This window comes from Leptonotus elevatus, chromosome 2 (genome assembly GCF_054856555.1).
Source record: "Leptonotus elevatus isolate MCC_2025b chromosome 2, RoL_Lele_1.0, whole genome shotgun sequence".
NCBI classification, from domain to species: domain Eukaryota; kingdom Metazoa; phylum Chordata; class Actinopteri; order Syngnathiformes; family Syngnathidae; genus Leptonotus; species Leptonotus elevatus.
Genome location: NC_141240.1, coordinates 12776899 through 13034690, shown reverse-complemented (window position 1 = coordinate 13034690; position 257792 = coordinate 12776899). Strand labels below are relative to the sequence as shown.

The following is a 257792-nucleotide window of genomic DNA, read 5'->3' as shown; positions in this document are numbered from 1 at the left end:
AAGGGGTAAAAGTCGCCTTTCTTGCATCAGTTAGAGCGTGACTAATTAAGGTCTGAGTGGTGGGAACCAAAAAATATATTTCCAAAAGTTTCACTTCAACTCGTCACCATGGCCACAATCTTTGCTCACTAGACATCAAATTCGCACATTTTGTAGCCACAAGCCTCTGCTTTCTGAAGAACTAAGTTTTATTTGGCTACGGTGTCATTTAGTACCTTTATTTTCACTTTAAGCGAGGAGAAGTCGCACATTTTTGATCTCTTTTCAATGTAATTTTCGCCGTTTTTGCCTCTTCATTTTCGATCAATCATAAGTTTTCAACCTGCTCTCATTTGGTCATTTTTCATCCGATTAAAAAACTGAGAACATGCTCGCGTTCCCCAAACCCTTGCCGTTCTAACGAGCCATTTCTGGAATCTGCATCTTCAACCGTTAAGTCGCGAGAGGCTTTTGTTTGAGGTGAGCGTAATCCTATACAAATCAATGGAGTGTTGGTGCGTGACGTCTCCTCACAACTTAAAATCAAATGTGTGTGCGTGAATGTGCATGTTTTGTAAAGGGGCAGTGAGATACTGTTAATTATGGTAGATTCCACATTTCTTGACCGATTTCAATGGTTTCAATTTTAAACTGTTCAGCTCATTGAAATGTTACTTAAAATCAAATGTGTGTGCGTGAATGTGCATGTTTCTTAAAGGGGCAGTAACATAGTGTTGATTATGGTTAACTTCCACATTTCTTGACCCATTTGAATGCTTGAAAGTTTAAACTGTTCAGCTCATTGAAATGTTACTTAAAATCAAATGTGTGTGCGTGAATGTGCATGTTTCTTAAAGGGGCAGTAACATACTGTTGATTATGGTAGATTCCACATTTCTTGACCGATTTCAATGGTTTAAATTTTAAACTGTTCAGCTCATTGAAATGTTACTTAAAATCAAATGTGTGTGCGTGAATGTGCATGTTTCTTAAAGGGGCAGTAACATACTGTTGATTTTGGTTAACTTGCACATTTCTTGACCGATTTCAATGGTTTAAATTTTAAACTGTTCAGCTCATTGAAAAGAGTTAGCAGGCCCATTCAAAATTTCCGCGGGAATTTTTCTAGTTATGGGCCTGCTAAGCGGAGCAAGCAGCAGCGAAGCTGCTGCTTGCGGAGCAAGCAGGCACATATTACTATCCTAGAAAAAAGGGTTTATTATGGGCCTGCTAAGCGGAGCAAGCAGCAGCGAAGCTGCTGCTTGCGGAGCAAGCAGGCACATATTACTATCCACCCTAGAAAAGTGTTTAATATTATTATGGGCCTGCTAAGCGGAGCAAGCAGCAGCGAAGCTGCTGCTTGCGGAGCAAGCAGGCACATATTACTATCCACCCTAGAAAAGGGTTTATTATTTTTCTTTTTCTTTTTTATTCTTCCACCGACTTTTCCGCAAAAATGCGGCCCGAACCGTAGATCGCACCGGGACAAATGAGGTATCAAACGATGCGGCTCGCTCTGACTCGCTGCGCTATTATTTTTATAAGAATTCCCAGTTACCATGGCGACGCTATTCCCAAAAAACCACCCAAAATTCAAGGAAGGAAAAACCCATAGGAATGAATGGGATATCAACTCCAAACGAGCACCTTTTTCCAAGACACGCTGCGCGCGCATACGTTCACCGATTGATATGAATTTTAGCTCATTTTGTTGGAATTTTTCCCATCTTTAGCTCAGTGTCAAAAAAAATATTAAGGAATGAAAGCTCTTCCCCCTGTGCGGGTTCAAAGACAGTGAGTGTAATCGCCACTCTGATATGCAATTAAGGCTTCAGTGACGGGAACCAAAAAATCTATTTCCAAAAGTTTCACTTCAACTCGTCACCATGGCCACAATCTTTGCTCACTAGACATCAAATTCACACATTTTGTAGCCACAAGCCTCTGCTTTCTGAAAAACTAAGTTTTATTTGGCTAAGGTGTCATTTAGTACCTTTATTTTCACTTTAAGCGAGGAGAAGTCGGACTTTCTCGCCTATCTCCTCCATGTTAATTTCGCCGTTTTTTCCCTCTTCATTTTCGATCAATCATAAGTTTTCAACCTGCTCTCATTTGGTCATTTTTCATCCGATTAAAAATCTGAGAACATGCTCGCGTTCCCCAAACCCTTGCCGTTCTAACAAGCCATTTCTGGAATCTGCATCTTCAACCGTTAAGTCGCGAGAGGCTTTTGTTTGAGGTGAGCGTAATCCTATACAAATCAATGGAGTGTTGGTGCGTGACGTCTCCTCACAACTTAAAATCAAATGTGTGTGCGTGAATGTGCATGTTTTATAAAGGGGCAGTGAGATACTGTTAATTATGGTAGATTCCACATTTCTTGACCGATTTCAATGGTTTGAATTTTAAACTGTTCAGCTCATTGAAATGTTACTTAAAATCAAATGTGTGTGCGTGAATGTGCATGTTTTATAAAGGGGCAGTGAGATACTGTTAATTATGGTAGATTCCACATTTCTTGACCGATTTCAATGGTTTGAATTTTAAACTGTTCAGCTCATTGAAATGTTACTTAAAATCAAATGTGTGTGCGTGAATGTGCATGTTTCTTAAAGGGGCAGTAACATACTGTTGATTTTGGTTAACTTGCACATTTCTTGACCGATTTCAATGGTTGAAAGTTTAAACTGTTCAGCTCATTGAAAAGAGTTAGCAGGCCCATTCAAAATTTCCGCGGGAATTTTTCTAGTTTTTATATTATCTTCCAGCGACTTTTCCGCAAAAATAGGGCCCGAACCGTAGATCGCACCGGGACAAAAGAGGTATCAAACGATGCGGCTCGATCTGACTCGCTGCGCTATTATTTTTATAAGAATTCCCAGTTACCATGGCGACGCTATTCCCAAAAAACTCCCAAATAAAGTCCCATAGGAATGAATGGGAATCCGAAAGAGATCAACTCCAATCAAGCACCTTTTTCAAAGACACGCTGCGCGCGCATACATTAACCGACCGATATGAAAATTAGCTCATTTTGTTGGAATTTTTGTCATCTTTAGCTCAGTGTCAAAAAAAAAATTAAGGAATGAAAGCTCTCCCCCCTGTGCGGGTTCAAAGACAGTGAGCAAAGGGTGAAAGTCGCCTATTTAGAGTGTGACTAATTAAGGTCTGAGTGGTGGGAACCAAAAAATATATTTCCAAAAGTTTCACTTCAACTCGTCACCATGGCCACAATCTTTGCTCACTAGACGTCAAATTCGCACATTTTGTAGCCACAAGCCTCTGCTTTCTGAAGAACTAAGTTTTATTTGGCTACGGTGTCATTTAGTACCTTTATTTTCACTTTAAGCGAGGAGAAGTCGCACATTTTTGATCTCTTTTCAATGTAATTTTCGCCGTTTTTGCCTCTTCATTTTCGATCAATCATAAGTTTTGAACCTGCTCTCATTTGGTCATTTTTCATCCGATTAAAAAACTGAGAACATGCTCGCGTTCCCCAAACCCTTGCCGTTCTAACGAGCCATTTCTGGAATCTGCATCTTCAACCGTTAAGTCGCGAGAGGCTTTTGTTTGAGGTGAGCGTAATCCTATACAAATCAATGGAGTGTTGGTGCGTGACGTCTCCTCACAACTTAAAATCAAATGTGTGTGCGTGAATGTGCATGTTTTGTAAAGGGGCAGTGAGATACTGTTAATTATGGTAGATTCCACATTTCTTGACCGATTTCAATGGTTTGAATTTTAAACTGTTCAGCTCATTGAAATGTTACTTAAAATCAAATGTGTGTGCGTGAATGTGCATGTTTCTTAAAGGGGCAGTAACATACTGTACATTATGGTTAACTTGCACATTTCTTGAGCGATTTCAATGGTTGAAAGTTTAAACTGTTTAGCTCATTGAAATGTTACTTAAAATCAAATGTGTGTGCGTGAATGTGCATGTTTCTTAAAGGGGCAGTAACACTTTTAGTAGATTATGGTTAACTTGCACATTTCTTGACCGATTTCAATGGTTGAAAGTTTAAACTGTTCAGCTCATTGAAAAGAGTTAGCAGGCCCATTCAAAATTTCCGCGGGAATTTTTCTAGTTGTTGTTATGGGCCTGCTAAGCGGAGCAAGCAGCAGCGAAGCTGCTGCTTGCGGAGCAAGCAGGCACATATTACTATCCTAGAAAAAAGGGTTTATTGGTGTTATTATGGGCCTGCTAAGCGGAGCAAGCAGCAGCGAAGCTGCTGCTTGCGGAGCAAGCAGGCACATATTACTATCCACCCTAGAAAAGGGTTTATTATTTTTTTTCTTTTTTATTCTTCCACCGACTTTTCCGCAAAAATGCGGCCCGAACCGTAGATCGCACCGGGACAAAAGAGGTATCAAACGATGCGGCTCGATCTGACTCGCTGCGCTATTATTTTTATAAGAATTCCCAGTTACCATGGCGACGCTATTCCCAAAAAACTCCCAAAAAAAGTCCCATAGGAATGAATGGGAATCCGAAAGAGATCAACTCCAATCAAGCACCTTTTTCAAAGACACGCTGCGCGCGCATACGTTAACCGACCGATATGAAAATTAGCTCATTTTGTTGGAATTTTTGTCATCTTTAGCTCAGTGTCAAAAAAAATATTAAGGAATGAAAGCTCTTCCCCCTGTGCGGGTTCAAAGACAGTGAGTGTAATCGCCACTCTGATATGCAATTAAGGCTTCAGTGACGGGAACCAAAAAAATCTATTTCCAAAAGTTTCACTTCAACTCGTCACCATGGCCACAATCTTTGCTCACTAGACATCAAATTCACACATTTTGTAGCCACAAGCCTCTGCTTTCTGAAAAACTAAGTTTTATTTGGCTAAGGTGTCAATTAGTACCTTTATTTTCACTTTAAGCGAGGAGAAGTCGGACTTTGGCGCCTATCTCCTCCATGTTAATTTCGCTGTTTTTTCCCTCTTCATTTTCGATCAATCATAAGTTTTCAACCTGCTCTCATTTGGTCATTTTTCATCCGATTAAAAAACTGAGAACATGCTCGCGTTCCCCAAACCCTTGCCGTTCTAACGAGCCATTTCTGGAATCTGCATCTTCAACCGTTAAGTCGCGAGAGGCTTTTGTTTGAGGTGAGCGTAATCCTATACAAATCAATGGAGTGTTGGTGCGTGACGTCTCCTCACAACTTAAAATCCAATGTGTGTGCGTGAATGTGCATGTTTTGTAAAGGGGCAGTGAGATACTGTTAATTATGGTAGATTCCACATTTCTTGACCGATTTCAATGGTTTGAATTTTAAACTGTTCAGCTCATTGAAATGTTACTTAAAATCAAATGTGTGTGCGTGAATGTGCATGTTTCTTAAAGGGGCAGTAACATACTGTACATTATGGTTAACTTGCACATTTCTTGAGCGATTTCAATGGTTGAAAGTTTAAACTGTTCAGCTCATTGAAATGTTGGTTAAAATCAAATGTGTGTGCGTGAATGTGCATATTTCTTAAAGGGACAGTAAGATACTTTATTTGATCTTGATTATGGTTAACTTCCACATTTCTTGAGCGATTTCAATGGTTGAAAGTTTAAACTGTTCAGCTCATTGAAAAGAGTTAGCAGGCCCATTCAAAATTTCCGCGGGAATTTTTCTAGTTATTATATCATCCTTCCACGAATTTTCTGCTAAAATGCGGCCCGTACCGTAGATCGCACCGGCACGAATGAGGTATCAAACGATGCGGCTCGATCTGACTCGGTGCGGCATTATTTTTCTAAGAATTCCCAGTTACCATGGCGACGCTATTCCCAAAAAACTCCCAAATAAAGTCCCATAGGAATGAATGGGAATCCGAAAGAGATCAACTCCAATCAAGCACCTTTTTCAAAGACACGCTGCGCGCGCATACGTTAACCGACCGATATGAATTTTAGCTCATTTTGTTGGAATTTTTGTCATCTTTAGCTCAGTGTCAAAAAAAAAATTAAGGAATGAAAGCTCTCCCCCCTGTGAGGGTTCAAAGACAGTGAGTGAAATATCCTTTATCCCATGTGTGTGTATTGCATGAGCTAGAGCGGACCAATTAAGAAACAGAGTGAAGACAGAGAAAAAAATTGATTTCAAGTTTCACTTCAACTCGTCACCATGGCCACAATCTTTGCTCACTAGACATCAAATTCGCACATTTTGTAGCCACAAGCCTCTGCTTTCTGAAGAACTAAGTTTTATTTGGCTAAGGTGTCATTTAGTACCTTTATTTTCACTTTAAGCGAGGAGAAGTCGCACATTTTTGATCTCTTTTCAATGTAATTTTCGCCGTTTTTGCCTCTTCATTTTCGATCAATCATAAGTTTTCAACCTGCTCTCATTTGGTCATTTTTCATCCGATTAAAAAACTGAGAACATGCTCGCGTTCCCCAAACCCTTGCCGTTCTAACGAGCCATTTCTGGAATCTGCATCTTCAACCGTTAAGTCGCGAGAGGCTTTTGTTTGAGGTGAGCGTAATCCTATACAAATCAATGGAGTGTTGGTGCGTGACGTCTCCTCACAACTTAAAATCTAATGTGTGTGCGTGAATGTGCATGTTTTGTAAAGGGGCAGTGAGATACTGTTAATTATGGTAGATTCCACATTTCTTGACCGATTTCAATGGTTTGAATTTTAAACTGTTCAGCTCATTGAAATGTTACTTAAAATCAAATGTGTGTGCGTGAATGTGCATGTTTCTTAAAGGGGCAGTAACATACTGTACATTATGGTTAACTTGCACATTTCTTGAGCGATTTCAATGGTTGAAAGTTTAAACTGTTCAGCTCATTGAAATGTTGGTTAAAATCAAATGTGTGTGCGTGAATGTGCATATTTCTTAAAGGGACAGTAAGATACTTTATTTGATCTTGATTATGGTTAACTTCCACATTTCTTGACCGATTTCAATGGTTGAATTTTTAAACTGTTCAGCTCATTGAAATGTTAGTTAAAATCAAATGTATGCGCGTGAATGTGCATGTTTCTTAAAGGGGCAGTAATACTTTTAGTAGATTATGGTTAACTTGCACATTTCTTGAGCGATTTCAACGGTTGAAATTTTAAACTGTTCAGCTCATTGAAAAGAGTTGCAAGAGTTAGCAGGCCCATTCAAAATTTCCGCGGGAATTTTTCTAGTTATGGGCCTGCTAAGCGGAGCAAGCAGCAGCGAAGCTGCTGCTTGCGGAGCAAGCAGGCACATATTACTATCCACCCTAGAAAAGGGTTTATTATGGGCCTGCTAAGCGGAGCAAGCAGCAGCGAAGCTGCTGCTTGCGGAGCAAGCAGGCACATATTACTATCCACCCTAGAAAAGGGTTTATTATGGGCCTGCTAAGCGGAGCAAGCAGCAGCGAAGCTGCTGCTTGCGGAGCAAGCAGGCACATATTACTATCCACCCTAGAAAAGGGTTTATTATTTTTCTTTTTCTTTTTTATTCTTCCACCGACTTTTCCGCAAAAATGCGGCCCGAACCGTAGATCGCACCGGGACAAATGAGGTATCAAACGATGCGGCTCGCTCTGACTCGCTGCGCTATTATTTTTATAAGAATTCCCAGTTACCATGGCGACGCTATTCCCAAAAAACCACCCAAAATTCAAGGAAGGAAAAACCCATAGGAATGAATGGGATATCAACTCCAAACGAGCACCTTTTTCCAAGACACGCTGCGCGCGCATACGTTCACCGATTGATATGAATTTTAGCTCATTTTGTTGGAATTTTTCCCATCTTTAGCTCAGTGTCAAAAAAAATATTAAGGAATGAAAGCTCTTCCCCCTGTGCGGGTTCAAAGACAGTGAGTGTAATCGCCACTCTGATATGCAATTAAGGCTTCAGTGACGGGAACCAAAAAATCTATTTCCAAAAGTTTCACTTCAACTCGTCACCATGGCCACAATCTTTGCTCACTAGACATCAAATTCACACATTTTGTAGCCACAAGCCTCTGCTTTCTGAAAAACTAAGTTTTATTTGGCTAAGGTGTCATTTAGTACCTTTATTTTCACTTTAAGCGAGGAGAAGTCGGACTTTCTCGCCTATCTCCTCCATGTTAATTTCGCCGTTTTTTCCCTCTTCATTTTCGATCAATCATAAGTTTTCAACCTGCTCTCATTTGGTCATTTTTCATCCGATTAAAAATCTGAGAACATGCTCGCGTTCCCCAAACCCTTGCCGTTCTAACAAGCCATTTCTGGAATCTGCATCTTCAACCGTTAAGTCGCGAGAGGCTTTTGTTTGAGGTGAGCGTAATCCTATACAAATCAATGGAGTGTTGGTGCGTGACGTCTCCTCACAACTTAAAATCAAATGTGTGTGCGTGAATGTGCATGTTTTGTAAAGGGGCAGTAAGATACTTGATTGTGTTGAACTTCCACATTTCTTGACCGATTTCAATGGTTTAAATTTTAAACTGTTCAGCTCATTGAAATGTTACTTAAAATCAAATGTGTGTGCGTGAATGTGCATGTTTCTTAAAGGGGCAGTAACATACTGTTGATTATTGTTAACTTCCACATTTCTTGAGCGATTTCAATGGTTGAAAGTTTAAACTGTTCAGCTCATTGAAAAGAGTTAGCAGGCCCATTCAAAATTTCCGCGGGAATTTTTCTAGTTATGGGCCTGCTAAGCGGAGCAAGCAGCAGCGAAGCTGCTGCTTGCGGAGCAAGCAGGCACATATTACTATCCACCCAGGAAAAGTGTATATTATTATTTTTTATTATTCCACGACTTTTCCGCTAAAATGCGGCCCGAACCGTAGATCGCACCGGGACAAATGAGGTATCAAACGATGCGGCTCGCTCTGACTCGCTGCGCTATTATTTTTATAAGAATTCCCAGTTACCATGGCGACGCTATTCCCAAAAAACTCCCAAATAAAAGTCCCATAGGAATGAATGGGAAAAGGAAAGACAAAATCACACATCAAGCACCTTTTTCAAAGAGACGCTGCGCGTGCATACGTTAACCGATTGATATGAATTTTAGCTCATTTTGTTGGAATTTTTCCCATCTTTAGCTCAGTGTCAAAAAAAATATTAAGGAATGAAAGCTCTTCCCCCTGTGCGGGTTCAAAGACAGTGAGTGTAATCGCCACTCTGATATGCAATTAAGGCTTCAGTGACGGGAACCAAAAAAATCTATTTCCAAAAGTTTCACTTCAACTCGTCACCATGGCCACAATCTTTGCTCACTAGACATCAAATTCACACATTTTGTAGCCACAAGCCTCTGCTTTCTGAAAAACTAAGTTTTATTTGGCTAAGGTGTCAATTAGTACCTTTATTTTCACTTTAAGCGAGGAGAAGTCGGACTTTGGCGCCTATCTCCTCCATGTTAATTTCGCCGTTTTTTCCCTCTTCATTTTCGATCAATCATAAGTTTTCAACCTGCTCTCATTTGGTCATTTTTCATCCGATTAAAAAACTGAGAACATGCTCGCGTTCCCCAAACCCTTGCCGTTCTAACGAGCCATTTCTGGAATCTGCATCTTCAACCGTTAAGTCGCGAGAGGCTTTTGTTTGAGGTGAGCGTAATCCTATACAAATCAATGGAGTGTTGGTGCGTGACGTCTCCTCACAACTTAAAATCAAATGTGTGTGCGTGAATGTGCATGTTTTGTAAAGGGGCAGTGAGATACTGTTAATTATGGTAGATTCCACATTTCTTGACCGATTTCAATGGTTTGAATTTTAAACTGTTCAGCTCATTGAAATGTTACTTAAAATCAAATGTGTGTGCGTGAATGTGCATGTTTCTTAAAGGGGCAGTAACATAGTGTTGATTATGGTTAACTTCCACATTTCTTGACCCATTTCAATGGTTGAAAGTTTAAACCGTTCAGCTCATTGAAATGTTACTTAAAATCAAATGTGTGTGCGTGAATGTGCATGTTTCTTAAAGGGGCAGTAACATTCTGTTGATTATGGTAGATTCCACATTTCTTGACCGATTTCAATGGTTTAAATTTTAAACTGTTCAGCTCATTGAAATGTTAGTTAAAATCAAATGTGTGTGCGTGAATGTGCATGTTTCTTAAAGGGGCAGTAATACTTTTAGTAGATTATGGTTAACTTGCACATTTCTTGAGCGATTTCAATGGTTGAAAGTTTAAACTGTTCAGCTCATTGAAAAGAGTTAGCAGGCCCATTCAAAATTTCCGCGGGAATTTTTCTAGTTATTTTTTTTCTTTTTTATTCTTCCACCGACTTTTCCGCAAAAATGCGGCCCGAACCGTAGATCGCACCGGGACAAATGAGGTATCAAACGATGCGGCTCGCTCTGACTCGCTGCGCTATTATTTTTCTAAGAATTCCCAGTTACCATGGCGACGCTATTCCCAAAAAACTCCCAAATAAAGTCCCATAGGAATGAATGGGAATCCGAAAGAGATCAACTCCAATCAAGCACCTTTTTCAAAGACACGCTGCGCGCGCATACGTTGACCGACCGATATGAATTTTAGCTCATTTTGTTGGAATTTTTGTCATCTTTAGCTCAGTGTCAAAAAAAAAATTAAGGAATGAAAGCTCTCCCCCCTGTGAGGGTTCAAAGACAGTGAGCAAAGGGGAAAAGTCGCCTATTTAGAGTGTGACTAATTAAGGCTTCAGTGACGGGAACCAAAAAATCTATTTCCAAAAGTTTCACTTCAACTCGTCACCATGGCCACAATCTTTGCTCACTAGACATCAAATTCGCACATTTTGTAGCCACAAGCCTCTGCTTTCTGAAAAACTAAGTTTTATTTGGCTAAGGTGTCATTTAGTACCTTTATTTTCACTTTAAGCGAGGAGAAGTCGGACTTTGGCGCCTATCTCCTCCATGTTAATTTCGCCGTTTTTTCCCTCTTCATTTTCGATCAATCATAAGTTTTCAACCTGCTCTCATTTGGTCATTTTTCATCCGATTAAAAATCTGAGAACATGCTCGCGTTCCCCAAACCCTTGCCGTTCTAACGAGCCATTTCTGGAATCTGCATCTTCAACTGTTAAGTCGCGAGAGGCTTTTGTTTGAGGTGAGCGTAATCCTATACAAATCAATGGAGTGTTGGTGCGTGACGTCTCCTCACAACTTAAAATCAAATGTGTGTGCGTGAATGTGCATGTTTTGTAAAGGGGCAGTGAGATACTGTTAATTATGGTAGATTCCACATTTCTTGACCGATTTCAATGGTTTGAATTTTAAACTGTTCAGCTCATTGAAATGTTACTTAAAATCAAATGTGTGTGCGTGAATGTGCATGTTTCTTAAAGGGGCAGTAACATATTGTTGATTATGGTTAACTTTTACATTTCTTGAGCGATTTCAATGGTTTAAATTTTAAACTGTTCAGCTCATTGAAATGTTGGTTAAAATAAAATGTGTGTGCGTGAATGTGCATATTTCTTAAAGGGACAGTAAGATACTTTATTTGATCTTGATTATGGTTAACTTGCACATTTCTTGAGCGATTTCAATGGTTGAATTTTTAAACTGTTCAGCTCATTGAAATGTTAGTTAAAATCAAATGTATGCGCGTGAATGTGCATGTTTCTTAAAGGGGCAGTAATACTTTTAGTAGATTATGGTTAACTTGCACATTTCTTGAGCGATTTCAACGGTTAAAATTTTCAACTGTTCAGCTCATTGAAAAGAGTTGCAAGAGTTAGCAGGCCCATTCAAAATTTCCGCGGGAATTTTTCTAGTTTTTTATTATTCCACGACTTTTCCGCTAAAATGCGGCCCGAACCGTAGATCGCACCGGGACAAATGAGGTATCAAACGATGCGGCTCGCTCTGACTCGCTGCGCTATTATTTTTATAAGAATTCCCAGTTACCATGGCGACGCTATTCCCAAAAAACTCCCAAATAAAAGTCCCATAGGAATGAATGGGAAAAGGAAAGACAAAATCACACATCAAGCACCTTTTTCAAAGAGACGCTGCGCGCGCATACGTTAACCGATTGATATGAAAATTAGCTCATTTTGTTGGAATTTTTGTCATCTTTAACTCAGTGTCAAAAAAAAAATTAAGGAATGAAAGCTCTTCCCCCTGTGCGGGTTCAAAGACAGTGAGTGTAATCGCCACTCTGATACCCAATTAAGGCTTCAGTGACGGGAACCAAAAAATCTATTTCCAAAAGTTTCACTTCAACTCGTCACCATGGCCACAATCTTTGCTCACTAGACATCAAATTGGCACATTTTGTAGCCACAAGCCTCTGCTTTCTGAAGAACTAAGTTTTATTTGGCTAAGGTTTCATTTAGTACCTTTATTTTCACTTTAAGCGAGGAGAAGTCGCACATTTTTGATCTCTTTTCAATGTAATTTTCGCCCTTTTTCCCTCTTCATTTTCGATCAATCATAAGTTTTCAACCTGCTCTCATTTGGTCATTTTTCATCCGATTAAAAAACTGAGAACATGCTCGCGTTCCCCAAACCCTTGCCGTTCTAACGAGCCATTTCTGGAATCTGCATCTTCAACCGTTAAGTCGCGAGAGGCTTTTGTTTGAGGTGAGCGTAATCCTATACAAATCAATGGAGTGTTGGTGCGTGACGTCTCCTCACAACTTAAAATCAAATGTGTGTGCGTGAATGTGCATGTTTTGTAAAGGGGCAGTGAGATACTGTTAATTATGGTAGATTCCACATTTCTTGACCGATTTCAATGGTTTGAATTTTAAACTGTTCAGCTCATTGAAATGTTACTTAAAATCAAATGTGTGTGCGTGAATGTGCATATTTCTTAAAGGGACAGTAAGATACTTTATTTGATCTTGATTATGGTTAACTTGCACATTTCTTGAGCGATTTCAATGGTTGAAAGTTTAAACTGTTCAGCTCATTGAAAAGAGTTAGCAGGCCCATTCAAAATTTCCGCGGGAATTTTTCTAGTTATTTTTCTTTTTCTTTTTTATTCTTCCACCGACTTTTCCGCAAAAATGCGGCCCGAACCGTAGATCGCACCGGGACAAATGAGGTATCAAACGATGCGGCTCGCTCTGACTCGCTGCGCTATTATTTTTATAAGAATTCCCAGTTACCATGGCGACGCTATTCCCAAAAAACCACCCAAAATTCAAGGAAGGAAAAACCCATAGGAATGAATGGGATATCAACTCCAAACGAGCACCTTTTTCCAAGACACGCTGCGCGCGCATACGTTCACCGATTGATATGAATTTTAGCTCATTTTGTTGGAATTTTTCCCATCTTTAGCTCAGTGTCAAAAAAAATATTAAGGAATGAAAGCTCTTCCCCCTGTGCGGGTTCAAAGACAGTGAGTGTAATCGCCACTCTGATATGCAATTAAGGCTTCAGTGACGGGAACCAAAAAATCTATTTCCAAAAGTTTCACTTCAACTCGTCACCATGGCCACAATCTTTGCTCACTAGACATCAAATTCACACATTTTGTAGCCACAAGCCTCTGCTTTCTGAAAAACTAAGTTTTATTTGGCTAAGGTGTCATTTAGTACCTTTATTTTCACTTTAAGCGAGGAGAAGTCGGACTTTCTCGCCTATCTCCTCCATGTTAATTTCGCCGTTTTTTCCCTCTTCATTTTCGATCAATCATAAGTTTTCAACCTGCTCTCATTTGGTCATTTTTCATCCGATTAAAAATCTGAGAACATGCTCGCGTTCCCCAAACCCTTGCCGTTCTAACAAGCCATTTCTGGAATCTGCATCTTCAACCGTTAAGTCGCGAGAGGCTTTTGTTTGAGGTGAGCGTAATCCTATACAAATCAATGGAGTGTTGGTGCGTGACGTCTCCTCACAACTTAAAATCAAATGTGTGTGCGTGAATGTGCATGTTTTATAAAGGGGCAGTGAGATACTGTTAATTATGGTAGATTCCACATTTCTTGACCGATTTCAATGGTTTGAATTTTAAACTGTTCAGCTCATTGAAATGTTACTTAAAATCAAATGTGTGTGCGTGAATGTGCATGTTTTATAAAGGGGCAGTGAGATACTGTTAATTATGGTAGATTCCACATTTCTTGACCGATTTCAATGGTTTGAATTTTAAACTGTTCAGCTCATTGAAATGTTACTTAAAATCAAATGTGTGTGCGTGAATGTGCATGTTTCTTAAAGGGGCAGTAACATACTGTTGATTTTGGTTAACTTGCACATTTCTTGACCGATTTCAATGGTTGAAAGTTTAAACTGTTCAGCTCATTGAAAAGAGTTAGCAGGCCCATTCAAAATTTCCGCGGGAATTTTTCTAGTTATTATTATTGTTGTTGTTGTTGTCGTTGTTAAAGAAATACAGGCCTAAAATTAAGGTAAGCGGCTCATTCTTCATTCTCCATAGTGAGCGCCTATGGGGAAGGTTATCGTGATATTTTTAGAGGTTGAAGTGAAAAAACTTTCATTTATATTTTGGGACGATTACGTGTATTAGACTGTCCCAATTTTCTCTAGTTCTGTCCATGACGTCACATGAAGACATGGGGGCGTATTGTTTTTAGTGACGTAAAAGGGGTGTTCCAAGGGCAATTCGCTAAAATGTCATGTTTGGGTTCTTTTTTTCCTTGTGTGTCTGCCTTGGTCTTGTTAAGTGTAATCCTGCCCTTCCTCGTGTCAGCCAATCAGTGCCCTCAGCCACTTATGTCTTGCCCCAAGTGTGTCTTGTTGTGTCTTTAGTGTGTATATTTAGTCTCCTGTCTCCCGTCTGTCTGCGTCGATTCATTGTCGTTTTCCTCCCCTCATGCTGCCAGATATATTTTTTTGCCTTGTTGTCCTCCCCACGTTTTGTTTCATTGCCATTTGGAGTTCGCTTTTGTTTTGTATAATTAAATTCCTTTTCTTTTCTTTTTTTACATCATCTCTGCCTCATTGCCCTGCTTCCCTGCTTTTGGGTCCTCCACCAAACTTTACCTCCCTGACATAAAACAGATTGATATTTTTGAAAATGGCAAAAAAATACGTAATGAGAATTTGTTAGTGAAATTTTGATTGTCTACATGCTATAAGTGTTATGATTTGTGTATATCATGCTTAGTTTATTGTTTTGGCTTTGTGTCCTGTATTGTTTGTTAACTTTTGTTTACACCTGTACTCGTCATCCTGTTCCCTTGTGTCATCCAATGAGCTCCCCCAGCCACTTGTGTCTTGTCCAGGTGTCTCTCGTTGCCTCGTCAGTTGGCTTGTATTTAGTTTCCTGGCTTCGTTCAGTTTTTGGTGGATCATTGTCGCTGTCACCATTCTTGTGTTTTGTTGTTATTTTGATTTTTGGTCTTTCAGAACTTTATTGGTTTTGTTTATTTAGAGTTTTACCCAGTACCCCTGTTAGTGTTTTTGTTAAATAAATTGTGTTCAGTATTACATGCATCCCTGCCGTGGTTCTCCTGCCTCCCTGCATTTGGGTCCTCCACCCCATCGTGACAATAAGCTTCGAAATTGTCAGTTTCTCTAATTTTGCATTATAGGTAAGTTTTTCACTCCATATTCCAAATGCAATTATTGTCATTTTGAACAATTATTTGTATAAAAATAAAAGATGATCCAAACATTGATTGATTAGTTTCAGCCACTCAGTTGTTTTAGGATGCACCAAAAAATAAAGCTAGTGAAAAGGTGTAAAGTGATGTTGGAGCTTATTAAGTCTGTGCCTTTTTTTTTTTTTACAAAACAAAACCTTCCAAAATCAAATCCTTCAAGACACCAACATACATTTATAAAAGTTATAAATACAAACATACATTTATAAATACAAACCAAAACAAGCTTGTAGCTCAATCACAATCATAAAACATAATGATGAATTGATGATAATTGATGAATGTTGCGAACAATACGCCTTCTTAAAATAATCGCCCAAGTCATTTTTTTCAGGTTTTTCAGGAAACACAAAAAAAAATAACCATTTGCATCATGAGGAGATGACTTAGGCAAAAAAAATATTTTTTGCAAAAAGAAAAAGACTTATTACTTATTAATTATTTTTAAGAGGGTGACGATTTGCTAGGTCTTATGTGTGTGTTTATGTGTCTGTGAATGCGTTCTGTATGCACCATGCTTCTTTGTCACACCACAGTTGGAATTTACTGTTAGACTAAACACATAAATAAAATAATTACACACATTTTATTTTTAAATACATATTATACAGGGCGGCACGGTGGCTGACTGGTTAGCACATCCGCCTCCCAGTGCAGAGGACGTGAGATCGAGTCCGGGCTTCGGCCTGTCTGGGTGGAGTTTGCATATTCTCCCCGTGCTTGCGTGGGTTTTCTCCCACATTCCAAAGACCTGCATGGCAGGCTAATTGAACACTCCAAATTGTCCATAGGTGTGGTTGTGAGTGTGGAGGGTTATTTGTCTCTCTGTGCCCTGCGATTGGCTGGCAACCAGTTCAGGGTGTACCCTGCCGACTACTGCCCGAAGCCAGCTGGGATAGGCTCCAGCGCCCCCGCGACCCTTGTGAGGACAAGCGGTTAAGAAAATGGATGGATGGATATTATACAAAAAATAGCTCATTTTAGGTTAATTGCCATCTTAATGCTAGCAATAAAGGGAATACCCGATAGCTGATAGCCCATAAACTCCCGTGTAGTGTTAATTTCATCAACGAAAACTAAACAAAAATAACTTCGTCAATGCACATTTTTCACCGGACTAAAACTAGACTAGACTAGACTAAAACCCTCATTAATAAACAATAACTGGAACTAAATTAGTATGTATTTTTGTCGACTAATGAAGACGAGACGAAAATGTACTTCACTTAATAAAAATAAAAAAATCTATGGAAATTTTAGTTCATAAACAAAAACGAGACGGAAATAATATGATTTTGTAAAATCTTGTGTCTGCTTATCTGTCATGTCTGTGACACTTATGTGACACACAGTGACACACCCCCTTTCAAATCTGCAGCTAGCGAGTGCAACATGCACAAACACATGGGACAGACAGGAGGTGAATTCACAGTGAAAGGTTAAAAAAATAATTAATTCATTAATCCAACGGCTATAATGTTCCTACAATAATGCTAATTCGACCGCTAATTAATGCTGGCTAACTTACTAGCTCATAGCATGGAGCCATAGTTGCCACTTGTTGATATACTGTAATTGTGTGTGAAGTGGTTTTTCATCAAAAAGATGAGAAAAAATTTGCTGTGAAATTGTTTTAGATCTGAAATGTTCAACATAATCTGCTGACACAAAAATATACAGCGGTAAAATGTTTGTCCTGACTAAAACTAGACTAAAACGTTGACAGTTTTTGTTGACTAAAACTAGACAAATAAACTTGGACTAAAATAAAGACTAAAATGCTAGATTTATAGTCGACTACAAATGGACTAAATAAAAACAGGATGAGGTTGACTAACTATGATAAAAACCAACAAGCGTGGTTGAAACTGGACTAAAACCGAGACAAAATAAAAAAACGGCAAATAAAATTAACACTACTCCCGTGCAAGTCGTTGAAGCAATAGGGCGGCCATCCTTCTCCTCTCAGACAACTAAATAAACTACACACTATACGTAAAGATGAGATATATTCAGCTCGTAGGCAGTTAGTATAGGGACGGGGGCGGGGGGGGGGGGGGGGGGGGTCAGTATTTTTAGTAAAGTAAGTAAAAAAATAATAATAATAATAAATTAACAGGTGGACGGTATGTGCTGTTTTTGAAGACCCCCTTTTTCTTTTATCGCTCAGTTCCTTAGACCAATATTAGATTTGGCAGAGGTATCTTTTGGTGAACTACAGGTATAATTCTTTAATTACATGTTTCCTCCTGTAAACATCATTAAGCATATAATTTATACATGTATTTAAGGCAAGTTATAAAATGTCTGAAGTCCTCCAAATTCGATACTTTAAATGTATAGGATTGTATGCCGAGAAACGTTTCTTGGGAGGAGCAATATGGCGGCCTTGCAACTTCAAAGTCTTGGCCTACCAGTTATCCAGTCATATATTCAGATCAGTGGGAATAACCTATTCACCGGCTAGCAAAAATTAGCGTTAGACATCACAAGAGACTTTCAAATAACAAATATTTACACATAAATCCTTGAGAACACATACAGACAAGTAATATACTTAAGGCATATAAACACTTCATAATCACTGAAAAACTAGTTTTATTAATAGTTAGACACTTTCTTCTTCTTCAATTTTTTCAAACGTGCTTTTAAAAAATGCAATTGAACCACACATTTTCAAATATTAAAAAAAAAATCTCCAATGTTTTGTTTTGGTCCCATTGTTTTTTTCCAGGGCTACATACATGCAGCACAGTATGTGTATGTTATATTCTAACGTGTGCTAATGGTTTTAACATCCACACTATACATTTACCCCGTCAAGTCATAGGTTGCGTGATGTGTCTTTGCGGCCTGCAGCCTGTGTGTGCATGTGTTGGAATCTAGGCCATCCCTTGTGGCTTTGTGTCTGAAAGGCGGATCAGTCTATATGAGGGGCAGCCAGGCATATGGGCGGGTTTCTGTAGGGAGCATGCGCACGACGCACACATACGCACGCGCACACGCGACGACAAGCTTCTCATCCTGAGCCTGTGTATATGTGGTTTCCACAGTGTGAATAAACTTCAATATAATAGGAAAAGTAGCACAAATAGCTTCTGTGACACACTCTTCATAACTCTTCTGGCTCTCTTCATCCCACTTCAATGATCCCCCCCCCCTGCTCGCTACCCCACAAACAAACACACACACACAGAAAATATGTTCTCTCCTTGAGTACTGGAAACAGCTGGAAAAGCAAATAGTCAGGCCAAGCGTTGGCCCACTTGCTCTCACACATGACTGGACCATTACTTGGATGAATGCAGCCCTCACACTGATTTCCTCAGCCACAGTCGAAATGCGTGAGCGCTGCAACAGCACACATCTAAAAGAACACCGCGGCCGTTCGAACGGAGTCGAGGCCACACACAGGGATCACACAGTCGTGTCGGACATTGATTCTCCTCACTGAATGTCTCGTCTTTCTCAGCGCCGTCGTCAACAATTTAACACCTCTTAACAAAGCAAACCGATTCAGAATTCACCACACGTTTGTTGTATTGTGTCCAATGAGGCATGAGGGAATAGGATAGCTGTGCAAAATTGGATTAGTAAGTCAGTTATTCGGGTACACAACACAGGGTTAGCCTGTATTAGATAGCCAGTGCTTCCTTATCTTTGAACTAGTAGCCAAAGTGGTAATACTCATGACATATATATACCCGAGGCGTGTCTTTGTCACATGAGGTGCGGAGTTTGGACCCAAAAGCAGATAAGACACTAATGTTGGGAAAGTAATTAAATACAAAAATATAAAGTAACAACAGAGACCAGGGCAGGATTCAGATGGCCTCGAAGAAAACCCAAAACGGAGAAGAAGCCTTGACTGAGAAACCTCGATTTGTTAGCATTGAAGAAAGCTTGGATGGAAAAGAAGAGATAGGAAACATCGACGTCCTGACAAAAGTGTCATTCAGTTAATCTCGCTAGAGTAATGTGCAAATCTATATGACAGAATAAAGGCCTATACACTGTAACAAATGTCTGTAAAATCTACAGTAAAAAAAAAACTGCATTATCTTGTTTTTCAATTTTATAATATTTAACTGTATACCGCAATGCCTTATGGGTAAAACAAAGTGTATTGCAGGTATAAACAAAGTACAGTAATTTGCTGTGTAATTAGCAACATGTTTTGGCATTCCAAGTGATACTTGGAAGATGACAGCAACAATAATCAGGACACTCAATGTATTCCAGCAGAGATGCTTGAGAAGAATTTTAAAAATGGAATGCTCTGAATTGTCCCTAGGTGTGATTGTGAGTGTGGATGGTTGTTCGTCTTTGTGTGCCCTGCGATTGGCTGCCAACCAGTTCAGGGTGTACCCCCACCTGCCGGCTAAAGCTAGCTGGGATAGGCTCCAGCACCCCTTTGAGGAATAAGAGGTTAAGAAAATGGATGGATGGATTTTACAATGACATACTGTATTATTTAGTTACAGGAATTTATTAATAGGTGTCTGTAAACTAGATTACAGTGAACTGCTGTTTTCTTAAAAACAAAAAAACAAAAAGTAAATAGAGGAAGTAACTGTAATTTATATCCTGTAAATACTTAATATACAGACTGCAATAGTTTTTTTTTTTCAGTAATTAAATGAGATTTTACAAGAATTAGCTGTCAACTTTTGTGGAAGTGGGGGTGGGACTACATCTGAGCCCCTTCTTGTTTGCTATGGTAATTGGCAGGATGACAGACGAGGTTAGACAGGAAGAAGAAGCTGGCAACTTTTTTGACAGTTATTTCTTGCAAATTCTACAGTCAATTCGTTACAGTGTATGACAAAATGAGTGTGACTAGACAAACTAAGAGTGACTAATACAGGACCATAGCAACTGCATAGCAACCGACAACATTATCATAAGTTACACAGGAACTGCATAGCAACAACAAAATAAGAGTGACTAGACAAATTAAGAGTGGCTTATACATCATTATCACAAGGGACATTGGAAATGGACCTAAATATTTTTTTTAACGTTAACCCAGCGAGGCGCTAGCATATCTCACAAGACCTTTGGTTGGTCAGCTAGCATCGAATGATCATTTTGGATTTTGACACAAACAGTTGATTCTTGCTAAGCGAAAGCGAAGAATGCACAGCGGAAATGACAAGAAACGCTGATAGACTGTTTTGTTGTTTTTACTTTATATTCTACAGCCATTTAAAAAAACACCAACTTTGTTTGGTTTTTAACTTGCATGACCGTGAAGAATCTGAATTTTAGAAGCGACGTGGATCAGTGGACATATTTGAGCACCCCTTGCTATTATAGTCAGAAAAGGCCTGATTGATTGTCCGACAGCGCTGAAAGATTTTTGCGAGCGATTATCCGTGGAGCGGGTTATGTTAAAAAAGATTTTTCCCTCCACCAGCTTCTCAGAAAAGCTTGGGGCCGGCAATCATAAATGTTAAACCTGAGGGGTGGTTTAAGGATGGTGACAGTTGGACTGAACATTTGGTATTTGAAAAAAAAAAACCACACAAACAAAATCTTTTTGACACAAGACCATAGGATGGATGCTCGATACAGAAAGGGGGAACATTTGTTCAACCTTATCATTTGACACCTCTCAAGCCAAATTGCTTCTTTTTTTTTTAAATGTCATAACGTACTTCTTGTTTTCCATTTTGATAAGCATTTGCATAATGGAAGTACTTCCATAACACTGGTAAACTGATGATTGTTGAGGCTGAGCTCTCTTCTGGCTTTATCCTTTAGTTAAATGTCAGCATCGTTATGCTGACGTCATTGGTGACATCTCTGTCTCCGGATATATTAAAGTGTTTTTTTTATCCGGTGTGTTAAATATCTATGTTAGTGCCTTCTAACCATTATTTCTGAACGTATATATACAGCCTGATTCACTTCATGTTTTTGCGGGCAAAACTCACACAAACAAATGTGGCAACTGATCTGCTAACTGGCTTAAACCAGGATTACATCTGCTAAACAAGAAAAGTATGGAATATATGTGAATACTGTATATTAAGTTAGCGCTTGATTGGTCAACCCTGAGAGGATTTACACTTGCAGGGTTAGGGTTAGAAAAAATCAGGACATAAAATTATATTCATCAATTCTTATGAATGATCTGAGGGCAGACTTGGAGACAGCCACAAGAAGGAGTCATGCCATATCACCTATGACAAAATTCCTCTCAACTCAAAATGTTACGCAGATCGATAGATAGATAGATGCTGTACACATCTGTTTGCCACACACCTTTCTTTCTTTCTTTCTTTCTTTTAAATTCTTCTTTGCTCTCAGCAGCTAGCTTCTTGCTTCTACTATTGCTAGCAGAGCAGTGTGGGAAACAAGGGTCCTTATGTCAAAGAAAAACTATGTATTTTAAATGACATATGCAGCAGGCAAGCACAATTTTGTTTGTATAAAAACAATAAGCTCATTTTTCATAAAATGACATAACAAATTTAAATATCCACTTTGAGAATTGTTAACACTTTTCATTTTCAGCCCTGTATTCTACCAGAAATGTTTTCAATGTGACATACAGCTCCTAATATGGGAAAATGCAATCGTTTTAAAAGTCACCACGACAAGAATATTATCCAGCTTTTAAACATCTGTTATATAAATGTATTGCCAAAAACAATGATTTCATTGAAAACAATCCCATGTAAACAAGCTACAGTCCAAACAAGAAAGACTTTCAAACTAAAAGGTCATGAGTTGATTCCTGCTGCAGATTGATAAAAAAAGAAAAGAAAAAAAGGCACCAAGTTGTAGGAGAGATGACAGCCTTCTTTCTGAATAGTGTTGAAGTGCAGCACTGTTCTCTGTCATCAGCCTTTGATGTGCCTGCATGGGTGTGATTTGGTCCGCTCCGTGGTGTACAACACATAGTAAATTGATTTATTTATTTATTTCAACCCGGCTCAAGAATCTCTTGATAATTGTCTCCATGAAATTAGAAACTACAGATCTTTACAAAATGTACTCATATATAATCAAGACAAGGCAGAGGGGCGAGCAGACACGTGAGACCTTATAGAGTGCCGCGTACTCCTCAGCTGACGATGATCAATGAGGCTGTTGCGCAACACGCCCGTCTTTTTGTTTTCTTCTCCTGCTCAGTTACTTTGGCATTGACATTACGGCGCGTTTCATCCAAAGCATGTCACGTGGCAACCACATTTTCTCGCCGCTCACTGAGTGACAACGCAGCTTCCCTTTCTATCTCTGCTTACTGCTTGTTTACACACTTGGCTAACCACCCACAAACACCCGCCCACCATGTTGCTTTTGACCTTTGCCCCACTGGGCTTTGTCACAAGTTATGCAGAGACAAATGGCAGTTTCCGATGAATCGGCGAGTGTTTGCAAACACTAAAGAGGCCTACCTACTTCCAGCACCACAACAGATGGCGCAAAAACGTCTTATTCTGCTCGTGTCTGTTCACAACACATTTCCAGCAAGCGGATGGATCCTCACATGGCAGCAGCACAGGCACGTTTTTGCATGAGGAGCCAGGAACAGGCGCAACATCCACCACAATAATACAAACTTGTGTAAGATTGTGTCTGGTGAACACCCCCCTTACGAAACGACACACACACACACATTTTTCTCTCTCCCTTTTTTTTGTCATAGGGCTCATGTACTGAATGTGTACAAAGGCTTACTGTCTTGCTGCTTAATGGCTGTGTATTTGTCGCATTTCTTTAGTCTAAAACATGTTAAAATGCAAGAAGAAAATGGTGGGATTTTACAAGGACAAGCTAGACCGCTAAGTAGGGGTGGGAATCTTTGAATGTCTCACGATTCGATTCGATTCCAATTTTTGGGTCTGCGATTCGATTCAGAATCGATTTTCAATTAGGAAGGATTTTTTATTCAAAATTATATGATTGACAATGATTTTTGCTTCAATCTATAGATCTGCAAGGAATTGTAATGACCTACTCCAGTCTGACTCGCTAATGCTAATCAGCGCGCTACTCGCGACACTTTTATCACTGAAAAGAACGGCTCCATGCTGAAAAAAAAAAACTTTTATTGGAATAACTTGATCGTGACTTTTTCCTTCTACTCTCTAATGTGGCTACAACTTAACAGTGTATTAGACCGCGTGGAACCACGCTGCCCCTCAGTGGCCAAACCGGGTACAATATGAACAGCGCTCCAAATAAAGGCACACACAGACAAAGGCAAGACAGTATAAAATAATTGAAATAAAATCGATTTTGGGACATTTAAAATCGATTCTGAATCGTACTAAATGAGAATCGCGATTCTAATGAGAATTGATTTTTTGGCACACTCCTACCGCTAAGCAAGAGACTGATACCTTATAAAAAAATACACATTATAAATGGTTTGGATCCGTCCAAAATTCCTAATAATGAGTGTAACAGCGACCCCATCCATCATGTTATTTTTTCACATCTAAGAAATTCGGGGCGCTGATAGCGACCCGCCAGGCTTTGCGTTCTGTCTCCCTCTGGTGGTAATTGTTATTTATTTTTTATAATTTTTGGACGGATTGTGACTCGCGAGTTATACATGCTTGGCCAATCAAGCTGATTCTTACATTGGTTTACACATTTTGACACTGAGTTTTCCCTTTTGTTCTTTGAAATGTCGCATGGACCGCATTTTAAAGGAAGCCATCCCGAATCGCCGTGCTCCGGTTGGCTTATTTCGCAAAAGACCACACAGAGTGACTCAGCATAAAATGTTTTGTTGATCATCAGAGTCCGAAAGAAGTTTTAATTTGAAAATCAGGTGCCTCTGCCTGTTTCTCTGTACATGCTGAAACTCTCGCCGAGGTCACAAAAGTATAAGAAAAAGAAAGCTGCATTTAAGAGACAAGATCAGCAGTCGTACTTACTTGTTGAAGAGAAACAAGATCAGGATCCTAATCATTAGTATTTATTTGTTTCCATACTGGTCTGCGAAAATAATGCTTGACACGAGCGTGTCTGTCCATGCTATAAAAAAAGGTTGAGAACCGCTGTTCTAACCTATGTTGCTACTTATTTGGCATTCTGCGACTCCACTGATGCCCTCGATGACCTCACTTATTGTTGTCATGCTGGGTATTGTAATGAGCTTCACCCGGGAGATCGACGAGAAACTGCATGGGTCTCCGTTTTTTCTCTCTCCGATAAGCAACAATTTCTTTGTCAAGGCCTGGTTGTCACGTCTAGCTTAGTTATGTAGCCTATAGCATTCAGTCCATTCAAAAGCAGAGCCATGTGATGGGGATCACAACATCCCGCAGCACATGCTAAACATGTGACTCCAGGTTCATGTATGTGAATAATGACAATATGGGTTCTCAGTGAACATTTGCACCGACAAAGCACAGCATTAAGATCACTTGCACAATTTATTGATAAAGAAATATAAGAGCTGGATGGAATATTCTGCTTCTACTGAGGTAAACATGCTTAATTTCGATTGATGTGGCACTATAAATTGTGGTTGCAGGGAGTCTAAAATATTACCAATTGCTCTTATTATGATGCAGTACAGTTTTACACGACTGCAAACTACAACCACAATATACAGGGTGTTCCAAAGAAGATGACATCATGTGCTATATGTATATCGACCCCCGTCTGAGGCAAATAGAATTAAATGGGTTTGAAGTTGAAAAAAAAGAAGATTTTTTTTTTGTCCTATAGGCCTTTATTCTGGCATAAAGGATAGTACATGGACCTAGCTGGAATTAATGAGTGGTACTTTTTTTTAGTTTCTTTGTCAAGGTATCTTTGTGAAGTGTTTTCTTCGAGGCCATCTGAACCCAGGCCTGCTCTCTGTTGTAACTTTGTATTTTTGTACTCTCTGTCTTACAACTTCCATTTCCTGTCTGCTTTTGGGTCCAAATTCTGCACCTCACGTGACATTCGCAGAGCTTCACAAATGTTCAATATCATCTGCTCAATAGCATAATTGCTTAAGCTATTTTAGGAAAAGACACAACAAATTGTATGATTGAGAATCTACACAGACATAAAGAAAAACAGACACAAAATATACAATTTTCAATAAGCACTTGACATTTTTTATTGACATTGTGACAGTAAGTTAAACGTGACTTGGGCAATTATGGAGACAAACAATTATGATACGATATTAGGCTTTGGTATAACACATATTCCTTTGTGCCCTTTTTATTTTATTTATTGTGCCATGCAAAAATTAAATATGAAAAAATATAAAGAGAGTAGATGCATTTGTTACGCCTACTGTGGTTAGCACATATTATTATCCTTGTAAAGGCTGAATATTTAACTCATTCACTGCCATTGACGGTTATAAGCGTCAAAAAATCATTTGAACTATTTCTATTAGTTTAACATTTTTTTCCACTTTTGTTTACAAGAGTATGAAAACCTAAAAAAAATATATTGTACATTTAGAACAAATATAAAATTTGTGATTAATCGTGAGGTAACTAGTGAAGTCATGCGATTAATTAACATTTTTAAAAAATTAATCGCCTCTTGCCTATAATTTTTAATAATTAAAAAAAAAAAAGAATTAATGGCGGTGAATGAGTTAATAATATATGGAAGTGATCCTAATGTTGTGGCCAGATGGTTAGTGTATCTTTTATCATGTTGGTGTTTTGTTTTGTTTTCCCACTTTCTTGACTTATAATTGCTGCTCTTTACCAATAAATGACTTTGTAATTGTTCTGAATTTGTTTCAGCTGTGGTTGTTTTTAAAGCACTCTATAAATAAAAGTGAGTTGAGTTCATTAGAACAAGCATTTGACTCTGTGTAGCTAATGTGTAAAATCCATTTTGATTCGGATATTTCTGCTGCTTTTCTTTGACCTGTCTACTCGAGTGTTTGGATAGAAAAATGGGGGAAACCTCACTGGCTACCCAGACCAGAGTGCTTTGGAGCCAGAGTTAAACATAGAAAATTACACACTGGCCTTCCAACCCCTCCGACTACTCGCTCTCTCTTTCTCTCTCTCTCTATGAAAATATACAAAAATATACAAAGCAACACACTTACGCTCACAAACAGCGCACACATGAATTAGATGCATAAATATGTAGATAGACAAATATATAGTATGCTTACATTTAAAAAAAACACTTATTATATTTTTATAATGTCAATGGAAGCACAAGAAAAATACTTTGAAGTTATATCCCGTTTATATCAACCATGCTATTCAAATGAAAATGTTTTGAAATGTTTGAGGGTTTGTTTTGATGGCAGGGGGCGGCCATTTTGCCACTTGCTGTTGGCTGAAAATGACATCACAGTTGCCAAGGACTCAGGTGACGGCCAATCACGGCTGAGTGCTTAGGCACTGTGATGTCATTTTCAGTCGACAGCAAGTAGCAAAATGGCCACCCTTAAGATGGATAAAAAGGGGTGGATTTTGCTGCGTAATTCATATTCCACAAATACAATATTAACTCATTCACTGCCATTGACGGCTATAGACGTCAAAAATTCATTTGAACTATTTCTATTAGTTTAACATTTTTTTCCCACTTTTGTTAACAAGAGTATGAAAAAAATTATTGTACATTTAGACCAAATGTAAAAATTTTGATTAATCATGAGTTAACTATTGAAGTCATGCGATTAATTACAATAAAAAAAAATGTAATCACCTGACGCCCTTATTTTAATATTCTTTTCTTTTTTTGAAAAAAATATTATTTTAAAAATGAAAAGAAAAGGTGATTAAAAATTTGGTTTTTGAAAAAAGATTATTTAAAAAAGAAAAGATTATTGTAAAAATAATTAATCTAATAAACATTACTTCAATAGTTAACTTACGATTAATCACAATTTTGATATCTGTTCTAAATGTACAATAGTTTTTTACAATAACAACTTTTTTCTAGGTTTTCATACTCTTGTTAAAAGTAGAAAAAATGTTAAACTAACAGAAATAGTTAAAATGATTTTTTGACGTCGAAAGCCGTCAATGGCAGTGAATGACTTAATCAGAATGTCATGTTTAGACTAGTGGAGCCGCATATGACATATTATTGTAAAGAAATTATAAACTGTCTTATCCTCTTTGTTTTAAAACATGGATACCATTTTTATTTCTAATTTTATTTACATAAATATTTTTGCTCAGTATAATATTACAGTATGTTGCTTGCTTACCATAATATTAAAGATACTTTCAAGAAATAAAACCTGCATCATGTTTTTGTGAAAATTTTGACCCCCTACACTACTACATTTTAATATTAGTCATAATGGTAGTACTTGGAGAGCTAAGAAAATGTATAGGTGGTTTGAGAAGCACAGCTTCAATGCATGTAAATGTACTGATCGTACAACCAAAGCTGACTTTGGATGTTAAATTTCAAACAGCTGATTTCCCCCCCCCCCCCCCCTTGTTTGTTTGGCTGTAAGTCATTGTTGTTGGGCCTCCTCAGGTGAAGCAATAAGCTCCCTGACACATCCAGGTTAAATCATTCATGAGAGTGGGGAAAAGGGACGTGTTTGTGTGTGTGCATCGCTGCAATAGATGAGCTGGACCGATCTGTGAATAAATGTTTAAGCGTATCTTTAAAAAGAAGAAGCGATGAACGACTAGAGGAAGTGTGCAATGTGAGAAACTCTAATGCAGAATAATTCAACTAACATGTTCAATATGTGCCGAGACGATTTGGCGCAGGATTCGTCTTCTCCTTAACCCCCCTTTGAAGTAAATGTTTAACTGAAGAGCGTCTGCTTGCACACGATAGTGCGCATCAGAGACAGGGGAGGGAGAAATCCAAAAGGAGGAAGCACGCACAGGAATTAACCCAAAGTGAACTTTGTACACACATGATTATTATTTGATCCATGCATTGCCCAAACCGCACATTCAGTTTTCCTCCAGTGATGTGGTTTCATATACAGAATAGTTCCCTCGTGTGCTTGCTCATCATCACATCATTCAACAATAAAAATGCTCCTCATTTTGCGCCCACTTTGGTTATTAATATCAAATAATGAGCATTTTTAATGTGAATTTTGTCTATTTTCTAATATTATTTGGCAAAGGACATTTGTGGGGATATACTGTATAGTATGGTGTCATTCGTTTGACATCATAATGTCATTAACATTTTTCTATACTAGGTCATGATTTCCAACCCACAGTTAATGATGTCCATCAATTCATTTTCTATAGTGCTTGTGGTTGTGGACAAGATACATCATCATCATTTTATTTTTTTTGTATTTTCCAGGTTACACCCTGGGTTAGTTGCGAGTCAACCACAGGACGCATATAGACATGACGCTCATATTCAGAGCTGTTGACATCATTCTATCATTATTTGTATTATGTACTGTGCTTGTTAATTGTGTGTGTGTGTGTGTGTGTGTGTGTGTGTGTGTGTGTGTGTGTGTGTGTGTGTTTTCATTTCTATTAGTTTTATTATTTAATAAAATATTTTTCTACTAATAATAATATCATTGTTAGTATAATAATTTAAAAAATATGAGAAATCTTTTTTTTAATATTATTTATTTTGGGTTCATTACTTTAGCGCATTACTTTCTCATTGATATTTATTTATTTACTTTTTTGGGAGTGCATTAACACATTAATGGTTTCGTATACTAGATGCTGCTGTTTGCAGCTTTTCCAAAACTAGATAAAGACCAAAATGTTTTCAATTTCAAAACATTACAATGCTATTTGGGGGGGGGGGGGGGTAATTTATTTATCTATTTTCAATTTAAAGAACAAACAACATAAGGTCAAAAGCAGAAAAACAAGCAGACAAAACGACAGCAAAAAAGCAACAGGTGTTTGACATCAAACAATTTAAATACTACTGGTGGCTAGTCAAGAGAAGAAGAAACAATTTCACAACAGCGACATGTTCTCAACAAATCGCCATGCTGTTCTTTTGGCTTTAGTACTAACTATTGTTGAACATGTTCATACTGAGCCAATTAACTATATTTTTAACAGGACACAATTAATGTATGTAAAACCGTCAGGTCCTTTTTCTCGCAATAATGAAAAGGGATTTATAACATTTTGGATACACGCTCTTCATTTTATATCGAATAACAGTTGATCTGGTTCTGTCAAATGAAAACGATCTATTACGGACAGGCCCAGTGATAACTTGGTGAGAATGTTTGGGTTTGGCTGAAGCATTTATTTTGGAGATAAAATGTCTGGTGAACCCACACACTTGCTTCAATTTCTTCTTTATGCATCCTCACACTCCGCAAGGCCGAAAGGCCAAATGGATATCTTTAAAAGCAAAGTACTATAACCTCCTTCAGGGAGTGTGATTGTCTTAGAAGAATTGTGCAATATAATTTTATCGCTGTCACTCTTGTCGAGGTTACATATGTGAAATCACATTTTTTATCTTAAAGAAGGTCAAACACAAGTCAGTCTCTATGTCGGGACCTTCTATTTTTACACCTTCAAAATTATAAGACATCAGTGTGGGGTGGTCACTTTAGACCATAATGAGATATTAGCTTCCTCTCCAGACTAAACCAAGACTGCTGGCTTCCTGAACTTGGTCATCCGGTCTTCCCACATTGTCACAGTTTGGTGGAGTGAATGACCCTTCCCTCCTTCGCGACCTCAGTCAGCGAGGGAGGGCATCATGGCTACACTGCTGTCTTTAAAAGAGATCAATAATGCATTTGCCCCCCCCCCCCCCCCCATAATTTTAAAACAGTTATCATGTGTCTGAAATTCTTTGATTGAAATATACAGACTATAAAATGACATAAACTGTCACACTTTGGCTGAAATTGCTCATTGTGTTCCGTCTGATGCAAATGAGCCACACCCCCCGTCATACAGAGCCAATGGGCTTTTGTTTCCATGATGACCAGGGACAAAGCTGGACATTACGTTTTGTAGCTGCTCTCTGAGTCCGAAGAGAAACGTGAAAACAAACAATTTCACATATGTAATCAGTTACGAGAACTATGCAAGTTTGCGTTTGTTTGTTTTTGTTGCACCAAATTATCGGAATGATCTCATTGTTGTTTTTTTAAATACTTCAGAGTGTGAACTAGGACTGAACCATCCCTCAATTGCAATGTAATATGCATTCATGTTCTTCTTCCCATGTATTTTTAAATGAACCATGAATTCATGTAAAAGTTGATCTACTTCAATTAGGCCTTTTGAATCCGGCTTTTAAAGCTGCTCTATGTAGGATTTTGTCCCAAATATCTTTGCAATAGCCTTTTTATTTGACCGTTTTTGACATCTTGTAATCAGCAGTTTCCCACCATAGCTGTTTACAATGGGCCGGCTACTCATGCAAGCCTCTGGCCAATAGTTTTCAGATGTGACATCATATGTCTCGAGTCGCGCCCATCAGCTGGTATTTTGCTGCAATGGATTCTCCGTTTGCTCAGACGAGATCACCTTCTAGCGCGCCCTACACAACCCACAGTTATTTCGCAGAAGGCTAAGAATAGAAAAACCATGACAAAAAGATTGAAACTTGATAAGCGACCGACGCCAGGCAAAAACTCGAGTAAACATCGGTTCCGCATTTGAGCGGTGGAAAGAGATTAGATCTAATTGGGCTTGAAAAGTGAGGCACGAATGTGCTCCAAAGACGCGATGACGTTGGCGTTTAGAAAGAAATGTGTCATGTTGTTTTCAATTAGCAGTTATCTCAGTACGCCTATCGCCCACTTTTCGTGAAAGTGAAGTAGACGGTGGAATTTTGCATAAAGGAACACCACAAACGGATGACATTAAAAAGTATGAGCGTATGAAGAAAAGACGTTCCATTCCGTGCAATCCATTCAGGCTGAATGTCGCCTTATTTTCCTCGGAGACGATAGCCTATTGTAGTTACAGAATGCTAGCGGAACGCTACTATGCCGAGAGCATTCACGGTCGTGTAAGACTTTTTCTTACTTCTGTAAACATAGCTAATTAGTTATGACGATTCCAGCCTCTGCGCTGAGGCTACAGTCGTAAAGTTGTGCTGGCACGTGAAGAAGGGAGTCTGCAGTTTAATTTTTCCGTCACATGTGGCAGTATAGCGATTCAAGATTTCCCGCATTGAGCAGCTTTAAGTGTTCAAAATGGCAATTTCTCAAAATTCCATAAACAAAATGAAAACGCTAACTCGGGAGATTAATTCCAAAATTAAAAGTAACTCAGTTCAGTCCATTTTATTTACTTCCAGTGGCGGCTTATAAACTCTCGAGCGCAGCCAAAAAAGTCGCTGGCGGAAAGATGGGTAAGCACAGACTGTAGGTAGTTTTACTTTCTGTTTTACTTGCTTAATGCTTGTTGGAGAAAATAATTTGTGCACTTAATTTAAAGTTCCTGTAATGCCAATAAAAAAAATTAACGCGTGATTAATGACCGCCCCTCACTTGGAAAGCCTGTACTGGGGGAATTCCAGTCGCAACACATTTAATTTAATAATAATGCATATATTTGTGGGGTCAAGTTGTATTTTACAATTTTAAAAATGTGCAGAATTTCACAAGTTGCTTTATGTTAAAGATTAGATAGCTCTGAATATGAAAAGAAAAAATGCACTGAGCTGTCACCAACACCTTACAAATGCAATTACGCCATCTAGTGGCAGAAAAATGACCTCAATGCAAATCAATATGACACGTTTTTTACAGTACAGTATATATTTTTTTATTTTAACTCAATTTTATGAATTATTATGAAAAAACTGTATCAGTGACTAAAATATGCAGCCATGTATGTATATTATCAACAAGAGTATGAAATTGTACATTTAGAATAGATATAAAATTTGCAATTAATTGTGAGTTAACTATTGAAGTCATGCAATTAATTACGATAAAAAATCGCCTGACACACTAACATGAGTGAGAGAAAATAAATACATTTTAATTATTGAGGAATAAACATAACTACATGAATTAAAGTGAAAATGTTAATAAATGTTTACGTATGACATTCTGAATATTTGTTCATGTCGAATTAATGGGGTCATTTTTTTCATTTTAAATTATGCAAGTAATTAACTGATTAGAAAAAGAGGTGGATGAGCGCATGCAGTGGATCAAAAAATGTTGGAGACGTCCTCCTAACATTAATTGTCTAAAAAAATAACATATAACAGGTGCTCTTCAATTTTGGCAGAGAAAAAAAATGTTGACTAAAAAGCCTTTCTAAAATGTGAAAAATGCATTTAATTTAATCGTTTGACATTCTCTCTCTCTCTCTCTCTCTCGAATATGTACTCCTACTTCTAGTCATTTGTTTTCTGCTTAAGTAAAGAGTGTGTGTCCTTTTCGCACCTTGTTGGATTTTCACACAAATGCTCCTCATTGCTTCTTTCATGACCAACAATATCGCTTCTCTTTCAATTGAAACGTTTGCCCCAAAAGTGTATGTGAAGACATACTGTATTAAGGAACGAATGCATTCCAGAACGCTCCTGCAGCCAACATTTGGTTTTTGTTGTACGGAAAACAGTATTAATATGGATCAACACGTCCTGTTAGCAAAGCCAGCATCTTGAATGATATGCATGATTTATTTTTGATTCAAGTCTATCCAAGTGGGTTTTATTGCCGTGGGAAACAGTTGTTTTCACGCCGGCCATGCATCCAACCTTATCAAGTGAGGCAAAGTTTTTCTCCACAGTGCCTTGACGGCTCATGAATGTTAAAGCACAAATTCCAAGATCAATGTCTAGTCCTGAAAATAAAACTAGTTGTGTGTCACAGCAAAAAACAAATTGGGCAAAAAAACAACACCGGATCATCCAAAAAGTTTTGCCAGACCGCAAACACAATGCAGCGTCCAGATAAAATCAAGCACGCATTTGTGTTTTGATGGCTTTGTAATAGTAATAGCATTGCATGAGGATGACAAACGAATGTCGATGATAATTCAACGCAGATGCATTTATCACTTCAGCATTCGACCACTTGTGGCTCACGAGGATGCTTTTGTTTTTGCTAACTGCCGATTGAATGATTTCTCGTGTTCTCTTTGGTATCCTGGCAACCACACGATCGTCCTTGTCTGACTTATTCTAACAATGGAAAGAATCAAGCTCAGTTTGAGCAATGAAGCGTTCAAAATGTTGCTGCAAATGTACAAATGAAATATAGAAGAATGTAATGTTTAAAAATTGAACTGTGAATCGGATATGTGCCAATGTGGTTGCAGCGTAAAAATGGAGAGATCGGATATATATATATATATATATAGCCAGTGCATGTCTGATCTAAATGAAAGACGCTGAATGATGCTTTCTTAAATATAAAAATATGAAATTGGAAACTATTTCCCATAAATATCTTGAACAGACTTCAGGGAAGCAACATTTGTATTTTTTCAACTTTGTTTATGCTCTCGAAAAATCAAATGACACTGACATTATTAAAAAGTTTTTCGATCAGTCTGACTCGCTAATGCTAATTAGCGCGCTACCCGCGACACTTTTATCACTCAAAAGAACGGCTCCACGCTGGGAAAAAAAAACTTTTATTGGAATAACTTGATCCTGACTTTTTCCTTCTACTCTCTAATGTAGCTACAACTTAACAGTGTATTAAAACGCTTGGAACCACACTGCCCTTCTGTGGCCAAACCTGGTACAACATGAACAGCGCTCCAAAGAAAGGAACACAGACAAAGGCAAGACAGTATAGAATAATTTAAATAAAATTGATTTTGGTGGTAAGAGATGTTCTGATCCATCTTATCCACTCCATTCATGGTGGCATCGTAGTCCAGAACCAGTGTCTTCTCCGTGATCAGACTGTACCCACTCCTCCTATGAATATGCATTGGACTCGGGGTACTCTTCATCGTCCGATTGAACGTCCGCCTGTACAGAAGTGCTCGGTTGTGCACGTTTTCTAGCCGGTGAGGCTTTACGACGTGATCGAAGCCGCCGCGTCAACGCTTCAACTTCGGCGTCAAATAAAAATAATGCAAAGGGGTCGAGGTCTTTTTTGGTGTATTCACAATTCACCATGATGTATAAAGATAGTATGGAGGTAAATATGGTACAAAAGTAACTTGTACCTGTAAAAAAATAAATATCTAAAATACCTCATAAATTGCTGCTTAGTGCTTAGATGTGAAAAGTACTATAGAGCTACAGAACCCTATTGAATGGTTTACAAGATAACCTAAACCTATAACCAAAAGTGGACAGTACTCAGCTACTTTTATTTGAGTAACTTTTGAAATAATTAAATTATCTTTATTTTTTCTTGTACTTGAGTAACATTATATTCAAGCATCTGAACTCATACTAACATAATAAAATGAAAACAAAACGTTTTTACTGCGGGTGAATCTTTAAGCCGCTACAGGTATTTTAACCTCAACCCTTTATCCTCCGTATTTAATCATTTTATTTTAAATATTACAATTTCTTGATAAATGTCAGTATTTTTGCAAAATATGCTTTGCAAACACAGTAAAAAAAGAAAAGAAAAGGCTCTTACACTCTTAGTTTACTCATCACTCGCAGTACTCAAATATTTGTGCAAGTATTTTTTCTGCACTTTTAATTTCTACTTGAGTTAAACTTTCCAATGTAACATTGCTCTTATTTAAATATTGGCTATTCTGCTTTTGAAATGCTAGTCTATCTGTATCACTAAGACGTGAGCCGTGTCACTGTCACCTAGCCACTTGAACAAAAGTAACTAGGTCAAATGTTAGTTTATTTATTTTTAATTCAATGACAATAATCTCATAAATTTCAAAATCTTGCTCAAAAGGTGGAGACAACTGCTGAGGCGTCAGTGAAAAGGATGACCCACTCCATCAGCAAGCAGCCAAGAGACAGGAGATGACACCTGGGGGTATTCCATCAAACCGGATTAAGGAAAATTATTTTGCAGATCTTCTGTTGATGTGAATGTAGCAGGCGGTGGTCCCCTCCCCCACCTGTGGCAGTGGTCAGTCTTTTTTTCTGGTGGCTACAATGATGGGCAACATATATTTACAGCTCAACACCTATTTAGTCTTATTTTTTAATATATATTGTTATAGGCTCCTTGCCGACTTGTTGCCATGATCGCTTTTGGCTACTGTTGAGATGTAACAGTGAAGAGTGAATATGGAGGTCAATTCGAAGTGCTTTACATTAAATCAATAATTAATAACACTATAAATGTGAAATACACATTTAACATGAAACAATTATACATTTAGTCTGTCGGCTATTTATTTTTGCCAATGATATTTCCCTCGTCTTAGTGATAGCAGCAGTATTGCCTTTTTTGGTGAGTCTTGAATTCCTCATACAGCTCCATCAATAACTTTTGTTCTGTTTGTGAGAAGAATACTGCTCTCGTTTTGCTGTCTTTTGACATAATTGATCGCAATTTTGCCTATCGACTCATCGGGGCTTCTTGTCTACCCCTGGAGCGTGTACAAAGCCAGGCTATGCAAGCCTGGCTTACGTTAGCCTTGATTAGACGCGGCTGGAATGGGTTAGTGGAACGACTTGGCGCTTTATTCGGAGATGGTGTTCACTCCCAGCCTCGCTTTTTTTGCATGAGCCTCGCTTTCTTTAGCTGCGCTGATGGGATAATTGTTTTTAACAGGTACAACTTACTTTTGCACCATATTGCAAGTCGTTTGGTAAAATTTGGTGGTAATCTTAATTTTAAGGTTAAATTCCATCCATAAATGTCAGAGGAGCTTTAAAGGTGGTTTGCAACTCACTAAATACTAAGCATTTACGGGGATACATTATTTTCACGTTTAAACAAAAAGGTTTCCATTTTATTTACAGAAACAAAACAATCAGTTATTAATCTGATGTTTAGTGGTTGACTAAGTATTTTGCTCCTCACTCCAACAACAAAACGAGTTGTCTTCATGTCTAATCAGCAGGATGGACTGATGAGGCGGAGGGGCAGAAACTGTAAAGAAAAACATAAGCGTATGTACAATGTAGGATCGATAAATTTAAATAACCATTAGCTTAATACATTAGTCAACAAAACATTTGTTGCAATTCCACCAATTTATATTATCTAATTATGTGCTGCCTTTTGTGTGTGCAAAGTCTAGATTTTTTTGCAAATTGAGATTTTTTCCCCCCAGAAAAAATCTAACAAAACATGACACGATTTGTCAAATGAAATTCTTGCTTACAGCCGAATAACCAGCCTCTAAACAAATACATTTGGCAAGAATTATTTTTTTTAACAAGAACATTTGATGGTTAAAAACAAAACATGTAAAAAGCAATTTATTTTTTGCAAAATGACATTAAAAAAAGAATGGCAATATACAGCATTAAATTCAAACTATTGATGACAAGATTCAAAACATCCAATTATTCTACAAAAATTCCTCTTATTACTTTTTTAGGACAATCCCGTTTGATGCCTCAACAATGATCTGCCATATGTCGATCCATCGCTCTTCGTAGTATTCATCCACTGTCATGAAATTCTGGTGGAAACGCTCTCCCTGTTTGTCAATGATAGCTCCAAGGTTCGAAGGAGTACAACTTTGCGAACATAGTAATTGGTGGTAGGCTCGCGAAGTGTGGTCTCTCTGAAGCATCATAGTCTTAGCATCTGGTACTTATTCCACTTTTTAATTGTGGATTACTGAAGAAACCTTTGGAATTTACCACCCAGAAAAGTCCACTAGCATTTTTTTACTTGGATACATTAGTACCAAGCTACACAAACTTAATTACATTATATTATGGCAGCGTTGAATCGTTCGAAGGATTTGGTTGTGTTCCTGTAAAACAGCCAAGGAAGCCTCAAATTAGTAAAACCACACTGCCATTTTTCCCCATTATGTCATGTAACATACTTACCAATTACAGAGGATGCTTTTCTTTTTCTGATAAAATAAACTATAGCAAGTACAGCAACACACAAAATCCACACGATGAACACAATAGGCCACTGAGGAAAATGTTTTCCACATTCAGCATCAGTTGTCGCAGTTCCCATTTTTTGGCGATAACTATATTCACATCTAAAATGACAGGTTTTGAAAAACAATTAAAAACAATGAAATCTGTGCTAGAACAAATCAGAAAGTCGATGTGAAGCTTCGCTTACTTTGTGTGTTGCAGACACAATGTCAACGTTCCATTCGAAAAGGTTTCACCAGTGCAGTCTGAACATACTGTGTTATTAAACGGTGTTCCTGTAAATGTAAATGACGCTGTTATAATCAAGAATGTTCTTGGGCCTCTTTCTCCTCTCTTTCCTGGCACAAGGCAAAGGCAGCTCACATCCTGTGTACAAGTGCTATCATAGATAGCTCAACACATTTTGAAATCACCTCTATGAATCTCTAATAAGCAGAATTCAAAAAAAAGAAAAATCATCCTCACTGTCCGGCTGGCATTGACCAAGTAATGAGAGGCTTTTACTTTCTCCCAAACATGATGCCCGTCATTCAGAACAGGGAATTTTTTGGGGCTGGCAGCATGGTGCTGAACCGTTGCATCGCAGCATCACACACACACACACGATGGCAGTTTGTGCCCTCTCAAAGATGATCAATTGAAACAGAGCAGCTCACATTTGAGCTTGCAAACACTGATGTCATTTCTTAGCTTAGATTTTACGCATTCATTCATTGTCATTGTGGAATGTTAGACAAAAAAAAAAAAAACAGTATAAGGACGACTTTGCTGAGAATGACCCGAAAATGATATGGCAATGTATTAACCAAATAAACTACAGTAGAATGAATCAGGCGACTGCCGGGGCTGATGCCATTGCCACGCTGACAGAAGAACTTGAAGACCCGGTGTGTAGTCCTTAGCGTCATCTAGTGGTTAAAGAAAAACATTTGAAGCATGCAGGAACATGCACACTATGGTGGCTCAGAGAGACCACATTCCAATTCTTATTTTGGGTGAACAAACGAGCATCTCAGCGAACCACGGTCGTGAAGTCCGGAGAGCAACGCCGAAAGACCGAGCGAACTGGAATTAGCCAGAGCAGCTAACACGAGCGGCTAGCGGGAGTTAGTCGGAGCCATAGGCTGGAGTGGCTAACACGAGCGGCTAGCGGGAGGAGGTCATAAAAAAAATATTTTAAAAAAGCTAGTAAAAGCTTGCGAAAGCAAAGAAGAAAGTGACAAGCTTCGGGCCCCAATCCCGGAGGTTAGTGACGACCACCTGCAGGCCCCAGCTGTGGAAGGCTAACTACATTCGCAAAATTGTCCTTTGGGCATCCATAGCAAGAAGATGGCGGCGAAACATTGCACTACAGCCATGTAATATAATTAGTGATTACTAGACCTACGATTATATTTAAAAAAATATATATACGTTTATGCGATACAACATGCTTTTTGCATACTATTTAAATAAACAGTCATTTTTGTAAAATGAATGAATTATTACTTCACCACTAGAGCTGAATGTCCCTTTAACCACTTATTTTCCTAGTTTGAAAAAAAAAAAGGATTCTCAGCAGCTACACCACTACCACCATCTAAAATGGGCAGAATGATATTCCAGGAGCATAAATTGAGATACCTGATACAATACTCTATCATTCCATCCATATATACATACTTTGTTTTTGTTTATTTTATTGCATTAACAGCAATATTATGAGTATGGCAAATTTATAGAGTGAGACCTGACGGGAAGTTTTTGAAACAAGAACATGGCAGGCTGTTTCATTTTGTACTACTAACTAACCTTTTTGGCTTATGTATTGTCCTGGTTGACAGTCTGCGTGTTTCCGTGCCTCAAGACAGCCATCCGCTTTGGGGTCCACGCAGAAAAAGCCATCAAGTGGTTTACACACTGCGTCCGAATCCCTAGTACAACGTTTCTTTATCCCGAGACCAGATCCTAGAACCACAGTGAACAACGATACATCAAAAAGGAACACAAAGCATACAACTAACAGACATAAAATGCTAGGATTGGTTATATGAAAAAGGTAGGCTATATAACCCAGGAAAGCGTCAATAGTCTCCCACTGCAGTACTTTCCAGTGCGCTAAATTCCAATTTCCAATTTACTGTATCTTCAAACAGCAATTTTGTAAAATCAAACTAGAGAACGGTCTTTTTTTAATTCATTCTATAACTCAAATACAATGACAACTGACAATTAGAGCAGTATCATACTGTTACGTTGATGTGGTGATTGTGGACCCAAATTTAATTAAACAAAACAAAAGCAAACTCCAAATGGCAAGCGATACAAGACGTGGTGAGGACAACAAGGCAAAAAACTGTCAGCATGACGGGAGAAAAACAACAATGCATCGACAACGACAAAGGGGAGACAAGAGACTAAGGCCCCGTCCACACGAAAGCCAGTTTCAATGTATCCTCACAAGTTTCTTACTGTTTAAGCCGTTCGTCCTTATGACGGTGCGATTTCAATTTCAGATTTCAATACGCGCCCCGTACGCGTCCGTCTGGACACCGTATGCAGGATACTCCTCCAGTGATGACGTAATGGTCGCAGCTAGATGACGACGCATTGTCGTAGATTGATGACGTATGCGCCAATTCTCGCGTGACTGCGCACGAACCGTCAGTCTGTCAACCACAATGGCGGATAGCCATGTCGTAGTCGTTTTGCGCAGCCTCCTTAGCTTGCTTATGCTTTTGCAGCATAATATTTTGCTTCTTTATTCCCACATTCCACAAGCGGTGTTGTACTTGAATCACCCGCCATTGTCACTTCTCCTGTGTTTGTCTTTTTCATGTTGTTTCGATACATGCAAAGCCATGTTTGTTCTGTAGATTGCAATAAAGTTGGGGAAAATATGAAAAGAGAGAGAAAGCTCAGTATTGTTCGTTCGGTGATCTTACCGATTCGACATGTCATCGTCATTGCTCTTTTTTTTCTATTTTTCTTTTTTTTTTGTATGTGCGTGAGTATGTGCGTGTCTGCTCATTAATTCACCTAAAACCTATTAAAAATCCCATACCGTTCACCTAAACCGAATACTTCACAATCCAGCTAGTCGTGAGGTTGTCAGGAGACCTGAGGAAGGATCAAAGAAAAGTGAAATCCAGCACCGACCAGACATCACCTACTACCCACCGGGTTACCAACCAGAATCTTTCACCAACCCCAGAAACATCTAAATTCCAACAAATTAGGGAGATCTCAAGAGACCAAAAGGAGAGACTGAGGAAAGGAAGGAAGGATAGATGAAGCAGAGTGAGATCCACAGACATCAGCTTCCACCGATTCAACGACCAGAGGAAGAAGCAGATTGTGTTTGAATTTAGGTAGGTGCTGGTGTGGTGGATCTGGCATGCATGAAAACCTCTACCAAAGAGGGGAGCTGTCGACCCCGGCCAGGACAGAGCAAGCACTCACACACACACACACGCACTAATTGACATGAGACACACTTGGGCAGGACACAAGTGGTAGAGGGTGCTGATTGGTTGACACGAGGAAGAGCAGGCAAACACAGGTGGACATGACAATGCTTGACAAGACGAGGGAGGCAGACAAGGACAACATAACAAAACACAGATCATGACTGAAACTAAGCTAAAATAAATTCAAACAAAACCCAAAACATAACAGAAATAAATAAAACTAAACAAGACCCAACCAAAACCATGACACTTAAAGTACTGTGAAGAAGCAATGGCCCTATTCTGGAATTCTTTTTTTTTCTTTTTATGGATGTAGCAACATTGTAAATATTGCTGTATTTCGGTTTCAATTTTATTTTAGTCAAATTTATGCAACTTACAACTAAAGCTCTTTTGGTATCACAACAATGCCGAGGGATGTGACGTGTCACTTGCAGCCGTTGTAGTTCATTGTGTGACCCAGCGTGAGAAATGTAACTCTGCCCTCTGCTGTCACATTAGGAGTAATGCAGTCCACTCAACCCTCGCAGTGTGCAGCTTTCTGTCACAAGCTTTCATTTCAGGAGTTTCCCAGCCTCGGTCACTGGTTTTACAGAGATTGAAAATTGGATCGCATTTGCACAATGTGACGATGTAGCCAATTATAACCAATCAAAATGCATGAAAGATTTCACCTTCTTTTCCTTTTGGCTTTTCCCTTCAGGGGTCGCCACAGCAAATCAGTTGCCTCCATCTAACCCTGTCCTCTGCTCTCACACCAACTACCTTCACATCCTCTTTAACTACATCCATAAACCTTTTCTTTGGTCTTCCTCTAGACCTTCTGCCTGCCCATAACTTCATTGTGTGGAACATCAGCTTTATTTTAATTTTTTTTCTTCTTCTTTTTTTTTTATAAAGAGCTCAGTATTGTTCATTCGGTAATGTCATCATCATTGCTCTTTTTTTTAATTTATTTTTTATTTTGTATGTGGGTGAGTATGTTTATGTGCGTGTGTGCGTGCGTGTGAGTGTGTGTGTGTGTATTCGTTAGTTCACCAAAAACCTATTAAAAAAAATCCCATACCGTTCACCTAAACCGAACACCGCCGTCAGGAGACCCGAGGAAGGACCAAAGAAAAGAAGGAAAGTGAAATCCAGCACCAACCAGACACCACCCACCGGGCCGCCCAACCAGAGTTCTTCACCAACCCCAGAAACATCTAAATTCCAACAAATCAGGGAGACCTCAAGAGACCAAAGGAGAGACTGAGGAAAGGAAGGAAGGACAGACGAAGCAGAGTGAGATCCACAGACACCAGCCTCCACCGATTCAATGACCTGAGGAAGAAGCAGATTGTGTCTGAGTTTCGATAGATGCTGGTGTGGTGGATCTGGCATGCATGAAAATCTCCACCAAAGAGGGGAGCCGTGGACCCTCGCCAGGACAGAGCAAGCGCAACACCTCAGGGCCCCCCAGGCCACGGCAGCGCCAACGGACGACCCCCGGGCCCCGCCATGGCCACCAGCTGGAGAGCAAACCCAGGAGCAGGAGCGCCCCCCACCCCAACACGGCCCGCGCCCCCAACCCAACGCAGCAGGACGGGGCACTGCAGGCCCGCCAGGCACCCCACCGGTCCACAGCCCCCGCTCCCCCCACGACCCCCGCCCCCAAGTCCCCAGACATGCCCCCACCCCGACCAACCGGCAGCCCCCCAGTCCCCGGGGACCCCCGCACCCAGGCATCGGCGGCGAAGAGGGGCCGGACAGCGGAGCGGAGAGGGCACCCGCGCCCACCCCACCCCCCGCCGTGTGGAGGGACGGGAACACCGGGGGCAGAAGGGGAGATGGAGGCACCGGAGGGCGGCCGGCACCCCCGAACCCCAGGCCCAGCGGGGAAAGGCCCCAGTCGTCACTCCAGCGTTCTTAGTGAAAGCTAACCCGTTACTGAGTCCGCCAGCTCGCCGACTGGCGAACTCTACCCCTAAACCTTGAATGTGACCCCACCCAGTGTATATACAAGTGTGTGTGTTGCATTAAAATTGGGAGCAGGTGAACCGGAGCAGAGGGAAATGATATCCCCTCTGCTCCGATCCACCCGCCTTCCAGGCATGTCAGTGAGTGTATGTGGTGCATTAAAAAAAAAATAATAGGGAGGGGGGGGGGGGGGGAGCGCCGCGGCGGTGACACGGTGACAGCACTGCTCTATACTGCGGTCTGCCCCAACCGATGGCACCCCGCCCCACACAGTTGTGTGGTGCATTAAAATTGGAGGGGAGTTGTAGGGCGAAGACGGTGTTTCCACCCTACCCCACCCCCCCAAAGTGTGTTAAGCTTTATTTCTCTGTAGTTGCTACAACTGCATGTCTTCCTCACCACCAGAGTCATCCTACACACAACCATTTTATGCTGTCTGGCTACACTCTCACCTACCACTACTTTGCAGTCGCTGATCTCCTTCAGATTACACCGTCTACGCAAGATGTAGTCTACCTACGTACTCTTACCTCCACTCAGTGTAGGTCACCCTATGTTCCTGCCTCTTCTGGAAGAAAGTATTCACGACAGCCATTTCCATTCTTTTTGCAAAGTCAACTACCATCTGTCCTTTTGCGTTCCTCTCCTGGATACCAAACCTGTCCATCACCTCCTCAACCCCTCTGTTTCCTACCCCAACATGTCCATTGAAGTCTGCACCAATGACAACTCTCTCACTTCTAGGGATGCTCTGCATCATTTCATCAAAGTCCAACCAAAAGTTCTCTTTCTCCTCCAGCTCACATCCTACCTTTGGCACATACCCACTAACAACATTGATAATCACACTTTCAATTCCTAGCTTCAGGCTCATCTGACACTCTTTTTACGTCCAGGACATTCTTAACAAACTCCTCCTTCACGATAACTCCTACTCCTTTTCTCTTCCTATCTACACCATGAGAGAATAACTTGAACACTGCTCCTAAACTTCTAGCCTTGCTTCCTTGCTCCACCTGGTCTCCTGAACACACAGTATGTCCACCTTCCTCCTCTGCGTCATGTCAACCAGCTCTCTACCTTTTCCTGTCATAGTTCCAACATTCAAAGTCCCTACTCAGTCCTATACTATTGGTGTTCCTCTTCTCTTTCTTCCTACGAACACACCTTACTCCTCTCCTTCTTCGACCAACAGTAGTCCAGTTTCCCTTTCATAATGGTGAAAAATCAATTTCTAGCTTTTCAGCACACGAGACACAGTCGCTCACAGTATGCTGACAAGCGATAGAAACACAGTATATACAGAACACCTTTTGTGTTTTACACAATACTTAACCAAATGTATAATATCATATGTGGATGAAATAGCAAAGCATGTGGTAAAAATATACATGAGAGGCATACATATCGGACCAGTTGCATTCAAGTAAATAGTAGCGAGCCCCGCCTTTAAATATATCCCAATTTTTTTGTTCTTATTCTCGCCTATGTCTTCTTTCTATAGCAACCAGGAAGTACTTGGCCCTTTAACCCTTAATAACTGGTTGGGTCACCCTCATCAGAACTGAAATCAAACCTTCTCTGTAACTGTCAATCTTGCTCATCTCTGTGGAGATATTTTGGATCCCTCTTCCTTGCATACCTGCTTTAATTCAGTAAAACTAGACGGTTTTGAAGCATGAACCGGCTTTTTTAAGGTCATGCCACAGCATTTAAATTGAATTCAACTCTAGATTTTTACTAGGCAACTCAAAAACCTTCATTTTGTTTTGTTTTATTAAGCCATTCATAAGTTTTACTTGCTGATGTGTTTTGGATCATTGTCCTGCTGCAGAACCAAAGTGCGCTTCAGCCTGAGGTCACAAACTGATAGACAAACATTCTGCCTCAGGATTTGTTTTGTAAAGAGCAGAATTCATGGTTACATCGATCACAGATAGTTCTCCAAGTCCTGTAATAGAAAAGCAGCTCTAGACCACCACACTACCACCACCATGTTTGGCCTTTGGTAAGATGTTGGAAATATATTACATTTCCACTGCATATTTAAAAACCATCTAGAGGAGTTAAAAAAAAAATCTATATACAGTAACATAAAGTGGTTTGTGAAGCTTCATAATCCCATCCAGTAACAAGGCACACGCCTTCCTCACGCCCAATTCACACTGACTGTGGAACGGCCGCGGTGCGTTTTCCGTACGGCCGCTGCACTGACTGCAATTCACACTGCGTGCGTTGCGTGAGCTGTCCGTGTACGGAAATCTGCATCCGCCAGACCACAAGATCACGGGGGTTCACGTTGGAGAGTTGAGTTTACGCGATAACAACAGAGTATAAAGAGTCCTATTTTTAAACAATAGCCACACTTGCCTGTTGTCACATCGATATGCTTTTGGACATTATTTCTGTGACTTCTACCATGGCTCTTCTACCATGGGTAAGTACATTCTGTTTTTAAATATTTTGTCATGTTTAATTTAATCTAAACGTTTTTTGTCCGACTAATGTCATGCTATGTAGTAAGCTAGCTTCCCTTCCCCAAATATGAGTTTCCAACGGTTTTATTTTGAAATATACCGGATCTACCTTGATGCCGACGCTCGACTTCCTGTCCGGCTCATGTAATTTCTTCAGCTTCATGAAAATCCGCATGCGGCGTCCGGAAAAAATAGAACGCTTGCGGAAACCTTTCGCAGCGCTGCATCCGTTCCGCACCGCATACGCAACGCACTGCAGCTGGTGTGAATTGACACGCAGATTCTAATGCTTTCTATTCCTTGCGGCGGCCGTACGGAAAACGCACCGCGTCCGTTCCGCAGGCAGTGTGAATTGGGCGTAAATGTCCAACTTTCGTCTCATCAGTCCATAGAATTTTCTCCCAAAAGTATTGGGAATCACACAGAGTTTTGCAAAACTAAGACGAGCCTTTATGTTTTGTTTAGTTAGCAGTGGTTTTTGCTTAGCAACTCTACCGCTGACTTTAACTTAGGTGGGGGAGACCTGCATTTGTTAAAATGTTGTCCTGGGTTCTTTTGTGACCTCTTAGATGAGTTGTAATTCTAATGTTCGGACACTGTTCTCACTGGAGTTTGCTGAAGTGAAGTTTTAGAACTGTCACCCTTTTCAGACAGAATTACTCTATTCCTCATTTGTTCTTGAATTTCTTTGGATTGTGGCATTTTGTTGCAGCTTTTTGAGATATTTTGGCTGACTTTATTTATGTAATTTCCTGACTGAACAAGTCTGGTGACAACCAGGCTCAGCGTTCTCCCCAAAAAGAAATGGTGATTAGTTAATTAATTTATTAACCAGGGGGCAAGTACTTTTTCCACACGAGGCCAGGTAGTTTTGAATATTAGTTTCCCTTAATAACATCATTTAAAAAAACGCAAATTATGTTATATTTATGTTACTTGGTCTCATGTTTACATTTGTCTGATAATCTTAAACATTCAAGTGGGGAAATATGCACCCAAAAAAGGATTTGAGAAGAGGGCAAAAACGTTTTCACAGCACTGTACATCAACAGAATTGCTTCACACACATCACATTTATATATAAAGTTTTACCCAAAATAAAATATTTTTTCTCAATGATTCCATTCAAACTGGACTCGGCTGTTACAAAATTCTACTGGAATAAAAAAAAAAAAGAAGCAAAGATTAGTCTGTCTACATTTCAGAAAAGCAAATCCAAAGGAGGTCTAGAGGCACCAAATTGTATGCACTACTATTTAGCTAACCAGCTACAATATATTATTCTATGGGCACAACCCAACAGAGATACCAACTGGAACTAGAACAGAAGGATTGTAACAACCTCAGACTTTTCGATTTACTCTTTATTACAACATTGATTAAGCGACACAATTGTTTTAAAAACCCAATGATTTCCGCCACCCTGACTGCCTGGTGGAAGGCACTAGAAATTACAAAAGCCCAAGTGGAGCCCTGCGGGCTTTCTCTCATATGGCATTACCCCGACTTTCAACTTGACAATCAATCGTTTTATTTAGGTGTGAGGGAGCAGAAAGGGATTAGACATATCTACCATCTTTTCTCAGATAATACAATTATATCGTATGCAAACTTGCTTCAAAAATACAAAAATAAAAAACTTAATTTTTTTACATTATCTGCAAGTTTTAAAAAAAAATGGTAAAGAAACAAATTCCAATACTTCAGGGTACGCTTCAACCGCCTGTTTTAGCTAAGGATATTATAAAGCTTTCTCCGACAACAACAAAAAAACTCTCAAAAATATATGTTACTTTCATACACAGAAATGGGAGACAGACCTATTCATAGCTCCGGAATCTGACTTTTGGATTCAAGTTTGTGATAACGTATTTAAAATGACAAAACACATTATTAAATCAGGCTTTAATTTTTTTATAATTTTTTTGCAGGTTGAATGCTTTTAATGCTCATTTAGCCCTGCAGCCTTTCCATTTGTCAGTGTCAAGATTGCTTCCCTGACTCTATGTGATCTGGAGCCTATCACTGTTGCTAGTGTTGTAGGTTTACAAAACACTCGTCGTGCATCTTACTTGCATTTACTTCAGTCAACTCAACATACACTCTTCTTTGGCATGAACATAACACTCTCCATCTCAAGTCTAGTTCACAAGCGCCACCTATTGGACACTTAATGCCACCACACTGAAAATCACCCCCCCCCCCCCTCCCCCCTCCTTTACGATACGATACGATATACTTTTATTTTCCCCGTGGGGAACTTTTTCCTGGACTCCGTCCAGCTGCAGTTACAGTAAGGAAGAAACAACAGAATAGAAAGAGATACAATTAAATTAAATAGTAATAATAAATTAAAGTTAAATAAGAAGTGCAGCAATAAGAAATCTTCACAGAAGTATACATGTGTAGAGAAGTACATACATGAGGACTGCACACACCCATACACACACACACACTCCTAAATATATATATATATATATATATATATGCCGGAAGGCAGTAGCTGGAACTCATGATGCAGAATGTGAGTCGGGTCAGTAACAATTTTCTGTGCCAGTCTGGTGACGGACCGCTCATAAAGCATCTGTAGGGAAGGATGATTCCTGACCCCCATGATCTTCATGGCAGTCCACACCAGACCGGCAATCTGTGACCTTGACTGCACAGTTAGGTTGCCGTACCAGGCCGCAATGCCGTATATGAGAAATAGTCCAGTGGGCTACCGCCGGCCTGCAGCAAGCTGACGATAGCTGTGTCATCAGAGAACTTAATGATAAAGTTCTCTGGGTGTGATGTCACACAATCATTTGTGTACAACTTGAAGAGGACCGGGGAGCTGACGCAGCCCTGTGGGGCGCCTGTGCTTATCAATCTGGGTTCCGAGAGGGAGCTGTTGACCCTGACTTACTGTGTGCGCTGTGTCAGGAAGGAGTGATACCACCTCGAGATGTACGGGTTCACATTCATCTCCTTCAGTTTACCCAAAAGCAGGTGCGGCTGCATTGTGTTGAACGCTGAGCTAAAGTCAACGAACAACACACGTGCATAAGCTTTAGGGCCGTCTAGGTGTTTGCTGACCAGATGTGTGATGCTGTTGATAGCATCGTCAGTGCCGCGACCCTGCTTGTAGGCAAACTGAAGGGAGTCTAAGTGTGCATCCACCTCCCCCCTGAGCAGAGTCACCATCAGCCTCTCGAAACACTTCATGACAATAGAAGTTAGAGCCACAGACCATCTCTTAACTCTTTGACTGCCAGACGTTTTCAGAAAAGGGATGCCGTCAGTGCCAGCCGATTTAAGCATTTTGACTGATCTTTCAAGGTCCACAGAAAATGTTCTGTTTGGACTATGGAAACACACGTACTACCAAATGAAAGATTGGACTTTCATCTTTCATCAGAAAAAAAAAGTTTGTTTCTACCTTATTCCGTTCTTTAGTAATCAACAATAGAAAATAGTTAGTTTGACCCAATTTCGCCTGTTTTGGACCAAAATACGGAGAAATCAAGCTTTTAGTGAAACGATATTATTTCATGCATTCTAGTGAATTTGACACTTCTTTTTGTCCATGAATGATGCCACAAACACCTAAATAGTGCTTTACTTCTATAAAACACTACCACCAAGAATGAAAAAGTGTTTTTTGATAGCAAAATACGTTTATTTACATTCAACAGTGTAACAATTTGACAACAATTTGGCAAACTATTTACAAATGTGTGCAACTGTGGTGCTATTTACAAATATGTGGATGTTTCAACGACAGTTTTTCTTTTTGTAACTCTCCTGCGTGCAAGGAGACGCAACAGCATTTGCACAAGATTGCCTCTTCGCGTGCTCCACTTTCTTGCAGGCCGTTTTTTCCGGGGAATAGCAAGTATACACTGCAGTGTGTGTTGCCATCAAGTCTAATATCAGGATCATGCTACGGTTACGTTACGTCTCGCTTCCTCGTGTCCTTCAGTTGCTATACCGGGTGGTAGGAGATGTTTTGATCCATTTTATCCACTCCATTCATGGTGGCATCGTAGTCCAGAAACAGTGTCTTCTCCGTGATCAGACTGTACCCGCTCCTCCGATGAATATGCATTGGACTCGGGGTACTCTTCATTGTCCGATCGAATGTCCGCTTGTGCAGCTCCGGCGTTAGCAGCGGTAGCCGCGCTTAGCCGGTGAGGCTTACTACGTAATCATAAACAGTCGCGTCAAGGCTTCCAACTTTGGCGTCAAGCTCGGAGTCATCATCATCATCATCATCATCATCAATCTGCATTGGTCGATGCCAACTCTCCATCGCCCGATCGAATGTCCGATTGTGTAGAAGTACCCGGCCGGCTATTGTGCGCGTTTTCCGGCCTTAGCAGCGCTAGCCGCGCTAGCCGCGCTTAGCCGGTGAGGCTTACTACGTAATCATAAACAGTCGCGTCAAGGCTTCCAACTTTGGCGTCAAGCTCGGAGTCATCATCATCGTCGACATCAATGCGCTTTTTAGTATTGATTGATGCTTTCCGTCTTTGAAAAAAATGCTCAAGCGTGAGTTGCTTGCAACCGGTTGCTTGGTCAAGCCACAATGGCTTGAACCAGCCATTGTCTCCTCAACACTCTAGCTCCGCCTCACGTCTTCTACTGACGCCCACGGTGGGCGGCCCATCCAACCTTGTGCAAAGAGAGTCATCGCTGCCCTCTAGGGGCCAAAACGAGTCTTTTACTAATCAGATCTGCCTGATACTTTCAGCACAGCTGCCCAAGGCTTTCCTGCACCCGTTTTTGAAAAAAAACAAAAAAAACATAGGGGACATCTTTTAACGTCCTCGGCGCCCTTCCCTAGGTTTATGCTAAACGTTTTATAACGTTTATGGCAGTCAAAGAGTTAAAATTAAAAGCAGATATTTGCCTCCTACAAGAAACCCACCTACAAAAATCTGAAGAAAAATTACTTATTGATAAAAAATTTAGCCAAGCGTACTCTGCCCCTTATAACAGTAGACAAAGGGGAGTCTGTATACTCATACATAAGAATTTACTCTTTACTCTAAATAATACAATAACAGACCCAGAGGGCCGATACATTATTATTCAGGTGACTATATTTAATAAAATATATACATTCGGTAATTTATATGCCCCTAATAATGATGATCCGGCTTTTTTCCATGAATTTTTCTCTAAGCTGTTTGAATTAGCAGCGAACTCTACTATTATTATTGGAGGAGACTTTAACACAACCTTAAATCCATTAATAGATCGTTCTAATAAAACAACATGTATAAGGCGATCACAATCTACAAAAGTAATAGGGGAATATATGGATGACTTTGGCCTCGTCGACAGCTGGAGACTTAAAAACCCAAATAAGAAGGAATTTACCTTCTTTTCCGCTGTGCACCGGTCCTTTTCAAGAATTGATTTTTTTCTTACAAATAATTCTATTGCTGATAAAACCGTTACAAAAATACATCCTATTATTATTAGCGACCATGCACCAGTCTCCCTTTCCCTACAAGTTGATTATACCTTTAAACCACCACCTACATGGCGTTTTAACATCTCACTACTAAACGACGCAGAATTTGACAAAATTATAAGAAAAGAATGGGCAGACTTTTTGGAAATAAATGACTCTCCAGACCTATCTCCAGCTCTTCTCTGGGAAGCTGGGAAAGCAGTAATTAGAGGTAAAATTATATCATATTCATCTTATAAAAAGAAACAGGATCAAAAATTAGAAAAAGACTTGGAAGATAAAATTAAACAACTGACGGATGAGTACGCAATAAACCCAAATAACCAAATATGGACTGACTTACAAAATACAAAAATACAGTTAGACGATATGTTAACTAAAAAGACAGAATTTATAATACAACAATTGAGATACAACAACTTTGAATATAATAACAAATCAGGTAAATTTCTTGCAAACCAACTTCAACGTAATCGGGAAAAATTGCTCATAACGGCTATTAAAGGTACAACTGGTGAATGTACACAATCACCAGAAGAAATTAATCAAATTTTTTATAATTATTATCACAACCTATACTCAGAAACTAATAAACCTAACCCAGAGCATATTGAGGCATTCCTCAGTAGCTTAAATATACCTCAGGTAACTACTGAATATAAAGATATGTTAGATGCACCACTTACTATAAACGAGTTGTACAGTGCTCTAGATAGTATGCCAAATGGCAAAACACCCGGCCCGGATGGTTATCCGGCTATATTTTTAAAGCACTTCTGGTCAATGCTTGCTCCACTATTCTTAAGAGTAGTAACAGAAATTAAAACTAATGGTCACATACGCCCACACATGAATACAGCAGCAATTAAACTTTTATTAAAGCCAGAAAAAGACCCCACCCTTCCATCAAGTTACCGTCCGATTTCACTAATTAACACTGATATTAAAATTATCACTAAGGCTTTTACATCTAGATTAGAAACAGTAATCCCGACAATCATTCATAGCGACCAAACAGGCTTTATTAAAGAGCGTCACTCTACTAATAATATTAGAAGGCTCTTTAACCTTATTAGTATGTCACAGCGGCATGATAAAAAGGCAGTTATTATATCATTGGATGCAGAAAAAGCTTTTGATAAAGTTAACTGGTCCTTCCTCTTTGCTGTTTTAAATAAATTTGGCTTTGGGAAGTCATTTATTCACTGGGTGTCAGTATTATATGATTCTCCTAAAGCTACTGTTACTACTAATGGGATTATATCTAAGAGTTTTACTCTACAGAGAGGCACAAGACAGGGATGCCCACTGTCCCCTTTATTATTTGCAATATTTATTGAACCGCTTGCATTAGCCATACGCCAGGAAAGAATGATCCAAGGAATTCACTCTGGGGTAACAGAACATAAAATTAATCTATATGCCGATGATATTTTACTTTATTTAGAAAAGCCTGCTATTTCGTTAGGGGAAGTATTTAACTTAATAACTAAATTCTCACAGTTATCAGACTATTCTATTAACTGGACAAAATCAACACTTCTACCTATTACAGAAAATTCATGGAACCCTGCAAGCCAGGACCCATACTACTCATTTCCTATAGGTAATTTAAAATACTTAGGCATAAAAATCTCACCTAAATTAACTGATTTAGTTAATTTAAATTTCACTCCACTTCTGGATAGCATTTATAGTGACTTGGAGCGCTGGAATAATCTTCCTATTTCTCTAATAGGACGAATAGCCACTATTAAAATGAAAGTTTTACCCAAAATAAACTATTTTTTCTCAATGATTCCATTTAAACCTACGGCTAACTGGTTCCAGTTGTTGGACTCAGCCGTTACAAAATTTTACTGGAAAAAAAAAAGAAGCAAAGATTAGTCTATCTACTCTTCAGAAAAATAAATCCAAACGAGGTCTAGAGGCACCAAATTTTATGCACTATTATATAGCCAACCAGCTACAATATATTATTTTATGGGCACAACCCAATAGAGATACTAACTGTTGGCTGGAACTAGAACAGAAGGATTGTAATAACCTCAGACTCCTAGATTTACTCTTTATTACAACATCGATTAAGCGACATAACTGCTTTAAAAATCCAATGATTTCCGCCACCCTGACTGCCTGGTGGAAGGCACTAGAAATGACAAAAGCCCAAGTGGAGCCCAGCGGGCTTTCTCCCCTATGGCATAACCCCGACTTTCAAATTAACAACCAATCGTTTTATTTGAATGTGTGGGAGCAGAAAGGAATTACACATCTCCACCATCTCTTCTCAGATAATATGTTTATATCATATACATCCTTGCTCCAAAAATATAAAATAAAAAACGGAAACTTTTTACATTATTTGCAAGTTAAAAGTATGATAAAGAAACAAATTCCAACACTCCAGGGTACGCTCCAACCGCCTGTTTTAGCTAAAGATATTACCAAGCTTTCTCCGACAACAACAAAAAAACTCTCAAAAATATATAAGTTACTTTCATATACTGATAAAACGTCTTTACCCATCTCAAAATGGGAAACAGACTTGTCTATAGCTCCGGAATCTGTCTTTTGGATTCAAGTTTGTGAAAATGTTTTTAAAATGACAAAACACACAAATTTACAACTTATCCAATATAAAATTATTCACAGAACATACATTACTCAATATATGATGAAGAAAATGGGACTCTCAGACTCCGACATTTGTCTCCAGTGTTTACAAAACACTACAGACACTTATTTTCATGCTTTATGGTTATGTACTCCGGTTATGTGTTTCTGGACTAAAGTCTTAGAAAAACTTTCCGCTGTCTTGGACTGTAGGATATCGTTCTCTCCAAACTTGTGTTTGCTAGGTGACTTAACAACAATTGACTTACCACATAAACAATTTCAATCTATACTTGTAGCCCTTACTATCGCAAAAAAAACAATTCTTGTTAACTGGAAAAATAAACAAACTTTGAATATCGACCAATGGTCTAACCTCCTCATAAATCATATTTTAATGGAAAAAATATCTGCCTCAAATAAAAACCAAATGTCAAAATTTAAAGAAACATGGTCTACGTATATAGAATTTTTTAACCTAAACTTGGATTTTAATTCTGCCTGTTAGCGAGAGCCACAGCAGCGTTATAACTTGCATTGATGTTTCTGTATTAGGCAATTTGTAACTAATGGTTGTGTTTCTATAGTCAGGAACCCGGCTGCTGCCAGCGGGATCGAGCGGATTCACCTCCGATGGGCACCAGGGGTTGATATTCGGATTCACGGCATGCCAGTGGGTTAATTCTGTGGGTGCTGTCCCCCCTGGCTGGGCGTGGGCGGGTCTGCCCCTCTGTTGGCTTCTGGGTGGCGGCTGCGTCTTGGCCGTTCCCTGGGTCTCTTGGGGGGTGCTGCGTTGCGGGGCTTTCCCTGGTGTCGGGGGCGGCGCCGTTCCGGCGCGGTCCGTCGCTCTGGGCCCGGCGACGCGGTTCGGGGCCTGTGGGCCGCCGGGGTGCCCGGTGGTTCCCTCTCCCCTCCCCCTTCCTCCCCCTTGCTGCCTCTCCCTCCTCGCCTCTCCCCGCCCGTCCTCCGCCTCCCTGTCCCCTCTCCCTCGTCACCCTTCCTCCTCCTCTCCCCCTCTCCTTGCGTCCCTGCCGCTGCCCCCTGCCCTTCTTGTCGTCCCCTTCCCCCCTCCCTTCCCCCTCCCCGGTACGCCTTCCTTCCCCTCCCCTGGGCCGGGGGCTCCATCCATGGCCCGGGTCTCGGTGCTACGGGGGCCGGCGGGGGTGGCTGGGGTTTGGTGTCGTGCCCGCCCCGCTCCGGTGGGCGTCCTGGCACCTCGGGCGGGACCCAGTATCCGGGGGGCGAGCCCTATCGCCCCGCCGGACGGGTCCCATATGCCCGCCGGGGTCCTGGTGGGGTGGGTGGGGGCTTGGTGGGCCGGTGCGCCTCCTGCCCCCGCCCGGTTGGGGAGGGCCCCGCTGGTCACTCCTCTTAACTCACTACACTAGGTTTGCACAATACACTTTTATAGACATATAGGGCACATAACACACTTTGGGGGGTGGGGTAGGGTGGAAACACCGTCTTCACCCTACAACTCCCCTCCAATTTTAATACACCACACAACTTGTGGGGGGGGGGGGGCTTGTGGGGGTGCCATCAGTTGGGGGCCGCAGTATAGAGCAGTGCTGCGGTCCCCTGTGCCTCCATCTCCCCCTTCTGCCCCCGGTGTTCCGTCCTTCCACACGGCGGGGGGTGGGGTGGGCGCGGCTGCCCTCTCCGCTCCGCTGTCCGGCCCCTCTTCGGCGCCGGTGCCTGGGTGCGGGTGGTCCCCGGGGGCTGGGGGGCTGCCGGTTGGTCGGGGTGGGGTTGGGGGGGGGGCGGCTTTGTTGGGGGGGCGGTGGTGGGGTGGGGGGGTGGTGGGGTGGGGGGGTGCTGGGGGTGGGGGGTGTCTGGGGGATTGGGGACGTGGGGGCGGCTGGGGCTGGGTTGGGGTAGGGGGCGGGGGGTCGTGGGGGGTGCGGGGTTGGGGGCCGGTGGGGTGCCTGGTGGGCCTGCAGTGCCCCGTCCTGCTGCGTTGGGCCGGGGGCGCGGGCCGTGTTGGGGCGGGGGGCGCTCCTGCTCCTGGGTTTGCTCTCCGGCCGGTGGCCCTGGCGGGGCCCGGGGGTCGTCCTTTGGCGCTGCCGCGGCCTGGGGGGCCCTGAGGTGTTGCGCTTGCTCTGTTCCGGCGGGGGTCGACGGCTCCCCTCTTTGGTGGAGATTTTCATGCATGCCAGATCCACCACACCAGCATCTACCGAGACTCAGACACAATCTGTTTCCTCCTCAGGTTATTGAATCGGTGGAGGCTGGTGTCTGCGGATCTCACGCGGCTTCGTCTGTCCTTCCTTCCTTTTCTCGGTCTCTCCTTTGGTCTCTTGAGGCCTCCCTGATTTTATGTTTTTTGGATTTGTTGGGGTCTGGATGTTTCTTGGGCTGGGGAGGAGTTCTGGTGGGGGGTGTCTGGTCGGTGCTGGATTTCATCTTCCTTGGTTTTCTTTGGTCCCCTCGGGTCTCCTGGTGTTCGGTTTAGGTGAACGGTATGAGATTTTTTCTAATAGGTTTTCTGGTGAGCTAACAAATACACGCACGCACACACGCACGCACGCACGCACGCACGCACGCACATACACATACTCACCCACACACACACACACACACACACAAAAAAAAATTATATATATATATATATATATATATATATATATATATATTAAAAAAAAGAAAAAAAAAGAGCAATGATGATGACATTTCCGAATGAACAATACTGAGCTCTAAAAAAAAAAAAATCAAAAAAAAAAAAAGTTAGAGCCACAGGCCTGAAGTCATTATTGACAACAAGACATTGTTTTTTAGGAACCGGGGTGATTACTGATTTTTTCCAAAGACTGGGAATGGAGTGTGAGTCCACAGATCTCTGGAAGATGGGCTGCCATGCCGCTGTGAGCTCCTCTGCACAGGATTTTAGCAGAAAGGCAGATATCCCATCCGGTCCTGAGGCCTTTTTTGTGCAAACAGACCTAAAAGCAGATTGGACATCATGGGGATGAATCACCAGCCTTGAGTCCTGCTCATTCACTGAAATGGACCTCAGGACCTCCCCACATTCAGAGGAGAAGTCCTGAGTTTCGAATCTTAAATAAAAGTCATTCAGCTCCCTTGCCTTCTGGAGGTCATTTAAGGTGCTGAGACCTTTTTGAGTAGGAGTCAAGTTGGTGATCCTCCTCATGGTGTCCCACATTTCCTTGGAGTTGTTAGCAGCAAAGTGTTGTTCTATAGTCTCTTTGTGCTTCCTTTTTGCTTCTTTAAGCATGTGATTAAGTTCTTTTTGAACCAGTTTGAGCTGGGCTCTGTCCTGGTTCTTAAATGCCCTGTTTTTGCGGTTAATACAGTCTTTAACCTCCTTAGTAATGTACGGTTTGTTGTTGGGGTAAACACGTAAACGCTCATTTGCATGTATTAGCTCTAGAATTGCCACAGTTATCCAAGTAACGGCGGAGCGATCAAAGGAACCATAACTGATTTAATGAGCCATTCGCAGTTTCACTGTACGGGCCGTGTGTACTTAGACTTGCATGGCTTAATCTTTGAGACAAGCATATGCTACTGGCAGGATCAACCAGGTAGCCTCTTTAGCTAACAAACCCTTTCTACACTTCTATCATTTAACTGTACTTTTATAAACATCAATATAAAATAAAAAAAAATCCCCCCTATTTTTTTTCACAAGTTTAACCTATCTGGAGGACGACTTGGTCACTGTTTCACCTATGTATTGATGTCTTCCGCCAGTCACAGTCTCACTGGAGTGAGACAGTCCTGTCTTCGGGAGCACTGTGAGATGAGACCTGTTTCTTCTCAAGCTCCCTTGACTGTTTCCACCTCGTAAGACCTTGGTGTAGAAGCAGGTCCTTGAACTGTGGCTGTGGTCTGTGGCGCTGTTCTAATCCACACCCTCTGTCCAGGTACAAGAACTGGTAGATCCTGTGCTTTGTGTCAGGCATTGAAAGATTGTCACTGTTTCTCTTTAATATCCTCATCTTTCTCTCTGAAGACCTTGATGTTTGGCCAAGCCGGTTTCAATGCGTTTGCAGTGGTTGGAACTGTTGATCTTATCTTCCTCCCCATCAAGAGTTGTGTTGGACTCAGTCCGTGAGCCAGTGACGTAGCTCTGTAAGCCAAGAGAGCTTTCTGAGGATCAGGACTTTTGTCGAGCAGCTGCTTCACAGTGAGAACGGCTCTTTCAGCTTCCCCGTTGCTCTGAGGGTAGCGAGGGCTGCTGGTCTTGTGGCAGAATCCATAGTCTGCAAATTTGGCAAACCCTGATGACGAAAACTGGGGCCTGTTGTCAGTCACCAAGATCTCGGGTACGCCAAACCTTGCAAAGATCACTTTCAATTGCTCCACAGTCATAGATGTTGTCAGAGTTTGGAGGTTTGAAATTTCAATATAACGGGAGTAGTAGCTACCACCACCACCACCACATAATGATGATTCTTCCACTGGAATATATCAGCAGCAACTCTCTGCCACATACGTGCCGGTAAGGGAGTGGTTCTCAAAGGCTCTGTACTTGTTTGTAAAAACTGCCAACATATTTCGCATCTTTCCACCATTTCCTTAATCTGCCTTGTTATCCCTGGCCACCATAAGGATTCTCATGCTCTTGCTACACATTTAGTCACACCTTGATGCCCTTCATGAAGTCTCTCGAGCATTTCTCCCAGCATGCCTCCTGGAATGACAATCCTCCTTGGCCCTCTACCATATGGATGTTGTTCCTCTCTGGCCAGAATGGCAAAAGGTGTTCAGCCACATTTCTCCTGTGAGGAACCATCCTTTTTCCGTCAGAGTCTTCAGCTGCTTGCATATGTAGTCAGTACGCTGAATCTCTTTGATGTGTGCAAGTTTACCTTCAGTGGCAGGTAGATGATGCAAAATTTGGTTAAAATAGGCACTGCATTCCTCCTGCAGGCTACTGTTGGCTGATACATTTTGTGGTCTCAGAGGGGCTCTTGATAGAGCATCAGCAGGGACGAGTTGTTTGCCCGGAACATGTACGATTTTGTAGTTGAACCTCAACATTCTTTGCCTAAACCTAAGAATTATTGGAAATAGATTATCTAATGGCCGAGAACCTAACAGTGAAACCAACGGTTTGTGATCAGTTCCCACTGTAAATTCCAAGCCTAGCAGGTATGTGCTAGGCCGCTCACAGGCCCATGTTGCTGCTAGAGCCTCTTTTTCAATTTGTGCATATTGGACCTCTGTGGGTGTCAGGCTCCGGGAAATATACACAACAGGTCTCCACCTTCCATCTGCTTGCTGCTGTATAAGGACAGCTCCAAGTCCATATAAAGACGCGTCTGCAGATACAACTGTCTCTTTTTTAGGGCAGTATTGTGCTAGGACTGGGGGTGAATTTAGCTCTTTCTTTACATTTTCAAAGGCTGTTCTTTGTTGTGCGTCCCAAGTCCATGTGCTGTCAGTTTTCAATAGATCGTGCAGGGGCTTTATCAGGGCTGGCAGGCTAGGTGAAAACTTACTGATGTAGTTCACCATTCCCACAAAGCGGCGGACTTCTTCCACATTACGAGGCTCAGCCATTTTCAGTATGACACTGATTTTATCCGGATCTGCCTCAATTCCATTTGCACTTATGAGAGGAATTTCACTCTGTCCACAGCAAACTCACATTTTTCACTGAGCGTGAGGCCAGCTTTTTCACACTTCTCTGTACTTCCTGCAGCCTTTTGTCATGCTCTGCCTGATCTTTTCCGAAGACGAGGATGTCATCCGCATGGCACAGAGCACCCTCCCTGCAATGATTTGTGAGATTCTTAGCTGAAAATGTTCAGGCACTGATGAGATCCCAAAAGGAAGCCTCTGAAAACAGTATCTTCCAAACAGGGTGATGAATGTTGTTAAAAGTTGTGAGTCCTCATGCAGAGGAACCTGCCAAAACCCAGATGTTGCATCCAACTTCAAGAAGACTTTCGCTCCCGCCAACTGTGCCAGTGTGTGATCAACTGCTGGTAGTATATGCCTTTCCCTGCAGACATTAAGTCGGGTGAGGTCCACACATTTGTGGGGCTTGTTGTTCTGTTTTGGGACCACCACCATTCCTGCACACCAATCAGTCGGCTCTTCAACTCTTCTGATGACACCTAGTGCCTCCATCGTGTCCAACTCTCCTTTAAATTGGGGCTCTCACTGCTAAAGGGACCCTCCGTGGGGCTGTGAGTGCATAAGCAACTGTTCCCTCCTTCAACTTTATCTTGTAATTGCCTTGTAACTTTCTAAGCCATGAAAACACTTTTGGGAACTTTGTACTGGGGGTCCTTCTCTGGTTGCACCTCTTGAACTGATGCTACCTGCTTTATCAGGTCTAATTTTATTCATAGGATGTTTTATTTGCCGAGTTTGGTTTGCCATTTGATCACCCAAACTTGTGTGGGGGCCCCTTTCTTGAGTTTATGGCACCAATATTAGCACCTTCAATTTCCAATTGTAACCCACGTATCAGCTGTTGTTGTTCTCTCACTTCCTCCTGCTGCCGGACTTGCACCATTGTTTTAGCCAGCGTCAGGTTGGGGTCTAAAACACTCGGGAGGCTTCGTCGTGCATCTTACTTGCGTTTACTTCAGTCAACTCAACACACACTCTTCCTTGGCATGAACATAACACTCTCCATTTCAAGTCTAGTGCACAGGCGCCACCTATTGGACACGTAATGCCATTACACTGAGCATCAGTGCAATCCCAGCTGACAGCTTTGGGAAAAAGGCAGGGTAAACCCAAGACACCTGATCGCCAGTCAATCACAAGGCACACTGTTCTTTTTGCACTTGGGAGGCAGTGAGTTTTGTTTTAGGACTAATTGGTACTATCTCAGGATAATTGTGTTCCTGTGGTGTGTCACTGGAGTCATCAGGTGGGCACCCTCTCTCACTGGTATTTGTTGGAATCAGCCCACAACACCTCATTAGCAACAACTGGCATCCCAGATGTGCCCTCCTTTGCTTTTAACCATAGACTATATTTTCAGCTTGAGTGGTTATCTCCTCTACACCCAGAGCCATCAACTTGCCATTTCTTCGGAATTTGAGATGGCTTAAATAGCTTGATGTTGGACTTGACTATAAATTCCCATCTTCTAGTAGCCTTGTTGTTGACTTCCCCACAAAGCGTCAGGAGCCAACTTCCAACAGACAAACGTTGGCCTTCCAGTTGCCATCTCATCTTATTTAAAGGTCTCATATTATTCAACTTTTCAACATACTAAAATAGTTCTCAAATGTGTAAAAAAAAACATGTCTGTAACATGCATTCGTCAAAATTGACTTTGGATCTAATATTTTTGCTGTCCCTAAATCAGCCAAAAAACACTCTGTTCAAAACAGTTTGTTTTAGGGGTGTGTCACTTTTATGTAAATAGCTGCACCAGGCCACGCCTGGGCCATACCTTTCTCTCTCAAAGGAGCAATGATTTCGGTCATGGTAGCCATGTGCTAATGTTGTGAATGGAAACGACTGGCCATGGGAGCAGAAGAAAAGAAAAATACAGACATGTATTTTACACATTTGAGACCTATTTTAATATGTGGAAAAGTGGCATAACGTTTTACCATAAGAAAAAGTAGCATAACATTCCTACAGAGACTATGTTGTAACGTTAGTTTGTGATTGTTTAGGCAATGGTTATTTTGCCGTAACCGGCCAAGCTCCTGCGAATGTTATTTTGCCATGAATGTCTCAGATTTGCCGTGAATGCTTGTAGACATTTAGAAGCGGTTATGAATAACACAAATGTGCACATTTAGGCCACTACGCGGTCGCAACGTGCAAGCCGTCTCGTCGAGACCACTTAGCGGACGGTTAGCATCACAAAGTCATGTCAACTAGGTAGCGAGTTGCCAGTCACGGCAAATTATCTACCGCGGATTGTATCTTGACAAAACAATACGCAACCGCTTCTTACTATCCAGCCACCGTCTGCTTTGTCATATCTGACCTCTTGTAACCAAACAACCTCCACACGACAAATGTAGCTCCCACTTTAGGCACTAAAAATACACCAGTAATATGGTAGAAAGTGCACATCTCTTATTAGAAAGGATAGGAAGGAAGGCAAAGTCAAAAATGTTAAACTTACATCCTTCCCGTTTGCAGTCGTGTCACACTGTTGGGACCGATCCATTATGTTTAAACGTGTTGCAAATCCAGCTCTAAACAGGCTTTCACTAACAAAACAGTTCTTTGAGAAATGATGTCGGTACACGTCCTTCAAAAATAAAATTAATCCACTGTCTTGTCAAAGACTTGGGACGAAAGAAGCAACAACTTTTTCCTGATCATTGTTCTCAGAGCATTTGCCAGCAGTGGGAGAAAAAAGAAAAGAGCAGCCAGCTTCTCGAATTTGAAGGGGGCTGGGTCGAGTGCACTTGCGTGTCTTTTTGACGTCACTAAGTCACAGAAGTTTTATCTGCCACATTTCAGAAAGGAAGAGAAAGCTAAAGAAGTCGCGGACAGACTTTTTTCATACCTGGTTGGATTGTAGACATTGACAGAAAAACCCACTAAAGTGCATTTTCATACTATGGGACCTTTAAGACTCTGTTGTTTGTTAGCCTCCTAAACTGCATTCTCCCATGGCAGAGTCAGTTCTCCTGGAGTCCACCACCATTTCCTTGGTTTTCATACTGATGCAAAGATTGTTATAGCACCAGTCTATGAGATGTTCTATCTCCTCTCTGTACTCGTTATTTGTGATGTGTCCCGCTACTGCCGTGTCGTACACCCACCTCACTATATTAAAGCTTAAGATTTTTGCAGAGCAGTCATATGTCAGTAGTGTGAAGAGGAGGGGTCTTGGCACACAGCCCTAGAGGAATCTAGTGCTGAGGGTGATGGAGACGGGAGACAGCCTTTTGGATCCTGACAGTCCAGGACCCAGTTCCCCAGTGATGGACTCAGCCAAAGAATCAGTGAGATGATGGCGTTGAAGACAGAGGAAATCCAGGAAAACCAGGTGCACGAAAGAGTTTTTGCTTTCCAGGTGGATGAAGGCTGATGGAAACGGCATCTGTGGGGACTAGTTGTACGTTCCTGTCTTGCCAAATTGAGTGTCACGGTGTCACAAGTTGTCTTTTCTTCCCTTTCTTCATTCTAACTTGCAAACAAGAAAAATATAACTGAATCATTAAATAATTTTTTTCTCGTGATCTATCAATCTCTATTCTTCTTTGCGCTTCTATAAACACAAGGGCATCTTCTTGTCTTGCTCGAATGCACAATTTTGAATGCTACCACCACCAAGCGATAAAACGATTTAATGCACATCCATTTTAACACTAACTAAATCTTCAGAGGCATACAATGTTGAGTATTGCTGTCGTTTCAGCTCCAGTAAAAAATAATTTTTCCAATTAGTCCAGAAGTCCGTCAGAAGGGGCTGGCTATATTTCCATCGCCGTGTCAGCTCCTTCACTGCTGCAATTGTAGGTTGGGTTTTCCGCAAGAAATGCCTTTAGTGTTAGTGAGAAAAGCGTTAATCAGAAAATGAGCCGGGTTTAAAGGCTGAAGTTCTTCTATCTGATCATAGATTAAATTGAGTGATCTTGAATTTATTGCTGCTTTCACTTCTCCCAACAAAGATGTTAGCTCCTCAATAATAGCCTCTCCCAGAATCCACCTCACCAAGCAGCTCTTTCGACAATGCACTTACAGGTTATGACCTTTTTTTTTTTAATGTTCTTGCCTAGTCTAAGTAAATAGTGATACAGAGCCCTCGTCTAGCTATAAATCTTTTGAATGCTAGGAATAGGAGGACATTTTCAGTTTACAGGTTTGATACCAACTCAAAGTGTACGGCATGGGTCACAGTACATGTAAATAACGCTATACTGTATGCCTTTTCCAGTAAAGTCCTCTTCTCTGCAAAAAGAGGACCTGCAAACTCCACTCCAATAGTTTAAAAAGGAGGTGACTCCATGATTCAGTCCCTCAGCAGGCATACTTTGGTTATAAATCTCCTTGCGTATTACAAGAATTTGACGATCTTTTTCACCATTTGTTGAGCTCCTGGCATCCAATATTTGTCTCTTAACTGCACTAGGGTATCTTGCATTTCTGCATTTTAGAGAGTCTTTGGCGTGTCGGTGTGATAGTTACTCACTGAAACGCATGCTTGAATGTTGTAGTCTTCCACCCACACAAATCATGCCATCTTTATCCAAAAATGGTGTTAAGTCTCTATTTTTACAAACTTTGTGATCTTCTTTTCCTGCTCTTATTTCTCTTTGGTATCTATGACCTTTATCCGCTAAAATACAGTATTTTTCTGCATCCGCCAATTCCTCTGTTATCAACTCTCCTTGTTTCCTTTCACTTGAATGACAGTAGTGGATGAATCTTTTGATATCGGCCGTAGCCCGGTTTACTGTAATCTGTGTTTCTCAGCTGCGCTATAACATGACGATTTATCTCTTCATCATTTAGCTTTGGCAGTATCGCTTGATTCAAAAATAGTGGCCCTGACCACCAGGTCCTCTTCCTTGACTTCAGATGCTATTTGGCCTTGCGTGGTTTAATCTGCAGTTTGGGCTTCCCACTTCACTCTGGGCAATTTAAGTGTGTGGTCAATGGCTGAATCTCCATCACTTTAATTGCAACAAACTGTTTCCACTTATTCGCATAGTTACGAATCCACGGAAATACAATCAATTAGTCCGTCCACATGTGAATGTTTGTTTATTTCAATTGCTTCAAGCAGGTTGTTTCCCATTCTTGCAGCAACCAGAGCTCCCATTAGTCACAGACGTAGAAGAGTAAGTTTCTTAATAGGTGCAAACTCTTGGACTTTGACATAATCAGTTTGTTCACATTTTTTTCTTTCAGCTGTGTGTTCTTGAATGTATGCTACTGCACCAACTTCCAAACGGTCATTGTCCTGTCCTGATCTAATTTTCCTTGAATAAGCAAGTGCAAAGTCTTCTGGCATCATCTATAGTAATATGGGACACAACAAACTGCCACGTCTCTGAAACTACATCCACCGACTGAAAGCCTCTAAGTTGGACTTCACACTTGTCATAAAGCCAACCAATGCAACAATGTCAGTAGGTCTTTTGACTGCCGTCAACTTCAGCAATTTTGTCATGTGTGCACTCACAATCATGTCCATCCATCCATCCATCTATTTTCTTAACCGCTTTTCCTCACAAGGGTCGCGGGGGGCGCTGGAGCCTATCCCAGTTGGCTTCAGGCAGTAGGCGGGGTACACCCTGAACTGGTTGCCAGCCAATCGCAGAACACACAGAGACGAACAACGTTCCACACTCACAATCATACCTATGGACAATTTGGATTGTTCAATTAACCTGCCATGCATGTCTTTGGAATGTGGGAGAAAACCGGAGTACCCGGAGGAAACCCACGCAAGCACGGGGAGAACATGCAAACTCCACCCAGGAAGGCCGAAGCCCGGACACGATCTCACGTTCTCGGCTAACCAGTCAGCCACCGTGCCGCCCGCCCACAATCATGTCCTTTCTTTCAAATCATTTCTTAAGCATATCGACAGCTATGTCCTAATTGCCTTCTGCTATTTACAACCCTGCGACGGCTCTTGCTGCAGGCCCAATCGGATACGACTTCAGATAGGTGAGCTATTCTATTTGACTTAGTTCACTATTTTCTCAAACTGGTCGCAAAATTCCTTCCACATAGAAATTTCATCGTCATATTTATTTATGTACAACTTGGGCAACTTCACAGAAGACCAGCTGGGCTGTCTATTTGAATGTGTACTCGCGTCCATTCACTTGCAGTGTCTTCCCTTGTTTCAGTTAGGCTTGTTGCACGGGCTTTTCACGCAGCAACATCGTCTTGATAGTCCGCAGTTTTCATTATGTCTACTTCCAGCTCATCCATTGGTATCTCCTATTCAATATCCTTCTCCAATTTATGCAGGCGTCTTTAAACTCCAACAGGGAAAATTTCAGCTCACATTTCACGGGTCGGCGTGGCTCAGTGATATAGTGGTCGTCTGCCAACCCAAATGTTGCATATAGACTGCCTGGCCTTTGTGACCATGCCAAAGTGTACTTGAGCAAGATACTGAACCCCCAGTTGCTTCTGATACTGTGTCATCAGTAGGTGAATGCGAAGTCAGTGTGAAGCGCTTTCAGTATAGGTGGAGAAACGCTATACAAGTAAAAGACCACTGACCATTCCTCTTTACCTGCTTCTTCTTTGATTGCCCGTAGCATTTTTGTTGCAGAGGCTCTCATTATTCTTCTTCGTTTCATTCTTTGTAAATGATGCGCCATTATGTTCCGTTCAATGGGTTAATTTACAACTATTGAAAAGTTGCTTATGTCTTGCATGCCCTGAAGGTACTGCCTTCAGCAGCGCTTTCACCTCTACATTCAGCCAGGGGTTCTGATTCAGGTGAACAATAATTGTCCTGGTGTAGAGACATCGTCAGTACATTTTAAAATGCTTTAAGATGAAATTCGGGATGGATGAAGTGCAGTGTGTAGCTTTGTCTCTAAACATTTGTCAGTCTTGGAGCACAGAGGCTGCATCGCTGGGCCAGACAATACTGGGAGATGAAAAGACACAATACTTGTTTGTATATTTGCCACCTCATCCAGTCCCGTTTCACCTGAGACAGTGTTTGTGCATCTTGATGCTTACATGTTTGCCAGCGCGCCACCTCGACGAGCAGAGCACTGTGCTGAAAAGGGGCTTCATTTTACCACGGTGGTTTATTCTCTTCAAGGCCAAAGCCTCCTATTCCCTGTCGCACGAGGCCAACAATGTCATGATGTGAAGAATGTTCAAATGTTACATCAAAATTGTCTGCACATTTAATAATGGTTTTATGGTTGCAAATGTTTGCCCCTGGAACAGATAAATTACATTTCCATTATTTTATATGGAAAAATATAAAACACAAATAAACGTCTTAAGCAGGGTACACACGTACATTTTATCCTCTCCTATTTGCTCAAAAAATAGTTGAGGGTGACAATCACAAATGTTAAGCCTTTTCAATTCAGTGAAATGTTAATTTAACTGACTAATAGTTGTAGGAAACATGACATAAGGTTTACCTGCATTGCAGTTCTTGCATGGGAAACAGTTTTTGAGGCCAGTCGGGATATTCATGTGGGTTCCGTCCACGCACGGCTGGCATGATGTGCTGCCGCGTTTGGTGCAGTCTTTCCTAACATGAGTTCCTGTTTTAAGCATAGAATGTGTTATTTCAATAATCACAAAATCAAAGTCACTCAGTATGCTTGTGGCATTTCATGAAGAAGTTACTAAATTGTGGAGACTCAAAGAAGTCTGACTGAGTACCAGTGAGCGTCCCTTCACGGGTTCTTAACTTTCAACTTTTCCTGTAAAAAGTGGCCCATTCATAAATTATGATTTATGTTGATTTATTATTGTTTGTATTTAATAATTAAATTAAATCTATCAATCTTCAGCCGCTTATCCGAGGTCGGGTCGGCAGCAGCTTTAGGAGGGAAGCCCAGACTTCCCTCTTCCCAGCCACTTCAATCAGCTCCATCGGCGGGATTCCAAGGCGCTCCATGGCCAGCCGAGAGACATAGTCTCTCCAGCGTGTCCTGGGTCGTCCCCGGGACCTCCCGCCGGTGGAACATGCCCGGAGCACCTCTCCAGGGAGGCGTCCAGGAGGCATCCGAACCAGATGCCCGAGCCACCTCAACTGGTTCCTCTCAATGCGGAGGAGCAGCGGCTTCGACTCAGAGTCCCTCCCGAAAGACCGACAATGTGGTCATCAATGACATTTATTTATGTGTGAACACTGACACCCAATAAGATGCCCAACAAGCAAAGAATTCCGTTTTTGTGTGCGTTTATGTGGATGTTGTTTTTTGTTTTGTTTTTACAAACAAGTCAGTGTAACTCGATTAACAATTGTGATTCACTCAAGAGAGTTCTTCACATTATCAACCTGGGACTGCTCCACGGTGATTTGCTCAGGAAAGGCAGGACATTCTGTACAATACTTCGAGACGATTATGGACGATGCGGCATCTTGTGCACGTTTGTTTTGACCAATCACAGCAACGGATGAAAATGTCATCTTTGGTCTCAGCTCTCATCGGCACACGGAAGGCGACAAATGACAGCGAAATACGTACCTCGTCGCCTCCCAGGTCTCAACATAACGGAACGCCATAAGCAGCCGCGAAGGTGGAAGCAACAGTATGAAGATCGCGTGCACGTCTACGTGTACGAGCGCGAATTTTCACATGCACGAATGTCGCCCAGGGGGAAGGGGTGCCGGGGGAGGGCGATTTTTGCATGTCAGTCTACTTCCATAGTAAATGAATGGGGTACCGCACGAATTCTATTTTTAGAGCGCAAGGTCACGTGACTTCAGCAGCTTGAACCGGAAGGAGGTCAAAATGAAGCCGGCTCATTGACGAGCAATGCAAGTAGTGCTTGTTTTGTTCTCGTGTATCTGCGGAAAAAAACTATGTCGAGTAAACACAGCTGTTGTGGAACTTGCAGAAACGACTCCAGACACTACGACCGTCCACATATGAAGGATGTATTCTTTATTCGTTTCACGAAGCCAAAAATTCAGAGATAAATGTGAACGGGGATCAATGTGCGGACGTCCAAAAGAGCAGTTTAAGGAAATGGCTCGAGTGTTCGATGGCTGAAAAAGACGGAGAGTCCAGAGGTAAAGTTTTTTTTTCTCCCCCTCAAAAGATCGTCCTACGCAACTGACACTGACATTCTCCAGTTTCAACAAGCGATCCTTCCTTTACCACCATATGCCCTGTCTGTCATATCTCGTTGTCTTACGTCTTTGATAGTTGTTGGGTGGTACATTTTTATTTATTTTTTGTGTGTGTTGCAATCGCAATTCTACTCGGAAATTCTTGGGCACGAACATCTTTACCAGATAAAAATGCACAAAGCACCTCTCGCTGTTGAACATTCAACAAGGAAACAGTGAGTAATTCTGCAAGAAGAGAATTAATAGCAGCGTCCATTCGTCTGTTAGTGTAAGAGGTTTTATTTTCACATTGATATATGTATTATATTTGTGGGGACCTATTTTGTTTCTGATTTGGGGGGACGAACTATTGTAAATGAGCGCGATTGGCGGAAGGATACATGGAAAGGAGGGAACTATTGGGACTCGAAAGTGAGACAACGCAATGAAGTTGTGCTGGAGTTATTGCCCTCTCCAAATGCTGTTTTCTTTCTCACGACCTATGTTTGAAGTGATCCACGTCGATACACTAGAAATATTCTGTTTTAAAAATACCCTGCTACATGTGTATAAAGCTGGATATGAATCTTAAACTGGCAGTCATGTTATGTATATGCCAATGTTATGTCATCTTCCCAAACTCTAAAAACCATGAGTGATTCAATAAATGAAGCGATGAGCAGACTAACCTCGTGTATTATAGACAGAAATATTCTGCACATACTTACCTTTGTAGACGGTTCATGCAGCTACCTTCTGCAACAAAGCATTATAGAAATCGATTGCAACAAAAGCAAGCATGTTCAAATCAATGCTTCTAAACGTCACTATTTTCGGGGGGGCTGATAATGAGGCGGCGGTCTCTGTGTTGGGGTGGTATGATGGCGGGGCGTTTTGGCCTTGCTGGCCGTTATCCTCATTACGCGGTCATGCTGGGGCCTAGCCCGGCTGTCATTGGGTGAGAGGCGGCACCCTGAATTGGTTACCAGTCAATCGCAGGGCACAAATAGGCCAACAACCATTCACACTCACATTCACGCCTACGGACAGTTTAGGAAGTAATATTTGTGCCTATTTTCTGGTATATTAGAGACCAAAATAGAAAGAAACTAAATCCTAATCAATATATGGGAAAAAAAGACATTAGGCAGTTTCATCTGTTATTGTTATTTGCAGCCATAGTACAAATAACTAGTAATAGTAATAGTGCATGTAATTGAACCTGAAGCAACCTCAAAAAAGCATATCAGGCTACCGGTAGTAGCCCTTCATATATTAATCACTACCCAAGAAGAACCCTGTCAGTTCAAAAAATGTTGGAAAGGACAACATTGCTTCCTCTCATGTAATATTGCTTATTTTAGTTAGTTGTGTTTAATAATGACATAAACAGCAATAAAAGACTAATAAATAGTAAATGTTGAAAAAAAGTGTTAATGGAACTTTTTTCTTTAAGATTGATTTATCGAAGGAATAATCGACAGAATCATTGATTCAAAAAATAAATAAATTATAATGACAACCCTAAAACATGTTTAAATGCAATTGGATACTTTTAAACAAGCATTGATATCATCTTTCAGCTTGAGATTTGCAACTTTCTTTTAAAATTTTAAAATTGTTTGCCAGAAAAAAATAAAATAATTAATAATCACAAATTCAAGAACACTATCACACATTTCTTTTGGTTAACTAGAAATGGATATTGTCTTACCAATTGGACACTTGGGACAACATAGCTTCTCGTTGAGCTGATAAGCAGTTGGATGACATTCAAGTGTGTGGCCTCTGAAGACATACATCAGGAATATCTATGGATAGATAACATGGAGAAAGAAAGAACACAATTTTTTGTATTTTGTCACTCACACATCAGACACCACATCTATATGTTGGTATGTTATTTTCCCTTTCATTCTAGTCTTATTGTATACTCTCAGAAATCAATGCTGCTTGAAATGAAATAAATGGAAAGGTAATTATTTAGTGATCTTCAAGTGGACCCCACCCCCCCCCCCCATCCAACACACACACTTTTTTTTTTTATAGTAATATGTTATATGGACCCCCACTAATCTAAACATGGCATTCTGATTAAAATTGCGTTTGTGGGATTTGAATTAGGCAGCAAAATCGGCCTGCTTTTACCCATCTCAAGGGGGCGGCCATTTTGCCACTTGCTGCCCAGTGCCCACTATCAAGCGACTGCATTAGACTGACACACTTTTGATGCCAAAAGCTAAGCAGCGCTGTAGCATTATCACAACATTTGCCAAGGGGAAATATAAATGATGCTTGTACTTAGTTTTTATGGTGGCTGTCTTTTATCATTTAGACTCAGGGGCATTTGAGAAAAAAAGAGCCACTCACCTTGTCTCAAGGCCTTAGCTCTGCCCCTAGTTGCCATGCTAACAAACACAGTAGCCTCATATTACAGGTTGGCAATCAGAGCAGTGAGCATTGGCTACAAACTGCTAGAAGTGGAAGTTACGGCCTTTGTACATTATGAACTACAAATGTATACCCTACCTGTCCTTTATAATAGCTGAGTGTAACTCATTACCTGTCTGACAGTTTCAACAACACCAAGTAGCTAAGCTCCTCTTTTCCAGTCAGCTGTGTAGGTGTCACAGCGGTGGGCCGGGCGCAGTCCAGTCTCTCGCACTTTGTCCAGTCCTTTTGTCCACTCATCTGCCTGGCCTGTTGTTTAGTCATCTTTGCAGTCGCACCCGTTTCCTCTCTGCTTTCTATGCAATAGATGTGCACTCAGCCTCCGCTTTCCAACAATCCATTAACCTGAGATGAAACCATCCATGGATCCCGTATTTCTACTGCCTGCCCAGATTGGCATTGCTTTCAGTTCGTCAATTGGGGGAGAACAAGTGACTCGTGCCTGCCTGGCATTGGGACTTCCGCTGAGCATTCCTTTCACAAAGTCTCCTGAGCCGCAGTAATCTGTCCCATCCACCATGAAGTTGGCCCATTTATCCAAGCATTCCGGCCAGACAGTTCTTTGCTTCCATTACCCGCTTTAGTATGCTTACACTTTACCTATCATTTCAGGACAGTGTTTTTAAAACCGGGTGAACCCACATGCACGGATGCAGCAAGAATATATAATTAAGCAAGAACAACAAGACTAACTAGTATAAAGCAATTGCTAACAATGACAATAATGTCAAGGATAATGGGCCTCATTCACAAACAGCATTTGCATGCTTAAATCATGCGCAGATACACAAATCTGTGATTCATCAATATGTTTTTCTCAAATTTGTTCTTATTGTGTGAAGAAATTAAACATTTCCTCAAACCATGAGTATGCACAAACTACATTACAGGGAGTCCTCGAGTTACGCGCTCGACCTACGACGTTTCGACTTTACAACAGCCGCGCCTCGTGCAGCATTTTGTCCCTCGTCTGCTATTTTGTCCCCAGTGTTTCTGCTTAGCTAGTGCTAGCGCTTGTCTGTCTTTATGCACCGTGAGTATCTTTGGCTTTTTCTTTTACCTCTAAGCAGTAATGGTAAGTACAGCATCTTATTTTTTTTATTTTAATGTATTTTAGTTTTTTTTTATACAAAATATTTTGATGTAAATTTTGACTTTAACAGTGAAATCCGACTTACACGGAAATTTGGGTTGACTAAATGTCCTAAATAACCCTGCAATGGACACTTCTCTGCTGTTCATTTGTACAATTTTGAATCTTCAATTCAACACTTCATAAAACAATTCATCTTCACTCATGCATTACAAGATTTTCAAAAAAGGTACAAGTAAGCGATAGATGAAAGTCATCACTTTGACCTTGACAGGAGATAGCTGAGTAGACAATTGCTCACCCTGTTGGGTGAGATCGGGTGATCCTTGTCCTCCTCCAATTTTTTTTTGGTTCGATATTCTTTTCTTTGTATCCACTTTAATATCAGACTACGTTTTCTGCACCTGAGCCACGGAGTTGACCTCAGGTGACACTGCATTGACAGCTCACGTGATAGGCCTTGGTATCTTTCGGCATTGCTCCAGTGGAAACGCTTCAAAATTATTGTTTTTCGTTACCGATGCAATAACTTCAATTCCCATCATTGTGAACTTTTTGGGGCCACCTCTCACTATCATTTTGATGCATTAAACGGAAGTCCTTCCTTATACTGGGAAATAGGGGTGTGGTTTGCAGATCGTGAGCCCGTCAATTTGAATACATTCAGATTGACTAACATGCATGGTCATGAGAAGAAAACTGACAGGAAGCTATTGTGCCATGAATCTGGCGGTGATTTTGTGTATGCACTGAACTTGTGACTAAGAAAATTTCAACACATTTTTCCGTGAATAAGGCCCAATTATCTGACAAAATTGTTTTGAAAATGAAGATACACACAAAGCACAGTAGTTGCATCCAAGTAAGTGTATGAGGGGTGTCCCAAATGTTTCCAGCCTGAACAATTCAAGAGGCAGATAGAATCCTAATTGTGGACTATTTTTCAACATACCGGTAATCTTCATTCAATGCATTTGTTCCATCGATGCTCCAGTTGCATAAGTCCGTCCCGGAACCAGGTTTGTTCAAACCCCTCAAGGAATGCCTCTACAGCATCTATCACATCTTCAGCAGCATCAAAATGTTAATCATGCAGTCACTGTTTTAGTCTGGTGAAGAAAGACAAGTCTGATCTGGTGAATAGGGAGAGTGAGGAAGGGTCCGCTATCCACAGTCGCCTGCAGTTCTCACTGTAAGCTGCGGGGACTTAATCCGCAACAACTAAACACCACATCCGTGGCGTGTTGATCCCCGGTGAATGAGCAGCACTTTGCTGGTCACACAAAGAATTGAGCTATCCGCTGTATAAAGATATGGTGTACTTTATTTGTTTTCAAGGAGAGACCGGGAACTTTTGGGACACCCCTTGTACAGTGGAACCTCTAAGGTCAAACTGTTATAAGACTTCGAGTATTGTTGTTCTCTTATTGTGTGTTAATGCCGTGTTTGTGTTAAAGTAACAGTTGTTTGATCATTTCAAATTACCACAGTATCACACCAAGTTGTAATGGTAACATATGGCCACACAGTACAGGGTGGCGCTGTGTGTGAGAAGTGGCTCAAAAGTGTGGCTCAAAAGTATGCGACAACTGCCCAAAGGCATTACTGTTCTATTAGTCAGGGGGGCGATGGGCTGTGCAAATGAATTCCCTCTGCTCACTTCAACTGAACAAATACACAACACTTCTGTTTTTGGGCCAATTTTTTATCTGCAAAACTAAAAGACCAAAGAAAGGCCAATTACTTACAAATAATGTTCATGAATCTGTCTGGATCTGTCTTAATGAACACTTATCATTTGCTGAGCTAATCCATTTACCTCACATTTGTGGCATATCAAGATGCTGATTAGACAGCATGAATATTGCACAAGTGTGCCTTATTTGCCACAGATGGACCGAAATTTCAGTATTCTTCAGCCTTGCTGCTTCTTAGGCAGTACGTGGTGATTTCTGCATGTTGAGTGTGTGCACTTGAGCAGAGCAGATCTGAAACCTGTCTTGAATGCTTCAATGTGTGTGCTTTCGACTTTAAAAGTTAATTGAAATTTAAACACATGAAGGTGCAGTTCCTCCGATTGGGAAATACCTGTAAATAACATATACTTGTTTAAGTGGCAGGTGTTAACGCTATGGAATTTTTGTCCTTTTGGATGACTTCAGGGGCAATCAAATATAGAGGTTCCACTGTACTATATGAACAATGCAATTAAATGATATCAAATAAATGACACTGACAGTGCAGACCACCAACAATAGCTTGTGTGTAATCTTTCAAACAATCCAATCAAAACACCAATGTGATCAATTCTTGGTGGAGCGTAGAAAAGCTTGCCTCAATCACAAATATTAATTTGTCTTGTTTGTTTTACCAGCACATGAAGAATCTTCAGTTGTTTGATTCCCAACACCATTCTGCTTCAGACATTTGACACGAGCTGGATGGAAATTTAATTATTATGATGGATGTAAGATGGATCTGGGGAAAAGAGAAAACATTTCAAAAGTCAAAACAAATCTATTCCAGTACAGTACATCCCAGAAATTTATTGTCACTCTGCAGTCTGCCACCAGAGGGCAGGGGAGTCACATAATGTCTGCAGATTTCAAAGGTATTTTATTTTGAATACATAAGTTCTTATTGATGCTTCCTGGATGGCAAACTTGGATAGTTTTTTGACTTGAAGAAGTGGAATGGTTGTCATAGCAGTTTTTTTGTTTTGTTTTATGACAAACACATTTGCAAATTTTGCAATGCAACATCAGATCATTTTAATGTCCATAGCTAGATAATATGGAGGTAAGGCATTTATTATGGAGGTAAATTTGGTGCAAAACTAACTTGTGCAAAAAATGTGTACCTGTAGAAAAAAGTCTAAATTTGTATCTGTAAAAGTCGTGATTTGTATCTGTAAAAAAAATGTGTGCCTGTAAAAAAAAAATTGTGTCTGTAAAATAAATTTGTACCTGTAAAAAGAAAAATGTGTATGTGTAAAACAAATTTGTATCTGTAAAAACAAATTTGTACCTGTAAAAGTCATGATTTGTATCTGTACAAAAAAAAATTTGTACCTGTACAAAAACTATAAATTAGTATCTGTAAAAGTTGTGATTTGTACCTGTAGAAATGACAACTTGTAGTCAAAGAAGTCGCCACTAGGAGTCACAAGTGGGTTTTCTGCTGCTGTCCAGTGACGTGAGTTTTGCCCCATTTATCTCGCTACAAAAGGTGCAAAACTGATTCGTACTTGTAGAGCGCCGTGATTTGTACTTGTAAAGAAGGGGGCGGGCTCTGGTGTAATGAAGGGTTGTTTTGACCAATCAAGTGAGAAGGATTTGAGCGGATTGGAGCGCAACCTCATTGGTTTAGCGAACGACGGTGGCGGGACTCGCGGAAGGATACAAGCAGGACACATCGTCGCCAACCAACATACATATTAAGAATACTTCAGTCGACTGAAGTATTCTTCCTCAACATACATATTAAGAATACTGAAGTATTCTTCCTCAACATATATATTAAGAAGTATTCTTAATATGTATGTTGGTTGGCGACGATGTGTCCTGCTTGTATCCTTCCGCGAGTCCCGCCACCGTCGTTCGCTAAACCAATGAGGTTGCGCTCCAATCCGCTCAAATCCTTCTCACTTGATTGGTCAAAACAACCCTTCATTACACCAGAGCCCGCCCCCTTCTTTACAAGTACAAAACACGGCGCTCTACAAGTACGAATCAGTTTTGCACCTTTTGTAGCGAGATAAATGGGGCAAAACTCACGTCACTGGACAGCAGCAGAAAACCCACTTGTGACTCCTAGTGGCGACTTCTTTGACTACAAGTTGTCATTTCTACAGGTACAAATCACAACTTTTACAGATACAAATTTATAGTTTTTGTACAGGTACAAATTTTTTTTTGTACAGATACAAATCATGACTTTTACAGGTACAAATTTGTTTTTACAGATACAAATTTGTTTTACACATACACATTTTTTTTTTACAGGTACAAATTTCTTTTACAGACACAAATTTTTTTTTTTACAGGTACACATTTATTTTACAGACACAAAAAAAATTTTTACAGGCACACATTTTTTTTACAGATACAAATCACGACTTTTACAGATACAAATTTAGACTTTTTTCTACAGGTACAAATTTTTTGCACAAGTTAGTTTTGCACCAAATTTACCTCCATAATTTATGCCCATACTTATTTTCAAATAAAGGCATCGATGTCCATATATTTACTATAATTTATTTTTAGACTTGTATTTTATAATTCGATAATTTTTCAGGTTTTTCATTGTTTTGTGAAGTTGGCCTTTTTAGTGAACACAATCTCTACGATTAATGTGAGAAAAATCCCACTCAGTTTAAAAATAAGATTATTGTTATTAAAAATAGAAGAGTGCTGCAGTGATTTGACTTTGCGACTTTTTTTCCATTACAACTTCGAACTTGTAGTCCAAGCAACTTGGACTACAACTTCGAATTTGTAATCCAAGCAACTTGGATTTGAGGCGTAAGAAAGAGTCAACGTCTCTCGCCGACTCTCCACGGTCGCCATTAAATGAAAACAACAGCCACAAAGACAACTGTTTCGGTCGGTAACAACGGAGACTTTTGACAGCTCCCTCGTCAACACCGACATTCCAGGCAAGTGAGTAAATGTAAATACGTCAAACTGATCAAATACACTATCACAAAGGCAATAACTTACTTGTTTTTTTTCTTTCTTTGCGCTATTTTGGAAGGAAGTCGTCCAACGCGTCCAACATTTGACTTTCACTTTCATATTGACCTTTTCGCAAAAGCCCCGCCCCCCTCATTGAAAGCTTCAATTGTATTTTTTATATCCGTTTTTATTTTCACTTTTATTCATTTCTTTATTTATTTAGTCGTTTCTTTATTTATTTTTTGCTTATTCCTGCTATTGCTCGCCGCTCGTGAATTGTTCTTGTTTCGGCGTCGGCTACGGCCAACAGTCGCCGTTTGTTTAAGAGAAATAAAAAGGCTGACATTCCCAAACAACGTTTGCTGGCGGCATTCTTGCAAGACTTCACACTAATACTATAGCCTACTACTCTACAGAACTATTAACTGCCACATCTCGGCAACAGGCACGTTGTGATTATTTTTTGTTTCTTCATTTCCCCCTTATTTCTGAACCCTAAGCAGGCAGTGCACGGCTAATTGCTTCTGATCAGGACCTCACCCTGGCCAGTGGCCACAAACTCCACACTGTAAAAAAAAAAAAAAAAAAAAGAGCTGTTGGTTAGAATAAAAACAAAGATGTAGCAATTTCCATCCACAGTATGTTTTAAAGGATCATTGTGGAGTTGGTCACTTTTTTTTTTATACTCGCGACTAAAATGTAACTGCAGCCTCTGTGTTAAACTCGTGCATGGCGCCACTCCACCCAAGAAATTGTGGCGTGTTCGCCTGAACACAACACACTGAAGGGAAGAAACAAGCTGATAGGCACAGTTGAAGTAAAAAAAGTCAGGGATGGCACTTTGTACTCATTTGGGCATTGGTGGAGCATGCAGGATGTAGAAAAAGCATGAATATGACCTTTTTGAACTGCACATGGCACCCTTAAAGTATATTTTAATTAATTAATGTCACAAGAAGCCTTATCTAACTAATAAGAGAAAAGTTACAAACATGACTAAATATTGTTCCTTCTATCTTTCACGTTGAGCAAACAACTCTTTTATTATTTTTTTACAGCATGGTAAGAGTCGTGCAACACCTCGTGAAGGTGTTAGTTTTCGCCTTTCATCGTCATGGAAAAGGCACCATTGTGCTGCAACAAAATGGCGTAAACCACAGAATGCAACTACTGCATTTATAAAGACGGAGGAAGTCACAATTTTCTGACTCCCCTTAACAAATTCATGAAATTTACATGTTTGCAATTTGGCATGACAGCTGGCAATAATATTCATTTATGAAAAAGATTTGAACGCAAACGTCATCCTCTTACGCTTTTCCTTTGCTTCTTTCCTTGTTTGCCGAGTAGATTATAGCTGAAGTGGGTGAATATGTTGGCCGGCAGCAATGCATATATTTTCTTGCAATCCAGCAAAACTACAATAGGCAGTGTTGTTTATTCATTTGTGTTGTTATGGATATTTTGCATACAAACACTAAGCAAACATTGCTTTAAGCATAACAACCACAATCTCTTCCAATATGAAAGATAATGTGTGCATCATGCACATCTTTTGGCTTAGAATTAAATACTGATAGATGCGTGATGAAGTACAGCTTTGAACTAACGCATCAAAACATTTCAAATAAAAAGTTGATTAACATACGGTACATGTGTAACGCTATTATAATAATTCATACATAAGCCATGATTTTACTGTTGTACAACTTGACATATTTTAAGAAATGTTTGATTAATTAATACTGTGTCAATGCTATTTTACTATTATATTTTTCTGGTTGATACAAAAAAAAAGAAGCCAGTGTAACATTAGTATAGTCTGAAAGTTCCCACTCCTGCTTAGTCAATAAGAAGGCACTAGAAAAGTGATAAAATGTTTAAAAAAAGAAGCTTACACTTCCAGCATTGAGGTCATTGCAGGAGATCAAGAGATCTTCTGTGGGGTTGGAAAGTTTGCCTTGTCTATACCTGAAAAATGGTTTTAAAAAAATATGTTAATTTCACGATACTACACCACCTCCGATAGAATTCCATTCAAACTGGTTGATTCATCTGAAGATGAATAGAAGAAGTGAGACAAGCAAGAGGCTCAAGGAGACTTGTGGTGCATTGTTCTTCAGGAGGACCTCAACGGGGTAATGGTCACTGATCTTGAGCGCCTGCGCAGAAAAGAAAAGAAAACATAATCATTCTCCAATTTGACTTAGATTCGAATGACGTTTTATTTCAATATCAATCAAAATGTCACATTAAATGCAGTCATATAAACATGCAGATAGTTACCTCTGTCTCCGAGAGACGATACTCCTTTTGAAAGTTAAATGGCTTGGCTGAAAAGGGTACAACTGCATTGGCGAACGTGTCACCATGCACAACAATCCTGATGAAACACACAAAAATACCATAAATATCATTTTAGGTAAACGTGAATGAATAATAACATAATTAATTATAAAAAAAAAAGAATAATAAATGTCTTACTTTCCCTCAAATGGAAGTGCTCCATATTTCCCCTTTTTCAATTATTTGTATTCAAATTCAATGATTTCACATATACAGTAGTGGATATGTAGTACTTGGTTGTGACTCGTTTACCTGTCATAGGCGCAGGAGGTGGTCTCTCGGACGGTGGTGTCCGTCTTCTCAGGCATCAACCAGAACAGACTCTTGTCTGTAAACAAGGGCAATTTCCCGCGGCCCCTCTTGGAAAGGTAGTTACAGTCAGCATTGAAGTCCCCAAGAAGCATTATCTTCTGTTAAATGTACACACACACACAAAAAAATATGTTCACTGGCTTGACTAGTGAATGTGCTTGTAACTGTGACATACAAACAGAGGAAGCCAGGCCAGGCTTTTCATATTCACACAATATTATTATTCTTTTATTATATCATTAGTTCAATTTTTATGAAATGGCTTTCTATTAGGTTTACTTAAATATTTCAGTATGTAATGTAACTTGTTTGTCATGAACATTAGAAATTTAAAAGAAAAAGGAGGACTTTCCCAGCATGCCGAGCTGCATAGTGAATAGCTATAGCCTGCTAGCGACTTTCGTTATAGCTAATTTCATGTTTTAGCATTAATGTTACTTCTTGTTTGTCTTTCCCTGTTGTGTAGTTGTATGTGTTTTTCTTTCTTCTTGTGCATCATTTTGTGGCACTGTGAGTTAACTCATTCACTGCCATTGACGGCTTTAGACGTCAAACATTCATTTGAACTATTTCTGTTAGTTTAACATTTTTTCCACTTTTAACAAGAGTATGAAAACCTAGAAAAAGGTTGTTATTGTACATTTAGAACATATATAAAATGTGTGCTTAATCGTGAGTTAACTATTGAAGTAATGTGATGAATTACAATAAAAAAATGTAATTGCCTGATGACCTAATTTCTAATAATCTTTTCTTTTCTTTTTTTAAATGATCTTTTTTCCAAAACCACATTTTTAATAATCTTTTCTTTTCATTTTTTAAATTATCTTTTTACCCAAAAAATAAAAGATTGTTAAAATTAGGGTGTCAGGCGATTACATTTTTTAATTGTAATTAATCGCATGACTTCAATAGTTAACTCATGATTAATCACACATTTTATAGCTGGTCTAAATGTACAATATATTGTTTTCTTACTCTTGTTAAACAAAACTGATCGTTCATCTCTCTGTTCACCAAGATGTCAACATGGCCGTTTCGACCACTACCTACCGTAAGTTTAGTTAGCTGAGCTGAGTGTTTCTACTTTTCTACGCTCTATAAAGTGTTAAAATAGTCTCCATGACAACTTCCAATAGGACTAATCTTTGCTGCAGTTTTAGATATATATATAACACAGATCAAATGCAAAAAAATGGATGGATGGATGGATGGATGGATGGATGGATGGATGGATGGATGGATGGATAGATAGATAGATAGATAGATAGATAGATAGATAGATAGATAGATAGATAGATAGATAGATAGATAGATAGATAGATAGATAGATAGAAATGACGTTTTACCTCCGTTTTCCACATCCTCCTTACATGTTGCAAGACATCATAAAGTGCATCAAGCTCCTTCGAGACATTAGCTGGGCTGGTGTGTTGCGGGATAAGGACAAACTCTTTAATTGCTGAAGACGCAAGTAAAAAGCGAGGAATGTAAGAATATGGACGCACCTCTGTCCCACATGTATACTTTTTTTTTTCATGCTGCTGAAGTTTTTGGAAGACGTGTCAGCAGACTGACCTGTTTTAGGAGCTTTGAAGCGGACAACAAACGGCTCTCTGGAGAACGCATCAACATCTCCTGGCCTGTTGTCAGGGTACTGATACTGGCCCGTGACTGTGACTGTGTCAGTCCTGCACACATCGCACTTCTGTCAGATTCGGTATAAAGTACACTGAGCTGACGTGTGTTTATGTGTATTTTGCTTACCTGTAGACAAAGACATACTGCTCCTGGTAGGTTTCAGACCTGCCCAATCTCTCACTCGCCACAGCTTTATACTCATGATAAAGGTCATACCTGAAAATTAATCATACATTAACAGACAGGGACGACAAGGGGTGACGTATTGCTCAAACATCTTTGTGCATGCATGTGTAATCATTTATTACTTACTTGTTAAGACGCTCAAGTAACTGGGGCAAAGCTTTTTCTCTGTTGTCTCTCACTTCCTGAAGCAGAGTCACATCGCACCGGGTGATTATCTGCAAGAGGTCATGAAAGAGAGAAAGCATAACAAATTTGATGAGCCTGATGGGAAGGTGGGTTGTGTGTGCTGGACAAATTAACTACTGGATACAGTAGTTTAGGTAATATTTGGTGTTGTTAGATAATCGAAGCAAACTACCAGTCTCCTTTAATTTGAGCCCAATACGTCTGTACCTTGACATTATATTTCACCTCTTCTTTTTTTTTTATGATACTCCCCCTTTTGAGTGATAACCAAGTTCATCAGCAGTGAGGCGCCTTACCTTAGCGTACGTCTGCATGACATCCTGCTTCTTGGCTTTGGATTCCCCAAAATGTTGAAGGTTGAAGGCACAGATTCTGAAATCTGAAGCCCCCTGTACGCTACACACATCAAGACAGGGAAGCAGGAGGAGGAGGAAGGGCCTCATTGTCGTAGCTGTAAGAATAACATACAAAGATGATTTTGTATGATTACAAATGACAAATACCATGCAGATTACAAGTAAAAGTGACTTGACCTGATCCAAGCATACTCGCACACCTACTATGAAACAAACTTCTTAAAGAGTAACTCAACATTAAATCAACTTTTTTTTTCTTTTTTTTTTGCTGATAAACTGGTGTCTACAAATGCTGTCTACATGTCCTGGTCATTATTTTTGACATTTTAGTGCATATTTGTTGAAAGCTTGAATTTGGGTCAAAACCCGTGTGTTCGGCGCCATCTTAAGGTTGCACACTGGGATAAACACAATTTGCCTGTTATAAACTACGTTACTTGTGGCGCATGACGTAGTCTCCCCCGCCACCCAACGGCTCATTCTCATACACGCCTCCTTAAACGGCTTCTTATCGAGTTGCTGCTGTCAATCACAGCCAGACCACGCCCAACCCTCTCCCCATTCGCAACCCAACGGTCCTCCAGGCTGATTAATATTACATTTGTGGAACATGAGTTGTGCAGCAAATTCCAGCTGTTTTTAATCCATCTCAGGGGGCAGCCATTTTGCCACTTGCTGCCGACGGAAGGTAACATCACAGTTGCTCAGGCTCAGTCAACGACCAATCATAGCTCACCTGCTTTCTAAAGCTGGGCTGTGATTGGCTGTTACCTGAGACCTGAACAACTGTGATGTCATTTTCACAAGGACAGCAAGTGGCAAAATGGCCACCTTCTGATAAGGATAAAAACGGCTGGATTTTGCTGCACAACTCATGTTCCACTAACACAATATTAACCAGAATACCATATTTAAACTACTTGTGGCTGCATAGAACATATTATTGGCAATCATTTTTTATTTTTTTGGGGGGGATGACTTCCACTTTAAAGCATAAACTTCAACCTGAATAAAGCCTTTGTTGTTGTTATTGTTATAATTAGTTATATTTTCCAATAAATATAAAGTGTGGGCAATAAGTTTCCGTACATTATTTTGAACAAACTCTAAAAATTTAAATTGGGCGATTAATCTATTTTATTTGGAAGGTTTTTTTTGTTTTGTTTTTTAGAGGCTTCCACAATTCAAAGTGTATCCCCACTGATGTACAGTGTACACTCCTCGCAATAACAACATAGCTGCAAAGAGAGAGGAACTAAAAGCAGAGTCAGTGTTGCTAACTTTGCAATTTGGTTTGCTATATTTACCTCAGAACTTTCCCAACCCCTTTAGCAATTGTTAAAAAAAAAAGATAATAATAGACTGGCAAATTTAATCCTAAATTAAAAGAAACACACACACAGTCAATCACACAACATTGCATAACATTGCAAAAGCAGAGCTGTATCAACATGTTGGAATCTTTTGCCCGATGGTATGTGCTTCACAACTGCAAATATTTTTGCTTAAGTCGCCCTATCTCAACTCTATAACTCTATATGGGAAAAGAGCATGAGGACTGGGGGAGATTATATTTTACATATTGTATAGTACATACCAGACAGGTGAAAATATGATGGGAGGAGCAAAACAATGCCTTGGGTGTGTGCTACTGTGTAACTTTTCTTGTGTGCAGCTTTAAAGTATTTAACTTGTGTTTTTTCCCCCTTGCACTGTAGCTTCCAATGTAAAGCACAATATTGTATTGTATCGCTGTTAAAATGACAAATAGTAGACAACACTATATATGGCATGCAGTCACAAGGCTGGGTGGAATATTCACAATAGTACTTATCTTTGGGTGCTTGCGGAAGTGCTATTGTTAGTCATCTTAGTCATGGGGATAAAGATATAAAAAATTGTGGGAAAGCCACACAACAGTCACAACATTAGGTTCCCTTGCATAATCCAATAAATGTGCCTATACAAAAATAATAATGCTAGGGAGGTATTCATTTAACGCTGTAAATACTGTGACGGAATAGACTGAAAAATGTCTGATATTTTTCTTCCTCCATCCTTATTATGAGAATCAAGTACCTCACAGTATGATTTAACACAGTTCTACATTATATACAGTATAAAGGGTGGGCAAAGGTTTTTCAGTCCGGTCCGCTATGAATTTACATGATCCTATAATATGCGCTACAATAATATAGCCTTTTATCCCCCTAGGTTCGAGAGTTAAAGCATGTTTTTCAATGTTATTTATTTTTTTGTTTTGTTTTGTTTTACTCTAGTAAAATGTTTTGTTAATGGTCTTTTATTGAAAATGCAATACAAAATATTAGTAAAACAATATTTTGTCCTTTGTATTTAATAAATTGTGGTTTTAGCCATTTTTTTTAATTATATAAGGGTTAATTTATTATCATGTTTACCAATAAATACATTAAGAATTCACTATTTACTTATTTAAGCATTATTATGCACATTAAAAAAAATCCCATCTAGGACATGGTTGTATATAAATTTTCTGAATATGTCAATGAAAGTGGACCTCCGTATAGACAATAAAAAGCGTACCTAATGAAGAGGCCGTTGAGTGCAGTTTTACTCGAAATATTTGAAGTTCATCCCGGCTCAGCCTATACGGTAAATGAGGGTGAATTATTATTATTATTATCATGTGTTGGAAAATTATTTAGACATTCACAGATCTAAATCTGTCAACCTGCATACTACTTACTCATAAGGAGGACCAACAAAAATCTCTACATTAAATATGACGTTTGTTACATACACGTGCTCACACACGCACAATCCCGTCTGATATTTTCCTGACCCATTATGTGTAAGAATCCTGCAATGAGAATGAAAACAAAACACACCATCTTACCAGCTTCGGTTGTGTTTTGCTGACGGCTTCTTCCTTTATGAAACATGAAGCCTGCCCCACAAATGCCTGCCGAACTGACTATTTCCGGTGGGCGGGACTTTCCGATACAGTACTTGGTAAGTCTACAGTGCACATGCTGCAGTACAGCTGTGCTGACTGCCAGTTTCCAATGGGAGGTGACTGTCAGGTTTTACTTCCCTTTGCCCTTTAATCAAATTCAGTGGGAGGATTCTTCACCAAGTGTTCATAAAAAAACAACAGCCCTGTATAAAATGCCTTTATAACGTGTTTATTGTTTGAAAAAGACATGGGATCCTCAGTTGAACTAGTTCACACATTCAAAAACATGACATGCTGTGAGGCTGACATTATTTTCTCACAGTCAGCTGTGCAAATGTAGGATTTATACTTGAAAGGTTCTGAGCCCCCAATTCGATCATTAATCATACAGCAGTTTTGTGAGGATAAAATTGTAATGAATACTGGTTAACTCATTAACTGCTAATTAATCCACTGTCTTGTCAAAGACTTGGGACGAAGGAAGCAACCACTTTTTCCTGATCATTGTTCATGGAGCATTTTTCCAGCAGTTTTGTCGTCACTGGGTTCTTCATGTTCAAGTAAAAGGTCATGTTGACCCGCCTCTTCGTCTTCAATGACCTGATGGATGCACCCAAAAGACAGTCTACTGTCGAATATTCTAAAAAGGAAAGACATAGAAGAGAGTTATGAGTTGCCACATTTAAAGGAGACATTATGCCTTTTGTAACAATTTAGAGCTAAATCATTACTTGTCACATCTTTTGTTTTGCTATATTTAGCAACTTTTTAAGATTCAAGTATAGGCTCTGTTTTCCTGCCCAATGCAAGCGCGAGGCGTGGCCTAAATCTGCGCAGGGGCAGGCTAGACTACATTTGGTATTTTCGCAGACCAGTGCAAGCTGGGGCAGCGCGGTGCATTTTGAAAAAGCGCCGTTGTGGGTGTGGACACAGCCAACTTGTATCGCTGCCAATCAAAGCGGCTCCTCTCACTCTGGACGAGATACACAAAATATGTTAAGAAATTGCAAGCAGATATCCATGAGAAGATGATGTAAAGTTGGCCAGAGAGATCACAGATAGGGAAGTGGGTACTTGGATTCTGCCTTCCTATTATCATACACGTCCGCGAGTGACTTCAGTTCATTTGATGAGCTTGTGTCTTTGAGTTCACGACCAGATAATTTCTTTGGTAAAGGGTCATCTTTGTCTCATCAGTCCATAAAACATTTTCCTAGAAATACTGAGGTGTGTCCTGTGCAAACTTTAGATTGTGATGCTGTCACTCCTCTCTCTGCAGGTTGTAACCGATGTCACTAACAGTTGTTTTAGAGTACTGTATTTCTTTACAGTTATGCGTCACCAACAGCTGCTGCTTTCCTGGAACTACCTGTTTAACGTCTGTTCTTTCGTATAGCAGTGAAATCTTTCTTCTGCAGGACATTCCAAATGGTTGTACAGTTCTGGGTGTGGCCACAGATTGCGCTGCGGCTCTGATTGATCTTCTCTCACCTCCACAAATGCTCGCATTTTCACCCATAGACAGCCCTCTGGTATTCATCTTGGTTACCCCTCTAAGAAGTATAGATATTGTTGTTATTGATTTAAAAAAAAAAATACTAATCTGAAACTCATCATATAGGCAAGCATGTCAAGTCACATGTTCCTATAATTTTGTTCAATTTTGTTTGTACTGCACTGCAATATCATTTCAGGTGTATTATGTGTTTGTTTGTATACATTACGCATGCAGCGTACCTTATGGGTATGATGGCCACAATGGAGATCAAGCCGGATAGTATCAGGACGAAGCCAGGGAACCAACTCAAAGTCTCTTGGTAAATCTTGGCGTACAGCAGGTTAGTTCCCGCACTGGACATTTTCAAAGACAGCTGCAGCGCGATGAGGACTTTACCTGGGAATGAGAGGAACTCAAATGAAAAGATTGCTATTTATAAAGAAACATTACATTATCATTTAACACTTCACTTGCTAAATAAAATTTACTTGGGCAATTTGCAGATATGCAGCAGTAGTAACTATTAGACAGGGGAACTTCAATATATTTTTACCAATAAACATGTTTTACTTGCAGCAAACATCACTTTCTTTTTGTTTACACCATTTCTCTATTTTCCAGGCTGTCAAGGCTGAATTAATTTTGACCTATTGCCATTGACGGCTGTAGACGTCAAAAATTTATTTGAACTATTTCTATTAGTTTAACATTTTTTCCACTTTTATTAACAAGAGTATGAAATCATAGAAAAAAAATATTGTATATTTAGAACAGATATTACATTTTTGATTAATGAGTTAACTATTGAAGTCATGCGATTAATTACAATTAAACATTTTAATCGCATGACTTCACTAGTTAACTCACGATAAAAAAAATTAATCGACTGACACCCCTAATTTTTTGTAATCTTTTTTTTTAAAGCACGTCGGGCGATTAAACATTTTAATTGTAATTAATCGCATGACTCCAATAGTTAACTCACGATTAATCACAAATTTTACATCTGTTATAAATGTACAATAAAAAAAACATTCCTAGGTTCTCATACTCTTGTTAACAAAAGTGGAAAATTTTTAAACTAATTGAAATAGTTAAAATGAATTTTTGACATCTATAGCCGTCAATGGCAGTGAATGAGTTAATTAGAATGAGAGAATGAAAGAAGCAAGCTTTTTCCAAGTGCTTGTGTTATAACAAAGCCAAGGTACTATTGACTAATTAACTGACTGGAAGCCCATTATCATTTAAATTACTATCCTTTTATTAGGATAGGATTGTATTTAATTGGGTCCTTGGTTGCATCTTTGTCAGAACTCTTGATAAATCCGACTTCCACAAACTTCTCCAAAAATAAATTTAAAAAAATTCTTACAAGCAGAAATTGGCCCAAGTACGCACTGACACTTGGCACACATACCACTGATCAACTAATGTTTAATGAAATTTCCACTAAATCAATATTCTTTAGTGCTTATCCTCACGACAGTCAGAATCAGATGGAGCCGATGCCTGCTGACTTTGGGCTCGAGGCGAGGTAAACCATAAAATGGTTGCCAGCCAATCGTGGGTTGGGGTGTATAGACAAACAATCATTCACACTTGCATGCCTTTGAATGTGGCAACAAGCCAGAGTACCTGAAGAAATGCCACACAAGCACAGGGAGAACATGCAAACTCCAGCCAATAAATAATAACTCACTGTATGAAGAACCGTGCACTTGCTGGGACAGTAGAGAATAGATCAACGGAACTGGCATCAGGGAGAAGAGTGCCAGGACACGGGCTACAGAGAGAAGGTCCTGGTGTTAAGATAGAAATTTAAGAAAAATCTTTTTGGTGGTATAATTTAAAAAAAAAAATGTAATCCCAAAATAACTTACCAATGAAGAACATGTATGTAGTGGTGGCAAAGGCCATAGGAAGCATGCTGGCGGCATTGGAGAGCAGGCCGATAGTGATCAGAGAGCAATCACTGAGCCACCTTGATAAAATCACGGAACTCAGGAAGCTTGAGAGCGTAATCAGGAAGCCTGAGGCATTCCCATAGCTAACCTGCAGGAGCGGCATGGGTCAAAGTTACAAACAAGCTTGAGTGGGCTACACGTAGCAATAATAGGCTGAATCGGAACATTCTGCCCGCCATCCACTTCCAATCAAAGTCAGCAAATGAACGATTTTCAAAAGAGCGAGTTTGCCTGCCTGGTCTACACAGAAAACCGTCAGGGCCAACAATCATAAATGCCAAACCTGGATTTTTGCAAATCCTTGTGTGTGGCTAAGCTGTAAAAATAGCAACACATTGATGTATTGATTATGGATGCACAGAAAATGTGTGCTTCACTTTGTTAAAAATCTTTTTTTACAAATTCCCGTCCCTATTGCAGTTGCCAGTTGCATTGTCTGCTATCCTTGGTCGTCAGTCAGAGTGCTTCTTTAAATGGCTGCATTCTGTTTATGTCACAGTCAACGGAGTCAAATGGCTCTAGAGTACATACAAAGATTTGTGGTTGTAAATATTGAACATGTGTAAGATTTTTAGCCCCGATTCCTTTCGTACCCTAACCACGCTTAACACCCCTGGCTCAGACAGAAGGATAATCTTATAGGACAATCTAAGAGTCGTGTCTTTGAATTGATGGAGGAAGCCAGGACACAGAGACCACACGAATGTAGTGTGTATATGAACTCATTCGCTGCCATTGACGGCTATAGACGTCAAAAATTCATTTGAACTATTTCTATTTAACATTTTTTTCCATTTTTGTTAACAAGAGTATGAAAACCTAGAATTTATTTTTGTACATTTAGAACAGATGTAAAATTAATTGTTAATAATCTTTTCTTTCAAAAAAATTGTATAAACTTTTTTTTAAAGAAAAGATTATTAAAAATTAGGGGTGTCAGGCGATTACAATTTTTAATCGTAATTAATCAAATGACTTCACTAGTTAACTCACGATTAATCCCAAATGTTATATCCGTTTTAATATAATTTAAAAAATTCTAGGTTTTCAAACTCTGGTTAACAAAAGTGGGAAAAAAATGTGAAACTAATAAAAATAGTTAAAATGAATTTTTGACGTCTTTAGCCGTCAATGGCAGTGAATGAGTTAATGTCATACAATGTGCTTATGATCAGCATTTACTAAAAAATTTGAAAATATTTCACTTGTAGCACAAACGTCAATGCTGCAACAGCCAGCAGGTATTTTAAAACGGACTCACCTGGGTCACACTCCAGTGAAGAGGCTCCATTAACTGAAATAAGACCAGAACGTTTCTCGTTGAAGAATCTATAGCATTGTAGAGGAGTCCGGACATCCACAGCAGTATTATGTTCGCAACTTTGCGTGGATGGTCACATGTGGTGTCAATGTTGGCTTTATTCAAAGTCCTGTTATCACTCATTGCTCCTGTCTGCATGGAAATACATTACTGTACATACACTTTGACAAATTAATCAAATCATATCACTATATCATCATGAGTACATTCTTTAGGAAGATAGGTTGGCTTTTCGCAGACTACATGTGGATGTATGAGGAAGTTATGTTTTGTGTATTAACTCATTCACTGCCATTGATGCCTATAAACGTCAAAAAATTATTTGAACTATTTCTGTTAGTTTAACATCCCCCCCTTTGTTAACAAGAGTATGAAAACCTAGACATTAAAAAAAATTAAAAATACAATTGAAAAAATAAAATAAAAGATTATTAAAAATTAGGGGCGTCAGGCGATTACATTTTTTTATTGTAATTAATCACATGACTTCAATAGTTAACTCACAATTATTCACAAATCTTATATCTGTTTTAAATGTACAATATTTTTTTTCCTAGGTTTTCATACTCCTGTTAACAAAAGTGGACACAAATGTTAAACTAATAAAAATAATTCAAATGAATTTTTGACGTCTATAGCCGTCAATGGCAGCGAATGAGTTAATAATGCTTACAAAATACAATACAATAAAAAACAAACACTAATGATGTATTTAAAAAAAATGCAACAAACAAACCTTCAGGCTCGACCAGGTTGGTTTGTGAGAAAGAATTCCAGTTTTGTCTCCCACTGTCTTTTGTACAGGTTGTATTCAATTTCGTTGCACCTTGTGGTACAATGACAATAAAGGTATTCTGTTCTATTCTATTCTAGATTAGTCTTGACATGAGTCAATTTCTGAATCATGCAGAATGGATGAAGTAAAAAAAAAACTTTAAAAAATAAAAGTTTTAAGTATTAACAGATAGTCAGGCAGGGCGGATTTGAATTTGAGTTATTTTCTTTATGGCTGGTGTTCTTGGACAAAAGTTAAATACATACAGTAAAAGAATATACACTAGCATAAATTAACGCCATTAACTTCCACTGAAAGTTATTTGTCAGGCGGCATTAAGTCAACAAAGCAATGACCTCCTGCTGTATTTGTGATACTAAAAGTATGAGCCACAGAACACTCGCCTGTAGGAAGAAGATCACGTAGAGCATGCAGGATGCATGAAGCAGAAAACACAGCAGCAAGGTGACAACACCTGGTCTCAGGGTCGTACCGGAGAAATCATACAAGTGTCCGGCCGTGACACATCCCACAACACCAGATAGTCCACTGATAAGATCCGCTCTCATCAACACTTTGGATCTGTCCTGCCCCGTGGAGCTAAGCGACAACAAAGTCAAGATGCCACTCCAGAACACCGTGGAGCCCCCGCACAATCCAGTGATGATCACCTCCACCCACAAGATTTTGAGAGGCCAGTCCAGTATCAACATGAATAGCACCACAAGCCGGGACAGCATTAGGCCAAGCAATGGGACCGTAATCAGGCTTTTCCTCCAGCCCATGTCCCCAAGCCATGCCAGCAAAAGGCCTGGAAGGATGGGAACCAGTTGACTCAGGACTCTGTAAGTCATGAAGAAGTTGGACACAGACACCTGCCAGCTGTCTTCCAAACGGGATCGGTTGCTAACCGATTGGCTTGTCGCATTAACGTATCGTTCCTTTATCACCATCGGCAGAACAGTCAAGAAGAACGCGTTCCCCAACTGGGCACCCATTGCCACGAGCTGAATGCCCCACAAAAAGTGGACTCTGTGCATACCTGTGACGAGATGAGACGTACAGGACAGTACGTCGCGTGAACTGCAGTTTTGTCAACGCCTGTGGAAAGGAATGGCTCTTACGCTGGTGGCGGAGCAAATCGTGAATCTTTTGTCTGCTTAAACAAACATTCATATGACATTACTTAAGCACAAAGCAGCAAAAGGCAAGCACAAATTATATATTTATATATATATATATATATATATATTGTATATATATATATATATATATAGAGAGAGAGAGAGAGAGAGAGAGAGAGAGAGGAGAGCAAATTCTTCCTGGGTATGTAAACTTATGAGCACAACATACTGTAGTTTATTTCTGCTTTACTTGACAATAATAAATGCCAAAAGCTTTTTAATTCTAAGGATTGAATTCAATTTGATTTATATATTGCTTTTAAGAAAATTTGGTACAACTAGGCTACTTATATATATATATATATATATATATATATATGTGTGTGTGTGTGTGTGTGACAGGTCAAATAGTCAGCCACTGCTAGACCTAAACCAGGATAAAAAAAAATAATAAAAAAAGATGGATATGTGGCAAGTGGGTGATTCAAAACGTTAAAAAAGAAAAAAAAAAGAGCAAAAATGGTTAACTGTTACTGAGTCCAATCGGATCTCAGGGAATGTCATTTAGCTAAAAATTCATTTTGTCTGCTTTCGGGAAGGACGAAGAATTTGGGAAGTATAATGCATTTTTTTAATACCGTAGTTCAAAACTTGTCACTTTGTGTGCAAGACACTTATTCCTGATTGCTCCATCATGACCAGGGGTCACCGACGTAGTACCAGATAGCCCCTCTGGACCATGGATACCCTGTCGGCCAGTTCCCAAAATAGCTCAGCAATGATGGGGCATTGTAATTTTTTAAGAATGTATAAGTGATTATTTGAAAATGTAAACAAAAGCATTGCATATTGGAATTCTGGTTTCCTAACTATTGTGAGAAATCATTGACAGTCTTCACATAAATGTCAATTGTTAACTAGGGTTGTCACCAACGAATCTTTTTAGATATTTTCGATTAATCCATTACTTGTGTAAATACACCGCCTTGTTTAAAAGGTAGAAATTTCCATCAGCAAATTTTTCTTATCAACTAAGCAGCTAGCCAATTATTTTCCCCAGCTCTAATAAATACACGACCAAAAGTATTTTTAGTAGATGTATTATTTCTACCAGTGGTAGCTCTTCACAGTAATCCAGGCTTCCCCACTCCTGGTCACTGAGGGCCCGAGTCTTGCAGGTTTTAGATATATCTGTCCAACACACCCGATTCTAAAGATTGGGGTCATTATCAGGCTTCGGCAGAGCTTGCTGATTAAATGAAACATCTAAAACCTGGAGGACTCTGGCCCTTGAGGACCAGGCGTGAGGAAGCCTACACTAATCAGTAGCAAAGAAGTACCGGTGCTCTGAGCTTCAAAAAGGTTGGTGACACCTGACCATGATAATACATCATTTCTAACCCAATAATTGAATACACTCGACACATTGGTAATGAAAGCCACTTTATTGGTTGTAGTCAATGAGAGGCTGCTGATGCTCTAAATGGTGTGGAGGGCCTTCCAGCGGGACAGAGGTCCTTTACTGGGGATGTACTTCACCCCACAGCCATCAGGAATGACACGCTTCTCAGCCATCATCTCATCAAAGTCGCAGGCATTGAACTTGGTGAAGCCATACTTCTTGGAGATATGGATCTGAACAGGGAAGAAAAACATGGCAATGACACAAAAAACTGATTGATAGCAACAAAAGATTGTTAAGCTTTGTCTCAGTGGTCCCTTAAAGAACTCAGCACCTCACAGCTGAGGACATACACAACCAAAGAGTTGCTGTCTGCAGCCTTTGCGCACCAGAAATGCACTGCAGCAAGACCAGTCGGCTTAATAAGCTGCAATATTTGATGATAAATATATACAATTGTTTTGTATGAAGTGACATTTGCATACCTTCTGGCGTCCAGGGAACTTGAACTTGGCTCTGCGCAGGGCTTCAACCACATGCTCCTTGTTCTGGGCCTTGGTACGCACAGACATGATCACCTGACCAATGTGCACACGGGCCACAGTGCCCTGCGGCTTACCAAAAGCACCACGCATTCCTGTCTGGAGCCTACAAGCAGAAAGGGGACAATTCAGTTTGGGGGTCATTTAAGGTCATGAATAACAAGGAGCCACACTCACCTGTCAGCTCCGGCACAGGACAACATTTTGTTGATACGGATGACGTGGAAAGGATGCAGACGCATGCGGATGTGGAAGCCATCTTTACCGCAGGTCTTCACCATGTACTTGTTAGCGCAGATACGTGCAGCCTCCAGAGCTGCACAAATAGCCCAACCATGCAGTATGAAATTTATCATTGTCTCAACGTGAGTCGCAAGCAGTGACTGGAGACAATTGAAAATCCTAATAGGCACAAATCTCTCAATGATGGTGGCACTAACAGTTTATGGATGAGGAGGGTATTCAAAGGGGTAATGTTCACTTTGGGCCAGCTATACATGTAAGAGTTGATGCTAATAAACCAGGGCAGTTCACATTTGTGAGTTAGTAGTTTCGCAGTTTTGACCAGTCAAGTGGTTTTGAAATTGCATTTACACATTAGTCAATATACAGTATACTGCATAAAGGTGAGGGGGGGGGGGGCAGGCCTGACCATTTCTCACCTTCTGAGGACAGCTGCTCGTATTCATCGGAGACCATATGGCCGCACAGAGGGAATTCATCTACCTTGGCCCTCTTCCTGCCCAAGTCAAAGATCCTGATCTTGGGATCTAACAAAAAAAACAACATTTGTGTGAAGCGTTTTGTTTGACAAGATTATCATCTAGCTGCAACTGCAGAAATCTTAATTCTCCAACATTTTCTTTGAACATGTCTCAGTGGTCCCTTAAAGGACTCAGCACCACCCAGCTGAGGACATACACAACCAAAGAATTTCTGTCTGCAGTCTTTGCACACCAGAAATGCACTGCAGCAAGACCAGTCGGCTTAATAAACTGCAGGGTGGGCTGTCAGACCACTATGAAATGATTAACACTGACAATCGTTTAGGGCTCAACAATGAAAAAAATAATAAGATTGCAATTTTATTCCTCAACATTGCGATTGAATATGCAATTACTTTGTCAAAGTACTCTTCCCATTTTTTTTTTTTTGCAAAAGCAATAAAGTAATCTAAACTACAACAAACAATATTTATTATACATAAAGGTTTTGGTTTTACAGGTTACATGTGGGCTACACTTCTTGACACTTAACTTATCCAGACAGCTATGAGTGTATGTTGTAAAGTCTATGAGTGCCCTGCAATTGGCTGGCAACCAGTTTAAGGAGAAACCTGCAAATGAAGTCTACCAACAGACCAAAATGAAGCTGATGTTTTTGTTTGCAAAACTGTAATCTTTACGATTTGAAATTGCATTCTACTACAGTGCAATGTTGATATGATTTAGATGTATAATTCAAACCCCCTCGATGATGCAAAGTGACCCACTCACCAGGCACACCCCTACAGAAGCGGGACTTCGGGTAGGGTTTGTTCTTGCAGTACCTGTAGCTGTGGAGAAGGCATTGGACAAATAGGATGGTCATCGATCGATTGCTACACTCAACAGGAAACTCAGAGAAGAAATAAATATATATATTTTTTTAAATCTGAACAATTCACAGAATATCCAAAACACCAACAACCCTTGTTCCAATACATGTCCACTCTACACATCATGCGATATCTGATCTCCATTTAGCAAGTACACAAGTAAATTGTTTTATTTTATTTTTTTACGAGGCCTAACAAAAGTTATTCTCTGTTCTTAACTAAGCTTATCGTCTCCATTTTAACATTTGAAATTTGAGACTGTTCGGAAACAAAGCTATAGAACGTAAATCAAAGTTAAGTACCACAATGATATCAAATAAATTTGATGCATAATTGCACATCTAAGTAACAACGTTATAATGGCACGCGTATAATAGTCCAATAAACGGTACCGTCTTACACCGGTATGCTAGCGTGACGCTAGCTTTGTGCTAGGTAACGCCAGCTAAAGTTTTCTATAAAGTTAGCGCTACAGAAATGAAAACATGAACTAAAAACAGAAGAGCGACTACAATGAACGAGTGTAATATCAATTGAGAACTTTCAGGAAGACAAGGTGCCAGCAGCCTTTTGCCACCAGGCCCGTGAGCTAGTACAGCCCACATGTCGCGGGGTGGATGCCGCTGCCATTTTACTGTGCTGCCTGGCCGCGGCTCGACACGTCAAAAGAGCCAACTTACCAGCGGGCTGGTCGGCGGCCCATGGTTGCAATCTGAAAAGTAACGAACAAATAAGTGTTACATTTTTAATATTTGTCTCTGCGCTTTGAATAGTACCGACATTTCTTTAATTTACTCTCGAGTCAAAGAAAAAGCGACGCGTCCACGCACTCACCGAATGGAGGAAAGGAAGTTGACTCTACTTCCGCTTCGTCATATGCTCACGAAATTTGCCAATATTTTTTACTTATTTTCACATCTTTATTTTCTGACACAAAAACGCCATTGCATATCTTTATTTGATTTAAACGTTTGATTTAAGCAAGTTTTAAGAAAATAAACTGCAGTAAATATGTTTGAGGACGGTCGTCTTGTTTCAAAGGAACTCTGGGAAATGTAGTTTTGTCTAGACACTACGTCGTCGGTGATAGTCTATTACTCAATAAAGGCGAAAACTTATACTTAGTTGTTATAATATAAATGTTGTAATTTAAAAATGTCGTGACTTTTATTCAATCTGAAAAGCCAATTTGTTTTGACCTCTTGCTATTTTTTTAATGTTGTAGTAGGCTTACTACTAAATATCAGCAAAATCACAACCAACGTCTGACTTTGTGACTTGTCATTAATGATAAACACAACCAATGTTAATCAATTTGTTACATTTGACAGTCGAGATGTTTTGGGTTCAAATTTCGGCAAGTGAGGCTGTTTACAAGATGACCACCAAGGGGCAATATTGTACCGTGGTAAGCTATGTGAGTTTTTTGAGAAAATGAGAAATGTAATCTTTGAACTCTTGTTGTTAATGCAAAACAATAGAGAGAATGTAAGAATTTCCCAAATCTGAAATGTACTATGAAATTACTCTACCGAACAGAATTTGCTATCCCATGGTCCCTGAGGTTGTTTTGATTATGCATATCCAGATGTCATGTTTTGTTTGCTCTTGGACTAATATATGGGGATTTTTGCATACATCTGCTGTTGCATTTACCTGTTAATGCTCTGTACTCGGCTGGTAAACACAACGTCAATTAACATCAGCTTTGGAGGAACATTACTACTGGATCAGTGAGTCAGAACACTTCTTTTAATCTCAATCATGGCAGCCAGTGAGCTCTGACTGGGATCCCTGTGGAGTCTCATGTGAAGGTCATCTATCAGCTTTGGGACACTGCCATGTCTTGTCTAATCCTGTTTTGTCTGAAACACTCCAGACTTTCCTGTATCTGAAGGGCAAGGATGACATTCTAACAGATTCAAGGGAGCAAACACCATAAATGTTTCTTTAGCAAGTGGTTGTTTGTTTCTGGTGACCTGCAGTGATGGGGAAACACAAAGACACATATATCAGGGTGTGGCTGAACACCTCGTGTGAAAACGGAAATGTGTGTAGTTCGTGTGATCTGTTCTAGGGAGTGTGTTATTTGCAGGGAACAATGTGAGTCGAGGGGTTAAGGTTAATTATAGCGATGATGATAACATGTTGATTCGGGCAGGCTGCCAAATAAATAATACTTAAGGGGCCCTAGACTTTTGTAATGTTTTAAAGATGTATTTCTTTATTTTGTTTACATACAGTACATCTTTTACTTTTATGTTTTTACAGGTACAAGCAAGTGGACATGAGTAGGAATGTGCACCTGCATTTTGGTGATGATTGGTTATAGTTTCCAGACATTTAGACTAAAGCTTTTTTTATACTCCCTCGGAAGCCAATGAGGTTGAACTTCAAACAATGCAATTCTCAAACCATATAAACATCTTCATGATAGACTGCAGCATTTGTGTATTGTGGGTTTCGGATATGGTGGGGGTTCAGAATTTGGTGCTACACCCCCATGTGTGTCTAGTCTACTGCCAATGTTTGTGTAAGAACACTAAAATTGGAAAAGCAGCTCCTCTGGAGAATTCCAGAAGGGTCAAAATCCCCATGTCCTTGAAAAATGAATACCAAGTTTAAAATAAAACAAGATCAAGATGACTTCAGGCCTGCAGTCAAAGTGAAATCAGAACAGAACACTAAAAAACAGATTGCATGCTCTTAAGGCACAACGGAGAATATTTCCATTAAGATGTGAGTATGAGGTTCCAAAGCCCTTGTCCTAACCTGACAACCTTCTCAATTACTGTAAGTTGATGTGGAAACAATAATGCTACCCAACGTCTTTGTCACCAAGACTTAAATGCTGTATAGGGTCTTGAGTCCGACTCTTGAGTATAGGCCAGGACCCACCTCATTCATCCTCGAGTGGTCGTCAATATTCACGTATAAATGTTATGCTGAATGCTTTTCACCAGTTGAGATGGCCTCTAGCTTTTCCTGAACAACAGTATAGAAAATTAATGGATATCAGTATCAGTCTGTGAGGAAATGGGCTTTAGAGTCAAGGACAAGGGTTAACGTCCCACAATGGGCAACAATGTAAAAAAAAAGTTGTTGGAGATGCTTGAAGAGATGTTAGTCTGCTTGCTGGCCACTGCCGAGTTACCCATGAGCAAGGCATCATACACCACACCAGCATCTACACTGAAGACAACAACATCTTATTGTGTTTAACAAGTGAACATGCAGCGGTGAAGAAAAGTGGTCACGTCGATTGTGGTGGAACTGGGGCAGCGTCCAGGTGTCGCAAGAAGTCGCCTCGTAGTGCATGGAAGTTGTGAAAAAAGGGACAGGGTGTATACAATCAGAGGCATGGCTGAGTAGCTGGTTAAATACTGAGGAATGGGTTAACACAGTCTTCAATAGAAAACAAAGTTAGCTTCAAATTCAGGTCAAGTGCAGGTTAGAACTGTCAATCTTAGAGCGCTGTGGGGGAGGGTAAAAAATGGAGCATATGGAAGTCATTTGTGTCTTTATTTTTCTGTCACTGATTTGGATGACACTGTGGTTTTCTTCGGAATAGAAGACGTACGAATGAACAAGACCCGATTCAGTAGCAAGATGATTGAAAAAAAAAATGCTGAGTGGACTTTTGTAACACAACTGCGAGTAGGGAAGTGGAGATTGTATTTTTCCATGGAAACCCAAGGTCTACGAAAGCAAACAATTGAGTATGACGTAGGTGATTTTATGTCGCGACATATTGCCACAGAAAATGGCAAAATGTAGAAATAGTAAAAAGACAGACAAATTGCGATTTCCTGGATAGATGCTGTCACGTACAACTCTGAGACAGATAGATAGATAGATAGATAGATAGATAGATAGATAGATAGATAGATAGATAGATAGATAGATAGATAGATAGATAGATAGATAGATAGATAGATAGATAGATATAATGCAGTCATTTCATGATTGCATTATACCCTTTCGAACTGAGCCGTACCACACTATAGAACTGTCTATGAACCGTTTTGCACCCCACAAATCCTATTGAATTGTCTTGTGTTGAGAGATGCACACCCCTAAAATGTACACAACTGTTAAGTCAATGCAACCCTTCAAGTCAGCTCAGCATCACTTAGCACTGTGCTAAATGGTAAAAATAATGAATTATATGTATAGCCAATATGTATGTGTGACATTTATATTGAGATTCATAATATATAGTATACTGTATGTATAATTATTATATTGCATAAATGCCAAAGAATGAAATAAACGGAGAACTATAAGCCTGGCTAATCCTTTATATAAGCACCCGGATGACATGTGCGTATCAGGGATGACATCAAATTTGACAGGATGCCGCTGTGATCTTCTGCCAATGTCGTGACTTCAAGTTTGTTGAGAGTGAGTGATGATAGTTCAAATAAGAATACAAAATGTGTGAAAGTTTAGCTCTCAACAACTTAAAACCAAAACTAAGTATAGTTACAATCAATGCCAGATGTAATTACAAAGCCACTAAATATCCAGCAGGGTACACTAAAAACAATGCCCAGCATGTGTTTTGTCCCACCGTGTGTGTCCATGTCTCCCACTCTGCAGGTCATGTCTCTGCAGGTCTGTGCTGGGCTCAACTGCTTTAGTCATGAGATCATATGATGTCATCCTCTTCCTGCTGAACCCTGGGTGAGTGCACATAGTGAGACAGAGAGAACAACTAAAAAGAGTGATAGCAATATAAGTGATGTGTGAGGAAGAACGATGTTTCTGACAAGAATGTATTTTCTCTTGATGCCTTTTTAATTGTACGGAATGTTTATCTCAACACTAAGGTATTTTCTCTTTAAATGAAATGCTCGAGTTATTTTTCTTTCTCAATAAATGTTATGGGGTTTCCTCCGCCTTTCTCTTTGATTCAGCAATTATTCAGCCAATTGGAATAGATGTATATAAAAATAAAAATAAACGTAAATCCCTACAGTTTGGTCGACTTGTTCATAGTACATAATAGAAAAGGACACAAAACTCAACTAAAATAGTCAATCATAAACAAGTGACCCGTTGAAATGCTTGGTTGATTCTCATCGATTTGTACTTTGTTTGAATGAAGTTTTGTTTGAAAAAATAAAAAATAATTCCAAACATGTTTATAATAGCTGGAACCAGCGCGGTTGATTTTGAACTAATGCACCAGTTCCTTTCAATAACAGGGACAAGCCAGTACACTCCCGTGCTGCCTATCATGCAGAACAGAAGCTGAGGTTGTGCTTGGGCACTGTCACATACAGTACAAGCATATTATTCATGGTTGAGAAGAAACACATAGGAAAGACTGGCTTTTCCACACCAGTATTACACCAAGCATTACAGGCCACTGTTGTTTTTTTTGTCCCCCCCCCCCCCCCCCTGTTTTTTAGGGTCTTGTTTCGTCATATTTTCATTTGTATGTGGTAGCGCATTCCCAAAGCGCATTCCAAACGAGAGAAGTTAGTGGCCTAATAAGTGTGATGAGTAACACAGTGCCAGCCAATCCAGAGTGGTAAAGGTTATGGAGGTGTATTGACCATTTGCACCGAAGTCACGTGATCACGTGACTGCCCTATGACGGACGGCGGAAGGAAATGATTATTGAATGAAAGTGGACGTGACCCGGAGTGACTTAGTGACTTATCCACTGTTATTTTACAAATTAAAAGTTATTATTGCAATCTACTACTTCAACCGAAGTTCGCCTGTCAGTCGAAGTGGCACATTTAGTCGGTACTCATAGAGCGCGATATTTACTTTAGTTGGAGAGCGCTAGTTTGAAAACAGCCCCTTACCTTCTGTTGCTTGCTTTTTTTACCAAGTTAATCAAATCGCCGATTTAGCCGGAATTCACAGCGCACGACCTATATCATTCTGTAGTCAATGCCGTCTCTTCTCCTTACGCCGGGGCTGATTCAAAAGCTTGTCGCTGGATGAGTCTCTGGGACGAGATGCTACGCTCACACCCGGGGGTCAATATACCTTGTAATGCAAAGGTAAAACTTGTTTGTCATGCTAACTGACTTATTTTTACATAGTTCATTCTATATTGAAACGCTGAGATGATGTTATGTTATTATGTTTACTAGCATGGAACAAATGACTATCGTAGTGGCGAGCTATGCGGTAATTTCATGAATATGACTCCGCCTCCAGAGTGAAAAACTCCAAGCACAAAGACGAAATCCCCCATTATTAACCAGTCAAATGCACTTAATAGTTTTGAAGAAGGTGCATTTTAAAACTAAGTTGTGTGTTCGTGCATTTGGAGCGGACGCTAATTATCTGGTTTGTTATTGTGATTTGAAACACACAATTCGACACTTCTGTTACAATCTTTGTTAGAGTGTACGTTTACTAGTAAAATGTATGAACATTTATCTACTAATTACAACAATTATCTATTAACCTCGCAAAAAATGATCGCTGCAAATTCGTGAATACTTTGTGGGCTGCCAGTCCTTTCTGTTGATTGCTGCTATCCATCGAAGTCGTTTGTCTTCATTACTAGGTATGTGATAAAAAGCAACATTTGGTGTCCTCCCATGTCTGTCTGTACAACCGACCGCAAAGCAAGATATGACCATTTTATAAGATAATCGATTAGATAAAGGACTTTACGCTGTATGAGATTCAATGGTTACAATACATGCAAGTGGCTCTTTTGCCGTCCAGTGTCCCCGAGGGGGCGTTCCCATTAGGGCTGTGACGTCATGTGCAAAAGATCAATAACAGAGCTGCCACAAAATAAACTACAAGAATAACAGACGATTTTGGGAACACTTTGGAGAAGGGTAACAATGACTTTACACGTCAAATTAATTTGATATTGCTATGCTGTCAGGGTTGCTTGAACAGAGAGAGAGAGAGAGACGCGCGCGCACACACAGCAGACATCATCACATCCAGACATTTTCACTGCATGCTTCTGTTAATCTTGCATGAGGTCATTACGCTTTCCCCTTCATATGAGCTTCCAGTGGATCCAGATGTAAGACGAGAGATTTGGTGTCACCTTACATTTGATCACACACTCCTATGACCAGACTAACACAAAGGTCGTCTGGAAACACAACCAGACACTACGACACACACAACTCAAATGCAGCGCTTGAGTCACACAGGTGCGGCGTGTTTGTTTGAGGTGCAGGTATCTGCTTGTCATCATGTGTGCCATGATGCACATCAATCACACACAAATGAAAAGTCAGTGATCCAGTGGGGTCATGATGATGTCATTGCGTCTGAAACATCTGATCCATCTTAGTGTACTGTGCACACTATTTCACAACATGCTTTCATTGCATAGATTAACACGACGAAGGAAATGTATTCATTGTGGAGGAATTAGAGCGAGAAAGATTCGCAGGAGGCAAGATGGAGGAAGGGGGGGAACAAATGTGAGAGAGCTCAGTCATTCATAGCTGCTGTCTGCATCCCTCCGCCCCCTTAAAAGGGCAAAACTACTGAAGCTCATCCCTCCACCCGTGTCTTAGTGCGCCCCTTCACCATTAGCTCAAAAGTGAATTTAATGTTGTATGTTCCTCCTAGGATCCAGGCTCATAACAAAACAATACCCTACTGTCACTCTACAGAAACCAGGACTGCAAAAACATTTTCCACATTGCAATCTGCACATCTCTCTGGATCACATTCAAGCTCTTGTTTGTTGGCTTTTTTCCTAGTCCTCAACTGGTCTCTCACAGATCATCTTCTCTCTTTAGTTTAACAAGACCCGACAGGGGCATGCTGGTCAAGAGGGAATTCAATACTGCTTGCTTGGGGAAAGAGCCAAAGACAAGAAAAAATAAGAGCGCGCACACACACACACACACATGGGGAGGCGGGGCAGGCTTGGGGGTGTGGGGGGTAGTAGGGGCTGGAGGGGTGGCCGAAATGAACAGTGTAAAAGTGGAAGAAAGACAGGCAGAGAGAGAGGAAGAGAAAGCTTTCCTTAAAAGGCTGTGTTTGTAGATAGAGAAGGGCGTCTCAGTGTTTAAATGTATGAGTGAGCATTCCCAAGATATTCTCTAATCTATTTGCTAACAGGTGGGTGTGGGGCATCAAGAGTTTCATAAGAAAGACTTGTTTGTAGAGAGACGTTTACTTAAATGTTTGTATGTGTACATTTTGATAGGAAAAGATTTGTTTGTAGTGTTGTCACATCTGTTTTTGGGGAAACACACACACATAGATATATACACATTCTGCACAGGTATGCATATGCTTGAACACACACTCATTGCACTTGACACATGTAGTCCAAACATCAATTAATCTGGGAAAAGGTCCAGATTTCGGTCCCTACCAATTTGTCAATCCTCTTGTCCAATCTGTGTGATTGTCTTAATATGGCCAGGGAGTGGAAAGACACCCATGTAGGAGTCACTCAAGTAAATGTCCCGAAGATACTCGCCTCTTTTTCCAAACAAGAGTCAAGTGTTTATTTAATCTGTGAAAGGAGCCTACATTATGTGGGATTTTGCTAGTTACTAGAAGATGAGGCCGTTTCGAATACTGTTGTTTTTCACTACATTTGATTGATCTGGAACAGTAACAGGTTAAGCTTGCTTGTTTTTGTGTGTGTGTTTTTTTCAGTGCAGGAAAATACATTTTATTTGTAATACAGAATATTATATCCATTGTGTTACTGTGTAGTCATACATTTATCACAATTGTAAAGTGCTGGTGAATCATTTATTTTCCTACAGTATTTGACGTGATTGTTATTGTGCAACTGCCACCTCGCTCTGTCCTTTCCTGTGTGGTGTGGCAGAGCTCTCTGACCCTAGTAACCAAGGGAACCAGTATGAATAGTGTGTTCCATTTTTCAGTGATTCACCTAGGTGACGTTTGTGCAGTCTTTATAATTCTTTCTCAATGCAAGGTCCACAATTGCAGCAACAGTTGATCATCGGTCCATGATGTAATGCATCACTCACTACAAGTCAACTGGAATGGACAATTACACCAAGTTTATGGGCACAAATAGTGTGCCTCAAAATCAACTTTTTTTTTTCCATTAAGAAAAGAGGTCAAATTTCTACAGTAGAGCGTAAATAGATGGTGTTTAACTGTAAATGCCAATAATTGCTCACTCGCATGGACCAGCGAACCAGACTTTACTGTAATGCACACTGACCACAGTCCGCACCGAGGCACAGTACCCAAAGAAGAGGTCGGAAGTCCTGTGATGTTATGACTCAGCCTGTTGAAGACATCATTGGCTTCAATGTGGTGAGTCACTGTGATTACTGCTCTCTCTGTCCTAAATCTTCATCATACATTACAATGTGCTTGTGGTAGTAGTTTTAGGAATGTACAGTAGGTGTGGGGTGTCTACAGTATTTCTTAGTGTTTTTGTTTCATGACAGCAAACTGTTGGTCTCAAGCAGCAGGATTCTGTTGGTTGTATTGCATTTGTTTTGCTTTGTTTGGATTTGTGTTGTGTTTGTATACATCTGGGGGGGACCACTTACCAGTCCAAAAATGTGTGTGGAAAGTCTGCAATTAAACCAAACCTCATAAAAGGTATTCAAATGATGAGCCACATCACATGCGAAAAGGACTGTCATTGTAAAATATAAACATATCGTAACCCTAATTTCTGGCGGACGACAACTTATGATTCAGTATAGCTTCCCAACATACACATTGACAGTATGCATGTTTCTGGAGTAAACCAGCTACCTACAGTGAGTACGAATTTTTGTACCACTTTTGTAGAAGGGCTGTCAATTTCTAGACCCTGATCGTAAAACTGGCACAAGAGGGCACCCGATGCTGAGTGGCTGACTGGTTAGCACGTCCGCCTCCCAGTGCAGAGGACGTGAGATTGAGTCCAGGCTTCGGTCTTCCTGGGTGGAGTTTGCATGTTCTCCCCGTGCTTGCGTGGGTTTTCTCCGGATACTCCGGTTTCCTCCCACATTCCAAAGACATGCATGGCAGGTTAATTGAACACTCTATAGGTGTGATTGTGAGTGTGGATGGTTGTTCGTCTCTGTGTGCCCTGCGATTGGCTGGCAACCAGTTAAGGGTGTACCCCGCCTACTGCCCGAAGCCAGCTGGGATAGGCTCCAGCGACCCTTGTGAGGACAAGCGGTTAAGAAAATGGATGGATGGATAAAATGCATAAGTGTCTTGTTCATCAAGTCTATGTACAGACAATAAGAATATATGACTTTCAATGGCCATGGTAGCAGATATCAAAGGTAAGAAAAGGGGACTTTCTGATGTTAACCAATTAGTGGTGCGACTAATTGAGGTCAAAAGTCAAATCATGTTTTGCCCCCCCCCCCCTCCCAAAAAAAGTCAATCGTGCATTTTAGAATTTTCTTTTTAAAAAAAAAGAAATTATTGGTCTAGTTGAGTTGCCAAAGTTATTCTTCACAACTCATGTATTTCAACTATAATGAAGCCATTGGCTTAATATGATAGGTGAGATGTGATTTCAGTTTTGATTTCACCGAGCATGTGAAATAAGAACACCTTCTCAAGACCTTATTATTATGTGCTGGTAGTAATCAAAGTGCTAAGTCTGCTTTGTCATGGTGGAGACATCATGATGTGATGTGATGGGCTGTGGTTGGTGCAGAAAACAGCTGGTTGAGTTGACACTGTGACGTGAATCTTTAAAGTTGTTTTTCACCAAAAATCGAAAAGAAAAATGTCTTCATTCCGCCATCCACATTGTGATGCTTTTATGGGTAGTAATTAGCCAACTAGTGACTGAACACAAGTAAGATTCAATGTGCTTGATTTTTGTTTCTTCCACTGCTGTTTCTGTGCAATTTACCTGCTTTAAGTGGTCATAAAGCTCCTTTATATATTTCACAAGTCTAAAAATGGGCTTTGCTTTAACGAGTAACATTTTTCCACATCTCCAGTTGGTTATATGGGGTCAAGGTTTATGTGTGTTGAGTGCCTTAGACTTGGAGACAAATATGGGGATTAGTTGAGACAGCAAGAAAAATTTAATTGTTGAATTGCCCCCCAAAAAAGTGACATTTTCCTTTTATATTTGTAAAAAGCGTGCATGCAAAAATTAATATAAGTTAATGTGTGTATAAGCTCAAGGAAGGTTGCCACTTGGCTCACGTACAGCTTCATATAGTTGTGCACAAGACAGTGAACAAGAGGCAGAAAGACAAGAGCCAAAGGCCATTTTAAACAATCACCTTCATCACTTCCAGTCAAACATTGAACCTCTTTAGTTTCCTTAACTGGCTAGCAAAGACGAGTTTTGTTATGAGGCTTTCAGTTGGCGCCGCACTACTCTGATTTTTAACTACTGACTCTAAAACTATTAAAAGCAGACCCTGTCTCTGTTACTGTCGTTATCCGTTACATTGCATCCTTTTACGTCTAATCTCCCCATGCACAGCAGATCTATAAATCCTGAAAATGATCCATTTGAAATGGCATTAACAATGAGTCCAATATGGTTTGGCTTTGTAATCACAGAAAATGTATACATGTTTGCACGACATGCTATAAGGCTTAAGCAATAATATTAGATATATTCTACCTAGGCAGCGCAGTGATGTAGTGGTTAGCATGTCTGCCTAGCAGTCAGGAGATCATGTCCCAAGCTCAAGTTGTTAGCCCAATTGTCCATCCACCTTATTCCTGAGGGCTCTGATGTATAAACAATTATGGGCGTGACTTCCTGTAAGACACCAGTAGTATCGAGCCATTTGTTACAACGGCTTTCGATTCTCAGCGCGGTTTATTTGAACGTTTTTTTGTTTTTCTTTGCTAAATAATCGTAAGCATCTGTAGCATTTATAAATACCTTGCACAACTTCAGAATTTGTTGGCGGTTGGACTAACAACCAGAGTAAATTGAACCTGTGGCGACAAAGAGCAATGTTTTGAACATGCACTTTGGACAAAGAGAGAATGTTATTGTAAGAATCTCTACAGTTTCCAGCACCTATATGAATGAATGAATGAATGAATTAATTAATTAATGGATTAATGAATGAATGAATGAACACAGAAAGATTAGTTTTAAAATCTTGATTTGAAAAGTTTACCTAAAGTTGCACTCATTTCCTTTTGCGGACAAAGAGCCCGTCAAACTTTAGACTTGCATTACGACAACTACAGAAGAAGATTCATTGGTAAAGATTGAGAGCCATGTCACAATATGGGGAAATACTTTAATATCAGTCAGGCAATAATATGGAGTTTTCGTGTGTGTGGACTATTGCTGGTCAGTGCTCAGTATTAACTCATTCACTGCCATTGACGGCTATAGATGTCAAAAATTCATTTGAACTATTTCAATTAGTTTAACATTTGTTTCCACTTTTGTTAACAAGAGTATGAAAACCTGTCCTTATTGTACATTTATAACAGATATAAAATTTGTAATTAATCGTGAGTTAACTATTGAAGTCATGCGATTAATTACAAATAAAACATTTAATCGCCTGACGTTTTTTTTATCGTGATTAATCACATTAATTCACTAGTTAACTCACGATTAATCACACATTTTATATCTGTTATAAATGTACAATAAAAAAAATCTAGGTTTTCATACTCTCGTTAACAAAAGTGGAAAAAAAAATTAACTAATAGAAATAGTTCAAATGAATTTTTGACGTCTATAGCCGTCAATGGCAATTCCAGCACAGACATAAAATATTGTTCACCAATTCAGTATTTTAATCATAATCTGCATATAATGTTGCTGTTATTATGTACCAGGATTTCCGTGATGTGGCTATTATGCAGTGGGAAGTAATGGGTTTTATATAAGATTAAGGGTATGGCTGAGTCCTACAACTTTGCTTTAAAATAAGATAGCGCCAAACTTCTTTTGACAATACGCAACCAACTTTGTTGCTGTGTCGGTAACAAATCTAACGATACACCTCAGAGTTTTTAAGATTGCTCATTGCCTCACCGGCTGGCAGTTGAAGTGACAAGCGTTCAGGAAGTAGCAAAACATGCAACTGTGCGGTACCGTAAGCGGGATTGAAATGTTTTCTCTTATAAACTATGACAACTAATGTTCCCATATTAGTTCATACCGGAGTTCACACGCATCATTCACACAAAGAGTCCTGGGGCGCAGGAATAAGGTGGATAGGTATGAATGTGAGGGGATTATTTGTTATTTGTTATTATTTACTAGCTCAGGTTGAACCCCGCCAGCAGGCCAAAGTAGGTTGAGATCCAGTTACTTGAAGTAGTACATTGGGGCCTATTCCTAAGAGCATTATTGACCCTAGTTAAATTTGGTTAAATTGGAGCATACTGTATTCCTCCATTCAAATTGAAATAAGCAAAAGCATGATATTTGGAAGATTATCCAGATTTTTTAATTAAATCTGATAAAAATCATAAATATTATTATAAATGTTATAACCTGTTCAATATTTGCAATTGCAAATACTCTATGGTTAACAGAGGTCAGCTAAACCAATTATATGAAATAACCAACTATGCAGCAACACAAAGCTTGTTAGCCGAGTGCCATATTTCTTCTTCTACTACTTTTTCCTTTGTATTTTTTCCCCTCCCTGCCTCTCACAGGTTATTCTTGGTACTACTATATGTCAGACATTTTTCAGAAAGATTGCACCCACCCTGCATCAAAAGTCAAAATTGTTCCGTTTATAATGAACCAATATAACAATAAATAAAAGCGAATATTTTTATTTTAAAATCTTGACCATATATTGGCATTTGTACATATGTCATTTACAACAGCGCTTGAACTGTGGGTGTACTATGATATATTATGAAACCATTTAACGCAACCTTAACTGAAATTATATGCTGAAATTATATGCATCTCATGCGTGCGTTAGATGGATGGATAGATTGCTATTTTTATCATTATTATTTCCTGGAAAAAGCCACATCAGGCCAAAAAAATAAATAAATGCGTGAAAGATCTGCTAATGTAACTTCTACGAACTCCACATGGATGATGTCACTGACCGCCTGGCTCACAGGCCCAACAGCAAACATCTGGCTGTAATTAATACAACACGCACACACACACACACACATGCAAAGAGGTTAGAGTTTATAAGTAGAAGTTTTCATGGCGTTTCCAGAGAGTCATCGATTCCCTGTCTTTCTGCCTCTCTCTTTCTCTCTCTCTCTCTCTCTCTCTCCATCCCTCCTCGTGTATTCCCTCTGTTCTGTCTCCACTCCTCCTCTGCTTATGTCCTCCCACCACTGATGAATTGTAAGCAGAACATTCTTGCCTTTTGAGCACTCAGCTGGGGGCTTGGGGGCTCACATTATATACACACACTCGCAAGTAGAATTATCGAGGTGCGTGCGCCGCACGAGGCGATGACATCACACCTTTAATATCCTTTAGGCGCGGTCGTGACGTCACTGCCGAAAGAAGAGGCGAGCCGAGGCAGTCAGTGACACCCCCACAGCACCTCTGATGCTCCCACTCGTCCACCAATTAAAGCACTAGACCTCAGAAGAGAGTCCGGCAGCAAAAAGAGCGCAGGGAGTACTTTTTTTCCTCTTCTGTTTGCACCAGCACGAGCCTCTAAACTTTAAAAGTCCATTCCCTCCTGCTGGAAGCTCGCGTGGGGAGGACCCACGCAGGACAGCGGAGACAGACAGGCTCACACTCCACGAGTTCATGTAAGTTTGTTTTTGAAAAGACCCTTGTCAAATAAAGTGCGAGATTGTTTTGTTCAAATTTGGTGTGTGTCAGTGTAAGTGTGTGACGCAATCCCATGTAAACATTCGGCTACCTTTTTTTTTTTTTTACCCGATTCACGCACGCGTGCAGGTGACCGTGCCGTGGATTTCAGACCTTGCGGTTTGATCGTGCATGAACACGCAAACATGTATCTTGCCTGTCTGATCCTCTGTTAGCCAGGCTTCATATATGGCGTCTCACCAAATAAGGTAATCCAGGGACAGTTTTATCTATTTATTTTTTAAACCAGAGATTGGTTGATTGGTAATTTCACGTTGCATTATGAATTATAATAAATGTACACCTAACACGAGAACGTGTTTAAGTCAACTGATGATTGAAAAGTTTGTGATTTGGGGTGGGAAATTAAATTGGGGAAAAAAATAGGTAGCCATATTCTCTGCCACCTCACTTTTACTTCTTTTTTTTTGCGGGCCATGTCAAATGTCATTTTCACACTCTAAAAACAGATGGGTCAAAAGTAACCCAATTATGGATCAGAAATGGACCAACCCACTTTATGGGTCAATTTGACCCAGCTTTCTGGGTTGTTTTATTCAAAATGACCCAATTTTTGACACAAGAAAAGCATCTGACAAATATTTAATAAGTTGTTTTACTCTGAAAGACCCATTTCTTGACTCAAAGTTAGGGCAAATCAACCCAAATAGAGGATTGAACGATTGGTCAATTTTTTACGCATAGTTGGGTTATTTTTGACCCAACTGTTTTTAGAGTGTAGTATATGCCACGGGGCACTGAATAATGGATTGCGGGCCACAAATGGGCCCCGGGCCATAGTTTGGAGACTTTCTTAATATGTTCAAGTTTCACTCATTCTACACGTTTTATTGGGTATAACCTCAAAACAAATTGTGGTTAACTGTTTGGCACACTGCAGCATGTGTCTTTTTGACTGAACAAAGCACATCTTTGTGTTCCGCTCGCCCACTTTGATGCTGTTTAACTTGTGTCCCTATTAATCTCAGGATTAGTTATTAGGGGATTCCTACGGAGCCCCTAAGGTGACACGGAGGTGGCACAACACTTTGAGTGCCAGATTGCTGTTTAGCAAATGCAGAATTAGTGACTGGTGTCTGGCCTAAAAAGTTGGAAGAGTGTAGTGGGATCTTTTGAAACAGTAGTGAAGGAGAATATTCCTAAAAGTACAACATAGTTGGATGTAATGCTGTTCAATTAAGGTGTTGTTTTTTAAGTGTCTCCTGAAGAGACAATAGACGCCTTCTTAAAATAATCACCTAAGTCATTTTTTCGGATTTTTCCGGAAATACAAAAATTTAACCTTTTGCATCATAAGGAGATGATAAAGGCAAAACAAAAAAAAATGACTCAGGCAATTATTTCAAGAGTGTGACGATATGCAAAAGAAGAATCAAGATTGTATATCAGTTAGGAATTTTGGTCCAATTTGCTTCTTTTTTGCTCTATTGGTCGTTATTTTAGTCTAGTTTGTGTATACAGTACATCCAATTGGAAGTTAATGGTGCATACATATTTTGTTTTTTATGAAACTGAATGAATAAAATTATCTTTTCAGGAAATTACTGTACGCTACAATGTTAGATTTGATTGATTTGTTGATGTTATGCACCATCAGCAAGAGAAGTTGTTGCCAAGTGTGGCTGCTAATGGCCAAATAAACAAGATAATGACACATTACAGGAGCAAATAATATGTAGAGTGTAAAATAAGAAGTGCTATTTCTAACTGTGCCACTGTTATTGTCGTCACATTTAACTCGTGATCCTGTCGCTTCGATCAAATTCCGAGGGGAGCATGTGGATCTGAAATGATGATTGTAACTATTTTACATGCATATTTGACACTTGGTGCAGTGTGCGGCTTGGTTAGAGGCGTTTGTTTCTTCTGCTCGGCTGTGTGGCTGGCTGGGTGTGGTCGGCTGTGACGATAGCTGCTGGCATGGCCAGCTGGCACCCAACTGCATCACAGGGGAGAGGAAGCAAGTTAGGACCGAGGTGAGGCATGTGTTTCACCAATGAGGAGTTTAATCCGTTAATCATCTCTGCACACACATCACCTGACCACTTCTCCTTCAGAAAACTATTTTTGAATCCCTCAAATTCTGCATGTAAAGCCTTGATCTTGTCACATGAGTGACAAAGATCGTCATTTTCAAAGGCTCTTTTATGTAATAATTATCATTATTGCCTTGATATCCAACAACTAGTTCCATTATGAACAAACCTGTTCCAAACAAGCAACTTGAGCAGACTCTAATGACTCATTTACAAACCTTTTACAAGGAAAGGCCACAGAATCAGTTGGTGAGTACCCCATCAGAACAGCTGGTTTATTATGTTGTGATATTATTACATTTTCTTTAGCAGATTGTTGATTCATTATCGACATTATAGTTTACTATTGGGTAGTTTGTCTGACTTGAGTATAGAATATCTAGCTTTAGGATGCATTCATTATACTGAGAGGAGAAATGTCATTGGAAAAGACAATGCCCTTCTATTAAAGGTGTTTCAGACAATTGAAGGTCATAAAAATCAAATCAAAGGCAAATCTAAGATTATGATAGATGTGAGTATCCCTTTATCATTTATTTTCAGGATAAGCTAAAAACAGTTTGACGTGACAGACAGAGTGAGTGCAGTACAACAATTAGTCACTAGAGGGAGACAAAGAATATGTCAAAAGTACCAGCAACATCTGTTCAGCCATCAGGGTCGTGGTCGTGTTTGTGCTGTTGTTTATGTAATACCATTGGAACAGCTAACGACCAAGTAAACATTTCGCATACTCTACTTCCTCCCAAGGAGCCCTGCAGAGATTATTACAGCTCTTACCTAGTTCATTATGACATGTTGATACAGATTTTAGCAGTGGATTATATGTGTAAGCCAATGAAAATGTTGGTAAATTAAAATAAATTCCATACCTCATTGGATCAAAGTCAAAGCACTCAATGGCGAGAGAGTGTAAGAGTGATATTGGGGTTATATTAAGTATGGGGCTCCAGAGCTGGGCTTCTATTGGGTTGTTATAGTGTTTGGGGGGGCATTCCTCAAATTCTCCATTGACCAGACACACACAGCCACACACCCACGCGCACTAAGAGAGACAAAGGCAAAGCATTCGGAAATGGCTGCAGGCCACACCGAGTTTGCTGGCACTGAGCTCCTTATTTAGTCAAAGAAGCTGCAGTCACATCTCTCCCCGTCTTTACAGCCACTACTGCCTTGTTTCTTAGTGAGGAATCTAAATACTTTAAACTAGTGGCGCTTGTGATGTTCATAAAGTTAGGGAGCCTAATCCCTTTGACAGTAAGAGTTACTAAATAAAACATGCAATCAATCACTATCAGAGTTTGGAAGCACACTAATTCAGAGTTTCAAACTTTTACTGACATCACAATACATTCATGTAAATAACTATAATTTGAAATCATAATCGCGAAATAACAATGACTATTTTCAATAGTTTATTTTGTAAAATACTATATTTTAATATGACCAGCCAATAATAACACTGGTTAACAACTCAAGACATTTTGGTGCCAAGAAACGGGTTTAGGGTATTTTGATGTCACTGAATCTGAAAATGACATAGGATTGTTAATGCAATATCATAAAAGACGGCAATCGTCGCAGCGAACCATATGTGCAAATCATGTTTCATGTGAAAATCAAGCAAACATTTAAGAAATTAGGCAATATTAGCAGTAAACAGATCTTTTTAACGCAAAAACAGGTGATGTCAAAGCACAAACACTAATTTTAGTAACGATCAAAGTACATTTCGGAAAGTGTCCAAAAAGTACATTTTCAATTCATTTTCAAAAATATGAATATCTGAAAAACTAGAGACAATTCACAGAAACACATGTCATTTTTAGATTGAACAGCCCAAAATTACACAGAAACAATTAAAGTGTCTTTGGCACACCATGTAAAAAAATTATAGTATTAGAAATACAATTTTTGTAAAAGAGTGTAGTGTCTACATACTGAACAAACATGAAAAAATATTTTGGCAATGACTGATGCTGTTAATTCACGGCAGTTGTAGCATCAACATTACAATGGGTGGTGGCTGTGGAAATTATCTTGTTTCACTTAATTGGTCCTAAAAGGAATTATTTGCAATAAATAAACACATTAATGAACAATCTTTAAATTGTCTGTCTGTCGTCTGTCTGTCTGTGACTATGGTGATGGGAAGAACAATTAAATATACTTCCACTAGATGGCACAAGGAATATCGATTTTTTTTGTGTGTGTGTTTTTGTGAAAACTTATTTTTAATGCAAAATCTGCTAATGGAAACAGTTCGGAAATTGCTAAATAAGTTATTGTTGAGGAAAAAAATGCATATACAGTATTAAACACAAACTTGGATGGAAAAGCCTTTTTCAACAGTATCATAAATATTGTGTGACCCATTTTGGATCTCGACCCAAAGTTCAAATCAAATTAACATTAGGAGCACTCACTCATTTTCTGGGTTTGGCCTCTGCCTCATAGAGAGCTAAATCAGGCATCTTATTAATTGCCAGTACTTTATGTTCACATGGCAAGATGCATGAATAGGATGAATACATTTCTCACTATAACCAGCGTTAACATGTGCAAAAGAGACAGCTGATGTGAAATGTTTGGTGATGCTTTTGTTCTCATCAGTACAGAAAAGCCAAAGTGGGGGTGGCTAAAGTCTGCGTCTACATATTGTTACTCTGTGACATCTTTAAAGATAAGACTGCACACAACAGACAATGATGCCATCGCCAGTGACAGTTACGGCCTTTCACCACTCAAACATAAATGTTCACGACTGGACATGAGTAAAAGCCGAAAATTATGACATAGGCAAAAAATAAAACTGCAACATGCATGATGCCTTTGGGCACCAGTTCACCACCAAGGACCACTGTAGGTCTGTTATGATGGGACAATGGGATTGGTAGAAGTAATCTTTTGAAAATATAAACAGATATTTGTAGAAATAAAGTGTTGCATTTTTATATTTCAGCTTCTTACCTTGTTAACACACTGCTGATAGTAGTTGACAATAATTGTGAGGAAAGATTGCGATGATCCGTCTTCACATAGATGAATAGCATGAATTATTCATAACATAATTAGTAATGGTGGGCGGCACAGCGGACGACTGGTTAGCACATCCGTCTCCTAGTGCAGAGGTCGTAAGATTGAATCCGGTCTCCGTACTTCCTGTGTGGAGTTTGTATGTTCTCCTTGTGCCTGTGTAGGTTTTCTCCCGGTACTCCAGTTTCCTCCCACATTATGAAAAACATGCATGATAGGTTAATTGAATTATCTGAATTGTCCCTATAGGTGTGATTGTGAATGATTGTGTTTGTCTGTGTGTGCCTTGGGATTGGCTGGCAACCAGTTCAGGGTGTACTGCCTACTGCCCAAAGACTTGCTGGGATAGGCTCCAGCATACCCATGGCCCTCATGTTGATAAGTGGTTAAGGTATGATGGATGGATGGATGGATAATTAGTAAAGATAATGTAAGCACTTTCACTTTCCTCAGCCTACACCAGCTGAATTTGGGCAAGAGACAGGGTAGCCTACACCATGGACTGGTTGCTATTCAATCGCAGGACATAAACAAACAACCATTCACGCTCACATTTACACTAAGGGACAATAAAGTGTTCCATCAACCCAACATGCAAGTTTTTGCAATAAAGAAGTAGGCTACATGATGAAAACCCACATACAGAGTAGAGAACGTGCAAAGTCCACAGGGAAGGCCAGAGCCAAGAACCTTAGAACTGTGTGGCCGATGTGCAGACCACTGGTGCACTGCACTGCCTTGGAATGTAGTACTGTCTGAACAGTACTGTATATTCATAAGTGCAAGTGTTGGGCATAAGTGGAAGGATTGGGAATGTCACAAAAAAATTTAATCAAAATCTAATTTGACAAGTTTGACTTCCTCAAATATAATTGTTATACAAATCTAAGATGTATGTATGCTTAGATTGAGTAAAATATAGTTACAGTGCGAGCTTAGTTTTGTAGAGCATTGACAAAGTTTGACAGTTTATACTTTTTTTTTTAAGCTTTAAGATTTTTTTTAGGAGGAGGAGCTAAGCATTCCGGAAGTGTACCGGGATCCAATTGGAATCATACATGGATTAAAACAGTAATAAAGACTTCAAAAGTATATTTCGCAGTCTGCAACACAATAATATCCATAATTTGTTTTGTATTTATTATTTTTACCGTTCGTCCTCATTCCTTATCCTCGCTGACTGTGGGCAAGAGGCGGGGGGAGAAATTCAATGGGTTAAAAAAGAAGTCTGTAATGGTGGCCGGAGGCAACTTGGTTTTCGCCACTGCACTTTCGTCCCCCTAAATTAACACGTACTCGTTTACATCTCGAACAAATTCATTTATTTTTGCGTGCCATTATAAGTCATGTTTCCAACTTTCCCTCTTGATTTGTTTCTGTCAAACAGACAATATCGAGTGACAGAGAGAAGGAAAAGTTGAACAGACTCCACCCAGAAACAAGGCAGCGAACCGAGAGACAGCCGACGCTATAAAAATGAGTGGTTCCCACCCCCGGCTCCACCAGAGCGCCGCGCCCGCTCCCAACGCTCTCTCCCCGGACAAGGACGCAGAAATGCCCGCCACGGAGAAAGACCTGGCCGAGGACGCTCCTTGGAAGAAGATCCAGCAGAACACGTTCACCCGCTGGTGTAACGAACACCTGAAATGTGTGAACAAGCGAATTGGCAACTTGCAGACTGACCTCGGCGATGGGCTGCGGCTCATCGGGCTGCTGGAGGTGCTGTCCCAGAAGAAGATGTTCCGAAAGTACAACCAGAGGCCCACCTTCCGCCAGATGCAGCTGGAGAACGTGTCCGTGGCCCTGGAGTTCTTGGACAAGGAGAGCATCAAGCTGGTGTCCATCGGTGAGTCATGATAAGTGCAACGAGTGAATCGGCAATGATTGAGTTTATGCTGCTTTAACTTCGCTGAGCTAAAATATGCTAATCTAAAGCATAGCTATTGATTCTACCCTGCTGCCCAAAAAGAAAGGCTTTGATTTCCGACATAATGTTCCGTTTGTTCCCATTCACATGCATCACTAATCACTCTGGACCAGGTGCAGTGATTACGTTGTGTCCCAATTACACATGAATTCTCTGTAAAAGACGAGACTGGTTTAGTTCAATGATGAGCAACTGTAGTGGAGCTATACAAACTAAGTACAACTGTCATCAAGGGGGTTATGTAGGGCTGTAACAAAGTGTAACATTTGTCAGTGTTGAGTGAAAAAGCAGGCGGTTCCCTATGCGTGTGTCGACATGGGCCCATTGCTGTGTTCCCTCTTTCTCCACTTCATTTGGTAGGATTGGGAAGAGGGCCCCTGTCTTTCTGCCTGCTTGCCTACTCTGAGTCCAAACTTTGTAGGTCAGGATGTAGTTAGGGGAATCTTTGCTGGTGTCCTGCTGATCTGGGAAGAACACGCTTGGACGCTTGGGGTTCCATGGTGTGAGAACTTTGCTCCTGCTTGGTGACATCAGACTGGGTCAAATGGACTTTACTTGGATGTATTGAATTGATGGTCTAGCGTCGAAAGCGCAGACTTTAAATAGTGGGAGAAGTCATTATGAAGTGGACACTCACACATTGGTGGCACTAGTGAATGAAGCAACAAGAGCACTTAGTAAGGGTTTAGACCTCCAGGAGGGAAATCGATTCCTCCTACGTAGCTTTGCAGCTAAAACAATACTGTGTGAGCTGGCACAAGAAGGTACTGCTATCTCTTAATTTCCTCATTGTTTTATATACAGGCAATGGCTAAGCCAAGCAATTCTTTTGAACACTTAAAAGTCCTGTTGGACTGGCACAAAAATATCGGCCCTGGCATTTTGACTTGGGGCCCAGCCAAGCCTGACTCTTGCCTAACATGTAGTTCTGCCACTGATGTTTATTGATGATATTTTCAGTTTGCTATCCTGGACTGGTCCCTCTAAATTGTGGGCCAGTCTCTTGGGGTAAAATGTAGTGAAATAATAATCTAAAAGCACTGCATTGGCCCCAAAAAAGACCGGCCCACCGGGTGTCAGCCCTGTATGCCAGATGGCCAGTCCAGTCCTGCCTATAAAGAGAAAATAAATGTCTAAGTTTTAACACAACACATAGAACAGTGGCAACAACACAAATTAATTTGAATTATTAAAAAACAAAATTCCAAGTATGTAAAATAAGGCTTCAAAATCATTAAAAAAAAAGCAAAACAAAACTCACAGATGGTGTGGGTGTGTCCCCTGAATGCTATAACTGTGTCCCGCTGGAAAATACATGGTTTGTCTCCAACTTTCTTACACATACACAGCCCTAAAATTTAGTTTAAAAAATGGTCTGGGGCCATGCTGGAATAATACCATTATGGTATTTCAATCATAAACCTCAAATAACAATGAAGAAAAATAGGTAGCTAAAGATTTGGTGGAACGTGTCATTGCTTACAACTTGCCAACCATTTTCTAAATTGCTCAGTCTTTTAGGGTGACTGGTGAGCATTCCAGTTGACTTTGGCAAAAGGCGGGGTGCATCCCGTAAGTCAATTGCTCGGTACATTGTAGACAACCACTCACATTCACACCTCTGGTACAATTTTGAGTCTTTAGTCCACAGCCTAGTGAACATTTCTCTTGATACAGTCCCACTCCGCTTCTGCAGGTGGCAGTAATGCACAATGTAAATGGATTTTCAACTACAAGCAAAAATCTGTTGGCAAAGGGTAATCAGTATATCTTTGGCTCATGCTAACACGTTAATGGTTTCGTCTCTGGCTCATGACGCATCCTTTCTGTGTTTTACAGTATAGTTGTGCTTGCACGTACAAGCGCGGCAAAGTAAAAATGCAACCTGCACCGTGTGTTTGTACTTTAGTAGAGGTCTTAAGGTCAGAGGCAAGGTGAGGTTCTGTAGTTTGTCTTCCATGTCTTTCCCTGAGACAGATGTCCATTTGTCCACGGGAACATCTGTTGCGAGAAGCAAGAAAAAGGTTGGTTGTGCAGACACCAGTGACATCTCTGGGGGAATGTCTTGCACACTTAGTAGTTTCCATGTGCTCGCGAACCCAACAAGCAGCAGGTGAGACTGTACGCTCTGAACTTTGGACAACTTGCCATTACGCCAGCATATTCTCCATTTAAAATTGCGTCCTGCAATATCTTTATTTCTTAATTCCCTCACCTGTTACTTAATTGCACCCACCTCCCCTTGCTTTGACCAAATGAGTCATTGGTAGGTCTGTTGGGGCGTGATGCCAGCTGACTCACCCTTATCCAGCTTCTCCTATTTTGACTGCGCTAATCAGAAGATGAGAGAGCAGCCTGTCCGCTTTGCTTTTTTACTTCCCCCCTCTCATTGCAGAAAATGGACACACCCTTGCACCACAATTTAGCACAAACTGCTATCGGAACACAGCATAATGCTTGAGGTCTTTCTTTCTTCACCACTGTCCTAGTTTCGCTCATGGTGCGTCTTTTATAGCTTTTGCTTGCGGTCTCAAACGTGTTTATCATGTAACACGCTACGGATGAATCTTTTATTCCAAACCACCATGTGAAACCGCTATTTTCAAACTACAGATAGTTGTTGGCGCAGTAGTTTTAGACTTTTTGGTGATGATATTCAATGTACAACTAGTGATTATATATACTTATTTTTTTGTATGATCCTGTCATGTGATATACTTTGTACACATGACATGAGCCTGGCATGGACACAATCAATGGTTAGTTAAAAATTCTGTAAATTGTGTAAAAGTTGTAGTAGTGTCACAACCTTCCTATGGCTTCCATGCAGCATGAATCTAAAATTTTAAACAATGCATTAAAGCAGAACATTAATCAAGTTGCTAGGATCTAATTAACATAAAATAAATAAATGAAATGGCTAAACGAAGGGCATTTTTTCCCCATTCCTAAACATTTTGTGTGTCTCTGCAAATTGCACAGTATCTGACAAAAATCAGTACACTCCTCACATTTCTGTAGTTTTCAATGGAACAACACAGAAGAGCTACATTGACTCAATGAAAAGTAGTCAAGTGTGCAACAGTGTCAATTTATTATTCCTGAGAACCAGTGGCCGAGACTATAAGAAAATTGTCAACACCCTGAAACTGAGCTGCAGCATAGTGGCCAAGATCATCCAACAGTTTAACAAGGACAGGTTACATGGAAGCTAGGCCAGCATCATGCTAGTCTTCCAGCATGATGGCAGCCCCAAACACCCCACCTAGGTGACCACTGCCTTGCAAAAGAGGCTGAAGGTAAAGGTGATGGACTGACCAAGCATGTCTCCGGACCGTAACCCCTTTGTGGAGCGCAAGTTCTCGGATAGCCGCCAGCTCTGTGATGTCATTATGGAGGAGTGACCGCAGATTCCAGTGTGAAGCTCTGGTGAACTCCTTGCCCCAAGAGAGTTAAGGCACTGCTGGAAAGTAACGGTGGTCACTTAAAATACTGACACTTTGGGCATTTTCATTTAGGGGTGTGCTCACTTTTGTTGCCCAAGATTTAGCTATAACTAGCTTTATTTTGAGGGGAACAATAGATTTATGCTGTTGTATAAAATGTGCACCAACTAGTTTTCAGTGCGTCAGTGTCATTTCTTCAGTGCTGTCCCATGAAAACAATAGAATGATCTAAGTGTGAAGGGTGTCCTCACTTTAGTGTGTGTACACAAGAAATACAAACTGTTATATAAAAAAAGATGCATAATTTTAAAAGAAAACAAAGGTTTAACGTCGAACCCTGTTTTAGTGCAACATCAATCAAGACAGAACTATAGCAACTTTTTTCTTTGCAGCTGTGGAAAAATGTTGAATGAAAGGGGCATCTTTAACAGGTCAGTGTGAGCCAGGATGTTTATTTTGCGTGTGTAGAGCAAGGACTTCCTGGGAACAATTTTGCCATTGAGGTATCGGTTTAAAACAAAACAAAAAAGTCAACCTATGAGCGTGAGAGAATCAAATAGCACTCACTATGTAATTTGCATTAACACGTTGGACTTCCTGTTAGTTTGACGTGATACCATTGGCTCATCATCATCTTGGTATATGTGATGTGAATGACTTGAACTGAATTCAGCTGTGAAGTTTGATCAGTTCAAATCAAGCGCTTCACCTTCTGGCATACTGTGTGTTGGCAAGCACTACACTGAAGCTCCAACCCACTCGCTATCACCTGCTTGAGATATCTTGTGTGCATATTCCAATTGCCTCATAACACGCATGTTTGAGTAAACTTAGTCATTCAACCTTGGCATCATCCTGCCTGTGTAGGGTCGTTTATTAATTAAACCGTAATCCCCAATCTGCTGTTTTAGCAGATTCTCTGTATCTTTTAATTGGAATTAGAATCTGCTTTATTTGCATATTCTCAAATGTTTTGTCAGCTGTATATTTTTAATTTATATTAATAATAATAATTTATATTAATGATATTCCTTGTTGCGCTTAACTCTTAACTTAATGTGATTGAGCATGCATGTTGGATGTCGCGTAAACACAACTGTGCTGTAACTTTGTAACTGGTTGTTCTCTTGTATATTGCCCCTGGCTGAGAAGGCAAGTTGAGACACATGCGCATGTGGCAACAGCCCGGCTATTTCGTAATAATGAAATGGAACCAAGGAAACCTACTATTTTGTATATGGACACTAAAAGTCCATGAAATTGGAATTGTCTGGCTTCTGTGGGAGGTGGATGGGTAGGATGTGGAAATTTGTATAATTATTTTACTCTTTAAATACAATTGAACATCTTGCATAGTGTTTAAAGATATTAAATACAAAGTGGAAATTATTTTTGAAAAAATAATCTCAGTTAGGCCTATGTTGGTAACAACCAAATAAATCATATAGAGCATACTTGTCATTAGTCGCGGTTCCTTTTAAGACAAGTTCTTCCAAAGTTAATTTACTTTTTAGTAGGGGTGTGAATTGCCTAGTACCTTGCAATTGGATCTGTATCACAATTCATAAGTCACAATTCGATTTGATACCGATTAATTCAATACGAATCTATAAGTCAATTATTGTGATTTCTTAATTTATTTTTTACTCAAATTTAGAAAATCACTAAACTTGGACATGCGCACTGTAAGATTTGTATGAAAATGTACTTCAGGCTTATAACTGTAAGCCACTGTATTTAACAAACAGGTTGCATTCTGTTTCATGTTTGAACAGCATTGAAATCAAATTTTAAGGCTTAATGTTCCATTAAAATAACATTCTTCCTTGCTTAAAGTTTGAACCCTACCCCTAATTAAGACATTTTGTTGAATATTTCCATCAAACATTGATCTTAAAAAATCGATTCGGCTGCATATTGAATTGATACAAGAATTGTGCGCTCAAATATTGCCAAATTTATTTTTTTATTTTTTTATTTTTTTTACACCCCTACTTTTTAGTGTTTGAGTATTATTGTTGCATAGAAGTAAGATGGGCCGGTGGTTTGCATGTTTGCCTCACCATTCTGAAGTTTGGGTTCTGAATCTTCACTTTGGCCTTCTTGTGTCATATTGAAGAATCGAAATAGTCTATAACCTTTTCCGCCAGACAGCCAAGATCAGACGAGCTCAACCATGGACCTCATGAGAATAAGTGGTATAGAAAGGTGATGGATGGATAGGCCTAAGATCAGAGAGGAATGCATTTGCTAGTTTTGCTATTCTCGTCCAAATGATCACTTCCTGTCAGCTCCTTATCATTGGCATAGCTTCCTGCCACGCCAAGAAAGGGGACTGGTCGAGGGTGTCGTGAGCATAAGTAGAATGTGCATTCTCCTTCCATTCAGCCTATTGCATTACATCAGAGTTGGAAACGTGCCATTACGCCCCATTCCTCTTGAAGCCACGGTTTGGGATTCACAAAGAAATGTCTATTATGTAATGGGATCATATGTATATAATAGATGGAAGCAGGGTGCAATGCTGGAAATGTTCTTTGCTTTTTGAGCTCATCAATGACTTAAAAATGCAAACTTGTGTGCTTGCTCAGTGTTACCAGATGCTTCCATGAAACACCACCTGATTGAAGCCACATGGTATTTATTAAAGCCCCTCGTTCATCATTTTATGTGCTGCTTTCTCATCACCCTTAGCTTGTCTACTCTTGCAGACCCCTTTTGGACAAAATCGCTCCCCTTTTGCTCCTCAACCTACATTTTCACCATACTGTGTAATCACTTAAGCGAAGCATATCTCAACTTGTGCAAGATTGAACAAACAAACAAAAAATCCCACACAGCACTTTCTCTACCTTTTCTTCTTTAGGTCTACCACCCTCCTCCCTGTCTCACTTCCCCCAATCTTCCCAAACCCCTCCTCTGTAACCGGAGCCCTTGGAATGGGAGGGCCGCCAAGATCCAGTTGCTTCTGCCCTTTTAAGGCTAAAAAACCAAGGGGAACTTTTTCCAGTCACAGGGAGTGAAGCGAGGGAGAGCCGAGGCAGGGTGGGTGAGTGAGTGGAAATGGCAGAAAGGAAAATGAGGAAGTGTAGTAGATCCATTGTGGCTTGTTGAAGGGAGGGAGGAGAGTGTCGGAGGAAGGGAACGACCCGAGAGAGCAGGTCAAACTGTGAGGCTGCAAAATGTGTTAGTAAAACAAGTGAGCGTGGGGCGGCATGGCTCAGTGGTAGAGTGGTTGTCTCCCAACCCAATGTGTGTGGGTGCGATCCCTCACCATTGTGGCCATGTCAGTGTCATTGAGCAAGATACTGAACCCCCAGTTGCTCCTGATTCTATCATCAGTAGGTTCAATGAGTAAACGGTGTTAAAGCGCTTTGAGTAACTCATGTAGGAAAGCACTATACAAGTGAAAGCCCATCATCGTTTTTATCGTTGATGATTAAATATAATGCAAAATCCAATATGTAGGTTCAACACAATGTTGAGAAATATGTTTGGCAGATTGCTTCTTTGCTAAGTTTTCCCGTGTGAAATAATCTTATGCGAAATAATTTATTCCATTATTTACCTCTTTTTGGTGATTTCGGGATTTAAGCATTATCAATAAAAATAATACATATTGGCCACTTTACAATTTATTACACAAAGGGCTGAACAATTGATTTGATCGTGATTAGTGATCCCGATTCATTTTAAGTTGATTACTGTGAGTTGTGCGCATATTTGTTCTACGAAACGCGGCAATGAAATGTGTCTGATAACAGACAATCGGAGGACACCTTTTCCTGCTTTACTTTAGTTTGTAAAATAAATCTTAGCTATAGAAAGGTGCAAGTTGAAGTAAAACAATATGAACGTGCAGCTGAGGGTCAGCGAAATAGGCGGCACTCATGACTTGGCGTTATCCTCCGAAGATGAAGCTATATTTGACGAGTAGTTAGTTGCGTTATTCTGTGGCTGTACCTCCAAATCCACATGAAGCAAATTGAAGTCTATATGCAAAATATATCAGTGGTTATTGCCCTAAAAAATAAACACAGCAAACCTGTCTATGTCTTCAGTTTGTGGCATTTATCAACTGTAAACTGCAAATATCAGCCAACTGCAAGACTGGAGTTTAAAACAAAGCTTGTTCTTATTTTGTTCACAGCACAGCAAAACAATTTTACAAGCGTTTTCCACATACCCAGCTGTTTCCGGACTAGCTGCTAAGAAAGGATGGGTGAATTTACAACTATCGAGGGTTATTGTTGGGTTTTGGTGGAGGACTACGCTGTTCTGAGTGGAGTTGTTGTGTTCCATTAGAAAATGTACTTTGCTTGCATGGAAATTGCATCAAAATGTCTGAGTAATGAACATGGATGCTTCTTCCCAAACGCTGCAGTACATTGTGAACTTTTTCAGAACATCAAGATCTGCTGATGCTCTCGCTGTTCTTTCTCCAGTCTGTTCTGCCACTCCCTCTTGATCCTTGCGATGCTGAGAGCGGGGTCGGTAGAGTCAGAGGTTGCGATGATGTCATGACTGTGACGCTCGAATGGGGGGCTGATGGCTGCAAAAATGCACCATATAGTTGAGTCATGGGAGTTTTTTGTAATGGGGGGCAGTCTCTCACTGATACACACATGCACCAAGGGGGTATGACTCAGCAGAGGGGGATTATGTAGCAGTCTGTGTCCGTATATGGGCTCCGTCTGAACTGGTGTGGTCTGACGGGAATGCCGGCGCATTCCTAGCAAGTTTAGTGGAGAGAAAGGCATGTATCAATACAAAGAACAAGGCAGCTTAGCTTACTAAAGTGTGAGCTGCTTTGTGGCCTAAAGCAGGAAAATAATAAATGGTTTCTAGTACTACCTGTTGACTGCTTGTGAAATGAAAATGGGTATCAATTGCTTTCACAGTCATAAAAAACGCAAGTCTATTCAATTAGAATAATCAGATCTGAATTCTATAACTCCAAAAATTAACAATCAGCATTCAAAATGACAAATAACCTTGTTGATAGATTGGATTTGATAGTTAATGCACTGACTGTTTTAGGTTGTTTGTGCTATATACATTTTGTACATTTTTCCCATTTCCTATATTCACGGTTGCTGCTGAAACAATACAAACTTCCCCAATGTTGAAAGTTAAAACTGCAATTTTCTCCAATTTTTGACCAAAAAATGTTTTTTTTTCTTTTTTCCCTTTTTTTAAGTACTGTCTTTATTTATTTTACGATTAACATAATTTTAGACAATCTCATCCCCTCAACCAAACACCCATCCTCCGCTACAGCTAATATAATGGTATATGATGTATATATATATCAGACTTAATTTCTGGTCCTCCTCCATAAGGCTGTGTGTCAAGTCTGTATTTTTCTCCCAAGTTCCTTAAGTTACTGGGTATTCAACAAATGCACTGTATCTCACCAATGCTTGTTTTGGTGTTTTGCGACTGCATTTTGATAGCTTAGCATGGCTTTTTGTCTTTCTGACGGCCTTCCTCTTGTCTTTGTCATGACTCTAGTTACAGAAGTGAAGCTTTTTTTGCTGCCGTGGAGGCGACGAGTGACTTGTGCTATGTATATATCAGATTCAAGTGATCAAGAAAAGATATTGTATGAACAGTTTTGATTTGTGTCAATTCTTTCCTTACATCAAAGGAAGTTGTTTTCATACTTAGGTGTGTTTGTCTGTGTTTAGCCTACAGTCTTCAATACAGGATTTTGTACGTAATCCTGGATACAAGATTGTTGGAGGTTTCCATTGGATTTGGAATAAAAGGGACCAAAATGTTTTTATGAAAGTATATTTAAAAAATAATACCTTAAATAATATTTGTGCAGCGTTTCATGGGACAACACAGAAGAAATTACTCTTAACAATTTAAAGTCGCCGACACGTAAAGTATTAAGGGTGCTATATCACGGTATTTCAAACCCTTCCACAGTTAACTATAGGCATATAATGATTAAATCTTACCTTTGACACCATGGCGATGTAATTTTTTTTACTAAACATTAGGTATTTTGCTGGCTATTTTTGTAACGCCGAACGAAGTAAGACACCCGGTTCAGTAAAACCCGGCCTCTCCCCGTGTGGTGCCGCCCCCCTCTCGTTGTGCATTGCCTACAAAACTCTGGAGCGCTGCGTTCGAGCACTCCTCTGCCACGCAAGATCGGCCAGCCCTTGCAGTACAACAGAGTCTTCTTTAAATGTGGAAATTGGATGGATGTTAAATTCTTCAATAAACATTTGAAACAAAACGCCTCTTTGCCGCAAGAAATCGTAAGAGAGAACGAGAAGGAAAAGGAATAAAAACAAGTCTGAAGCAAACCCGGGAACACTTCACCATTCATTCAGTTAGTTTAATAGTGCAGAAATTTTACTTGTAGTTTACACACGTGTCAGCCACCACGGAACCTTTCTGGGAATTTAATACGGCCAATTGTCCTTGCACTTTGGCATTGCAAATGTGAAAGATAATTGATTGCTTTGAATTGATTTGGACCTACTGTTTACTGATAAAGACTACTTTTATCACTATCCTCCGAGCATGGAGATCTCGGAGAAAGCGGGCGTGTTTTTAGTCCACATAGGCATAGGCGGTGCGGTGGTGGATCCGCACCTGATGACATCATAGAGTGAGCATCCACTCGTTTTGTTAGGTTGGGAGGGGCTGGTGCTTGGCGAGCAGAATACGTTTTTTTTCTCAGAGGGGTGAATCAAGAAAAACACCACTTTGGTGAGGAATTAGCATTTTAACATGGCTAAAAGCTCCAAAAAGTAGATTTTTCACATTACTGTCCCTTTAAATATGTAGCCTCAAAACAAAGGAATCACGGCTATTAATGTCTAAATTGCTGGCAACAAAAGTGAGTACACACCAAAGTGTAAAGGTCCAAAGTATTTCTAAGTTGTCAATATTTTGTGTAGCGACCATTATTTTTTTCTAGCACTTCCTTAACACTCTTAAATAGTTAACCATAACTATGTGGATTGCCACTGGAGTCCTATTCCACTTCTCCATGTTGACATCACGGAGCAGGTGCATGCTGGAGAGTGGAGACATTGTGCTCCGCCACCTTCCACTGATGGAAGCAGCATAGATGCTCAATTAAATTTAGGTCTGGAGACATGCTTGGCTAGTCCATCACATTTGCCATCAAGTTGTTTAGCAAGGCAGTGGTCAACTTGGAAGTGTGTTTTGGGTAGTTTTCAAATTGGAATACTGCGCTGCAGGGGGACCATTCTTTGCTTCAGGAGAGCTGCCAGCTGTTATGGATTGTCTGGAATTTGTTACGGAAATCACTGAACACTGCTGCGTTACTGCTGTAAAATTTAATGTTTTGTCTAGAATTTATTTAACTTCAGTATTTATCATGTATAATTAATACCTTTGAAAACACATTTTGCCACTTGCTGTCGACAGCAAATGACATCTCAGGTGCTTAGAGCTCTGAGCACCTGAGATGTCATTTGCTAACAGGTGAGCAGTGACCAATCACTGCTCACCTGTTTTCTGGGTTTGGTCATGTGACGTTCGCAAACTGAGGATGCCCCCTGAGCACACGTGAAGTTATGCTGCATTCGAGGATGGTCGGAAGTCTGATATATCAGTTTTCCCAATTCCGACGTTAAAGTGTTCAAGGCGAAAGTAAACAACCAAAATGGCGCATAGTGATAATTTGTTTATTTTAGTCCTCAAAACTCATTTTGACCTACAGTAAACTTGCCTTCTTGCAATTTTGCTTCATTTATTGTTTAAAAAAAAAAAGAAAAAACATTTTTTTTTTTCATAAGCTTTCAATACAGTTCAGTAGTTCACCGTATAATTTTATGCAGGGAGCTAGCGGCAAACTGTCGCATCCGTTGTGTTACGTGAAGTTATGTCGAATATTTATGAATGAAGAAAGTTATCTTGTTTTATATTTGAGTAAATTGTGTTTTACCATTCGCCATTGTAGAGTGATGTCACATTTTAGTCCGTCCGTGAAGTCAGGGTACTTTTTTGTTTTTTTTGCGTCTTCGCAAGTGTAATTTCAGAGTTCAAGGGGGCGTTCCCGTACAAACTTCCTGGTTTGAACTCTGAAAAGTCCCACTTCTGACCATCCTCGAATGCAGCCTTATTTTCAGTCGACAGTAAGTGGCAAAATGTGTCTTTTAAAGGTGTTAATTGTACATGAAAAATAATAGTTATCAAATCATAGAAAAAAAATTAACTTCTTACTAACTATCCCTTTGGTCACAGGACAAAGTGGTGTGTTACCAGCAGAATGAGCCAAATACAGCAGTCAGTTGACACCATCTGAAAAAGTTTACAAAAGTGAAGCTTGACACCACCTGAACCAAATAATCTTGAACTCATCAGACCAAAGGTCATGGTTCCAGTAATTCATGTCCTTATAAACCTTTTGTTAATTTATTGATTTAGCAGGTCACAAAAATTAAAGCTGTGGTGCTTCTGATATTTTTCTATTCATCTGGTAAATCGGAGGTGGTAGGTTAAGGTTGGACGCACCCTTCTTTTGGCTCATTGGCATTCTTACTGCTTGTTCTGACGTGTAGTATACTTTAATACACAAGGCATCTCACACGAGTTTTAAGTAAGTTGTATCTGTTAATCACCATTCGTCACCACGATGGATTTTTTTTCTGTTCTAGCACACTTTTTGCTTCTTGGCTTTTCTGTGTCATCACCTTTCTTTCTTTGTACTACTGCAGAGTGAGTTGACTCCGGGTTGCTATAGTGATCCACCGATTCAGAGTTCCCGTGGGTAGGGGTTACTAAAGCAGGCCCTTTTTGTCTGACCTGCTCCAAATCATTGTGAGGTTTGTTTTTCCACTGGTGCACATGACATCTTGTGACCCAGCATCACACCTCACGTATGGGGTGCCATTTTAATAAAAACTGAAAATATTTGATCACTTGGACTCGGCATGTGTACAGTATCTTAACATAAGTTCCACAGTGTTTATCAAAACTTAAATGCTTATATATGTGTGATTGCCATCAGTTAGGATGTGTGTGTATTTGAGCACGCACACATGCATAGCCTCACCTTCTCCTCGAGGCTTGTCCTCAAGTTTGATATCACCCTTCCGATCAAGCCCATTTTGTGCAACGTGTACATGCATGCTTCTGACTTTGTTACAAGCTGTTTGTGTGTACTTATGACGTATCAGCTTTTGCCTAGGCAAGCGCCTCATTTTCTCCTCCTTTTGACTTGTTTGAACACATAGAAGTGTGTCAAATGTTTAGAGCGACAGTGTGCTGAATGACGATATGCCCTTGTTTGAAGCTTTGGATGTAGGGAAAATGTATAAAGAATGCATTTCCAAGTGCAAATATATTGTATTCTTTCAATTTATGGTAATGCTGTCATTGTAGATTTTCAATCTTTAATGTATCTATTTAACATACTGCTTATTTGTGACATATTTTCCCATCAGTCAACGTTAATTTTTGTTCTGTAATCGAACCATAACTGGAAAACGTTGAACGGCAAGCTCTAGTTAAATGGTTAATCCCTTTATCACTGTTTTGACCCCCCACCCTTTTTTTTAACTAAGGAAATGAAAATCACAATATTTATGTGTAATTGTAACTACCAATGGATTAAATCAGAGGTGCTGATTATTCAGTCTCAAGTAGTTGGCATGAGTTGAGCAATGGGAAGATGCACGATTCATACAGAACTCCTCCAGGCATTATTCCACTCACTACAATACTGGGATTTTAGATCATTCAATGAGAGATTGTACCAATTCATTAAAAATATTAATAATATCACAGTACCAACATGACGTTTGTGGAATTTTCTTTAAACACACACACACACACACACACACCTAAAATCTTCCACACTCCATACCAAATAAATTCAGGGAAAAACGATTGATGTACTTGAGCTTTTGTAATGCCCACATGGTCTACTCATGAATAGTGTTGCATTTCAGTGGCGTTTTTTAGTGGAAGTGATGCAGTTTGAATCATCGGTCAATTTGGCACGTTGGCTTGGAGAACTTGTATTTTCAACCCATACAAGCGTATTAATTAATATTTTCACCTGAAACTTGCCAGCCAATTGTTAAAGGGGTTCCCCAATTAGTAGATGCAATGAAAGTCGAAAAGCTATGATGAAGCTATGCTTTTTTTATTTTCCATAGGCATCTCACACACTCAAACGTTACCCCAAATTATTTTTTTTCTGTAAGCACAATAAATGATTTTCTCTAGTTTCTTTTAGCTGATTTTGGTGCCCTGTTCCTGGGTTAGAGTAGCTGTTCCAACCAGACTAAGCAATTTGACAAACACTTTTGGGAAATCTTCTCTCGTTGCTAATCACAGGGTTAAATGAATGTTTACTTGATCGTTACTAGTCAAACACCCATCATTAAAAAATGAATATACTTTTAATTTTTAATTTTTTTATTTTTATTCTTGCCTCTAGACTCCAAAGCCATCGTTGATGGGAACCTGAAGCTCATCCTGGGTCTGATCTGGACCTTGATTCTGCACTACTCAATCTCCATGCCGATGTGGGATGAAGAGGAGGAGGCAGATGAGGGCAGACAAAAGACCCCCAAACAGAGGTTGTTGGGATGGATTCAGAACAAACTACCTGAGCTTCCCATCACAAACTTCCACCGAGACTGGCAGACTGGCCGGGCCCTGGGGGCCCTCGTTGACAGCTGTGCTCCAGGTGACTGCTGTGAAAGGGTTGTGCATGCATGCTTCACAAAATGACAGCTAATGAAGATGAGAAAACAAACATATATGAAATTACCCATATACTGTAGTTATGATTGATGGGTACAACGCAGATGTGCTATATCAGGCAAAAGCTTTTCGAAATTGAAGTGAAGAAGATCCCAGTTCGAGTCATGAAAATGAGTTAAAGCACTTAATGTGCTAAACAGAAAGGGTGTGGGTAGTTTATTCTATTAAATCTGAAGAGTGAGTGGGAGGTGAATAAGAGGATAATTATAGAGATGAAACGAGGGAAAAGAAGTGTGAATTTTTGGGATGTTTGGCATACCACCACACTCAAGTGGCAGATAAGCTTTTTGTTTCCCTGCAGAAAGACTTGCAAATAACTGCACTAACACCTTGGCTATATTTGACATGCTGAAAAAAACCTAAATGAATTTGCAGTTACATGTAAATTGAAGAATAGATGTGTAGGCATCTGTAGATGTTGAACCCGATTACTGTAGTTACCGCTAGTCAGTTTAATTTGGGTGCCAATGTCATGTTGTTGGCCTAATTTGAATCCACTGTCTCTGTAAAACAATAGAAAAATATTTAGTATTCCACAAAGTACCTTGTCCTAACCAGAATAACGATGAATTTAATTGATTGTTTGATGGTTGTATTCACGTGCTTGATAATGTGTTAAAATACATTACTCCCCCACAGCAAAGCTTTTTCATATACACTGCATGTTATGCCAATTGAAACACTGGGTTACCGCTTTTGCCACTCCCCACTTTTCTGTGTCAAACACAGTCTTCTTACCGTTTCTTACCTTCGATGCTCCCTTTAGGTCTGTGTCCTGACTGGGACCAGTGGGATCAGACTAAACCTGTGGACAACGCCCGTGAGGCCATGCAGCAAGCTGATGACTGGCTGGGTATACCACAGGTAAAGTGATGAATGACCTCTTCTACACCACAAGGCAAGGCAGCTTTATTGATATAGCACTAAGACTAAAACCCATGTTCACTCTAGAGCTGGTCTCATATGACCACCTGTTTATGTTGGCAAATAATTGAAAATCCTAATAGAAACTATAAATTTATTACAATTAAAATGAAGACTGCTTTTCTTGCCACCATCAAATTTTGAATAAGTTTAAAATTTCTCTGCAACAACGGTTTGAGAGTTTTTAAAGAGGGTTTGAAAGAGTCTGGCGAGCATCTTTGCGACCATGAACCAACCCTGACAAAAAAAACCTGCATGCACTCTCGTGACTCTCGTTGTCACCAACCAATGCAGATTTCTTGAGTGAGCCTGTTACATGAAACACCGTTAGTCGGCATTGGGCCAAGAAGATTATCGTGTTCTCATTTTCACTTATTCTCCCATAGGGTTTATCTGGCTAAACTTGGTGAAGTATTAGTGCAAAATTTAAAATGCAAATTAAGTGTCTCAGGGGGATGCAGTTGCCTACGTCATGTTGCGCTGTCTGGCACAAAGTTGGCAACTGGCACAGCATTGCGTGCGCACTCTTTGCTGTGTGGTCGCTGCTGTTTCCGCCCACTGCTATACTTCTGGTAAGAAGAGCCCTTTGTCTCAGTCTTTGTGGACTGTTGCAAAAAGACAAAGGGCATGCGTGTTTCGGTGGGTGCATTCTGTTTTTTTGCACAGTAGTAAGTTGCAGGTACTTTGTACTGTAGTGCAGATAACAGTATTTTTTTCCATTTGGGCTGTGTAGCTATAGACTCCCTGTTTTCATCAACAAATACTCGCGTTATGGTGAAAACCTTTTTTTGTTTTGTGTTGCCCCACCCCATAGGTTATAACCCCCGAGGAAATTGTTGACCCCAACGTGGACGAGCATTCCGTCATGACTTACCTGTCCCAGTTCCCCAAGGCTAAACTGAAGCCTGGTGCACCGCTCCGACCCAAACTCAACCCCAAGAAAGCTCGTGCTTATGGGCCAGGTAAACACACATACTAACACTAAACCCTAACCCGATTCCATGAAGAAAGCTAATGAAGACCACCTCTACTCTCTGCAGGCATTGAGCCGCTTGGCAATGTCGTGATGAAGAAGGCCGTATTCACTGTGGAGACCATCAGTGCAGGAATGGGAGAAGTACTCGTTTATGTTGAGGATCCTGCAGGACACAGAGAGGAGGTTATAGACACTTGGTGCAATTAATTACATTGTATCACTTGATATTGCATTTTTAAATACCTTTTACTTCTACTTCTAGGCCAAAGTGACAGCCAACAATGATAAGAATCGCACCTACTCTGTCTTCTATATACCGAAAGTCACAGGCATGCACAAGGTAAGCTAGAGATTGTTTTGCGCAATACAGAGGTCGTCATTCTTCTCAACCCAAATATATGCTGGGTAATATTTCATGGGATCAATATGCAAATGACTGTCCCCACAGTTTTGATCATGTCTGCATGTGTTAAAAACAAAAAACACACAATTCAATGTAAAAATGCTGCTGAATTGCTGATATACCTCTAACCCTTCCCTGCCCCCTCACACACAAATTGTGCTTGGCAACTTATAACATCAATGCATCGCAGGACATCAAAACATTTCTCAATCATTTTGTCTCTGATATCATAATTACTGAAACAATGAGTGCTGTAGACTTAAAACATTTGGGCTTGGCAATAAAGATGAATATGAGACGATATCAACATTTGAGCTTTTGTTTCCAGAGGTTTATATCTGTGTCTGGCATACAACTTAGAACCTTTTTTTTGAGCATACCCAGTTTTTTGAGTAAAGTGGATTTTGTTTCTGGGGTGAACTTGAACTGGAGGAAGTCTCGATGGTCTTCTCCGAAGTTGAAACATCTGCTCGATGTCCACTATCACACCATGACATGACAGCATTTTCTGTTTTCTGTAACATTTTGTAGGTGACGGTGTTGTTTGCAGGCCAACACATCTCCAAGAGTCCTTTTGAGGTGGAGATTGGCATGGCGCAGGGAGACTCCAGCAAGGCCACTGCCCAGGGACCTGGCTTAGAGCCCACGGGCAATATTGCCAACAAGAGCACTTACTTTGACACCTACACAGCGGGTAATTACATGAATCAAGTATCATGTGCGAAGACTGCCTTTTTTTTTTCTTTTTCTTTTTTTCTTGGGTTGTCTTCCTAACAGCCGTCCTGTTGCACAGGTGCTGGTGTTGGTGAGGTGGAGGTTGTGATCATGGACCCTGCAGGGAAGAAGAACACTGTAACTTGCACCATAGAGGACAAGGGCAACAGCAGCTACCGCTGCACCTACAAACCAACCCAGGAGGGCCAACACACAATCTACGTCACTTTTGCTGGTGGTCAGATCAGCAAAAGTCCCTTCACAGTGGACATTGGGGAAGGTAAGATCCGTAAAGAAAATCTTATATATTGACAATCCCAGTTGTCACTATTCTATTGTCAATGTTACTGAAACCTCTTTAGTGAGTACGTTTGTCGTCACAATGAGTTATCTTTTTGTTTTTAATTCTTTGCCGTCTCCTCCTGCCTCTGTGCCGGATCCTCCCTGGCCTCCTCTGATAGAGGCCTGGTGGCATCTGTCTACTCTCAGGAGCTGCTTCTTCCTTCTGCTGTTATTTCCTGTTTCCTGGGATCTCTCTTGGGTACCCACATATGTCTGTGTCTGTGCTTTTGTGTTCTTGTATCGCTGTCTTTGTAAGTGGCACAGTTTAAAACTCATCTTAGTAAGGATCTTTTCGCAAGAGCATTCTGTTTCAGAAGATGCCTTCAAACAATAGTTTGAGGATGTTTTGTGAACATCATAGTGTTTAAATCGCTTCCTATGCAGGGCTGTAAATGGATTTTACCGCTGAATGTACTCACTAAGATAGCGATATGCAATGATTTTTAATGATAAACTGCATGTTTGCATGCATGAGTGTTTGAGCTGTATGCCCATGGTTTTGACAGTTTTTGTAAAATTGCATGTCTTGTTATGTTTGCATCTGTGAACTTGCGTATATGCCATCTGCCTATAAGCTTTCTGTTTGTAACCTAGTGGGGAAGAATTCCACACCTCCATGAGGAAGTACTCATTCCCTCTACATGTTGCTTTGCAACAGACATTTTGTCTTGTTGTCAGTAGCCCTTTCTCCATTAAACAGTTTGAATCCCATTTGTTCCAGCTCAGTAACAGTCTGTCAGCAGATTACATAATGTGACATTAGTCACTGTTGTGTGCCCTCCAGCCTCAAATCTCTTTCAATCACTTTTCAACATACAATGCATATTTGACAAAATAGATTTCTGAGTCTGTCAGTAGGCAGTATAGGCAAGGCAGTTTTATGTCTTTCGCACATTTCATACACAAAGCAACTCTGTGTGCTTTACACAAGACGCAGCACCAATAAACACAACCGTTGATGACATTCACAAGCCAAAGTTGAGAAAACCAAATTAGCTTACAAAAATTTCTAAAAGAACATACATTGACAATGTTAAACCACATCAAGAGAAAAGTTTTGTACATTTAAGAGTAAAGAAATTAGTAGTTTTCAAAAATAATTAAAGGGGGGAGGGGAGATTAAAAAAAAAAAAAGTTTAGAAGACTCTAATCAAAGGAATAGGACAAAATACAAAGTTTTTAACCTTTCCATTTGCGTGCAGCATAATGGCTAAATGTAGCTTCACCACGTTTACTTGGAACTCTCTGTTCCACTTTTTGATCTTACTGATCTGAGCTGGGTTTATACTTAGTCAACACTTCTTTAATGTATTAAAAGAACCCAAACCATTCAGTGGTTTAGAGACCAGTAGCATAATTTTGAAATATATTCTACAACTCACTGGGAGTCAGTGTAAACCCTTAAGAACTAGAATGATATGTTCTGATCTGTGTTTTGGTCAGAACCTGAGCTGGAGAGAATGAATTGTAGTCCAAAATGACACTGTCAGTAGTTGTTGGCAATTGTTCCGATGGATAATTGAGTTGTATGGATGCTACCGTGTTTATTTCATGCATAAAGAAAAGGAAGTGTAAATTGCAGGTATTGACGGTAGTGTTTATTTTATTTATTTGAATTTACAAATTTAGTATTAAACATTTTTGACAAGGTTTACCAGAGTATTCTCACTGGAAGCCATATCTTTTCGATTATCATATAGTTAGTAGTCTCTTCTTGTGGCGTTTTTCCTTATCTCTGGCGCAAGCCATCATACCGTGACAGGCACTATATTATACATTAACAGGCGGAATGAAGGATGTCGTTTCCTGTGTGGTTGTAAAGGCCTACTTCCTTAGAAGCATGTTAACAACTCAAAATGGCAGATGAGGGCAGAGAGAGACATAAGACTCATTTCAAAAGTACCAGCAGATTCTTTCCAGTAGCCATTGAGACTGAAATGTTTTTGATTTTTATATTATTGCATCCCATTTTCCCTCTAACGCATTGACTTGTAGGCCAATAAAAGGTGGCATTTGAGCACTTATACAAGGCACCGTTGTCACTCAAACTTCAAATATTCAACTATTTTATTTCTGTGAAAAGGCAAGAACCGTATTATATATTAAAGGTATCCGGAGCAAGATAACTGCATAAGATAAGAACAATTGGTCCAATCAGCGCTTTTCAGTTTTCCACCGGCCACGATTTGCAACTTCAAATTCCCAGTCATTGTCTACGTTAGATCAACAAAACCCAAAGGATATGTGACCCAAGATGGCTGTAATAGCGTAAAGGCCTGATTGGTAGGTATATGGTTCTTGCCAACAAAATCAAATTCACTGAGATTTTGGCTAATACACGATTGAAGCTTGCTGGTTGTCACGTTTTAGTGATTTTTATTTCCTTTTCAAAGCAAGAGCCCAACTGCAGTAGACTTTTGTAAGGTCAGATGTCTTAGCAGTACATGTACCATTCACTTAATACTTTATATTGAGTGATCACTTCAAAGTGACAACACTCTCGTGCGCACACCTGCCTTTTTGACCTGATTTGTCGTCATTGGTTGTCAGAACACAAAGAGCCATCTCTCAATGTCAGTGTGTGTGTGTCTTTCAACAGCATGCAACCCCAGCTTATGCAAAGCGAAGGGTCGTGGTCTGCAGCCTAAGGGCCTAAGGGTAAAGGAGACAGCAGACTTCAAAGTTTACACCAAAGGAGCTGGCACTGGAGAGCTTAAAGTTACCATCAAGGGGCCCAGTGAGTTTTTTTTCTTTTTCTTTTTTTTTCCCCATGTACATCCATTTATCACTTTTTCATACTGGTAGGTTTACACCATTATACCTTTTAGCGCTGGCTTTTGTGTATTCACATGTTGTAAAGATTGCTGGAAAATATTTTCTGAAAGTAGTTTAAAATGTCAGCTAAATCATTTTTTAGAATTTGGCCGAATCATGTTGCAGTAGCTCTTAACATTTAAGACAAGACAAGAATTGGTACTGATGTGGATGCTTGTTTACAGAGGGACTTGAGGAACCTTGCAAAAGGAAAGATTTGGGTGATGATGTGTACGGATTTGAATATTACCCCACCACACCCGGCACTTATAGCATCACCATCACCTGGGGAGGACAGCACATCCCTCGCAGGTATACAATCACACGCACTAAAGCTACTAATGTTACTGCATTGATGATGTACAGAATAGATAAATCTTTTTAAAAAACTATAGAAAATAAAATCTATATAAAACTGTTTCACTGCTTTCTTTAGTCCCATTGAAGTCAAGGTTGGTTCCGAGGCCAACCAGCAGAGGGTGAGGGCTTGGGGTCCAGGCCTAGAGGGCGGCGTGATTGGCAAATCGGCGGACTTTGTAGTGGAGGCTGTTGGAGACAATGTTGGCACTTTGGGTATGTTTTTGGATGTCTTTAACTGTTCACTGTCGCTCACATCCTACTTGTTTCACCAAGCTTGCATTGCTGTCTTCAGGTTTCTCTGTGGAAGGTCCATCTCAGGCCAAGATTGAATGTGACGACAAGGGCGATGGCTCTTGTGATGTGCGCTACTGGCCTACAGAGCCTGGCGAGTATGCAGTACATGTGCTTTGCAACAGTGAGGACATTCAGCACTCCCCCTTTATGGCTGAGATTGTCAACCCACCTGGCAAAGACTTTTACCCTGACAAGGTAAGCAATAGTGTTAGACACAAACTTTTAGTGTTTCTAAAAGCACACATTTAATAGTGGCCTAAGCTTTTACACAGAACTGTATTTTCCTCATAGATCTAACTTTCTTCCTCAAAAGTGAAAGTGTGTTTTATTTTTATTTTTAGGTTAAGGCATATGGTCCAGGTCTTCAAAGCAGTGGTTTGGCTGTCAGCAAGCCAACTGAATTTACAGTAGATGCCAAGCAAGGTGGAAAAGCTCCACTGAAGATTGTTGCTCAGGTAAAGTTGTCATATACACATGTAAATCTTGATTTTTAGAATTAAACACAGATTAAGCTTTCATTCATTTTTTATTTATTAACTCTGGGGACTATTGTTAACCACTCTAATACATATTACTGCCACCTACAGGATGAATTAAATTGACCTGTTTACAAAAACTAGATAGGCTTCCTTTTACTTATTCACAATGGTGCACTATGTTCTAAAATAGATGGAGATGCGCTCTTGTTTTAAATGTTTGATTTCACTGACTCAGTCTGTTACACTTTGGTTGTCCTTAACTGCAGGATGGGGAAGGGACTCCTCTGGATGTTAATGTTAAAGACAATGGCAACGGCACATACACTTGTGCTTACACACCGCGCAAACCTTTAAAACACACAGTCATGGTCTCCTGGGGCGGAGTCAACATCCCTGACAGCCCTTTCAGGGTATGTATGCTCTGACTGTTCATGAAAGTTTTCCACTGATTTTCTTCAAATGACATTTTGTCATACAGTGGTCTTCTTGTTTTGGATTACAGATGACTGTTGGGGCAGGATGTCATCCAAACAAGGTGAAGGTATCAGGACCTGGAGTGGCCAAGACTGGTCTTAAGGCCTTTGAGCCAACATATTTTACGGTTGACTGCACTGAGGCTGGTCAAGGTAAAGATGGGATAGGATGGAAGTAGTTTTCTTCCACATGACTAAATCAAACCTCTTTGTAACACTTCAAAAGTATAAACATTACATATACTTTACCACTTTCCGTAGTTTTCTCTGACCTTAAAAGGAATACATCTGATGTAACGATTCATTGTTAAAGCTACATTTTCGCTTGTGAATTTCTCTAAAACTGTTAGTTATTTCTCTTTTTTTGTAATCATCCGAAATTGTAGTAGTGTATTACAAAAGAATACACACAAAATATGTAGTCACACCGGTACCTAATGCTTGTATAAAAAGGTGCCCAGTATGATGCAAGGTCAAATATTACAAATTCGATGTAATGCAAATTTTGATGTAATGTAATTTTTGTAGCTCATCAAAAATCATTGCCTCGTGAGTTCACTTGTCCTGAAATAGATCGGAAAGAGGAACAAAGAAACTGCCATAAATAAAAACACGCATCTTCATCACTTGTGTGTATGTGTATATGTATAAAAGTGGCTTTTTTGGGACGACATGCACTATACAAATGCGTGTAATGTAGTAGTAGTGCTGTATATTATTAGTAGTAAATAGATGCCAACTCGTAAATACCAGTGTATCATGATTTTACTTTTCTGTGGTCCAAAGGTGACATCAGCATCGGAATCAAGTGCGCCCCTGGTGTTGTGGGGCATGCAGAAGCTGACATCGACTTTGATATTATTAGAAACGACAACGATACGTTCACTGTCAAATACACACCACCTGGGGGAGGCAGCTACACCATCATGGTTCTGTTTGCTGACCAAGTGAGTTAGTTGTAATTCCTACTTGAAGTTTTCATTCCATCATGGAAGTTGCAATGATACTGTCTGTATGCAAGTTGTTAAGACCATATTCATTTTCATGTTTGTACTTTTCAGGCAATTCCAATGACACCCATCAGAATCAAGGTGGATCCTGCACATGATGCCAGTAAAGTGAAGGCAGAAGGCCCAGGACTCAGCCGCAGTGGTAAGGGTACCATTTGTATTTTTTTTTATGAAAAAAAAAACAAACCTTCATGAAACGGGCCTGGACATAAATGATGGTATCCCTAGAAATGACAAATAATTGGACCATAGAGCCATGTTCAACCAAGGCGTGTCCTCAATCTTTCAATCAGTCAGTCGACCTATTGAATGGGTGACAAATAGTCAATGTGCTGTTCAGTGACGTGTACCACACTAAACTGGACCAGAGAGGAAGGTATTGTCTCATGAAATTAGAAAGAAAATTATGCTTTGCTACATCTGGTACAAGGTGTCTTGGCTAAGAGCAACTATTGGAATTATTCTGAAGTGAGCTTCTATGAGCCCTAATTTAAATCCTATTGAACATATGTGGAAGGAGCTGAAACATGCCATCTAAAGAAAGCACGCTGCAAACTTTGGACAACTGATGCAGTTAGTGGGCCTGAATACCTGCTGAGAGGTGCTGATATCTCATTGAAAGTTAGAAAAATCAGTTTATTGCAGTGATTGCCTCAAAGGGTTGTGAACAAAATAATAGGTTAAGGATACCATCATTTTTTTCTAGGCCTGTTTCATGAGTGTTTTTTTATATAGTTATGAGGAAGTAATTAATTAAAAAAAAATAATATTCGAAGTTAATTTTCATAAAATGTTTATTATTTGTCAGATTAAGGTTATTTCTGTGACCGCGGGTTTTTCAACAGAGGGGTACCAACGTTTTTTTGTGTGTGTGTGTGTGAGATCAATGTGTCAACAGAGCCATAATGTACTTGTTAATGTCTCATCGTCCACATTCAATATTGTGCCTTTCCTAGGTGTTGAATTGAACAAGCCCACTCATTTCACTGTGACCACAAAAGGAGCGGGAAAAGCAAACCTGGACTGCAGCTTTGTTGGACCAGTCAAAGGAGAGGCAATCAAGGACTTTGAAATCATTAACAACCATGACAATACACACACTGTGAAATACACCCCCGTGCTGCAGGTAAGGTGCTAGCATGTTGAACCAAACAGAATATTAAACAGAAGATTATTCAGAAATTTACAGAAACAATGTAGTCCAGCTACTACTTGGAGATGAAAAAAAAATCCCCATTGTTTAAACCTGTTCACAAGTGTCTTAAAAGTCCCTGCCATGCTTTGGCTAAAAATACAGAAAGAACAAACAATTACAGGGCCCTCGACATTGACTATTTTGGAGGGGGGGGCGGGGGTTCTTCTCATAAAAATGAGCTATTGCTTACCTTGCCCACCTGTGCAATTTACAGAGTAGCTTTGTTGAGCCTGGAGTCTGAAAAAGCGAGTATGAAGCATGAATTGTATTTTCACTCGTGGAGGCAGCACTTCATCACCAAGTTGCTGAATTACACTTTGATTAGTGTTTATCTGTGCATAACGAACATGATACTCATCTCGTCAAAGATTATTAGTATGCATGTTGAATGAATATGCATAGTAGCTATTAAGTTTTGTAATTCCATAAGTGCACATGATTGTATTTGTACGTGCCAAGAGCACTTACAGATACAGTTATGTCAGAACAAACTTTTTCTCTTTCATCTTGTCTCGGGGCTTAGTCACAGCATGTCATCCTTTTCTGTCTAAGACTGACTTCGTAATCATCCTTTTGCAACACCAACTGCGCTGATGTCTTTCCTCACTACAGCAATCAACCTTCTTCCTGGCAGCTCCATTCCCATCCTGCTACCAATAGAAACTCCCTCTCCTGAGCATGTGCAAAAAATGGAATCTGGTCTCTCAAGCATCTAACCTTAGCTATCTCTCTTATGAGCCAATTTCAAATCCTATCCACCCTGGTCACGCCTAAAAAGAACCTAATCTTAATCTGTGCCACTTCCACTTTTGCCACACCTGACACTTTCCTCCACCTTTGCCACACCTGCTTGGATCAGTTTCTTTACCTCTTTGCCACACTCACCATTGCTGTGGAGTGTTTACCCTAAATCAACCATCCTCGCTGTTTCTACCAACACAATGGATTTGTTACATTGTCAAAAGCTTGCCACTGGCATTGACATGGACGGTTACACCTTGAATCTCAATTCCTTCCCGACATTAGGGTCCTCTGGGGCTTGCTGTGACCTATGGTGGAGATCATATACCCAAGAGCCCCTTTAATGTTGCTGTGGCGCCCTCACTGGACCTCAGCAAGATCAACGTCACGGGACTGGGGGACAGTATGTGCTTATCAGTCCTGTTCTAAACCATACTAACAATTCAATGTTTCCACACACTGATGTGATTCTGAATTGTTTTTCGAGCACATTTAAATCCTGATCAACTTTCCTTGTTTTAATTTTTCCACAACGTAATTTTTTTCTTCAACTCTACATCACTGTGCTTGTTTATTGTAGAGATGTCCGTTGGCAAGGATCAGGAGGTGACTGTGAAATCAAAAGGTGCTGGAGGTCAAGGCAAAGTGGCGGCGAAAGTGACAGCACCCTCCGGGAAGCCTGTTGCTAGCAAGGTGGAGTAGATTGTTGCATGCATTTATTACACCTCGTCACACACTCGTACAAATGTTGATGTAGCAAATGATCATTCCAGGTGGAGCCTGGGCTGAGTCCAGAAACCAGCCAGGTCAAGTTCATCCCAAGGGAAGCAGGGCCATACCAAGTTGAACTGACTTATGATGGAGTCCAAATCCCTGGATCGCCTTTCACGCCCGTGGCTTATCCTGCCACAGACCCCTCCAAGGTAATTTTGAATGACTATATGTGCACATGTTTAATACATCAGAACTACAGAAATGCAGGCCTTAGTTAATGATAATCATCTCTCATCAGGTGCGCTGTTCTGGCCCAGGCTTGGAGCGCGCCAAGGTTGGGGAAACTGGGGAGTTTGTTGTGGACTGTACCAATGCTGGCCCCGCTGAACTGACCATAGAGATAATTTCTGATGGTGGTACAGAGGCTGAAGTTCATATTGAGGATAACGGAGATGGCACATACACAATCACCTACATTCCACTCTATCCTGGCTCCTACACTCTCACCATCCGCTATGGTGGCCAGGATGTGCCAAACTTCCCCGCTCGGCTCACTGTGGAGCCAGCCATCGATGCCAGTGGAGTCCGTGTGTTTGGACCAGGAGTGGAAGGCAAAGGTGAAACAATAATTTGCTTTTCTGGTTGATAACACTATTTATCATTCATTGGCATTGCTTGAAAATTTTGTCATAGTATTTGATTTAACCCTACAGCCACAGATTTCCTCCTTACCACTGCACAAATAGAAAGAAGGAAAAAATCTATTTATTTTCCAATTATGTAGTGATCTGACCAATGAGCTCTTCTCTCAGCCCTTTTTGAAGTCTTAGTAGTTACCACTATTTGCCATCCTCTTGATGAGCATGCTGAGTCACTTGTTTGAGGTTGGGGTGAATGCCTTAACAAGGAATAGCCTTGCGTCATGATTTCTTCAGAACTCTTGTAGCTCAAACTACAGATATCAAGAAGCAAATAATACCTTTTGTGAAGGGTTGAGGTCATAAATTGGTCACAGATGGACTAGAAGCAGTGGCTTCATTCCACCTTAAATACAAAATTATACTAATGATTCGGTGGGCAGGGCATTACAACATTACGTTTGAGCCTGTGACAACTTTGTTTTTATTATAGGTATTTTCCGTGAAGCAACCACTGATTTCACAGTGGATGCTCGTGCTCTTACTCTGTCTGGAGGCGACCACATCAAAGCTCTAATTAGCAACCCATCGGGCAGTCATACTGATAGTTTGATCACCGACCTCGGAGATGGCATTTATAACGTGGAGTATACGCCCTACGAGGAGGGTTAGTAGAAACGTGTCATCTTATTAGAGTCAGTGTGTTGTCATTTGAGGTACGTGGGCTTAAAGATGTTCCCTGTGTATGCTTTAGGCCCACACAATGTGGAGGTCTGCTATGATGGCACACCAGTGCCAAAAAGCCCATTTCGTGTTGCCGTCACTGAAGGGTGTGATCCGGCCAGGGTACGCGTGCATGGTCCTGGCCTGAAAAGCGGCACTACAAACAAGCCCAACAAGTTCACAGTGGAGACACGGTAAATAGGACTTGAATCCTTTAGTTGAAAGACTAATCGACCGTTTGACCGCACAATGACATGAGAGCTTGCTCGTTTTATGTTCATCTTATTTACAGTGGAGCCGGCACTGGCGGTCTTGGGTTGGCGATGGAAGGTCCGTCGGAGGCCAAAATGTCCTGCACTGATAACAAGGATGGCAGTTGCAGTGTTGAGTATATCCCCTATGAGCCGGGCACATACAACCTCAACGTGACCTATGGAGGACAACCCATTAATGGTACTAAAATTGGAAAATAAAAAAAACTACAGATCATCATTTCTCATGCTGTTGTGGAAATGCTGTCAGTTGTCATCCAACACTGCTTACTTAAACTTAGGGAAATGTGGCATTGGGCGAAATTTCAGGATGAACCTAAAATGCACTATTTGACCTTCTCTAAACGTTTGATGCTGAACAGCAAAATTCATATCAATGAATTTTCTGGTTCAGTATTTAACGGGTGTCTTTGTTATGCTGTTCACATGTTAATGTCTTGAGACAAAGATGACACTCAAGTATTAAGCAACAGTACGTTGCAAGGCCTCAAATGGGACGTTCTCAAAGGGAAGTAGCCACTGAGCCTAGTGTCAACGTGTCAGCAGCAGGTTGCAACGGAGTGTGACTGAAAAAGAAAGAATGGTGTAGAAGTGGACATCCATGGAAATGCATTCTATTGGACAGTTGCACATGCACACATCAAAGTTTAGAGATGGTCAAATTAAGGTTACCTGTACATTTAGGTTGAACATGTCTATAATTGATTTGTCTGAACCTTCTTGTGATGCCTTTGCAGGCAGTCCTTTCTCAGTGCCAGTCGTTGACACAGTGGACAGTTCCAAGGTCAAGTGCCAAGGTCCCGGGCTTGGCGCCAATGTCAGGGCCAATATTCCACAGGCCTTTACAGTAGATGCTACCAAAGCTGGAGTGGCCCCACTGCAGGTTCGCGTGCAGGGACCCAAAGGTATGTTGCTTTGTTTTCATTCAGATATCAATTAAAAGCTTGTATTTTACAATAATTTAATGTAATATTTTAAAAGACTGCTGGGATTGAAGAGTTTTTTTATGCATATTAGGTATGGTGGAGCCTGCAGAAATTGTGGATAATGGTGACCAAATTTACACAGTCAACTATGTTCCCACGAGAGAGGGTCCATATTCCATTAACGTCTTATATGCAGATGAGGAAATCCCACGCAGGTAACTACACATGCAGACTAAGCATTGTAATTGTCTATGACACTTAAACTATATCGCCCTTTTCAGCCCCTATAAGGTCAAGGTGCTTCCTACCCACGATGCCAGTAAAGTGCGAGCGAGTGGGCCTGGTCTGAACACCACGGGGGTGCCTGCCTCTCTGCCTGTGGAGTTTACCATTGATGCCAAAGATGCAGGGGAAGGACTGCTGGCAGTGCAAATCACTGTGAGTTTAGTGACATGTAAGATGTGTAGTTTAAAGAAAGTGGAATCATTGTTGAATTAACTGTATGGGCAGGACCCAGAAGGAAAGCCAAAGAAAGCCAACATCCGTGATAACCACGACGGAACGTACTTGGTGTCCTATGTTCCGGACATGACCGGCAGATATACCATCTTGATTAAGTACGGAGGAGACGAGATCCCGTATTCGCCGTATCGCATCCGGGCTCTGCCCACAGGCGATGCCAGCAAATGCACTGTCACAGGTATGCAATCAATATCCTCCATAGTTTTGTTTGTGTGGGCATGCAGGTAAATTTCCTCTGATTAAAAGGAAAGTCAACCCCCCCCAATTATTTACAATAACAGCCCCACTAGTCTAAATATGGTATTTTAGTTAATATTGCGTTAATGGAATCTGAGTTAAGCAGCAAAATACAGCAGTTTTGATCAGTATCAGAAGGCGGCCATTTTGCCATTTGCTGTCGAGTGCAAATGACAGCGTAGTTGCTCAGGTTTCAGGTAACAACCAATCACAGCTCGGCTTCAGAAAACAGGTGAGCTCTGATTGGTCGTTGCCGGAGCCCTGAGCAACTGTGATGTCTTCAGTCGACAGCAAATTGCAAAATGGCTGCCCCCTGAGATGGATAAAAACGGCTGGATTTTGCTTCAAAACTCATATTACACAAATGTAATATTAATGTTGAATGAATGTTATGTTTAGACTAGTGAGGTCACAAAAACATATTATTGTCTAAGTGTTTAAGGTTGACTTCGCCTTTAAATCTGTCCAGTCCTAGAGAAATCAGTCACAAATTTAGTGTTGTTGTTTTTTTGTTTTAAACTGATAATTCTGTCATATTCTGTATTCTTAAATTTCATTCCATTCATTTGTAAAGGGGAAGAAAAAAATATATATAAAACAAATCGTTGTATATCCCTGAATTTTTGTTTTAAACATTTATACTATTTACTCAATTCCAACACAAGTTTAATTGTGGATATATATATATTTTTTTCTATTTTAGATAGCCAACCCTCAGCCATGTTTTTCATGTAGATGCAAAATTTCAGCCATTTTGGATTACCTTTTAAAGCCATCAAGGAATTTGCTTTACTTGCTTATGTGATGAAAGGTTAATGCTTATTTTGATTTTGCCAAAGGTCACTGACTAAGAGCATGAGATTGCATCGAAAAGTTAGTTCCAGTTGTAATATAGATGTTTTGGACTACTGATCCCTGCTACCCTGTATTTTAATCCCCGGTTGACATTGATGGGAACAGAGCCCCTGCTGTTGGGTTTTTAAACTCTGGAGGTTTGATATATTGGACACTTTAACTTGTGCTCAACTTGAGCCAATAAATGTCTGCTTCTCAGCAGGTTTTACGCAAAGCGCAATTCTGCAACTGCTGCTTTTTTGACAGCCTTTCATGCATTTATATATTTCTATTGCTGTTACACTCCTCCTTGGCCTATTACCTGCTCCACACAACACAAACACACATGCAGACACCCCTCCCTGCCTCACAGCACTTAGCACAGTTTTTTTTCTTCCCCCATTTGGAATTATAGAGCACACATTTGCCTCCAATCACCCCTACCTGACTATCTTGTGTGTGTGTGTCACTTTTGTCTTTTGCACATCCTGCTTGTCACCGTTCCCACTATCAGTCTCAATCGGAGGTCACGGTTTAGGTAAGCCCATGGAGCAACTTTGTTCTGTAGAGGAACTCCTGTCTTTTAGCATGAAAACAACACTTTCAACCTGGGCTCTTATTCTGTCTTCTTATACACCTTCTACAGTCCCTCTTTTTTACTGTCCATATGTCAGCAGTTCATGTGTGCATTGTGCTCACATGTTCATTTGGATACACTAATACTAACTCAAAACCATTTAAGGTTGGCATGCTGAATGACACTTGGGATAATCAAGCTTCCAGTTCTACATAGAAATATTATAACATTACAAAGGTTGGGCAAATAGTTTCTGAATTTAACATGACTTGACATTTCATCTTCAACCTATTCTCTTGGTGGTGGAACGTGCATGCTAAATGATTGCCATAGTATATCATCTACTTGATAGTTTTTCAATTCCACAGGTGCCGGTGTTGGCCCAACCATTCAGATTGGGGAACAGACAGTCATCACTGTGGATGCTAAAGCAGCCGGGAAAGGCAAGGTGACCTGCACAGTGTGCACGCCTGAGGGAGCGGAGCTGGACGTAGACGTTGTGGAAAACGAGGACGGCACATTCGACATCTTTTACACGGCTCCACAGCCCGGCGAGTATGTCATCTGCGTCCGTTTTGGAGGAGAGCACATTCCCAACAGTCCGTTCCAAGTCACGGTGAGTGAATTTGTAGGAGGTACAGCAGCTTGCTATATGATTTCATATGGAATTGTGCAGTGTAAGACAATGAGCACAACATGAACTGACCAGATTGTTAAAAGTCCAGCCCACTTAGAAGTTTACAAACTTTTAGGCCTACAATGTGAGGGTGAAACAAAACTTCAAGTCGTGATTCATAAATCAGCCACTGGACATTCCAATTGCTATGTCACACTATATAGGCTACGATGCTGCAAAATGACAAAACTTTTTTTTTCTTTTTTTTTATTATCTATATTGCCGAAAATGGCTCCTTCTTTAGTCTTACAGTCTCTACCCACAGACATATCCTCAGTGGATCCAGGTGGTGTCACATTGTTTTACTTCATTACAACCCCTTCTATTTTTTCCCCCCCAACCTCTCGCCCCCTCCCCCAGGCGCTGGAGGGAGCCCCATCAGACCAGCTCATGCAGCCGCGACAAATGCCCCAGTACTACGCTCAACAGCCCTGGGTACCGAAATACTCTGTCCCAACATTTTTTTTACAAGCGGGCCCCTCATCTCATTTCCATTGTCTTTTTACCCAACTTCCTTCCTCTGCTCTGCACCATGAAACATTGTCCGGCGTCAGTGTGTCATTGCAGGTCTCACCTCTGACAGGCCTTTTGTTTCTCCTCTTCCGCAGTGTTCTTCAATTTCATTAACAGGGTTCCTAACATGGACAATGCAACAGAGTTGCTCAGTAACAAAGAGACACTGGACAACATTTAAGTGTTGCAGTCATTAGGTGATTCATTCAAACAATTGGCATTGAGCTAAATAGCAACAGTTCTGTATGAATCACTGTGTTGTCCAGTGCTCTTTGACAACTTACTGAAGGGACAAATGATCTGCGTTGACAGTCTTCCATGTGGACATGTCTTCTGAGTCTCTTGGTGCTAAACTGTCCTTTTGACCTTTCAATGTTTTAGTCCTTATTTCATTCTCAGTTTATGTTGGTGTCATCATCATCATCGTCGTTGTCATCATGCCAGTGATCAAAAACTGTTGATCATTCCATTTTCTTTGCTTGTGTCAATTTTTTTCTATGCTGTTTTGTTGTAACACAGTGCAGGACAAAGATGTGTAAAATCTCCACGACGTCTTCATACACTGACTGTTACACCTGTGCTCTTTGTCTCCTAGGCAACAGACAGACCATTGGGAATGAATGGTCTCGATGTGACAGGACTCAGGCCATTTGACCTGGTCATCCCGTTTACCATTCAGAAAGGAGAGATCACAGGTAGGAAACCAAACAGTAAAGCTGGTCTCTTCTTTTGGGCTGCGTGAATCTCACTGCTGTCTCTCCTGAACTGAAGGTGAGGTCCGAATGCCATCAGGCAAGGTTGCCAAGCCTGACATCACAGACAATAAGGACGGCACTGTTACTGTGAAGTATGCGCCAGTTGAGGCCGGACTGCACGAGATGGACATCAAATATGATGGCATTCACATCCCCGGTGGGTCTTTTGTTTGGAAACATAGCGTTGCATTGTAGTTGTGCAACGGATCACAAAAGTCACGGTTCGGATTGGATCACGGATTCACAGGTTAGATAATTTTTCAGATCAGCAAAGAAAGAAAGAAATAGGACTGTCCTGATTTCTTTTGTAAAATGCTCTTCACCATTAAATAGCAGTTTAGGAGTTAGGAACAACTTTAAGTGCCATATGAGGCAGAAACATTCTTATTTTATACATGGTCCATGTGTAAAATGACATGATAATAAGGGCTTAAAGTTGTGTTCATAAAATCTAAACTGCTATGTTTGACATTTTGAGTTGAATGTTTTTCTTTTAAAGGCAATAGTGTTTTATAAAATAAATGACGACAAAATTCTATTTCTTTTTCTTTTTCTCTTTTTTAAATAATGAAAAGACCTCAAAGTGCAATTTAAGGCACATTCCCTTCCTTTAAACATGGAAAGTGAATTACATAGTATCCTTGTTCCAGAATATTGAAAAATAATTTAAGTAAGCCAGGTAACAGCTGTCAAACTCAGGCACTCGTTAGTAATGCTAACAGCTAGCTGCTAGCCACTTGCGTCGGAAACTTCTGCCGTATCATACAATGACGGCGTAATTAATTAGCAACTTCTTGGCATCCTAAATTAGCGATTGATTAGGAGTTTGAGCTAGCGTGTTGTTAGTCGCAACTTTAATGTCAATCAAAGATACGATAAAGAAATAAATGTCAAGATGGCGATCACGCTACAACGTGGGCCAACTAGTCTACTAAGGCTATTTGCATTGCCATCAATGTATTATTTAATTGAGCAAACTTTATTTTGAAGTTAGCCTGAGCGTAAGCGGTGTGTTGCGTTGAGTATGTTTCAGCTTCCTTGACATGTCTGGTGTCCACTGTGAATGCGCACCAACCAATCCGCAGGGCCTGATCTGAACAGTCCATGTGTCAATGATGATTTGTTGCACCACTATTACATTGCCTTCATGAGAGGTTCATTCTTCATTGACATTCATAGGAAGTCCCCTACATTTCTTTGTGGACTACATGAACAGCGGTAATGTCAGTGCCTATGGTCCTGGCCTAATCCATGGGACTGTCAACAAGCCTGCCGTCTTCACAGTCAATACTAAAGATGCAGGCGAGGGTATGTAGGGCTCATACAGCAGCATGAAAATACTGCACAACATCCATGTTTTCTCTACCTCTTATCATAGACTGCGTCAGAAATGTGGCTGAAGCCCATTAATGCTAGTTTATTTCCTAACCGATATTTGACCAAAATGAGTAAAGTCGTTTTCATAAGTTTCTTTCTGTAGGTGGTCTATCTCTGGCCATTGAGGGCCCATCAAAAGCAGACATTAGCTGCGTAGACAACCAGGATGGAACGTGCAGCGTGTCCTATCTGCCTGTTCTGCCAGGAGATTACAGCATCCTGGTCAAATACAATGACAAGCACATTCCTGGCAGCCCCTTTTCAGCAAAGATTATTGGTAGGTAGATACAATGTACCGTGTTACAGAATCCTGAAATGCACTATGTAAATATATTATACAGAGGAGTTCAAAGTGGGTTTTAGTTTGTGCATCACACTTCCTTGTTCCTGTCTCCAGGGGACGACTCAATGAGGATGTCCCATCTGAAGGTGGGATCAGCTGCTGACATCCCTCTGGACATTGGAGATTTTGACCTGAGCCAACTGACGGCCTCGCTTACCACACCCTCTGGTCGTGAGGAACCCTGCCTCCTAAAGATGCTGCGTAATGGACATGTTGGTAAGTATAATTGTTCTAAACAAATGGATGTACGTTCATTATCTTAATAGCTTATAAATCGCCGTCTCTGTTGCAGGCATCTCCTTTGTTCCAAAGGAGATTGGAGAGCATCTGGTGAACATCAAGAAAAATGGTCGCCACATTCCAAGCAGCCCCATCTCAGTTATGATTAACCAATCTGAGATTGGAGATGCCAGCCGCGTTCATGTTAGTGGCTTGGGGCTGAGTGAAGCCAGGACTTTTGAGCCTGCTGAATTCATCATTGACACCCGTGATGCAGGTACAAGCTTTATGAGCATTAGTAATGTCATTGAGAAATATTTGGAACTGCCCTCACACTTTTGGTCGACGTAGGCTACGGTGGTCTGAGCCTGTCCATTGAAGGGCCCAGCAAAGTGGACATCAACACAGAGGACCAGGAAGATGGCACCTGTAAGGTCACATACTGCCCCACTGAACCTGGGAATTACATCATCAGCATCAAATTTGCTGACCAACACGTTCCAGGTGGGAATATAGCAGGACAAGACAAGCAACAGTGATGTCAACAATTGCTAAGCTTAGCCATTTTTTTGTAATTGCATGTACAGGGAGTGCGTTCACAGTAAAGGTGACAGGTGAGGGCAGGATGAAGGAGAGCATCACAAGGAAGAAGAGAGCAGCATCGGTGGCCAATGTTGGCAGCCAGTGTGACCTCAGCCTCAAGATCCCAGGTAGAAAATAAATTATTTTGGTGACCAATTTTTCAATACACGGACATATTGCTCCCCTTTTGCCACTAAAATAAGCAGTTTCAATGATTCAAAGACTCAACTGCTTGTTTTCTTCAGAGATCAGCATAGCGGACATGGCTGCTCAGGTGACCAGCCCCTCTGGTCAAGTTCACCAGGCCGAAATTATGGAGGGAGAGAACAACACGTACTGCATCCGTTTCATTCCCACCGAGACGGGTGTGCACACGGTGTGCGTGAAATACAACGGGATGCACGTGCCCGGCAGCCCGTTCCAGTTTACCGTTGGCCCCCTTGGAGAGGGAGGGGCACATAAAGTCCGTGCTGGTGGGCCAGGCCTGGAGAGAGCAGAGGCCGGAGTGCCAGGTGGGTGCGGTGGCTGGATATTGTGTTTGGAGATTACGCGAGTTTCTGCAAAGTGAGCCTAGCTTGGTTCTTTTGTGTGTGTGAAGCTGAATTTAGTATCTGGACGAGGGAGGCTGGAGCTGGTGGACTCAGTATTGCTGTGGAGGGGCCAAGCAAGGCCGAAATCGCCTTTGAGGACCGCAAGGATGGCTCTAGTGGAGTGTCTTACATTGTGCAGGAGCCAGGTGAGAAAAGACGTGCAGAAGCAGTAGTGCAAATTTGTACAACATGCATAAAGAGATGGCGTGCAGCTCATTTGTTATGCAGTGAGAAGTGTACAGCAATTGCGATTAAAATGTTGTAATTGCATGACTTCAATGGTTAACTCTTGATTAATCACAAATTGTATGTTCTAAATTTTCATACTGTTAACAAAAGTGGGGGGAAATATTCAACTAATAGAAATATGACTGCACCTTTTAGTCATTGATAGTCATTTCATAATAATTCTTAAATTTCATAATAATTCTTAAAATGTAGTTATAATTAAATGATTTACTGTACTGTAAAAAGCTAGTGTGATTATGATTTGTGTTGAAGTCATATTTCTGCCACTAGATGGCATAATTGCTTTTGTAAGACGTTGGGGACAGCTCAGTGCGTTTTTCTTTTCATATTAAGAGCTATTTAATCTTTAACATGAAGTAACTTGTGAAATTCTGCACATTTTTAAAATTGTAAAATAAAACTTGACCCCAGTCTCCACAAATATATGCATTATTATTAAATTAATTACGGCTTTATTTTAATGTGGACGGGTCTGCTGCAGTGCGACTGGAATTCCCCCAGCACAGGTTTTCCAAGTGAGGAGCAGGCAATAATTGCCCATTTAAAAAAATGTTTTGCTATTAAAGGTACTTCATATTAATGCACACATTTTTACACCCCTAACAGCAATATAAGCAAATTAGCAGCATGGTTGGCCAATGAAAGAACTAAGCGGCTAAACTGTGGGCATATGGACAGCAAACAAACTCCACTGAACTGCATATTTTGTGTTTTGCCTAATTCATATAGATTAATGTGGGATTGCCTTTTTATTGGAATTTGTGTGTGTGTGTATAGGAGACTATGAGGTGTCGATCCGTTTTAATGACGAACACATCCCTGATAGTCCCTTCATCGTTCCCGTGGCCTCGCCTTCAGATGACGCCCGACGCCTCACTGTTGCCAGCCTTCAGGTGAGGCTCTGAGACGCGCACACATGTCCATGTGCACGCACACGCCAGGCCGCAGCGCACTGCCCAAAATGCATCTGCTTGTAAAGTGACCTTATCCAAACTACCACTCTGAGGTATTTAGAAATCGTGAGGGAGTAGAGGGGCGGGAAATGCAGCAATGGACCAGTAGAACAATAAAGCTTGTGCTTGTGGAGCTAGTTGGATTGTGATGTTTAATGACAGTACTGCTAGAGTGGTTTAGATGCAGGCCACTGCATTATTGGGCAGTGCCAAGGGCTTCTGGAATAAGAAAGGACTGTGTGTGTTTCTCGTGCCTCGTTCTAAAGGCTCCCAACAGCCTACCGCCTCTGAATGTGATCATGGGGCGCTAAAGGGTTAAAGAGGTTTGAAATGGGCTGTCCCCTACCCCCCTTCCTTGCACACACATTATGTAGATCGTAGTATACATATTGTGATGATACTGTGGAATAGCTGAACATCTTGGACAATTTAAAAAGAAAAAAAAGTTACCTTTTCATTCAGGTGAAATACACAATTCAGATTTGTTACCTGGCTTATTGTTTAAAAATTTGTAATCACAAGTAACTGTCTTCCATATTGAAGCATGATTTCAATGGTGGGATGCATGCAAACCCACTCAACATTTAAATACATTTTAAGCAAACTTGGAAATGAGCAGAGACCAGGTCAGCTTCTCTTGATGTCAGAGGAGTATGACCTTTGAGTCCCATACGCACAAAAATGGTGCTTGGGACTGTCTGGGTAGCTGAAAGTTGCATAAACACCATCACTTAAGCATCCATATCCATACACAAGACTTTGTCTTCCCTTTTCTCTTGGTGTCAAATTCTCGCTTGCCTTACTGTACAGCCTCCTCTTTAACCTTCTTAGCGACCTCCAGGTAAGGTACAAAATAATTATCTATGTATGTGGGTCATTTTCATGACATTTGATCAATAAGTGTAAAGACTTGCCCTATTAAATTTGCTTTTCAAAATGCATTAATTTTAGTTTTTTAGTTTTTTTGTATTTTAAAAACTTCTAATGCTAAATTGATAACCATTGTGTCCCAAACAAGGCTATTGCACTTAACAAAATGACTAAGACTAAAATTGAAGAAAACATTTTCATTGACAAATTGTTTTTTTTTTTAAATAACTGAAACCATATACTTTTATAAAACTAACTACATGACCTTTTATCAATGTTAAACATTTATTTTGGCATTACAAAACATCCGTGCAGAGGAAAGTGGAACAGTCGTTTGTAGTTCTTTATTACACAATACTTAGTGTTTCTTCCCCCCCAAATCTTGCGCTCCATAAATATGCCATATATTTAAAAAGGTTTATACTAAATCTAATAAACTAAATTCAAATTAATATTATTTTGAAAAAAATAAACTAAGAACTAATTCAAACAGATTTTTTTGGGGGGAAAAAAGTAAACAATCAAAACTAATTATAATGAGAATTCCAAAATCGTTATAAACCTGCTCCCAAATGACATTTTGTGGTTTAAATCATGTTTTCTAAAGAGTGTAATTACATGATTGGATATATCAAATCAGTTGCTGCACATCTTTACTGTTATTACAATTGTATGAAGAAAAGAGTTTATAAGCAGAGTATGACTCTCATGATTTTGTTTTTATAGTTTGATACTTTTGTCTTTACTATTATGCAATAATTTCAGTGGGCCACCATTTGCTCTTTTTATATTGACTTTTCTTTAAATGCCTACAATTTTAAATTCTCTTACTTTAAAAATAAAAATAAACTAAGTGTGGCTGTTACAGCATGGGATACATTTACACAAAAAAGGTTTATATATTTGTTTTGTTTATTTTGGTAAATGTCTTTACAGTTATTGATCATATATATAAAAAAATAACCCATACAAACTACTTTATATTGCTTAAAGTATTGGCTCACCTGCCTTGACCCACATATGAATTTAAGTGACGTCCCATTCCTAACCCATAGGGTTCAATATGATGTTGGTCCATTCTTTTTATGGCAATTTTTCACCATTCTTCCAGAAGCGCATTTGTGAGGTCACACCACTCGTGTTGAACGAGATGGTCTGGCTCCCAGTCGCAGCTGTAATTCATCCCAAAGGTGTTTTTTCAGGCTGAGGTCAGGACTCTGTGTCGGGCTGGAAGAAGACGAGGTCAGCTCCGTACTGTTGCCACACAGTTGGGAGCATGGAATTGTCCAAAATCTCTTGGTGTACTGAAGCGTTCAGTTCCTTTCACTGGAACTTTAGGGGGCCAAGACCAGCCCCTGGAAAAACAACCCCACACATACCCCCCCCCCCCCGCCCCCTCCAAAAAAACTTAGCACTTGGCACCGCCAAACTCTGATTAATACATCAGGTTACTAGAGGGAGAGTCATCACTCCAGATAAATTTCAAGTCCACGATATGTTTGGAGGTCTCTCGCTATTGGCTTTTGGCAACCTTTTTGCACTATGTGCCTCTACATCTGCTGTCAGTTTATGTGGGCTGAGTTGCTGTCATCCCCAAACACTTCCACATTATTAACTCATTCACTGCCATTGACGACTATAGACGTCAAAATGTCATTCTAACTATTTATATTAGTTTCACCCCCCCCCCCCCCACACTTTTGTTAACAAGAGTACGAAAACCTAGAATTTTTTTTATTGTGCATTTATAACCGATATTAAATTTGTGATTAATCGTGAGTTTACTATTGAAGTCATGCGAATAATTCCAATTTAAAAAAATGAATCTTCTGACGCCCCTAATTTTTTTTAATTAAGGGCATCAGGCGATTAATTTTTTAAATTGTAATTAATCACATGACTTCACTAGTTAACTCAAGATTAATCACACATTTTATGTTCTAAATGTACAATACATTTTCTTCTAGGTTTTCATACTCAAGTGGGAAAAAAATGTGAAACTAATAGAAATAGTTTGAATGAATTTTTTTACGTCAATGGCAGTGAATGAGTTCAATTACAGTCAGCAGTGGAATGTCAAGGACAGAGTACATTTCACGACTGCACTTGAGGAAAGGTGGTATCCTATTCACAGTGCAACGCTGGAATTTACTGAGTGACATTCTATTTCGTAAAAACAGCTACTCCATTTTATACACCTGTGGCCATGGAAATGATTGGGACACCAGATTCTGATTATTTGGATGGGTGAGAGAATGCTTTTGGCAATATAGAGTATATTTGTGTGTATATACACATGTAAATGTGTTTATATAAATGCTGCGCAACAGGGATGGTGAGTTTAGAGCGTGAGTGTGTTTTGTCGAGCAGGAGTCTGGCTTGAAGGTGAACCAGCCGGCATCATTCGCAGTCAGCCTGAATGGAGCAAAGGGTGTGATCGACGCAAAGGTTCACAGCCCATCAGGCGCTCTGGAGGAGTGTTGCGTTACTGAGATAGACCAAGGTAACCACCAAAAAAATGCTTTTCTACGTATTTTATTAACTGTTATGTGGAGAGTTCTGATGTCAGCTCTTTAAATGAATTTGGGTTTTTTTCTGTCTTGTAGACAAGTATGCAGTCCGCTTCATCCCCAGAGAGAACGGCCTCTATCTAATTGATGTGAAGTTCAACGGAAGTCACATCCCTGGTAGCCCATTTAAGATCCGGGTTGGAGAGGCGGGCCAGGCCGGAGACCCTGGGATGGTGTCTGCCTATGGATTAGGCTTAGAAAGAGGCAGCACAGGTAACGTCCTGCGTGGGGAAAAAAGAATGTTGTGAAAATCCCAACACTAATCGTCCTCTATTGTTGCCACAGGAACAGCATGCGAATTTGTGGTCAACACGAGCAATGCAGGCCCCGGGGCTTTGGCTGTAACCATCGATGGTCCCTCCAAAGTGAAGATGGACTGTGTGGAGTGCTCTGAGGGATACAAGGTCACCTACACTCCAATGGCACCCGGCAGTTATCTCATATCCATCAAGTATGGTGGACCTTACCACATTGTGGGAAGCCCCTTCAAGGCAAAGATCACTGGTAAGAAAGCGACTCTACAAGTGAAGGTTGATCGACTTTGAGAATGGTTGTTGCCACACCCTTTTTCCAGGTTCCAAGCTTGTGGCCAGCCACAGTATGCACGAAACCTCCTCTGTCATGGTTGATCCCACGACTCGTGCCATCAGCTCCACTCAGCAAGGTGCTCCTATCCAATCAGATGCCAGTAAGGTAGTGGCTAAAGGTCTCGGCCTCAACAAGGGCTTTGTTGGTCAGAAGAACAGCTTCAGCGTTGACTGCAGCAAAGCAGGTGTGTTGAGTCTCTGCACCATAAGACCGTAAATGACTACCCTACCGAGCTTGAACTGACCCACTGGTACGTTTCCATCTGTGTGCATAGGGCGGAACATGCTGCTGGTTGGGGTGGACGGCCCCAAAGTTCCCTGCGAGGAGATCCTGGTAAAACATTTGGGCAACCGCCTGTATAATGTCAGCTACCAGCTCAAAGAGAAGGGAGAGTACATCCTGGTGGTCAAATGGGGAGATGATCACATTCCCGGCAGCCCCTTCCATATCATTGTCTAAAAAACAAAATTGCACCACCATCAGCAGCTTCTCTTACCACTGTTGTAATTGTTTACAGCTCCGTGTCCCACCCATGTTATACATTTCTCTTAAGCGGATTTCAGATGCAAATATTGTTTTCAGCTTGTAGAGTCAATTTTCTCCCATTTCTAATAAGCAAGGTCTCGGGAAGGAGAATAACGCACCTTTTAATGATTGCAAACCAGCAGTTGAATTTACCATATATTTTTCCATTTAAAAACTCTGGCATGCCGTAGTGGGCATTTGTAGATGGCTCCGTCTAATTGATGCATAATGCATCCCACCAAGTCTGTCCCATATGGAAGTTTACATTTTATATGAACAATAATGGCCATCTAGCCAAAGAGTGTTGAATGTGCCTTTCTGTTTGACCATCAAATGACACTCTTTCATTGTCCGTATAAAATGTAATTCGCTCATGTTGAACAAGTTTGGGTCATTTTGTTGCTGTGGTTAGTAATTGGAAAATGCCTTGTCAACTTGGTATGTGTTGTACGTGATACTTTTTTTTTTTTTTTTATGTAACAGTTATACCTGCTGATAGTGTGAACCAGTTTTAAGCACTGCTGTTCTTAAACTTATGCACGTTAGAGTAGATATCTAATTATTAAACATTAAATAAAAGCCTTAGATAAACTGGTAGTATTCTAACGCAAAGCGTGTCACATGCTCACAACACTGCTTTTCTGTGCGTTTGACTCGGCTGCATGTTCACAAAACTCCCTCAGATTCAGGAGAACACCCGCCTGTGTTGCGAACATATCTTTTCAAAAGGGAAGAATTTAAAATGATGCTGGACAAAAGATGTTGTGATTAATTACATCTTTCCAATATGGTGACCAAAAAAAAGATGCTTTTTCTTCAGTGTTTGCGTCTCACATTTTGAGTTTTTTTTCTTTTTTTCTTACAGCGCTATCTCTACAGAAACATGAATCTTGTCCAGAATAAAAAATAAATAAATGCTTTTAAATGTTTGTAAGACAGTATTTTGATACACAATAAAGTTGTCGTCTAGAATTTTTGTGTGTTTTGACTATTTGTCCACTGTGAACAGAAATGTTGGTTCCACATACAGGCTTCATTCAGTTAATGGAAATATAAACCATAACGTTTTTAGCAGTTAGCAGCCTTTTTGTTCTGAAGTTAACCCAAGGAAGCAATCGTTTTGTGGCTGCTGACTGAAAGTTCTCGGCTGTCCTGCCCAAACTGCAGTCACCACTGAGCTCTAATTAATAGAGCTCCAAGCAGCTTGGAATGCAAAAATATGCACCAGTCAAATCTGGTGCGCACATGACTTTTCAGTACGCATGCGCACCTTTTAAAGACTTCCTTGGCAACAAGTGGTCGTCTCCTAACCCGGAGGTTGTGGGTTCGATCCCCAGGCCATTGTGATCATGTGTCGACGTATGAGCAAGATGTTGAACCCATCTCAACTTAACTTAACCCCACCACCAGGAACTGCCCATTCGAGTAAACCTTGCTGTCGTTCACGTTGAATTTTTGATTACTACAAAGTTCTGTAGCTTTGACCATTATTTAGATCAGCCGGGCTTCAAACTTGCCGAGTTTAGAGAGAGAGAGAAAACATACCCTAATTAGGCCTGTTGTGGATTTATTAAGATCTGAAACAATGCGCAGTGTTCAGAAAAGTGAACCAATTGTGGCCCTTGGGCGACACTAAGAGGACAAAGCTGAAACTGCATGCACACCACCGACCAACTTGATTACGTTCTGATCGTACGTCTACAACAATGGTGTCCAAACTCGGTCCTGGAGGGCCGGGGTCCTGCAGGTTTGGGCTGTTTCCCAGTTTCCCTGCTCCAATACACCTTTTCTAATGAACAGGATCGTTATCAGACTTATGCAGAGCTTGCTGATAATGCTTCAGGTGTGCTGGAGAAGAGAAAAGAGACACATCCAAAACCTGCAAGACTTGAGGACAGAATTTGGACACCACTGGGTCTACATTAAGTAAAGTCGCTACCCTCACGCCCAGTATCCATGGCACCCCGACCCCCCGTGACCCGTCGTCGACTATTGTTTATGCAGGGCCATAATTCATCAAACCATATGAAGGGGCATATCCACCTCGGACAGGCAAGGAGTTCCTTCCGCAAACATACCATACCAGAAATGTGTTTTTTTAGTGGGACAGAAGTTAAAAGGGTTGAAAAGGTTAAAGTAGTTAAGAATTTGATACAGACGATTAGAATGAGGATATTATTTAATATGTCTATCCAACCGCTTTTCCCCGAGAGTGTGTAAGAAGAAAAAAAAAATCTCAAATTCGATACTAAAAAATATTTCAAATTCAAACTCCATAAGTATGTGATGGTTGTGAACTGATTTGTTAGAGAATGTGACGTCATCCTCTCCAGATGTACACGCCCTCTGCCCTCCGCCCTCTTCCTCCTCAAATCCAAAACTTGTCTGGCCGGGACGATTTTTTTTTCTCCAACGCGGAACTCTTTCCCCCCCCACCCCCCTGTTTCAAATGTAAGTTTGAATCTTTTCTTAACTGTCCAATCAGTGTTTTTTGTTGGTTGGTTTCAGTTCGCTCCAAGTTTCGTTCGCTCCATGTTTTGTTCGCTTCTCTAAACTCGACCATTTCTGTTGATCGAAACTATCACACGTATCCATCTCTATCATTGTGTAGAATGTCATTGAATGACAAAAGCGACGAAGAGCTCAGCAAGTTGCTTACCGATTACGGCATCAAACATGGACCCATCGTTGGTAAGAAATACAGATATTATCAACTGAACACAAGTCATTAACGTACTTTTTAACTCTGCATTGCATTTGGTAGTAGTGTACGCCAACAGTTCTGCTGACACAATTAAGCCATTTTATGCATGGTTGTGCATATTTCGGTATGAAGTTTGACGTGCATCTGTGCCCGTAGACTCCACTCGCAAGTTGTATGTGAAGAAGCTTGAGAGGGCCATGAAACAAATGCCAGTGAAACCCTCCTCTGATAAGACCTACTACAGAGAGGAAGGTAGGAAGCTCCAGTGTTCCTGTCGTGGCTTTTTGGGACAGAAACATTGGCTGAAAACAAACAAAAGAAATAATTTCATGCTGTGGTAACATGCATCATCTATTTATATTGCATTGGTTTTCAGATTTACTTTGTTTAATTTTAACGCATTTGTCTAAAATTAAGCCATTAAAAAGTCAATTTTGCACATTACTGTATGTCCATTTGCAGACTAATGATGACTAAGGTTAGGGAATACATCTCATCCTTAAATATTCATAAGGTATCAAATGAAATCAACCACTAATGTAATGTAAAGCATTAAAGCAATACCCATACTGTAACACTTTTATTCCCAAGTGACAAACATATGGTAGCTAACCAGGATAGCGTGAGAAGCTAGCATAGCTGTTTACACCTTCACTCAGTGCTGCTTCTTGTCAAGCATCATGAACGGATGAGACGCAAATGCAGCACACCAATCACAGAATATGCAAATCAAATTCCTTAATACTGGCTGAGAGTCTCATCAAGCTCATGGAAATGGGACCAAAAACAGACAGTAGAAACCTACTCAAATAAAACTAGTAACAGAGCTAACCATGACTGAATACAACAAATAATCATTTCAAAGTGGCTTGACACTGAATGAATGAGTTCACAGACTTGACGGTCACTCCTGGTGCACACCGAATTAGAAAATGTGCCACAAGAGCAAAACACACAATTGAAGGCCTAGTTTTTTTGATAATGTTGGTCAAACAAACTCCAAATGTAACAAGATTTAATGCATTTGGCATTTGAGTTCAAAGGTTAGTGTTGGGATGGGGGCTGAGCTTGAATCTTGGTTCATGCCTTTTGTTGTAAACGTCTTCCCTTTAAACATGACATGATTTTTTTCCCCCAAATTTTTAAACGGTTCCCTTAAAGTGGAAGTCGACATTAAACATTTCTTGACAATAATATGTCTAAACATGACATTCTGATTAATATTACATTTGTGGAAAATGAGTCATGAAGCAAAATCCATCCATTTTTATCCATCACAGGGGGCGGCCATTTTTCCATATGCTATCGACTGAAGATGACATCACAGTTGCTCAGGGCTCAGGCAACGACCAATCACAGCTCACCTATTTTCTGAAGCTGAGCTGTGATTGGTTGTTACCTGAGACATGAGCAACATTGCTGTCCGCCCCCTGAAATTGATAAAAACTGCTGGATTTTTCTGCTTAACTCATATTAACGCAATATTAACCAAAATACCATATTTAGAACAGTGGGGCTGCATAGAACATATTATTGTAAAAATAAAACAAATTGGGGTTGACTTCTACTTTAATTAAATGTCACATGCTTCACTCAAAAAAAGATCAATAATTCATAGCTTACCGTGACATTTCGAAAGAATGCATACCAAGTGTGAGCATGTTCCAAATAAGACAATGGCCTGTGTTCTGCTGGCGGACCGACCAGTCCAGAAACACGTGACCGCAATGAAAGTGTACTGATTTTGTTGTCTGTCTTCACAGAAGAGGAAATTACGTACGTCACGTACCGCAGCCCGGTAAGTGCAACTGCTTATCAATTTGTGCTTGTTGCTAATTTGACATAGAGTCAAGGTCAGTCGTCTTACATTCCACCCTGCTATTATTTTCACAGGTCAAGCATAAAGTTTATGAAGACGTGTGAGTGCCTCACAGTGTACTCACACTCACACCTTTTTTGACTATCCCATTTTGTGTCCTGCTGGGTGGAGTTACATGAAAACCTGCCTGAACAAGTTAGCTGGTGTCGCAATTAACTCATTCACAGCCATTGACGGCTATAGACGTCAAAAATTAATTTGAACTATTTCTATTAGTTTTCCACTTTTACACATAAGAGTATGAAACCCCCCCCCCCAAAAAAAATTATATATATATATTGTACATTTAGAACAGATATAACATTTGTGATTAATCATGAGTTAATTATTGAAGTCATGTGATTAATTACAATGAAAAAAATTATTCACCTGACGTGATTTAAAAAAGAAAGTAAGAAAATATTTAAAAAAATTAGGGGCGACAGGCGATTAAAATTTTAATTGTAATTAATCGCACGACTTCACTAGTTAACTCACGATTAATCACATATTTTATATCTGTTCTAAATGTACAATAAAAAAATTCTAGGTTTTCACACTTTTGTTAACAAAAAGGGAAAACAATGTTTAATTAATAGAAATAGTTCAAATGAATTTTTGACGTCTATAGCCGTCAATGGCAGTGAATGAGATAATTATGGGTGTTAAGGTTGTATCATAGTGGTGCTTCAAGGTAAGCAAAGCTGCATTGAGCTTCTTTGGGCAACAGCTGGTTGGTATTAAATTGCGGGGGAATATGCATCATATGTCGCCTTTTAAAGGCAATCAAATGCATGAGGCATATTTTCATTGTAATTGTCTATTATGTGACGCCATTGTCGATAATAAAGTGAATTGTTTTTCCACCAGGCTGAAAAGGAGATACAACAGCGAGCCAAATGAAGATGAAGAATCAGACGGAGACGAAGAGTATGTCTGTAAACTTTTCGCATCACAACAACTGACTTCATATAATGGTGGTCATCCCTTCCTGTGCTACAGGCCCATCCAGCTGAGGAGCAGAGCAGCCAATCAGAACGCCGTGCACTCGAAGGAGGCCGTCCGGTCTGGGTGCAGAATGTGGGGGGTGATAAAAATGCTACTGCTGATGGCAGTGGTCGTAGCCGCCTACTACACTTATTGTCACTTGACCAAAGACGAAAATCCTTTCAAGCTTCAATAAATGATCCCTTCTAGGATGTCAGCTCATTTCCATAACTTAGATCAAACTCTATTTTGGGTATTTGTTGCTATAGTCTTTTGTGTTTTTGTACAATTAAAAACTGGGAATGCTGTCTGCCAAAGTCAAATCAATATTTTGGTCCGACATGCAGCAAATGTGAAATAATGTAGGCCCCCTTGAAGGACTTACTGTGACATTGAAATTCATAATTCAAAAGCCTTTAAAGGTGCATTGTGGCGTTTAAAATGCCAATGTTAAAACATTTCTGCATCATGCATGCTCTACCAATGCCCAGAGGTGTACAAAAAGCCCAGACTTTTTCACTGCATTTATCAGCTTGTATCTTCCCTGCAGTGTGGTGTGGCTGCAGTTACGCTTTAGGCCAGAGGGAGCAGTCACGAGTTAAAAAAAGGTGGAGCATGCATGATGCAGAATTATTATTATTATTATTTTTTAGAAAGACTTAGTCATTTTCCACTATTAATTCGATCGATTCCCCGTTAAACTTCATTGTTTTGTTTAGGGTTAATGAAAGGCCCTTTAAATGTTGTCAAGTGTGTGCTGGATACCATTAACATGAGTTTGAATGTGATTGGTTAATTGTGAAGGCAGCTGTACACACCCATGCATGAGAGGCTTGTGCGCACCTGCGCAACCACATTCTTTTTTTCTTATCACAAAAAAAAAACTGCATTGGAACATGGGTGCGTTGTATACTTTTTATATCCACTTGGAGAGAGAAATAAAAACGAAACATTTATAATTAATTTAAATTTCTTCTTGCACATGTTACATTCCTTTGTTTGTTTTTTAACATTTTCGTTGCTTTAAGTGTTTGTTTTTGTGGCCTAAAACATATTTGTATTCACGATTATGTACATGATAGTAAATGGGCGTCCAAATCATGTCAAACTAAAAATTGCCACAAATTGTATTTCAATACAAACACTACATTTGTCTTCTACCTGTAGCATTTGGATCTTCATTGAACTTCATCAGGTGTTCTGTGGGGAAGTTAAATGATTTCACCTGTTCTGAAAATTATTCACGACAATACGTTAGCTCATTTATGCCAGCGACGGCCATTGACAAGCAGAACATTTAAACGTTCTCGCTAGATAGCAGAAGGTGTCATTATTAACCATTATATTCACATTTTGTGCTCAACTAAACAGGGCAAGGTTTCACATTGACTAAATAAACGTGCATAGTAAATTGAGATACAATCGTTACTTCATTATGTTGTATATACTTTTTGTGCTATTTTTGTTTGGTGGTGTACTGTGACACTTTCACTATGTAACGTGCCTTCACTGCCTTGGCTCAATAAAGTTTCGGTTAAAATGTGCATACAAATTTTGTGACTCTTAAGTAATTAATCAATTAGGGGTTAGACTATACTGTATATACGATAGTTATCTTTTAAATGGACCAGCAACACCATAAAAATGATGAATATAAGATAATTTCATTTCATATTCACATAACCAAAACCAACAATAACTTACACATCAGAAACAAGACTAACCATGGCTGCCTTTAAGTTGGATTTAGAAAAACATAATTGGTCTGAAGTCTATTCAAATGATGATCCCAATATCGCATACAGTGCATTTCAGTCTACCACTATTTCTCTATAGTATACAATAAACATTGTCCATTATCTCATTCACTGCCATTGACGGCTATAGACGTCAAAAATTCCTTTGAACTATTTCTATTAGTTTCACATTTTTTTCTACTTTTGTTAACAAAAGTATGAAAACCTAGATTTTTTTTGTACATTTAGAACAGATATAAAAATGTTGATTAATTGTGAGTTAATTAGAGAAGTAATGCGCTTAATTATGATTTAAAAAAATGTAATCGCCTGACGCGATTTAAAGATTATTAAAAATTTGGGGTGTCAGGCGATCAAATTTTTTATAATAATAATTAAGCGCATTACTTCACTAATTAACTCACAATTAATCAACATTTTTATATCTGTTCTAAATGTACAAAAAAAATCTAGGTTTTCATACTTTTGTTAATGATCAATGATAACATTTTCTAATTGTAATTAATCGCATGACTTCAATAGTTAACTCATGATGATTCACACATTTTAAATCTGTTCTAAATGTACAATATTTGTTTTCTAGGTTTTTACACTCTTAACAAAAGTGGAAAAAAATGTTAAACTAATAGAAATAGTTCAAATAAATTTTGGACGTCTATAGCCGTCAATGGCAGTGAATGAGTTAATAAAAGTCACAAGAAAATATCAAGGTCTAAATAGGGCATGGATGACGAAGGGGATAGAGAATGCATGTAAAAAGAAAAACATTTATTTATTACATTGAGAACTATGGAAGCTGAAATAGAGTACAAGCCCTTCAAAAATAAACTATTGAATATTATACGAACAAGTAAGAAAGATTATTATCATGCATTACTAGAGCAGAATAAAAGCAACACACAAAAAGTATGGAAAATACTAAATCATGTAATTAAAAATAGCTTTAAAAAAAATAATTATCCATTATATTTTATAAAAGATAAAAAATATTGTTATTGGAAACATTTCAGATATAGCTAATGATTTTAATGAGTATTTTGTTAATGTTGGCAGCAATTTGGCAAAAGAAATCCTTGAGCCAAGAAACAAACATGAAATAGATAAGCACATCAAAAAAAAAAAAACTACTATGTGGCTTAATAATACAGAAGTATTAAATGTTGTTAAAAAAATAAAAAAGTAAAAAAAAAAGTCCACTGATTGCTTCAACATTGATATGACATTAGTCAAAAGTATTTTAGAATATGTTGTGCAACCTTTCACATATATATATGTATATATGTAATTTGTCATTTAAAGCCGGTATATTTCCATCAAAAATGAAAATAGCAAAAGTTATTCCTATTCATAAAAATGGAGAAAGACACATATTCACTAATTATAAACCAATATCACTGCTGCCACAGTTCTCAAACATTCTAGAAAAAATATTTTCATAAAGACTGGACAAATGTATTGAAAAACATAAGCTTTTAAGTGAAAATCAAGATAGGTTTAGAGAAAAACGGACCACCTCAATGGCAGTCATGGAACTCGTAGAAGCAATATCTACCAACATAGATAATAAAAAAATTCACTGTTGGAATTTTTATAGATTTAAAAAAAAAACCATTTGATACTATAGATCATTCTATACTAATGAATAAATTAGAAAGATATGGCATAAGATGTTTGGCATATAAATGGATGAAAAGTTGTTTGGAGAATAGATATCAGTACAGTATACAATCAAAACACTTGAAGATTACTCATGGAGTCCCCCAAGGGTCTGTGCTAGGCCCCAAATTATTTATATTGTATATAAATGATATCTGTTGTGTCTCAAACATATTCGAAAGTGTCTTATTCGCCGATGACACAACTTGACTTAAACAAATTATCATTACACTTAAGCAAAACCAAGTTTATAGTTTTTGGTACTAGACAAATCACACAACAGGTCAAAATTATGGTAAATTCAATTGAAATAGAAAGAGTGTATGAAAATAAATTTATTGGAGTAGTTATTGATGAAAAATTATGTTGGAAGTCACACATAGATAATGTCAAAAGGAAAATGTCAAAAATCATAGGGATACTCTCTAAAACTAAGGATGTCCTGAATAAGAAATCATTATACACATTATATTGTTCAATATTATTACCATAGCTGACCTATGGTGTGGAAATCTGGGGAAACGCATATAAAACAAATACTGATCCTGTTTTCCAACTGCAAAAATATACAGAAACAACTCATTCTCTACTTATTAAATCAAATACAATGACATTTTACGACTTATTTGAATTTAAAATAGCACAAATAATGTATAAAGTACACAACAATCTACTCTGCCACAGTACTCAGAAGCTGTTTGAAATGAGAGAGCGTCCTTATAACATAAGTGGTACAAGTGTTTACAAAAAAATTAAAACAAGAACAAATATTAAGCAAAGGTGTGTTTCTGTAAAAGGTGTTAATTTTTGTCAGGAGCTGTTAAAAATGTATTTATGCTGTAATTTATTTGGATGTATCGGTATGACTGTAATGAAAGTTGTATATGTGATATGAGGATATGATTTTTTTTAAATGTCATGTACATATGTCGCTGGCAAATGTGCGTATGTTAAAGTGCACTTGTATATATGATTAGGTTTATACATTTATTTTTGTTGAAATACATTACCTTATTATTTTATCAACATAAAACGAATAAGAGGTAGGACTAAATACGTTTTTAACTTCCTCCTACCCCTTTTGAACAAATAAACTATTTTCTTTCTTCCTACACTTGTTTTTCTTTTTCTTTTTTACTTCAACTTATATTTTAAACTTGCAATGTGTTTTGTTTATATTTACATGTTCAATAAATCCATAAACCAAACAATCATGGAGGCAGTATGTTGATAGAAAATTCTGCACCATTTTGAAGAGTGGCAATACAAAGCTCTATGTACATGATGAAAACCCGACATGCGTAACGTGCAAACCGCGTTTGATAACAGATGAAAAGTGCTGCGTCAAAGATTAGTCGTGTTGTGCTCAGAAGACTGAGGGGACATCTGCGGCGCTGCTTCGAACATCACGCCATGCTGTGACGGCCTGGGAACGAGCAAGACAGTCTCGTTATTATTCAAGCGCGAGATGTGGCCGCGTGTGTTTGGCGGCCTGTACCTGGGAGCGTGTCCCTCAAAGCCCAAGGCCGCGATGAAGATGTTGATGAGGACGGAGAAGAAGACGAAGACGGTCGTCACGTTGTTCATCCTGTTCAACTTGGCGTGTTTGCGCACGTCGTTCAGATCGTACTTCACTGAAAGCAAAACAAAACAATGACTAACAGTGCTACGCCAAAGCAGGCCTTTCCTTTCAGTTACTTGCCGATAAAAACAAGCAGTAGGCCCACGACGACTTGCAGCGTGATGGACAGACACAGTAAGACGACGAGGGGGATGTAGAAACGGTACTGAGGCCCCACGTAGAGAACCGTCTTCAGCTGGGACGAGTTGGCCATCAATAAGGCCACGTCCAGCATGCTCTGAGCCGCGCTCTTCTTGGTGGCATAGTGGTTCATGTTGATGGGCCGATACACTTTGCCTGAGGGGGACGTCGTCGCCTGTGGAGGGAACCACACAGGTGACAAACTGGAAGCCGTGAGGCGATTATATACTGCATTTCACTGATTTCACAGTCTACAATGTTGGCCGCACCGCATTTTTGAGCAAAGTACCCATGGGGCTTTTTCCTCTGTTCCCAACATCAGAGAGGCGCTTGTTTGTTTCGTCACTAAGCACTTAGCTAACAAAAGGGAGTGACGCACACGCGCTGACTCACCTGGCCACAGAACAACATGTGTTCACAGACACAATTTCATAAATACTGTTCTCTGGATAATGAGAGTGAAAAATGGGAAGCCCTCTTTTGCAATACGTAGGAAAAAGGGAACGGAAATTTCCGTTTTGTTAGACTTTGCTTACATACACATACGATAGCCAGAGGCATTTTGTCGTGTGTTTACAAAAACCCTGTTGCACATGTAGGTGTGACATGACACTCAAACTTCAACTTTCTTTGAGTAACAACGCTCGCATTCATCCCTCGATATCGGTGGGAAAAACTTCACTCTATCTATCTATCTATCTATCCATCTCATCTTCCTTACCTCTATGTCATTGGTCTTATTGAGAGCGACGGCCTCCCCGTTGTGTGTGCGTTCTCTGTCCATCTTGCTTTGTCTGACAATTTACTTCCCCTTCTTCTTGCTGATGTCGCCTGATGTATGACGAAAGGCGGTGTCAGAGAAACACTCCTGAAACTGAAGAGGAAGAAGAAAAAAACAATTCTGAGGCGACAGACAGGACGAGCGAGTCAAGAAGCTTCTCCAGTTACACTAAGAGGGACGCTCTCTGTGTTAAATAAATGCAGTACGTTTTAGTCCATCCTCTAAGTGCGTGACCCCACCCCTTATCGGTGTCTGAACAACTGTAAAACTCAATGCTTGGGGGCCAGATCCAGCCTGCCACATATTATTATGTGGCCCATGAAAGAACATCATATGCCAACATCCTTGATTTTTGTTCAAATCTGTGCCAACATTTAAAATGGTCATAACAGTAATAAATGATAATGTTGTAACCATTTTCTTGTTACCAAACCCCTTTTCGCAGTAATGTGAACAAACTACTATCCCCGACTTTGGATTTCAAAACTAGATACTTGTTTAAAAAAAAAAAAAAACATTTATTTTTATTAGTTAACCAGGAGTGTCAGATTGAGTCTAAAATTCTCTTTCTCAAGGGAGTCCTGGCCATTATTAGTGAATTACGAGTGAAGCAGGAAACTACATGTCGGCCTATCCACAATTTATTGAGGCAATTACATATTTAGCTAAATGGTTTAAATGTCGAAACGGCCCTCTGAGGAAAGGCATAACTACAATGCGGCCCACAAAATTTGTTTGACACCCCTGGTTACACTTTAGACCAGGTGTGGGTAAAGCGTGGCCCGTGGCTCTTTAATTCGGCCCACCGAACACTCACATTATCAAGCGTCCTGCAATATTTACTGCATTCATTTTTTTTTTTCAAAAGTTGTTTAAAATGTATTGTATTCAGTTTTTTGGCATTTATTTTAAAAATACATTAACTAATTATCTAATTTATTAATTTAATGGTTGTTAATCGTTAATAAATGATTGTAAGTATTTAGGTTATGAATAAGTCAGTTTTTGACCACGCTTTAGGGCAGTGTTTCAGCGTTTGTATGGAGACAGACGACCGGAAGCGGAAGCTCTCTTACTACTTCCGCCGACCTCACGAACCGTTCCTTCTCCTTCAATCATGGCGCTCTACTTCGCCGTTCGTTCAGCGGCGTTGCGGGGATCATTAGGTTTACACACGGGGGCGCCAGGATCTCCGAATGCATTTGCGAGCCTCAGGTACCTTTGTGCCCCAACAGCGCCGTTCCAAGAGTCCACTGAGGAATATCATTTCGTCGAGCGTCTCATCCCGCCGTCACGTGTCCCCTCTCCGCCTAAGCACTCCGGGCCGACGCCGTCCGGCTGGGTCCCCCCGGCAGAGTCCCTGCCGTCTCTCCCTTACATGATTCGCCGCTCCCGCATGCACAACATTCCGGTGTACACTGACATGACCCACGGTAACCGCTGGATGACTTTGGTCCGGAAGGTCGAGGGCGACATCTGGGCTCTGGACAACGACGTGAAACAGTACTTGAAGGACGTGACTGGCAAACAAATGCCCACGCAAGTCAACGAGGTCACGATGACATTGAAGGTGAAAGGAAATTTTGAGAAGGAGCTAAAGGAATGGTTGACCAGTAAAGGCTTCTGAAAGCCCTCGGAAAAGGCGTCGACTTGCCTGTGTCGGACACACACACACGTGCACCACGTGACGGAAAGTGACACTTGTTCAACATTGTCTGACACCAAAAAGACGCGTTGCTTGGACTCTGATAACCTAATCAATGAATCGATGCATGCATGCCTATTGACAATTCAGAGCCGACGTCACAAGTCAAAATGGCGGTTAACTCGGTGAAATGACCATATCCGTCCATTGAAAAGCATTGGACTTTGGATCGTTGTATTTTGAATTGTAAGGATTATTTTGATATCAAAATGTGATGAAATGTCGTTTGACAACTATAACAATCTGTTTTTTTTTAATGCTATTGTCACAGGCAAAAGCAATACAATAATACACCCTTTGTTTCCACTGTATAAAGGCAGCATTTGCATTGCGTTGCATTGGGGAAATACCAGAAATGTTCGGAATTGTCAATGAGAGCCATGCTCTGTAACTATTAGTTATTGATGTCCGAATTGCTGGAATTGATTCCAGATGTATATAAAACATTAACGATTGTAAATATGTTTACTGTGTCTCATCCCTTCCATCCAGGACACCACCATGTAGTCATGCAATTAAAAGCGTTAAAATATGAATAAGCAACAAACTTAAGCACTGCAATGCATTTTACACTTGCAGTATAATGAATATTCAAAATGTAAAATTAGCAGTGCACCTTTGACACACTCAAAATTGTGGACGGCTGCAACCAAATGAATTTTTTTTTAATGCATGCAAGACACTTATTCACAGAAAAACTTGCCTATACGCAAGTATTTGTTTTTAAATTGTTTTTGTGGCAAAGTACTGTCAACTGCATATATAAGCATCTGCAGTGAAACCCCACCCAAGTGTTTGGGGATCATATTTTGTGGTAGATTTGGGATTCAAAATAATATAAGTACAATATAATCACTTTTAAGTGGTCGCGCAGATGTTCACTAAACTTTTCAGCTGGGATAGGCTCCAGCGGCCCCCGCGACCTTTGTGAGGACAAGCGGTTAAGAAAATGGATGGATACCTTAAACTAATGACCTGAGCCATATTTTGAGAGAAAAAAAATCTCATGGTCCTAAAATCAACTACATCTTTTGTTAAACAGATCATTGACGTCTACCATTGAAATTAAATTCATAAATAATATAATCAGTAATTGACTCGTTTTTTTGGATTTTTCTGGGGGAAAAAGACCAAAGAGCCATTTATGCAAAATTTAGTAAAATGATGCCTACATTGTAGGCATGAAATGTTCTGATTAACGTGATAAACAATTTTTATTTTTTTAATATCCATTGGCACAGTATTTGGCATCTCTTAAAGTTAACGGCTCTGTTGCCTGCTTAAAATGCACTCTGCAATTTGCTGTGTTGTCACCTGCGACATTGTCTAGTTAGCTCATTATAGTTTCACCTTCCTAAATTGAATGTGAGAAAATTATTCTAGATTGCCTGGCAAAACAAAGTGAACGTATATTCACTGTCAACTAAATACAGTAGAGAAAAATTACGGAGCATTTGTATTAAAAATAGCACAAACTTTTTGTGAATTGTGATAAATTGCTGCTGCATCGTTTTGCCTTGATAGAGGCGAAGTGCTGTAAGTGCAGATGTGTCTCGTTTGGTCACAGTTCAGTGTTTAATAGCCTTCATTTAAAATATGTTACAGAGGAACAACATATTTACACGTACAAACAAGACATCAAAGGAGGATATTCTTTAAAAAAAAAAATCATGTAGGCTGTACATTGACGAACGATCCATTCATTGTTGCATTGTTGGCTGCACAGACGAATGAAGGCGGGAGACAAAGTCCTTGTATCGTCTGGTTAGTTCGTCCAGTTGATCAGCTGAGAAATACAAAGCAATAAACAATTTTTTCCAAGGAATTAAGAAAAGAAAATCATGGAATTCACAAAGACTCAAATTTAAATCCAACCTATATTATTAAATAATCCTTTACTAAAATTAAAAATAAAATGGGTCTGCTGAATGTATGTACATATTTACAGTATCAGTAGCTTAATGGCTCATACAAATGTCAACAAAAAAACACACACAAAAAATAAAAAAATATATATATATAAAATGCAATCGCAAATTCACATCTAGATTTTTTTGTGCCCCTATCTTCTGTTATTTGATGAAAAAAACTCCCTCTGCTGTTTTTGTGCTCAGGCCAAACCAAAAATAATAATCATAATAATGCTTTGCCACCATTTTGTGGAATCTTGTGGAAACATGACTCATGGTGAGTGAGGAGCTTCATTTAGATAAAAATTGTGGTTTGCTTCCATCTAGTGGTGGGGGTAGCCAATTACTAATGGCTGTTTGCATTTGCTACAGGGCTTCCCCATCCGAATAGCTGGAGATTCACTGCACTGAAATCTCTCACGGAAATGTACTTAGTGTGAAATCTGGGCCTATTAAAGCTGGTAAAGAGGCTTTCAAAGACACACACAGATTTGGACTCATTTGAGACCAATTAAGACAACAACAAAGAAAGTGATGTGTCTGAACACCACAACTCGGGTAGGGACATTTAGCTTTCAGGTGAAATTTTAAATAAAATTAACTCATTGACTATAGACATCAAAAATTAATTTGAACTATTTCTATTCGTTTATTTTTCCCCCCAATTTTATTAACAAGAGTATGAACACCTAGATTTTTTTATTGTACATTTAGAACAGATATACAATTTGTGATTAATCATGCGTTAACTAGTGAAATCATGCGATTAATTATGATTAAAAATTGTAATCGCCTGACGACCCTAAATTTTAATAATCTTTTCTTTTTTTTTACGTGTCAGGCGATTCAATTTTTTAAATTGTAATTAATTGCATGACTTCAATAGTTAACGCACGATTCATCACAAATGCTATATCTGTTTTAAATGTACAATATATTTTTTTCTAGGTTTTCATACTCTTGTTAACAAAAGTGGGGGAAAAAATGAATTTTTGACATCTATAGCAGTCAATGGCAGTGAATGAGTTAATTTGACCTTCTCTAAGCTTTTAAATGCATAGCCAGCTGTTCAAATGTTTCATTACTTTTTACACAACTTGCTGTTCACAGTTGACTAGTTTGGCCATGTCATGGACGACTAAATGACATTGGATCATTTCATTTTTTGCCTGATGATTTTTCACTGCACACCATTATGCTACGGCACAGCAGCTCAGCATCACAGTTCTAGTTGACAGAAATTATTGCAAAATAATAATAATACAATGATAGGAAGGAGCCTAATGATGTATGATAAGACTCACATAAAGTGCCCTTCTGTCCTTTGCTAGCACTACACAGCTTGGGTTGCAGCTGGCTCACATCCTGATTCACACAAGTCGACGCGTCGGACACTTGGTTCAGCATTTCCAATTCCTGCAGAAAGTCGCATTCAAGTGGAGGCCTCTTTCTGGACAGGTAGGGACTCAACGCGTGTGCGTGTGCGTGTGTGTGTACCGTGCTGCAAGCTTGCAGAAGTTCATACACTCTCTGGAAGACCTGTGTGTCTGCGCTAAAGCGAGGTGGCTCTCTCGTGCAACAAACTCTCAGGTGTGTCTCATAGACGTGGCAGAAAGTGGTCATCAGCTGCTGGAGGTCACACACTCCCACTTGCAGCGCACAGGGAGTGAAGACGCGGGCACTTGGCACCTCGTTGGTTGTCAGGAACTCGCACTGAGTTGAGAAGAGCAGAAATCAGATTTAACATTAGAGCCAACATTACCTGTCCTATTCCAACTGTACATTCAAGGGGAGAGATTGAGGAAAGGTCACTTTTTAAATCTAATGGAGTGTGCCCCCCACCCATCAAGTGTGAAATCGCACAACAAACTAGGGCTGGGTTTAAAAAAATCGTTATATCGAATCGATATTCCTTTTCATAGTCTAATATCGATTCATAAAACCATGAATCGATACTTTTAAATATGGCTACCAAATGCAAATGTGCCTTTCTGTTATTCCCCAAGAGGAGCCCAGTGTTTTTGCCACTTTATTTACATAGTGCTGTGGTTGTAATCTATTTAAATTATTATTTATTGTTTTGATCAGGTCTTGTTCAATAAAACATACATGATTAATGTAACTGGATTGGATTTAATTCTAAATGTAAATATTGATATATATTTTTTTCATACTAATGCACCAATCAAGAGCAAGAAGTTTCAATTTGCAGCATTTATACTTCTGAGAATGTCTTCCATGTAAAAAAGAATTGGTACTGCATGAAATCCTTAATTGAATTGAAAATCAATGTGAATCGAATCGGGGCCTTCTGAATCGCATCGATTTTGGAAATCTGAATCGAATTCCGCCCATTTTCCTGAAAATGCAGCTATGAATGAGCCGTACTACACTACACAAGTACATAATTGATTTATCGATTATTCGTGGTTGTAGTTTTGCTAGCATGACTCAGCAGCCAAGTAAAGGTCAAACCTCAGACTGCAGCTGCTCCAGCATGGCGCGAGTAGACTGAATAAGGGCGGCGACACTCTCAGGGTCATCTCTTCTTGGCTTGGTTGATTTGGTACCTTTGTATAAAACCCTGTGATAGAAATACAGATTGGAAGGGTGATGGCTGATGAAGAAAACACACTAAAAAGAAAGAAAGAGAAGAAGCGAATTGTGGGGGAAGAGACGAACATACGCGATGTTTGAAAGAGAGGTGTCCAGCGAAGGCGTCAACATTTGCGTAAGATGACAACGATTCTCATCAGCAAAAATTGTGTCGAGCAGCATATCCGCATCGTGCACGGTGGACAGACCGCAGTCCGAGACCGTGTCAAGAAGTTGCTCCAGGAACTGAAGCTGCTGGTGGAAACTGGCATCACCCTGGAGGGAAAATTAGTATGGAAACATTACTAGGACAAAACAAGATACACGATATAAATGGATAGATATACTCTGGATTTGTTGTGTCACTGAGAAAAGATGGTGCACATTGAACCAGCCAAGAAAATACAAGGTTGGCCTCAGTCGTCTTCCCACCTTGATTAAGTCCAGGCTGTCTGCTGTGCACAGCATCAGGTCCTGGCCAAGTGCAGCCATCCCTGTATAGAAGGACAGAACACATACATCAGCCATACTGAACCCTTTGGGTTGCTATTGTAATCTGACTGATCACTGACTGACTTATGATGATGGCTGGTAAAATATCTGTCACATTAATTCATGGTTCATTTTCCTTTATTGTACAATAAATCTGATATTGTTTATTATAAAACAGATCATATAATGCTTGCGTTTGTAAAAAAAAAAAAAAAAAAACATTGGAAGACAACCTTGACAAATTAACTGCATAATAAAATCTTCAGCACTACACAAGATAGCGATCACAAAAGCGCACCTATTCATCTCATTCAAGGTTGCAATTTTTGACCGTCCACAATTGTATCATCTTAAAGCTTACACTTCTAATCAAGCATGCAAATAACAATTTAAAGACCAAAGTGTTACCCTTTATCAAAATATCAGGGTCATGGATTCTTGACGACGCCTCTTTCAAACTGGAAAAGTTTGAATCAATACTGGGAAAACAGAAGTGGTTATTTTCATTTAAATTTAATGATGTGCATATATATATATATGCATGTAGTACTAGGTATTAGTGACGTATGTTGCGTTTTCCTAACCTGCAGCAGATCCAGGTCAGTATGGCGGTGCGAAGCTGGGATGGTGTGCAGAGCAGCTGTAGCATGTCGTGAGACTCCTGCAAGTACACACCTTCAAGCAAGGGACATGGTAAAGCCTAAAAAATAAAAATAAAAGACAACATATCATATAACGTGTATCTGGTGTCAAAGGTAGTGAAACTGGTGCTGTTTGCTAATGACACTAAGATGTTCTGTTCTGAGGAGAAGTTAAATGACATACTTGTTGGAAATCATTATGAAATGACCAAACTAAAAATATGGTTCAACTGCAACAGAAAATAAATTTGCATTAAACTTTGGTAATTGCAGAACAAATGTAGGCTACAAGTACAAATATCAGTAGATGTGATGAAAATAAACTCCTTTGGGTCATAATGAAAATAAAGTCAGTTCAAAGCCGCACAACAAACGCATAAACCAAACTATAGAAATAGTTTGGCTTTAAATGAAGCAGAGTAGCTTATGTATCACAAACAATCCACTCTAAATACTCTACTGTTATATAGCCTTGTCGTATGTTAGTAATGAAACGGAAGTGTGACAGTCTACAGGTGTTCACTTGGAAATGTTCGTGGTTATTATTCATTTGGTACTTGACTCTGTTGTGTTTTTGTCAATTTTGGTTCCTTTGTCTATGGCAATTTAAAATTACGGTGTATATATTTTTTATATTAATACCGCGTTTGCATTAGTATTATTATAATGACAGTCAAATAAATACATAAATCAATGGACCGTGGAGAAGCGGTGTGACTTGAACTTCTTCCTACTCATTTGGAAAACTCGTGATACTGTCTAGTCAGTGATTCATTGTCCACGTCCAATCAATCAATAGCTGCATGACAAAAGCACTCCACTACTTTTTAAAAATACATGTTAATATGTATGATTAATCCTAGTACTTAACATCGTGCTGTTTAATTTTGGTACATGTATTTATCAGCGATATCAACGCAAAATGCCACAAGCTACGCTCAACGAAAACAACGAACTGTATTTGCTTCTCTAGGCGTTGTTAGTTAAAATATTCTAAGAAAACAGAAGACAGCAAGCGACAAAAAGACTGAATATTTGTATTGAACGCTTGAAGTTTGAGCGAAGTAAATAACTTACCAGCAGGCGTGCCCAAATGCGCTGAACCCGCTCCGTCTCATTTGAAACGGCCGCCATTTTCTTCTTCACAGACAGGAGCGCGCATGCGCAGTAGTGGAGGCGCCTCGATCGTTCTGTTGACCGTTCTAGCAGGCCTCCTCCACCGCTAGTCTGCAGGTGGCAGCATTACAGACTACAACTTGCTCGGGAAAAAAAAAATGCGAAGAAGAAGAACCACTTCCGAGTGGACCCGATGTCGCTCAATAGGAAAATATATACAGTAAAACGCTTGCAGCCTGTCGTCACGTTTTGGTGTTTAAAAGAGCATCTGTAAGACTGTGGTGCATTCTGCCGACTTGAACCTTTTCGTGTTGCCTACAAGGCCGCCGCTCACCCTTTCTACCTTCAAAATGAAGAAAAAGGTCTCCGAGAAGAAACGCCATGTGGTGGCGTGGCTCAACAAAGCGGAATGGGATCAAGTACGGGAGTATCTCTACTCCAAGGATTCCACCTTGCAGAAGAATGCTCTTCATAGGATTTCGGCGTGGAAAGCAAGGTACGCCAACAGTACTCCCGTGGCGATGGACTGCACCGCGGATCTGGTGCGGTGTCAGGTGCTGGACCGGTCCGAAAAGCTGGACTCTCATGACCTGGTTCTGCTTTATGGTGCGGCCCTGGTGAGGTTTACCAATTTGATCACCGAGCGGCAGCAAGGAAAATTTTCCCGCTCATTGAGGAGACTGGCAGGAAACTTAAACATCCCAGAATGGATCGTCAACCTAAGGCATGACGTCACTCATCGCAAACTCCCTGCCTTGAAATGGTGCCGAAAGGGATGCGAGGTGGTTCTGGACTGGCTCCAGCAGGAGTATTGGTCCAGACAGTTGGGAGGCGGGTCCAGTGCGGACTGGGAAGCACAGTCTGATGGAGAGGATGAAGAGATGGGCATGAAACAGCATGATGATGACCTCATTGCAAGGCAAAAAGAAATGGAGGCTTACAAGAATGCAAGAGAGCTTCTGATTGCGTACGAAAAGGAGCAGTATGATGCTTGTGGGGGGCTACATGAAGAAAAAGAGAAAAACACATGGCCAGACCCTTTGGCTGATATGACCTGGATACTCGGCGAGGTAAAACATTTTTCTGTTGACTTTGGTGAGTTGCTGATTGATGTCCTCTTAGAAGATGGCTTCCTAATTCCAACAGCTGATCAGTTGTCATCATTAGGCTGTGCCACCTCTGACAATGATTGGTTTTGTCCCACCGAGCCCAAACTCCCTCCACCTTTCCTGCGTTTTTGGCTCCCCCTCCTAAAAACTCTTAACTCGCCCTCCTTCATTCATCTCTTGCTGGAGAAACTCTTCGCTGAGTTGAAGCTTCTCTCCAGCGAGCAGAGCAAACACAAGACGTACTACATTTCTGGGTGGATCGCTGAAGTAATGCTCTGTAACAGTAACAAAAATGATTATCACTTTGAAACAAAGGCACAGAAGAAAGCCAGGCTAAAGGACAGGATGTTTGCCAACCGCATTCAGCTGAGGTGGCAGCAGCTGCTGTCCGCTTGCTTGGAAGCTCCCTGTGTCAGTACGCCTCACCTGCTCTACTTAGTCTTACAGGACATGGAGCATCCGCTTCCTCTGGAAACCCAGCAGAGGCTGCTGCAGCTCTGCTCCATCTACACTCGGACAGAACAATCTGACCCGGACACAGGGCAGAAACGGCAGCCGATTTACACGCTGGATAGTTTGCATGAGAAGCTGCAGCGTTCAAAGCGCCACGGCCATTCATCGCTGTTGGAACCGCAGAAGAATCGAACAGGGGAAGAGAACAAATGGTCAGATGCGGAGGTGGAAAAAGCAAAGTTGCTCCGAGGTTCCTCGTGGCAAGTGTGCTTTGACAAAGTTGTGTGGAAAAATTACCCTCTAGGCAAAGTCCCCGGCCAGTCAGATGAGCCTTCATGCCTGATGGTGGACAATTACTCACCTATGAACGTGTGTGAGCAGCCAGTGGAGATGCAGAGTAGCACACCACAGAATGTGTCCGGATCTTCTGCTTCAACAAAGACAGCTGATGGTCTTCTTTGGAGCCACAGTGACCTGAGCAAGCTCAAAAGTGGACTGCAACTTTTTTGAGTCTCATGTAAATGTTGCAAAATATACACATAACGGGGCTCATCCGTTAGTGGATATCACTATTCAGTATTCTTTATTGTTTGATATCATTAACATTTGTTACAGTTGATCAGAATTTATATTTTTGTAACTGAAAGATGAAATTGTGTGAAATGTTAAGGCGTTTCATCAAACCAAAAGTCACAAACGCAAATATTTTAACTTGAAAATTATATTCTTATGATAAAGCTCCTAAGAACATTGAAGAGCTGACACTTTCTTTTTAAACAGACATTACCTAGTAAGATAACATCCCTTCCCTACATTTAATTCAGTTGCACTTTTTTTTCACAATGGCAACGTGTCAAGGTGGTGTGTAATATTTTCTGTCCATGTGGTCAATAAAAATTATGTTGGCAGTGCATTCAAAATCCATCTATCCATTTTTATTTCATTTATTTTTAACGGTGCTTTTCCTCATTAGGGTCTTGGCCCACAGGTAAGCTGAATGAAGCCTTTCCCAGCTGGCTTTCGTGGGGACAACCTGGACTGGTCGCCGCCAGTCAATCACACTGTACGGCTAGACAAACAACCAGTTTCACTATCGAAACTTTTTTGTGCTGTTTTTAAAAGTGCGAGGAATTCTGATTGATTGATTGTTTGTTTAATTAATTAATTGAACATATTGTGGGTTTGGCAAATGTGATGCTACATTTACACATTAAAGTCACTATTTTTAGTGGTCACGAAGAGTGCCACATTTGCAAACAAAAATAACTACAAAGTACAGATAAAGAATATAGTGAAATAATTATCACTCATTTGTACATATTTCTATGAAAGTGAATGGCAAAAAAAAAAGTTAGGCCCATAAAAATTGTGTTTTCCACTGCTTTTATTTCTGCAGATATTCCAGGCTCTGTTAACATATATTTCAACCTGCTGATAACAGATATTGTAAATTGAGTGAAGCCTTACATTAGTAAAGTAGTGTTGAATTGTTAGGTGTTGGTGTCGCGGTGTTTGCCTACGTTTTTGTACAAAATTATCGTTTTTCCAACTCCAGTGCGAACAACATTTATAATACAGTATACCGGTAGGTTAAGCACCACATAGGTGTGGTGTTGATAAAATGTACACCCATAACATAGAGCAGTTTAAAATTAAAACAGTTGCGAATACAAAACAAGAGACGTTTGTTCGTGGATTCAAACAACAGCAAAAAACTACAAACGTCATTAAACGCAGCACACAGCGCCATCTTGAAAATTGAGCTAGGAGGCGTTCCAGATCCAGACAGCAGACACGCGCCTTCCCCAACACGCCACTTTTGGATGCGCATTGTGCAACGGGGGAAATAATCCGAAACTGTTTTTTTTAAATCCAAGATCACATATTTACATTATCGCGACACCGCCTACGTTGGAAAAGAACGGTAAATTGGCAGTGAAGATTTCGCTGTTCAACTGTTATATCATCGTTGCATGTGGCGTTTCATGGTGTTAAACTAGCTTTAGCAAGCGCTAACAAAAATGTCGTAGTTGGACTAGGTAGGTAACCGCTTCGAAGGCCCTGTGATAACGAGTTACATGCCTCCTGTACCTGTAATTTACCTACAATGCAATCATATCCGATTAAGTTTGGTTTTTTTCCCCCCCGCGGGCTTTTCACTTCTTTGATCAGGGCCGTGCTAACATGCTAAGGGCGCCAAAATTACATCGTACGACAAGCTGGTTATGTAAACTGTATTAGTTCTATTACGACGCATAGCGTTTGTAAAATTGAATAACTTATGGTTGTTAAAAGGAATAGACGTGTGCTATAGAGGTTTAAAGGACTTTTGTGTTGTTTAGACTATTTCCGGTTAGAGTTTAGAAGTAACGAAGGTCAGACGTTAAGCATCCGGTTGTAGACCTAACTATTGAGAACTCCACGTAAAATGGTGGCGCCCTTAAACTAATCACTTACAGCGTTTATGCTTTTATGATTGGACAGTTCTCAACCACTGCGCGCAGGCGTGTTACTTTTGTGCTAAATGGTTTGCCAGCACGCCATTTTAAGTTTAGGTAAGGCGCGACATAACGTTGACGGTTTGATCATTTGCGTAATGCGTGGATTGCGGGGGGGGGGGGGGGGGGTCGTCAGACGAAAAACAAAACAAAAAGTACAGTAGTAGGGCTGGGTGATTTTGGTGGGCAGGGAAAGAATTACGATTAAAAAAAATAATAATAATATTGAAATCATGATTAATAACCACCAGGGCTCCAGACTAACAGTATTTTTATTGTATTTTTTAAATATGTTTTTACTAAGAGCTAACTGGAAATGTTGGAGCACAAGTATAAAATTTAGGGGCATACGCTATAAATGACATGTGCCATAAATATTTACATTTCTACTATATTACGGATAAAGTGATTGATTTGATTTGCCAGCAACTAAAACTAATCAATAATAAAGTACCAGTAATTAAATGTATGGTCACATGTGCAAGTAGATTAAATAAAGAATACATACTTTAACTCTATCAAATTCTAGAGCCAAAAGGCCATCATTTAGGGGCAGTCTTGAGCACTGAACATGATTCTTAATTAATTTCAAAACTTTGCATTTATTTAGCTACCAAAACTCAACATTAAGTATTAGTGATGCACCGAATATTCGACCACCGGAAAATTTCGACCGAAAATGGCTATTTTTGGCATTTGGCCGAAATAAAATTAAAGCCGAAAGAATATGGCTGAAAAGGGATGTTGCTTGGTGTACAACATTTAAGCGGGTCGAAAAAAAGACCCTCTTTCTCTAGCAGCGCCTTCCCTTAAAATAAATAAATAAATAGAGCCCCTCGAAGGCTTCCACTTTTTCACCGGCATCCCAGTGGCCGTGCTAAATACTTTAGCTAATGGTAGCACTATTGCTATCAACAGTTTTAAACACGGAAACACTTACCGCTATCTCCGGGTGGCGACAGACAGTGTACAGGACGCTGTGTGTGACTTTGCAGTCCATTCCCGAAGCCGATTAGCTGGTGCGAACAAATGTATTTAATGTATCTGTAAACGTTGGTGAATATGTGGGGCGGCACGGTGGTTGACTGGTTAGCATGTCCGCCTCCCAGTGCAGAGGACGTGAGATCGAGTCCGGGCTTCAGCCTTCCTGGGTGGAGTTTGCATGTTCTCCCCGTGCTTGCGTGGGTTTTCTCCGGGTACTCCGGTTTCCTCCCACATTCCAAAGACATGCATGTCAGGTTATTTGAACTCTCCAAGTTGTCCATAGGTGTGATTGTGAGTGTGGATGGTTGTTTGTCTCTTATGTGCCCTGCGATTGGCCGGCAACCAGTTCAGGGTGTACCCCGCCTACTGCCCAAAGCCAGCTGGGATAGGCTCCACGGCCCCCCGTGACCCTTGTGAGGAAAAGCGGTTAAGAAAATGGATGGATGAATATGTGAATGTGCGGATTTTAAGTACGCTGCACGCATCCGTGCCCGCCTGTGCGAACTACATTGACTATAAAGTGCAATCGCATCGCCAGGAAATGCTCAACCGTCATTTGGTGTTTAATGTACCATTATTCAACATGTGTGCGCTGTGGGCACATTTCAATTTATATTGTGCTTTGTTAAAATGCCAGTGCTAAATAAATATTTTATGTCCAGAGGAGAGATAGTGAGTATATTGGCAGAAGGATGCTGAGTTTCCAAATGCCAGGCAGGCGGTCTAGAGGAAGACCAAAGAGGAGGTTTATGGATGTAGTGAAAGAAGACATGAAGGTAGTTGGTGTGAACGCAGAGGATGCAGAGGACAGGGTTAGATGGAGGCAACTGATTGGCTGTGGCAACCCCTAAAGGGAAAAGCCAAAAGGAAAAGAAGAAATGCAATGATAGTAAAAAAAAAATTGGCATCATTTTTTTCCGGCATTTCGGTTTTCGGCCAAGCAATTTTAATTTTCGGTTTCGGCCAAAAAATTTCATTTCGGTGAATTCTTATTAAGTGTAACTTGATTTGAAAGAACCAGAACATGAATTAGTAATGAAGGAAAAATAATACTATATTTAAATAATTGCAATAAACAAAATAAATACTGGCTGTTCCAGTTGTGGGCGCTTTGGCCCTTTTTGGGGCAGTGTGGTGCAGTGTATGCATTATGTACACACTTAAATAAGATAAAATAGAATAAGAAAGTTAAGATTGAGCTTCAAACCTGGGCTGTGTACCAATGTCCACCCTTAACTCCTAACCCTTCATTTACTGTAAAGTCCTGCACTATATAGTAGGGATGTAACGAATATGATGCATCGATGTAAAGTGCTTAAAATATGCATCAATGTTAAAAATAAAAGCATAGATTTTTCATCGTTTCATCTGAGTAGTGCCTTATATAGGGAGTAGTGCGCACATTCGGACACAATCCCGTTTATTACAGGTTAGGGAAGAATACATGCATTTGAGTATTGCAGTGTTTCCCACAGATTTGAAATCTACTTGGGTGGGTGGATTCCGGCGGTGGGGATGGGAGGCGTGTTGGACGGGAGGTGGGTATCAGTCCTGTTACTACATCTCCTCTAGCCTCACGATCCACAAGTGAGTGACGACGAACTAATGTTACATGCGGTATATCCTGTCGCGACACTTTTTTTTCTTTTTAAATATATTTCTAATAAAAAAAAATTAAAACTTATTGGGTGGTGGCCAATTTACTTGGGTGGCCCACCCAAGTATTAACAAGGTGTGGGAAACACTGTATTGCTTAAGTTACCTGTCTTTGCTACTACATCATTTGTTTTTGAAGGAATATCACTCATATAACTCAATGTAAATGCTCTATTAGTTTGTCAATGGTAATTTACATATTTCTAAAACAAAGTTCAGCTTTTATTGAAATATACAATGTGTGTCGTACATTTTGTTTTATATTTTACAGTAAACTCCGAGTGTCATTTAACAGCTTAAAGCACACTGGAAATCACCATTTAAATTTCAACTGCCCTGCCCTAGTAGCCTACAGTATGCACTTTAGATTATAGGGTAAAATAAAGAAATATGAAATAATTAAAAACCGTAAGTATCTCAGTACCCGGGTGTGGCTTCTTGTACCGAATATCAGCATGTTAGTACGCCGCTGTGAACATTTTAGTACATCAATACGAAAGAGATCGTAACATGTTGGTGAATCAAGCAATATTTGTCCAATAATGTTTGTGTATCATTTTTTGTTGTTGTCTTGAACAGCGATGTTCATGAACCTGCCTTTGCAACAGTCATGCATCATAATTTGCACAGAAATAAATAGTTAGGGTTGTGTGCAGTAGTGGTGTACAAATAAATGTATCGAATGTTATAATTAGAATGGCAGAATATTTGATAAATCTCTTGTATCGAATGTAGTTCAATTATGCAGGTGTAGCTAAAAGAGTACAAGTGAATTAAGCACATAAGCAGTAAACTGAAATTGGATATTTGGATTACAAGTTGAAAATCCACCCTAAGGATTTTTACTACTAAGCTGAATAGTTACTTTACAATGAAATATGAACATCTACTTTGTTTATCTTTCTAGGGATATATACTGCAGCTGCTGGACATCATCAACTGTCCACTTTCCAACACAATGATAACCAGGAGAAGAGGAAACTGCAACGGTGCGCTGAAGTCCCTTGAGATTGAAGTGAGCAGTGCTGTGAAAACTATAGAAGATCTCCCAAGTCTACCTGAGGAGTTCCAAGCTGATGACTTCGACAATACAGGAATGGAGTTGGATGACCTTTTGGGAATCGAAGACCTAGAATGGACTGGAGAATGGAGAGACCTTTACAGCGACAGGAATCAAGATTCTGGAGCAGAAGTCGCAACCGTCTCCTCTCCAGAGAGTGTGTCGTCCACCCCGAAGATCAGGAATAAGCAACGGCAAGCAAGCCAAGTAATCAACAAAAACGCCATCGCTGCTAGGATGAATCGTCTCAAAAAGAAAGAGTATGTCAGCAGCCTTGAAAAGAAAGTGGGCATCATGTCCACGGAAAATAACGCACTCAAAACCGAAAACTCTCAGTTGACCAAACGAGTGGAGGAATTGGAAGATGAGACCAGGTACCTGCGAGCAGTGCTGGCCAATGAGAGCATGTTGGCTCAGCTGTTGTCACGGCTGAGCGGTGTGAATGGCATGAAATTATCCTCCTCGCTTTTCCAGGGCGCCGACTCAAACGAACACGACTACGCACTGCCACGGAAACGTGTGAAAGTGGAGGAGAAAGAGACATCTGGTGGCGTGTGCCTCCACGTGGACAAGAACCATGTCTCAGTGGAGTTCTGCACTAAGTGTGCAGCGAGTGCAAGCTCATCACTTAAAATGTAGGGTCAAGTACTTAACCTCTGATTTCACATATTGAGACATGGCTCAATGTTCTGACCGTCTTGATGGTGGGCGAAGACTGTTAATGATTTATACATAGGACCCGCTGATAGTGCATGTGTTTGACATGTTGGCTTGGATTGCTCGTTACCGCTAAACCTTGTTGACAGTTTCTTCTAGGTAATGGTTGCTCTACCGTGAGGGATGAATGGCTCTCTGAACACCTTAACCTGCTTGACTCCATGGTAAGGATCAGAGCGGAGGGAGTTTTTCAGTTATGTTTCAGACATTTTGGTCATAGCTAATTTCTAAAAGCTGTGTAAGTCAAACAATCTTCAATACAATAGAACAGAAAATGTACAAATGATGGTGAAGGTCCACAAAGAGTCATTTGCTTTCAAATTCCACACACATTGGAGCGTTTTTCAAATGGAATCTTTTTCCAAAACAACTCTTTGTGAACCAGCACCATGATACAAAAGAATCCTTTAATTTAGAGCCACCTGTTTTTCTTTATTGCTGAAGTGGATTCTGCTGGTGGAGGTTGAAGAGACTGGACAAGCTGCTGCCAACGTGGCCTGGTGTATTTTTTTTTAAAACAAAATTTAAGGTGGTATCGGTATCAATGGTATATGTCATCTTATTTGCCTTTTTGCCAGAGTTGTTCTAGTCAAGAGTTTAAGTTGTTTTTAGGAGCTCAGTTCAACGGCACTATCACCTGATTTCCATTGTTGTGATAATTTAAATATTTCATCCAAAATCACCCGCTTTTGGTGATTACATTTCCGTCAGTTAATAAAATGTAAATGTGTACATACTTTGAAAATGTGCCCTTTGAGGTAACTGACCTAAGTTGAACAAATAAATCATATTTTAACTACGTTTCAGTTGCAAATATTTACATTGTTTTTGTCTGTATTGTTGATATTAATGCATCTCTCTTTTTCTTTCTAAACAGCAAGCTCTCTCCCGATAACTTTTCCTCAACATTTGGGTCAAGGCTGGTAAAGGTTGCAAGTATAAGGCATGCACTGAAAAAGGTCCATATCGATAATCTTTGAACATCAGCACGGCGTATTTTCAGTTGGAAAGCGTTGCCCGTGTAGTGTCATGAGTGACTAGATCCTGTTTTAAGGCGATTAAGTCTGGATATGTATAGACCTTTTGCACGTGACGTCACAGCCTTCATGGGAATGCCCCCTCCGGCACGCTGGATGGCAAAATAACCACTTTGCATCTATTGAAACTGTCGAAACTCATAAAGCATATAGTCCTGTTCATCAATTATCTTCCAAAATGGTCATCTTGCTGTGCGGTAGCTTGTACTGATAGAAAGGGGTATAAACCCATCTTGACTTTATATCACAAACCTGCTGATGAAGATAGAAGACGGATGCGTAGCAGCAGCTGAAATGAAAGGACTGGTAGCCCTCAAAGTATTCACGGATTTGCAGCGATCATTTTTAGAGGGTTAGTAGATTACTCCTCGTATATTTTACTAGCAAACATAACAAGATTATAACGAGGTGTCAAATTACAGTGCGTTTCAAATCGCATTAACGAGCCAAATAATTAGCACCCACGCCAACTGCACATGCACAGACTTCGCTATTAGTTCCATATGAGTTCAATATAGGACGGACTGTAAGAAAAAAAAAAAAGACAGTCTAAGATGCTTAATGTAAAAAAAAAAAAAAGGGAAGCTTAACATGGCTTAATCTTAGAAAACTAAGAGCAATCACCACCAACATTCGCCAATCAAAATGTATGCGATTGGTCGTAGTTTTATAACATTAAGATGTTTAAAAAAACATTAAGCATATAAACAGTCCCTTGTTTTTGGCTACATTAAGCTTTTCCTCAAGTTGCATGATAAACAAGCTTTACCTTTAGGTATCTTGTTCCCCTGGTGTGAGCGGATCCCGTCCAGGAGACCCAGCCAGCGACAAAAACAAAAAATAAACGGTACGTGTCCAGGCTTTTTAAATATTTTAATCAGCTCCAATGTAAGTGTTCGCCGTGTGCAATTTTATTAAATTAAATCCGTGAACACAGCAGGCAAGGTAAGGGTCTGTGCAGAATATAGAACAGGCTTCCCTGCAATAGAAGGCATAAGGGTCTGTTTCCAAACTAGCAATCTCCCAACTTCTGTAAATATTGCGCTTCATGAGCCCCGACTTAATGTGCCACTTCTACCGACAGGCAAACTTCAGTAGGACTAGCAGAGGTCATGGTTAGATGGGCAATAATAAATAAAAGTCGCTAAGTTGCACCGTATCCAGTCCACTTCAACATCCATTCACCTCCGCCGTCCACACTGGTGAAGTCACCCGACGAAGGTGCAAAAGGTCTATACGCAAAGTAAACACAATTGTTGGTAACCCTCTGTTATTGAAAGAAAAACCTACATTGGTCACCGAAACCACTTGAAACTAGTGTTAATTTGATCACATTCCTTTGCTCCGACTAAAATCAAGCTTAGCGTTTCTCTCCATTTCAATGTAGCGTCCATATGTGTCCATATATCACGTCGTCTTCCTTCCAGGCCAAGAATAGCATGGCCGGTAGTGCTTTACTTTTTGAATGTTTTTTTCGTTTTCGTCAGGTGAAAAATGTTTGTTGACGAAAATATTTGTAATTTGTTTCGTTAACAAAATTAACACTACTTGAAACTTATAAGGTAATAGTAAAGCTTTTTCTACATCATGCATGCTCCATCAATGCCCAGATGAGTACGAAGAGCCCTGACTGTTTTTCTCTGACTGCACCTATCAGCTTTAGTAAGAGTGTGCGGACCCTGCACACTCCACAGTTTGTTTGGGGAGGGGCGGCGTTTTTCTTACCTCATTTGAAGTCATGTCTTCGTTTGTCAACTGTGGCTGTCGCTTTAAGATCGTGCACGTACTGTCATGCGCACCATGAACGAGCCTGACACATGCTGCACTTGCGCTTTGGGCCAGAGGTGGCAGTTGCGAGTATAAAAGTGACAAACTGCACAAAGATCCTTTAAACCAGGGGTGGGCACACTCGGTCCTCGAGGGCCGGAGTCCTGCAGGTTTTGGATGTTTCCCTTCTCCAACACAGCTGATATATGATCAGCTCATCAGCAAGCTCTGCATAAGCGTGGTAACGATCCTGTTGATTGGAATCAGCTGAGTTGCAGCAGGGGAAACCTGCAGAGCCCTTGAGGACTGAGTTTGCCCACCACTGCTTTAAACAATCAAAATCAGCCATAGTTAATGGAACAGGCCTAGACAAAAATGATGGTATACTGCTATAAAAGCTACATAATGTTTTGACCACAGGGACATGTTCAACTCAGGTGTGCCTGTGTCCTTTATTTGGCATCATGATGTATTCAAACTCATAATCATTGAGTCTGCCTACTTAAAGGGTAACAAATAGTCATTGTGCTTTTTGATGACATGGTGACCACACTAAACATGGACGACAAAAAGCAAATTATTGTCTTAGGAGATTCGAATGAAAATTATAGTCAAGCATGTTAAAGGCTATATGGCCATCTCCAAGCAGCTTGATGTCCGTATGTCAACAGTGGCACATATACAAAAATGTATGATCCACGGGACTAGCCAACCTCCCTAAATGTGGTCGCAAGAGGAAATTGATGCTTTCAATGGTACTCAAAGAGCCCAACTACCAAAGAAATCAAAGGTGAACTCCAAGGTCAGTGTCAGTTTGCACCATTAGTTGTCATGGAAGATGACCAAGAAGGACATCACTGTTGAAAGCAAATCATAAAAAGCAAGACTGGAATTTGTGAAAATGCATATTGATAAGCCACAAAGCTTCTGTGAGAATGTTCTTTGGACAGATGAGACAAAACTGGAGCGTTTTAGTAAGGCACATGAACTCAATGTTCATAGGCTCAAAAATGAAGCATAGCAAGAAAACATGGAAGAGGCTTGGTTATGTTATATGGCTGCTTTGCTAGATCTGGCACAGGATTTCTTGAATCTGCAAGGTACAGTGAAATCTCAAGACTCGAGGCATTCTGGAGAGAAATTTACTGCCTTGGGTCAAAGCAGGTCATGGGTCTTAGGGCAATTACTCAAAACACCCTAGAAAATCTCAGCGAAAAGCATTGGACTATTCTGAAGTGGCCTTATATGAGCCCTGATTAAAATCATATTGAACATCTGTGGAAGGAACTGAAACACCTGTACAAGTCTCATTACTGACAGTTGAGAAATTGTTGAGATTGCAGTGATTGATCAAAAGGTTATTCAACAAAGTAAGTTATGAGTACCATCATTTTTGTCCAGACCTATATCATTGGTTCATTTATTGTTTTTAAAGAATTTTGTTGAATGACAATTCAGAAGTAGTGGCAGATTTTGATTGTTTAATGAGAAATGTGAATTGATTGTTCCTTGTTTTTGTTTTAACACGGGTTACCAACAATTTTGTCATGAATCATTTAGTTGAGAAAATGCTGTTTCATGTGTGCAGTGAAGATGTATATAAATGCAAAAAAAAAGACTCAGATATTTAAAAAAAAATTCCTCCACTATTACCGATAACCTAAAAACGTAATTGGTGTGTTTGGGAGAGGCCTGGACAAAGCGAATGAAAGCCCCCCCCCCCCCCCCCCCCATTTTATATCATAAAAACTTGGGAAATGAGCACGAGTACGTAGAGTTTTTCTGTTGACCGTTTATTAATGCTGAAACATTACCTTTTTTTTGTGACAAAAGGGGGGAAACTTGAGCCTTAGGCCCATCTAAAGAAATTACATTTGAAGTGTATGCCTTATCAAGCAATACCTGCATGTTACTTGTTCTTGGTGACAAATATGAGCATGTCAATATAAAAGCAGTCATGTGACAGTCCATCAATCAGGTTTGAGCACTACAAGAATGCAGCAGGTAAGTTCACCTACTTTCAACCAAAATGGAAGAAGTCGGAGGAAGAAAAGTGAGGGGGAGTCCGTGAAGGACGAGCAGGAGGTAGAGATCGTGGAAGACCTGAAATGGAACATCCTCAAAGACGAGGACCACATTTGGCAAATTAAATTCGTGTAACAGGAGTTGATAATGGATGCGTCCGAATGTTCACCCTACTCCCTATACAGTGCCCTACTGAGGGGTCACGCCATTTTGTAGTGACGTCCGAATGTCCAGGGAGCGAAAATGACAGAATTACCCACAATGCACTCTGAAAAGTAGTGACCATCGATGTTCACTCAACCGGATTGATATAGACAACAATGCATTGCGAGATTAAACAAAGCGATGCATTAATATATGATTAATATATACGGTACTATGGAAATAATGCGCTTTAGTTGAAAATATTTAAGAAAAGGGAACTAAAGTACAGTTAAAACATTTTCATTCACAATAAATAGTCGGACATTTATGCACCGGTGCGTCGTAACATTTACGGTGGTCACATGACCTGCAACCCAGGTGTTACAAATCATCAGCTCATAATTACGTGCTGCGGGAGCCTCTCAGCTGTGTTTGAGGAGGGAGACATCAAAAACATGCAGGACTGCGGCTCTCTAGGACCAAACTTGCTTAGCCCTGTACTAGTGACTTCCAGTATAGCAAAACTGGCGGTTAATTTACATGGAAACTCCCAATTTCTATGACAGACTTCAACAATGTGGAAACGCCAGTTCTAAGAAAACATTTCAATCCCACTTCCTGCTGACATAGCGGGATAGGAAGATGACACGTGATCGTTACGGTGATCCTTCTAATAATTCCGCACGTTGACTAATACTAAGAGTGTTGTCTCTTCCATCCATACACATAAGAACAATATCAGATATTAGAAGGACAAATTATCTTAGTAAATATAACAAAATGAACCAAATTACACGATTTTTCCCATTTGTCTTATGGGAAACCATTTGTCTTATTACTAGATTATGCAAAATCTTAAAATAAGAAAACTCATGAAACCCCAGTTAAGGGCCTTTGATGTTGGTTAGTTGTCATCGTAAAATGCAGAAAAAGCTTGTTTTAATCCTCACAGTACTTAAAACTGGCTGTTAACACTCAATGCCAAGACTGCTTGATCAAATAAGATAATTAAGTAATAAGTATATTAAAATAAGCACAATGAGCTTTAATTTTAAGTAAAAAAAATACCTTGTCAAATCAAAATAAACAAATTTAGGTTAAATTTAAGAAATTATATCTTACTTAAGATTTTAGTTTTTGCAGTGTATTAAATACATTATGAGTATAATATATTTTTTTTCTCCCATTAAATCCCTGACGTATTGACCCAATTGAGAAAGGAGAGACCCCTATACTTATTAATTGTGGGAAATGTTCTTTCTGATTTTGGGAAATACTGTTTATTATAATATTTTTGACTATTATAAATGTATGAATTTGAAGCATTGTGACGGATGTATCAAATATGACACAAATTAAAAGTTGTATGTGGAAGTTGATTTTCAAAAAAAAAAATTGTTTGTTCAAAAGGACCAATAAATACTAAAGAATCTGAATTTTCTCTCCTATAACTAGGCAGCATGATGGAACATTGGTTTTGTTCACAGCTCTAAAAGGTCAGAATTTAAATCCTAGCTTCAAACCTTCCTCTGTGGACTTTGCATCTGCTTATGTAAATAATAATAATAATATGTTTGTCAGTATGAGCGCTATGATTGACGAGCAACCAGACCGGGGTGGATCCAGCTTCTTCTTGACCAAAGTCAGGTGGTATGAGCTCCAGCTCACCCAGTGACCCTAATAATAATAATAATAATTAACATGCACTATAGAAAATGGATAGATGTGTGTGTTTCTAATGGTGTATATGCCACGGAGGAGGCGGGATTAACGACTTCCTGGTTTTCACACATCAGCTTTTGTTTTCGTTTCCTGTTTGCGACGTGTGGGCCGCGTCCCAGTTCTTGCGCGTTTCCGTCGACGGGTGAGAGTGTGTAGTGTGTGTGTCTCAGTTGTCCGAAGCATTTCAGAGAGTTGAGACGTGGTTGGGGGGCACAGGGGCGGGGCTGCGAGTGCTGGAACGCGGCCATTAGTGGCTGGAAACAGCGCTAATTTGTGAAACCCGGAAGTCGGAAGTCCGTGGCATCTACCCCATTAAGGCTCTGGTGATTGTGTGACTGGTGATCTGAAATGCAATGATTACATCTATCTGAACATTTTCTTCACTGTTATCAACATGCAGATAAAATACCCACATTTTTGTGGCAAAAACATGAAATAAATACATGCATTTTATAAAAGATAAAACAATTGAAAATTCTTCAATGGCTTGATCTCAAGCTAATAGGGCCATTACTGAAGAAGAAGAAAAAGGCAGCAATTCTCACAAACAAACAGCAACTCAAAAGTGTTGTAGTTCAATCCAGAACTTCTCTTTACATTGCACACCAATAACCTCCATTGTAGAATATATGCAGTGGGTATGGAAAGTATTCAGACCCCTTGAAATTTTTCACTCTTTGTCTCATTGCAGCCATTTGCTAAAATCAAAAAAGTTCATTTTATTTGCCATTGATATATATTAAAAAAAAGTTATATATATTCCATCAGGTTGGATGGTGAAAATTGATGGCCAGCCATTTTAAGGGTTTCACTAGAAATGTTCAATCGGGGCTCTGGCTGGGCCCACAGAGTTGTTTTAAAGCCACTTCTTTGTCCTTTTAGCTGTGTGCCAAAGGTCAATGTTGGAAGGTAAACCTTCAGCCCAGTCTGTGGGTCCTGAGCATGCACCCTGGAAGAGCTTTTTTTCCAGGGTCTCTCTGTACTTGGCTGCATTCGTCCTGTCCCTGCAGCTGAAAAACAAACCTCATAGCATGATGCTGCCACCACCAGGTTTCACTGCGGGGATTGGATTGGCCGGATTTTCTCCATGCATGTCGCTTAGAATTAGAACTAAAGAAACAAAATTCAGTCTTCATCTCATCAGAACGGATAATCTTATTTCTCATGGGGGTCCTTCATGTGTTTTTTTTTGGTGGCAAATTATATGCTTTCATATGTCTTGAACTGAGGAGAGGCTTCAGTCAGGCCACTCTGCCATAAAGCCCCGACTCTACCTATGTTATTTTTGTTTGCTTTTGGTGACTTTGGCTAATTTGTGCCTTGCCCCCAATTTTGTTTATGAACTCCTTGGGCAGTTCATTTGACTTCATGATTCTCATGTGCTCTGTCATTTCCCAGCCCAATCAGTTTGACTAAACATAGTTGGACTCTATTGATGGAGTTGAACCATTTAAATGGGGATCATAAGAAACAGACAGCACGTTAGAGTCTGAATACTTACAGTATGACCATGTGATATTTCAGTTTTTCTTTTTTATAATACATTTGCAAAAAAAAAATCTACATTTCAGTTTCTTTCTGTCAAGATGCAGTGCTGAGTGTACGTTAATGTGAAATAAAACAATTTTTTTAGATTTTAGCGAATGGCTGCAACAACAAAAAGTGAGAAATTTAAATTGGCCTGAATACTCTCCATCCCCACTATATATCTATATACTATATCTTGCTCTCAGGCAACATTTCTCAATCCTTAGTGTGAGCTATCCTAAAATGACCTCTTTACACCATAAATGTACTAATGACGAGAAGCTATTCAAGATGGACTAGAGCTGTCATTAATCTAAAACCATTTCTGAATGTTGGAAGCTCCCTACTATATATATTTTTGGCCAATATTAACTCCTTCACTGCCATTGACGGCTGTCGATGTCAAACATTCATTTCAATTTCAATTAGTTTGTCATTTTTTCCCACATTTGTTAACAAGAGTATGAAAACCTAAAAAAAATATATTGTACACTTAGAACAGATATATAAATGTTGTGATTAATTGTGAGTTAACTAGTGAAATCAAGCAATTAATTAATTTAATTTTTTTTAAAAAGAGAGAAAAAAATATATTATAAATTTGGGGCGTCAGGCGATTACATTTTTAAATCATAATTAATCGCTTGACTTCACTAGTTAACTCTTGATTAATCACAAATTTTATATCTGTCCTAAATGTATAATATCTTTTTTCTAGGTTTTCACACTCTTATTAACAAAAGTGGGAAAAATGTTAAACTAATAGAAATAGTCCAAATGACTTTTTCGACGTCTATAGCCGTCAATGGCAGTCAATGAGTTAATTAATACCACTGAGAATCGGCACAAACAAACAACACAGGCTCACACAGACTTGTCAAAGTTATTATTGTAGAATACTTTGATGTATTTTTTTCTTTCATACAGACAAAAGGTGTAGGATTTAATTCCCGATAAATTATCTTAGATTTCCATACAGTTTGTCTACAGTATACAGGTGTGTTCTTCCTCATATATATAGATATTTATTCGCTTAAATAACAGGCAGGTAACTCTTTAATATATTCAATAGTCTTTGTCTTTTTTTTTGGTCTTTTTTTTTCATTTCAGCACAGTTCAGGCTGCATTTTCTGTCTGCAGAACAGCTCTGCATTGTGCAAGAAGGGGAGGGGGGGGGTATTCCACGCACAAAATGTACAACAATATCATGAATCATGTAAAAGCCCAAATTTCTCCCCGGGCTGTAAACAGCTGCGGCAGATCTAAAGGAGCAGCCTTAACAACGCACACAATGGATGCATTGCACTTCTGCGGTCCCTAGCTCTTGAGCCACCCTCCAGCTGACCAGCCTCATTTTTTTCCCCCAGTCCTTTGAGACCATCAAAAGGTACATTTGTCTCCTGCTTAACTGCAAAGTCACCCAGTGCGGTGTCAAGGGATTTGAAAGCATCTCGGCACCTCCGCACACTTCAGCGGCTGTTCACCGGACAGAAAACACAGCCCTCGGAATATGCTCAGGAGAATGTGCAATGTATGTTTTCCTTCAGTGGGAGCACCGGTGGAGAAAATCATCAGTAATCATCGTAATGTACAAGTGCTTCTGTTGAGTTTTTCCTCTCCTTACAAAAAGCAAAAGGACTAAAAGGAAAGGAAAAAAAGAAGCATAAAATAGAGTACCAGGAACATAGTACCTGTAAATCAAAGTTGCATGTGTGCAATTTAGGGGCGAGCTGTACAGTTTTGACGCAGTTGTACAATTTCTAATTTTGGATAAATATATTCTTTTTTTCTTTTTTTTTCTTCACATTCTGCTTTGCCTTCTGTTAATCTATCTCACAACATCATAATGTAACATGGCTGGACAGATGGACAGAAATGGGAACTTGGAACTGCTCCGTCTAATTTACAACACTGTAGATTTGCTCTGGATGTTTTGGTGTGCGTGTCTTTTTCTTTTTGTTTACTGTAAAGAAGCACTGCAGAGCTGTGCTACGAGGCAATGAAAGACAATGTTAAGACTTGACCAGGTGTGTGTGTGTGCGCGTGTGCGTGCGTGCACGAGAGAGAGAGAGCAATTCATGTGGAGAGTTCATAGCACACAGTCGTGACAGTAGTCTAAATGATTTACCTACACATAAAGAGTGACATTAATGATACCAAAATGCATGCTTCAAAACAGACAAGAGTAACACAATGCCAACACCCAGGTGTGGGTGGCGGCCATGATGATGATGAGCATTCAAGAAGACAAGAGTTCTGTACAGTTACGGGTTTTTTCCAGAGAGCCTTGCGCCCCTCTTGAAACAGAACTAGCAGGACACGCGCGTTCCTGCTCTGTTTTTGCATGTGTTAGCATCCCTGTTGCACTGCAGTTCTAATCTGGGTTACACACGATGACATGTCAGTCAGTTGCATATTATCCGCCCTTGCCTTTTATCTGGTGGTGGGTCCGGTCGGGAAGTCAACAGGAGAAACGTGTGTGTGGGGGAGGCGGGAGGCCAAGGAGGCGGCGGCGGCGGCGAGCGAGCGAGCGAGCGGAGGGTGGGAGTTGATTTGCATTGCGTTGCACTGGGAGGCAACATGAAGTCAGCCGTTCGCCCGCACGTGGCGCAACATGGGACACCGGGGACACGTTCGTTTGGAATGTGCTTCATGTTCCGCGGAAGGTCGCGCAGATGAATGTGGTGGAATGTGATGTCGCCGGGCTCACATGGGCTTACCATCATGGATGTTGTCAAAAAATATTCTCGCACTGCTGTGTTCTAAAAACATCAACTCTTTCACATGGTTGCCATGTGCACATGAGCTTAGCAGGGCAAATAAAACATGAAAACGAATTCAATTAAGCCTTTCAAAATGATTTGGAAAGGGTCAGCAAGTCTATAGCACACCTGTTGCGATTGTGTTACAATTGACCCCGGAGCCACAACTATCCGATAGAAAGCACATCTTTCTGCCCAAGTAAAGTGCTGTTGTCTGTCTGTATAGTAGCATAAACACTGTTTTGATTGTACAAGATTGTATGGGTCCGTTCCCTTCGTTTTATCATGGACAGTAATTCACAATGGACCCCAAACGCCTCACTATGAGGCAGTAAAAATGCATGATTTGTCGCAGCAGAAGAATAAAGATGACGCTGGAATGTTTTAAAAGAAGTCAAATGAAATATAACCATTTTAACATTGTAATAATAAAGTATTGTGATTGTGTGTGCAAATTGTCTATGAAAATACTAACAATAATTTAAAAAAATAATAATAAAAAAAAATACAAACATGGCCTAGAATGGGGACAATTGTAACACTACCTTCTTCCTCTAAATCTGATTTTGGAGCTGCTGAAAGTCACACTTTATATAAAAAAATCGTAAAATGCCGTCAGGTTCCGCCTACTGCTGGATTACCAGTTGGAAATAAACAAGCTGGTTAGTTTTGAAGTGTGCTGTGTCCAGTTTTAAAGCAACGCTAAGTGTAACACATATGAAAATATGAATCTTCTCAAGCAATCATCAGCCGGTTGCTTAACTTTTATGCCTAATGTAGGGACATTGAACTGACTAAAATGAATCATGTGACACAGTATGCTCTTATTGGTTTTACATTGTAGGATTTACGGGCTTAGGCGTTAAAGTTTAGTGCTAGGTTTAGGGGCTGGTTTAGCGGGTGAAGCTAGCGCTAAAGTTTAGCGGCTAAACCAACAATGAGTACTTGCCTGTGTGAGTCAATCAACCACTCTATCTATCAATCTATCCATACATCCAGTAGTACATGATGGTGTTGACCCCATGGCATGGGAGCGGGTTCGAGGTGAGTGTCAGTCTTAAAGGGCCATATAGTCTGTGCATTGTGACCTGATGCCATTTAAAGGGATAATGCTTCACAAATGTTCCAAAATAAATAAATCAATCAAATAAAACTGGGGAATAGCAGAGCAAAGCAGGGGAAGAGGAACAGCGGGACGAGGGCGGAGAGGAAATGAGGAGCCTTGGAAAGGATCCGGTATGGAGACATACGCCATACATCAGTTCATCGTATGCATGGGGATGCATGTATGTATGTATAGATGTATACATCCCACACAGACGATATCATGTGGACACAGGGCAGCATTCAAGGATTGGCGACTGATGACAAGTTCTGTATTGTCGCTTCCCAATTATTAATTAAAAAAAATAATATAATATATACATATGTACTGTATATATATTTGTATAACTCCTTCCTTTATTATTAGGCTTAAATGAAGGGTATCTGTTTGAAATGTATATACTTTTTTTCCTCCCGAAGAGACAAGACAACACGCGTGTTGAAAGAGAGGGAGGAGTGATAGTGGAAGTAAAACGAAAAAATAAGATCATGCTGCAGGGACAAAGAGACGAAGTGAAGCAACGTGGAAAGGAATGAGCACCATATCATGTTCAGAAATGAATGAATCAAGACGAGGAAGTTAAAGCTTCAACAAATACGTTACAAGCAAAATGAGTCGCTCCATGTTTTCAATGACAAACCAGATTAACTGTGTGGTGTCATGGCAGGCAAGTAGGTGGGGTCATGGCAAACCACACTCAATTAACACCGGGAGGAATGACGGGATCGGGCCCCTGCTACCACATGACCCGGGTCTGATGACGCTTTGGAAGGATGGCTTCCGTCTCCAAAGCCACCTTCAGCAGACGGAGGGCAGGCTGAATAGACGAGCGGGTGAGGTCGAGGCAGGGTGGGCGGGAAGTGGATGAGGGGGAGGGGGTGGTAGTTTGGGGGGGGGGGGGGGGGGTCAAAGGGCTTGATAGCGTCAAAATTCACGTGGGGTGGGCGGCCATTGTCCTCCCCCCTCCTGTGTCACAGGAGAGTCTGGATGGAAATGTCATGTGTGCGTCCTCAAGCTCTCTCCTCTGCTCCCTTATGACCCCCCCCCCCCCACCCCAGGACTCAGTTCCCCTTCTCCCCAACCCTCTCAGTTATAAGGTGGTCTCCACACAGTAGAGATGGGCTAGGTAAGGGGTTGGGGGGTTCCCCAGCCGGTCCCTGCTATGATGGCTGTTGCAGTGTTGATGGTGGTGGTGGTAATGAGCGGATTGGTTGCTAGGGGTGACGGCGTTGATGCTGTGTTTGTTGGCGTGGGCGATGGATGAAGTGCTGCTGCTGCTGCTGCTGCTGCTGTTGTTGTTGTTTCGGTTGCACTGGGTCACCGGGAGGCTATGCTGACGGTACGGACGGGCGGGACGGGTGCGGGCCGTGGGCTGGGGCTGAGTGGGAGGGGGTGGCGGCTTGCGAAGGGCCGGGTGCACGTGCTGATATCTGCTGAGTTCTGATTCGTCGTCCACATCAGTGTCATCAATCAGCGGGATGTTGTGGATGAGGTCATTGATGAGGAACTCCGGGTGGGCCATGAAGTTGTGGATGGAGTTGCGGGATTCTGGTTTCTCCCGGCCCTCGTACACCGAACTACGGAATGCTTTCACCACTCGCATCTGCCGAAAGAAGGGAAGGTGGAGGAGAAAGCACAAGAACAAGAGAAGGAGGAGTCAGACACTCAACTGGGGAAAAAGTCAAGGGAAACCCGCAAAGACCGACTGGTCTCCTCCAGAAGACAGACACACGGACACAAACAGACGGACACTCAGGGCCAGGTGGCATTACGGTTAACTTTCAATGACTACAAGTTGTACATCTGGACGAGCTCTTTATTTTCCAGCTGTTCGTCAAACTGCACTGCCCTCCAAATGTATTGGAACAAGGAGACTGAAAACATTTGACTTTGACATCAAAATATTCATGTGCGGACAAGAAATTAATACAAGTTTTTCTACTTACATGTATTTACGTCTGCGCTGAAATATGAACTACTATGTGTGCATTCCATTGACTGAATATGCACTAGAATAATTTCATATTTTGTTCAGAATCAGATACTTAGCACATGTAACTGACATGACTTCCTTCTCATTCATGGCCGCTGCGCATCAACTGCTTGTCTGAGGGGGCATCAAGTGGGTTGTTTCAACTGCGCCAATCTGGAAGGTCATTGGATAAATGCCGGGCTTTATTCCGCCAGTGGTCATTTTGACTAGAAATTTTCATTTAGTTGAAGTTATATTCTTTTGACTAAAATTAATTAAAGTTTTAGTCATCTGATTGTATTTGAGTTAGTAGTTAGTAGTTAGTAGTCGATGAAAATAAAGAGCAATTTTAGTCGACTAAATTGACAATCCACCCAATGTTTTCCTTAAGCATACACTTTTATACAGAAAAGCATAACACACCTATTTGTAGCGAAACATGTTGAACTGACAATAATATGCCATCTTAAAACTAAAAAAAAAAGTCTGAGATTCATTCGACAGCTGCACAATGAATGTAAACGTTTGAACATTATAAAAAGTGCAGTGAACAATTTCTGAGTGGATCCTTCCTGCCACGCACGTTTCATTCCTCCTTCTGATTGGATTTTGTGAATTGAGTGAGTTGTTTTCCTTTTAGTCACTGACGAAATTGTCAGTCAATGGCTCTTATTTTAGTTTTCATTTCATTTTCGTCTGAAAAACAATTTTCATGACGAAAAATATGACCCAAAAAATTGCATCTACGAAATTATCATTGTATCCCGCCCCTTGGACCGCCGATGAGACGGTGGGTTGGTCCGGACACTTGACTTCTGAATGATGATTGGATAATCTGTCTGAAGTGGAAGTGACAGGGAAATATTGAATCAGCAAATTTTTCATTCCGTTATTTTGAACTGACCAGAGACTTTATCGATCCCCAGGGTCATGTTTTTGAGGTTTCCCACGTTCAACACAGCTGATTCATATTTAAGCTTATCAGCAAGCTCTGCGGGAGCCTGATAATGATCCTGATCATTGAATCAGGTGTGTTGGAGTAGAGAAACCTCGAAAACATGCAGGACTCAGGCCCTCGAGGACCGGATCTTGACACGTGTGCTCTACAGGTTTAAATCTGGAGACGGACTACTTCTAAAACATTACAATTCTGTCTATGATGTTTTGGTTATGTGTTATTATTATGATTATCTTGCTGCGTGATGAAGGATCTCGCAATCAGTTTGATTGCATTTTTTTCCTTCAAATTGGCACACAAAATATTTCTGTTGAGTTAATTTATAGACAGCTACGCATGCTGGTTACACCTGGTGTGGCGAATATTACTAAGTTGCGTCTTCACAAGCAGAATTCCAATCTGAAACTGAGTTGGCAAAATCACTGAGATTTATTATTTGAATAATAAATGTGGGCAAACATATGGCCAACAAAACCCGCCCGCCAGTTAGAGCACTACTACCTTGCTCATATGAAAAACAGTCAGACTCAAATAAATGTTGCTATTTTGTAAATTATGGACCCGATCCAGCAGTAAATACCTGGAAATAAAAGCTAAAATATTGATATAATGTCTCATATAAATTGTTTGATGTCAAACCCAAATGTTTTCAGTCTACAGCCAACAGACCCGAATCGCGGAATTTGGGGGCACTCGGACATAAAGAAAGAAGTCATTTGTTTAACAGCCCAGATAGACGGATGCCGTGGGATGCATTGAATTCATATATTAAAAATGAATTAACTGTATCTTAACTCATTCACTGCCATTGACGCCTATATACGTCAAAAATTCATTAGAACTATTTTTTTATTAGTTTAACATTTTTTTCCCACTTTTGTTAACAAGAGTATGAAAACCTAGATTTTTTTTTATTGTATATTTAGAACAGAATATAAAATGCGAGTTAACTAGTGAAGTCATGCGATTAATTACGATGACAAATTTTAATCGCCTTACGGCGATGATGATGATGATCTTTTCTTCTTAAAATTTTTTTTTTTAAAGAAAAGATTATCTTAAAAAATATATATATCTATATATATATAATATAGATATATTTTTTCTTTTATTAAATATTTTTTTTCTTTTTCTTTTTAAGAAAATATAAAAAATTAGGGGCGTCAGGCGATATTTTTTTTTAATTGTAATTAATCGCATTACTTCACTAGTTAACTCACAATTAATTACACATTTTATATCTGTTCTAAATGTGCAATAAAAAAATATAGGTTTTCATACTGTTGTTAACAAAAGTGGGGAAACATTTTTAAACTAATAGAAATAGTTCAAACTAATTTTTGACATCTATAGGCGTCAATGGCAGTGAATGAGTTAAGTACAGAGGAAGTCCACCTGATCTTGTGTGTCGCCAAAAGATGTAAAAAAAAAAAAAAGGTGTTTTAAAATGAGTTTGCTGTTGACAAACACTTATGTCAGTTCTTACACACCAGACAGACCTTGCAGCATCCACAAAGACCACAGAAGCAGCAAACACCTCGCATAATACACACCTGATGTGCGTGTACGTGTGTGCAAATGTGTGTGTCCGTGTGTGTGTGGTGAAATACACTCGCACCGTAGCATACTGGATAGCGTGCATGCACACACAGGTGAGGCTAAATGCCAGGCACAGATGGAGAAGAAGCAGTTATAGTGAGTTAGTTGAATGTAGAATAAAAAAAAATCACCAAGTGGCTACACGCACACACGCACGCACGCGCACGCACACACACATGCAGCCATTGTAACATAATGGAGGAAGAGTTAGATTTTTCCATGTAGTGAGCTTGGAGCTTTGGACATCTGCATGCATTGGAAAGTTGTGCACTGCGAGTTCTGAGTCAGTCTTTTACACACGCTTGCTAATTGTCCTGCAGTCATGCAGCGGGTGAGAAACAAATAGCGAGCAGAGTGGAATCAGGATGATGCTGATGAGAAGGTTTGCTGCGGGACATGAAAAAAAAGAATAAAAAAATTGAAGAGTTGCAAAAAAAAAGAAAGCAGACATCACAGCAGGTTCTAAGAGCACGCGATTGGTTAGATTCTTCAAAACAAGAGGTGATTGGCTCAAAGTCAGCCGTGTCACGCGTCCACAGGCGGCCAGGTCATGCTGAATCAGTTCACCGTCACTCACAGTCTCGCTCGCTCTGTGTCATACCAACCAACACACACCAGAATGAGGTCCATGAGTGTATTGGGAGGTGGGTGCATTATGCAGTGTGTGTGTGTGTGTGTGGCGTAGGCGTGCATAAAGGCATTCCGTTGCCATGGCGGGTGGGCGGGCGGTCCATGCAACCTTTCCCTCAAGCCCAAACAGAAGAAAAGCAGAATGAGCAGAAGTTGAATGCAAGAATCCAGACAGGCACGAGCAGACAGAGACTCGCGTAGAGACCGCTTGGCCAACGGCTTTGCTAGCAACTGCAACAGCGACCCGACTTTTGAAAGGCGCGCAATCGGGCAGCTCAATGCTGCGGTTGGCCAAACTCTGAGAAGTCTCTACGCATGTCTCTGGCGTAGGTGATAGACTGGCGGACAGACAAACTGACGGACAGACAAGACAGACAGACAGACGGTCAAGCAGTAGGTTCAGTGCTTATCTGTTTTTCCAAAGAGCCTGTCAGACAGCAGAAAAACACTTCATGCAGACTGAGAAGGTTTCAGAATGTTACTTTCTCACTTTGTTGGTTTGTTTTCATTTTTGTCCCCGTAAACGTTCGAGTATAAATCGCCCGCAGTGTGACCAGGCAGGCCTGGAGGTCAGGGCACTGCTGTGGTACTGCTTTCTCTCTCAGCTTCTCTCCCTCCCTCCCTCCCTTCATCCCGCCCCTCTCAGCGTAGCTTGATGGAAAAACGATGATGATTAAAAGGTACGAGGAAAGAGGCACTGGAAGTTTGAGGCTGTTGTGTGAAAAAAGAAAGAAGGTGCAACGTAAATACAGACAGAAGCTGTGAGGTAGATGGCTGTTGCATAAAGTAGTTCCCAAATGTGACGTCACATGAGTCCTTTTGATATGCATGCTTTTCACTTAAGCAGCACCTCGGCAGCCCTCGCGCCAATCATTCTCAGTTTGGCTAACACCTCCTCCTTAAAATATGCAGGAAGACGAGAACGAATGAAGGAACTGAAGGGAAAGTTGAGAGAGGACTCGCACTGCCATCTTTTTTTTCTGAACTCTGCTGTAAAGTATGTAGATGAAACCAGGCCAACATGAAATGAAAACAAACTGGATCCACAGGGATCCCAAAGGTCCAGCACAGCTCAAGTGGATGAAAGCACGAAAGACGCACATCTTCCTTCTTACATCTCAAAATCGAATATGTTTAAGTCTGAGGGCTTTGCAGAGAAATGCGAGCGGCGTAAACACGTGAAGTTATCTGAACAACGAGCGGCACTCAAAGGCTTCCAGGTAACATGACTCGATGCAAGGCTGGGACATATTATGCAACATTGGCTTCAATTGTTTCATAACAAATATTTGGGTGTCTGAAGTGGGAAATAGAACGACCAAGCAAATCTTTCATTGTCTGCCTATCTCAGGGCAGTGAATCGATTGCCACTTGATTGCTCTGTTTGTCTTAGAAGACGTTTCCTCCCTCATCCGAGAAGGTTTCATCAGTTCATGCCACAAGGCTTGGTTACACTTGGCATACTATCATTTTGGGGAACGGATCGTTTCAATGATACTGCTGTCGAGATGTTACTTGAAGGTAAGCATGTTGACATTAAGCCAACTTGAGAGTTAGGCCTAATTTTCCTTCAAATGTTACTTGAAATTTAGGCCAATATCATTTGTACTGGAATTTACACCTTGTGTGTTGTGATTGGGCGTTACTCGTTCCCTAAGCAGACGTGAGTCAGTAGACAGCAAATGTCAAAATGGCCGCCCCCTGAGAAGGATAAAAACGGGTGGATTTTTTTTTTCTTAACCCGTTATTGCCAGGAGCGCGTTACCGTGTTTCTGCCATTAGTTGCGCGCTAGCGCTCTTCTACCTTTAAACCACGAAAGCGGTGTCATGCCATTTTGCTTTGTTTTGCACAGCTGGACTACTTCCTGAATTTAACACCACTCCTTCGTTTCCTGTTTTTCATGATTGGACAAACTGATTAATCCAGGTGTGTCTGGCCATTGTCGTCGTGGTTACTGAGGTCAGCCACACCCGAAGACAGGAAATGAAGGAGTGATATCGAGTTCAGGAAGTAGTGGATTTGTGCAAAAAAAGACATTCTTGGTCCCTTAGCCGATGAAATGCATCAGAATATGCACGTGAGGGCGACGCGGGCCACGTAGCATGTCCTGGAATTTGGGTCGATGCAGATTCGCGCAAGTTACGGTGCGGGAGAACTTCGAACCAGAGTAGGAAGTCGACAGTGACATACCGCTCCGAAATATGTTTGCAGACAATGAGGATGTTGAAAATTTTGACGGCTTTGGAATGAAATGGACGATGAACAATTACCACTCGAGCCCCCGAGTGATTACAAGTGCACTCCGGTGTTGACGGTGCATACACCCACAGATGCAGCACAGTTGTTTGTTGATTTATTAATTTTTTAAATATTGAACTGAAGATTTATAATAATACAAAACTTAGGTTTGTGTGAACGCCACAGGTGTAAGCGCTCAAATGTTTTTGGAATTATGTTTTTATTATATAATTTTTTTAGTAGGCATTGACAATATTGTTGAATTTCCAGGAACACTTCTAAAGTCACCCGTAGGTTTTAGAGGCATGTTTTGCCAAGTGCTTTAGGCCTTAATGAGTTAATTCCTATTTCACAAATGCAATATTAATCAGAATACCGCATTTAGACTAATGGAGCCGCATAGAATACATTATAAAGATTTTTTTTTTTTTACTCGACTTGCTTTTTAAGGGAAGGGTTTAGATGTTTTTGCATTCTTCTTCTTTATTAAGATCAAAATCGTTTCATTTATGGTACACACAGATAATATTTTTCCAATGGAAAGAAAATCTCCATATTTACAAATTGACAAATTAATATGATAATAAAAAGGACATTTTGAGGTTTGGACCTTTGCCCTGAGAAAACTAAGATCATCTTTAAACCAAATGTAAGTACAGTCGACAAACGTGGGACGACTTACTTTTAGTATAAGTCATAATATCCTGTAGGATAATTCTTATAACTATAAGATTTACTGGGCTGTATAATGTCAAAGCCACAACATACACGTGTCAGATCAGGTGCTCACAACAAGCTTTTCAAGAACTACTGAGGGAAAAAACTTTATTTGATTTTTTTTTTTTAAATAATCAAACTAACCAGCAGCAGCACCTTTGTCACTGTACACACGCACCTTCATGTTACCTCTCCCAGCCAGCCACACAGTGTTTCAGCTCAAATTCAAAGGCCTGGGGGTGAAATTGCCAAACAATTCATGATGTACTACACGGCAATCATGATGGGCAAGACAGAAATGTTCCCAAAGAACGACTTCTTGTGTCTGTAGAGAATGACCAGCGTGGTTTAGCGCAGACGCGAGCCTCTCTGCCTACCCCTACACGTCATCACTTGGGGCAAAATGAAGAAGAAGAAGGCAGCGTGGGATGGCGGGAGGTCAAAGGGCATGAGGGAAGGAGCAAGGTTGGAAAGGAGAAGCAACTGAGAAGACTGATGAGGAGACAGCACAAGCACGCACTAGCATGCACACACAAAGACACGCCAAAAGCACCGGCACACACACACGCACGCACGCACACGTGCCTTCTAACACGCAGACTGAGGAACACTTGCGCACGTCAGCAAGTGCACACACAAACACAGACGCTCGCCGAACTGACATACAGAGAAATCAAGAGGAAACATGAGGTGGGGAGGTGCGACTCTCCGGGAGGAGATGAAATCAAGGACGAGGGAAATGACAAAAGAAGGAGGAACAGGGGAAAAAAATGATGAGAACATCTAAAGGAATCTTATCGTTATGCTAGACAAGAGCCTGTATTCAGATCTGCGGCAATCCAAATACATCTAACAACTCTACTTATGGACGAACAAAGTACATTTCACAGTCTTTATGAGCACTCGGGGCAAACCGGAAACCTGTAATATCTCAAAGGAAAAAGAACATACAGCAAAGAGAAAGTCAAGATTGGAGAAAGAGAGAAAAGTTAACGAGACAGGCAGGGAGAGAAGGCACACATTTTGTTGGAGCGCTCGGGACGAGAGGCAAACGTGAGACGCTGAAGCTGAAAGTCGTGTCACAGAAAGAATCCATCCACAACAAAAGTGAGAGGAGGCGGAGGAGAAAAAAAGCTAAAAGGGAAACTCAACTTAGAATGGCAAGTTAGGCAACAGCGGCGTTTTTTTTTTAAGGGCTTTTATACTCGAAGGTTTACAGCTTTAGAAAATCACTCCCACGTTATGCTGATTTTGTTTGCCGTTCAACACACAAACCTGGCTTGACCTCATTGACACACACACTTGAAGACATGGTGCAGCAGGAGATGCCCTTTGCTCTGTGAACTTTGACCCTTATCATTTCATTTCCTTTTGGAAATACCCCATCGTCATTTTGATACATTATTTACTTTAAAACGTCCGTCTTCCTCCACTCTTGACACAGAGCGCCAACGGCGAGCAACCTCCTGCACCACACTCAACACTCAACACTAAAAACCAAACACACTCTGGACTGGGACCAGACCTGGATTAGGACCAGACCAGATCAGACCAGAATTGCACAGCTGGTCAGGACCGGGTGCTGTTTGAAAGGGAGAATAAGAAAGAAAAAAAAAAAGAATAGAGGATTCGTTGTACACGCATGAGCAGCGGGCGAGCTGGAGGGGGAGGGGCACAACCAGAGACAGTAAAATACTGCAAGTCCACGTGCCGTGCATGTTTGCGTGTGTGTGGGCGCGTGTGCTCGCGTGTGTGCGTGTGTGTGTGTGTAAGGACAGTGTGTGTGCATGCTTTCGGCGGACTCACTCCCTGGGGCTGGGCTGGTATTGGCTGTTGCGGTGGAGAGAGCTACGTGAGAGGGGGTAGATATAGTGTTTACGTCGTGCAGCTGACTGAGCACGGAGGAGCGCCTTCTCACTGCTCCCTGAAACGAGCCGCTTCGCTTGAACGTGCTCACTACCTCCATCTGCAGGACAGAGATAAAACAGTGGCACTCAGTGAGGGCGAGGGTGGGGAGTTGCAGCAGGAGTGCCGAACCCTCTCGGCGTTTGTGTGTGTGTGTGTATTGCCCACTCTTTTCCACAAGCACTTCAGCAGAGTTTGTTCCTCTAGAACACTACCATTGGTCAGCATTGCTGTTTATGCTGATGCCTTTTTGCTGCTTCTAACACCCCCTCACACACACACACACACACACACACACACACATACACGCGCACATAAATTACAAAAAGAGTGGTGCCTTACGAGTGTCCCGACTTGCAAGTTTTTCGAGATGCGAGCCGATTGCATTATTTTCCCCTCAACATTATGAGTTAATATGCAGTATTCTTTTCAAAGGGCCTCTTTTCCTTGTTTTTTGTAGACCAACACAAGCAATAAATTACAATTATTATATTATCATTACACAGCAATGTTTTTGTTTTATGGGTTAGCGTACATTAAAATAAAGGCAAATAAGCCATAATAATAATAATAATAATAATAAATTTCATTTATAGTGCATTTTACATTTATAAAAAAAAAATCTCAAATTGCACAGTACAGGTAACAATACAAGCATGATGATGATGATGATGATTATTATTATTATTTAATGAAGTGAAAAGAATGGAGCAATTAATGTGGAACCACTTTGTTGACAACCAAATTTACTTTACAAACACTGGACAAATATTAGTTTGGCTCACAAACTGTTGCCCAACATCCACGTGAATCCACATTGCTCAGTTGTGCCAGCGTAAAGATCATTCGTTTTAAACGTCGCGTATTTCAAGAGGTACCTTTTTTTCCTCGGTAAGTCTCCCAAAAAAATGACAATTGCAAGTGACCGTGCTATCAATAAGCACTGGAAGTGGTGGTCGCTGGTTGGGTAAGTTCTCCTTGAGTCTAATGGCATTTCTGTTTGTTTGTTTCAATGGGGAAAGTTGATTTAAGATGTGAGTGATTTGAGTTACGAGCTTAGTCGCACAACGTGGCAAACTTGTATGTCAAGGCACCGCTGTAATTTGCTACTGTACTTGTGGAAAATTTTCAGGGTTCTGTACTTTATACTTCACTTTTTCTGACCACTTTTCACTTTTGCTCCCTGCATTTGAAAGACAATTATATGTATTTTGTACTCTTTACTTTGTCAAAATTAAAAAAGGAAGAAAAAAAGGCTTGTTATGCTCTTCAAACTCTGTAGATGACGACACCATGTAAAAAAAAAGATGTAAATAGCTCAACTTATTTTTGGTAGCGGTTGAATTTATTAGTTGACCCTACTCCTCCGCATCAATGTCTAAAATTTGAAGTCGGCTAATAGCTAATCCCGTTTTTAGAATCTCGTCTTCTAATCGGCACTTTCATCTCGCCCATCTGCTGCCGTTGCCAGACTATAAATGTTCCGTGGAGCAGCGAAATGCCCAGTCAAGAAGGCAACACAGTCTTCGTATATCTGTGTTGGTCCAAAGGTATAAAAATAAGATGGTGGTGGATGAGAATAGCGGTTACGTCGGTTAGTCTTGTTAGCTTGGGCTATTCTGATCACAGTTCGTCTTAAAATATTCATACCAGCTGGGCCATGGGACTAACAGAGAGGAACGTGGGCAGCTGTGTGAAATGAAGCTCCATCTTCATTTCCAAAATGTTACGTGCAATAATTTCCGGTAACAATTGTTACCTGTGTCCCATCTTAAACACGCTATGCTACTAAACACAAAATGAGACCGGACCAGCTCTTCAAAGAGAAAAACGTGCAGGGCTCACACTTATAAAATAAAATAACTACATTCAGTGTAATGGTGATTTATAATTGTCATCATTTGTTGTTAATGTGATAAACTATAATGAAATACAGTATGTTTTTATTGCGAAACCGGTCTGTGCCAGAAAAAAGGTTGGGGCTGTATTGGGCTGAAAAATGTCAATGATGTTATTGATTGATCGACTTTTTACCCAACTTTCAGCACATTATAGTCAACTACAAAAATTATTTAGTCGTTAAATGCCTACTGTTGGTTTTATAAGGAATATGAACCAAGAAACATTAACAACGGCAACAGATTCGGAGAAGCATTTTGAGAATATTTTTATGCATTGAAATGTTAGCAAAGCTATGTGTACACGCTAGCTGGTACGCTAGCTAGCAATCAAACAACATGTGACATATTTCTTCTCTGCACAAGCACTATGTAAGTTAATTAAAGAGGGAAACTATTTTGTGTGCGGAGAAGTTTTTTGTGTGCGTCAATATTCATACTTTTTACTTTTGTACTTAAGCATATTTCAGTCTACTTTTATTTTTTGTATGAATCAATACTTTCACTTTTATCATTGTTTTTTAGTACAGTACAGTAGCTTTGCTTCTGCTTGAGTACAGAGCGTGAATACTTTTGTTTCACACACACACACACACACACACACACACTGCAGTCCGTCTTACAAACCACCACTTTAAAATTGCAGGAGAATTATAATGAAAGTCCGAGAAGAACATAATGTCGGCTGTGTTGAAGAGAAGCACATGTTAGAGGGAAAACTCACAGCACAGAGCGAACAAACAACAGAGAGGCACCAAATGTCGGCTTTTGGATTCCAGTCTCATCAAGCATACAGTACCTGTGTCTGTATGCGGTTGAGGCCTCGGAACCAGAGGATCTGTCCACGACGCAGTTCCCTCTCAGCACAGTCAATCTCCTCCTCATCCTCCGCAAGCTCCTCCCCTTCCTCTTCGCTGGGCTCCAGCCCGAGACCCGCTTCCTTTAGGCACGGCAGCCGCTCCGTCGGGACAGTGGCGATCACCTGGATGTCAAGTTTGTTACATTTTTTCACTATGTGACAATGCCATCCAATGTTAGTGTAGGATGGCACCACCTCAGGGGAAAAATCCATACCAACAGCTCGCACTTAGCAAGCATGTTTCGACTCGACGTGCTGAAGAGGTGCTTACCTGACCCCACAGAAGCTCTCCAACTCCCACAAACAGACACCAGAGCCACTGCTCGATGTTGAGTGGCGCACAGCTGAATGGCTTCCCTCCCCATTGCACAATCACAATCTGCAGCAGAGAGAGGCACACGCCCACACACAAATGAGGACTTGACTGTATGACCGCAACACGCGGCACTGCTGCATTAGCGCTAATATCACATAAAGAAAACCCCAGCTAAATATAAAATTCAGATTATTGAACTCACTAATTAGCGATAACTGCCACTGTGAAGGATTTTGGCCCACTCTTCGTCGCAGATTTGTTTTAGTTCAGTTCTATTGGAGGGTCTAACGCGGCATCACAATTGGGTTTAAGTCGAGGTGTCAAAATGAGTGCGTTAATTATAAGCTCCTTTAACGCCACCATTTTTTTTTGTTAATGACCGCCCCTTACTTGGCAAGCCTGTACTGGGGGAATTCCAGTCACAACGCAGCAGACACATCCACGTCAAAATTTGGCAGTAATAATAAATGTAATAATAATGCAATTTTAAAAATGCGCAGAATTTCACAAGTTACTTCATGTTTAAGATTAGACAGCTCTCAATATGAAAAGAAAAATGCAAATTATGCCAACTAGTGGCAGGAAAAATGACCTCAGTCAACACAAATCAACATCACACTTGTTTCTTACTTTACAGTACATCTTTTTAATTTTGACTTGATTTCATGAATTATTATGAAATTACTGTATCAATGACTAAAAGATGCAGCCCTATTTCTTTTAGTTCAAAATTGTTTCCACTTTTATGTCAACAAGAGTATGACAACTTGGGAAAAAAATATTTTATTGTACATTTAGAACAGATATAAAATGTGCGATTAATCGTGAGTTAACTATTGAAGCAATGCGATTAATTATGATTAAAGTCACAATGTTTACTTGGCTTAGCTATTTAGAGGTGGATTTGCATGTATGTTTTTTGGTCCTTGTCCTGCTTGAGGAAATTAACTATAAGACTTTCAGGGAGACAGGATAATTAATTGTTCTATTTATCACACCAGGTAATGCAGGCCCTGAAAGAGTAAAGCAGCCCCAGGCCATCACGCTTCCATCACCATATTTGACTGTAGGCAAAATGTTTTTTTGTTTTTTAAATCAAAAAGTGTTGTTGTTTTTTTACACCAGATGTAACAAGCTGCACATCTTCCAAAAGGCAAAACTTCTGTTACACATCTTTGAATTGGTGCTAAACATACAGCGTTATGTTACATGATTTGTTTTATTTCATACTTTAGAATACATTTGTGTAAATGTAAATGTTGCTCTCTGCCTGAATGAGGAGACAAGAATCTGTCTTGTCACATCAAGTCATTATCACTCGAGCAGTGAAATTCTGTTCTTCACAGTGCATTGCATTTTTTATTCTCATCAGCAGTTAATAATATGACACATTTTTGTGTTGCGCACATGCAGCTTGTCTCATAGTTACATTTTGATGTTAATTTTAGTATCTAACAAAGACAAATGGAGAAAATTGGAAACAGTAGTGAACCTTGCCAGGAGTTGTCCAATGTCTCCTGATGTGACCTTAAACTGCATCAATTGATGTCCTACAACTATATTCTTAGCATTGATGCAGTGACAAGCAGCCTTCCAAAAGGCATGTTCGAGAGACGCAATCCTTTTGAGAGCAAAGCGTCCTCTCAATTAGATCCTGATAACGTTCTACAAAGAGCTGCATCCGTTTCTCAATTATCCTTCTGTCTACAACGCTGACATTTCCCTCAAAATCCCGCGAGTCGCTACTCTGTCATACCCGAAATCACCACCACCACCTCCCACCTCCCTCCTCTCTCTCTCTCTCTCTCTCTCTCTCTCTCTCTCTCTCTCTCTCTCTCTCTCTCTCTCTCTCTCTCTCTCTCTCTCTCTCTCTCTCTCTCTCGCAACTCTTGTTTCCCCTGGAGAGCCAATAAGCACTGGAGCGCTTTGTCTGCTCTTTTCTGTGTACTCATAACATTCCTCTGTGGTACTTTCCCTCTCTATTTAATTTGAAACACATAAGACAGAGGTCCTCAAACCTTTTTAAATAATGCATGCTGATTGGCTGTGCTCCTCAGTATGATTTATTGATAAGCAAACTTGTCATTATGGTGCACTTTGCAACATTTTTTTTTTCTTCACCATGCACACTAAGCCAACATTAAGGTTGATGTGAAACTGCTTACACGCCTATGACAAACCTGAGTTAGCCTTTTAATGGCCATTGAATGGTAACTTAAATGGGTGCTTAAAATGGATGCGTTCAGACTTTGTCTGATTGTTTTCTCGCTAATTATCCCTGTAGTTTTTCCTTCGATGTGGGTTTTGGGACACTAGTGTTGATATGTGTAGCTGTGTTTTAATTGGATGTTTTGTAATGGATGAATGACTATAAGACTGTGTGCCTCACAGTTTTGAGGTTCTTGAATCTTGGCTCCAGTCTAATGCAATTATTTAAAAAAGGGGTCTGCAAACTGCGGCTCTGGAGCCAAATGTGGCTCTTTAGTGCCTCTCCTGTGGCATCCTGTGGATCTCCCCCCCAATTTTTTTTTTATAAATTACTTTTTTTTTTACATATATATATATATATATATTTTAGATAAACTATTCTTCAAATGAATTCATGATTTTAAAAAAAGAAAGAAAAAAAGTATAATTAAATACATTATTCCCCCAAAATGTCTGACTTTTTTAAGTTGTCAAAAAAAGATGAAAACGTTTTTAAAGAATAACCTAAAATGTCCAAAAAGGAAGAAGTAAAGCAGAAATTTGCCATGAAATTGCCAAAAATGTCAAAGAATTTAATACAAATGTGAGAAAAGAAAATGTTCAAAAAGTAACCTAAAATGTTCAAAAGCAAAAGAAAGGCAGAACATTTGCACATGCAAACATGCAACAACAAAAAAAAGCAGAAAAGAAAATGTCCAGAAACAAAATAAACAAATAATTATTATCAAATGTCCACAAAATCTGCGATTAGCTGGCAACCAGTTCAGGATGTACCCCGCCTACTGCCCGAAGCTAGCTGGGATAGGCTCCAGCACCCCCACCCCCCCCCACCCCGCGTGAGGAAAAGCGGTTAAGAAAATGGATGGATGGAGGGCCACAAAATTGGCAAAAATGTTAGAAATTTTATGGCAAAAAAGGCAAGAAAAAATAAAATGTCCAAAAAAGGAAAACGAGAGGCAAAAAATGAAATGAAAATATGTTCAAAAATTGGCAAAAAAATAGCCAGAAATGTCAGAAATTTAACAGAAAGGCAGAAAAGGCAGAAATGTATGAAAAACAAAGTATGAAAAATTTGACAAAAAAAAATCCCAAAAATAAAGACGAAACGTAGAAGAAAAGAAATCAAGGCATTGGATGCTGCATATTTTTGTGTTGTGGTGCAATTCGAATTAGCTCTTGGGCCATCAGTACATTACATTAACACTAACACACTGTTTCCTTCATCACAATCTTCAAATCTTTTGCAGCTCAAGAAACATTTTTGCTTATTTATTTGGCCTAAAATGCCTCTCTTGACAGGAATGGTTGCTGACCCCTGATTTAAATGATCTCAATATTCTCCTTGACGGCATCTGTCATCTTCTAACAAACCTCCGATGGAATAATCATTTTAAATGAGAAGACGTGCATCCAAAAAAAAGGGGGGCCCTTCGTCTTACCTGCACTGCGAAGGTCCCCAGGACAATGGAGCAGAAGATGGGGTTGGAAAATATGCCATCAAAGACGTTTCTCTCCCCGTGGATCTTACGTGCGTTGATCTCATTGAACAGCTGCATGAGGACAAAGGTGTTGAAGATGATGGTGTAGTGCTCGGACGGAGGCGAGTGGAGCGGAGCGTTGCGGCCGCTGTCGATGTTGAATATGCGCTCGCCTGAAAGCAGGTGAGGGAAGAGAAGAAGAGGTGAGCAGCCTGTTGAGTTCACCAGGATGAACACAAGAGCAGCGCCAGGACGCAAAAAAAAAAAAAAGGAACTGGACTGAGAAGCCATTATTTGTCATACCATCCAAAGTCAGGGTTACACGAAATCAAATGCACAGAACCTTGCTCAAGACACTCATAAGACATATATTACCAGGTAATGGATTTTTTGTTGCCGTTGCTTTCATTATAGTGTACTTCTATCTCATGCATTGGCTCGCTAACAGCCAATCAGAGCCAACACCGTTTTGCGATTAATGGCCCATCCATTCAAATAATATCTAAAAAGCACAGTGGCATGCTAGATTACGCCTCTTCATTCGGTGACTAGAGCTAGGCCGTTGTGTCACTGTGACCTGTCCTGGATTGGCGTCTTCCCATTTATCTGCATTCTGGCACACTTATCTAGTTGAAACCAGTTAAGATCCTCAGGTCACACATTTTCACATGGGCTAGGCTGAGCCGCCCCCTGTGTGAGTGGGCAGCCAAGTGTAAGAGTAGAAACCATTTTGGACAGATTAGACCTTCTTCTGCATTTTAAGAGAAAAAAGAATATACAGTCTTTTGGTCGTTACTGTTAGTATAATATTGCGAGCAATCAGGACTAAAACATGGGCATGGGTTCATTCAGAACCTTTCAGACAAAAAAAAATCTCCTAATTTTTCACAATTCTAAACGCTACTTTTTACTTAGGCTTGTTCCTGTTTGTATTATGAATGTGTTGAGCAAGGTTCAGGATATTAGTTCATTTTATGTCATGAAAGCATGACTGTGGATGGCATGATAACCAATGATCTCTCAGCCATGATGTTTGCTTGCTATCGTGTTTAAAAAAAAAAAAGAGGATATAATTGACATTGACTGTAAGAATCAGTTCTATTTTAAAGACAGGCTCTTATACACATTTGAATTAAGACCATGGAGCTCTGCCACTGATATTGATAGGTTCAGTTTACTGTCTATTTTTTAAATGGATTAATGGACTGCCCTTCTAAATTGTGGGCCAGTCTCTTGGTGTAAAATGGAGGAAAATGATAATAAAATATCACCACATGAGGCTGAAAAGATGCCAGCCTACCGGGCATCTGCCCTACATGCCAGATGGCCAGTCCATCCCTGACTATAACCCAATGTAAGGTTTATGGTACAAAATTAACATTTGTAAGATTTTATATATATTTTTTTTTAATTATTATTTTTAGTAATATGGAGAAGTTCTTTAACAGAAATTATATTCTTAATGTCATGTTTAGGGTTGTTTTTTTGTTTTCTTGTTTGCTTTTGTTTCCATTGTGGTCAGTTTTGTTGTGCTTTCCTTTGTCGTTAATTGCGATCTTGTCTACTCTCCCAGCCAATCAGTGCCCCCAGCCATGTGTGTCTTGTCCAGGTGTCCCTTGTTGTGTAATTGGTGTGTATTTATGATGCATTCGGGGATAGTTGGAAGTCGGATATATCCGAGTTGTTTTTTCCCCCCAGTTCCGACCTGAAAGCGTTACAAGGACACTTACTTTGACCTGAGAGTAAACCAAAATGGCGGATAGTAAATGTGTTTTATTTTGGTCCTCAAAACTAATTTTGACCTCCAGCACACTTGCCTTCTCGCAATTTTGCTTCATTTATTGTTTTTATCTTATTTCATAAGCATTAAGTAAAGAAACCCTTTTTAGACTCAACCTCTGCCTCCTCACCTCTGCTTCCCTGCATTTGGGTTTTCCACCACCACATTCCTGACAGAACCTGACACTTAATGCTTAAAATATAATCATTACTGACTTCAAATGTACAATTTTACAAAGAGAAAATAAGATAGCACATTATTATTTCAATGTCAAATTCAATGTATTGACTTTACAGGACAAAGTTGGCTAAAAATAATCTAAATATAAAATGGTGCAGTGAGTTTGAAATGTCTTCTTCCTGCTCAAAATGGGGAAACATCAAGAGCTCAGTGAAATTGAAAGAGTACACATTAAAGCCCTTCAAGTTCCCTTCATGACAGCTGGTCTAACAAATGCATTAAGCACTGCATCTGATAATAAAGGCTACACTGAATACACTTCCTTTGTAGTTTTTGTACGTGTGTGTGCGCACCAATGAAAAGCAGGGTGAAGATGATGACCAATTGGTACACTCCATGGCCCAGGATATTTTTCATCATGGTGAGGGAAATGAGCGGGTTGTTGCGACCGTAGGGTTTCCGTAGCAACAGGGCCTCTGTGGGTGGCTCGGTGGCCAGGGCCAAAGAGGCAAACGTGTCCATGATGAGGTTCACCCACAGCATCTGCACGGCCTTCAGAGGAGAGTCCTGCAAAGGGATGACGCCATCCCATCACAAAACACGTACGGTCAACAAACACATCCCCTCCGTTCATTCGATATGAGGCCAATTCAGTGTACCTGAGTGATGCAGGCGCCGGTGAAGGCGACGATGACGGCCACGACGTTCACGGTGAGCTGGAACTGCAGGAACTTGGAAATGCTGTCGTAGACGTTTCGTCCCCACATCACCGCCTTGACGATGCTGCTGAAGTTGTCGTCAGTCAAGATGATGTCAGAGGCCTCTTTCGCCACGTCTGTCCCGGCGATGCCCTGGCAGAGGTTGCGTCACGGCATGAATCATGGGAGCGTTCAAGCATTCTAATCATTCTGGAGAGTTGCTGCCTCAATGCTATGTTGTTCCCCTCCAAGTCTTAGCAGTTGGCATGAGTAAAAGATGTGGTCCAGGACAAATGCACGCTAATGCGACTCAAATTTTCAACATGTATTATTTATAATGGGGCGGCTGAGGATAAACTGCTTTTTGACATGACACGTCCTTCTAATGAAAAAAAGTCTCATTTAACGTAACGAAAGATATATTCTTTCATGAAGCAGCATATTTGTCTAATTTTGTTTATTATAGTTGTAGATAATTTGATATAAGGGGTGTCAAAATTAGTGCGTTAATTTTGAGTTCCTTTAACGCCACTCAGCGCAGCAGAAACGTCCACGTCAAAATTTTGCAGTAATAAATTTAAAGGTGATGTCTTTAGTTTTCACTCTTCTTAAACACATGTAATCCTTCTCAATCAACACCTGTGGGACGTTTGTGGGCGGAAAGTCTATGTTTACCCCTCCAGCCAATCACAGAGCGGGGGGCGTGTCGCTGACGGGGTTGAGCCATGGGAGGAGTCAGTTTTGAATTGGTTGTTTACAAACACAAACGGGCAAAACTAAAGACCCCACCTTTCGTAACAATTCCTATAATTTGTTGAGACTGGGGTCAAGTTGTATTTTAAAATTTAAAAAAATGTGCAGAATTTCACAAGTTACTTCATGTTAAATATTAGATAGCTCTTAAGAAAAGAAAAATGCACTGAGCTGTCAACAACATCTTACAAATGCAATTATGCCATCTAGTGGCAGAATAATGACCTCAATACAAATCAATATCACACTTTAATTTTACCTCAATTTTATGAATTATTATTAAATGACTGTATCAATGACTAAAAGATTTAGCAATATTTCTATTAGTTTAACATTTTTTCCACTTTTATGTTAACAAGAGTATGAAAACTTTTATTGTACATTTTATTGCACATTTAGAACAGATATAGAGTTAACTATTGAAGTCATGAGCTTAATTATGATTTAAAAAATTAATTGCCTGACACCCCTATATCAAAATGAAAAAATGATTGTTAAAGTAGTTACATAGAACTCAAACCTAATCTAAATTAAATGGTACCATAATTGTTTAACGACCATCATTACAGATTTCTTGATGAATAGTAGAATTAGAAGGAGAAGAATGAAATCAATAGTAATAGTTACCATAGCAAAGCCAACATCAGCCTTCTTCAAAGCTGGTCCGTCATTGGTTCCATCACCTGTCACTGCAACCACCTGCCTCTGTTCGATAACGCTACTGTCAATGATGCCTACCGGGAGAACAGAGAGACTGGAGGTAAGTGTCCGTGCGTGAATGTAAGTGTGTATTTGGGTTGATCAACCCAAAACTCACCTTTGACAAGGGTATGTTTGTCTGTTGGTGAAGAGCGAGCCAACACACGCAGTTTGGGCCAGATTTTATCAATTCGCTCCTGTTCAATCTGCAGGCAAATAGAAATGGTGACTTTAGTTAACATTGGTCACTTGTTTCACTGGTTTTTAGAAGATTCCAAGAAGCCAGTTTGCAGGCGTGAGCAAATCAAGCATCAAGCATACTGTATGGCGTTGTTAAAACATACACAGCAACTTGTGTACGATTGACAGTGTATGGAAAAGTGCAGGTCCACTGTCGTGATGAGAAGCTCTTCATCCCATTAAGCAGTGCACTTAGCTAATAGAAATACAGGCTTAGGGGAATGTTGCTATTTCATAGCAACTAGGGGTGTGCCCAAAAATCGATTCTCATAAGAATCGCGATTCTCATTTAGTACGATTGAGAATCGATTTTAAATGTCCCAAAATCAATTTTATTTAATTTGTGTTATACTGTCTTGCCTTTGTCTGTGTGTGCCTTTATTTGGAGCGCTGTTCATGTTGTACCCGGTATGTCCACTGAGGGGCAGTGTGGTTCCACGCGGTCTAATACACTGTTAAGTTGTAGCCACATTAGAGAGTAGAAGGAAAAAGTCACAATCAAGTTATTCCAAAAAAAGTTGGGGTTTTTGTCAGCGTGGAGCTGTTTTTTTGAGTGATGAAAGTGCCGCGAATAGCACGCTAACTAGCATTAGCGAGTCAGACTGGAGTAGATCATTACAATTCCTTGCACATCTATAGATTGAAGCAAAAATCATTGTCAATCAAATCATTTTGAATAAAAAATCGTTCTTAAATCGACAATCGATGCTGAATCAAATCACAGGCCCAAAAATCGGAATCAAATCGAATCGTGAGACATTCAAAGATTCCCACCCGTAATAGCAACTGTGGGGGGATGTTTTTTTTTGTCTGGAGCCAAGTTCTCTTAATGTAGTTAAAATTGTAATTGTTAATCACTCGTTTGACGGGCAGAACGGACGTGTGACAGCGCACCATTTTTTCCCCAGGATATTTGGGGACAAGGAGGTTGTCGACTCGTTGAATAATCAGTCCAGCCAATAATATATAGTGTATTTAAGTACTAATGTACTAACTGCACAGTTTGGACATCAATCCATCTATGCACATCACGGGTGTGCTGGAGCCTATCCCTGCTGACTTTGGGCAAGAGGTTTGTACGTATCCCAATCACAAGGTACATACAGCAGCTCATTTTGAAACAAAACAAATCATAAAATATTAGTCCAGTCCTAAAGGCTTTACACTGGCTCCCAGTCAGCTGTAGAATCAATTGCAAAATTCTGCTACTGGTCTCTAAAACACCGAATGGTTAGGGTCCTGAATATATTCAAGAAATGCTGATTGAATACAAACCCAACAGGGATCTGTGATCTGCACACTTGGATCAATTAAGAGTGTTGCGTCTTTGCTCGTGTAAAAGCACATTGAGTTGCCTTGTGTATAAAATGTGCTATAGAAATAAATCTGCCTTGCCTTCAACTATCATTGCCTCTCAAGAACATTGTGGACATTTTGTCAGAAGCATTTTGATTTTGTCAACATTTGCGTCTCAGCCAAAACAAACACACATCCAAAAAGTTTCCATACAACAGTAATATTTTCGTAATATTTGTAAATTTTTATCATATTTTCTTGCTTTGAATAGTTTTGAATGAGGAAATATTGACAGCTTATTTTTCTATTGCAGTTTTGATTTATTCAGTATGCTGCCTTGGCACTAAATTGCTAAATAATACAATAATGTAGTGACCGTTTTATTTACAGAATGACACATTATAAGAAATATCAGCTTGTGTGTTCATTTAGCAATGCTGAATTGATTAAAAAAAAGACATGGTAACTGCTCATGAATTTTTTTTGGACCCATCTCTGAACTATCCTGCATGTTTTTTGAATGTGGGATGAAGCCTGAGTAATTAGAGATGCAACAACCTCAGAACTGGGAGGAAATCATGTGAACCACTAGTGAACAGTTTAGACAGTGGGAAGTTAATTTTTAATCCATATTAACTCATTCACTGCCATTGACAGCAATAGACGTCAAAAATTCATTTGAACTATTTCTATTAGTTTAACTTTTCCCCCCATTTTTGTTAACAAGAGTATGAAAGCCTAAAAATGTTTTTTTGTACATTTAGAAGGAATATAAAATTTGTGAATAATCGTGAGTTAACTAGTGAAGTCATGCGATTAATTACGATAAAAAATGTTAATCACCTGATGTCCCTAATTTTTAATAATCTTTTCTTTAATTTTTCTTTAAATAATCTTTTTTTTTTATTATCAAAAATTAGGGGCGTCAGGCGATTATTTATTTTTAATCGTAATTAATCGCATGACTGCACTAGTTAACTCACGATTAATCACAAATTTTATATGTGTTCTAATACAATAAAAACAATTCTAGGTATACATACTCTTGTTAACAAAAGTGGGAAAAATAATATTAGAAATAGTTCAAATGAATTTTTGACGTCAATAGCCGTCAGTGGCAGTGAATGAGTTCAAATGCATCATCGTTTGCGTCCTTCACAAGACAGTTAGAGAACAATAATCATTGGTATTTGATGAAAAAGCCTCTCAATACAATACGTCCAAGGAAACATGCAACTTATTAATGGCATTTTCAATTTGGCCCACGGTAGAAAAAAGTGCACATGAATGAGTGCACTCAAGAGACCCCAACTCACCTCTCCTTTCTCGTTCCTGATTCGTCGGTTGAAGTCTTTGCCCTCGAGACAGATAAAGTCATCCCCAGGGTGGATGATTCCACATTTGGCAGCAATAGCCCTGGCTGTGTTAATGTTATCACCAGTCACCATCCGCACGGTGATGCCCGCACGCTGACAACTGCGGATGGCCTCGGGGACCTTGGGAAAACACAGAAACATGATGAGACTGACTTTGAAAAACATTCCATTCATCTACTCCATAATGGCACACGCCTACCTCAGGTCGCACTGGATCCTCAATCCCAACCACAGTGACACAGGTCAACTCTGTCACGATTTCTGCTTCATTTTCCCAGTCGGGCTCTGGATTGGAGGGCAGGTCACGATACGCAATGCAGATGGTCCTCAGGCCCTCACATGCCATTGGCTCGATCACCTGTGCAGTAAAATCATCAGAAAAGATGTCGCCAGGAAGAAAATGGAGCAACTTAAATTCAGAATTTATCATTACACAAAACATATCCATGAAAAACAGCTCAAACTGTCTTGCAATTTGAAGTTCATGTCTGGTGAGCTTTTGAGCATTTTTGCTGGTATTCTTTCTGACAACGCTGAGAGGGAAAGCCCCCTCCCCCGGACAAGCTCGGACAGCAGAAGAAGACAATATGACGAAGAGCTGGCGTGGCATAAAGCTGCCACAATGCAAACAGAATAAGTGAGCCGGAATCCAGTTGTGTAAGGACAAGAGCTCTTTTTCTCGTGGCGTAAGCTGAGGTCGCCGTGAGGCAGGTCAGCCCGCCTGTCAGTCAAGGAAGGACTTGCTCACACTGCTGCACAATCTCAGCTGTTGCTGGAGCAAATATTTTCTCTACGCTAGTGAACGCTTTTGACTGATCGAGCAATTGTGCTGCAGGTGTAACAAAGCGGGTATATGCTGATGGGTGACAATTTACACACATCCAGTCATGTTACGTGAGTTTGGTTTGGTGTGATTGTAACTGTGATTTGATGTTAGTTTACGCTTTTTATTTCAGGCCTAACTAGCATGATTCCACTAAATAGGATCGTTATCAGATTTATGCACAGCTTGCCGATGAGCTGATCAAATGAATCAGGTGTGTTGAAGAAGGGACACATCCAAAACCTGCAGGACCGAGTTTGTCTCGATATCTCATAATCCTTATAGTGACAGTGAATTTTGAGTCCTGACGACTTTCCTTGTTTCTTCACAAGGGTGGGAACAAAAGAATAAACATGATATACTGCTACCACTGATTATAGACTATTAACTTATTCACTGCCATTGACGGCTATAAACGTCAAAAATTCATTTGAACAATTTCTATTAGTTTAACATTTTTTCCACTTTTGTTAACAAGAGTATGAAAACCTAGACTTTTTTTTTTTTAATAAAGAAAAGATTATTAAAAATCATGGGCGTCAGGCAATTAAAATTTGTAATTGCAATTAATCGCATGACTTCGATAGTTAACTCACGATTAATCACAAATTTTATATCTGTTCTAAATGTACAATCATTTTCTTCTAGGTTTTCATACTCTTGTTAACAAAAGTAAATAAAATAAAAAAGTTAAACTATTAGAAATAGTTCAAATGATTTTTTGACGTCTATAGCCGTCAATGGCAGTGAATGAGTTAATGTACTATATCAGGTTGCCTTCCTGCTAAGCTGTGTTTACCATATCGGGACGCTTGCCAATATGAAAATAGGGTTTGTAATATTTTACGTTATTCAAAAGATACGGCAGGGAAAAGGGTTATTAGGTGATGTTGTTTGTGGTTAAGATAAAGTCATATAAGCTTTAAAGGAGCGCTATTATGGGAACATTTTAATTGCTTGTATTTGGTCTCTGCCCTTCCATCAAGTGTGAAATTAAACAACCAAATTAACCTTTTTATTATCTGCCTCTTTCTAAAGTTGTCTGCGAGCAAACTGATCTGAATTTCAGCCCCACTGCCGCATACTAGTTTGCATAGCCTCCCCCCGCCCCCCCCCCCCCCACACCGAATTTCTCCCCACCCATGAAGTGGAAGTACTATCATGTCAAAGCCAAAAGGTAAGCAGAGCTGCAGTGTTAAGACGGATAAGCCAGTGGTGTATTGCTGCAAGCACGGTTCATTTGCATTCTGGGTGCGGAGGAGTGAACATATCCTGCTCTGGAGGGAATCTCAGGGCGTCCAATCTTGCTTGATTTGTTGCTCACTGCTTTTTTGAAAAGTAATTGATATAAAAAGTCACTAAATCTTAGAAAAAAGTTGCTATACGGGCAAAAACTGAAAACCTCTCCTTTCATTAACTCATTCACTGCCAATGACGGCTATAGACGTCAAAAATTCATTTAAACTATTTCTTATTAGTTTAACATATTTTTCCATTTTGGTTAACAAGAGTATGAAAACCAAATTTTTGGGGGGACATTTAGAACAGATATAAAATTAGTGACTAATCGTGAGTTAACTAGTGAAGTCATGCAATTAATTACGTTTACAAATTAATTATATATATATATATATATATATATATATATATATATATATATATATATATATATATATTCTTTTTTTTTTATAAGGAAACGATTATTAAAAATTAGGGGCGTCGGGCGATTACAATTTTTCATCGTAATTAATCGCATTTACTAGTTAACTCACGATTAATCACAGATTTCATATCTGTTCTAATACAATAAAAAAAATCTAGGTTTTCATACTTTTGTTAACAAAAGTGGGAAAAAATGTTAAACTAATGGAAATAGTTTAAATGAATTTTTGATGTCTATAGCCGTCAATGGCAGTGAATGAGTTAAAGACCCTGTTAAAGTGACAGCAAATTTCTTGTAAAGTTGACAAACTACAGAGAAGAGTGTTGTCCGCCAAATTTGAGTAAATGAAAACATCACCGCGTGCAGTATATAAAATGAGGCTCCAACATTTTGAAAAATGGAGAACATCTCCCAACTTTCAACGGATGTAGATTTGTTCGCTGAATGCATTCAATCAAATACGTGCCTGCTCGAAGCTAGCCTCCAAGTCAAAATCCGCACACATGGGCACGAATGATACAGGTGGAAGGCGGTCTGCAAGTGCACACTGCCCAGTGCAGATCTGTGATTGCCCTGGCCTCCTTTTCATCATTCGCTTGTGGAGGTCCGCTTGCCGTTCCTTATAAACATACTTTGCATAATTCCACCTCCTGCATGGACACTAGCAAATGAGTTTCTTTCTTCCGCGAGTGACCGCACCTCTCACGCGACAATTTGAAATGGAATGAGAGAAGCCGGCGAGTCGCTTTGATTAGCACATTCCCTGCCAAAGACGGCTATAGACGTCAAAGGTCAATTTTTACCAGGCTGGCAGTGAATGAGTTAGTGGTGAAATCAAGTCAGCTGTGTTCACTCCCACAACAGCGCAAAAATACACATTCTTAACTGTGCCAAACTGTATGCATCTGGAAAAATACCAAAACTCAGTCGAGCTCGGAAATAAGAACCATATAGCGCAGCAATTCAATTATAAATTGTTCTCAGTTTTTTTGTACATTTTCAGCACTTATCCTTAAATATATTTAATGTATCGAGAAACAAATCCATGAAATACCTTTACAGGTCTTTAAATGTGCATATTCCAATAACATCATTCACCTGTTTGACCATCTCATCTCTGTCCCGTGGGCGGAAACCACGAGATTCTCCATTTGCTTCGAGGATGTAAGAACACCTGGGGAGAGAAAGAATGCTAAACTGTAGCACAGAGGATCGAACGTATGCGCCTATAGACAAATAGGAACCAATATCGCATATTTCCTGGTCTGACCTCTTCTCTTCCCTTACACTCACTTTTTCAGCATGATCTCAGAGGCCCCCTTGCTGTAGAGACGGAAGGAACCATCTGGCAGCTTTATCACCGTGCTCATAGATTTACGCTCTGAGTTAAAGGTATACACCTGCGAGTAAATGAAGAATTATTATTATTCAAAGCAAAAGAAAGTGACACCAAAACCTCTGAAATTTTAGCAAAACGTGATCATGTGTTCACTATGCTATGCTAACGTGTTCAAACGGCAATTCAGAGCATGTTAAGTAACGAAGCCATACATAACAACAGGCATAAAAATAAAAGTAAATCTGAAAATGTCACATATTCGACAGGCTTAAACATCACAATTTTGAATAGGATGTAAAAAAAAAGAAAGAAGCATTTAACGGGAGCTGCAAAGTCACAGATCTTAAGATCTTGATTAATTGAGATGGAAAAACAGTGAGAGCAGTGACAAGGAGGAACATAAACCAGGGAGCTTTAACGACATTGGTAACAGATTTAGAGAAGCCATCCATGGCCTTATTTGAGAGAATTTTATTATAGTGTCAGTTACAAGGATGATTTGCGATTAATGTTTTGCCATTTTATGGTGTTCAGAAATTCTCTGTCTAATCTGACAAAAGGCTGGTTTAAACATAATGGATCGGTCCCAACAGTGTGACACGACTGCAAACGGGAAAGATGTAAGTTGAACATTTTTGACTTTGCCTTCCTTCCTATCCTTTCTAATAAGAGATGTGCACTTTCTACCATATTACTGGTGTATTTTTAGTGCCTAAAGTGGGAGCTACATTTGTCGTGTGGAGGTTGTTTGGTTACAAGAGGTCAGATATGACAAAGCAGACGGTGGCTGGAGAATAAGAAGCGGTTGCGTATTGTTTTGTCAAGATACAATACGCGGTGGTTAATTTGCCGCGACCGGCAACTCGCCACCTAGTTGACATGGCTTTGTGATGCTAACCGGCCGCTAAGTGGCCTGGACGAGAAGGCTTGCACGTTGCGACCGCGTAGTGGCCTAAATGTGCACATTTGTGTTAATTCATAATGTCTACAAGCATTCACGGCAACTCTGAGACATTCACGGCAAAATAACTTTCGCGGGAGATTGGCCGGCTACGGCATAATAACCATTGCCTAAACACTCACAAACTAACGTTACAACATAGTCTCTGTAGGAACGTTATGCTACTTTTTATTATGGTAAAACGTTATGCCACGTTTCCACATAATAAAATAGTTATCAAATGTGTAAAATACATGTTTGTATTTTTCTCTTCTTCTGCTGCCATGGCCAGTCGTTTCCATTCACCACATTAGCACATGGCTACCATGACCGAAATCACTGCCCCTTCGAGAGAGAGAAGGGTGTTGCCTAGGCGTGGCCTGGTGCAGCTATTTACATAAAAGTGACACACCCCTAAAACTGGCTGTTTTGAACAGAGCGCTTTTTGGCTGACTTAGGGACAGCAAAAATATTAGATCCAAAGTCAATTTTGGTGAATGCATGTCACAGACATGTCTTCTACACATTTGAGAACTATTTTAGTATGTTGAAAAATTGAATAATATGAGACCTTTAACACTCTGCAAGTTAATAAAAGTGGGATCGATATTATTTAGTGTGCAGAGACGTTTTACTCTGCTCTGCCAAATGATCCAAAACAGGTATTGTATTTAGCATCCACCATTCACTGTACTGCTTATCCTCACTCGCTTTGTGTAATGTAATCTAGAGAAAAGTCTAGAAGTCTAAAATTGTAAACGATTTACTATATTTTTTTATTTTGTATAATGTCATAAAAACATGGCATTTGAACCGGGGTGTAGACATTTTTTATTAACTGTATGTCCATTTTTGTTGCACCTGGATCACCAATTTCTTTCACATTACACATTTGTCATCATTCATCAATATTAAAGGTTGCTGTCGGCCACATTGAATCTGTGTCTTGTGCAGAGCTAAAACTTCATGTCAGTTGCCATAAAGGAGTGCACCATGGCCGGCCACATTTCCGTTGACGGCCGATTACATTTCAAAGAGGCCAACATAATGAAGAGACGTGATGGTCACAAGGCAACCACTTTCAATCAGAGGAAAGTTTTTTTCCATATCAAATGAAGGAGAAGAGCGACCCAATTGAAGCAATGTTTGCTTGAATATATTTCAATATTGTTCAAAATCACAGCCATTTCTGACCAATGAAACTGGCCCTATCCAACCTGAATGACTTTGTATCTTGTAAACCCAATAAGAGGAAATCAGAGATTATAAAAAAATTAAAAAAATTAAAATGTAATTGCAATGTTTTTGTCATGGTGACAGTTTGACCCTGGAATTTCCATGATATCTGAAGAGACAACTAGTTTCAAATAACTACTGTTGATCCCACTCAATATCTCTGCAAGGTGCATTCCGAGTCACAAAGCTGACATCATTCCAATTCTTATTCACAGTTGTGAGTCACCTCCAGCAAGAAATCCAACGATCATCATGACCACGGCATTTCTGCTATGTAAGCAGGTAAAGATAGATGCTGTGTTCGAAATACTCATCCCTACTTTGTACAGTCTCTCCTCGGGGATCTGCTCTCTGACGGGAGTATAGTCTTGTTGTAGGTCTAATACAAATCCCAGCAGGCCGCACTCCGTCTTGTTGCCCACCTGCTTTGCCAGACCTCCCTCCACATCCGGTGGCTGAAAACGGAGGATTGGCAGACAGACAAATGAAATGCAAGCAGAGGAAATTCAACATTTAAAGTTTGTTTCAAGACATTGGAATGGAAAAAGCAAGTTGTTTTTTTTTGGGTGCAAAACAATGACATCAGTATATGACTCACTAAGATCTTGGAGGTGTAGGCACTGTTGATTGAAATAGCATTGACTAACAGATCCAACGTCCGGGAGTTAATCTGCCCAGGGTCTGGGATCAAGCGGTGGTGCACGTCACCTAGGCAACGACAAATGAAAACATCCCAATAACTCGAAATGCATGGAGATAGATGACCGCAATATATCCTTGCAGCACATCTGCGTGATGGTGCTGAGTGGATGGAGGTGAAAGAAGCGGTTAGTAGTTCGCTCCTACATTTGTTAGCGTTAGACAAGATGTTCATGTTGACGTCTCATTTACTCTTAGAAAGACACAAAATGTAACCGTGTTGCAAATCCAAATGTGACCTGCATGTAGTATTGCTTATTGCACCTCATTGTGCATTTTGAGAAAACCCAAGCACGGGAAGAACTTGTAAACACAGTATAACAAAGTGTATATAACAAACCTTCATTTAATTTCCGTTTACGCACCTACGAAAGCCTGGACCACAGTCATTCGGTTGGTGGTGAGCGTTCCGGTCTTGTCGGAACAGATGGCTGTGGCGTTACCCATCGTCTCACATGCGTCCAGGTGGCGTACCAGGTTGTTGTCCTTCATCATTTTCTACGAAACACAAAGGGATGAAGGGCAGATTGAGTTTCGTGAGACGATTAATACCGTCCTATGACGATTGGCATTAGCTAGATTTATAGCTAGCAAAGGCAGAATATTTACAGTAACTGTACAAGTCACCTTGCTAATCTGTACAAAGAATACAAATGACTAAAAGAAGTGTTTACATTTTACAATCATAAAGAATTGGGGACATAAGTATTACAATTTTGTACCTTTAACATACCTAATGAATACATAAAAATAATGAAGGGAAGATTTTTAGCCCAGAAATTAGCATATGGAACAGCTTCAATGGTTTTAGCTTGTGAGGTAAACTTAACCATTTATAGGGCACTGAGTACTTGCTCAGTTCAAAAATGTTGTTTATGCCATGTGTCAAAATGAGGGCGTTAATTTGGAGTTCATTTAAAGATCCACTAACAACGCCACTCATTTTTTTTAACGCGCGATTGATGACCGCCCGTTAGTTGGAAAGCCTGTATTGGGGGAATTATAGTTGCAACGCAGCAGACAAAATTTAGCAGTAATACATTTGATAATAATAATACATATATTTGTGGAGACTGGCGTCATGTTGTATTTTACAACTTAAAAAAATTGCTGAATTGCACAAGTTACTTCATGTTAAAGATAAGATAGCTCTTAATATGAAAATAAAAATGCACTGAGCTGTCACCAACGTCTTACAAATGCAATTATTATAATTATGCCATCTAGTGGCAAAAAAATTACCTCAACACAAATCAATATCACATTCGTTTTTTTACAGTACAGTACATCTTTTTTAATTTTAACTAAATTTTATGAATTATTATGAAATTACTTTATCAATAACTAAAAGATGCATCCATATTTCTATTTGTTGAAATTTTCCCCCACTCTTCTATTAACAAGAGTATGAAAACTTAGGAAAAAAATATTTTGTCGCACATTTAAAACAGATATCATATGTGCGATTAATTGTGAGTTAACTATTGAAGTCATGCGATTAATTACGATTAAAAATGTGAATTGCCTAACGCCCCTACTTTCCTTTCATTTATATTTGCTAATTATTGCTTATAAATGGCCATGGGTACAAAACCATGCACCTGCATTCACCTCTGCCTATTTATTGAAACAAATACAATCTAATGGCTCCAACTTTCAACATGAGTGCCATCTCCTCATTTGCATTATTTGAACACTCGCTCCACGAACGTCCATTAAGGACGCAGCCCACCTTGACAGAGTAAGCCAGAGAGATGGTGACAGCGAGAGGTAACCCTTCGGGGACCGCCACCACCAACACAGTGACTCCGATGATGAAAAACTTGACAAAGTATTGGATGTAGACCGGAGTGCATTCTGTCACCCACACGTGACCTGCAACATAATAATGTTCAACTTTCAAAGTTGGGTTCAACTTGATGGTAAGGATGGTTTCCTGCTAAAATGCGCACACACAGACCTTCAACAACAAACGTGTCGATGACAAAGTAGAGCACCAGGATGATGACAGTGATTGCGGACATCACCAAACCTATGAAAGAATTGATGGTTAGTTCATCAGTCCGTCTGTTGGAGTATGTTATAGCGCCTATGAAAGGTGTTTAGGATCATTTTGTAACCATGCCTCTTAGCACCTGGTTCATTTCCTGTTTTCAGTTCCGTACCTGCTTTTCCAATTTGAACCGCAAGTTTGGTAAGCTTGCCCTGCAAGACGCTCTTCTCCTTTTTCGGTACGTTGGTCTTCTTCTTCTCTCTGTCCTCTACTTCCCCTCCCTCTGCGCTCTTTAGGGGTTGCATCTCCATGGCGACACCCCCATCCTGCTTCTTGGCTAGATCACACACACAAAACCATATTAAGGTCGTAACACTTTAGATTTAACATCCCATGTAGAACGTGCAAACTCCACACTATTGTTGTATGATGTCAGATGACGTAATTTTCTTGTTTTATATATATCACGTGTTCTTGTTGTTGTTGTTTTTTTTTTTACCTTTGTTCTGGTTGTTCTCCACCGCGCCGTCAGGTTGTTTTCCTGCGGAAAACAGAGGGTCAGACACAAAGACGAGGGTGTAGAAAGATAGATTGGCGGTAAAGTGTGTTGTCATCAACGATTCAGCTGTTGTGTTGAACAACAACAACACATTTCCAACCCACACAGAAACAAAAAGGGAAGAGTATTAAAGACACACACACACGTAGGTGAAGCGACATTATACAGTGCATGTGTGAGTCCTTCATGGATCATGGACACTGTCACGCCACGATGTACTGGGGGATCTGTTTACTTGCTAACGGGGGGGGCAAAGAGGGCAGGACAGACAACTGTGTGCTCACATACCATTGGTGACCGTGCTGTAACTTGCATCTGTGGAGATGAGCAACTGAGTATTGTCCTCTGTTTGGGGCATTGTGCGGGGAAAGAAGGTGTTGAGGACACATGAGAGAATTTGGCAAAAATGGGGGAAATTAAAAGAATGAAAGGGGAGGATAAAAAAAAAAACTCAAATAAAGAATGCGTTTGTTTGCAGATTAGATGCCAAAAGATGCATGTGTAAAACAAATCTAAAAAAAAAACACACCCACTGCATGAGGAAAAATCAACAATTCATGACATGAAGTTGACTAAATAATACATTAGCGCCAGTAAATGACTGCATGAATGGTTGAGGCTGCAAAGATTGCTGCCACATCTGCAATCTACAACTCCACTAGATTGAAATCGTTGTGGATTTATTTCTAAATAAATCACTGCTAGTCCAGATTGCTACATGCAAGGATTCAGATAACGTCTCGCACACGAGAGAAGACGGTATGGCGAGTCGTACGGCGTGACGATATTATCATGAAGTGCTTCTGAAAGTATGTGAAGCCTCTGCTCAGACTGCAGGACCTTCAGCATGGCAAACAAGTTTGAGCGCGAGACTAATGCTTCGCGTCTTTGACCAAGCAACGCTCCTTTCCAGAGTGTCTCCGGCTCCCCGCGCTCTTTTAATAATTGATTCAATCTGCAGCCTCTCTCTCGGGTTAGGGGGAGGCAAGCAGGGGGAGAAAGTGAAAGAGGGCGAGAGTGGTGGTAAACAAGTAGGTAAGAGCAAGTAAGAGTAATAGAGGAAGATGGATAAGCAGCGGAGAGAAGGCGTGACAACGTGAGACGGCAAAGAGGGAAAAAGGGAGTGGAGAGGATGTGGGCTAAATTATCGATGAGGTTAAACTGCCGTGCTTCCTGTTGAAGCTCTTATCTCAAATCAGTTCGGTACTCCTCTCAGTCTCGCTCTCTTTCCCTCTCACTTAATCTAAGCATGTTCACTGATTTTAAGAGCAGGTGGAAGTATTCATGTCTTGAGATTACAGTCGTCTTCCACCAGCGGTCATACAACAGGTACAAACTTGTCACTATGTGTTGCTCCGCCCCCCCCCTACTTTTCTACCCACCTTTTTTTTCTTTCGCATCTTCCTCCACTTCTCCAGCCCCCAGCAGGGTGAAGATGATGCCTGTTTGCGAGTTGACGCCAACAGCCGTCACCAGCATGCGGCCTGAACCCTCCATCACGTGTGTCCCTAGATGTCCAAAGAGATTTCATTTCATTAACTGAATACAAAATGTGAGGATTGCCATCGCAACACCACAGGAACTTTGCTAATACAGCATATCCATTTTTCCAACAAATAGTGGCAGACACAACAATTAAAGTCCCCGTAATGTGAAAATAAAAATGTCATATACATTTGACACACCACAGAAAATAATGTTGATAACAAGCCTTAACAGATTTGTGGAAAAAAATCGGCAAGTATATGAAATCAGGTTTCAAAATGGTGAAGAACTGAGATGAAGAACTGCGATGTTCTCTCAGCTTTCGGACGGTGTGGCCATGTCCACTGAATGCGCTAAAAATACACCTTCACCTGTCACTCAAATATGTGCCTATGGGTCACACAATAGGCTCGATATTTTATTTTATTTACTGAAAATGCGCAAAATGGACATACGACTTATACCCGTCTCCATCTGTTCTTCTTTTGCACATATTGAGAGGCTACTCCGCCGCTGTAGGTGGCGGTATACACCATAGAGATGTGACCCACCAGTAATTTAAAAGAATTAGAAGAAGAGGTAGTGACTGCGTCGTGCGATGATGTCATATGAGTTTGATTTAATTCTTGATAAACCGTAGCGTTTCTTTGTGGTTTTCCATCTAAAATTGCATTAATATTCGCTTCTTTAACTAATTCCCCAAAAGACTTATGTTTCGTCGTCTCCCCAAACATACCTTACTTTATCGTCCGCCATTGCTTTGTGACTACAAACGTATGACGTACATGTGACGTGCGACGTGTATCCGATCTTGTCAGCGTTTATTTGCAAAACCTGTTTCCAATTTGCATTTTCCTTTTTTCGATACACTTCAAAATCCACCCCCTCCAGGCGTAAAAATTTTTTTTTGCGAATTTTGGGCCCTTTTTTTTTCTTCTAGCGTTTCTATTCAGTTTTATTTTCGCGTTTCTTGAAAATTCTAATAAAAATGGGTGGATAGTCTTTTTATTTTTTTAATTAAATAATAAAATAAAAATATAGGAAAAATATGTAAAATCAAATAAAATAAACATCAAAATTCTTATATTTTTCGATTATTATTTTTTTTACGGTGTGTGCTTGAAAGTACCATTGGGGTATGTAAACTTATGAGCACGACTATAAATTGTACAAAAGCTAAACGTCGCTTAATGGCACAAAAATGCTAGGAATCGTCACCAAAATTCACATGCACATCTCTCCTCATGTCAACTTTAACTTCTAAAAATATCAAAACAATTGTCACTGTATTTCGGATTTTATGGCCATTAAACCTTTTTCTTACTCATAAGTTGACATTACATACAACTGTATATAGAACCCGATGTCTCCAGGATGAGCATATTGCACAACTAACTTAACTTTTGTATTTTTGTGGACCCACACACAACAACACAGAGCAAGGTGGTGACTTATTGGACGACTCTGCCACCGGTCTGCTTGTGAGCTAGCAGGATTGTGAGCTGGTTAGCTTGTTAGCTCGATGGATCGATGGCTCACAAGCTCCTTCACTCACTAGCAAACATAACACACAGTTGACGTTACCTGATGTGTCCCTGTTGTGTGAACCCACAATCACTGCAAGGCGCAAGGCGCAAGGCGCAAGGCGCAAGGCGCAAGGCGCAAGGCGCAAGGCGCAAGGCGCAAGGCGCAAGGCGCAAGGCTGTGGCTAATTGGATGGCCCCAACACTGGTCCATGAGTCCACTAGCAACTGCTAGGTACCGCTAGCGGACTAGCAGGCGGCGATGGGGCCAGCCATTTCTACACAGCCTCACTCCATACGCCGCAAATGGATACACAACATCAGAAACTCTATAGCCCAAATAACACAAAAAAACATAACACTTCATGCTAGAAAGTCCAAGTGTATACTTAGGTTTAGCCACGCAAGATCTCAGCATTTCAGTACTAAACTCAGTTTTTGCATGTTTTCAGTGTTTACCTTCAAAGATACAGTATTTAATAGGAGTGTTTAAAAAAATCGATTCGACAATATATCGCGATCTTACAGTGCACAAATCGTCGAATTGATTCTATATGCAACCGAATCGATTTTTAAACATCAATTTTTGATGGAAATATTCAACAAAACGTTTTACTTTAGGGTTAGGGTTCTATTAATTGAACATTAAGCCTTAATATTTTATTTCAGGGCTGTTCAAACATGAAACAGACTGCAACCTGTTTGTTAAATACAGTAGCTCAGTTATAAGCCTGAAGTTTCAGGTAAATAGATACATTTTCATACAAATCTTACAGTGTACATATACAAGTTAGCTGATTAGTATTTTCTAAATTTGAGTTAAAAAAAAAAAAAGACAAGAAAAAGGAAAAATCGCAATAATCAATTTATAGATTTGTATCGGGATTAATCGGCATCGAATCGAATCGTGACCTATGAATCGTGATATGGATCGAATCGTCAGGTACTACGCAATTCACACCCCTAGTATTTAATGTATTTAGAAACAAATGATTGAAATCCCTTTGAAGAGTCTTTAATGCAATAAAACTGTATCCACGTGCTGCCATTCATATAATAGAATAAGTCATGGCTTCCTGTAAGTATATCGGGTTTAGATTCAATTAAACAGGCCCAGACTTCGCATTGAGAAAGTCAATTTGCGAGCACTGAGATAAGATCATCATTATTTCACTACGTATCCATAATTTTTGGGGACAGTTTTGTTTTGGTGGTGTTCTGTGAGATCTTTCTTATGTAAAATGGGAATCTTTGGCTAAATAAAGGATGGGAAACACTGATTTACATTAATTTGTAGTTATGTGTCCAAAACAACCACTCTTTAATGGTAGGTGTTTTCAACCAATACATATATATATATATATATATATATATATATATATATATATATATAATATTCTGACCAAGATTATAATATATTGTAATCACTTATAATAATTGATAAACACATTTAGAAGACAATAAATTGATACAATAAATATATTTCCAAATGATCTATCTAGACTTACTTTCTATTGTAACCAATTTCATTGGTTGTTTGGCTAACCAATAAAATTGGTATGCCCGTAACCATCCGGAATGGTCAATGTCTGACCAATCTATTGGTTAATCAAGCCAATATGAGCTTAACTAGCTAGATTGGTAGTTTTTTTTTTAACCAATTCATTTTTAGAGTGTACTTCACAGTGGTAAATGTGTCTGACAAAGAAAGTCAAGCCAATGAATGTATCTACTAGCACAATCAAACAGCGAAGAATTGCACCTTGCCTCCAAAAGCAAATCTTATTTATTCCTATGACATTAGTTCATTATTACAGGATGTGGAATATAAATCTGTTATATTGATTATTGGGAATATTTCACACTTTTATCATGTTTTTCATGACAGCACTGCTCAAAGGCCTTTAACTCATTCACTGCCATTGACGGCTATAGACCTAAAAAAAAATATTACTATTTCTAGTAGTTTAACTTTTTTTTCACTTTTTTCAACAAGAGTATGAAAACCTAGAGAATTTTTTTTGTAGAGTTAGAACAAATATAACATTTGATGCTCCTAACTTTAAATAATCTTTCTTCTTTAAAAAAAAAGAAAAAAATGAATTTTATTATTATTTTTTGTTTTTAATAATCTTTTCTTTTTTTTTTTAAAGAAAAGAAAAAGAAAAAAATATTTAAAAATAGGGGTGTCAGGCGATGACATTTTCAATCATAATTAATCGCATGACTTCACTAGTTAACTCACAATTAATCACAAATTGTATATCTGTTCTAAATGTACAATAAAAAAATTCTAGGTTTTCATACTCTTGTTAACAAAAATGGGAAAAAAATGTTAAACCAATAGAAATAGTTCAAATAAATTTTTGACGTCTATAGCCGTCAATGGCAGTGAATGAGTTCATCTGACCAAGCCCTCATTGACAAAAACACCTTTCATTTGCAACCACATCCCAGCACCCCTCTGTTTACCAACATGTACAAACATTGAATGATAATAAAAGTCACAATGAGATGATGAGAACATGTGTAAACCAACCTGAGAGCAGCATGGGGTCCTTCTCCACAGATTTGCGCACATGGTCTGACTCTCCTGTTAGGGAGCTCTCATCTATCTTCAGATCATTACTTTGAACTAAAATGCCATCGGCTGGCAGCAGGTCCCCTGAAAACAGACAAGAGCTTTGTTCATTGTATTACCCTCACCAAGCAGATTATGTTTTTGATTTTTGTTAGTATGGTTAAGTATTCTTCATTATACTCTACATTCAACTTCTACGTATAACTACGATCAAATCCACCAAAATTGCATTACACCCCCTGCTCCATAAATTAGACCTGCTTTTACATGGTCTAAGAACCTGTGGCTCTTTAGTCCCTCTCCTGGGGCTCCCTATGGATCTCTAAAAAATTGCATACATATTATATTATTATTTTTCTTTTTTACAGACAAAATATTCTTCAAATGAATTAATAATTTAGATAAAATTGTAATAATTAAATATTTAAAAAATGTCAGAGTCAAAATTTTTAAGTTGTCAGAAAAAGAGAGACAAAAGGTACATGTTTTTAAAATTACCATAAACATTTCAAAAATCGACCATAAAGTAAAAATTTACCATAAAATGACTATGAAATTGACAAAAACGTCAAATAATTTAATAAAAAAGCAGAAAAGAAAATGTTCAAAAAGTAACTATGAAATGTCCAAAAAAAGAAGAGGCAGAAAATGAACATAAAATCGACACAAAATTGCCCAAAAAGTCATAAAATTTATTTTTTTAAATGTGGAAAAGAAAAAGGTTTTAAAAAGTAACTATGTAATGTCCAAAAACAAAAGAAAAAAATTCTGAAAATTACTAGAAAATGTACACAAAATTGCACAAAAAAAATCTATTTTTTTTTTAAATGGCAGAAAAGAAAACATTTAAAAAGTAACGATGAAATGTCCCAAAACAAAAGAAGAAATCCAGAAAATTGCCACAAAATGTACATAAAATTGACACCCCAAAAAGTCAGACAATTGCTAGCAAAAAAGGTAGACAAAAATGTCAAAAATAGCCATAAAAGGTCCAAAAAAGGAGAGGAAGAAAGTTACCATAATATATGTCAATAAAATTGTCAAAAAGTTTTGACAGAAAGGCAGAAAAGTCAAAAAAAAATAAATAAATAAATAAATATATATATATATATATATATATATATATATATATATATATATATATATATATATATATATATATATATATATATATATTATATTTCATTTTAATCCAGAAACAGAAAACAAAAGGTAGAAGAAAATGAACCTCAAATGGGGCAGCTCTAATGACCTCTTATGCCCTCAGTACATTCGACTAAATCTAACACACAGTTTCGTTCATTACAATGTTTTGCAGCTCCAGACAATTTTTTTTTTGTCTTAAAATTGCTTTTTTTTGGGAGTCATTTATCATTGTTGTCATACTTTCTGTGTTATTTGGATTAAGAAAAAGAAAGATTTCATTTTGGTTTTGAATTACTCCAATGAATGACGATCACTTGACGTAGTTTCCGTATTTAAAAACACGCACCGCACACTCCGTGGTCAAGAGTTTGCAACCCGCTTACCATACTTGACTTGGGCCATGTCTCCCACCACCATGTCAGCCACAGGAATCTGGATGACATTTCCTTTCCGTACCACGGTGAACTTTTGTTCCTGCTCGATTCGACTCTGTAGACCTCGGAACTGCTTCTCTTTGGACCAGTCATTGAAGGCCGTCACCAGGACGACGCACGCCACAGATAGTAGAATGGCCGCACCCTCGATCCAATTGGCCTCCCCCTCGCCTTCATCCTCCGCTCCTGCCGACAGGTTGCCACAGGCTGGACAGACAGAAACAAATGGCTCAAGGAGGTACAGATTCAAAGCGGAGAAAAAAAGAGTTAACACCAGGGTTATTATTGTTTTGTCATTTTCATTTTTAGTTCGTTTTTATTTCATTTAGTTTTTTTTATTTAGTTGGTTTTAATTAGTTGTCAGGGTGGTTTTGTTATTTTTTTATTAGTTTTAGTTATTTAATTTTTTTTTAGTTTTGGTTAGTTTCAGTATTAACTTTTTTTTTTATGTGTATTACTTGTGCGCAGAGGTGGACAATCCAGGTCTAGAAGGTAAAAACATTGCCACAGTTTGGCTTTAGCCATTGATGCTAGCTAGCTAGCTAGCTAACTTGCTAGCTCCCTAGCAGGTAAACAAGCACCATAGGAGGTAGCCAGGGAGCTAGTTAGCTAGCTAGCTAGCACCTGAGGTTAAAGCCAAACTGTGACAGGGATTTTACTTTCTGGAACTGGTTTTGCCACCTCTGCTTGTGCGCAATATTTAATAAACACCATGGTAAAATCATGAGAAAAGTAACTAATTTCTTACCTAGCGTTGCATTTCGTTGTCGCCTCGAAGTGACGTCATCTGAAGGTGCTTTTCTATTGACTAGACGATGTCACTTCTGTGTGACGCTTTCAAACGTCCTTATTCCGGTTAGAGAAATATACTCAAAATCACATTTAAAATCATGCCCAAAGGCTCATGCATTAGATTAATTACCAAACACTAAAATGAAGGACATTCTTGCTATAATTATAGTTAGTTTTAGTTAGTTTTGTAAACATAAAATGTAGTTTCGGTTATTTTTAGTTTTTTGAAAAGCATTTTCGTTTTTATTTTATTTCGTTAACGATTTGTATTTGTATTTTCGTTTTTGTTTTTTCGTTAGTGTTCGTTAACTAAAATAACCTTGGTTAACACACGTTAATATGATGTGCTTCTAGACTAGAGAAACTTTTGTCTACACATCTCTTTCACATTATATAATCATCACATTCGGCCCCACCAGTCCAATATTGCAAATCAAAAATACTATTTTCTTGGACCTCTGTCAGTCACGGGTCCTTGGAATCGTTATCGCTTTTCTCCACATTACGGCACCCCTGCCCCTACTCTCTTCTTACACTCTGAATCTTCTCCGGGAGGCTGGTAAAAAGAAAGGGCGAGGGAGATGATTGCAGCAATCTCCAAAATGATGAGCGTGACATCTTGCAGGGCCTCCCACACGAGCTCGAGGAAAGTCTTGGGCTTCTTTGGGGGGATGAAGTTTTGGCCAAAGGTCTGACAGCGACGCTCCAAGTCGGCTGGATCCCCGCTGAGACCTGACAGAGAGAGATGGGTGAAGGGAGACACTTTTTAAAACACTTCAGTATATCTTGATAAAATCCTACATGACGTGGATAGTAACTGGGTCACACAAGAACCAAACACAGTTACAACAGGACACCTTGTACAACCCAAATTTCCATCAATTACACCGTGCGAGTTAGAGCCTATCCCAGCCCACTTTGGGCAAAAGGAGGGGTACACAATCCTCACTCAATCGCAGGGCACGTATAGACAAACAACCATTCACACTTATGGACAATTTAGGGTCTTCTATAAGCCTAAAATGAATGCTTTTCAAATGCGGGGGGAATCATATGAAGAACATGCAAACTCCACATGGGAAGGCTGCAGCCGCGATACAAAACTTCAACTTAAAAACTGGGAGGCAGATGTTGATGCAGATGGGGGCCCAAGCTAAACTCAGTCACGGGGCCATGATTAAAGAACGATGACATCGACCACAAATATCAGCAGAGCGCAGAATCCGTCTGCCCGCACCTGAATCAAATCCACCACAATCACGTTACGCCACCTGAACCACAATTTAGACCTGTTTTTAACTGGTCTGAGGTCTATCTACTAGGGGTGTGCCAAAAAATCGATTTTCATAAGAATCACGATTATCATTTAGTACGATTCAGAATCGATTTTAAATGTCCCAAAATTTATTTTATTTAAATTATTCTATACTGTCTTGCCGTTGTCTGTGTGTGCGCGCCTTTATTTGGAGCGCTGCTCATGTTGTACCCGGTTTGGCCACTGAGGGGCAGTGTGGTTCCACGCGGTCTAATGCACTAAGTTGTAGTCACATTAGTGTAGAAGGAAAAAGTCACGATCAAATTATTCCCCAAAAAGTTGTTGTTTTTTGCAGTGTGGAGCCGTTCTTTTGAGTGATAAAAGTGCCGCGAGTAGCGCGCTAATTAGCATTAGCGAGTCAGACTGGAGTAGATCATTACGATTCCTTGCACATCCATAGATTGAAGCAGAAATCATTGTCAATCAAATCATTTTGAATCAAAAATCTTTCTTAATCGAAAATCGATTCTGAATCGAATCGCAGACCCAGAAATCGGAATCGAATCGACCCCTACTGTCGGTAACCATATTGTCAGGTGAGCCAGGGGGGTGTAAAAGAAACTCTCTCAGTCCGCCAGAATGCCCAGCATGGCATAGAGCGGTCTGACAAATTCCTAAACACTGTAAACTAGACTTGCCCTGGCACGAAAATCAAGATGTGCCAGTTGTTATGTCAAGCGCCTGTCTACAAAAATAGAGCGTAAGGTCTTTTGAAATCTGTTCCAATTACCTGAAAGCGTAATTTACTACTTCCATAACTGTTTGTAAATGTTCCACTTACCCCTTTACAATGAATAATATTCATCACCAAAGATTATGGATATGAATGTCTATCATCAAGTAGAAAGTGTGAAAATGAGGAAATTGTCCTATTTTCTGAGCTCTTGAGGATTATTATCTAACAAGTGGATCATGTCAATGCTTTGACAAGAAAATTAATTCACTTTTAATATACTTCATTACTTTGACCGCTTTGTGACGAAAATAGACACCGTGTCACACTTCACTGCATTCTCTTCGGCTGACATTTATCACCTTGAAAAAAGGTTGACATTTTTTGGCAGTTTTGATCAAATCTGTTTGTTTTTGTTTATTTTTTGCTCTTGCCTTCTTGTCTTTTCATTTTATAACTGCTGCAAAAAGTTTATTTTGCTGGTGTAGTCCAGAATCAATCATCCCGGTTGATTTTGAGTGAAAGGTGGACTACATCCTGGATTGGTCGCCAGTCCATCACAGGGCACGTTTAGAAACTGACAATCATTCACACTGGAAACGGAGTCCGACCGCTGCACAAAACAAAATCTTTTGCAGATTTTTTGCAGGATCAGAAATCCTTTGAAATAAAGTCCAATGTTATTTTTCTCCCGCCAAGATTTTAAGTTCTGCTTTCCCTCCTCTCCCCTTCAACCTCCCGCCTAAGTGATGCAGTTTCCATGGTGATCCGTATATCAGGTCCCAGGCTTACTGTCTCTAACAGGTTTCTGCCCCGCAACAGGTGATGCAATTCCTGCAGTGTGCAATGTTTGGATTTTTCTTCCGTTTGCGTGATACATTTTTATTATTTTTTTTGATTGGCTGCCGGGGAAGGAGAACAGCAATGCGCCTGCGGCGGTTGGCTTCTAACGATGACACTGGTTTGCGTACGTGCGCTGTTTGCAGATCTGGCGCGCTCGCCGCAGCGACTGTTGCTGTCGGCCTTGAACAAATGTGCGACAGTATGACACCCAACAGGGTTCAGGCCAAGGCGACGTAGCGAGTGTGAGGGCGGGAGCAAACAGGTGATGCTGACTAATGGTCGTTTTCTCTTCGATGTAGTCTCTCCTCCTCTTCTCTCTCTCTTTCCACCTCATCCATCCTTCCACACGCATCCTTTCTGCTTGGCTCCCTCTCTTCCCTCCCTCTCTCCATCTCCCCTTGATGTGTCCTTGACAATGCGGCAAGCTGTTCTAGCTTTCTCTCCTCTCCCCCATCACACACACACTTCTTTCTCTCCCTGTTTTTTCCATAATTGCTCCTCATCCTCCTCGCGTTCTCTCGAATGTAGATATAATGGTCTCGTACTGCAGCGCTGGGTGTCCATATCAGAGTGCGTGCGTGCGTGCGTGCGTGCGTGCGCTCGCCTCTTCTATATCATATTACAGATGATGTTGTGAATCATCATGTATATTTGCAGGGATACATTCACCATGTGGTCGCATCTTCTGCTAAGCCCTGAATGTCATTCGAACGGCGAAAGCTCACAGTTGATGCAGTTTGGCCGAAGTTTGCGACGCTTTATGGCCACACGGTCACATGGCTCCAACACTGCAAAAAGTGAAATCTTAAGTAAGATATAATTTCTTAGATGTAACCTAAATTTGCTTATTTTTACTTAAAATAAAATTGTTTGACAAAATCATTCTGCTTATTTTAAGATACTTATTACTTAATTATTAGGGGTGGGAATCTTTGAATGTCTCACGATTCGATTCGATTCGATTCGATCCCGATTTTTGGGCCTGCGATTCGATTCAGAATCTATTTTCGATTAAGAGCGATTTTTTTATTCAAAATTATTTGATTGACAATGATTTTTGCTTCAATCTATAGATGTGCAAGGAATTGTAATGATCTACTCCAGTCTGACTCGCTAATGCTAATTAGCGCGCTACTCGCGGAACTTTTATCACTCAAAAGAACGGCTCCACGCAAAAAAAAAAACTTTTATTGGAATAACTTGATCGTGACTTTTTCCTTCTATGTATTAGACCGCGTGGAACCACACTGCCCCTAAGTGGCCAAATCGAGTACAACATGAACAGCGCTCCAAATAAAGGCACACACAGACAAAGGCAAGACAGTATAAAACAATTTGAATAAAATCGGTTTTGGGACATTTAAAATCAATTCTGAATCGTACTAAATGAGAATCGCGATTCTTATGAGAATCGATTTTTGGGCACACCCCTAGTAGATAGACCTCAGACCAGTTAAAAACAGGTCTAAATTGTGGTCCAGGTGGCGTAACGTGATTGTGGTGTATTAATTATCTTATTTGATCAAGCAGTCTTGGCATTGAGTGTTAACAGCCAGTTTTAAGTACTGTGAGGCTTAAAACAAACCTTTTCCACATTTACAGGTTGTATTTTCTTATTTTAAGATTTGGCAGAATCTAGGAATAAGATACTGGTAAATGGAAAAAAATACAAGTCTTGAAACAATCAAACAAAAGTGCAATATAGAACTTTATTGTATGCATTTTTTTCTGGTAAAAATCTGTTTTAAGTGGTTAATTTTGTTATAGTTCCTAAGCTTATTTTTCCTCTTGCCAGTGAATGCACTACCGGCTCCGTGGTCTAGGGGTAGAGTCTTCCCTCAGACTGGGTATCAAAGACAATTCAAAATGGGACCTGTTATCTCCCTGCTTGACACTCAGGCTAAGATGGTCAACTGTAAATGGATATGCATGTATTTTAGGAAAATAATTCCATTTATTACAGCTTGAAAAAAAGTAAACATTCCTTGTTTTTTGTCTAAAAATACTTTTTTCAAGACAGCTGGGGTTGATATGGGCCTAGTATTATTTTCTTTTTCTTTTTTTTATCTTACAGGTAAATTTAAGTAAAATTGTCTTGTTCTATTGGCAGATAATTTTGCTTATTTGAAGTAATAATTTTCTTATCTTACTATATTTTTTTTCTTAAATTTTCTACTGTCCTTTTTTGCAGCGTGGTACAATTTACATTAACCGTGGCAAGTGTGACTGAACAGAAAGCCTGCTCCAACCACCACAAATTTCAAAAAACTACCAAAGTCCTAGAGTTCACGCAAAGCCAGGAAAGTCTATTGGAAGAGTTGTACTGAAACTGCGTCAACAAATGCTCGATTCAGCAGATGCGTCAGAAGAGTGATAAAGCTTGACCCGACTTCAGGTTGATCAAAGACTTCACTTGATGCTTGTTTATCTAAATGTGCACTGCAGTGGGCCCAAAGTCAGATGGGATAGGATCCAACTCACCCGTGACCCGAATGCGGTAAAGAAAATGGATGGAGGGATTTGTGCTTTGGCTGCTTTGTCACACCAGAGGACAAAAAAATACAAAATAAGAAAGCGCATTGAAGGAAGCAAACTATGTTTGGGCGTGTACAAGGAGTGTTTCCCAGATGTGGACAGTGGATTTGTGTGTGTGTGTGTGTGTGTGTGTGTGCGAAGGAAGGGAGAGAGAGAGAGAAACAGGCAGACAGAGTGACAGAGAGAAGGTATTGAATTACAGTAAGTTACTGTAAGTCTCTGTTGAGTGTTGTTAATTGGATACTACAACCAGGTCAAACCGGCGCTGAATAGTCAGATACACAAATGCATTACCCGGACACAACATTATGACCACAACAAGATCTGTATCAAATAAAACTGCCTCTCAACAGATAACAATGCTCAGCATGAAGGGACACTGTCAGAGAGGTATTCATTTAGCAGCATCTTTATTATCATGGTTGTGGTATTGCATTGCATCATACCGAGTGTTGCTACTAATATTTTTGCTTGCCTGAATTAGCATAGCATGGCAGAATGAAAATATTGGACACAGCTCTAAATATAATGTGTACGTAAAACTACAATAAAAAGTTGATAAATGAATACCTCTCACAGTGTCAATCAAAAGCAAACATGACTATTCTTGTTCAAGCCAAATATTTGATGGATATAAAAGTCTACACACCCCTGTTCCAATGAAAGGTTTTTGTGATATAAAAGAATAAGACCAAGAAAAATCACAACTCTCTTCCCACCGTCAAGCTAACCTATAACCTGCAGAACCCAGTTTAAAAAACAATAGTAACAATGAAAACATTTCGAGTGGGGAAGTAAAAATAACTGAGATCCTGTCATTGCACAAGTGTGCACACCCTCTTATACAGTAGCTGGAGGTAACTGTGGATGCGGCTGTGTTCGGAGTGAGCTAATCACATTCTGCCCCATGTTAAACACACGCATCATTTAAAGTACCTCTGATTAATCACATTTAAAGCTCAGAAGTTCTAGTATGCTTTCCATGACATCTTCAGCACAAATTTATACTAACCAATTTTAGGCAAAAATACAATGAATGTAAAAAAAAAGATATACAATACAGAAAACTTGATCAGAACACACCAAGAATTTGTCCTGAGTAGTTTGAGTCACTCTCTTATTACAGCAACAAGCTGTACAAGGTGAACATTAAGAAAGTAACACATAAGATCATGTAAACGCTTGGTGGAACGAATTAATGAACAGAGCCATACTTTATTATTGTAACCCATAAATCAACATCTCAACTGGTAGAACAAATTGGGCCACAGAGCCACGTAGCTCTTACAAACATTGCGCGCGCACCCTTGCTAGCCTTGATACAGCCTCTTGAGCTCACATTTGATTTGTGTTTCTCTCTTGCTGACTTTCCAAGCTAACATTTCTGTGCTCTTGTGTTGCTAGGCCACAAAGCAGTTGAGAAAGTGTAGGCGTACCACACTCATGTTTGAGGTTACAAGTGTGCAAATGCATTCTGAATGAGCTGAAATGTACGACAATGCCCAACACTACTCCTGCAAACCATTTGTCAATATTTGTGCTTTAATATAAATGAAATAGCCGATCAATTTAGAAGAGCAACATACAAGTTTGTCATAGTCTAAATTCATGTTTGAGCATCACAAGATGAATCAATGATAAGAGCACGAAAGTGCAATTTCTCACAATGATATCCTCCAACAAAGGCAGGTGTGAAATCCAAGCACCGGCGCTTCTTCCCCGCACACTCTCACTCATCCATGTATTGATTTGGTTGATCAGCTTTCCATTACTAAAATCCTTTCATCCATTCATCAGTCAATGCACCCAGCATGTCCTGTGTGCACCTAACTCAGATAAAGCCGCTTTCTGGATTACAATCTGTCAGCGTGATGACGAGGTTTGATTATTTTAGGTTTTTCCATTCACAATGTGGGGTTTTTTTCTTCTGTTTTTCAAATTTTTTAAAGATTTTTGTATCTGGACAGAACCTACTCATAGAACGGTTATTCCAATTATGTCAACGCTACACGCATAAAGATTGTGTCCTACAATCAATCTCAAAACAAAGTCATCCAAGCCAGAAATGTCACGTGACCACGCTGCAAAAGGGACAGTAAAATTTTAAAGAAAAAAAATATAGTAAAATAAGAAAATTATTACTTCAAATAAGCAAAATGATCTGCCAACAGAACAAGAACATTTTACTTAAATTTACCTGTAAGATTATGAAAAATAAGAAATTCTATGCCCAAAATAAGAAAGTACTACGCCCATATCAACCCCAGTGGTCTTGAAAATAGTATTTTTAGACAAAAACAAGTAATATTGACTAAATAAATAATAATAATATTGATTCAAATACACCAACTTGGCCTCAGTGTCAAGCATGGACGTACACAAGGTCCCATTTTTTTAAATACTTGGCATGACCCAAACAGGGATTGAACCCACAACCTCCCAGTCTGAAGGGAGACCCCACTGAACAATGAAGAAAACTGAGCTTAGTGTATATATAACGAAACCACAAACTGATTTTAAAGAAAAAAATGCTTATAATGAAGTGCTATATTTAACTTTTGTCTAATTATTTTCACACTTATATATGTTTTCATTTATCTTATTAATAGATTATGCAAAATCTTGAAATAAGAAATTTGATTTATGAAACCCAAGTTCAGGGCCTTTGATGTTGCTTAGCCATCTTCAAATGTGGAAAATGCTTGTTTTAAAACTCACAGTACTTAAAACTGGCTGTTAACACTCAATCCCAAGACTGCTTGATCAAATAAGATAATTAAGTCATATGTATCTTAAAATAAGCACAATGATCGGGTCTGACAATTTCATTTTGAGTAAAAAATAACTTGCCAAAGCAAAATAAGCAGATTTAGGTGAAATGTAATCAATTATATCTTACTTAAGATTTCAGTTTTTGCAGTGTACACGTGATCTCACAAAAACAAAGAACAGACACTTCCAGATATATGCCAAAGTTACTCAAGTCTTTTCCGTAGAACAGCGGTTCTGAAATGGGGGTACATGTAAAAAATGCAAGTTCATAAAATGAATTTTATATTCAGTAGGCTATTGTATTTCATTGTCCTAAAACCAGCATCTGTCCCATACCAGAATGGTTTCAACCCAACTTGTCATATGCCACCGAGAATGACCTATCAATTACTTGAATTTTTTTTTTCAATTCAATAAAAAAAAATTTTTTAGAACAGAGCTTTATATTATCCCAAAGGAGAACAATTTGATAGTTCAATTCTTTCGTTCTTTTTTAGTTATCTTTTTATTTCCAAATAGTTCAAGAGAGACCACGTTAGGAGGTACGTAAATAATATTTCACAGAGAAACGTCACTGAAAAAAGGGTTAAGAACCACTGCCGTGGAAGACCGCAGGCCGGAGTGTTGTAAAATGGTGATGTCATCAAATTAGGACTCGCTTTGGAAAATACTTGTTGCCTGGGAAACCCATTTTTAGACAAAAAGCAATATTAGTTAGCACAAATTAAATTGTATTTACTGCCTCTTCATTTTTCTTCATTTAGCGTGCTTCTTTGATTGGCTACATTCCTTTCACGTCACAGTCCATGGAATTGAGAATAGCCATCTTTGACCACTCACATCCAAATTTTTGTTCATAAATATGTACATTTAATACTGTATTTAAGATTGTTTGCCTAACCTATTTCGGACCCTCTTACCGGGACAGATCCACTATTAACACACCTCGGACAGAAGGATAATCTTGGAGGACAATCTTATAGGACATAAGAGGGACATTTGACATCCTCCATCCAGATAGGACAAAAGTGGGACAAAAACAGCCCAATTGACTTCATGTGTGTACTCGGCCTCACATTTGCTAGCAAATCTACCTACCAAGTGGAATGGCACGAGTTGAAATTGATGTTGCATGGACTGAACATAAATACTAACATCTGAACCTTAACCTTAGATCCTCACCAAAATTTGAATGGCGTCAATTTGAAGGTTTTTGTGGAAATCTGAAGTGCTTCTAGCAGAGTGTCCTTCTTTTTTTGGCTAATGATTCAGTGAGCAGCACAGTGGTTAGCGGTTAGCAGTTAGCGTTTCGGGGGCTTGTGCAGGTTTCCTCCATGTAAACCAACTTTCTCCCACGTTCCAAAAACATGCATGTCCAACATTCATCCATTCATGTCCCCATTCCATCTGTGAACTTTGCTTTTTATTTCATCCACCAACCATGTGTGCTCTGTGCCTACTCACCATTACTAGTGCTGGATTTTAGTCTCTGGCAGAGCCCGTCTGTGTCTCCGAAGCTGTCTTGGATCTTCTGCAGGGCCTCGCCCCCCCTGAGCTCCATCAGCTCCCTCAGCTCCTTCAACGTGACCCCAAAGTCTCCGCCTCCGCGGCTCCCGTCTTCCCTTCCTCCTCCCCGGGTCGCTTTGGGGTAAAATTCCACTGCGCTGTTTGCCATTTCGCCCATTGTCGCTGTTGTTGACATGACACGAGGTTGATTTGTGTTGTGTTCGTCCTTCCCCACCTCCTCCCTTGTCTGTCCTCAGCTCAGTGGGCCGCTCGTGTGCTCGCTGACAGCTTGCTCATGTGTTCAACAGCCCGTCGCACGCCTTCCTTGATTTCTTATTCAAAATTGTATAATGATTCTCATACGCTTCAATGGCCTTTTGTTGAATAAAGGGGCGCTGATTGTGTTGTTTTTCTCCTCCGTGTCTCAGCCTGGCCTTCCGCTGCTCCTTCACTTCTCCATCACTGGAGGAGGCGGGTGAGGGGGGTGAAGAAGAGTGCGCAGGAGCACTTGAGAAGCGCGGTATCTGAACGAATCCAGCTTTCTTGGCCTTCGTCTCTCCGGTCTCCCTCCCTCCGGGTTCACAGCCAGTCCATGGACGGGCGGGCCGGCTGACGCATATGACTGGCAGATGGAGAGAGGGGCCAACGACCAAAGTAAGATGATCAATCGGAGAGAGGAAGCGGGTGCAGATGTGAGGTAGGTAGTAGCTACTGCTGCTCTACAGTGACCTACGAGACAAGAAGAAGCAAGCATGATCATGAGTGGCCACAAAGAGTCAGTGCATCAGCTTGTCAGCAAGCTCTGCAGAAGCCTGCTAAGGGTCATGATCATTTGAATCAGCTGTGTTGGAGGAGGGAAAGTTGCAAAACATGCAGGATAGTGACCCTCGAGGAAGGGAGTCCCCCATCTCTGTTTTAGATGGCTCCCTCCTCCAACATACCTAATTCAAATGATTACCCATTTACCTGCAGAGCTTGTTGATGAGCTAATCATTTGCATCGAGTGTGTTGGAGGAGGGAAACAACCTATTTACATACTACATTTAATTTGTCATGTTTATACTGAACAAATGCTTCTTATGACTAAGTGGACACTACACAGAGATCAGGAAAGCAGTACAAGAGTACAAACCCAAAACTATAAAAACAACCACCAGAAGATTCTTTGGTAATGGAAATCTTTGCGGATGGAAGAACTGAGAAGGTAAACGTTGCATTTGGAGATCACCAATATTTGTCCAAAATTCCCTCAATGGAGAAAAAACATTTCCTTGCAGCTGTACAATGTATCACAATTAGTCACTAATAATGCCTGGTGGCTCTTAGTTAGTGCTGAGCTGGCATACATTTGGTTTTAGAGCTCCCCACTGGAACTTCCAACATTTCTGAACAGAGCACCCAAGAGTGAATGAAGGCAGTGAAGCTTCACACTCAACTATTCCTCTATGGAACATTGATTAGACACATTTGAAATAGTCTTCTCAAATGGAATATAGACCTGAAAATGTGGACTTCTTAGACAATATTGCAAATCTTATAGTTGATAGATGGATGATGGATGGATGGATGGATGGATGGATGGATGCATGGATGGATGGATGGATGGATGCATGGATAATGGTTGGATGATGGATGGGTGGATGAATCGATGGATGATGGATGGATGGATGGATGGATGGATGATGGATAATGGTTGGATGATGGCTGGGTGGATGAATCGATGGATGATGGATGGATGGATGGATGAATGCATGGATAATAGTTGGATGATGGGTGGATGAATGGATGCAAAGATGCATGGATGGATGATTGATGATGATGCATGAATATATGATAAATGGATGATGGATGGATGGATGCATGGATAATGGTTGGATGATGGATGGGTGGATGAATCGATGGATGGATGAATGCATGGATAATGGTTGGATGATGGGTGGATGGATGGATGCAAAGATGCATGGATGGATGATGGATGGATGATGGATGGATGATGGATGGATGATGGATGGATGATGAATGGATGATGGATGGATAATGGTTGGATGATGGATGGGTGGATGAATCGATGGATGATGGATGGATGGATAATAAATGGATGGATGATGGTTGGATGGATGGATGGATGCATAAATAATGGTTGGATGATGGGTGGATGAATGGATGCAAAGCTGCATGGATGGATGATGGATGGATGGATGAATTGATGGATGGCTGGATTGATGGATAATGGTTGGATCATGGATGGATGGATGGATGGATGATGGATGCATGGATGATGGATGATGGATGAATGGATGATGGTGGATGGATGGATGGATGGGTGGATGAATGATGATGGATGGATGGATGGAATAACATTCATTGGCCAGATGAACCCGTGGTCAACGATAGGAAGACAAAAGTAAAAGTATGGAGCAGCGAAATGACATTGGGCACGTACAGCACGGCTGCTGATGGCCTCCTGCTTTTTATTTACGATTTAGCTTCTGACAATAGTAGATCAATTCTGAGGCGCACAAATCTAGAATCTCTGACGAAATGGACTATTCTTCAATGGCCTGTCCTGATCTCAAGCCAATAGAAGGTATGTTTCACTTTTGAACGTGCAGGCTGCAAGAGCCACAAACAAGAAGCCACCGAAAGATGACTGCAGTCTGGCAAGGCACATCCGCAGGGAGCAACTCGCTGGCTGAAAATCATTTTCATCCAAGTATTCAAATGTGGCAGCACGGTGGAATAGTACTTGCGCGTGTTTTCCTGGGGTACCCTGGCTTTCTCCCACATTCAAATACGTAATGCGAATGGTTAGTTAACTGAAATCTCTAAATTCATGAATGAATGTTTGTCCCCAGTAATTGAATAAAGACCAATCCAGGGTGTACCCAACCCCTTGCTCAAAATCCGCCGGTGTCAGCAATAGTTAGCCAGGATCCTAATGAGGACAACTGATATAAATATGAATGGACGATATTAAATTGATGGTTGATTTACAATTACCAGTTGTATAAAAACAGGTACATTTGGGCCCCTAAATTGAGGTACATACTCTATATAAAATACTGTAATTCCTGAATTCATTTCATATATTTCTTTTAAATGAAAGCTGACAGTCAAATCACATGCTATTTCATTTCATTTGAAATGTATTTCCACTGGGGTGGCAAAAAGACAGCTGGCACTTTTCAAATATACACCTGACCATAATTGTTTTTTCAGTAAAGAAAGAAAATCCCGCCATCGATCCTGTTTAATACAGATCATACTGTTTAGAGTTGCAAAAAGCTGGAGCTTACCAGGGCATGTTGCACCGTGGACTGGTCGCCAGTCAATGACAGGGCAAGAAAGAAAAACCCACTCAATGAAATACCTTAAAACCGACCCATGTGCAGCAATGCAAAAATCCAAACGTACTGAAAATGAACGAATGGAAATCCTAATCATTTTCAAGTTACTCCAGTTAGCAGTGTGAGGTTTTCTTGCTTTGATGGATGCGTACCAACAATTTTGTGTACTTGTGAACGAGGGCCCAAAAATAATTATCTTCATTTTTTTCAGTCATTCAGGACAATTACGATCTTAATTGATTTGAATCTAATAAACCCAAAGAACGTTTATTTAAAGGGTTCATTGATTCAAAAATAATTCCTGTGCAAAATGTTTAGACAAGAATAATGTATAGTGACTCTAAATCAGTTTGAACATAAACTTAACATGCAGAGTTTGTGCTTGATTGCCACAATGAAGTAGTTGTTAGCAATTGTAAAATGTGTCTTGTAAACCTCCCATTCAGCATTCGGATGTAACAGAAAATAAGAACAACCGCTTTTAATAATCCTGAGGACAAAACTCAATTTCACGATGTAGCAAATTTTCAATGATTAGATTTTTAAAATAATAAATTGAATTAATTTGATTTATTGCCTAGCTATATATATATATATATATATATATATTTGTTTTATTATTATTTATTTATTATTATTTTCTTTATTTTTATTTATTTATTTATAAACAGCGTTTTAGTGAACAAATGCAATGTGGACTTTTGTTTATTTGTGTTGCTTTCATCCTACTATTCCACATGCCACATGTGACCATGTGTGTCAACAACCAACAAAACATGGCACAGTTTCGGTCATACAGTTTCCTAATGTCCAGTCTTGCCCGTTGTTTTTTTTTTGTTTGTTTGTACTTTCCACCTGTTCTCGTCAGCCCTGTTCCTTGTGTAAACCAATCAGCTCCCTTCAACCTCGCTGTGAGTTTGTTTGTATTGAGTTCCCTGCTTTTTTTCCCCCTCGTCTTTGTCGGATCCTTGTTGCTGTCACGTCTCCCTTGTTCTGAACCTCGGAAGGAGCAAGTGTACATCAGGGTGTGTCCACTTTTGACAAGCTTGTGAGGCCTTGAAAACGGAGAAGCGCTCTGAAGCAAGCTGCTCTCTTCGAACGCACTCTACATCATTTCCTAATTGCGGAATTCACGTTCATGTTTCAAACCATCTCTGGAGATGATTTCATTCAAAATAAATCCGACATCAACAGCGTTCCGTGCAGCCCGGGAGCTCGCGTTGCTTCTTCCACTATCCCGAAGCCGTGCTTCATCCCACATGAGCAATTAGTGAGGCTGAATACTGTCAGCATCACACATGACACACACACACACTATTCTGATGAGGATATTTTACATCAGAAGCACGAAAGGGGTAAAAAAATAAAAAATAATAAAAAAAATAAAACACAATTGAAGCTTCTAATGAATTATTTGTCTCCTCCCTCCTTTCCGCTCCTCATCCTCCCTGGGCTCCGTCATGCATCGCTTCCCCCTCCTGTTTTCCCCTCCATCCTGACTGAGAGTGTTAGTTTATGACTGAGTCACTCTGCTTCCTTCTTCGAGTTGCCTCTCTTCCAGTACCTGCTCGTCCAAAACGCACATACATGCGCATCGTGCTACATGGCTTACTCATCTCTTCATTTGAATTCCTCCTATGTGCTTCCTGCCGTGGCAATCATTTATTTACTCCTCCCGTCACATTCTTTCTTCCCAGCCTGGTCTCTTACTCACTGATTCTGTCTGATTTCATGAAGCTCACACAAGAAACGGAGCTCCTGCCGCAACAGCATTTTACTGCCGGGCTCATTCCGAGCTTTGACGTGCGCAATTGCACATGTCCAGTATGCGCGCATTAAAGAAAACATGCGCGATATCATTGCTCATTCTTCATTCTTAAATAAGCACGGCACTTATGCAACTGTATGCATCACAGATATACACGCTCGTGCCCGGAGACATCACTCTCTCTGTCATCACATATACACACAAATGTGTCTTTGAACGCAAGAAAGAGCAGAGAGAGAGAGAGAGCGGGAGAGGACTTCCGTGCATGGCTGGGATGTTTCAACATGAAAACGGTCAAATAAAAGGTCAATACAGTCCATTTTCACGGCACTCCCAAATTTGAATTTGTTTTGAAGCACTCGTTGAAATACTTCAATACATTCTATACAGAAATGTGTTTTAATTACTTAAAGGGGAAGTTAACCTTAAACATTTATTGACAATAATATATGTGACTACACTAGTCTAAACATAACATTCTGATTAATATTACATTTGTAGAATATGAATTATGCAGCAAAATCCAGCGGTTTTTATTCATCTCGGGGGGGGGGGGGGGGCATTTTGCCACTTGCTGTCAACTGAAGATGACATCACAGTTGCTCAGGCAACCACCAATCTCACCTGTTTTCTGAAGCTGAGCTGTGATTGGTTGTTACCTTATACCTACGCAACTGTGATGTCATTTTCACTTGACAGCAAGTGGCAAAATGGCCGCCTTCTGATATTGATCAAAACTGCTGGATTTTGCTGCTTAACTCATATTCCACTAATACAATATTAACCAGAATACCGTATTTTGACTAGTGGTGCTGCATAGAACATATTTTTGTCAAGAAATTTTTTTGGGGGGGTTGACTTCACCATTAAACATTTTTTTATGCCAGTTATTTTTACTTATTATACAGCCTTAGGTGCATCATCCATTTGAACTTTGCCATGCAAATAACACGACATGAATGTTTGTTTCCAGCAGTTACAATGTTGACCGTTAAGAGAGAGGAATTGTCCTCCTGGGATTTAATTCCGGGCCAGTAGGCCTATGTGTGCTCTGTGACTGTGTGTTTGTGCCAGACGGGTTAATCCAGGCTACACACACACACACATACCTGAGCACTTGTGACATAACTAACATGTGTGCTAGCTCCGCGTGTTTCATACTTCTAGCTAGAGATACCGATATCAGGCATCGTATCTGGCCGAAACTTGGCATTATTCTAAGGAATTGGTCATCACGACGGCAGCTGATACCAGTATTAGCAGCTCTCTTGTGGACGTTTTACGATCAGGAACTCGAAATTACAAGTATAGAAAATTCAATTTCCATTAATTTCATGCAATTTTAACAAAAAAATTATATTGGGATATGTAGGAATTGATTGGTCATTGTTTTTTTGTTTTTTTTGGGGGGGGGGGTATTAGTGGTATTGGTATTACTTGATAACAATATCGGTGACTACTCACTGGTATCGAACATCCCAATTTCTAGCTGTTGGTGTTGTGTGTGTTGCTCCTAAACAGACCTCTTAGCTTCACAACTTTAAAGCTGAGCTGCATGCCCTGTGTATATGTGATGTGAACTTCACACAGATAGATAGATAGATAGATAGATAGATAGATAGATAGATAGATAGATAGATAGATAGATAGATAGATAGATAGATAGATAGATAGATAGATAGATAGATAGATAGATAGATAGATAGATAGTAGATAGATAGATAGATAGATAGATAGATAGATAGATAGATAAATGGATAGATCATGTCAGATCATGTCCCTCCCTTGTGAGCCACCTCCACTCAAAGCCACACTCACATAATACTTGCTAATGCTCTCCACTGTTCTCTTGTGTGCAGCACTGGTCCAATTCGAACACAAAATGACCTTTGCTGGTCACCTTCAGACGTGCCTGAGCATCATTCTCCTCCTCCTCATCATCCTCCTGCTGCTGTTGCCCTTCATCAGCCTCACTACATACATGGCAACAATATCAAGCATAGCACACGAACTGTGCCCAGTCGCCTCCTTCAAATTCAACCAGAACCCGTGTCCCCCGCCTCACCGCAAGGTTACCGGGCCCAAGCGACACAGTGGCTCCGGCCGGAAATCATTACTGGATCGAACCGACACCCCTGTGCGTGCCTGCTGCAGGTGCGACGCGCCGCGGAAAAAAAACGGCGCGGAGGAGGGAAGGATGCTGGTGCTCCGTGCTCGCATAGTGCAGCAGAGGCCCGTGCAGCTACGGTGGTCGCCCTCGGTGACAATTGGACTGCAGCCCTTCGCCCACCATCCGAGGAAGGACGGACGTGCACGAAGTGGAGCTCCGCAACCGCGCACACGCTCTCGTAATGTCATAGCGCTGTTTATCAGGGTATTACGGTATGCCCGACTGTATGGCTATTCTAGTAGCTCCGCAAGGCCCGCGATGACACACCAGGCCCGGACGTCGTTTAAAATTCTATCTTTTGAAAAAGCCCCACGCGTGCTCTTCCACAATCACAGCAAGAGACGTGTGTGGGGTAAATAGGAGTCACGCAGCCATGCACGCGAGCACGCCAACACGCACGGACTCGCCACTCACCGTGCAGGCCGAGCTCAAGGACATCAGCATCAGCATCAGTGGGCGGGCTGGCGGAGAGCCACAATCCCCAGTTAATCTTGCGTGAGCGTGGAGCGGAGAATGTCCCGGCCCGGATGAGAGAGGATGCACAGGAGGGCGGGAGGAGGAGGGGTTGTGGTGGCGGTGGCGGTGGCGGAAGAGGAGGAGGACCGTGAGCGGGCTGCTGCAGCCTTACAGTCCGATGGAGGAGAGGGGATGAAAGACAAGCACGGTGCTGATGAATATTCCACTCCGCGCTGTCACCTGACCGTGGGTCGGCCGAGTTCTGCGGCTGGCGGAGGGAGAGAGGGAGAGAGAGAGAGAGAGAGAGAGAGAGAGAGAGAGAGAGAGAGAGAGAGAGAGAGAGAGAGAGAGAGAGAGAGAGAGAGAGAGAGAGAGAGAGAGAGAGAGACACCGGGTTTACCTCTCTTGCGGTGGGGGTGGGGAGAGGGGTGCAGTATTTGCCGGTGCTTACCGCTTGTGATGCTGCTGCTGCTGCTGCTGATGGTGACGATTAAAATGACGGGGACCAATGCAGTGAAGTGTCAAAGAAAAGAAAAGAAGTAAAGAAAGGGCGCGCTGACAAGAGATGCTCCTGCGACATCTCTGGAGGAGGAGCCGCGCGCGCACAGGAGCCTGCTCGCAGCATCCACGGGCAAGAGGAGGAGGAGGGGGTGCCTACGTCACTCCCTCCCTCCTCATGCACTCCTCTGCGTGGTGACGACAGCGGACACACCGCAGCACAGTGAAGGGTATTGCCGGTATAGCCATCATAATTAAAATTAAATCAGCACGAGCGCCCAAAAAGAAGGACCATGTCCTCAAATTGTCTTCCGTGACTGTAAAGAAAGAGATGCATCCATTTTAAATAACAGTTTTGTTTTGTTTCTAAACCCTACTCTGAAATGAAAATGAAATCCCATACAAAATATAATGGGTTGCAGTTAGCAATAGGGGAGTACCTCACTGAATAATAATGAAAATTCCTGAATACATTCAAGACATGCATAATAGAATACAAACCCAGTCAGGTGCTGAAGTCATCAGACTCGGGTCATAGAGTGGCGTTGTGGTGTTCAAAGCAAACATGATGAAGCAGCATTTAGCTGTTATGCCGCACACAAATGCAAAAGGCTGCCATACAAAGTGTAGTCAGCCCCAAGTGTGAATGTTTTTAAGTCCAAGTTATTCTTCTTTCTTATTTTCATGGTTGACCTCTTTTAAATCATTCTTAAAGTCATTTTCTGGCACTGTACATTCTTTTAAGCAATGTAGTCAGCGACATTTTTGCCCCACTGTTACATAAAGGATCAGTTGGGCTAACTATGTGTAAATAAATGTAATCAGGGGTGTGGGGGGGGGGGTGTGATTGCAGTCCAGCTTGCATGTACTGTACTGGTTCTGACTTCTCCCCTCCCTCCTCTGCTCAGCACAACCATACAAAGCAGGGGCCCAAGGCACTGTCCATGGTGCTGAAAGCTAGCACACGCTAGTGCTGAAAAACAAAAAAACACTCCTTTCATGCATTACATACCCCCACC

The 257792-nt window shown here is 40.2% G+C and overlaps 12 protein-coding genes and 2 non-coding genes across 36 annotated transcripts; 5 read left to right on the top strand and 9 right to left on the bottom strand.

Moving 5' to 3' along the window:
* Window positions 1–36690: 36690 nt before the first annotated feature.
* Window positions 36691–78270, bottom strand: LOC147178491 (tumor necrosis factor receptor superfamily member 14-like). Of its 6 annotated transcripts, XM_086067193.1 has the most exons (9): window positions 76268–77491; window positions 73915–74021; window positions 72496–72608; window positions 69714–69810; window positions 66354–66479; window positions 39146–39301; window positions 37542–37629; window positions 37292–37455; window positions 36691–37212 (listed from the first exon to the last, which is right to left on the bottom strand). In XM_086067193.1, the coding sequence occupies exons 4-9, from the start codon at window positions 69799–69801 to the stop codon at window positions 37172–37174; spliced, it is 663 nt and encodes a 220-aa protein (XP_085923319.1). In that variant the 5' UTR covers window positions 69802–69810; window positions 72496–72608; window positions 73915–74021; window positions 76268–77491; the 3' UTR covers window positions 36691–37171. The 6 variants fall into 6 exon arrangements, with proteins under 6 accessions (XP_085923319.1, XP_085923318.1, XP_085923317.1 ...); XM_086067192.1 differs by lacking the exons at window positions 72496–72608; window positions 76268–77491 and adding an exon at window positions 78121–78270; XM_086067191.1 differs by lacking the exon at window positions 72496–72608.
* Window positions 77642–84222, bottom strand: dnase1l1 (deoxyribonuclease I-like 1). 5 transcript variants are annotated; one of them, XM_086067188.1, is made up of 10 exons: window positions 84128–84202; window positions 83815–83876; window positions 81190–81344; window positions 80834–80922; window positions 80648–80737; window positions 80389–80571; window positions 80230–80305; window positions 78821–78978; window positions 78509–78605; window positions 77642–78384 (listed from the first exon to the last, which is right to left on the bottom strand). In XM_086067188.1, exons 3-10 carry the CDS (start codon window positions 81334–81336, stop codon window positions 78274–78276), a joined length of 951 nt encoding a protein of 316 aa, XP_085923314.1. In that variant the 5' UTR covers window positions 81337–81344; window positions 83815–83876; window positions 84128–84202; the 3' UTR covers window positions 77642–78273. The 5 variants fall into 5 exon arrangements, with proteins under 5 accessions (XP_085923314.1, XP_085923315.1, XP_085923311.1 ...); XM_086067189.1 differs by having other exon boundaries at window positions 84120–84148; XM_086067185.1 differs by lacking the exon at window positions 83815–83876 and having other exon boundaries at window positions 84128–84222.
* Window positions 84223–84572: 350 nt separating this feature from the next.
* LOC147178489 (solute carrier family 46 member 2-like) lies at window positions 84573–90827 on the bottom strand. The gene is made up of 6 exons (XM_086069586.1): window positions 90153–90827; window positions 88914–89105; window positions 87569–87740; window positions 87388–87471; window positions 85925–86081; window positions 84573–84827 (listed from the first exon to the last, which is right to left on the bottom strand). The coding sequence occupies exons 1-6, from the start codon at window positions 90786–90788 to the stop codon at window positions 84689–84691; spliced, it is 1380 nt and encodes a 459-aa protein (XP_085925712.1). The 5' UTR covers window positions 90789–90827; the 3' UTR covers window positions 84573–84688.
* Window positions 90828–92302: 1475 nt separating this feature from the next.
* Window positions 92303–95239, bottom strand: rpl10 (ribosomal protein L10). The gene is made up of 6 exons (XM_086070133.1): window positions 95094–95239; window positions 94313–94371; window positions 93479–93586; window positions 92994–93132; window positions 92760–92922; window positions 92303–92507 (listed from the first exon to the last, which is right to left on the bottom strand). Exons 1-6 carry the CDS (start codon window positions 95114–95116, stop codon window positions 92352–92354), a joined length of 648 nt encoding a protein of 215 aa, XP_085926259.1. The 5' UTR covers window positions 95117–95239; the 3' UTR covers window positions 92303–92351.
* On the bottom strand, window positions 92575–92707 carry LOC147178488 (small nucleolar RNA SNORA70). Its single transcript, XR_015094275.1, has one exon. It is a non-coding gene; the product is annotated as a small nucleolar RNA SNORA70 (small nucleolar RNA).
* Window positions 93685–93817, bottom strand: LOC147178487 (small nucleolar RNA SNORA70). The gene has a single exon (XR_015094274.1). It is a non-coding gene; the product is annotated as a small nucleolar RNA SNORA70 (small nucleolar RNA).
* Window positions 95240–108725: 13486 nt separating the features above from the next.
* On the top strand, window positions 108726–158318 carry flna (filamin A, alpha (actin binding protein 280)). Of its 3 annotated transcripts, XM_086070061.1 has the most exons (49): window positions 108726–109071; window positions 115613–116071; window positions 130040–130291; window positions 131135–131232; window positions 132107–132254; window positions 132333–132451; window positions 132531–132608; window positions 133203–133365; window positions 133465–133665; window positions 136327–136464; window positions 136727–136853; window positions 136978–137114; window positions 137194–137390; window positions 137537–137650; window positions 137941–138084; window positions 138177–138300; window positions 138934–139094; window positions 139209–139299; window positions 140114–140283; window positions 141379–141496; window positions 141674–141786; window positions 141867–142016; window positions 142106–142424; window positions 142939–143112; window positions 143200–143362; window positions 143461–143621; window positions 144178–144345; window positions 144458–144581; window positions 144648–144804; window positions 144877–145066; window positions 146474–146497; window positions 146905–147152; window positions 147573–147647; window positions 148321–148420; window positions 148497–148637; window positions 149660–149788; window positions 149961–150134; window positions 150255–150416; window positions 150493–150696; window positions 150771–150923; window positions 151007–151129; window positions 151247–151513; window positions 151600–151737; window positions 152618–152733; window positions 156034–156166; window positions 156270–156446; window positions 156519–156737; window positions 156808–157005; window positions 157096–158318. In XM_086070061.1, exons 2-49 carry the CDS (start codon window positions 115702–115704, stop codon window positions 157278–157280), a joined length of 7635 nt encoding a protein of 2544 aa, XP_085926187.1. In that variant the 5' UTR covers window positions 108726–109071; window positions 115613–115701; the 3' UTR covers window positions 157281–158318. The 3 variants fall into 3 exon arrangements, with proteins under 3 accessions (XP_085926187.1, XP_085926188.1, XP_085926189.1); XM_086070062.1 differs by lacking the exon at window positions 146474–146497; XM_086070063.1 differs by lacking the exons at window positions 146474–146497; window positions 147573–147647.
* A 1374-nt stretch (window positions 158319–159692) lies between these two features.
* On the top strand, window positions 159693–163107 carry emd (emerin). Of its 3 annotated transcripts, none has more exons than XM_086067058.1 (6): window positions 159693–159797; window positions 159958–160037; window positions 160207–160302; window positions 161814–161848; window positions 161944–161969; window positions 162779–163107. In XM_086067058.1, exons 2-6 carry the CDS (start codon window positions 159959–159961, stop codon window positions 163089–163091), a joined length of 549 nt encoding a protein of 182 aa, XP_085923184.1. In that variant the 5' UTR covers window positions 159693–159797; window position 159958; the 3' UTR covers window positions 163092–163107. The 3 variants fall into 3 exon arrangements, with proteins under 3 accessions (XP_085923184.1, XP_085923185.1, XP_085923183.1); XM_086067059.1 differs by lacking the exon at window positions 159693–159797 and having other exon boundaries at window positions 159804–160037; window positions 162779–162838; window positions 162911–163107; XM_086067057.1 differs by lacking the exon at window positions 159693–159797 and having other exon boundaries at window positions 159804–160037.
* Window positions 163108–166630: 3523 nt separating this feature from the next.
* On the bottom strand, window positions 166631–169028 carry LOC147178483 (ninjurin-1). The gene is made up of 4 exons (XM_086068766.1): window positions 168792–169028; window positions 168011–168245; window positions 167807–167942; window positions 166631–167734 (listed from the first exon to the last, which is right to left on the bottom strand). Exons 1-4 carry the CDS (start codon window positions 168852–168854, stop codon window positions 167653–167655), a joined length of 516 nt encoding a protein of 171 aa, XP_085924892.1. The 5' UTR covers window positions 168855–169028; the 3' UTR covers window positions 166631–167652.
* Window positions 169029–169940: 912 nt separating this feature from the next.
* On the top strand, window positions 169941–171589 carry mrpl49 (mitochondrial ribosomal protein L49). The gene has a single exon (XM_086069091.1). It carries the CDS (start codon window positions 169969–169971, stop codon window positions 170476–170478), a length of 510 nt encoding a protein of 169 aa, XP_085925217.1. The 5' UTR covers window positions 169941–169968; the 3' UTR covers window positions 170479–171589.
* Window positions 171590–172107: 518 nt separating this feature from the next.
* Window positions 172108–177405, bottom strand: haus7 (HAUS augmin-like complex, subunit 7). 2 transcript variants are annotated; one of them, XM_086069138.1, is made up of 9 exons: window positions 177272–177405; window positions 176138–176253; window positions 175962–176032; window positions 175494–175555; window positions 175153–175337; window positions 174942–175050; window positions 173964–174179; window positions 173771–173882; window positions 172108–172342 (listed from the first exon to the last, which is right to left on the bottom strand). In XM_086069138.1, exons 1-9 carry the CDS (start codon window positions 177326–177328, stop codon window positions 172257–172259), a joined length of 1014 nt encoding a protein of 337 aa, XP_085925264.1. In that variant the 5' UTR covers window positions 177329–177405; the 3' UTR covers window positions 172108–172256. The 2 variants fall into 2 exon arrangements, with proteins under 2 accessions (XP_085925264.1, XP_085925265.1); XM_086069139.1 differs by having other exon boundaries at window positions 176138–176228; window positions 177272–177333.
* A 78-nt stretch (window positions 177406–177483) lies between these two features.
* Window positions 177484–179783, top strand: las1l (LAS1 like ribosome biogenesis factor). The gene has a single exon (XM_086068981.1). The coding sequence runs from the start codon at window positions 177661–177663 to the stop codon at window positions 179380–179382; it is 1722 nt and encodes a 573-aa protein (XP_085925107.1). The 5' UTR covers window positions 177484–177660; the 3' UTR covers window positions 179383–179783.
* Window positions 179784–180630: 847 nt separating this feature from the next.
* Window positions 180631–186588, top strand: crebzf (CREB/ATF bZIP transcription factor). 5 transcript variants are annotated; one of them, XR_015094246.1, is made up of 5 exons: window positions 180631–180796; window positions 184918–185444; window positions 185545–185705; window positions 185877–185951; window positions 186232–186588. XR_015094246.1 is itself a non-coding variant. In XM_086070110.1 (2 exons), exon 2 carries the CDS (start codon window positions 184969–184971, stop codon window positions 185707–185709), a length of 741 nt encoding a protein of 246 aa, XP_085926236.1. In that variant the 5' UTR covers window positions 180631–180796; window positions 184918–184968; the 3' UTR covers window positions 185710–186588. The 5 variants fall into 5 exon arrangements, 1 of the variants encoding a protein (XP_085926236.1); XR_015094245.1 differs by having other exon boundaries at window positions 185545–185951; XR_015094242.1 differs by having other exon boundaries at window positions 184918–185705.
* Window positions 186589–194880: 8292 nt separating this feature from the next.
* atp2b3b (ATPase plasma membrane Ca2+ transporting 3b) lies at window positions 194881–256917 on the bottom strand. Of its 5 annotated transcripts, XM_086070020.1 has the most exons (29): window positions 256727–256916; window positions 256234–256543; window positions 248493–249263; window positions 239425–239622; window positions 238048–238305; window positions 236477–236602; window positions 232312–232437; window positions 231218–231274; window positions 230870–230911; window positions 230543–230707; window positions 230338–230409; window positions 230110–230252; window positions 228743–228875; window positions 228277–228386; window positions 227999–228133; window positions 225457–225563; window positions 225262–225337; window positions 221877–222035; window positions 221618–221797; window positions 218884–218971; window positions 218694–218800; window positions 217275–217466; window positions 216969–217182; window positions 214617–214828; window positions 210925–211032; window positions 210594–210776; window positions 207798–207957; window positions 207517–207573; window positions 199308–199479 (listed from the first exon to the last, which is right to left on the bottom strand). In XM_086070020.1, exons 3-29 carry the CDS (start codon window positions 248728–248730, stop codon window positions 199454–199456), a joined length of 3672 nt encoding a protein of 1223 aa, XP_085926146.1. In that variant the 5' UTR covers window positions 248731–249263; window positions 256234–256543; window positions 256727–256916; the 3' UTR covers window positions 199308–199453. The 5 variants fall into 5 exon arrangements, with proteins under 5 accessions (XP_085926144.1, XP_085926145.1, XP_085926146.1 ...); XM_086070022.1 differs by lacking the exon at window positions 207517–207573 and having other exon boundaries at window positions 256727–256915; XM_086070021.1 differs by lacking the exon at window positions 231218–231274 and having other exon boundaries at window positions 256727–256915.
* Between the last annotated feature and the right edge of the window lie 875 nt (window positions 256918–257792).

What these genes read in the sequence shown, in the direction of transcription:
- LOC147178491 (XM_086067192.1), bottom strand. Translation starts at nt 73,956, where the DNA reads ATGGTGTTGGGAATCAAACAACTGAAGATTCTTCATGTGCTG. An exon ending in TGAAGATTCTTCATGTGCTG is followed by an intron (nt 69,811 to 73,914) that starts GTAAAACAAACA and finishes ATCTATCCATAG; the next exon opens with ATATTCCTGATGTATGTCTT. An exon ending in ATGCAAGAACTGCAATGCAG is followed by an intron (nt 39,302 to 66,353) that starts GTAAACCTTATG and finishes CTGTGGTTCTAG; the next exon opens with GATCTGGTCTCGGGATAAAG.
- dnase1l1 (XM_086067185.1), bottom strand. Translation starts at nt 84,173, where the DNA reads ATGTTTCATAAAGGAAGAAGCCGTCAGCAAAACACAACCGAAGCTG. An exon ending in CAGTATGTCTTTGTCTACAG is followed by an intron (nt 80,572 to 80,647) that starts GTAAGCAAAATA and finishes CGATGTGTGCAG; the next exon opens with GACTGACACAGTCACAGTCA. An exon ending in ACCTCCTGCGCCTATGACAG is followed by an intron (nt 78,606 to 78,820) that starts GTAAACGAGTCA and finishes GTGTTTCATCAG; the next exon opens with GATTGTTGTGCATGGTGACA.
- LOC147178489 (XM_086069586.1), bottom strand. Translation starts at nt 90,788, where the DNA reads ATGCACAGAGTCCACTTTTTGTGGGGCATTCAGCTCGTGGCAATGGGT. An exon ending in TTCACTGGAGTGTGACCCAG is followed by an intron (nt 87,741 to 88,913) that starts GTGAGTCCGTTT and finishes CCGCTCCTGCAG; the next exon opens with GTTAGCTATGGGAATGCCTC. An exon ending in TACATACATGTTCTTCATTG is followed by an intron (nt 87,472 to 87,568) that starts GTAAGTTATTTT and finishes TTCTCTCTGTAG; the next exon opens with CCCGTGTCCTGGCACTCTTC.
- rpl10 (XM_086070133.1), bottom strand. Translation starts at nt 95,116, where the DNA reads ATGGGCCGCCGACCAGCCCGCTG. An exon ending in TCCTGTGCCGGAGCTGACAG is followed by an intron (nt 92,923 to 92,993) that starts GTGAGTGTGGCT and finishes TTCTGCTTGTAG; the next exon opens with GCTCCAGACAGGAATGCGTG. An exon ending in AGTTCCCTGGACGCCAGAAG is followed by an intron (nt 92,508 to 92,759) that starts GTATGCAAATGT and finishes TTCCCTGTTCAG; the next exon opens with ATCCATATCTCCAAGAAGTA.
- flna (XM_086070061.1), top strand. Translation starts at nt 115,702, where the DNA reads ATGAGTGGTTCCCACCCCCGGCTCCACCAGAGCGCCGCGCCCGCTCCC. An exon ending in CACTGAAGATTGTTGCTCAG is followed by an intron (nt 137,651 to 137,940) that starts GTAAAGTTGTCA and finishes CCTTAACTGCAG; the next exon opens with GATGGGGAAGGGACTCCTCT. An exon ending in CTGCACTGAGGCTGGTCAAG is followed by an intron (nt 138,301 to 138,933) that starts GTAAAGATGGGA and finishes TGTGGTCCAAAG; the next exon opens with GTGACATCAGCATCGGAATC.
- emd (XM_086067058.1), top strand. Translation starts at nt 159,959, where the DNA reads ATGTCATTGAATGACAAAAGCGACGAAGAGCTCAGCAAGTTGCTTACC. An exon ending in GACCTACTACAGAGAGGAAG is followed by an intron (nt 160,303 to 161,813) that starts GTAGGAAGCTCC and finishes CTGTCTTCACAG; the next exon opens with AAGAGGAAATTACGTACGTC. An exon ending in CATAAAGTTTATGAAGACGT is followed by an intron (nt 161,970 to 162,778) that starts GTGAGTGCCTCA and finishes TTTTTCCACCAG; the next exon opens with GCTGAAAAGGAGATACAACA.
- LOC147178483 (XM_086068766.1), bottom strand. Translation starts at nt 168,854, where the DNA reads ATGGACAGAGAACGCACACACAACGGGGAGGCCGTCGCTCTCAATAAG. An exon ending in CCTACTGCTTGTTTTTATCG is followed by an intron (nt 167,943 to 168,010) that starts GCAAGTAACTGA and finishes TTTTGCTTTCAG; the next exon opens with TGAAGTACGATCTGAACGAC. An exon ending in TTTGAGGGACACGCTCCCAG is followed by an intron (nt 167,735 to 167,806) that starts GTACAGGCCGCC and finishes GCTCGTTCCCAG; the next exon opens with GCCGTCACAGCATGGCGTGA.
- mrpl49 (XM_086069091.1), top strand. Translation starts at nt 169,969, where the DNA reads ATGGCGCTCTACTTCGCCGTTCGTTCAGCGGCGTTGCGGGGATCATTA.
- haus7 (XM_086069138.1), bottom strand. Translation starts at nt 177,328, where the DNA reads ATGGCGGCCGTTTCAAATGAGACGGAGCGGGTTCAGCGCATTTGGGCA. An exon ending in ACCTCTCTTTCAAACATCGC is followed by an intron (nt 175,051 to 175,152) that starts GTATGTTCGTCT and finishes TTTCTATCACAG; the next exon opens with GGTTTTATACAAAGGTACCA. An exon ending in AGGACAGAAGGGCACTTTAT is followed by an intron (nt 172,343 to 173,770) that starts GTGAGTCTTATC and finishes TGTATTTCTCAG; the next exon opens with CTGATCAACTGGACGAACTA.
- las1l (XM_086068981.1), top strand. Translation starts at nt 177,661, where the DNA reads ATGAAGAAAAAGGTCTCCGAGAAGAAACGCCATGTGGTGGCGTGGCTC.
- crebzf (XM_086070110.1), top strand. Translation starts at nt 184,969, where the DNA reads ATGATAACCAGGAGAAGAGGAAACTGCAACGGTGCGCTGAAGTCCCTT.
- atp2b3b (XM_086070018.1), bottom strand. Translation starts at nt 248,730, where the DNA reads ATGTCAACAACAGCGACAATGGGCGAAATGGCAAACAGCGCAGTGGAA. An exon ending in TCAGGAACGAGAAAGGAGAG is followed by an intron (nt 218,972 to 221,617) that starts GTGAGTTGGGGT and finishes ATTTGCCTGCAG; the next exon opens with ATTGAACAGGAGCGAATTGA. An exon ending in TCAACCGCATACAGACACAG is followed by an intron (nt 199,480 to 210,593) that starts GTACTGTATGCT and finishes TTCTTTCGGCAG; the next exon opens with ATGCGAGTGGTGAAAGCATT.